The sequence below is a fragment of the Argopecten irradians genome, chromosome 1 (assembly GCF_041381155.1).
Source record: "Argopecten irradians isolate NY chromosome 1, Ai_NY, whole genome shotgun sequence".
NCBI lineage: Eukaryota > Metazoa > Mollusca > Bivalvia > Pectinida > Pectinidae > Argopecten > Argopecten irradians.
In genome coordinates this window covers 16,545,962-16,810,904 of record NC_091134.1, presented here as the reverse complement: position 1 = coordinate 16,810,904, position 264,943 = coordinate 16,545,962, and the positions used below count along the sequence as shown (strand labels likewise).

At 34.6% G+C, this 264,943-nt stretch overlaps 6 protein-coding genes and 2 long non-coding RNA genes across 9 annotated transcripts; 6 read left to right on the top strand and 2 right to left on the bottom strand.

Annotated features, from left to right (window-relative positions):
• The first annotated feature begins 72,399 nt into the window (after positions 1-72,399).
• On the top strand, positions 72,400-185,224 carry LOC138319110 (histone-lysine N-methyltransferase MECOM-like). Its single transcript, XM_069262043.1, has 7 exons — positions 72,400-72,727; positions 116,871-117,181; positions 162,138-162,272; positions 169,472-169,604; positions 177,700-177,850; positions 180,365-180,473; positions 180,698-185,224. The coding sequence occupies exons 1-7, from the start codon at positions 72,691-72,693 to the stop codon at positions 182,768-182,770; spliced, it is 2,949 nt and encodes a 982-aa protein (XP_069118144.1). The 5' UTR covers positions 72,400-72,690; the 3' UTR covers positions 182,771-185,224.
• Positions 112,726-117,574, bottom strand: LOC138319118 (uncharacterized). The gene is made up of 3 exons (XR_011207958.1): positions 117,349-117,574; positions 117,021-117,142; positions 112,726-113,541 (listed from the first exon to the last, which is right to left on the bottom strand). It is a non-coding gene; the product is annotated as an uncharacterized lncRNA (long non-coding RNA).
• A 28,679-nt stretch (positions 185,225-213,903) lies between the features above and the next one.
• On the top strand, positions 213,904-216,284 carry LOC138319098 (uncharacterized). Of its 2 annotated transcripts, XM_069262030.1 has the most exons (4): positions 213,904-214,062; positions 214,520-214,649; positions 215,096-215,952; positions 216,023-216,284. In XM_069262030.1, exons 2-3 carry the CDS (start codon positions 214,529-214,531, stop codon positions 215,926-215,928), a joined length of 954 nt encoding a protein of 317 aa, XP_069118131.1. In that variant the 5' UTR covers positions 213,904-214,062; positions 214,520-214,528; the 3' UTR covers positions 215,929-215,952; positions 216,023-216,284. The 2 variants fall into 2 exon arrangements, with proteins under 2 accessions (XP_069118131.1, XP_069118123.1); XM_069262022.1 differs by having other exon boundaries at positions 215,096-216,284.
• A 3,065-nt stretch (positions 216,285-219,349) lies between these two features.
• On the top strand, positions 219,350-222,322 carry LOC138319093 (uncharacterized). Its single transcript, XM_069262008.1, has 3 exons — positions 219,350-219,504; positions 220,954-221,083; positions 221,434-222,322. The coding sequence occupies exons 2-3, from the start codon at positions 220,963-220,965 to the stop codon at positions 222,264-222,266; spliced, it is 954 nt and encodes a 317-aa protein (XP_069118109.1). The 5' UTR covers positions 219,350-219,504; positions 220,954-220,962; the 3' UTR covers positions 222,267-222,322.
• Positions 222,323-222,471: 149 nt separating this feature from the next.
• On the top strand, positions 222,472-223,783 carry LOC138315277 (uncharacterized). The gene is made up of 2 exons (XM_069256206.1): positions 222,472-222,483; positions 222,811-223,783. The coding sequence occupies exons 1-2, from the start codon at positions 222,472-222,474 to the stop codon at positions 223,450-223,452; spliced, it is 654 nt and encodes a 217-aa protein (XP_069112307.1). The 3' UTR covers positions 223,453-223,783.
• A 14,141-nt stretch (positions 223,784-237,924) lies between these two features.
• Positions 237,925-240,020, top strand: LOC138309783 (uncharacterized). The gene is made up of 2 exons (XM_069250997.1): positions 237,925-238,127; positions 238,813-240,020. The coding sequence occupies exons 1-2, from the start codon at positions 238,073-238,075 to the stop codon at positions 239,523-239,525; spliced, it is 768 nt and encodes a 255-aa protein (XP_069107098.1). The 5' UTR covers positions 237,925-238,072; the 3' UTR covers positions 239,526-240,020.
• A 5,152-nt stretch (positions 240,021-245,172) lies between these two features.
• LOC138309772 (uncharacterized) lies at positions 245,173-246,688 on the top strand. Its single transcript, XM_069250986.1, has 2 exons — positions 245,173-245,378; positions 245,519-246,688. Exons 1-2 carry the CDS (start codon positions 245,324-245,326, stop codon positions 246,235-246,237), a joined length of 774 nt encoding a protein of 257 aa, XP_069107087.1. The 5' UTR covers positions 245,173-245,323; the 3' UTR covers positions 246,238-246,688.
• A 12,149-nt stretch (positions 246,689-258,837) lies between these two features.
• LOC138319086 (uncharacterized) lies at positions 258,838-260,736 on the bottom strand. Its single transcript, XR_011207951.1, has 2 exons — positions 260,076-260,736; positions 258,838-259,216 (listed from the first exon to the last, which is right to left on the bottom strand). It is a non-coding gene; the product is annotated as an uncharacterized lncRNA (long non-coding RNA).
• Between the last annotated feature and the right edge of the window lie 4,207 nt (positions 260,737-264,943).

Sequence of the window (264,943 nt, the reverse complement as noted above, 5' to 3'; positions counted from 1 at the left end):
GCCGAAGATTGACGGCCAAAATCTTTCACGAGGATTGATATATCCCTGTCCACTTCACAGACCCATGTTTGATTCTTTTTCTTCCATACTTAGTAGAAAAAATAATGAAATTCCACTTGGTTTCCAGCTTTTTCATCGCACCATGATCGCAGGAACGTCGTTTTGCGTCAAAATTGATGACGTCATATACAATGCTCGCCGCAGTTACGCCGCATGTATTGATGACGTCACGTTATTGTCTAGCGCGTGTGAACTGTCTTACGACCCCTGTGTAAGATAGAGATATATTTTCCCTAGCAACCACGGGATATCCCTGTGAAGTATGGAAGAATGTAGAAAGTATGATTACTACTTACAATAGTATTTATTGCTTTTACCAAAATCTATCATATAAATATGTACAGCAACCATCAAACCTGATTATAACACTGTATAACATGTTAAAATTTTCCCCACAGTTATGACTCATATAACTTTAAAGCAAGGGTAAATCGAACTTTACCTTTGAATATGAATTTGTATTTTCTGAATTTAAAGTTTCAATGGAAAGATCAGCTCGATATGAATTTGATCAGAGTGTTAAGCCAAAATGAGATATTTTCATGAAGACCAAGTTTCTTATGGTTGTCTTGCGGATAACCGTTTTGTTATAACTTGGTATTCTTTGGTATTGGCGACTAAGATGGAGTTTGATCAATTTATATCTTCACGTTGTTGTACAATTATTAATACCTTCAAAGACCGGAAATACTATGAGTAACGACATTTAACCAAACAGAATAAGCACCTCCCAAGACTGATTGGTGCTCCAGCATATCAAAATTCAGTCCTTCAATTAATTCCCAAAGAAAAATAATCCACGCAACATTTACTTGCAGTATTTCTGGAGTTTTGGTTCCATAAAGACAGCAGATATGAAAACGTGCTGCCATCCGTTAACGTCATGTGGACAACGTCAAGTAATGCCGTGTCAGATTGTGTACTTGAATGCAGCCAAGTGTCCGGGTGTCTATCGGTGGTGTACGGTAATATGACCTGTTACGGATTTTCAAACAGAATGCATTCAGCGATCCCGACAACCAGTCATGCCAACTTTATGTACTTTGAATCAAAAGGTAGATGGTTAAATCTTATAAAGCATGTATAGCTTACTCAATTATTCACGTGAATGAACCTGAGTTATTACGCCAAACAATGTAACATGGCGGAGAGCGAAGACGACTTGACGTTCATCATCTAACGGAGACATCATCAATTTTCATGCTAGATTCGTTGCATGAGGTTATTATACAAAGAAACGTGTAAATAATGACGGATATTTTAAAATTGGAAATTCTGTTTCCATGCATATTATTATAATAATAGCGAGTTCCTTTTGCTGATTCGCGCCAGTTGTGCCGTTTTTGATCCTAGTTGTACGCTACAAGAAACGAACCACTTGTACCAGTTCAATTCTACTTGCACAGCGCGTTCCATTACAGATGCACTGTATATACAACATAAAATGTTTGAATACGACTAACTTTAAAATCTACCATGAATACTGAATCTTTAAAATGTTGGCTTTCATATGACATTCGTATAAGACATTTTGATACATTTCACATGCATGAAAAAGAAGTTGAAATAATTATTTTATTATAAGATCAGGTGTATATGCCAACTATTTTAATATTCTAAAGTGAATAGTCGGACAAAGAGAACCAGTTTAAATTGGCCTTCTAAAAGTCCTTGCATATCAAAACGACGGCCCAGTTCTGCTTACCTTGTCCAGTTTTGACCATTGAAATAGCCATCCGGGAGGACACGTTAGGATTCATATGATATAAATTAACTTCGCATGCAGAGCGATTTTTACAGAAAATTTTATTTTTCTATTTCATAAGAAATTATAAGACATTATGCTGGCACATAATCAACAATTTTACCGATTTTAGCCTTCCTTTGCTGATTATTCACTTTAAACGTATCAACTTTAATTGTGAGATAATTCTTTCGTATAGAACATCTAACACAAACCAAACATTTTTTTATCCACAATAATATATACAGTGGGATTTGCCGCAAGCTTTCAACGTATATAAATCAATGTAACAACATGCATAATATACAATAGATAACCTTTTAATGTTTTAAAAGAAGAAAACTTGAATGGAGAGAGTATTGTACATAATCTGATCAAAATACTAAACAATGAAAAACTAGGAAATTATAGATTGGAATAATATTTACTAGTAGACATGATTATCTGATTATTTCAATCATCTTTTTATTAAAGGTCGTTATGGGAATCTAGCGGAAGCCAAACAAACAGCGCAACAATCCACGTTGATACTGCCATCGCATGGAACATTTACCTCTGACAAAGCAGTGGATGGTATACGGGACCCAAGACCATCCATTCTCTATGACTCATGCGCACTGATTGATCAAGGTGTTGCCACCTGGTGGCTGGTAAATCTGATGGAGGAATATACAGTCAGCAGTGTCGCCATCCTGGCGCGAAAAAGCCTTCGTAAGGGAATATTGTATATCTGTATTAAGATATTCTCTCATACCTAAACATGTCATACCGGCTGGTCTAAGGCAAAAACACTTGTGTCACCTGTCGTGGCTACCCATGCAATAAAGCCTCGTGACGTCACAACATTAACACAATTACTATTTTCCCAGTACAATTTTTATATAGAAGTGCTACCAGTCAACAAGAGGCATAGGTAAATTGGTAACAGAATATATAATAAGACTAATCAAAAGTTCTACACAATTTTGAACTCCTACAATGATGCTGACCGAAGACATATCTTATCAAAGTCAACTAGATATAATTTAAATCCAAGGACTCTTTTACCGCTATTTAATGCCGCGATTAACACTCATGTGGTTATGATTGTAAATAATTTCGCGACAATTAATTTTCACGATTTGTTATCGACTGCGAAAAAATCGAAATTTATTCGTACACGAAAATAAAAAGGATTACAGTATATAAGATATATGAAAGTTAACTGGAATGAATGGCGACATGGTTTGAATCGCAGAACAAACTCGGCAATCAAAGGTCGACGATAACCGTTTGGTCCATAGGTTCAACACACACGAAGCACATGCGAAACCAAATGATAATGACAATTATGTATAGAAAAGCAATTCTAGTTTAAATATATTCTTAAACTGAATTAATTAATATACGACCGTTAAGCAAGATGTTTTATTTCTATTTTCTAAGCATTATTTTGATGCATTTTTGGTTTATGAAGACATAATAACATTCCTTAAAGACGCAAAGCAACACTGTCTATGAAAACGAATGTCTGTTGGTTTTTTTATATATGACTTCATAAATTCAAAATATGTTGAGGACAATGCTTATGATTAAATTTGAATTGTGTTGGTATGGTATGGTACTAATTAGGCATTAATTTTCGTGAATTTACTTACATTCACAACAAAACAAATAGAGTTGTGGCGTATTTGTACTTCAGCTGTTAGATTCGTTTGGTCGATGACAGTGCCGCATTTCCTTTTGATCTTTCTCAGACGTGAACTATACATAATCATATACATAGATATGTCTATTAGTTATTGCAAGTACAATGTCTTCACATCCTTTAAATATAAATTTATTTAGTTAAGCGTTTGTAAAAAAATTAAACTATTGGTACGTTTTAATTTTCAGCTGACCAATCAGAGAGTCTTGTCATTGAGGTTGGGCTGCCGTACGTTTTCTGTGCCAGTGTTGGTGTGGGTGATGGTTGGATAAACAGCTTTAGAACCTTCACCTGTCCTGTCCCATTGTATGGCTCCATCGTAAAAATTACAAAAACTGTCGACCAACAATACATGTGCCTGTGTGAGGTGGAGGTCTATGGAATCTGAATCCTGTAGTGATACATTGTATACATTCTAGTAGTTAAACATTTTACATGGATTATTAAGAAGTCGTTTGCTTAATATAAAGGTGCAAACAAGTGATTTTTGCAGCTTGTAAATCAATTTAAAAAAAACTGGGTAAGTTAATAGACGCAATGATGAAATTCCAGCATTTGAACCGATTTAAAATAAAATTAATTAGGGCTGATTTTGGAAGAACTCAAAGCATCGATAAAAACACCGAATATCTGGTCAAAACACGCATTAACGTTTAGTACACAGAGTTGTAAGAAAACAACAGTTGGAAAAACTAATTGTATGTGGTTTTTTCTGTCGGTGTCGGTAAGTTACCTAAAACGTCTTGGATAATGATTGATATTTCATGTCTTGTGGGTGCTACCATAGATAATATCCGCATCATTGAAGAACGTTTTTAATGTTTTAAGCGATAACTTCTGTTGTTTTTAAACGGATGTTGGTGGTGTTGTCGGTTTGGCATGGAATGCTTCGGAAAAAGGCACAATCCCCATCTCATGCAATTTAGTTTGTTGTGTTGTTGGTTTTCCTTATATTCAGCACTGCAAATTTTCGTACAAACCATTGCTGTCGCTTATTAACCGACATGCGTTTTTTCCCTGGACCATTCGGTGTTTTGTTTTCTGTAATGGTATCAATATGATGTGATTACAGCAACAAGTAGCTATTATGTAGTATTAAATTAGTGTTTTGTTTACGAGGGAAATCATCTGAGGATTCATTTATGTCATGCTACCATTCATTGAATATTCTATTGAAACGTACACCAGATTAAATATATATCACTTTCATCAACAGCTGTTGTTTATCAGTACCTTAAAACATAGTTGTGATGCCATCTATTGTTGTTTCTGTAATTTAACTAACGGATTATCGGACCTTTATCTGTGACTGTCCAAAACGTTACCTTATACTGCCTTATATGTGACTCTAATATAAGACAGTCACTTATAAGACACTAAAAAGTAGCATATGGGAGAGTTACACAATACGGGTGAGTATATGTCTCCAGGCATAATCCCATAATTATGTTAACACACAACCTGCCGGAATATTCCATTATTTTAAAATCCAAATTAAGAAAAAATCCCACACAATGAATATGAAGAGAATTTAACCCTCTATTGATGCGGAATTAAACACACCCACAGAATTTCTGTATATATCATATATAGAGTTTTCCTCCTTATTATGAATTCACCATTTAACAATTATCTATAACATTAACTCCAATTTCCACATTCTGAAACCATGTTGTTTTTGTACACCACTTTTGATTTTAAATATCCAAATCATCTACACTGTAGTTTTACACTTATTTTGATATTGCTTCAACAATATTTCAGAAATTCATTTAAATCCCATTGGCTTGTTGAATGAAATTGCACATGATATAAATAAATCCAAAACTGTCCCAAGAGAGGTCGAAATTTCAAATCCCCTGAATTCAATGAAAGTTCTGGGGTCACCGACTGTTTTGAACTGGCCTGGAAATCTTTTATATGCGATCGCTTTAGCAAGACGCTTTCAAACAAACGCCTCAATTGGAAGTCTAGTTCCATATGTCACATCAGACATCGGAAAGAAATGTCCTTTTAGTAAAAGTCACCTTAATATATCGCTTAAATTGAGAAAATAATATCCCTCCATCACTGTCGGTGGACATGATGAAAATGAATTTACAGATAGTTGTCCAACCCAAAAGCATGCTTCATGCATTCCGTTCATGAATGCTATTCATCACATATAATACAGACAAAGGTAGTTCTATGTTGCAATTGTCTATATCGGATTTGTCATGGTTGAATGCACATTAGCTCATAGACAAAGGCAAAAAATTGTCTATATCGGATTTGTCATGGTTGAATGCACATTAGCTCATAGACAAAGGCAAAAAAACCTGGCTTATATTAGAAATAAAAGTGTACTTTTATTAACACAAAGACTTGCTATGTTCTAAGTTAGAGATAAGCCTCAAACTGTACAATATGTGGGATAGAGAACAGATCTCGGCTCTAACGGCCTCGATACAGTTCTCTATCCCACATATTGTACAGTTTGAGGCTTATCTCCATAACCTAAAATTACTGTTTTGCTAAGTTTCTTCATCTTAAGTGTAAGAAATATCTATACGTGGTAGCAAATTATATTTAATAGAACACGTTTGAAGACACAATCACACGTGCGTGAAGACACAATCACACGTGCGTGTTATACCTTGGTACAGGAGGCAGTAATCAGTGATCCGACATTACTTCGTACTTTCGTATTTATATTAATGGGTTTGAGTTTTATTAGTTTAACGTCCTATTAACAGAGCCAGTTCATGTAAAGACGTGCCACGTTTGTTGGTGTAGGAAAGCCGGAGTACCCGAAGAAAAACCACCGACAAGCGGTCAGTACCTGGCAACTGCCCCAAATGAGATTCGAACTCGCGACCCAGAGGTGGAGGGTAATATGTAATATGTCGAGATATCTTAACAACTCGGCCTCCGCGACTCCTTATTTATTTGAATGTCTAAGATGAAATTGGTAAGAATACCGTAAAATTCGCTAATACATTTTTAGTGAAAAATTAAAAAGTAAGTGTAAAATGAAAAAAAAAGATAAATATATTAAAATAGAAACAAAAATAAATTAATAAAGCAAAACAAATTCCTCTAATCGGCTTTTCGTTCTTTATTAATGTTTCGTTCTCTTTCGTTTGTCTCATTGCTAAAATGCACCAATTTTTCTATTATAAATCACTCGATTATCTGTTACATTTAACAACGTAATGCTGATTGTTTGGATAAATGAATTCAAAGAGAAAAAAAGGTATTTTGAACAAAAAGTTCTATCAGATATATCGTGCTTTTTGCCAACCATGAGCAGCCCAGACACATATACCTACTCACGTGTTAATTTATCATCTGGGTATGTCATCATACGAATTTCTTAAGATTTTTGAAAAAATCAAACCGTTTAATAAATTATGAGATTGGATACCACTTGGACAGAGAGTGAGCTGCTATCGATGAGACAGACAAATCCAGCGTATTTTAGAAACTTATTATTTTTGTATTAATTTTTTAATATATTTTGTTTGTTATTGAGCTAACTTTAATACAAAACTCATAAACCACTTTAAAGACACACTCTGACTTTTGTGTTAAATCTCAATTACAGAAAAATATATTCTAGTTATTCCTTTAATCTAAACTCGTGAAATTCCAAATTCCTTCAGAGACATTTTGTCTATAAAATTACTGCGGCGTTGTTTCAGCCAATCAGAGATAACTTTACAAACAGCTGCGCCATTTTGTACGTAAGGAGATGACAACATTAACTTTAAATCAAATGAAAATGATCATTACAAGCAGATTTAATTATTTACATTTTTCTTTTTAATTAATGTTAATCACGTCTTAACAGTCTCCTGTCGCTGTGTAGATGACATGGTATATTTTTTCAATATCGACGTAATTATGTATATTAGATATATCTTACACATCCGTCAGTACATGACCACGGAATTATGTAAGCCTTTGGGCAATTTGACGAGGCAGTTTTATATAAGGTTCATTTAGCGATGTTGTACAATGACTGTTTCGTCGATATAAATGGTCGAAATAACATAGAATCACCAACTTATACCATGTTTAACTTATTTTGGATACAGCACTGGTAATTAAACAAGTGATTTAGCGTACATAACCATCACAATAACACAGGATAAAAACGAGGATTAAAATCGCATTCAGAGTCAAAGATACGCCCTTAAATATGCGTCCAGTACCATTCCTGTTCATTTCATTTATCTTCAGTGTATACTAATGGAATTGCAAGGGTATGAACCTATATAGCTAGGTTTAAGTTCTATCTTTGTCTATTTGACAAGGTGATATCGTGCGGAGTCTTCCTCAGTGTGAATCTGATCAAGTTCGATAAGTAATTTATATGTGTCTGCTTGACTAGACCAGACAAAACACCTACATTAAAATGATAAACGTACTTTAAATTTTATACATTCGTAAATTGAGATTAAACAAATCATTGCTTCTTGCTAATCTAGAGACTTTCTTTTCATTGAAAACACAAAAATATGAGTATTTCCATTTGGACCTCTCCAATTTTACAAGTAACACCGAAAGAAATACTTGATTTCAGAATACACAGACAATCCAATGGCTAAGCGCTTTCTGATTTGTCAATAAATAATTCATATGATGACACTTTGAAAAATAATAAACCGATAATAATCGATTGTTATAACTGGCCATCCTCACTGGTCGTTCACTTTGTGAACTAAAGCTTTAGTAATGCTCAGCTCGGTAATATTATTACCTTAAAACGCTTTACCCAAACAAATGGAAGCGTCACGCTCTATACATTTAGGAACCTGAAATTAAGATCGATTATTTTTCGACTCGTTATGTCTTGTGTCTGAGCTATTCTAAATGTTGGAATCAATGCTTAGTTATGACACCTCTTTTGAAAATAAATAGAAAATCATCAATTAATAAAGTATGCTAAGGTGCACTGTGGCAGTACCAAGGCTAACGTCTTATAGGTAGGGAGATCTGACACGACCCTTATACAAACTCGATGACAGCTCGACTGCCATTGCGATCAAATTGGAAAGGTGATGTTTTTTGTGTGGCTTATCGTTTTACCATTTACTGCCTCAGGTAAGTCCAACTTACGGGATTGGTGAAAGTAAGTCATACAAGTTGAATGTTGTTTTCCTATCAAATATCCTTTTAGGGAAATTTCTATTTCTTAGGGCGAAATGAAGACAAGCATGTTCGTCACTTCCGGTTATATTTTGTATTTCTGCGGTAGTCATCTTGTCCACATTCATGGCTTTTAAGTGAAAACTGAAAATGCTTTTAAAACATTTTTTGAGAATGAAAATACACACACCTACATATACATACATACAAAGACTTCCATAAAACATTTCTTTTCAGAAACATTTTTTTAAAATCTGTTCTTGTCTTCAAAATGCACCGCTGACATAGCATACATAATACTCATCATTTGAACAATAATTGTGTTTAATCATGTATATAGGTTTAGTTAACACAAAAACAATATCAAATAATTTATTTTGCGTTTAATGCTTGCACACTCCGTACTTCATTCGATATAGGACATAGTGCCGCGGAATTTTTTCTAGATACAATTCATATTTTTTAACATTGTTATTTTGAAGTAACATTAGAAACTCAAACTTTTCAATGGTAGTAATGGTGTAAATAAAGTAACATTTGTAACTGAAGAAAAGATATATTCATCTGCTCGTGTTTTTGATAGAGAAAAATAGCATTTGTTAGCGGTGGAGCATCTTTAAAGTATATAAAATCCTTCAACTTAAAAAAAGTTATTTCATGGTCTTTTGTATTTTCATTTTGGTTTTGCAGAATTCCTGGAATTTTATTTCCATGGAGATAACAGATATGAAAACATGCTACCATCAGTTGATATCATGTGGACCAAATCCGGCATTGGCGTTTTAGAGTGTGTACAGGAATGCAGCCACGTGTCCGGGTGTCTATCGGTGGTGTACGGTAATATGACCTGTTACGGATTTTCAAACAGAATCCACTCGGGGGTCCCGACAACAAGTCACGCCATCTACAAGTACTTTGAATCAAAAGGTAGATGGTGCTAAACAATTTAGTGTTACCATTACTGACATCTAGCCCAAAATTATGCCTACTGATATGTTTTGCTTTCCTGATCGTTCCACCCTACATTCGCAACGTATGACTTCAACGTATTTCAGTCGATAACTGTTCAATTTTTGGTGCATGGCTTCTTTTTTTAAACTTTACTTCACAGGTCAAAAATAACCATACAGGGTTTTTAAATGCAATTTGATAACGATTAAGTTAAATGGGCGACATCATGGTCTCTATATCCCCCTTTGCGATATGTATCCTGGCTTGTTTAATTGTCATGATCCGTTTTTAAATCAAGATTATGACCTGTCTAGTCTTTGACTTTTAAGAGATTTTCTAATATTCCAAGCGTCATCATCTCCACACAAATGTAAATTTAATAATTCTATGACATCTCTCTTTGTTTTACCAAATCTTGATTGATGTTTATTTCTGATAACAGTATTTCTCTGGGTTTTCTTATCAATAACATCCGCTCTGAAGTCCACTCACACAGAGTTGTCAGCGATCATCAAAAGTGGGTCAAGTGTCAATGACTGAACGTGAAAAAATTGTATTTTTTGGGCTAGTTCGTCTACAAGCATTGTGTCTTAAGATACCATGCCCGTTTAACTATATTGATTTCGCTTTCAATCTGTTCATGTTTGACAAAAACGTATTAAAAATTACCAATGTGTTTTATTGATGTTTACACTGGTACATCAAACTGTTCTTTTGACATGGCAGTGTCAGAATTGTTTTGAACAAGTCTATTCACTTTCTTGAAGGTCTTAACGAATAATTGCAAACATGGCCCTACATACATCTTTTATATAATGAAATATTTTTCAAAATATGGATTGCTCAGTTTTTCAATCTTTCTCAGACGTTTCTAGTTGGAGGTAATATAAAGGTATTTATTATATATCAATATATATATCATAAATTTAGTTAAAGTACTATAATTAATAATATACTAGTAGATACCACCTCATCCTGAATTAGAACATTGTATTAATTGTATTTACTGGATGTCTTATAGATCTACGTTAACATTCAATGTATTCCTTGAATCAATTTTAACTTATGAATAAAATATTCTATGTTGAAGGTTACCATGGAAATGTTGCCGAGAAACGGATGGTATATCAGTCTTCAACTGTATCTATGCCGATGTATGGAACATACACAGCCGACAAAGCCGTAGATGGCGTGAGGGATCCAAGACCATTCATCCCTCACGACTCATGCGCACTTGTCGCTATAGGTGCCGCCATCTGGTGGCAGGTCTACATGGCCCAGCAGTACGTCATCACTGACGTAGCCATTTTGGCTCGAAATAGCAATCGTAAGTTAAGTTTGATTTTTAATGGCGAAATGTATGTTGTTTTGATCGTACTGTAAACCATCTTTTTTCGCTGTCACTTCGTGAATTTCGTTTCAACTCAACTCGGTGATTGACACTATTGTCATTATTGAATTGAAATTGCTTTCAACATAACATAGGAAGATATTGTAATGCATTATTAAATCACGCTGGAAAAGAATGTCCGTCCGTGTCTTGTCTATAACTTCATAAACCCAAAAGAAATCGAGAATAACGCCTTGCCATCCTATCCGAAAGTCTAGTTTGGTCAATGACTGTTCCGTAAAAACCTTCTTTTTGTATGACGTCATGATAATCGATATACAATATTCGTGACTATAAATAACACGCTAAACAAACTTCGTTTACAGTAAATTTTCCTACGTAATCACGTGATAAAAAAGTTTCAAATTTATGATCTCAAATAATACTAAATAGTATACCTCTAAATAAAATGGAAGTAAAAGTAAGTGCAGTAATAATTGAACAGTATTTCAAAAACAAATATCGTTCTGCCAATGACTTAATTTTCCATATACAACATCTCTTAATCTGATAAAAAGATTCATATAATGCAGTAAAACCTGCTATAGCGACCACCTCTATATACAGACCAAATGGTCAACATCATTTCACCTGTGTATAAAGACCATTTGGCTATAGAGACAATTTTTCTGTGTCCCTTGGATGGTCGTTGTTGACATATACTTCACTGTAGCATAAAATCATTATTATAACCTACCTAAATGAGTCCCTACAGGGAAAATAATTACTTTTGTGATGCATGTTCTTGTTAATTTATGAGAAATTGAAATATGACCGCATTGTCAAACTTATTTGCAGCGGAAGAATCGGAGAGTATCAACATAGACGTAGGATCACCTACGCCATTTGCTTTATGCGCCGCCACTGCTGTGGGTGATGGCTGGATAAACAGCTTCAGGACCTTCACCTGTGATGTTCCGTTGTATGGCAAAGTCGTCAGAATCACGAAAACTGATTTAACACATTATCTATGTCTTTGTGAAGTAGAAGTGTATGCAATGAATCTGAACTGAGTTCAACAGTTTTATACTGTAAAACAATGTGAAATCGCCTGCGATTTACTCAAGCAAATTTATTGGTCAAGGTAAATTAGAGAAAGTTTTTCTCGCATTGGTATCTATATCACTTATATTGGAAAGTACTTCAATTCATGTTTTTATACATGCGAAAGTTTATCTTCACAAACTCATTTTGAAAAAAAAAATTGCGAAATTAAGTGGTCACGAAAGTTGGTTTACAGAATAAAATGGAACTGAATGTAACATTTATTGATATACTATAAGACGTGGATTGTAATGAGCAAACTTTGGTGGCGCACCACTCAAGGAAGAATGACGAACTCTTTTAATGAAGGGAATCTGAAACGCTGCTTTGATTAGATTTTGAATGACGAATAAAACTACAAAGAAAAATTGAAACATCCCAATCTTGCTTTTGATGTCAGAAATGCATCTTACCGGTATTCGATCTTTTGATTGGCTGTTCCTCTGTTAGCTACACCGGTAATGTCAATCCAGTATTTCTATTGGCTTAAAGACCCACTACCTCTCCGACACGGCTTTTAATTTTTGAAATTGGAATATAAAACAAGATTGATTAATAATTCTGTAGAGCCGTAAAAGTTTTAAACTTACAGTTTAAACTGCACTTACTGTAGTATTATCGGTTAATGCCTTATTCCTGTAGTAAATTATATATGCTAAGTCCCACCTAGTAATGACATATTTATCGTTACTTAGGCCCAATCGTAATGTAGAATGTCATAAGTATTCTTTTTATTGGATAGACTATAGCGTTTAGGGACTTCCTGTAATGTCGGCTCAGAGAAATAAACAACGCTGACCAACTCCACAATCGTTCGTTTTTGTAATAAGAAACAAGACACTTACTTTCACCTTCTGCACAATTTGAATTAAAGTAAATGAAATCTTATAGTTCCCGCCGCCATACTAATTACCGCACGTTGGTTGATAATCATTTTGCTAGACGGCAAAACAGCGAAATGATCCTTCAATGTTAACATAGATTACGCATTACGTATTGTTTAGAAACTCTTAATTTTTGTTTCGGAAAAGTAGTGGGCCTTTAAACGTTATGCTTTATTTACAAATTGCTGAGTTATCGTCATAACAGGTATTAATATTAATTGTGACATCATGTGTTGGCGTAACGTCACACTTTTCAGAAAAAAAGACATTAATTTCACTGATAAAAAACGACATCACATACTTTACGGAAAGGGTAACTTTGAAGTATGCAAAAGCAGAATATTGTGATCTCATTATATATCAAATGTGAAACCGTTTTGGCTGAAACAAAGTCATCATGGGTCTAAGAAAATAAATTCATTCAAGAAATATATTTTACAAAAATATGGTTTGTGCTTTAATGGGGACACAGTGGCAGAATGGTTACGATGCCCTGAGACATTACCACAAACCCTCCAACCTAGGTCGTGAGTTCGAATCCCATGCCAGGTACTAACCACTGATCGGTGTTTTTTCTCCGGGTACTTAGACTGTTAATATGACGTTAAACTAATAAGCCCAACCCCTAAAGTGGTTAGAATAATTATAATGATATTTCCATTCCATGGATTTCAAAAATTATAATAAACACTCATCACAAGCTGTTTGCACACCGTGACGTTAGCGATATATTTCAATAAGTTACTTCAAAATGTTACTGAAAAGTAAATAGAGTGTTAAATCTGGAAATTGGTATATTGTTGTAAATATGTTGTAACTATACAAATTGATAAAGACTAAGGGGAAGTTTTGTGGTCGATATTAAGATCACCGAGTAAGATTGTTTTAGTTATTTTTGCGATCAAAGGTATATTGTTTATTGCGCCACCATGTAAGTCGTCAATCGAAACATGACGTTTATTGTACCTAATAGAGAAGTTATACACTAACCAATAAACCTGTCATTTGAATTGACTTTTCTCATGAGTCTGCTTACAGATTTATCCTTTGTCATTCTATATTTATCATGAATTACAAAAACAATATAATGTCGGTATACATTACTTAAGCATCCATTTTTAAACAAATATTGATCCTAAAAGACAAGGTGTTCAGACAGGCAGCAAGATCGGAGTCTCGCAGAAATACAGACCTGGTTCAACAGTCATTGAACACTGTCGCGGATAGATGGAAAGTGCAATTCAATTTCTTTGGAGTTTTCTCTATCTGCAGTTTTCAAGCGCACGTAAGTAGGACTTATTTCAATTAAATAATTGTACCATTCCATGTCATCCAAAATATATTGACCTAGATCAAAGGAATGTAGCCAGTGGGTTATTTTTCTTAAGTATTAGTTTTCTTATTATAATTAAGACCTGTTCTTTTGAATAAAAAAGTCTTCCGTTAGATATTATTATAATGCTGTACTGATTAATTGGTGTCATAGATTCGATATGAAGCATTTTCTACACTATTATAACTTATAATATAGTTATAGGATTATTTATATAATTATCAAAATAAGTCCATTTATTTACCAACTTGATTAATATGCAGGATATATGTACATATCCAATGCATCTAATCATTAGAATTTTTTGTAGAATTTCTGGAGTTATATTTCCATAAAGATAGCAGATATGAAAACGTTCTCCCATCAGTACAAACCATGTGGACACATCTTGGCTATAGCGTGTCCGAATGTGTACAGGAGTGTGGTTACATGCCGGGGTGTTTATCAGTGGTGTACGGTAATATGACGTGTTATGGATATGACAATAGGATGCACGCAGCAGTACCGACTACCAGCCAGGCCAACTTCGTCTACTTTGAATCAAAGGGTAGGTAACATATATGACAGAGAAGATTTTTGGTTTTTGGTAGTATGAGCTGTTCGTTTGTCAATATAATTACATCTTGTTAAGTTTTTCCCTAAGGATATAATGTTATATGTATATTAAATGTATCTTAGAGGTAAGCAAATTTCCTATCTGAAACTTTTCCTCGGATATATTTTTTGGAAATGTTTTCTTATTTGTAAGTCTGTACTCATGTTGTAAGTATTGTCAATATCTATTTGACAAAATACAAATGTATGCATTTTTACTAGATTTTTTTTAGAATATGAACGCCAAATAAATACAAACCTTTTTAGTTTAATTGTAAATCTGGTTGTTTTCTTTTTGAAGAAACAATTAAACGTTATAGGCTTATTGTATGTATCATTAATACTGTTTTTAACAACAAAATCCAATATTGTTCATTTTTGCCAGATTTGATATCAAATGTTCTGCTATGAAGCATTTCCATGCATTTTGGTTATCAATAATATTCAAAAGCACTTAAAGATTAAGGAGTACATATGGTTAATATTTTCCCCATATTTTTTACTTATTTTTATTTGACGGAGAAATATTAAAAATAACATGCACTCAAAGTACACTGAAATGTAAAAAAGCAGAATGTAGTGTAAATCCGATTTAAATATTTATCGTTTTTACCAAAATTTATCATTGATATAAATATGTTTAGCAGAAATCAACAACGTACTTTGATGTGAAAGAAATCTTACAAATATATTATTTCTTAAATTAACTACATTAAAATATCGGCAAATGATATAACTCTCAGAGTTAACCAAATTGATATCTCTGATATACAAATTCAACTAACAAACATCTCTACGTGTCATGGATATTCTTCAAAGTAATCTGTGGCAATTTAGTGAATGAATATACCACTGCATTTTATTTGCATACCCCCAATCGATACATATTACGAATGTATCAATTTGATTTCCATTAAAGTAACTTCCGCGGTGAATTCAGGCATTCCACCATTCGCGAAACAAATTTCACACCTGATGTCTTTTGATCGATTTTTTAAGTGCTTCAGTCTCCATTTCTATTTCTAATTACAAAATTAATCTTTATAAAGAGCCTTGTAAAAGAAACTATCGCTTGTATCTCCTAAAACACAATATTGATCCACCTCAGTTGATTTATCGTTAGATGTATATTGATCAACGATAAATATCGACCGAAGATGTTGTACTGATTTTTTATAGTAGTACAAAAATACTCCTAAGAAAAAAAAAAGCATAAACTAGGTTTATCAGTTCAATCGACTTTGACAATAATATGTATTAAAATTTCAGTTATAACCTTAAAACAATGCTGACCTGTTTTTAGATTATCACTACAATTGTACCTGTACTTATCATTAAAAGGGAAATGCCTCCTCTGCATCTAATAAATATTAATACTTTTTATATATGTTCCTATATGATATTCTATGTTGAAGGTTACCATGGAAATGTGGCCAAACACTACCAAATTGTAAATCAGGTGTCAACTGTATCTATGCCGATGTATGGCACATACACAGCCGACAAAGCCGTAGATGGTGTGAGGGATCCAAGACCATTCATCCCTCACGACTCATGCGCACTTGTAGATATTGGTATCGCCATCTGGTGGCAGGTCATGTTGTTGCAGTATTATACCATCACTGACGTAGCCATTTTGGCTCGGAGTAACAATAGTTAGTAATGCTTTATTTTTATTTTTGTTTTATTTTCAAATCAGCAGAATTTGGGTGCCTTAATCATAAAATGTAAGGGAATATTATTTGAGATTTCTTAATCATTCGTTTTACGAAATAGATGATTAATTTGTAAGAGTTATATTTACATATGCCCCTATAAAGTTAATGCAGGATCGGCTACTATTAGTTCACACCTCGGTAACATTTTGCGAATTGTGTTAATCTAATAAACTTTAATTACTTTGTTTACATTTTACCTTTTCACAGACAACAGATTTGATTTTAATTCATAATCAACTAAAAGACTTAGGTCTTATATTGTTTTCAAGACTAATCCTTAGGCGGCACAGACAATATCATGCTCGCCAATGCTCAGTTCTACTGTAGGAAATGTAAACAAAGTTGTCTCGTGACTAGTTGTCGGATTTCAAAATAAAAAAAGAGTTGTTATAAGATCCAATTAAATATGCCTTTGACATCAAAACAGAACATGTTTTCAAACATTGTAACGGTAATAAAAATCAAATGAATCGCTGGTCGGGGCTACACCCGGGGGGCTTTCCTCAGCAATGTTCGGGGAATTCCATAGTTACATCAGAATGTGTGTAGGTACGGTCACTCCTCTCACCTAAATATACAGGACATCTTATTATCGAATAACAATTCTGGGAGTTTCTAAGCGAACAAGAGGTTAACAGATCATGTTCAGGTTTCCAGAAAAAAAACCCATTACAAGTATCCGAAACAGTATCATCAGCTTTGTCCTCCGTCTTTGCATTCAAAATAAGCCTCCACATACCATGCAAACACTTGTCTTTCATTCGTACAATAAAATAAACGTTAAGACTATGACGAATTTAGTCTACATCGTGTACGTAGACCGATACATACATGACAAATATTCAGCAGCTCAACAGTCATACCCAGTACCTCTCCTCTGATTAAAATCAAATATGGTGGTTCGCTCCACTTAAGATTGCATCACTACTCTGACAACGATACATACCGGTAGTCGTTCCTCAGTTGTTAGAGTTTATTGTCAGTTATTTCATCTCGTTTTCGAAATAGACATTATTGGTTATGATCAAATTGATTGTTTTTAAATAATTGAAATGTGTCAAACAGCCGTGCAGTTTATACTACTAAAACATACTTATATGAGTCCTTCCTGCAACATCAGGAAAATATTATTCTCGTGATGTATATGCTTGTTAATTTATGAGAAATTGAACTGATTGCCACACTACCTTTCAGCGGAAGAATCGGAGAGCATTAACATAGCAGTAGGGCTACCTTCACCTCTGACTTTATGCGCCTCTACTGCTGTGGGTGATGGCTGGATCAACAGCTTCAGGACCTTCACCTGTGATGTTCCCTTGTATGGCGGCGTGGTCAGGATCACGAAAACTGATTTAACACATTATCTATGTCTTTGTGAAGTAGAAGTGTATGCACTGAATCTGAACTGAGTTCAACACTATTATATATACTTTATGTTCTTTCGTGTGCATTTTACTTGCTCAAGACATTTATATCTGTAAGACTTTTTTATGAGGTATTTCAATTTTTGTTTTAATATCCATGGAAATTTATCTCCGCAAAGTTGTTTTGAAAATCAATATGCGAAATGCAGTGAACAGAATGTACCTTTACTTGTATATTAAAAGACAAGAATTTTAATGCGAAAACTCTGACTGGTGGCGTACCGCTCAATGAAGAATGACGAACCCTTTTAATTGAATGGAATCTGAGACACTGTCTTGATTAGATTTTAAATGACAAATAAAACTGACAAGGAAAAAAAATGAAACAGCATAATCTTGTTTTTGATATCAGAAACGCATCTTACCGCTATCTCCATTTGACTGGTTTTCTTTGGCTGTTTGTTTTTTAGACATACCTGTTATGTCAATCCAGCATTCGAATTGGCTATAAAGGCCTACTACCTCTCCGAAATGGCTTTCATTTTTTAAATGGGAAGTAAGATAATATTAATAATTGTGTAAAGTTGCAAAAGTTATTAGCTTACCGTTTAAAGCGAACTTACCATCATCTTGTAAACAATTTAAATTAAAATAAATCAAATTGTAATTTTTATAACGCGGGTCCCGCTGTCGTCATTACCGCGCGTAAGTTGATTATCATTGCGCTAAACGACAAAACAGCGAAAGAAGTCAAAGATTACGCATGGAATTTTGTATAGGTTTGGTGCTGTAACCACATCTTTGGCCATCGTTTTATCGTTTTTTTATGTTATTTGTATTTTTAAGAAACTCCTAATTTTTGTTTCGGAAAAGTAGTGGGTCTTTAAACGTTATTCTTTATTGATGACATTACATATTGCTAAGTTATCTGGCCTAACTGGCATAGGTAGTGATTGTGAAATAATGTGTTTGCGTAACGTCACACTTTTCAGAGAAAACGATATGAAATAATGACATCACAATTGATACCTTACGGAAAGGGAGGTAGCTTTGTAATATGCAAAAGAAGAATATCATAACATCACAAATGTGAAACTGTTTTGGCCGAAATAATGTCATCATGGGTCTTAGAAAATAAATTCATTCAAGAAAGAGATTTTACAAAAATATATTAAGTGCTTTAACGGGTACACAGGGGCAGAATGATTACCACAAGCCCTCCACTACTGGGTCGCGAATTCGAATCCCATGTGGGGCAGTTGCTAGGAATGACCGTTGGCCGGTGTTTTTTTCTCTGGGTACTCCGACTGTTAATAGGACGTAAAACTAATAACACTCAAACCCTAAAGTGGTTTGAATAATAATAATTATTATATTTTCATTCAATGGATTTAAAAAATCAGAATAAACACTCATCACAAACGGTTTGTACACAGTGACGTTTGCGATATGCTTCAATAAGTTAATTCAAAGTGTTCTTGGAAGGTAAATTGAGTGTTCATGTGGAAATTGATGTATTGTTGTAGATATGTTCTAATAATACAGATTGATAAAGACTGTGGGGAGGCTTTGTGGTCGATATTAAGATCTCTTCTTAAGCTATTTTAGGTACTTTCGCGATACAAAGTCTATTATTGTTTATTGCGTCATGTCAAGTCGTGAATAGGAACTTGACATGTATTGTACCTTATAAATAGATACGAAATTATGCATTAATAAATAAACCTGTCTTCTAAATTGACCTTTCTCGCGAGCTTGTTTAAAGATTTGTCCTTGGTCATACTATATTTATCATGAATAAAGTTACCAATAGAATGTCGGTATACATTTTGCAAGCCTCTCTTTCATCTAACCTGTAATCCTAAAAGACAAGATGTTCAGGCAGGCAGCAAGGTCAAAATCTTTCAGAAATATAGATTGAGTACGACAGTCGCAGAACACTGGCGTGGCTAGATGGAGAGTGAAATTAAATTTCTATGGATTTTTCTCAATTTGCAATTCTCAAGCTCACATAAGTAGGACTTATGTCAAGTAAATAATTTTGATATTCCATGCCATCTTAAACATATTCATCATAATCAAGGGAACAGAATCAGTGGTTTTTTTTTTTTTTTTTTTTTTTTGCTTTTTATGTTTAAATGGTCGCAATAATTAAGAACAGTTCTTATTTTTGTGATAACTTATCGACCTTTAGATTAAAAATGTCTTCTGATCGATATAATTAGAAATCTATATTGATTTATTGGCGTTATAGTCAGTTTTGATGTGAGACATTTTCAACATGAATACCATAATTATCCAGAAATACAAGTTTCTTACTTTGCAAAATTATGTAATACATAAGACATATATATGCAATACATCTAATCATTAGAATTTTTTTGTAGAATTTCTGGAGTTGTATTTCCATAAAGATAGCAGATATGAAAACGTTCTCCCATCTGTACAAACCATATGCACACATGTCGGCTATAGTGTGTCCGAATGTGTACAGGAGTTAGTTTTTTACTCTGTCTCAGGACAAAGCTGTGATCAATTCAACAAAATATTAGATATCATAGAACCTTACACTTTGTCAGTACAATGTTGATATTTTCACTCACTTAATGACCAATCGGCATGCAGCATTGACAGTGAAAATATCATTACGTCATTAGTTTGTGCATAAAAAATAGTTTTTTGAAGAAATATGACGTTATACTAACAAAAATACGGCGTAATAATCGTAAGAGCAAATAACTCTGTACAATACAATGGTGGAATAACCTTTAGTGAAACTAGTAGTCATGGTCTTCTGTAAATCGAAGCGAAAAACAATGTATATAGAATATTTAATACATCAAGAAACAAGGAATATCCTCTATATTTTTAAAACTTAGTTGGAACTTTAAAACAAGTTTCTTCTATTTTCAGATTATTTCTTTACTTACTACCTGTACCTTTAAATGAGAGAGATATCCATTCCTCTAAATATAAAAAAAATATCTTTACATTATTTTATATAAGATATTCTTTGTTGGAGGTTACCATGGGAATGTTGCCGAGAACCATCAGGTGGTAAATCAGGCTTCATCTGTATATATACCGATGTATGGAACATACACAGCCGACAAAGCCGTAGATGGTGTGAGGGATCCAAGACCATTCATCCCTCACGACTCATGCGCACTTGTTGGTATAGCTTCCGCCATCTGGTGGCAGGTCCTCTTGCTCCAAGAATACACCATCACTGACGTAGCCATTCTGGCTCAAAGTAGTTGCGAAATGAATGTCGTTTTGATTGTACTATAAAACTTTTTTTTTCGTTGTTACTTTATTACATGATTTCTGTTTCAAATTAGTTATTTATCTTTTGCAGATAAAATTATTGAATTGAAATTGTTTTCGATGTAACATAGGAAGATATCAGAAAGCATTAAAAAACAAAAGGACATTCTTCATAGACGCTGAAAAAGAATGCCTGTCCGTTTTTGGTCTATAACTTCATAAACCCAACAGATATTTAAGATAATGATTATAATTTTTAATAATTCAGTGCGGTACTAATTTGGCATTTATTTTCATGTTTTATCTTATACTTATTTTTACAATAAAATAAATTCAGTTGTGACACATTTAAATCATCTTATCCAATAGTTAAGTTTGGCCTATGATTGTGCCGCGAAAACGTTCTTCGTATATGACGTTATAATAGTCGATGTGTAATTCTCTTAGGCTAAGAAAAAATAACTTCAAACATCTAACCGATTAAAGTGAATGAATCAAAATATATTCGCAGATATATATTTGCGACATTGATTCGCACACAAAGAACGTTACTTTACAGTATATTTTCATATGCAATCACGTATGTGAAAAAAAAATCCTTGAAATTATGATAAAAATGATAATCAGTGGTATTCCTCTGAGTAAAGTGATAGATATAATGTAGTGAAACCTGCTTTAACGACCTCTGTATACAGACCTTTTGCTTGATACGATTACGCTCTTGGATCCCAAATTGTCAATATCAACACCATTCGTCCTGTGTATAAAGACTTAATTATGAAGATTATTTTTCTTCGTTCTCTTTTTGGTGGTCGTTTATAAACAAAGGACCTGTTAGAGCTGCTATCATTGACTACAACGAACCAATTTAACAAAACCCAGGTGTCTTTGGTAGTACTATGACAGAAAACCTGTAAGATACCTTTAAAGATAAAAAAAGAAGTCCCAGTGGCTTGTGCTAGGGGTGATTTAATGTTGCTCTCCCCAGGTTAACACCAGGGTTCCCTTTTTGGTCCATTACTATGTCAAATGTTCAATTTCTTTTAAAATGATAACATATTCTCAAAATTTTTGCAAATTTTGATTAAACACGAGTAGCTTAAAATTTTAAATACTAAGTAAATGAGTCACGAGACCACAAAATGGTCAAATGGAGGCCTATTTTGAGCAATATCAATTTTCTACCGAAATGGTATACTAACTTCCGGTTCTTGTACACCAAAAGTATTTAGTAATTATTTGGACCATGATGTCAACAGAAGATTATGGTGACAAATTGATAAAAATATTATTGTTATACAAAATTTGTATTTATATACCATTTATATACATGTTGTACAATCTGTTATTCTGAAATAAATATTTTCCTATTAAAAAAAAAAAAAGATGATGGAGATTGAATAAATATCGGAAACCGGTAAAGTTGTCATATGATCAAACTGTTGGGAGGTCTATTTTTATAAAAAAAAACAACAAAAAAACAAGCAAATAGCAAAACTTACAACGTTGTTTGCAATGCACATATGTATAATTAATTAGAAAAAAATAATAAGATTTATTTCTAAACCTGTTCATGATTAGATCAGTGAAATTTCATGTAAAGTTCAGTGAAATAGCAGAGTTCGGGTGGCTCAATTATAAAATGTAAGAGAATACTATGGGATATTTTTGACTTTTTAGAATTTGTATTCCATTTGCTTCCCCACTTCCGGTTATTGTACACCTACATTATTTCGTATTTGCGAAATACGCAATATATTGTATAAGTGTCCGCAGTGAAACTTTCGGAAATATCGGATTCCTGAAAGTTTACCATTTCAAGGCTAAATCTTAAGTATTTGGTCAGTTTCTACAAATTATCAATACCGTATATAACGCTATGTTGCTCTCTAAATAATACACAAAAACATAATATTCAACTCGGTAATGCTTACAGCCTTTTGTTATTCATGTGTCAATCAATTTAGGAATCTTGAAGTTTATGGGAAATAATGTTATACAATGATATCACTAAATATAAGTCAACAAATGTGGCCATTTGTTTGTTTTAATACTCTGTATTTTTTTTAATTTCAGCTACACATATTCGGTCAAAATTTGAAGAAATGTATACTTTTGAAAGTTTGTTATCGTTTTGCGAAATTGAAGGTTACTTTGATTAAAGGTTTGGGCCAAAAAGAGCGGTGTACAACATGGGATGGCAACATTAAATCATCCATAGCACAGGCCCCTGGGGCCTTTTTGGATTTTTTGGGTCGTACAGGTTTTTTATCATAGTACTACAAAGGCACCAGGGTTTTGTTGATTTTGATCGCGCGCAAAATTCAATAGTTGTATTTATTATTAAAACATACTTATGTGAGTCTCTACCACCAGGAAAAAATATTTCTCTCGTGATGTTTATGCTTGTTAATTTATGAGAAATTGAACAGATTGCCACACTACTTTTCAGCGGAAGAATCGGAGAGCATCAAAATAGAAGTAGCGCTACCTTCGCCATTTGCTTTGTGCGCCGCGACTGCTGTCGGTGATGGCTGGATAAACAGTTTCAGGACCTTCACCTGTGGTGTGCCATTGAAAGGCCAAGCCGTCAGAATCACGAAAACTGATTTAACACATTATCTGTGTCTTTGTGAAGTAGAAGTGTATGCACTGAATCTGAACTAAGTTCAACACTTCTATATTGTAAACTAATGTTCTTTCGCGTTCGATTCACTTTCGCGAATGATTGATTTCCTTGCAATGATATCTATATGACGTATTTTGAAAGGTATTTCAATTTTTGTTTTAATATCCATGAACATTTATATCAGCGAACTTGTTTTGAATAGAAACTTGCGAAATTAAGTGGCCTCTAAAGCAGTTGGTTTACAGTATAAAATGAAAGTAAAAGAATCTTTACTGTTACATTATAGAACATGGCTTTTATTTAGCAAACTTTGGTTGCGTACCGCTTATTAAGGAAAAATGACGAACCCTTGTTAATGAAGAGAATCTGAAGCACTGTTTTGATTAGATTTTAAATGACAAATAAAACTGAAAGGAAATATGAAACATATCTTAAAGGGACAATTCGGTCTAAGAGAACATTAAAATTTGTACAAATATCGGAAAAACCCCTGTTCTAATGGAAATTAGATCAGTCGGTTTTACTGTGATATGCCAGAAAAAGCTCATGGTGGTGAAATGTTCAAAACTCGCTCGCTATCCGCCAAGTACACATTGTGGTCGAACATCTTGTAATGCCGAAACCCTTCCCTTTGCTCGTAGAGTAATGCAACTTTTGTCTAGAACTGCTTCGCTACAGTATGTGTTTACCTTATTAGGTGAATTATTTTGCCTCAAATCATTCATCACCTCCTTAGTGGTATGTAGTTCATTTGTTTACGTTCGTGATTTGGCCAGTATGAGTAAAGCGTACATATTGTACCTGTTAGTATTGATCAACGATTTGTAATTACAACGGTATTTAAAGAATTAACCGATGAATTGTCTCTTTAATTTTATTTTAGGTTTGAAAACGCACTTTACCGTTATTCGATTTTTGTTTGGATATTTTTCTGTTATACCTACCTGTTATGTTAATCCATTTACTTTAAACGTGATTGTACAGAGTTATCTGTCCTTATAAGAGATACTTACAATAAGCGGTATGTGTATATGCATACGCAACGGATATGTATTGGAAGAATAGCGACTATTATTCTTAAAATATTTCATATTTTCTATTTTCGGGCTTTCATTAATGAATTTAAAATAGACAAATACTACCATAATTTAATGATACAACTCGAATACTCTTTAGTAAGTCTTTACTCTTTATCATTATCTCTGAGAGGCTACCCGCTCAACCGAAAACGCATGATCATTGCTTGGCTGTCGTGTATTCTAATATTGTACCTGTGTCACAGTGTGAACTGTGTGATACTTGAACATTTACAATTGCCACTGTTTCGGTATCGTTAATCTAGTACGATCGGAGACATGCAATAAAAACAAGTTTAAATAAAATATGTGTTATTGCTATTTGACCTGAATTAATTCACTTAAATATAGGAACAACTTTTGTGTTGTCATAGAGAAAAGCGGCGGGATTAACCTGTCCGTCAATGGCTTTTTCTGAATGGCAGTACATGGATAAACATGACGGAGAATTATAGCACACAGTAAATGATTGTATCTGTTGTTCTGGTTGATTTTATTATTCAAACAAAATATTGTGAATATAAGGATTATGGCCTAGCTTATTTTGATAAGTTTATGAGATGATAAACCTAATGGAGCAGTCAGTAAATTGTACGTAAACGCTTCGCATTTACTGATAAAGACAGTGGAGAAGTTTCGTGGTCGATATTAAGATCTCACAGTAAGATATTTTATTTTCTTTCGCGATTTAAGTTCTATTGTGTATTGCGTCATGATCAAATGTCGTCAATCCTTTGTAACTTAATTTACCAAGATATACCAAGAGAAGTCAAAATTTTCTTGTATTAAACTTTTTTTCTCATAAAAATTATTGGAAAGAGGAGTTCATACCATGAAAAAAAATGAAAGAAAAAACATATGTCCGTGTGCTCGTTTTTGAGCTACTGTCGCTCAAAGATACCTAGTTGACAAAATATTGGATTTTATGGGAATTTTGCCGTTTTGACCATATGCACAAGATTTTAAAGCTATAATTTCCTAATGAGGTGATTGATATGTATTTATGTTTGTAGAATTTATTATCCAGTAGTCTTCTTTTAAAATATACCAGTTTTGATCAAAAAGACTAATATTTTTTTCTCATAATAACAACATATGCTACCCCTACCCCTTAATTTTGAACTACAAAATGCACCACTTTCAGCCATTTTTGCCAAATCTAACCCTTTATAGAAAAAGTTCTGGTATTAAACTTTTGTTAATATTTTGCATATCAATAGGGAAAGGGTTGTTCTTTCAGAATCAGGCAGAAAAATGGGGGGTCCGTGTGGCTTACTTTTTTGCCCCACTTGAATATTTGTTATTTTTCAGTATTTTAGAGTAAAAAATAAAAGTGCTCAAATTACCATTAAATGTAAAAATAAAGTAAAAAAGTGAATCATTTCATACATTAATGCTCAATATTTTAATTATCACGAACCAAGTAAAGATTTACAGCAAAAAATTAGCTCGATACAGCTAAAAATGCTGGTGCAGTGATGATTTAAGTAAAAACAATTTCAGTAAAAAATGGTAAAACTTTGGCTCTACTCAAAGCGAAAAAAAGACACAATTTCAAAATGGCCGCCAAATGGGCCATTTCTTAAAATCCCCGTATAAAAAAATCTGCTGAAGTTAGAAATGTAATTTTTTGACAAAATTTGAAACCGGCAACTTGCTACAGGTATTGATAAATTGTGTTTGAAAATCTCATAACTTCTTTGATCTTTGTCGAAACGAGACTTCAACGGGACTGAAACCTCAGAAGAATACAATCCTTTGTAACTTAACCGTAATTTTACCAAGATATATACATAAAATTAAACATTGATCAATAAAGGTGCCATCTGAATTAACTTTTCTCACGAGTCTTCTGATGACCAATGTGTCCTTGGTCATACTATATTGATCACGAATTACATATTCAATATAATGTCTTTATACGTCAGTTAAGTCTCTCTTTTTAACCAAACATTGATTCTATAAATAACCCTAAAAGGTAAGCAGTTTAGGTAGCAAGGTCAGAGTCTCTTAGACATTTAGACCGGGTACGACACTCTCAGGACACTGTCGCGGCTATATGGAGAGGCTTTCAAATGGAAATTGGAGTTAAATTTCTGTGGAGTGTTTTCTATTTACAATTCACAAGCTCACGTAAGTAAGACGTATGTAAAGTAACTAGGGTTTTTTTAATCATCAGGATCAGTACCTGTTACAAACCAAAGTATTGATATTTTGAATAAAAAATATTAAAAAAAAATCGTCTGATAGACTATTGCGTTTTTTAAATAGTGTTTCAGTGCATGACATTTTTGTATGCTAATACCACAATTATCCAGAAGTTTATTATTTTGCAAAATTACCTAATATACAGGATATACAGGATATATATGCAATTCATCAAATTATTAGAAGTTACATTTTTTTTTTTTGTAGAATTTCTGGAGTTATATTTCCATAAAGATAGCAGATATGAAAACGTTCTCCCATCAGTACAAACCATGTGGACACATCTTGGCTATAGCGTGTCCGAATGTGTACAGGAGTGTGGTCACATACCGGGGTGTTTATCAGTGGTGTACGGTAATATGACGTGTTATGGATATGACAATAGGATGCACGCAGCAGTACCGACTACCAGCCAGGCCAACTTCGTCTACTTTGAATCAAAGGGTAGGTTACATGAGAAAAGTAATAACTTGTTTTTCACTATTAGAAAATAGTTTTGGATTTTGGTATATGTAGTATGAGCTGATCGTTTGTATACAAAATTGCATTTTATGTTAAGTATTGCCCTAAGGATATAATGGTATATGTATATAAAACATATCTGAGAGGTCAAGAATTTCCCTAAATGAAACATATCCTCCCATGTAGTTTTTTTTTAATCTTCACTAATTTATGAGACTATCCTTTTGTTGTAAATATTATCAAGTCAATACCTACTTGAAAAAAAAACACAAATGTATATATATGCACGACAGATGAAACCAAACCTATGAAGTTTAATTGTAGAAGTGAAAAATAGGCAGTTTTCTTTTAAAAGAAGTAATTAAACGTTTTAGGCTTATTCTACGTATCAATTATTTTCTTAGATTTCTTACTTTATAATATCGGCAAATCATGTAAAATCTCATAGTTTACCACATTGATAATTTTGATATACGATCTTTACTAAAAAAAGAATATCTGAACGTGTAATGAATATTCTTCAAAGATAATCAGTGGCAATTTTACGAATGAATATACCACTGTGCATTTTAATTTTATTTGATATTTGCATATATAAGAACTAATGAAAGTTAATAGCCCCAATTGATAGAAACACTTGACGATATAGGGATTACGATACATTACCAACATATCAATTTGGTTTCTATCAAAGTAACTTCTGCTGTGAATTCACGCACAATGCCGTCATATCATTAGCCAAAAAAATTTCACAGCTGATGTCTTGTCTTCAGATCGGTTACTACAGTGCTTCGGTCTCAGCTTCTATTTCATCCTGAATTACAAAATGAATCTTTTGAAATCATGAGCCTTGTAAAAGAAACTATCGCCTTTATCCCCTAAAACACAACATTGATCAATCTTAATTGATTTATCGTTAGATGTATATTAATCAACGTATAACATCGACCGAAGATGTTGTACTGATTTTTTATACTCGTACAAGAATGCTTCTCTGTAAAAGGTTCTGGTCTACAGCATGAACACATATGATTAATTAGATGATTAATCAGAACTTTGACAATTGAATATGTTTTGACCTTTCAGTTGTAACCTTGACACTAGGATGGTCTATTTTTGGATTATTACTTACCACCTGTTCTTATCGTTAAGAGGGAAATCCATTCATCATAAAAATTCATTTTTCTTGTAACAGTGGCTGCTTTACACAAACCATGGATTACTTGCAGAAAAAAAGTTTTGCTATCCTCGTATAAATATTGATATTTATCAGGAATCAAAATTTATTTTTGAAAAGTTCACATATATGTTTTTTTGAAACAGCAATTTTTATATTAGGCGGATGGTATATCTCTCTATATTTAAGAAAGAAAGTACATGTATTCGTGGTTCTTTAGTTATAATAATTATAATGTTGAAGAAGTAAATCTATCCTTACCCTTAAAATGCATTGACAATCCGTCTATCATAAGAGAGTTTCATACAAGTTGGGAAACCTCAAAATCTCATTGTGCATAAACGTTACATGAAACCTACCTTTAAATTTAACTCTGTGACAAACCAGTAGTGCTCACGTGTTCTAGTTGGTCCGATATACTGAGGTTTTATGTTCATAATCATGTGTTTTGTGATAATTGTTAACTACTGATGGATAAGTACGAGCGTGTGTTGGGGAGGGGGGAGGGGGGAGGGGGGTTGTCACCCTAATTATAAGGGTGACATTGTAATATCATCGCTAAATACACTAGTTCAGATATGATATCAAGCCTTTTACTGTTTTTCTGAGTTTGCATTTTCATCTTACAAATCTTTTTTGACGTTGAAGTTTTATGTAGACTTTCATGACATTTATCTACAACGAAACATGAATGCTCATTCTTCCAGAGACCCTGGTACTCATCTTCTTACTCTCTAACACTTCGTTATCAGGATTTTCACTTGTATGGTTTAATATATTTTATATTCAGAATATACTTTAGCCTAATCATGTCGATATCAATTGTTATTATCTATTTACAATTTACATTTTCAAGGTTACTATGGTAATATAGCAGAGCACAAGCCATCATCCCAAAGTGCGATATTTTCAATGCCGTCGAATGGTACATACTCGGCCGCTAAAGCCGTGGATGGCGTGCGGGATCCCAGACCATTCCTTCCTTATGACTCGTGCGCACTGCTTGAAAAGGGTGGCGCCCCCTGGTGGTCAGTGTACTTTATGTACATCTATACCATACAGAGTGTTGCTGTCCTTGCACGAACTGATCATCGTAAGTTAATGCCTACTATTTTTCATAAGTACAATTTTTTTTTTTTTTTTTTTTTTTTTGTCAAAGAGGAAATAATTTATAAAAAAAACACGTTTAAATTGTATCTTCATTGATTGGAATTTTCTAACGTGAAAAAAAAAAAAAAGCGCATATGTAATTAAATTATTATATAGTTGGTTGATTGGTTTGACTTAACGTCATATTAAGAGCTAAAATGGCATGAAATGTGATATGTGTGTGTGTAAATGTCTATATGTCTTAGGAGGCTATGTTCGTGTGGGGACTCCTTGTGATAGAGGAACTCTTGTCTTTTTATAGTGCTATCTCACTGAAGCATGTCGTCAAAGACAACGAAAAACACACTCCAACGTTTACATTATACTAGAAAGGACGAATCAGTCGTCCCACTCCTTAATGCTGAACGCTTATCACGAGCAGAATCTACCACTTTTATAAACAATGGTGTGTCACGGGAACCAAAGCCTACATCACAGGGGCGAGCGCTCAACTTCAAGTCAAACGAAAGAAGGGAGGCGGTAGAGAACCAATTCGCAAAATTTTGAAGCCGCTATTTTTTTAAAACAACGAATTAATATATTGATATATTACCTTTATAGACACCCGCACAAAAAACCCAGTACAGTGGTCAAATATCCAGCGATACATTTTAATGTGGGCGTTGAAAATCTTGTCAACTATCGCGTCGATTGCAAATGCAATACGGTTTGCAACGATACTGGCAGCTCTGTGTTAAACCTATGCCGAACAAGCCTTCTCAACCCGAGGTTAGTCAAGAGATATTTTAATGTCGGTAGGAAACGTTTTCAAAGTACGCCCCAGGAAACTTGGATGGAAATTGGCTTTTCGAGGTATTCGCTAACGATGACAACAAAGTAACTGGCACTATTTCAATATTGTCGCATCTTGAATTACATCTCGACCATTTACAATACTTTAATCACTACTTATTTATGATATATTTTTCGTGATCACAATACTAAATTCGCGGAAAAAAGAATCTTGAAAAAACCACTTATAAACGTTACATTTAAACATACTTCATTTTATCAAATAGAGAATATTAATTATAAGTATTATTAAGTTACAAACTTTTGTGAGAATCCGATTTTCAGCGGATTTATCACAAAAATCTTATAAGAAATTAATAACATTATTAAGTTACAATTTGATTTTCAGCGGAGCAATCGGAGAACATCATCGTAGAAGTAGGTTTACCTTCGCCATTTACTTTATGTGGAAGCGCTGGTGCCGGGGAAGGATGGGCCAACAGTTTCAAGACGTTCACTTGTGCTGTTCCACTGGCTGGCTTCGTCGTAAGGATCACTAAAACAGATAGCACAGAATACATGTGCCTCTGTGAGGTCGAAGTGTATGGAATCTTAAATTAAAAAAAGCATAATATACAAAATTTAAACTTGCTGTTGTTATACATATGTATATGCCATAATGTTCATACATAGTCTGATAGATGAAGATATGAAGGTAAAAAAAAGATAGTTTTCAGGAGCGCCTGGTCCTGGTATTTTTTTACGTTTCTGGAGGTCTTTATCCCTTAAATGTATCAAAACCAACCCTGATTTATATGCATATTACTATCACCTTGAGCGACAAACACAGAAAGGACTATTGAATATTATTACAAGAGGAGGAATATTTCACAACATATAATTTGTCTTTGAAAATGGTTCAAGAAATAAATTTATATCGTTAAATTCCTTAAAATCTTCAACAACAAAAAATCTTAAAATCTAGTGTTACATGAACTTTTAAATCCGATGAAACGACTGACCTAAAACAAGTGAAATATTCACCCTTTGAATTGTAACATTATCTTTTGTTTACTATTTTACACTAAACGACAATAGGCCGACAATAAAGTTTTCATTCCGTCATGTTTACCGACTTGTTTTGTCATAAGATGGATAAACGTAGGTCCTGACATGGCTGATTTCCCATGATATTAGAAAATATAGCGCTATCTTAGTGAACCATAGCTGCAATATTGTAGCTCAAAAGACTTCAAGACAGAAAATGGTGTCGTCTTTAGAGCTATAATTGGTGCCTATTACTGCTAATGGAGCAAAGTAATGATCATGCAAACCATTATTTAAACGTTTGCATGCATTTTATCGTACTTGTTTTATATAGCTTACCTACTAGGCCATAAAAATGAACCATATAAAATATCAAATTCTCAGCGAGACATTTTTTTTTACATACACACATATGAAGGCGTTTCTGAAGAGAATTTATACAGCAAGTCTACAATGTACGAATTTGACGTTTTGTGAGCGGTATGGTAGATATTAAGAATGGTACTTATGTTTGTTTTCGACAAAAATAATATATGAATGCTTGTATACGCACAAAATAATTGGAAACCATAGAAAATTGTGCCCGAGTGATTTTCGGAGGCGCTGCTCCACTAGGACACATAGGGACCAATTCGTACCCGGCCGAAAGGTATAGTAGGCCGGGTACGTATATTCGTTTTAAGTGAACCATACCATACCACCAAAGAAATATTGTATTAAAACAGCAAGTTATTGAAGATGCTCATTAGGAAATGGAGAGCCTTCATCGCATACGCACGAAAGTTCAACTATGAAAAAGAAAACAAATGAAAGTGATCTTAGAGTCCGGACAAATTATTCCCAACTTTATTTGTTTACGCTATGCACAATAAAATGTTAGTATTAATTAAAGTTGTAATGGATTTCCTTGTCTGATACCAACTCTACGCCTAAAGAAAAATGTGAAATATTGATGCCATATAGTTTACATTAAAATATGACTTGCTTTTTTGATACCAAATGTGTAATACTTGCATATATGTTGTAAACAAAATGAGATGTATACTCTTAATTTGATAAACAAAATAAATTTCCCCCATTTTTTTTTCTACAAAGACAGTCAATTTCATCAAAATCACAGCTTAAATTATGTTCCTTTATTAAATTTGTGATATAAATATTCTTTTTTAATTAGCTTAAATACGGCAGTTTAAAAACCGACAATGAAACTACTTTTTAGCACAACAAACATGTTTTATAATACCTTAAAAAAAACTCCATTAACAATATTTTAATGATATCACAACAAATATGGCAATTCTGTTGTAGTGGAAAATGAAATCGGAACATTTTATAATTAATACAAAAAACACATCATTTTCATCATTTAAATCAGCGGTTGAATTTTAGAAGTTGACAATAATGGGATGCATGAAAACAAAATTTTAAGGGATAGAAATAAATTGCTGACAAAAGAGGAATTGCTTAAACAGAAATTGAAAATGTAAAGAACAATTCCTAATTTTGTTCAGGTTATGAGAAGGTAGTGATAAAAAGTCCAGATTAATCATTAGATAAGTGTTCAATTATCATTTCCTCGTCCTAACTTATAAATTCAAATCCTTTTCAAGATGTTCTATTTGAAATGGATTGCAAAGATACGCCGTGAGACATGTACAGTCAACCAAGGACGTATATGAATCCTTGAGTCAACGTAGTTTAATTTGAAATCGACAAAAGCACGGGATTAACTGGGAGTTGCCTCCCTTCTTCCGTAACCAGACAAAGACTGACTGGTTGTAGAGGCCATCCTCGGTATGTTACGATTTCACCATATATTATTTTTCGAGATCGGCTCATTTATTTCATAAACACCTTTTTCACCAACCTCAATTTATACTCATGAACAAAATCGGGAACGTGTGATGGCCCGGCATAAAAATGTTAACATCCGTAACATGTGAAACAATAAGAAACCATTTCAAAATCAGAATTTGCAAGTATGAAAGTATAAACTTTTGTCAAAGTATCGATTATGAATCAGGGATGTACGTATCTGTTATTGTTTTTATCAGTCGCCATACTGTGGTTGTACCTTTGAGGACCCGGATGTAAACTTTCTGTGACGTCACGCCATCTTTTCTGAAATCTCCTATATCCACCCTTGGACTATGGCATAGCAACTCTGAACGATCTGTTCGCTTGTACGTGTAAAGAATAATGATACACTCTCTGGCTTTGAAGTTAGGCGTCACTTTCAGGAATTCTCAAAAGAAACATCTCTATTCTAATTTATTTTCTCCTGTACTATCTTTAGGTTTACTTTAACACAGTCGAGGGGTGGATATGACGGCAGTGATAGTGAACCCTGGAATATCGAGGATGAACAGGAAGATCATCAAAATCAGTCGTCTATACATATATCACACATATAACGACCCGGTAGCCTTGTTAGGTCGTTAGACCACATCTTATCGTCTAAATACAGTGCAGACCGGTAAATCTGCGCACATAAGACTTTCGTTGCTGTTTCTGTCAATTTATTTTCGCGCAAATATAATGAAATGCACATCGATAGAGAGGCTGAATTTTTATCTTTTGAAACAACAGAAAAGAAATGAAATATCTATCAAAATATTGGAGTTACACGGCGTAAAATGTGGCTACCCCCACGTATCTGCGGTTGTTGACATGTCCGGTAACAAGTCTGCGCACGTGTAGAATATAGTAAGAAGGCCAATACATGTTAGATTGGTTTATCGGTGTCGGATGCTGATTTCAAAGTATTTTTTTAATATAATTATAATAATTGTTGAACTAGGGATGAAAATCAAATATCTGTAGTGTAACAACACATTTCAGGATTTGATCTAACTGATTATAACAATAAAGCATTTCAATACGAACTTAAAAAGTCTTTGATGAATTTATGACAATGTTTTGCCGTGATACGAAGTTTACTGAACGTCTGTTTTTTTCTTGACAGCAGGAAATGACGTCGTTTACACATGCGCAGACTTACCGGACGCGCAGAATTACCCGTGTATTGATACACCGAAAATATTATCGAAATGTATATCTATGTTCCTTTCAGATTCGCCAAAGAAATGAGCAAGCAAAATGATTTTTCTAAACACACTAGACGCATATGTGCGTATGGTACACGAATTTTAGGTGCTGATCAGTAATTGAAAGTACGATTGAACCCGATATTTACAAGCACAACATAAAGATTCAGAAAGCCGTGGTTTTATCATGTGCATATGTTTTAGAAGTGAATCGAGGAGAATGAATTAAAGAAATTATCAAATTGTGAAAATATGATTAGATGGATGATTTTAGTATCGAATTCGCATGTTCCATGACCTACAATTCACCAGATTGAAAAAAAATAAATTTACAAACGTTTCCATCCCCGTTTTATTGAGGACATAAATACGCTACAAACAAACGTATCGTTGACAGAGATCGTTTACCGCCATTACATCTCAGCTATCTCTCTTCGAAAACGCTATTTGAGAGAATTTCATAGCCCGTTAAATCGCTAATCTGATATCCAGATATCTTATTCGAATAGTAACCCTGATCGGAGTCGTGCGTTAAGTTACAAATTACCCATAAACCATCAGTTAACACACTTAATCTGTAGCGGCAAGATGGCGTCCACTTCCGGTTTATTGTCTTCATCACGCTGAATAAAGCTGCAGTCTTCTGCAGACGACAATGGTTCTTCCGGTGGATCTATGCTGATGAAATGGATAAGAAAACAATTACAGAAATTCGCCTGTTTGTGGGCTTGGGGTTTGAACAGAGAAAAATCAGCTGAAAAACGGCTGCGGAAGTTGTTGTCGAAATGCGTCTGTCATTGTCAACAAAGGACGTTTTAAAATATGAAAGAGTCAAATAATTATTCTAAAAAATGTCTTTTCTGTTAATTTGCGCGGCAAGATTATATACGAGTCTTGTTAAATAGGAAACACCTAGTAATTTTGCTGAATGTTTCGTATATTATCTATTTTTTCATCAAATGCTATTGTCTTATTTAGTGAATACTAATTGTATTGAGAAAAAGTCAGTAACTTAATATTATTGATTTACATTACAATAACTTAGTCAATCCTGATTGAATATATCTAAATGAAAATAATGCATCCGTATTCTTGATTTCGTGATGGGACATTGATATACATGATTAAAATCATATTAATTTTATAAACAGGTATAAGATGGTCTTCAAAGTCACATTTGGTTATACAGATTGTAGGAATATGACTTTAAGGACATATATTTTCAAGTTTATTCGGTCTTCACAGAAAACATTTTCATATATACTTCATTTACATTTATACATGTACAATTGTACAGTAAGCACAGTCTTAGCGAACTAATTAGAAAAAAATATGTCTTGGGGCCCCAAATGTAAATTCTAAAACAAATTGACATTTGTAGAAAGACTAAATGGCTATAGACTCATTTTCTTTGTCCATTTGGTGGTCTTTATAGACAGGTTAAATTGTGTCGGATTGTGTTGAGCAGCCATACGAAGTGGCCTACATGTATATTAACCGCCATGCATGCAGATTAGATCACAAAATAGAATGCAGAAGAGGTGACAGGAGAAAAGAAGAAAGTTACTTTAAAATAGGCACAAATTCTTTTAAAGATGTATTCCTCAATTATCATTTATTCAAACATTTTTTTTTTCATTTTCAATGTTTTTTCCCAAACATAAATGTACGGCTTCACTAAAAATAAATTAGAATTAACTACGATGTACAAGATTTAATGGATTTATGTTAATGATTAAATAAAGAGAATCCATGGGTACCATGGAATGCTGTATCACTTAAGTAGTTGTCGATCAATTAATTTGATTTTTGATAGATTTTATATTTTCATAAGCAGAAACACAGTGACAGACATTCTTACATGCAAACTTTTCTTTATACATATCTGAAGATAAGTTGATAAAGCACCTTTTAATTATCTCCTTGACTTTTGTTTGGTACAAGGTGATACGCTTACTGAAGCTTTCTAATGGTCAGTCTGACCCTTTAGAGGTCACCCCTGATGACCAATGAGATATTTCATCCACGGCTAGAACTGACCCAAAGTGACCCATAGCTAAAGAAAACACTCTAACACCATGCTTCTTAACTGACCATGTCCATTCCTGTCCGGCCATGCCAATTACAGATTCTATTGTCAAACAAATATTCCCATCATTTTTGTAGAAATAACGACAAAATGATGACCACTACAGACGTGTGAGGAACACTGACCGCGATGACCACTCGAAAAGATAACATGGCATGTGAAAATACCGTGGTCAAGCAATGCCTAGTTGATGTATTTTTCGGATCACTGACAAAAAACGGATCTATTACAATGGTCCGCGATGACAGGTCTATGATCAGATGTCTTTTGTACAATGGACAGTTTTGTTTGACCACCGGTCAGCCTGCAGTTGTAACAAAAGAAATGTGCATTGGTCATCTACGAATGGGATTGGCCGGAGATGACCGGAAATGCATCTGGAAATTAACTGAAGTATTCATTTCGACCAACAGTCGTCAGGAGATATATGACACTTTGATGGGGAAGCGCGGTGCTACTAAATGCTACCAAACACGTTTGTAAAGTTAAAAAAATGGATTTTAGCATCATTCTAATATGTACATTTAAAGAACAGATTAAATATATTATTTGTGTTATAGATATAGCAAAATCAGGGTGTACTCAAAATAAACCGCGAAGCCATAGTCGACGACATCAGTTTTGACTCTGTTAATATGTAAACTTTACCTATTTTACATCGATTGCGAAACAAGTTATACAACTAATACAAATTACTTTCAATGGTCCGTATGAAAGCGTGCAAGGGGTCCTAGAGTAAGTAGAGTGGGAGAAAACCGGAGTGACCGGAGAAAACCCAAGTGATCGAGCAGGTGACCCCAGACATTTTCACGTCCGTGTCGGGGATCGAACCGCGGCCGGCTAGGTGGAAGGCTAGTGGCTTAACCACTACACCACCCGATCATCCTCTTGACGCTGTTCGATGATGACATAAATGTTTAAGCCAATGAAAATGCTCATACACACAGCACTGATTTATAGAGTTTTCGGCCATTTTGAAAGCAAGATGTGTTTGTCGATGTATTTGAGGGTATACTAACTATACTCATGCTAAAGGCATATCTTTTCATGGTTTCTTTGGTTTACCAAATCATAAACATTTTGGAAAGCCGAAGAGGGGTACCCCACATTGACAAAATTAGTGCATGTCTACAAGCGTGATGTTTGTCTCATCTCACTGGGACATGATAACGAAATAGCGAAAGCACGAAGATGAAGGAACCATTAAAACCTCCTCCATCGCGATTGTCTAAAGCTGGTGTCAGGGTCAGAGGAAACTCGTAGTATCTAAGACTGGTGTCAGGGTCAGAGGAAACACGGATTGTCTAAAGCTGGTGTCAGGGCCAGAAGAAACCTGGAGTGTCCAAGACCGGGTGGTGTCGAAGCCACGACGAAAAGCTCGTGTCAGTGTCCATGGTAACCCGATTTCCAAGGACCAGAAGCCAGAAAACTCTGTTTGTTCTAAAGATTGTCAGGACCAGAGGAAACTCTGTTTGTCTAAAGGTGGTGTCAGGACCATAGGAAACCGGATTATCTAAGGGTGGTATCAGGGTCATATGAAACTTGGAGTGTCTAAGGGTGGTATCAGGGTCATATGAAACTCGGAGTGTCAAAGGCCGGTGGCGAGGCCAGAGGAAACCTGGGTCAATGCACTCAGACAGACCTTCAGTAAGCTAGCAAACTCTCCAGTGGGTATAGCCACTTCCTTGTTTACACAGTAACAAAGCTATAATTTACCATATGACATCATCAAATGTCCACTTTCGGACATTAGATGATGTTTGTAAATACCATAAATAATGAACGATAATGAATATTCTCCTTGATTAGGACAGCAAAAGTGCAGTTATGCATGAGTGATCACCGAGTTATGCGTCTGTGGTAGCATTAACAATTACCGGTCGAACTTCCGGTAAAGGTGTTTGTGGGACTGCTGAGCGGGAAAGACCGGAAGATGACGAGTGGCAAAGACACAGAGAGAAAGAACGTTTCTTACATGTGATAGATATAGTGATGGGTTTATGTGGTATGTCTTTGTATCTTCTTAAGTGCTTGTAAACAACTCTCTTAGCGTACAGATCTGGACTGTCATATATACATGTATAATTAGCTGTGGTTTAAGGCAACCGTGAGAAACGGCATAGTCATTGTAAACCTATGTATCAATATGATAAATATCGAGATCAGAGGGAAACTGCAAAAACAAAATCTTCATTATTTTCAGAGGAGTGTTTACTATCACTGTCGTTATATGTACCACTGGAATATGTCACTGCAAAACTGAACGTTCCGTGTCCGACAACAGATGAGACAGATAGTTAAGTCATTTGATGTACATAAAAAGAATCGAATAACGGTTCAATAAAATTAACTGTTGTTTTGAAGTTTGTCGTCACTGTCCCTGGTAGGTCATTTTTATTCCGCCCGATCTTTCTGCAGTTTTACTATGACATATAGTCCAGGGGTAGATATAAGCTATTAACAACGGTAATAGTAACCCCGGGAGTATCGAGGAGCTAACAGGACGGACTACATATCAGTTTAATGGGTAACGACATCCTCATGCCGTCTTCATTTCAAGCATTGGCATTTTGGCATTTTGTACCGAACCTTAAATCAGTTTTTGAAATATTTAGATCTTATTTGATGAAAAATAAATGTACGGACACTCTAAAGATGAGACATTTCCGCCAATAAATTGTGTCATTTTTCCTGAGTAAACCGAGTTTTGTTGGTTACATACAAATGTGTGGCGGTGGTATCAGAAGTGAAGTGAAAAAGTGAATAAGATGGAAAATATTTCTCAAGATATGAAAGGAAAACATTGAATTTGATCATTGTGTAGATCAGAACATAATGTTTGTCATGATATACAACTACATTGTTTGTTTGTTTGTTTGTTTGATTAATTAACGTCCTATTAACAGCCAGGGTCATGCAAGGACGGCCTCCCATGTATGCTGTGTGTTGCGTGTATGTTGTGCGAGGTGAGTGTTTTGGGAGACTGCGGTATATTCATGTTGTGTCTTCTTGTATAGTGGATATACAATTACATTGTTTGTCGCATAACTGAACGTTTCAGCGATAAAAAAATGATATACATACTTTCCATGGTGTATTCCAAAAAACCTGTCATGGCTTTGCTAGGCCGTCAACAAGCAATCAAAACATCTACTTTGAAGCTAAAATTCGGAGTTCGTATCAAATAAGATTAAACACTTTAAAGTCAATAAGATTTTGAAGAAAAGTTCAAGAATTAATAATTGTTGGCTTTGTGCATAGGAGTTTAGACAGTGTTTTTGTGATAAATGTTTAACGATTTAGATTCTTATTTGGAAAGCCTGATATTGCCTTGAATTAATAAAGAATCCTAGAATGACATTGCCGAAGCTCCTTAATGTGAATGTCGTTGGTCCTTTTACTTGTGTTTTTTAGCAAAATGACGTAAACCATAAAACTGATATGAAATTCAAGTGAAGATGAAGATAAGAGAATTAATAAAACAAAAAAATGACGCAGTATATAGTCCTCCTTCAAACAACAGCACCTCCTCAGTACATATAATACCTATTTTACTCGAGCGTGCCCAGAAACGATCACGTGGCGGCGCGTAGAACTCTTCAATTCAATTCTTGATTTTGATAAGATGTCGATCATGGTAACACACCACAATCAAACAGCAGTAACTGCTGAAATGACGCAAGACACCAGACTTATTTCCCTTCTTCAAATAATCATCAAAACATCATAAGTCAATAAGCGACACAAATATACTTAACATATTTTTTTTCATTTTCCAGGTTATGTGAATATAAGTATTTAACATTACGTTTCAGTAAAACAACATTGTTATCCGTGTTAGAACATTCATAAACGGTATTATGCCAAAAATAAATTAATTACACATAGACCTTCGGAACATATTCACATAGAAATGAAAACACCGAATAGAATTGGACAGCTAAGATAAAAGATAAATCAATGTGTATAAACAAATTAATTGTTTAATAAAAGAAAATTTAATTAACGTAATTTCTGTACATGTCATGTATATCGTAAAAAGATAGCACAAGGCATTAATAAGAACACTGACTCAACAGTTTTAAGCGCAATTTATCTAATCCGTATCCGCTAATTAAGCTATCATTTGAACAATTGGAATCCATTTAATGTTTAAATAAACGATGTGCACTATGTTCTTTTATTTTTTATAGGACATTAAGCTCACACAGGTATTTAAATCCTTTAAAAGCGATGTCATTCTCAAGCTTGTGCATGTTATTTTCGATTTTAAGCTCGTGCATCCGTCCGCTTGGTGCATGTCACGTGATACCTCTCCTGTCCCACTTTGATTGGTTAAGAGATTGCCCTTTGTATATCCGCCATTATTTATGATGGTTACACCGAGAAATGACAATAGAATTAGAAATAAAAACTCTTAATTGGCGATGAAGAAACAGGGCACGGTCGCTTCCCGCCAGATCCGCAGTCCGATAAATTTTGACTTCCGACATGTCTCTAATATATGGGATTGTTCAACGGCCATCTCCTGTAGGAAAACTAAACTCCATGGATCTGGATGGTACTCCAGTGTCTCAAATTGGAGGAAATGAGGAATTCCAGTCACCCTGATATAGTTCCATTTCCGGTTTAGGTCGGTCGGTTTCCATGCCAACTGGTCATTGAATTGTTCTTCCGATCCATACTATCTGATCCTACCAGTTCTTATCTAAACACGAGGACATAATGACTGTCCCGCAGAAACTCGTGCAATCACGTGATCATTTTATCACATCAAATGACCGGTAATTCCAACCATTTTCTCTCTTTCTTTTTTTTCCTTTTTGTTTCGGTGTCTGTGAATGTTTAACCAAACAGAAATAAAGATACTTCTGAAAGATATTTATTGATCACTATCGATCTGGGGCTTACAAAATCACATAATTATCATTATCAATTAGCATTTCTTTTTTAATCTGCCTACCTAAACCAAAACGGTTTTTTATTTTAAAAATGTAAATATAACATGAGTTTGGTGGGTTCATAGAATCTCAAAGGTGATAAGGATACTGGCGATGACTGCAATTACCATCCCTCTCTGTAGAATTTTTAAAAATATATATGTTAGATCTGATAACACTTGCCGTCATGCAATGCATGTTGTTTATATACATTTACAAAGGGACTTCCATTTGTTTGATGTTGTACAGATTTCATCACAGGTTACCGATATAGAATTCCCAACGGTATATAATCATTATTCATTAATTTTTCATTTTTGTTTGTTAGAGAAATGAAATTGACCTTTTGCATTTTAATAAACCCTTATGAGTACCAATTCTATATTCGATAATATAGAAATTAGTGAGGTTGACGTTACTTATAATTAAAAATAATAAAGACTGATGTCACAACTTTGAGTATTTAAACAATGATATACCTCAAACGAGTAAAAACATCAAATACGTGTGCACAAATATCTAAATATTCTGTACTATGGACTCTGGCATTCGATACGATTATCTGGTATGCCATCATAAATAATTTAATCTGGATCAGATTCGATCGAAATCAGTCACATCATGTTTAAAGCTTGGAGGTTAGAACTGTAACGACATTAGGATATTCGGAAATTTTCTTCGTAGTTGTGTTATTTCAGAAAGTTTCGTTTAAGAGCGTGAAAAACACAACCAAATGAAGCTGGTCTGTATTTATTAGAGATCTGAAGTTAAACAGATGCTTCCAAACTGGACGGAATATCGTTGCTGGTTACTATTTGTAAATATCAAGAGAGAATATATAATTTGACAACGTTATATAAAGAAATATAATTATCGACAAAAGTGCTTTGCTTACTTGATGTCTATATAAAAGATCATCGAAGCATGTCATATCATGGGTGTTACAGCAGTTTTAATACGTAAAAAGTTCATCGCTTAAATTTGTTTGGCGTAAAGTTCAAGATAAAATAAGATAAAATTATTTTAGAGAGATTTAAAAACAATAATTGATATAGTGGCTTGTCCATCGAAAATATTCTTTTTGTGAAGAATAAAAATGTATGAATTTTAGGGTTATATATGTTGCGCTTCAGGATTTTCTTGAATTGTTTTTATTATTTATTTTTTCATAGCTCATCAGAAAAGAGATAAAAACAAGGAGACGAAGGCAACAATGATAATAGTGATGATATAGAAGAGGAAAAAACAAGCAGAACACAGTAAAACGGTAAATTCGAAATGAAAAATACAAAAGGATTGTTTGATGAATAAAGACAATTAATGGTCAAATGTGGAAATTTATTTTCGGTAGAAAGGTATGTTGTGTTCTAGCGACCCATTCGATGTAATATGAATGTAATGTACAGGAAAGCATGTAAATATTAGGCTATTTAAGTTAGATAAAAAAAACCCACACAAACTCAAATAACACAACTCAAAACACTCTCACGTGGCAAAAAATGATCAAATGACGTCAATATTGCAATCGATAATAGTCGCGTGGCCCGACAATCGTTTACCTGATGAAGTGACAACCCTGTACATAAAACCACTGTAATTGTACCTGGTTATGTATTGTCTTTGTAGAGATAGCTGGATATTAGCCTGATAGTACACTTCTATGGCGATCTGTAAGTCATTTTGTGGCTATGAACGACAATTGGACATTCTCTTCATCAGATAAGGAATTGATTTATTAGGAAACCACAACGCGTAAAATATCTTCATAATTTCGAATTGTCATGTGCGCGCGCTCGTCCGACATAGACGGGAAGGCATCCTTATTTAGTAACCGCGGCTGGCATTGTCTCCGCAATTTAAATGATATTTATTACAGCAACTAGCATGTAGATAATTTGTGTGAAGTTATACTGCACACACACGTATTTATAATAGAACTGATAATTCTCTTGTTCGACTTGTTCATATCCTTATTGAGGCTGAACGAACAAGAAACGTTTGAAACCTGATGCACATCAAACGGGTCCCTGACAATCAACGTGTATTTTCACAGCTTCCGCTGTAGATTAAAACAATTGTGTTTACAAAGAATGTTCTCATGGCGTTGGTATCGGTAAAATAATTAAGAAAGACAAAAGACAGCACTTCCCAAGAAATTTGATATACGGCCCGTGTTCAGATGAAAATTACGGAACAATCATGCATGAAAACCTAAAATTATACCATACAAAATATTAGACCATTCTAAATAACGGATTCATTTAACTTCCGGTGTGTTGTAAATTACGGAATTTTCAAACTTCCTGTTTGCTGAAGTTCTATTCTTTACTAAAACATAATAATAAATTTCCAATTTTCTATCTTCGTTTCGGACAATTGTTCCAAATGAAATGTAGAAATTTGCAAGCTTTATCTTAATAAGCCTATATATTTCTATAGCGTAAAATCGTCCATTTGGCGCGTAATGGCAAAAGACAATTGTACAGAACAAAACACTTACGTTTTACTGCAAACAAAAGCAATGTTCACTCCAGGATGTTTTCTGGAAACATTCGCACGTCATCCGTATTGTTGAGTAAGATTTTACCGACAGTACGGATATAATCAGCATATTATTCCAAACAAATGTCGGTTGGGAACCAGCAAATGAAATTTAGTTGCTTCCGAATTCAAATTTTTCTATTACAATGTACAATGACAAAATTCATCACTCTGACTATTTTCGAGAACTGCTTCCAGTTTCCAAAAGAGGCAACAGTTGAACTTTTGTCGCCTGTTTCACGACCATCAATTTATCCAAAATTAAAATCTAAAAACGGTACGAGCTTTGACATTTGGTTTTATAGTATGGCTGAAAATGTAACATAATTTCATAGCCACCTAATATACCATTATAAATAATTCTAATGAATTTAGAAGCATGCATCATACGGGTATAGCATACCTGGACCTTTAGGTTTGTGGTCGAAGTGTCCCAAAAGCAGAGGGATACCAGGAAAGGTTAATCCCTGGTATTTTTTTTTTACTTCGTTTCAACTAGTCCTTTTCTAGATATGCTTTGTCCTTATGCATTGTGGTTGCATATGCATTGTGGTTGCAAGTGGTATTGAGACAAAGGCAATGGCCTCTACATAAAAAATTGTATTCAGTATGCTAAATAGTCACTCTGTATATTTCTTTATCTGGTCAGAATTTTTTAATTACTTACTGAAGAAGATGTGTTCTCCTGATTTCCAGAATATTCAAAGTGTTTTTTGAGAAACCAAGTTTTTGTAGACAAGGGGTAACCTTTATAATATCATTTCCCCAAGAGGGAATCACGAATGATATACCCGCTAGTATTTCCAACAAATTGCAACGGGGAAAAACATCTATTGGTTTTTATTATTGTTTTTTCAACAGAAGCTAGACAACTGATTATTTGTGTTGAAATTAATTTTACAAAACACCATCACAATGTTAAATGTGAAAATAACTTTAACATAAAATAGTATGTCTAACTTGATAAAATCATGGTTGTAAGTTAAATAATTACTACTTCACTACTTTTCTTGATACCATCTATAATAATTGTATGAATGCAATGATTCTTTTCATCAGAGACATTTTGTTTTCTAAATATTTTTATTTTTCGTTATATGTAACATGTTTCACACACTTAGACACGAGACGAGCGAGATTTCGCAGTCATCTTAACAAACCTAAGACCGATTCTCATAACCAATACTACGCAATATGATAACTATTTCATTAATAATACGCAATATGATAACTTTTTCAGATTTCCTTCGTAGATGTTCTTTCTGAGCATAGATTGAATGGTTAATTTCAAATGTGCATCAGAACAAGAAAAGCGCATATTTTAGAATGAGTCAAAATCCATCAAACTAACAAGAAACATGTCCATATGTTTGTTTGCTTACACTGGGTACCCAGTAGCATCTCAAACCCATGTTTACTGATCCTCACAGAGTGGGAATCAGCAAAACAAAGGAATGACGAAAAACAATAAAATTTAATTCTAGGTACCATCTGTAATTCCCAATTACATTGTCATCATTATCAATATTATGATCCGTTGTGTTTACACAGGCCAAAGGCTGTATCATTTAGGGCTGGTGTGATGTGAGAATAAATAAACGGTTGTCTCTATATGGGGTCAATAACAGTATCCGATAAGTACTCTTCGACATCTACGACAGGAAATGTATGGGTGCAATAGGTGATGATATTTCCGATGATTTCCTGTTGTCAGTATAATATGGACAGGTGACACGCCGTCATTTGCAGTATGATTCATTGAGGTAGCACTATAAATAAAATGATTATATATTTTCAAATTTCAAAGTCAGCAAAATAAACACCAAACATGTACCACGCATTCAAGGGATGCCTGTCATAAGTGGCCTTAAATAATTAAAGGGCCACTACCTTTCCGAAAAGACATTTTTATTTTAAATCGGAATGTAAAACGAGGTTGATAATTTCGTAGACTTGCAAAAGTTTTTAGCTTAACTTTAATACTACACGTATCATTACCTTCTGAAAATTGATTTTAATGCATTAAATGTTTTCATAACGCGGGTCATCTTATCTTTCCCACCCTCGTCCTTGCTAAATACCCCGCGTTAATTCACTATCACTTCGCTAGACGGCAAAACAGCGAAATGAATCTTCACTGTAAATATAGATTACGCAGAAAATATGCTATTTGTTAGGTATTGTAACCTCAACTTAGGTCATCGATAAACATTTTCTTATATTATATCATTGCTATTAAGAAAGTTTTTTTTTCTGTACATTTTCGTATGATATCATTGTTTTTGTTTGTTTCTGTTTCGAAAAAGTAGTGAGCCTTTAAGGCAAATAATAGGTGGAATTTATTCAACTACATGTAATACAAATCTGATAAAAGATAACACTTAGAGCAAATATGATATAAACAGCAACACTGCAGTATCGTCATTGATGAAAAATATGCAGAAAGGGAAATAAAGAGAGGTTGGTTTGACGATAGAAACGAAGATTCAAAAGAGCTTTCTTTCTTGTCTTCAAAAACATTAGTTATCTGAAGGTCAACGACGCTGTAAACTAAAAAGATAAACTCTGAATTATTTAAACCGATGTCATCATCACTTGTAAATATCACATGTTGATTCGGCAAGGCTTCATAGTTGAAATAACTTGTGTCTGATCCCTTTGTACCCATTTTAGACAATAAAACATGCTTAAAGTCAAGTCAAAATCATAAACACATATGAATATCATGGTGCAAATGAAACAAAGGTTTATAAAATTAAATTATAAAGCTTAACTTTGGGAATTATTTTAATATTTTAGAGACTGATGGCGAGTCCAGCAACCTATTTTGAAACACGTTTGCACCCGATGTGATGGAAAAGATATGCTTTATGGTGTAAACCACAAAGAGAAGTCTTAGATACGCAAAAGTATATACTGTATATATAAATCTAATTCCCCCCAACCTGTTTTGTAACTTGCAAATGGCAGACAGTAATTTGTTTTGTATTTCCAGCCATATGGTAGATTCACAAAGCAAGTTAAATTGCCACTGTCTATTGCATATGTCAATATGTTAGAGTATAGATGGGGGTCCGAATTGATGATTCTTTCCAATACATTAAAACATTGGGCCGGAAAAATAAATAATTCAATATCCCGAATCATGACGTCAATGGATCGGATTTGTGACGCGATTGTAGTAAATCTTTAATTAATTTCATTGAAAAAAAAATCTATTTCATGATTATAAATCCATTAATCGTTAATTTCTCCTGATAGAAACACCTAAACAGTGGAACCTTGAGCAAAACTTGTTTTGCCATATCTTTTAAAGATTAAAACAGAAATAAATCCATTTCATGATTACAAATCAATTTCCTATGAAACAAACACCTAGGCGGAGGATCCTTGAGCAATTTGTTTTGGCTTGTTTTCTTTTGCTTTATTCTTGCCATGTGTCCTGATAATCAAGACATGAATTAAAGTATTACACCTGGGTGCAAAGGTATTCTTCTGAAATGCATCTGTCACTCAACTCACATCCGGATACATTCTAGATAAACATGTACGGTATGAACCGGACATGATGTCTTATTGCAGTTGACAACAAAATAACACGTATGATTACCCAAAGGTTACTGAAAAAAAAGATATAAATATGTATTCACCAGATCTTATATTGTCAATGCCACTTGTTCGTGAAATGCATTTCATCTTTCATATATCTAATTACTGATAATATTAAGTGTGGTTTAATAAAGTAATATAATTGCTGCCGATTTCTCATTCTTGGTAATTGGTAATTGGCATGTCTGATTTCTAATGTACTTAAAAAGCCACCAAAGAAGTCTTTTTGTTTGTATCTGTCTAAACGTCATTAGAATGGGGGGAAAGTCAGATAAAAAAGTTGATAGGCTCCACATTCTTGCACCTGCCTATCGGGCCCACAGCCTTGAGCAGGCTTATTAGAGTACCAGATAGGTAGCTGGTCCTTTAACGGCGATACCACTCGTCTCTTTCTACTTTTATTAAGATGTCACTTTTCGGATGGGATCATCTAAACAGATATATACCTGAGTGATTGTTGTGGGCTGACTACCGATTAAACTGCTAAGTTTGGGGCAGTTCCGTCCCTCGTAAATCAAAGTGTCGTCCGCATTTCCTATGATTGGGCCATTATCACAAGCGATAATCACAAATAGCTAAGATAGCCTTTATTATAACGAGTCGTTCGTGTATGGAGGCATAGCAGTTTGTAAAACCACATCGGTGTCAACTGTCCTGATAAAGGCTCGATAATGTCTACAGCGAAATTAAAACCTACTCACTGAAAACTAATTCTAAAAAAGAAATTGACAATAGTTCACACATACATCTGGATGTGCCATCACAGTCATCTAAGTACAGGTCATAAATATCATAGTCGAGAAATTCTCGTCCCGTGCGAGAATCTCATGGATGCACGCGCGTATTAATATTACTTACGGATCCCCGAAAAACTTGTACCGCATATTTTAGATTTTTCAGTACAATTAGCAAGATGTCATGTTCAGGTCAATTAGGCGAAAAATTGATTAAGCATGTGATTGACAGTTCCACAGAAAAATTCAACGCCGGTTTGGTTTCTCTCTTATATATTTGGTCTTGGTCAGTAACACGCTTAATTAAAACAGGAACTGAAATAATGAAAAATACAAATCAATCATGGTCTTTGTGACTCTTGACCCTGCATCGATACTTCAACATTTCGTCACAATTTTTTAACATAATACATAGAATTTTCTTCGTTTGATGTCAATATTTTACGTACATTGCTTAAATGTTTAGAGTTTGTTGTCTTTTTTATTATTCGTCGCCTCATTTGGCGGACACATTCAATTCAACTTATTAATCGCAAGTGACAAAATCACTGATATAATTTTGTACTAGTCGATGATTAAAAGACATATCAAGAAAATTAATTGCCAAAACAAAAATAATATTAATTCCGACTACAGCGTCCTTGAAACATCCCTCAAACTAGATAATTTATTGAATTTCAAATAAGAAAATTAATTGCCGAAAAAGTAATTTATGAATATAATTTTAATTACAGCATCCTTGAAATATCCCTCAAACTAGATAATTTATCGAATTTTAGATTAGAACTAATTGCTACTTTCAATCATCACAATTTATTGATAATGTGGTAGTTATATCAATATTCTGTGCCCTTAGATAATGAATACGAATTCTGTGTTGAACCACAGGCTATAAAGATAGCTGGAATTCCTTTTACCTACTGTCAGACAGGGGTTTCAATGAGCCTCCCAGTGAAACTGACACATGTAAATTTGGACAGATTACACCAAAACGCCTTGTCAGAATTTGTTAACGGGACAAAGGCAAGTGATTTACGTATATCGGCGTTCAATGGGAATTAAAAAGCATACCTAATATAATCTTATACTGATCTTAGATACTTATCGATAACAGGGTGAGAACTGTCAAAGAGTTAGCTCCCTTGCGACTGAAAAAAATAGGATAATTTTACCTAATGTACAGGTAAAACGTATTTTATAAATAATGGTACTAGTCTACGTTATGTTATAATTGCTATAGGAAACGAAAGAAACAGGACAGATAACAAAAAAGTAACAAAAACTTCAGCATCAAAAATATTAGAAGTAACAAATAGAATCTTCAACTTCGAAATGAAAAGTAAATGTCAGTACAAAATGCCAATGTTGTTTCACTGCATACGAATAAAGAATAAACAAAACATTTTAATGTAATATTGCAGCGAATGCTTAATTGGGATCAAGCATTTTTACTATTTTTTAATCTTATAAAAAATGTTGTTTTTTTTCTATTTCTATTGCATAACGAAATGTTTTATTCAGCGTGAATTTTATTAGGACATATGTAAATATTAGACTTACATAGTCATTGATTAAAACATACAATGTATCACAATACCTTTGATTTATGGACTAAACAACTCTGCTGGTTATCGAAGCTGACCGTACCTAAACGATATAAGCAGTTAGAAGTGAACAAGGTGAATACACTGACACTGAAAATTCCTCAGCATTTTGAACAAGGTGAATACACTGACACTGAAAATTCCTCAGCATTTTCAGCAATTTTCATAATTTTAAGCATGGGACATTTTCAAGAATTTAAAGTACAAGAAAATACAGAATTATTTTCATTGACGACTATATTAAATAAATAAGATAATTTAAAACTGGTTGGTGCAAAATTTATGTCTCGAATATAGTTCATGATATCCAAACAATATCATGTATAAAAAATACAAGACATCTTTGTCATTGAACACTAAAAGGGTTTTTGATGCTTTTTTGTTTAATAATTGACAATATGTTGTCTGGCAAACCCAACAATTTTGTCTTTTCGCTGGCTTACTCCTACTTCCAGTAGGGTGTAATTACATTTCAACAAGGGTGTATACTTTCTAACCTCGGGTGACGGTATGTAACGGTTTAGAACGGGTAGCTTGCTGGAATGCAAAGATTAAAGTTTAATGTGCAAGCCGACTTTAAACTATTTAGTTACAACTCTATGGTTGCACTAGAAGATTATAAGCTAGCCCTTTCCCCGACTAACAACTCAATCAAGAAGTTATAAATTGACTTAATGGGCGAGTTTTATAGCCCTCTCCATAGTACAGCGTTTTTAGGAGGACACAGGATGCATTCATCCTCTTAAATGTTTATATCTTGTCTCATGCAACCAACCCATCTCGAAAACATTTCAGACAAAACATCTTTAGAAATATATATCTTCCCCTCTCATTTAACTACAAAAAATGACTTCATTGTAACGTTCTGAGGGGACACAGTGCATGCAGAATGTCATTGTGCTGTGTTTGTAAAATTAAGTTGGAGATATATAGTTTTCAAATTTTCTTAATGCGTTAGATTAAATAACAATTCATTGACGTAGGGAAATTTATTTCAATTATTTTGATATCTACGCCAGACTGAATCACAAAATAAGATAAAATAATCATGAACATTATCGAATTGTTTGGTAATTCTTAGTCGTCGATAGTCTGAAATAATTAATTTCTTATCTCAACCTTGTATGCTAATATAAATACCATTTAATATTGTTGATATATATCTTAAATGTGTATTTATATATTTTAATGTTATAATTGAATGTAAAATGTCTTTTATTTGAATGATAATAGATGATATAAATCAATATCGGTTAATGTTTATGCTGTAAAAAATTACCTTACTAAACAATTCTTTCGATATTTCTAAATTCACAAATGGAAAATAATCAAGTTATATAGGAAGTGGTTCGCAGCTACCTATATTTAGTTACAATAGTGAACTCCAATAATTTTCAAATTGAGAATTGTTTTCAATATATTTTTTCTTTACTATGGAATGTTAAAAGCCGATGAACTTGGTGAAAGTTTCGAAAAAAAATTGGAGGTACAATGAATATCTATGTTTATACCATTTTTAATTCTAGAGATATAACAAATCTAGCGTTGTCTTTAAATATAATTAATGTTTGATACTGATTTATCTACTTTCTACTTTTCTTTATCCGAGTGTGAATGATATCTTATAATGCAACGGTAGTAATAAAACAATAAAAGTGTGACTGAATAATTAAGGAAAACATCGGCATGAAGCACATAAAAGTATTAACAAGAAAACGATATCGTATCATCAGTTGACACAAACATAATGGAAGTTTTTTTATATAAAGAAACAAAAAGCTGATATTACATATGATGTATCCGTTCAAATAATAATAACATCAACTTTTAAATAAAATAATAAAAATCCTATAAATGACAAAGGAAAAATTAAAATGAAGTTTAATTATCAAATATTTATAAGAGAGCACTGAGATTCAGGAACAATAAATTAATATTTATAACCCTATTACACTTGGTACTAGGTTTTTACTATAGCGTGATACCATATATTTTATAGTTTTCGCGAGTATTTCTTCGATTTCGAGTTAGACAAGTATTTTTTTTATTTTGGCGTATTAAAATTTCGTGCTCAGCTATAACATTTAAAATTTACCAATTACTTGATATTTCGCGGACCCTATCGATACCTAGCGAAAATCGTGTAAATATCATATCCGCAAAATTAGCAGCTGCGCAGTATAACATATATCCTATTGAAATCTCAAACCACTTTAAATTCTTGCTGAAAATTAGTGACTGAATCAGGTAATTAATTAAAAACAGGAATTTCAATAATTTGAGTAAGCGACAGTCGCTATTTTAATTTTCATTTCGAATGCATATACACCTGGCAATGATGTACTTAATACAATAGCATTATAAAGTTATGGATTTTATTGACATTTTCATTCAACGACTTTCAAATATTGGTATAACTTCTTTCATACAATACAATGGTATCATATTATACATAATGTGTATAAAACCATTGGTTATTGTAACTTTTGTCTCAAATTAACCGTGACAAGTGAAAAAAATAAACAAAACAAAACTGTTTTTATTTGTTTTTAGTTTTTTAAACTAAATAATCTAATATAAATGATACAATTGATACAGTTTCAAATGATTTGATATCTATATAATTAAATATCTGACGACATATCAGATAAAATCTAATGTAAATCCTGCTTCGCCCATAAACATCTGGAAGAGAACAAAAAATGAAAAGAAAGTCATATGAGGGAATCATATTTCTTCAGTTGAAATTAACAGTACATGTAAAAAACTTTTAATGAGGAAGCAGGAAGGCCATATAATAAAAAAATGCAGTGAAAATTTACATCAAACATTATTTGTATTTAATATTTCATTATCATAAGTAGTTTCTCTTTAACCACAATGTGATGTAATAATCGGGTATCTGTTCTTTCTACCTGCACAGGTGCGTCATATGACGTAACGTTATATAAGTATATATCATAAAAGTAAGGTATTAGTCATAATAAACGGTGTGTCCATTTCAAACCTGACATCATAATATTGGTTTCTTATCAATGAAGGAAAGATATATGATTTATGGGTGTTTCTGAAAGGGTGCTCAACAACATTAAGTATATCTATTAAACAATTATAATAAATTATCAATAAATTTAAAAAGTCCACATCTTTAGAAGTTTTCGAGTGATATGCATAATTGTGATTTATTAATGATTTTATAAATACATTCTTATATAATTTCTAATTAAAAGCAAAGTTTATGATCGGTAAGCTAACTATACAAGTTTGCTATAGCGTTAACTCACGCCCCATTCATTTATATCTATATAAGTAAAATTACTCCATATAGTATATCATAGCTTATAGGGAACACATTATAGCCATTCGAGTGTAATCCCTCGTGTTTCAGATTAAACTTGTCTCTGATTGATAAGTGTATTAAAATCCAATATCCAAAATCGACATGGATTTTATTTACAAGTACCTTATTGTCATTCGAACGTCAGCTTTTACTAGTTGTGTATTTCATAGAAGTATTAAATGACCATTGAAAACAATGGCCTCCTTGTTCAGTGGTCACGATATAAGTTAAGCCTATGTCTGTTTTGCAAATGACCACTTAACTGGTCAGCTTACCGATCAAAAACTTACATGATTTGATTTATGATAGATCTTGTAATAATACTGAAAAGAAAATAGAAAAAAATAATTAATAATGTTGTTATTTTAATATATACGTCATAACAAGCAAGGATTTTGAATATGTCATTGTTCTAATAATTTGGAAAATGTGTGGCTCATTTATAGTCGTAAAGCAAACAATATGATAAATATAATTCCCTGTTTTCGACCAACAAGTGTGAACATACGTATATGATGAATGGAGGAAACAGAAATTTATTTCGATGTTTAAAAATATCATACAATATTTCCTAAAACGAATATTATGTTATCAATAGGAAATGGAATGTATAACACACAATATTGACATTTCCTTGTTATGTTTCAATGAAAAACAATCAATCAATAATTAAATATATTTGTATTTCCAATCCTGACTACCTGAACTTTTGAAGAAAGGTGTACCTGAGCATCTAACTAACTAGTAAACAAAATTTTCATTCATTCGTGATATGATGTGGTATCATCGTTCCGATTTCTGAATCGATATCATTCTTTATGCAATGAAATGTAACCACTAATACATGCAATAACAAATAGTTAAAAATGTTTTAAAAGAACATGTTTATGTTATTTGCTCATCTGTACTATATATTTATCAATCAACTTTGTATATTCATATTTTAGAAGCAAAGAGGTGTATGAGAATGACTACAATAATGATATCATCATTCAAATCTTATTCTAACACACCTCATACTTGACAATCAAGCAACATTTAAAATGACTTTTCTCACAAATACAGATTACAACATAATCTACATACTACGTATTATATTATATAGTTTCACACTAATCGTTTTAATCAAACTAAAGATATGTCATGTCATTTGACATATAGTGAAAGGAATTCAGCGTCTGTTCAAACTTGTTTTTAACCTATTAAATGACCCTATTGTGGAAATCGATGACCGGTTTCGTTTCTTATGTGATTTGCATCTATCGATCACAAAACTGCATCTATCGGTGAAAATGTCTCCGGTCAGGTGAGAATGATATCTAACAATAGCGGGATAAGGTAACCCGGTACACAGGTAAGATAATCATAGACATACAACAATAGGCGACTCATACGTACCTGTCATTGTTTATCAGCATAGCTACCTTGATTACACCCGACAATAACAACAAAGATGCATTAATCCGATTGGATGATTACCATACGAAGTACAACTATGTTATTTAAGAAAGGAAACAAAATTAAGTTTTCGATTCTCTGTAATTATTATTGAAGTCAATTTGCGTCAAGTGCATTTTATAACTGAATAATATCACATGAATACCTGAATAGGTTCCTCTTTACATGTCTATACTGATTTCGCGTTACATGGACAACCAATTACGTACCACACTGTCTGTTAACTGACATTTTCGTTCACGTACACCATAATCCATTATGTCAAATCCTCGCAAAAGGAGCATTAATTTTCCAACAAGTTACGTTGACAAAAGTAATCTGAATTTACAGATAAAATTAAATACTCGGGCTTAGGATGTAACAGAAAACGCTATCTGTTTACATGGCATTTAATGGGAAAGTACAGGGCACATTTATAATGAAGTGCATAAATACAAAGTTAATGTTTTGGGTTCAAAGATGTACTAGGAACAAACATACTTTAAATGTGTCTTTTGAATTTTTAATGATCGATTACTATCTTAATCATTTAGATTGGACCATGATCTTGACGAGGAATAACATCCAATCAATCGAATGATATTTGATGAAACTGATGTATACTAAATAGATTAAGGATTAAGGAAATATAGGCAATCCACATGCACTAGTTAGTATTATCCTTTTAGTTGCCTACGATTTTTAAAGTATTGGACATCTGGTATGACAAAAGAGTAAATAAATACACGTCAATTATGTAAGTTAATCTCCCATTTTTAATGTGAATGACATATTACTTATCATTTGTATTATTATTATGCTTAAGCCAAATAGAATTGGTTTGATATTGATATATGGTATAAGAAACAATGCACATGAAGATGGGTTTGTTAATGCTACATATGAGATATTTTCATAATGTCAAAGTTCAACTTTTGGATTGTATCTTAAACGTCCAATATCAACATGACAAAATGTATTCATATATATCAGAAAAAGTGTTTGTGAGCTACCACAATTGTGATGGAATTTTAGAAAAAAAATAATATTAATGGATAAAATTTAACTTGGTAACTCGTCAAACGATTATCTAAAATAATTATTGAATCGATTGCAAAACAAATTCAAAATGTATATCACATGAAGAATAACTTTCGTTGAAGATATTACTAGACATGCAAAGGTGTTAAAGTGAGAGGAAACCGTACTTCTTGGAGAAAAATCAACGTGATTAGACATCTGACCTTTTGCCATCCGTACCAGAAATCAAATGAGTGAGTGAAAGGCGAATTGCCTACACGGTCACGTCTCTCTATGTATGGGTATAGCGGATGAACGAACTGACTAGAGCGATTCTGTCTAAAACTACATTGACCATTACCAAATACAGACTAAACCGCCCAAATCAGTCTGAACCTGTCTCTAAAAACAGGAAGCGAGCCCAGGTGATCATTGAATTGATTTAAAATCAATCAGTAACGATCGATAAAGAGATCAGAGGAGGTGATCGCTTACCTAGCTATGTCAACAACACTGACAGTAGTGCCGGTGCCAAGTCCAATAATTAATCTTCAGGCTACCTTAAAAACTTTAAATAAACTTATCATTCGGCATTATCTACAGGAAAACAGTTTCTATAGAAAGTGAAATTCAATGGATCTGTCATTGCCGATGTTTTCTATGGAGACATTCCGGGACAATGATCTACGGTCTAAATTCTAATATGGGAACGTTCCTCCGTAGGAATTCTTTTTTACATTTTCTTTTACTGTTTTTTTCTTTTGTTATTTTTGTGATCTGGAATAGCAATATCTTCAATGTTGTGTTCTAATTTGAAAAACAATTCACCATCCATTCTTTATTTTATTTTAGATACATTCTTTTGAAGCATTTTTCATCTTGTTCATCGCTTGATTATTAATTTTTGCGTCATTTTCTTTTTCGTTATCTTTTCATTATTATCATCTACTAAAAACATATTTTTGAGCAATTGTATCATGTGCTGATAACATGATTCACCATCACCTAGATTTTTATTGCAATTGTCGAAGAAGAAAGTTTAAGTTACTTCCTACTTGATCAATTTGGACTTTAATTTTTACGGCGACTTATTTTTGCATTTCCACGCCACACGACTTTCTCATTAATCCTTCATTTCGCTAAAAATGGTGTTTTCGTGGCGATAGATTTTCGCGAAATACACGTATTTCAATCGCGCGCGAGAATTAACTGGTCAACATAAAATGATAAATGATCTGTTTTTGCACTACTAGGCCACCGTAGTATTGAGCGGAGCCGGAGAAAACGATCCGTGTATGAAGAGGGTCCCAACTTGGCAGTGGTAATATCAACAATAGACAAGAGTATTCACTCCACTGCTCCGTGTGAAAATGACCACTGTCCACTGGTCAAACACTGACCACTTTTGTCCTCCTCTAAAGATACACAAACAAATTCTTATCGACAAAAGAATAAAATCGTTTTCCCGTGAATTGAAGGGCTTTGTAGACTCCTCCGAGCCGGCCAATTACAACGATCTTGTGTCAATATTAAATATGTTAGTTCAGATGTGTGTTTAGTTTCTCAACAGAAAAACAATATAATTAAATTCTTATTTCTGTGTAATGATAAAGTAACGAAAAATTATTTGCTTTTCTGTTTATTCAATACTCAAAGAAGAATACCGCCTTTTGCTAATAAGCATAACAAGATGATACCTGTTTTCGTAACAATGTATCTCCGAAACAACGGATAAACTTTTAACCATTTGTTGCATATTTTCACTTTTTCAACGTAACGAATTACTTCTTTAATTAATTATTTAATATATTTTGAAATTATAATGTGATAAATGGATTAATTGATCATTGATTGTTTTTTGTTTGAGTTAAGAAGTAAGTGCAATATTTTATTCATAAATTCATACTTTGGACAAAATAAATCCAGCACAAATTTTATACCAATAAATAAAAAGGAGACTTTAGTATATATTCAATAATACATTTGTATTCCTGACCTTGCAGTTTATTTCTGTTTTTAATTTTTAAACTTATTTATTGAGTTTTTAAATAGCTTGTATTCCTGATTTTATTGGGTTTTATTCCGAAAAGGTATGGACTATGCTTAGGTATTCATCAATATTTATTTTGCTTTGCTAGATTACATTGAATACATTTTTAAACTTTTCAATAAACCCTGTCAAATTAGACGAAATTGCATAATTAAAACAAAACAAAAAACAAAACCAAAAAAACTCTCCATTGAATCACTTTCATATCTCTCCATACATTTGATTTGTACAATAGGAGCGTGCACACTTTTTCCAACTTCTATATGGAGCCCTCTCCATACACTTAGAATTAAACAAGATGTAAATGTTTGGATCACCTTTGCTTTTAAATCTTACATCTTTAGCCATTCTATCCATGGAAATGAGGTAAACAGTAGAAAAGGAAAACCAAATATGTTTGGTATAAACAATTTAGATTTTTATTATTTGTTTATAGGAGATTCATAATTACTTTGCAAGTGTCCCTTCATTCCATTTTTGTTTTGATGATAACAGTGCAGTTTTACTTTTTATTATTATATTTTATCAGTATCGTCCACATTAGACGCTACATATGGATGTGTGCAAAGAAGATTTGTGAAGCACTGAAACCAACGCCAACACACACTGTCAGGACCTCACGAGGAAAAAACGACAGAAAATGTATGGTTACATGGTTAGTGATTACAAGTATCTATTTCATCTTCATCATTGTCATTTTGTTGACTATAAAAACAAGCGGGATCTTGCATTAAATCTTCTTTAGGCCGCTCTGAAAAAGCCAGTTGTCCAATTCACATATATTACTGGACAGTGACACGCGCTAGTAATGTAACATTTGGCCATCTTGACCGATTCTCGCGACAATCAGCCACCATCACATGCGAAGTGTCTGTCAGCGTTCTCGCTGGGACTTGTTTCTGTCCGATAAACACTATCTATCGTCATTTACCAATCCGCTGGAATCGTATCATGGCGTATGATTAAAATGCATGAAACAAATGAGTTCTGGATAGCGGAGGAAGATAAGAGAGAAGGGTCGGTCTGCATAGGGTAGTCTTATCATCAGCGACCATCAACCCACGTGGAACTTTGTCAAGTCCTTTGCCAAGCGACTCCTATCAGACGTTGCATGGGAGGAACAAAATTAGTCCGTTACATGGACAGTCATGTCTGACCTAAGCGGCCCTGTCACTTTCCCATGTCCGTCTAATCAGAACCTTACCATAGCGGACTATTTCAACCAATGTCTGGTTTTGATAATTTCTTATCGAGTGTATTTAGAAAGGGTTGGGATAGGCGGGAGGCTCTTGCGTCTGCCTACCTCTAGGGGACGTTATCGGGGGCTTTATTTTAGGGATACGACAAATGCGATATCGTCTGCCCCAGTGTCTTTGTCAAAGTGACATGAATAATCATGAGGTGTCGACCGGCTGGTATTTGTCTTTCGGTCCGAGTGGAAATATTTCAATTTGATTGAAAAATCAGACAAATGAAAGATAGCGAATAAAATAACTTGCATAAAAATTAGGGAAACATTTCGCTGATGTTCGTGGTTTAGCAGATATGGATTACGGGCAGACAGAATCACGTTGTCAAACAGTTTGTGCTTGTCCTTGACCTTGCAAATTGGAAGCAAGTATACGCCGTCTTCTTGTTTATTGTATAAATCATACAAATACCTTATTTATGCATTGAAAAGTCAAACGTGGTTGACATGAAGTCATGGATACATGGTACAACTTAGAGTTAAATAAATGTTTGAGTTAGAGTACCTGAATATGTGGCAAAATATTTTGTAAGAAAAATCAAGTATAATGCATTTCGAATCACACATTCTTCCACTCTTCCTAACGTCTATTCAATTAATCAGTTAATGCGATATGAAAGAGCAACAGGCATCTTATGCTGCTTACTTTCATTGATGTTGAAAACTAATAAAATAATAAAAACCCAGAAGATAGAATTAATAAAAATCCAGAAGATAGAATGCTTACTTATTTTATTTTACGAAATTTTTGTTTAGCAATATGTATAATATAGAAATAATGTTATGCGAGAAGAAATATATGAAAATGTGTTGATGTATCGCAAATGTATTCAAGTAATTGGCAATATCCTGAATTAATTAACAATATCCGTTGTTGAGCTACCACGCCTCATCGTACAATAAGATTGATAAAAATAGGTAAATATTTGTCAGCTCTCGTGACTATTTCCTATTGTTGCCATTGAGGCCACATCGATGTTTGTTTACAGAAACCTATCTTTGAAAAGCTTTGCTACAATATTTTTTGTGCTTGTTTGATAATATTGGGAATTGAAAACACAAAGGGCGGGAATCTCACAGCATGAAAATTGTATCCGTGGCAGTAGTGGGCTGGGAGTTAGTTTAAAGAGACAGAAGAAGTTATAACGGAAGATAATACTGCCAACTCGAATAACAAACACCAATTCAAACGTCAAAAATTCAAAAGGATCGTTAAATAATTTCATTTACAAACAAAAGTATGTGTCTCTTATCAAACGCTGCTTCCTAATGTAAGAAATGTAGACCCCGGAAACGCTAGAGCGCGTCATGGCGCGTGTTAGAAGTTGGCATAGCAGGGTATTTATTGATAAACAGGTCCTTCATAAAAGGAACACAAAGGTATTAATTTATCAATAGGAACTGTCATTGATTCTATCCTAAACATATTGAATTCAATAAAAAGGAGTAGCTCGATGTCACGAGAGGTCATTGGGATAGATAGTTTTGAATGGTTGGGTGTCGTCTGCCCATGTCGGACGCCATCGGTTTAAGCGGGACTGCAGTACGCCGGACCGTGCCTCTTATCATGATCAATGGAGCACATTGAGGACGGAAAATTAGAAAAATAAAAACAAGGGGATATGAATACCTGTCATGATGAAGGAGTTTAACGGAAATCGAAAAAAGACTATAAAAAAGATGTGCCTTCCCTTTTGTAGATGTGATCTCTCGTCGTTTTAAGCACGTGTCAAAATAATGGTCGATCGATGACAGACAGGACTGTCTGCTGTTAAAAGCATTAACAATAAACGTTTATTGAAATTTGTTCTATCTGTTTTAAGCTTTTTCAAGTTTGATTTTGATAAATATATTATGTAGTTTTGAAATATTTTGCACGCTTGTATATTTGATGATGACAACACTGTCTTGGTAATATTGTGATTTCTTTGAGGATTTCTCCACATTCAGGTTTTGTTTCTCTTTTAACTTCTAAACACGAAATATACATCGTCTACAATGTAACTTCCATTAATATACTTGGAGTTGAACATGCTTTGATATTTGCGATAAACAACTTATAAAATCAAATTGGCACAAATCTTTATGTGTTACAATATGAATGAGGTCAAAACTAAGAACATTTTGAACATTATGAATATCTAAAACTTTTTAACCATGTTTCAAATTTAATGATATTGATTTCTCCCTGAATTTGTTCCGTAAAAAGCACTGCATTTTGCTGCATGCTGAAGAATTTTATTGTTTTATAAGACGCAACCGAACAACAACAAGTTACAGGAACAAGATTCGCCTCTTGATCCAGTAATTTTAGTCGGGTAACTAATGGTGTCGACGAACAGGTAAAAGGTCAAAAGACACATTTAAATTACTCTTCAAAGCTTTTTATTTATCAAATCTTCTTATTTCTATTGATAAACAATGGAAGGTTTATGCATTTGATGTGTATGAAGAACACTAAATCTTACATATATGTATATCGTGTTTGATAAATTGCCTTTGAATGATGACACAATTTGCATACATCATCAGAAAAAGGAAATGGCGAGACAAGCATTTATGATTATATGACGTTAATTCGATTCTTCAAAGTGTCAATGAGGTTCTAAGTTTTAAAACCTAATTTACAGAAGGCTTGTTTTCATGAAGATATTTAAGAAATCGTGTTTTACTTGTTATATGAGAAAGAAAATGTTCACGTGTGAACAAACATTCAAGACATATAATAAAAGTAAACAATAATTAATATCAAGGTCACAAAAGGCTTTCCCACAAAATCTAGTCTTCATTGTAAGACCGTCACAGCTATGCAGGATTTGCCTCGCTAACATTTTAATGTTAAGTGTCATACGGACGTCTGTGTGTGCTAATTTAAATACATGTTTAATTAAACATGCAGAGAATTTCACAGGTTTCACCAAATGATGAATGGATATTCTATATGGTTACATTAACATGTGTTTTGTGCATTTCATGATAGCATTCTTTTATATGTACTAAACTTATAAGTCCTGCTTCTTATAAACATTTATAAATTGTTGTTTTTAATAAAAAAACAAATCAAAGAGCTGAGTAAAGATATTATTTTATTTACATCTCTTTATATTTGGATCATTAAAAAGATACGAAACTAAACTGTATTTATCATGCTGGTGATTTAGTCCGTAAGATTAGTCACGGAGGCCAAAGCCTAAGTAGCTAAAAAGACAAAAATAGCAAATTCTCAGGCGCGTGTGATTTTCATTAATTTCTAACGTAATAGCAATTAAAACATAATTTGTCGAATATTTTTTTTCGTAAGATGTCTAACAGCATTTTGTTGTTTTAAAGATAAAAACGTAAGACTCATAAAGTAGTTGATTTCTTTTTGAACTATTTGTGAGCTCGGGCTAATGTTAGGTCTTTTGGAGATGTCTTTTGATCGAGGTGGGGTGCCGAGACATAAACGGGTGAAGGCGTGGGCGCATTACGCGAAAATGTCTGGTGACAAAGTATGACGGAATCACTATCTGCCTGTAGAGTCAGTGAATTGTATCTCATTGAAGTCAGCCAACAGAAAGTATCGGACAATAATGAGAGAATAAGAACAACTCATTAAGTCTTTCCTTAATAAACATTACAGAAACTATTTTTCTTGTAAACATTACAGAAACTATTTTTCTTGTCCGCAATAGTTCAATTCTGCACCCAGTTCAGTTCATTATATTTATGTTTAGATTATCTCCCTATGAGAATATTCATTGATTTTTTAACACAGTTACTGCGACCTGCTACCATTCGCTGGTGGATTTATTTTTATACAGGTAGCCAAAGACACCTTCTAGGAATCGTCAGTGGTACTTTGGACCAAAACAGCTGTGTGACCATCCACCATTCGCCATGCTGGTGTTACAAGGAAATACTCATACAGCTCTTTTATTAGCTATTTTGTCATCATTTGTGATGTTTAGGATATAAACAACAGTAGTCACCTCCTTGGACTTGTCAATGTTATTGGGTCCATGGCAGGACAGGTTCAACCTTTGGAGACTTGTGATGCTCCATTAAGCGGTTTGTTCTTTTTAAATGAGTCAGTGGTGCTCGTGACATCATATAGATCTACAGTTGTTTCCCCTTCCTACGCTTGGCCAGTTATAATACAGACACGGAATATAGGTTTTCACTCTCTAATCTCGTCAACGATGTTGGAAACTTCAAAAGAAACCTCAACACAAGATTCATCCACCAAAGTGTCGACAATGACAATTTTATTGAACTTTTCTCTTAAACAACAATAAGTTGTTCAGACACTATAAATTGATATTCAAAAGAATATATTTTTTTAATTACATGTATATGATATTAAATGCACTGTGTTGTCTGGGAGAGAACCTGTATAGGCCTAGTCTGTTGTTTGATCCTTTTTTATATTTTTGATGAAAAAAGAGTTGTTGAAATTGTTCAAAGCTGTTTTGATATTTTTTACCTTGTGTAACTCATACAGTTTCTGTTCTTGAGACTTGTCAGCTATTTTAATAATATCACACAGCTTTCTCATTCTTCAAGGACTCGTCACTTTTGGGTTTCGAAGCAGTGTGGGATCCGTCGCTGACGCTTAAGACACCATATGGTACACGATGGTCCATCGAGGTTTTGTGAACACTGTTTGTGACATTGACTAGATACTTCGATCTTCTATAGCTCATCTGTGATGCAATGGATAACACACATAAGTGTTGTCCTTCCTAAACATGTCAGGTATTTTAGGGGCATCATGAAGCGGTTTCCATCCAATTCTTGGACTCGTTCAGTACTTTGGACACCGTGTGCCTGATGTACCCCTAAAACAGTGATGATATAGACATAATAAAATCCTATTGTCGGTCTTCAATGGACTCTTCACTGATGCGTGTTCTAAAGAGAGAAGATCAGCAACTCAATACAAATCTTAAAACGAACTTATTAAAATAACAAAAATATTATGTTGGATGAAAGGAAAGAGTAAATAACAAGTGTTTTGATAAAGACACATTATTTTATATAATAATAATCCTCATATTTCATTGTTATTTCATTAATTGATAAAGAGTCGTTTGTTGTCGTTTTTTGTTGTTGTTTTGTAGACTAGTAAAAACCTGTATCGATATGTCAACAAATTGCCAAGTCAGACTGCACTCATTAACCTTCACGTGAAAATATTCCTTCAAGCGGAAGTGGTTTCCGACAAGAGCAGATCATTCTAAAGTTACATCCTCCTTTCTGTCGAGTTCTCCGGGAGGTCGTGATCGAATGCACTCCGCTCATTACTGTCAGAGGTTGGGGTCTACTTAGGGAAAGAAATTTATTTGCATGTTTAATTCAATTTGATTTTTATTTTTGTGGAAACTAATTGTTCCGATTACACATGCGTCCATTTCATTTGATTTTTCGTAACTATATGCTTTCACCGTAAAACTCGTTTTTTTGGTTAAAGTAAGAAACATTTTTATGAAATAACGAGATATCCTTACGATATATGATGCATTTGTGGAAAATTAAGTGTTCTTTTGAATGGAAATGTTGAAATCGTCAGCCATAATGAAGTTATTTTAATATAAAAAACGGGGCATGGAAACAATTGATTTTTTTAAAACCAAACTTTACTGTCATCTCAGAAAATACAAATACCTTTTATTCCGCACAATTCGTGGAAAATTGAGTGGAATGTTATACTTAATAGTAAAAGATAAATATAGTTGGACAAAAAAAGAAAGATAAAAGAGGAAGAAGAATTACCCTTTTGGGCCTCTGACTGCTGATGCGGTATGCTGAGCAATACTATTGTAAGTGTTTTTCATGTTTATGACAACTTTTATTTATAATACCCGGCATTTAAAATTTTGTGAATAGTACCAAATGGAATGGAAATGAAATTCCTGACGATATGACCTGCCTATCATGCATGTAGGCAAAAGAAAGACCTTTATTGTCTATATTCAATGGTAGGAGTTCTCTTTTCTCGTGTTTTGTCATCGACGGTAATTGATACACCAGATACGGACGCATTAGTTTAATTGATACATGATCAATTTAATGACTGGCCAGAAAACAATGCATGCCATGTATATTTCTCTTCGGGTAGTACCATCTCGGCTTAGAAATCATAGCTTCCCTCATGCAAAACGATGAAAGAATACGTTATGTCGAACATGACATTTCACGTGCCCTAATCTCCGTCTCACACGAAATGGATTAAGAAATTGACATCTTGAATGATTATGGACCAACCGCACGATATGAAATATATCCCGTTATAATCCACTCGTGCCAGGCACAAATAAACGATAGCTTTTAGACAAAGATAGTAGGTAAAAATGAGAAACTCTCTTTTGTGATGGTGTCGTATTAAAATCGTTTTACCTCGATCGCTTTTGTTACGAACAGACATCCCTCTTTTAAGGGTGTAACAAGCGAACCGTTTAAGCTAATAGATTATCATGAAGAGGGCGTTTGTATCTTTTCTTTACAAATGAAGCGGCTCAAATGTTAGGGAAGTGAAAAAATACTGAAAGATTCTTTGTAATCACTTGTATTGAAAGCGAAAATCTCGTTAAAATATACATTCATCACAGAAAACATGTATTTTCTTATCTCATAACGTCTCAAAGTTAAATGTTTTATACAGGTGTCTGGGGAAAGTCAGTATTTAATGCATTTTATAGAAACTGGATTATTAAAGTAGATCGGAGAACAATCGTATTGATATGGACAAACAGTTGTGTCTGTCAGCCACAGACTTAATACAGATCTAACATCCGAAAGAAAAGAATACACTTAAAGGTCACAAGAAAAATAATAAATTTAAGTTCACAAAAGATTGACTGTGTCTTACTCTATTGAATCTGTTTAGAAATGTGAACCATATCACTATACAAATGAACAATCATTTTTTAACATTGTTTTCTGTTTCGTTTAGCATTACGTAATTGAGATTAGTAACATCATCTCTTTCAATTTCTGCAACAAAAACAGCATGAAAGAAACAATAACTTTCGAAACATTTCTTTCTAATGCAATATTTTTGAGGAAATAGAACTATGGCATTTATATGTACACTAAAACAGCTTAATTGTATATCTGAGCACTTAAAAGGTAAGATGTCTGATAAATATATATCTTTTTGTTAAAGTTATAACAAGCCCTTCGGGCGCGGAGATCAAAATAATTAAGTGTCTGCATTCTTCGCTATTAAAATTTGCACATTCTGATCAAAAGTCAACGGCAGCAGAATGACCTTTGTATTACTGCATAGATATATACAATTTTGTTTTGGCATGATATAAATATCATCGAAGGTCAAGGCCACCAGTTCAAACGTCAAGGACAAGCAGGTTTGGTTAGAATTGGTCTAAAGGTCACTGTCATTAGTGTTCAGCATTCAAGAGATAAAAGAAAAGAAACATGTTTTGCTGTTTTGCTCTTTTGGAGTTCAATAGTCTCCTATCTTTCAGATGATAGGTATACGACTGCCTTTATTAGAGGTCTGCATTTGGAAATGGTATCCATGACGATATGATTAACATCTTCCGATAACTTGTCACATGTTTTATCCAAAACTTGAAAATTTTATAATTATTACAAAATTTCAAATAATCGTTGCTTTATATTTTTTCTATTCGATGTGTATTTTTGTTTCCGATTGCAACGAAAAACGTCTAACCATAACTGCACAATAACGTGATTTATAAGTGAAACAACGACTTGGAAAGTAACAAGTTTGACGGGATTCTAAGGAAACGGATGTATCTAATCTAGCCATAAAGTACAACAAAACGAGTATCACCATGAAGGTTTCGAAAATAAACCCACATTTGGATTTTTTTTTTCAATTTGAAAAAAAAAATGTGGCTAGAAGGCGTGTCGGGTAGCATCCAGTGTTTGATGATATAAGTACATGGACAGTTTCATGGTCGTCCGAAGGTCAAATAACCATTGGAACAGTCCGTGAAGATAATACTTCAAATGACCGGATCGCCTCATTGTGCACGTTCTCCTTTAAATATATCCCGACACAAGGGACCATATTGACTTATGAATGCTACTTGTTAAATTCAAATATTGAATCAGGCACCTCTGTTTACAAGTATCCCTCTAAAGACGCACTTTCTCAAACTGGTCACTTTTGAAATTTCGGACATTTGATGTTCTTTTCAAGAAGCATACAAATATATTCGATCGTAATGGTAAACTAACATATGGTCCTTCTATACAAACTGATTAGATATACAAATATCGGGAATCCTTAACGCTGAGGCTCTGGACACTGGTCAGTATACAACACAGTTCTGGTCAGTGGTTCTCGGCCAATGTAACAACGTGAATGTATAGTAGCTGGTGGCTCGCTATGCAATATTATTGAAGTCGTTATCAATTAATGTGAAGAAACAATGATAATGAAATTTTCTTTATTGTGGGAATTGTTAATTGGAAATGTTTGAAATACAAAATAAAAATCCTATTTGAGAAAGTTAACATACATTACGATAGGCCTGCATGCCTAGGGGTGCAGGGGGCGATAGCCCCCTGCTCAGGGTCCAGGGGCGAAGCCCCGGTAGGGGGTAGGGGCGAAGCCCCCCAGAAGCTGACGGGAGATTGTTACAATGTAGTAACTATTATACCTCTATGGAAACTTTTAACGTACAGTGTATATACAAATGGTTAAATGGAGGTAACGATATTTAGGTGATAACCATGCAAAACTATACACAAAATTAGAACAGTGGTGATTTTTATATACAGATAATCGTACTATTCTAGACTCCCCTGACAAGCGCTCGAACAAAAAACACGGATTTTGGCTGTAAAAATTAAAATAGTAAGCAATGGGAGAATTTTGTGTTATTTTAACTGATGACAAACTTATGGCGAATATTTTAAACAAACTTAAAATTAAGTTTACGTGTTGGTTTGTTTACGAAGACCACTGTCAAAATGGCGTAAATTGCGTAAGAAGGGACCAGTCCTCAACCACCGCAATAAAAAATTAAACACTGTATTTATGACAAGTTTTCTACTTATTCTGTTCTATTTGTAACAAATGATTAACAATCTGTTCATAATCGACAAAAACAAAAGTCAACTATTTCGTGAGTCGAAGTGAACCAAAATTGAAAAATTCACTTTTTCGTTACTAAGGCCAAGATCATGTTGCAATTGCTATTTTAGATGTTTTGCTATCATTTTAATATCATTATATGTTTTTAGAATATTTCTAACTTTTCATGCAATGTTGTTTATTTTGGTAATCGTAAGTGTTTCCAGATTCAAAATCCACATTTTCTTGAGGGATTTTGGTGAAGAAGTCTAATGATTCAAACGTAATCAAATTTAACAACTTGGTAACCGGAAATATATAGACTATTCTAATAAATTTCCAGAATGACCAATCTTCAAGTCTTTCAAATGTGCATAAAGTTATGTTAGGCATACAGTCGGACATATCATATGTATTTAAACGTAATTTTTATTCTGCAGCGTTATGTGTATTCAAATGTTGTGTTTTTTCTGACTGTACAAAAATGTAAGTCAGATTATTTTTTTGCATGCTCAAGCATGCAAGCATGCACGGGCGCTACGCCACTGTATTTGTTAAAGTAACATTACGGAACACTAAATGCCTTTTGCCGAAATGTGTGTGGTTCCTTACCCGTGTTGTTTTCCTGTTGAATCTTTATCGTTAACATGGAGACTAGAAACACATAGGTCTGAGCTAATGTGGTCGTCATATTCAGAATAAGTCAATCAATGCCTGAAATGCAATTTGCAAATCCTTCACAAGCAATCCAAAGTCTCCTAATACATTTACACATTTTACATTTTTCAACCACTAATTCCATTTTGCATAGCAACAAGATATAGCTAATTAAGCCCAATATTAATATCTTTTTGATATATTATAAAACTAAAATTTACCAGATACGTAACTGTTTATCCAAAATTATCCAACTTCGAGCAACAAACAACACATGTTCTTGCCTCAATGTAAAAATGTAAAATATACTTAAACTTAACGTCAAAGAAAATGCCTCGATTGAATTATTTCTAAACTTACAAAAAAACACCATCGAAATGTTAATCTGGATATCACAGTTTGAAAAGAAAATTTTCTGTACATGAGGATAGCTTCATGACAACGACAACGGACCAATTATTACAACGTCTATTTCTAAACTTAATTTTGTGTATTGATGATGAGGGGATGAAACAAAGATAGAGAATGATCATATTCTAAAACGTTGGCACACACTCGGGTTTTCTGATTCAGAACAAGTTATATAAGTTGCAAACAAACTATTTTGAGTGTAGACAAATATTCTCTAGTAGTTTAGACTTTACAACACGCCCAAAGCCAAACAGTTTGGTACCTAAATCCGAATCATACTAAAATATGTCTTTTAGTGTACTGTATAATTATTTTCTAATGTGGGTATTGTGCAAGGATCATGCCTTTACCCCCTTCCTTCTTCCGTGCAAATTCCCTTTACCAGACCTCTTTGTATGGAGATGCCCGGTGTCATGAATATACTTTGAAGTATACCTAAGTTAATGAGGAAGGGTTTTTTAACTTTGATAATACGGGGTTCCGTTATTAATAAGTTATTTATAAAAAAAATAGGTTCACGGCCATTGTTGGAAGTGTCATATTATGTTTATTGTGTCAATGAATTGTTTGGACTACAAGGTTCAGAAGCTGGGACTGATATATCTATTTGTAGTTGTGTATTTGTCACGCGAGTATCCGTTAACCCCTTTTCGCCTAATTAAAAATACGAAAGCATTAAAACAAACAGATGTCACAAATTTCCGTAATTGAAGGGCGAGAAGTAGCTATAGAGGTCACACTCCTATAGGTGTCGTATTTACCCCTAGTGACAGACCCCACCCCTCTAGCTCCCCATCAACCATCCTTATAATATAACTAAACGTTTGATATTTATATGTGAAAGGAGAGCGAACTCATTACAATTTATCCATGGTCCGTCCAAACATCTTGTCGGGCCTTCCTTCCTGTCCTAACTATAATACAAATACGATCAAATTTGTCAGTATCGAGTGACCACTAAAGGAATGGTGTTTGTTTTCGAACGATATTGACCGAGACGATGGCTTCAAACGTACCGACATATCTACCCTGTGAACTGCTGACGTCCAGGCAAGGTGTGAAAATAGTCCTTTGGAAATAATTGACCAATATCGACTCTTCATTGATAGCGGTACATTGAGCGTGGGTGATGTCCAGTTTGGAAAAATAAAGGTCCATCAATATTCTTATTTTGGCCATTACGATACATGCAGATGTTTCTATTTCGGGTTCCTGAGAATCAAAGGTTTTCAAACTGGGGGAAGAAAATCAAGTGCTTTTTATGTGTTGGCTAATCAAGGTTGATTGCCGTTTTTTTTTATTCAACATTTACGGTCTCTAAGGTACGACCTCTCCTATATAAGATGCATGCATGTTGAGTGTGGTAAGTGTGCGTGTTTTGGTGAAGGCTGCATGTTATGGTTGCGTCTCTTTGTCATAGTCTGTTTTGGTGAAGGCTGCAGCATCTTAAGGTTGTGTCTCCTTGTGATAGTGTGTTTTGGTTAGGCTGCAGTATGTTAAGGTTGTGTCTCCTTGTGATAGTGTGTTTTAGGGAGGCTGCAGTATGATATGGTTGTGTCTCCTTGTGATAGTGTGTTTTGGGGAGGCTGCAGTATGATATGGTTGTGTCTCTTTGTCATAGTGTGTTTTGGTGAAGGCTGCAGCATCTTAAGGTTGTGTCTCCTTGTGATAGTAAAACTTTTTTTCCAATTTACAGTGCTATCCTACCAAAACCTACAGATAAAGACGCCAAACAGCACACCCCACTCGGTCACATTACACTGACAAATGGCAAACTTATCAAACTCAGAAGGTCCATCAATACTCTAAATTTGGTTGCTTTAGGTCCAAGGTATACACATGTCCGTTCTGTTAATGTTGACAATTTGCTTGCAGGAAAATAATGTCTAATTTCCATTCGCTGGCACCGTTTTTTAACAGCGTCATTCATAAGTCTCTACAATAAAGCTACATTTGATAAAAAGATCAACTTCGTGCGTTATCCTATGAACTAGTTTACATTTGTATTTTCGTCTTGACTTAATTGTGCATTTTCATGTCTTACGACTTTTTCAGAGCAGTTAAATCTGTGCTCTAATGTCAAATGTTCTTATGTACGTCGAGATTGAATTTCTAGACGAATTTTCGTAAATTCGTATTGCTTGCAAAACCGCGAAAGTTAAACGAACGCAATAGATAGTAAATTTACAGTAAGATTTTGTAATGCGATTCTGCATGAAATCATTTATACAGAATTCACCTTCCTGAAGGCGACTAAGCATTTTTTTTAAATAAGACCACTTGACTGGTTATTGATAAGATGGTAAATAATTAAATACGACGCCAAATGCTCGAAATATTGAGATAATCAGCACTGTGATATAGATACCATTCTTCAGCAGTACTGCAATCCGTGTTTATGCTATAACTACAGTTTCATTGGCTTTGAGTCGACGACTTTACTCCGGAAACTCTGACTTTAAAGCTATACGGGGCGCACCAAAGTTCTTGCTGAGCAACAAGTTATCAAAAACGAAGCTCTGCGAATTATTTAAACATTAAAAGACTCTTTTCTGTTTTTGATTTATTTATCGTTTGTTTTCTTGCTGTCTTTGTTTTACTTTCGTATTAATCTTTCCTTATGTGATATTTGTGTTAATTGATTAGCAATTAACGGCGCATGTAATTGATCTCCCATTACAAAGTATATCTAGAGTATGTACATGTTTAATTTTAATGTATTAAAACCTCGGTATTATTACACACTTTATCTATATAATACTCTTACAATGTACAGTCGATAAACAATAAGTATTACATACGTACGTATTGTGACTAAGTTTTTAAGGTGTGCAGTGGGCAAACCGATATCACAAAGAAAGTCTTTGAGATGATTTAGCTATAAACGCAGAGCCGTGTATGATACACCCAAAGATATGAAAACAAGGACTGTTAAATAAATCTACCCAAGCATTCAACTAACGTGTCATACTGAAAAACGCTAATCCTTTGAATCTCATTCGACTAATTCAAAGATTATCTGCCGCATAATTCGAGAGTATCTTTGGCCGTACCGCCATATGTCCAAGTTAACGGTACACCTATATTTAATTCGATCTAATAGGTTTGGATGATACACACGAAAAGTGAAAGCTCTTAATAAGTAACAGATTAGAACTACGCATGCGTGTAGGTAAAAGAAGACTAAACCATCTGACAGTTCGTTGACGGGGTGTCTAAATTTTGATGCATTTTCGAAGAAACTGAAAATATTTCATCAGGATGAGGTCCAAATCCATAGCCAGAAAATTGCCCCACGGTAAGTCTATTGCTTTTTACCTGGGCGGTCAGTTCGTTATTTTGTTTACATCAGTTTTAAAGTACCTGAATGTACATGTGTGTATTTGTCAAACGGCTTATTTTGATTCGCCCATTCCTCGTTACCGTAAACTATTTCATACAATACATTTTATATTTCATACCTCTCATTGTTTGGTAGTGGCGGTAATTAACAGACATGTGTATAAATTTTGCAATGCTATTTACAACACATGACGAAATATATGGTTCTTGACAGCGTTTGACAGTTGATAGAATTGATGAAGTTGGCGCGCTGTTGGTTTTATTTAACACACGTTGTTCCCAGCTTGCATGTTTCCAGATAAGATTCAGGTTAAATTTTATCTTTTTATATAACAGAGACCAAACCTTATGTTTGACGACTTTTCACGAACACAACAGCAGGATTTAGACAACATGAGTAATCTATGTTTAAAAGTTGAAGTAAATTGAAAAGTAGACAAGGATGTCCCTTCCCATATAAACAGATAACATTGATGATTCTAATTACATCTTATACAAATTTAAGAGAAACTTGCTATTGAAGTGTTCAAAAATGGTGATTAACTAATTATTAACTTTCAATACATATTAATGAAAGAACTAGACAGGTAATTTTTGTAAATATTTTGTAATACATACAATACATACAGTTTATTCCAGAAATTATATTGAGTGAACAACCATCCAACTTTTTATACACTAATGTAGATAAAATGTGTTGTTCTTTATAGACAGGTGTCCTTTATATATAGATGTTGATTATGTATAGAACTTTACTGATTGCAAATATTGAGTTGTCCTGATAGCATGTACTAAGTTGTTCTTTATAGACAGGTGTCCTTTATATATAGATGTTGATTATGTATAGAACTTTACTGATTGCAAATACTGAGTTGTCCTTTATAGACAGGTGTCCTTTATATATAGAGGTTAATTAAATATAAAACTTTACTGACTGGATGTACTGAGTTGTCCTTTATAGACAGGTGTCTTTAATAAAGAGGTTTATTAAATATAAAACTTTACTGATTGCATGTACTAAGTTGTTCTTTATAGACAGGTGTCCTTTATATATAGAGGTGCATTAAATATAAAACTTTACAGATTGGATGTACTGAGTTGTCCTTTATAGACAGGTGTCTTTATAAAAGAGGTTTATTAAATATAAAACTTTACAGATTGGATGTACTGAGTTGTCCTTTATAGACAGGTGTCTTTAAATATAGAGGTGCATTAAATATAAAACTTTACAGATTGGATGTACTGAGTTGTCCTTTATAGACAGGTGTCTTTAAAAAGAGGTTTATTATATATAAAATTTTACTGATTGGATGTACTGAGTTGTCCTTTATAGACAGATGCCCTTTATAAAGAGTTTAATTTAATATATAAGAATCTACTGAGTGGATAAACTGAGTTGTTTTTTATAGACAGGTGTCTTTGACAGACAGATGTCCTTTATAAAGAGGTTTATCATATATAAAACTTAACTGAGTGGATGTACTGAGTTGTCCTTTATAGACAGGTGCTCTTTCTGTAGAGGTTCATTATACAAATCTTTACTGCGTGGATTTAATCTTGAGTATAAAGTGGATTTTCTTGACTTGATGTATTGTTGTGATAGTTCTGTTCTATATAGACAGGTTGAATATATATGTAAATTATTAAGTTAATTTTTATGAGTTGTAAGGACATCTCATTAAAATTAACTTACCAGGTAATTAACAAGTTTGTCTTTTACAGACATATATATATATATACATCAAAAATGCATTAAATTTTACTAATTGGATTAAATATGTGTCTTTAAATGTTTGTGTCTAGTAAGACATAGTACAATCTTACTGAAGTGTACAGCAGATGGGAATATTGTAGGGCAAGCTGTGCTGTATATCTCAGCAAAGGGAGATAACCCACAAGGTCTAACACCAAGGTCAAATGTAAGTCAGTGTCATTATAAAATAAAGTTAAACAACTTAAAATAAAAGAAATTAAAGGACGAATGAAAAGATACAAAGTTTAGTTACCACATACAATCATGCAACTGAGCAAGGGCAACATGTCCTTGTTTACATGTTACTATGGTGATATCGGAGTCCAGTCAGAGACAGCGATGTTTTCATTATTAGTCGTGACAATTAATTTTCATATTGCATGTTCCATGTCACATTTCCCAAGAAAGATAAAGGTATGATTTACGCGATATTTTGCAGGTGAGTGAACATCTTAGTCATATGACTTATTAACTGTACATAGACCCTTGCCACTTAGGCTCTAGCTGTAGACACTGGATACATATTGATGAAATCAGAGATTTTTCTGGATCAAGGACCTCATTGATGTTTATGTTTTCTAGGCCTGTATGGGTGTTGGTTGACGGAGATTCCTATCGTAGGTAGATGTAATATAGATATCAAATTCACAGGTGAAAACACCTTATCCCAATCAACAGTATAGGTAGATTAATTATCACGTGATGACTAAATTTACTGAGTACAAAACACTACTTATTATGCTGTACTTACAAATGAGACTTTCTCTATCTCTATCTTTTTATTTCCCTATTTTCTTCTATTTTTTTATGATTTTTAATAATTTCATTGTTTATCTTCACTTTTATTCATCCTTTTCTCCCATCTTTCTATCTTACATCCTTAAGTCTTCATTCTTCTTAACTCCTCTTTGTTTTAAGTAGTACATGTTTTAATTGTATTTCCTTCTTTTTTTCATCCTGAATGTTTTCATCCTTTGGTTGATTTCCACTTTCAGTCTTTGAACTGTCTTTCATACATTCATTTATCAACCTTGTTCTATTTTTCTTTGTAATGTTCTTTTTCAGGAAGTGGTTTTTTTTTATTTAAAGCTTTCATTCTCTCATTTTTATCTCAAAATTTGATTTTTACTATATTTTGTCACCTTTTCTCCTTTTTAAAAAAATTATAATTGTTTATTCTTTTTGTCCTTTTGTCTTTGTGATTTTTTTAATAGTTTTTATCTTCTTTTTTATCCTTTCTTTATGTCTTTTTTTCTTTGGCTATTCTCTTAATTCCATTGTGTCATATTTCTCCATGAAGTTGTATCATCTTTCCACTACGTACTCTGCTTCATTATTCTACATGTAATGATAAATTCTTCTCTGTCCATTCCTTCTATCCTTGCTTTGTTCAATGTCATCTTCTTTCTTTCTTCATTGTTATTCTTCTCCCCTTTCCTATATGACACTACATTATGCCTATGAAGTTCTGTGACATATTCCTTTGTTTTAGGGCCTACGTTTTTAGTGGGAGGTGACATATGAGATATATATAGGAAACAGGAAAAGTGAATTGGTGTTGGGGGTCAACTTGATTGTAATGTTGAGTGGACACCAGTCTTAATTACATTCATCTGAGTGACATGTTTTAGCTAGGACAGAAGACATTCTAATGTTACAGTGCTGAGGAGGAACACCTCTTCCAGGATGTTCCTACTCTGACACCAGCTTTTACTAGCTGTAATTTACACCCCTGGGAAAGTAGTCAATGATTGTAGATATTTGTCAGTGCACTGTGACCAGTAATCATATACATTGTGTTATTAGGTGCATCTAGCTAGGTTTCCTCTTATTTGTCAAGTTTTAAGTAATTAATTTTACCTACCCTTTTCTCTATGTTTCAAAAAAGCAATCTGTATGAATTACAAAAATACAAAAAATATTTAAAAGTAAATTTCAGTTTTGATTAATTTTTTTATCCAATGGTTATAGACTCAATGATTGACCCAAATTTGACTCAAAAATTGACCAAGTGAATGACCAATGATTAACCTAAAATTGCTCAAGATTTGACTTTATAATGGACTCAATGATTGAGCTAAAATTGACTCAAGCTTTGATCTTATTATGTACTCAATAATTGAGCTAAAATTGACTCAAGCTTTGACCTAGTGATGTACTCAATGTTTGAGCTAAAATTGACTCAAGCTTTGACCTTATGATGGACTCAATGATTGAGCTAAAATTGACTCAAACTTTGACCTAGTGATGAACTCAAAATATTATACTCAATAATAACCAATGTTTCAAATATGAATGCTTGATTCAGTGTTTCATTAAATGGTTGACACAGTGTTTAAGTCAGTGGTTGATAGAGTAAATAAATCAATGGTTGACTCAAAGTTTGAAGCAATTTTTAATTCAGAGTTTGGCTCAATATTTTTTACTTTGTGTTGAATCAATGCTCAACTCATTTAATATTTTGTTAAATCATTAACTCAGTGCTTGATTTAATGTTTGCCTTTTAATAATTAGTGTTCTATAAAGCTCAATATCTCCAGAGATAAGTGAGCCTGTTTGGACCAAGTAATTGACTCAATATTTCACCCATTAATGAACTCAATGGATGGCTAATTGTTTGACTTAATGAATGACCAAACGGGTGATGTGATCATTGGTCCATAGATTAACCAAATAATTTACTCAATGTTTGACTCAGTGAGTACGTAGATATACCTGTTATAGGAATTAGCTCAAATTGTCATAAGATTCTGATATCTCAGCTTCACAGTACACTATATCAATAATATTGAGCAATGCTGAATGAACCAATACTACAGTAACTCTTAGTGTTACTTAGTTTGGTCTGAAAGCTTCAACATCCTTTTTATAAAACCAAGGTCATTTTCAGAAGCCAGGTTATGGTGGAGGAAAGCTGGAGTACCCAGAGAAAAAACATCAACCTGCAGTGAGTCCCTGGCATCTGCCGCACATGGGATTCAAACATAATTCCTGGCCTAAAGGTGGATGGCTTGTGTATAAAATGGTGGGACATCTGAACCACTCCGGCACTTCTTAATGTTAAATTCAATTTTAATTAAATTAAAATGAATGTTGCATTGGTATGCTGAAATATAAGGAAGATAAAGATCATAATAAAATATTAAATTTGATAAATAATTATTAAAGGATTTAATTTGTATTAGTCAAGATTTGCCTTTGAGATTTTATTTTTTTTACTTAATATCGTTATATTTAATTAGAGTTATCAATACATTAGATACAGCAGTAGATTCAACGCAGGTCTAAGGAAGGTAAGATTTTTAAAGTGATTAATTCGGGATAGATCTTCCATGCTAATTCTTCACTAAGGGGATTATGGGATATCTAATACATCTTTCAGTGAGTAAAGAGGGTGTTTTAAAAATACACCTATTTTGGTGTTCTTTGTAAGGTCGCTCTTTGCTGGGTCATATTCAGAGTCAAGAAGACCAAGATTGGGTTGAACACTGAACAGGATTAGGATAAATAGCTGACAATTAGCGATAGTAAATTATCTTAGATTTATCAACGGCATCCAAGAGGATTACTTACCGATCTGTAATTGTTTACTTGGAAAAGGATGAAGGTACTTGAGAATAGATAAATTTTGGATACCATGTTTTTCATTGTATTGTATTGTATTGACAAAGTTGTGAAGAAAGAAATATGTATTGTAAATTGTGGTAGGTTTTATGATTGGCACTTTGTACAAAGAAATGGGATTATTTGAACAATAAATGGACACATGATTATCTTTTTGATGTACTTAAACATAATATTGAACAGAGATTGAATAGATTATAATATATATGATAATATGATATCAATAACTGGAGACCGTTCCCACAGATAGTTGTATGCCCCTAAAATCTCCCTAAAGTAGCCCTTAACTGTATCCTTAAGCTCCTTATAAGCTCATTATAAGCCCCTTAATTAAACTCCCAGCTCCCTGGGATTCCTTGAAATATTTGTAGGTATTAAAGATGGTTATCAATTCTAGGTAAAATTCCCCTGCACTTTCTAATAAATCAGTAAACTATGTTGAAAATGTCATAAAATAAAAGGCTATAATTTAGACATTTGAACTTCACTATGCTAATTTAAAGAACATTCTGGTGAAATTGTTAACAAAATTTTCATAATTATTAGCAACAATTGAATTTAAAAATCAATTTCATCACTTGTTTATCGGCAATGGTTTATTTTTTTTGTCTTATATATACCATTTCAAGGAGCAAAATATTCATGATTCAAAATTTTAATTTTTCATTTCAAGTGAGGTTTTTATTTGAAGTTTAAGCTGCAGAATTTTTTGATATACATGTACAAGTCAAGTTTGTAATTTGAGGTGTAAAGTTTAAATTTACCAGAAGATAGCATCAGGAATGTTGTATTTGTAGAAGTACTCAAGAGACAATTACAACACAAAGGAATTATAATTCATATTCCGTCTTCGATCAATAGTCTATGTTCCATCCTTAGCTTTTTGTTGACAGACAGAAAACATTTTATCTGGTCAAGTCTGTCCCTTTGTCCTGGTCAATTGTCCGGAGATTAGGATAGATTACCTTCGTGAAGATCTTCACCTGGTCATCTCAACTGGACACTAATGTCCAGCCTTTTATCTGACCATTAGTCACAAACCAATATTGTTAAACTGTATTGTGTCATCCTTAGGGTGTCCGACTTCTTCTGTAGGGGATATAATGGCCGGATTATTTCGGACATTACCTTGACCATTTCTTCTGTTTGGAGAAGGAATGACATACGGACAGCGCCCATAGATACTGGACAATTGAATAGCGGATTGCCAATTACCAAAATACTATCTCAAGTTGCTTATTTATTTAGCCTAAGTCAATAGTATCTTACAGTTTGTTTTGGTATATACTGAAAACTCCCATTATGATGGTGTCACCCACATTGGAGTAGAACTTAAAACATGGATCAATAAAACCAGAGATTGTTTTTTCTGCTGAAAACACTAAGTCTTATGGTGAGAAGTGCAAATTTTTCTTTAACAGATAATGTGAAATGTGTATAGGCAAGACATTCACTGTTCTGTTGCGTCCAATTGCAATGTATGAAATGTCCATCCTCTCACGTTCCACGTCACATTTCAGCCTACTGTTCCATCCCGCAATTCATCCTAATAAAAAAAATCCTTTTGTTTTGAAAGCAATAATTAAATAAAAAAATTTCAACTAAGTTTAGAAAATACTCTCATTGAAGAAATTCACTGATGTTGAAATTTAAAATTTTCAATACAGTCAAACCTGTCTATAAAGACCAACCAAGGAACTAGGGGAAAGTGGTCGGTCTTTATATATAGGTCAATTTGTGTTATGAATAACCATTTGGGACCATAAAAAGTCCATTGTCTACATTATCAAGTGGTCTTTATACAGAGGTGGCTGCTATAGACAGGTTTCAATGTAATTTATGTTATGCATGCATGGACCAGTAAAACTACAAAACCTGTGAATTTATAATTCTTATTACCTGGTAATATATTCAACAAAATTCACATCTCATCTGTAATTTAAAAAAAGAGATACCGGTATTTGCATTTGTGAAAATATCATTTAAGTAATTGGCTATTATATTTGAACTTCAAATTAAAAATTTAAGACTAGACAAAGTTATTTGGTGTAAGTTTCCATTTTCTGATTTGGTAATATTTCTAAAAAAAACCCTGACTAAGGATTAAGGTGCCTAACTACCTATAGAGGTGAGATTGTACCCTATCCTCACCTCCCCTCATCCTAAAACATCCAAATCGATTATATAGTGCAGATTCTTAACATTTCTTTTCTGTGAATTTATGTGTTGCACTAAAATGATCTGATAGTGAATGCATCAGTTGTTTATATATCACTGTGTTGTCTCTACAATGAAGAGAAGGGCCCCCTGTCTCTCTGGGACCCCTATTAGCCCCGTCCCCTTCGACTGTCTCTCTCCGGGGACCCCTATTAGCCCCTTCCCCTTGACTGTCCCCGTTTTAATATGAGTCACGGATACCAGACATAGGTGTGGTTTCAGGTGAGCTGAAAGATTGGTACAAAATGGAGACAACCTTGTCTGTACTTATCACAAAAAAAATCAAAATGTCACTGTAAAATGAAAAAAGGCAGACAAAATGAAGTGTAGTAGATGTAATCAAGTATTGATGAGTTAATGTTCTGTTGGCATTTATAGTCTGAATAGTTGTAGTTCCTGGAGGTAAAACCAGAGACCAACTATATAGCTAAAGTACAGTGCAGTGTAAGGACTTGAATTTGGTTTAAGGCTTTTACAAAATAGTTCTCTGTCAGATTGTCTAAGATTGGTGTACATGTCGGAGGAAACTGGGGTTAGCCCCACACATGTCAAAGTCAGGACCAGTATTATTTAGGATGGATACAGTTAGGAATGGGAGTGGGGGAGGAGAGAGAGGAGAGGGGGGGGGGAGAAGGCAGTGATTATAATGAGGTTATTAACAACTTACCTTTCAATTGGTGTGAAATTCTATCTACGTTGTAATAAAGTACATCCAAAATTTCAAAAATGTTTAAAATCCATTTAAATGACACATCATCCGGTTCTGAAGGACAAATTCAATGTTAAACCATTCTAAACACTAGTGACATAAGCATTATCATAAAAACCAGACACTCTAGCTGGTTACAGACAAGGTATGAATGTGTAAAGTTAATGCGAGGTTAATGTAGAGACTTATCAACCTGTGTCAGCTGTAGCTGGTGGCTACCTTAACTCACAATATTTAAGGATAAGAAGGAGAGGGGATATTTAGTATGGGTGATGATATTGGGAGTTCAAATTAGAAGGTCTGGTGGTTGGTTTACTTCAAAAGTGATATCATTCGATATGACTTAATATTGATGCACTTTTGGTTAATAAGAGCAAATTAATTAAACAGTGAAATAAGATGTCAAAAAAAGCCATGATATGCTGCATTTTAAAAAAAACACAACAAAAAAAGTTTATAAGAGATGTTTCCCAACATTTAATCTACTTCAATTCATCAATAAATGTGATTTATTGCCCAAAATATCTGCCCCTCCCTCCTCCATCCAGAAAGAAAATGCATATATATGTATAAATTGTATTCGGTAGTCTTGGCCTAGTATCCTATTGTTCAGCCAGTAATTGAGGATATATATCCTTAAGCTCTGTCAAACCTTGAAGCTGTGTCTCATATCTCCTGAATTAACACATTTATTGTTTTATAACCTCACTTCATGCCCTTGACCCCTGACCTTTGTTTATGAAGCTATATTGTGTTGTTGTTAGATATATTACCAGCTCCTTTTATCACACAGTAGTCAAACAGGAAGACATACTCCATGTTACTTGTCCTCTCCAGATCCGAATTGTCGCTCAAAAATGAAACTGACATCAATGACTAGATCCGGGTGAGCTGTCAACTCTGGCAATGTTCTAGTGACGAGGTCAGATGAAAAGGGGGGATAACTCTAAACTAACAATGTGTGTTCCTCCAGATAACGGTGACATAACAGGTTATCATCCGTATGTGGTTTTAGTTTGTGGTGTGAAGAATAAGTTAGTCTGTCGTAGTCGTCGACAGGATATGGCCGAAGTATTGTGGTTAGTGAGGTATTGTTGTAGTTTAAGGATGTTTAGGCAAGAAATGCGTGAATAATCCTCATATATATAATGTACATTGGTGTCAACATTAAGATGTTACGTAGGCATATGATGTAAGCTTCATGCAAATACGTATTTCACGGTTCATTTTCTTACGTCATGACAATAAATTTTTTCTGAAATTATCTTAAATGTATTGTATACTTCATAAACAAAATGATGCATTCAATGTTTTGCTTAATTTAACAACTTAATATGATATTGACACATACATTTATACAAACAGCCCTAAAATTGTTATCTGTCTACAAGTCCTAAGATTGTTATCTGTCTACAAGTCCTAAGATTGCTATCTGTCTACAAGTCCTAAGATTGTTATCTGTCTACAAGTCCTAAGATTGTTATCTGTATACAAGTCCTAAGATTGTTACCTGTCTACAAGTCCTAAGATTGTTATCTGTCTACAAGTCCTAAGATTGTTATCTGTCTACAAGTCCTAAGATTGTTATCTGTCTACAAGTCCTAAGATTGTTACCTGTCTACAAGTCCTAAGATTGTTACCTGTCTACAAGTCCTAAGATTGTTACCTGTCTACAAGTCCTAAGATTGTTACCTGTCTACAAGTCCTAAGATTGTTATCTGTCTACAAGTCCTAAGATTGTTACCTGTCTACAAGTCCTAAGATTGTTATCTGTCTACAAGTCCTAAGATTGTTATCTGTCTACAAGTCCTAAGATTGTTACCTGTCTACAAGTCCTAAGATTGTTATCTGTCTACAAGTCCTAAGATTGTTATCTGTATACAAGTCCTAAGATTGTTATCTGTATACAAGTCCTAAGATTGTTACCTGTATACAAGTCATCCTAAGATTGTTATCTGTCTACAAGTCCTAAGATTGTTACCTGTCTACAAGTCCTAAGATTGTTATCTGTCTACAAGTCCTAAGATTGTTATCTGTCTACAAGTCCTAAGATTGTTATCTGTCTACAAGTCCTAAGATTGTTTTTGTGAATGTCATAAGACAAGTACCTGTTTAAAATCCTATGGTTGTCTATGGTCTTTTTAAGATTAGGATGTATCTCTGTTAGCTTGATTATGATTATGAAGTTTGTTATTTTTTATGATTTTCCCACAATATGTTAATGTTAGAATGTGTTACATGTTAAATCCTTGTGTCACACCTGCTTGAACATAAGAACTAATTATTTTTGATATAAAACAATTAAGATGCATTTTTATGAATTACTTACCATATAATACAATTAATTGCTAAAAGGTTTTTTAGCGCTAACTTACAAAATTGTAATGTGTTAATATTTGTCATTTTTCGAATATCAAATATCAAAGACTTGTAATTAATTACAAAATTAAAGCCATGCTATAAATGCACAGAGAAGCATTTAAAATTATTTTATGATCGAGTCGTTTGTCATGTTATGTCTTAACTTCGCTGCAGTACCGATGTGCAGATGTGGAAAGGGACGGATAGAAAAAAATCTGATTCCATTCTGATCCAAATCTGACAACCCATTTGATAAAGACACATGTTACCCAAACAGTGTGGTGCAGCGATGGCTATGTTTGGACAAATGGTATCTCTTACGCCAAATGATATTTTATCTGTTTTGTCGTAAACAAGACATTAAAAATCTTGACTTTCCCCTCATGTCGCTGCAGAAAGAAGGCACAACGACTGTGGGAAAATCTTACGTTTCAGCGGGACAGAGATTCAGAAAATATGTTATTAATTTTTTGCGGTTTTTTACGTAGTTTCCTATTACGGCCTTATTACCACTCCATCTTGTGGACAGATAAAGCAGTGTTAATAGTGTACCATCTTCTGTAGGCAATACTGGGTCACTTTTATCTTACATGATTAACTCCCTTTACTGAAATTAATTTTGAACCATCAAATTTTACTAACTGTGTTACCTCTGTGTATCCTGTAATCTACCTTACTTCCCCCATTTTTCATTGCTTCACTGCTCTCAATCCTCCCTCCCTTCCCCAGTCTTGGCCCTTTCATAGTCGCCAAAAACCCACCCTCAGTCATTCCTTCCTCACTCTATCAATCCTCCTCTACATGTTTCTGTCTAGACCCTTGTGTCAAGTATCCCTTTACCCTTTCCCTCTCCATGCCACTCTCCATCCTCCTTTTCATTTAATCAATCTCCCTTCCCAGTACCCCTCCTACGTCTGCCATTACCCCTCTCAATATACTCAATCTCCTCTGTCCCTAACTTCTGTGCTCCTCCCCTAGTCTCTGCCCCTTTTGTCTATGTAGCTCTCCTCTAGTGTCCCTAGCATGTTCTCTCCTATTTCCCCTGCCCCCATTCTCTGTGCCCCTCCCATATCCTTCTCTGCCCCTATTGTCTATGTGGCTGTCCCCTAGTGTCCCTAGCATGTTCTCTCCTATATCGCCTGCCCCCATCCTCTGTGCCCCTCCAATATCCTTCTCTGCCCCTATTGTCTATGTGGCTGTCCCCTAGTGTCCCTAGCATGTTCTCTCCTATATCGCCTGCCCCCATCCTCTGTGCCCCTCCAATATCCTTCTCTGCCCCTATTGTCTATGTGGCTGTCCCCTAGTGTCCCTAGCATGTTCTCTCCTATATCGCCTGCCCCCATCCTCTGTGCCCCTCCTATATCCTTCTCTGCCCCTATTGTCTATGTGGCTGTCCCCTAGTGTCCCTAGCATGTTCTCTCCTATATCGCCTGCCCCCATCCTCTGTGCCCCTCCTATATCCTTCTCTGCCCCTATTGTCTATGTGGCTCTCCCCTAGTGTCCCTAGCATGTTCTCTCCTATATCCCCTGCCCCATCGTCTGTGCCCCTCCCCTAGTCTTCTCTGCCCCTATTGTCTATGCCCTGTTGTATCTAGCATGTTCTCTCCTATATCCCCTGCTTCCATCCTCTGTCTAGTCTGCTTGTCCCTCCACCATAGTACCTCTGCCTCAGACACCCTTGCCCCTAATGTCTGTGCCTCTTCACCTAATTTCTCTGTCTGACCCAATCCTCTGTGCCCTCCTGTAGTCTCCCTATCTGTCCCACCTTGATCTTTGTACCCCTCCCCTAGTCTCCCTAGCCACCCCACCCCTCGCCTCTGTAAAACCCTCCACTAGTCTCCCTATCTGCCCCACCCTTCACCTTTGTATCCCTCCCCTAGTTTCCCAGCTGCCCTACCCCTCACCTTTCGCTCGTCTTCCTAGCTGCCCCACCCCTCACCTCTGTGCCCCCCACGACTCCAAAGCACCCTCCAGTCCGTCTCTCCTGCCCCTTCCTCTAGTCTCCCTAGCTGCCCCACCCCTCACCTCTGTGCCCCTCCCCTAGTCTCCTAGCTGCCCCACCCACATGTAAGTACCCCCTCCCCCTATCCCACCTGCCCGCTGCCCTGTAGGATGGCAGTACATATGAAAACTCTATATAAACAAGTGATAAAGGCAAGCCAGTGTCTGTACTATTAGGAGGAGGGACATCTTTTCCTAATTAACACTCCCTGCTACACGACAGTGAGCAGGGCTGTTCCCACGCCCCCAACCTCTCCCCCTCCCCACCATGTTCAACATCTGTGAAACTGACAGACAGTGACTGCAACCCTGGGAGAGATATGGAATCTCCAACTAAATGGCTTTAGTCTTGTTTTTTATCCCCCTTATTACGTCTTCTGGTGACATCATCAACATAACAAACATAAGAAAACCGTTAAATAGAGCGAGGGGGAAGATACTGATAAAGAATATCACAGGTTCTGTGGCTTAGTAGACAAGGGACCTGTCACAGCTGGTTAAGATACACTGGTTTTATATCAAAATGAAGCTTTCTGTTGTGTCCTTGGAAAAATTATCATCCTGCAAAAAAATGAAGGATTTGTCAGTCGGAACAATGGCAAACACTGTGCAGAAAGTCAAATGTTAAAAGCAGGAACAAATTCATCAGATTAGCTTTATCATCTTCAGATTAGTGATGTTTTCTAATTAGTTTGGAAAGTGTTGTGTATTTCACATCACATTTGTATGCACCCCTCCCCCATGAAATAGTTAAGGGGTCATGAAGGGGGTGGGGGTGAGGAGCATTTCCCATCCTCTTCTGTCCTGATTTTAGGAAGGTGGGACAGGGATTTCTTGTGATTGTTAAAATTGACTTAAGTTTTTTATACATTGATACATGGTTTCAAAACACTAAAAGTACCAAAAAAAAACCAATAGTTTAGGTGATCAATGCTAGTAGTACATTTAAACCTGTCAATAAAGATCCCCAAAGGGGGCAAGGGAAAGTGGTCTCTATAGCCAGGTGGTCCTTATACACAGGTCAAATTATATTGCCATAGAAAAGTAGTCTCAATCAGCAGGTGGTCTTTATACAGAGGTGGTCGCTAAGGCAGTTTTCACTGTATTTCCTTAAAGTGTATATGAAAGGTACAAACTAGGTGTCAAGTAAATATCTTTTAAAGGTTATAGAATTTCGAGTGGTGACCAGGTCTGGTCAGTTGAATGTCCAGCTTTAAAACTCTGGCCAGTTGTCAAGTTACAAACACAGGAGATAATCCATATCTAATAGAGTAATCGACTATCTTTGTGGCCGGGAGATTAGACGGGATTATCCTGCTGATATGATAAAAACTATTAGGCCTTGATATAGGGGATTAACATTATTGGAGCTATATATATGACAGTTGGTAACTTGGCTTAAGAAGACAAAACTATGCAGGGGGTGAATAAGTGTATAAAGATACTTATTAACCTTTAAATTTAGTATCGACCAGTTATGTCATATTGATATTTATCGTGTGATGTCATAATGGAGAAATACTAAAGATGATTTATTGTTCAATTTTGTGTCAATACTTGTAATATTGCATCACATAAGTTGTTTCTTATAAGAAACATTTCTCACCATTAAATGAGAGGGAATTATCATACTGCTATCCTTGTCCGTCGCATCCTGTCTTGTCCCCTCTTGTCCAATTATCATGTCTCTTAAATCTATCTTGTAGCTTTTACGATAAGAAGGTGAAAGTTTGTCTTAGACATTTCTACTATCGGTTTTGTTTTGTACATTTTTGTCAAATACTGGTAATTATCAATTCAATGAGAATAATAACCTCAAAAAAATATTTTTTTTAATAAAGTGGCTTAACCGAAAAACAGTATTGTTAAATTATATGTTGTTCTCTATTAAATTGTCTGCTTTAAAAACATTTTAGAACCTCGGAAAAAATACAGGTTCAGCAGCCTTAATCATGCATCATTAGCAATGAAAAGCTAATTAATACCTCTAATTGACATGTGCCTCAACAGAATTTTTTTTAATTGACATTCAAATTAAGATACATGATTAGCACAATTAGAAAACAAATAGGCTAAAAGATAAATGATAAAAACTGATCAAATGATTGATTTTAAGTTTCCCTCCATGTATATATATATAATTATGTGTATCTAAGGTAATGTGTATTATGTTTAATTTTGTGTATTGTATGATGGTGGGTGATTTCTTCAGAATTAGGCGATTATCCTTTCAAATGTCTTCATTGATAGTACACATAATAATGGGATTTAGAGATTATAAGATAAGCAGATTCAAGCTATTATAATCCTAATAGATAATTCAATGACTTGTTAAACCCCCACAGAGAAAATGGAATAAGCTCTTCTTGCTTTATGGAAGAGTTTATTATTTAATCATAGGGAATCCAGGTTAGTGATGATTAGTTTTATTACTGACCTTCATTAAAGTACATTGTACTATAAAATGAAAATTCAAAGTCACAGATTTTTGACAACTCAGCTAAATGTTGTCTTCTTTAAATTTTAAATGTTTTTAAAGCTTGTTTAATACCCTGCATACTTTAAATTTATAGACAGTCCAGAATGTGGAACATAAATTTAAATAGTTAGTATTCTATGTATAAAAAAGGCTGCATTTTAAATATTTATAGTTTATCATTATCTTTTCTTTTAATGTCTTTCTAATTAATGCATACACATTTTTACAGATGCATGTTCAGTTCACTCGATCCTTCCAGAATTATATAATTAAAAAATATAGAACTAATATTAAATGGCAAATGAATAAAATTAATATGTTATTAATTCGGCATTAAACATTGTCCTTAAATATTAATTAAAATCTTTATTGATGTAATTATATTGATAATTAAATTATTGCAAGTGGGATTATGATTATAGGAACAACATGTCTATTGAAGCTCCGCCTCTCTAAGCCATCCATGGAAATCTATTGTAAATTCATTCATTGGCTCCCTGCAATAGACACTGCAATAAAAAGATGCGCCCATTAGCAATGTGACTGGATGCTCTCTGAAATAGACATCCCACCTCCTTTCCAGTGAGGGAGGAAATTGATCTGAAATTGATCTCCTCTGGTAGCACTGACTGACAGCCAATGTAGCATCCCCCTGGTCTGTTTCACACTTGATGAGCTGAGGAGACATCACTGCACAATATTCAAGCTTACACAAATATATTTCAAACTATTAAAAATAGAAAAAGATATATAATATTGTTTAATTTAACATCTTTTTTTCTAATTTATATATTTGCTCAAATAATGTACTGTTTTTTTGTTATAAAGATGAATATGAACATGTTTATTTGATTTGAATATATTTGTTTCAAATATTAAGCAAAGCTGACAGTGCTTATTATGTAAATTCCCAGAGTGATAACAGATAGTGATAGCTATAATCTATTACAATGGCTCACAACTAGTGTCATCCTGTTGTCTGTTTGTTCCTGTTTGAATACAAGAGTTCAAACATAATTATTTCCCCTTGTATATTTAATTTATTACACACATAATAAAAAGCAAACAGTTAGCCCTGCTAGCTCAGAGGGTTGTAGAAGGAAGTACATGTAGCATTATGTGAGTTCAGATTTCTAAACCATGTTTTAGTTGAAGTGTCATATTAATTGCTTATTTTCTTGCCAGTAAATAATCCTAACAACTTAATTAAATCAATACAATGACAAGTTAATTATACAATGAAACAAAGAGGTAAAAAAAGGGAAAATACAGACAGTAAAACCTGCTATATTGATCACCTCTGTATAACAACCACCTGCTTAATAAGACCAGTTTCAACACGTGATTACCTGTATAAAAAGATCATGTAGCCTGTAGAGACCAAATTTTTTCTTTATCCTTTAATTGAGACAAGTTTGACTATAGATCATTATATAGATGGGTAATTTACAATAATGTGATGTCAGCTGGAAGAATTTGTGGGACTGCAGCTGATTAAATGTCGGACTAAGTCAGGTAATGTTGTAGTTGTAGGCTACAGAGTTGTCTGCCCTTGCAGATAGACGTTCATTATAGTATTGCATTGCTTCTGAGCTTATAACCTTGTATTTTTCCAGAAAGAACAATTCAGTTTTCTCACACATATTAATTTCATAACACTTATGTACTTCTTTAAAATCTATTGTCTGGCCTAAGGTATTTGGGTCAAGGGATACTCGGAATCTGAACAAAGAATTAAGGGTGTACTTGCACAAAAATATTAAAGTGATGCTCTTATATATAGGCAGGACATTTGATAAATCCTAAAGATACAAAAGCTGTCGGAGAATTTACGAGACACACTAGAGTAGATTTTATGGGTTTTTGAAATCTGATAAATTGTATTTACAAAACTATTACATATTTAAATAGGACGTAAAATAGAATTTAAACATTTTTTTTAAAGTCAATGTTATTTAGTATAAAATAGATCAAAAATGCTGATAAGCATTTGAGTTATGGAAAAAGACTGTCATAATAATAAGTGTTGATTAAAAGGTGATCCTCGCAGTCAACAGGTGCATCATAGGTGTAAATTTGTTGTCAGATAAGATAATAATTTTGTCACATAACAGTGATTTTAATTCAGATTCCCCAGTGTCATTTGGTAAAACTCACTCAAAAAGTAAGAGATTAATTTATATTTTAGACGTATTTAGGCAATGATATTTATTTTTAGACAAACCTGATATGGTATGCGGATTTAAAGTGCATAGTATCATTAAGTGTCGCAGTTCACTGCACTTCGGCATGCTGGATGTAAGAACAAGCTAGGATCTATAGACTATGAACATTTTCACATTGTAATTTGATTTAAACAAGACTTTATAGTCATTGAAATGAAAAACAATGATCAATTTCAAAAAATTTGATCTACTTTGAAAGAAATTTCAAAAAATGAAATGAATTTCAAATGCATCATGTATCATTTTTTAAAGATGAAGACAAATTTCATATTTTGCATTTGAAAGTGAAACAATCACAAAAATAAAATGCTTGATTTGAAAGAAAATGCAAGTAATTTGGAAAAAAATGTATGTAATTTGGAAGAAAATGTTTATTCATTCTTGTCTCCATTTTGTGAATTATTGAAGAAAAAAACACATGAAAAAAAGATAAATAAATTCTGAATATTTCAACCTGGATCCTTGAACTCTCCAAAAGTTCAAGAAAAATGTTTATTGCTTACTATTTGTCATGTTATCATTTCAAAGAGCTCAAAGGAACTGGAATTTGGACAGCGATTTCTTGACGAAGTAGATAAAAGAATTCATGTTTAAGTAGAGATAAGGCCGCTTCCCATTATATATACCATGACTTATGTATATTACAACTTGTTTATTTTCCTGAGGACTCTGATACATGTCTGAGATGGTGGTTGTCTGAAATTTCATCTGTTTTAGTTGTAATTCTGCTGGAATGTTAGGATGGGGCCCATAGCTGTATAATCTTTAACAGCTGCCGAAGCATTTTAATTCTTACCGAAATTGTGAGAACAGACAAAATACGTTTTCTCATCTGTCCGCGGAAGCCTGTGAAAATATCCTTCTGTGTGTTTATGACGATAAAAAATGGATGAATTGCTCAGTGATACATTTGTGTCGCATTGCTTTTATCAGTGATGTAATTAGAAAAAGTGGATTCTGACCGAGAATGGTGGACAGGGGGTTGTCTGCTCCTCAAGTATACGCACATTTCACACTACTGGGTACCGAGGGTGCTGTCTCCATTACACCAGATAGGGCGCAGTTATAGAGATAAAGAGGCGATAGATTCTTATGAAATAAAAAATTTGAATTTAACATGTGGTGATGGTTTTTTGATGAAGGAGAAATAAAGAGTGAAAGAGTGAAAATTATGAGAGCTTATTTAGCACAGCGTTCATGATTCGTTCATGATTCGCTGTAAAAGTTTTGGCCAATGACAGCTTTTTCCACCAAGTTTAACCATACACGACAGCCAAGTGGTTAAGGTGTCCCAACATATTATCAATAGCCCTGTCTACCTTTACTGTACATGCAGACATATAGCCACCGATTTTTGTGTGTCAAAATTTTCGTGCTTTAAACTCAAATCAAAGAAATTAAATTTGAGCTGTTTTTCATTTTTGCAATCTGGCTTTAAGCTTATTTTTGTGCTCATAGTAATGTCCTGTGAAATCACAAAATATCCCAACAAAAAATAACTAGTACACTGTATACAATACATACATAAATTATGAATTCAAAAACCCACATATGGCAGTTATCCATTTCTACCTGCTGGTCTATGGTTTTGTTCTGGGTAATCTAGCTTCCTAAAAACACTTACAACTCGGTTAAGTACAAACAAGGGATAAAAAGTATGTTGTTGCAGGTGCCATAGTAGTTTTAGGCAAAGCTTTAGAAAAAATTATATTGCATGAATATTTCTAAAGTAGTTTTGGGCTAATAATGAGTCCATTTATATTACCAAACAAAAGTATTTCCAATTTTGGTTAATCTAAAAAAAAATTGTTAAACTACTGATTTTCTTCCAAAATTAAAGATGCTCCACCCCCGACAAATGGTATTTTTCTCTATCAAAAACAGGAGAAGACCATTTAGTATTTTTCTTCAGTTACAAAAGTTACTTACTTTACACCATTACCAACATTGAAAAGTTTGAGCTTTTAATTTTACTTCAAGTTAAAAATATGAAAAATAATTAATTGCATCCGGAAAAAATTCCGTTGCACTATATCCTATATGGAATGAAGTACTGATTGCGCATGCACCAACGGCAAAACAAATTATTTTATATTATTTTTTGTGTTAATTAAACATATATATACACGATAATACACCAATTATTGTTCAAATACCAAATGAATATCATTTATGCTCTGTTGGCGGTGGAGCATCCTATAGCTGAAAAGGCACCTTTTGAATAAAACTGTTTAATGAATTAGTACATTTACTAAAAAAAGGTAATCTTTATATAGTCATGGCTCCCTTCCCATCCCATTACAACCTCACAATACTTGTATGTTCCCTATGTCTGGTGACCCTACCTCCCCCCTCCCTACCCCCACCACCTTACAATGTTGCCAATGTTTGGTGACCATACCTCCATCTTTCCTACACTGATTCCATGAGATGGTATGTGGTGACCCAATCTCCCCCTCCCTACCCCCACCACCTCACAATGTTCCCTATATCTGATGCCTTAATATAGTATGTGATGACCCTACCTCCCCCCTCCCTACCCCCACCACCTCACAAGTTCTTTATATCTAAACTGATGCCATGAGATGGTATGTGAAATTTAACACTGATAAAGCCTTTGATATCATTCTCTGTTCCACTTGACCCTAATTAATTCTTAATTGACCCTGACACTAAAGTAATGAACTCTACAGATTGAGATTATATTACAATGCAGTCAGCCTGTGGTTTCCATAGAGGTGGAGGAGGGTTTAGAACATCTCCTTAAATTGTTTTTTCAATCTTGCATGAACTCATGTCTTTCTCAAATGACATTGAAAAAAATAAAACTGAAAGATTTGGTCAATGTAAGCAAGTTTTGTTACATATAGATGGTCTTGACATATTTTATATTACACAGGTGGCCTTTATAGACAGATTTTGCTGTAGTCATGTGATGTTTAAAGACAGGTTTTATTATAGACAGATGACCTTATAGACAAGTTTTTTTATATGCAGGTGACCTTTGTAGTCAGGTTCTGTTTATGTTATAGACAGGTTTTGCTGTTGCCATGTTGCCACTACATGGTGGTCGTTTTAGAAAGGTGTCTGCTATATACAGGGGATTTTTAAGAACCAGCGCGAGGTAGATTTGCCAGAAAATGGCTGCAAGAGTGTAATTCTTTGATGAATCGGCAAAGGTATAGAAGACGTTTAAACAAATCACTTCTGGTCTTTGATGAACTCAGTTTTTGTCTGAAAGATTAAATCTAAGCGTGCCATGGCGGCCATATTGGATCTGGATTGTATAAAATGGACATCTGCCACAAAGAATAAAGTAGGCAGGGAGGGTCAGTTTGAATAAATAGATAAAAAAGGAGTCTATCTCTCTTGACATAAACACAACAATGGTAGCTAGGATTGTGATTTATATCTAGAGAGTCTCTTCAAAAGGAGATAGCAGGAAAGTCAATTTAAAGACTAGGAAACATCTGTAAAATGATTATAAATCTTGTTACTGTTAAAACAGGAAATCTCAATATGAAGAGCTGGTTTAACTCAGATAAAATGAATCATTTTCAAGTGAATTATGTCATAAACTATGTCTGTAATGTTGCTACAGATATATTTTCAATGAAACAAGGTAATTTCAATGAATTAGAGTGTCGGCCATTTTGCTGGTTGCCATGACGCAGTGTCATCCATCACGCATCATGTCTGCTTTTCCATTAGTGTCAAAGATGGGAAGGACAGTTTATAAATAGAGATAAAAATCCTGCTAATCCCACCAGATATAAAGATGGCTCAGTGTCTTGATATTAATGTCTACCAAGTATGTACATTTATATTGATGATATTTAACCCTGGAGATTTCACAAGTATCTAAACACAAAAATGTCTTCCCTTCCATTACAATACCCTCCAAAGTCTGCTTGTATCTCTAAATGACTAGCCTTTTATTTTCTTGTCATGATTCTCAACAAGATACAGAATACCATCAGATAGTGGATTGGAATTTAATTTGTGTGTAAGAGACATCAATTTTCTGCCGATTGTAAAGGGTTTCTTAACAATTGACATTTTCGTGTGGTGATGTGTGGGGCTTCGGTTTGACTGTGGTCCAGAAATGGCCGTGATATATTAGTGATTTGTAACTTTAAGCTATCTCCCCTTTAGGTTTGCGTTTGGCAAGACTTACAGACGATAGATAACATGTCTTTATCTCACAAATGCATTGCTAGTTAATCGCTGTGTTTCATTTATCCTTTTTTTTGCAAACCAAATGTTTTTATAATTTACAATGTAATCTCTGCTTGTTTATTTTTCTGTGCTGTAACTTCTGTGGTTTTATTTCAGTTGTATCATTGTAAATGGACAAAAGATTTCAACAAGTCTAATCAATTTTTTATTTCGCAATATATTTCCTGCGATGTAGATTTCTTTATCCTATGATTGCATAATTGAATACCAACTGATAATTCTTTTAAAATATTGAACTGAAATCATCAATGTTATCATTTCTTTTATTCAAACTGAATTCTAACAAGTTCAAGGAAACAAAGCATTAGAAACACTTTTGAAACATGAACATAATCTCCAGCAGCGTCATCTGAATTATTTCATTGGGAGTGCTCAGAGAATTGTGATAATAAGTCTACATGCCTATATATGTCTTGTATGACATTTGTGTCTTTAAATAAACCCATAGGTGAAAGCTTTAAGTCCATGTCTGGTAATAAGTCCATGTCTGGTAATAATCCTATGGTAATAAGCCATGTCTGGTAATAAGCCCATAGTAATAAGTCAGGTGTGGAGTAAGCCCATGATAATAAGCCCATGTCTGGTGATTAGCCCAATTTTAAGACTGGTAATAAGCCTGTCTGGTAAAAAGCCATATCTGGTAATAAGTCTGTCTGGTAATAAGCCATGATGTCTGGTAATAAGCATATTTGGTAATAAGCCCATAGTAATAAGTCAGGTGTGGTGTAAGCCAATGATAATAAGCCCAGGTCTTTTGATTAGCCCAAGATTGGTAATAAGCCTGTCTGGTAAAAAGCTATGTCTGGTAATAAGCCTGTCTGGTAATAAGCCCATAGCAATAAGTCAGGTCTGCTACTAAGCACTTGCCTTATAATAAGCCCATGTCAGGTAATAAGCCCATTTGTGATAAAATGGTTAACAGTTGTGAGATTCAAGAGTTGTAACATTGGTTCCCCCTCCCTCTCCCCTCCTCTTCTCGTCTCCCTCCTTTTCCTTTTCCCAAAAAGAGAAAATTAGGGGAAATAAAAAAAGAAATATTTGCCTATTGTTGAACATGGAAAACACTGAGTTAATTGTGGAATTTTCTTTGTTTCCTAGATACATTTTACTGTACTTTCACTTCCTGAGGAATAAATATATGGTAGGCTTATATTCCTTGTTGTCTTAGGTTTCTTTCCTTTTATTTGTTACCAGATAACCTTAGCAATGTAAAACAGACAAGGAGCTAAATCTATCAGATTATAAAGAGAATAATTTATCTTTTTTTTGTTTAATTTGTCAATCAGTATGTGTTCTTATCATTTATAGGATTCAAAATTAAACTTAAAAACAGGAAGGTCGATTGTCATAAACTGTATCTATTTGTTTTCTGTGTGACAAAGGACATGTTTGAATTTTTTTTTATTTTTTCAAATTGAAAGAAAATTTGAAAATGAATTTCCCTACTTATTTAAATCGCAAGAGTCATCTAACGGAAGCATTTGAAAGCTGTTAAATCCTTATATGGATAAATTTGATTTCTTTTTCCTTAAAATGTTATCTTTTGTGACACTTGGCGTGCATGCATTTTGATGGTCTTAATTCAGTGATAGGGCTATACCCTGTGTTAGATACCGACCGGAGATAGAGGAAGGCGAAAGTATGATTATAAGGTAGCATTGTTTACGACACTGTGGGAAAATCACACTTAGATAAAAACAACAATAGAAAATTGTGCTTTATTTAGTCCAATGATAACATTGATTTCGTTTAAATCTAAATCTAGTCAGGCCTCGTGATTCAAATGTGGCAGATTAAAAAACATTGGCTTTCACTTTTCTATTCAGGTGGACATTGTCTATGAAACTAGGCATGGAAGACATTTCACGGCTAATTTGCTTTTGTCAAATACTGCTAATCGACCAAATCTTAATATAGGGTGGACAAGTCTGATATCATGAAGTTTGGGAGATTGAGATTATAGGAAGGGATTCGTATATTTAGGGAGAGGAGAGGGTGGGGAGTGTGGGAGGATGGGGAGGGGAGAGGGTGGAGTATGTGGGTCGGGGTTTCAATAGATATCATGAATTGAGAGTCATGAGTTTCTATTGTTTTTTTTTCTATTAGGATTTTCTGCAATATTTTTATGGAAAAAAATGAGAAATTAAGAAATTAAATATTTTTATGTCCTATACATATAGTCAAACCTCGATTACATAATTAAAATTTTCCTTTCAATAGTTCAAATTTATGCAGATTTCAGCATATGGATAATTCCAAAACTGGATAGAAAACTGAGAAGAAAATTGACTTAAGGTGAAAATTAATCGGTAAATGTAATTAATTGAGAACTTTAATAAGGAAAGAGAGCCATTATGAAGCCTGGACTCAGTAAGTCTGTGGTCTAATGGCATTTCACTGATTTTCAACAGCGCTAAAGAGATATTGTGGTTATAGTAAAGCTTAGGTGGACTAGTACAGTAGTTGCAATGAGTAGTAATACTGGTTGAAATGTTATCTTAAAGCTAATCCTGGCACACGAGTACTTGTGCCCCCTTATTGTCCTCAGACCTTGGGGACAAGATGAAAGCATGGCGACAGTAGCGAGTTTAACTGTTAGAAATCTGTATCTTATCTCTTTATTTGGTTGCCTTAATCCTGTGGCAGATTACAAATCACGATATCTGTCCTGATGAAAAAGGATCAGTATCTGTCAAAGTAAACATCATTTTGTGTACAAACATGGTGGTTATCCTTCCAAGATTGCAACGCAATTCTTCGGCAAACATTTGCAGAGAATCACACCAAACTATAACAATTACAAGAGCCGATGAATTTGTGAAGAGTAAAGGCGAGTAATCTTCAACATCACTGCAAAAGATGATCAAATATCTGGATGTTTAATCTTCAACAAATAATAAGCAGAACTCTAATAAGGAGCTATCTTATGCAAACTTTGAATGTTGAATTCCTTCCTTTTATTATTTTCGAGAGGACTGGTCACGATCTTGTTACACCAATATCGGAATAATAAGAATTGAAGAAAGAAAATTCCAAAACCATGTAACTATATCTTTGAAAGTTTTTCTTTTGAATGAATAGAATTTCGTGTAGCATCTTGACTCTCTGTTTAATCTCAAACCAATATTGTAACAAGTGAATTTGTATAATGTAATCTTCTTACAGTACATGCAGACAAAGATAGAATAGAGAAATCATGTAAGGATTCATTCAGAAGACGGTATCTTCACAAACGTGTCGCAATTAATCTCGGTTAGACATTGGTTGGAGAGTATCAACACATTTTGTTTGGAGAGTAGAGATAGAGTTATCTTGTACAAACTTTCTACAGTGAATGTGTAAGAAAGTCTGTAAGAATCTTCACTACGAAGCTAACCCAGCAACACAGAATCACAGGTAAATTAGGACACTTATCAAGTTGTCTATTTTTTACCTATCAAAGCAGTTATCTCCCCTTCTTTGACGGTTAATTCCTGCGGATGAATGTGTAGAAATTTGTGATAGACTCCTCTATGATAGTTGCTATCACCTCTTCCCAGCAACCTTGATTTACAGGTGTGACAGAACTTAACTGTTGTCTATTTTACCTATCATGCTCGTTATCTCACCTGAGTGTAGAAAGGTATAGGGTTCTGTCGGTAAGACCACTCCAAATCTCCATACTGGCATTTTCCCGATAATGATACATTGAGACATCCTATCATTCATTGCCTAGCAGTGTGTCGATTTATCATCCATTTCATTCAGTGTAAAACTGACTTTTCTGTCGTCTTGTTGGACCTTTAGTCTAAAATTTGTCACAATGACACTTAAGGATATCGTTTAAAGACAACATTGGTTTAAGATAGGCGACTCTCGAGAGTTTACATATTTACATACCGTCAAATCGTTTTACTGCAATTAGAGGATTGTAAGTCAGTTTATCTATTTCATGTTTTTTTTTCAGTCTGTATCGATCAGTTTTGCAGGTTGAAATTTTATTTGTGATTTAAATTGTAGAAGAAATTATGATGTATTTATAATACATACCCATACAATCAAATATGCCTATAAAGGACACCAAAGGGACCTAGCAAAAATTTCCTCTATAGACAGGTGTACTTTATACAGAGGTCTAGATCTATTACCGATATATGATAAATTCCATCAAATTGGTAGAATAGTTTGTCCTTAATAGACAGGTGGACTTTATGAACAGGTGTCTTTAATAGATTGGCATGACTTTCATACTTGGGTGTTCTTTATAGCATGTTTGAATCATATATTACTTTTTTTTTAATTTTAAAGATTGAGCAAAATATTTTAAAACAGATAATGTACCTGGACTGAAATCTGACATGAAATTTCTTAATGTTAAATATTAATAAGTATCTGTTGATTGGAATGACAATTTAAAGATTCTGAGTTAAAAGATCAGCAAAGATTGGACCCTGACATTTGTTCTTTGACATACAAGTGTTAATGGATTTACACAGGTAAATATAGATAATCATTTGGAGTTTCTAATAAAAAAAAATACAACATCTGCCTATCCTAAATCAATTCCTTATTTAAGCATTGATTTTTGATAGTCATACTGAGAATGGAATGAGATTTATCGTTCTAATTCATTTCATTACCTCCTATCATATGAAATTGATTTATAAAAGATATGAGAGGGAGAGAGTGAAATATATTAAAGTTTTGCTCCAAATATTGACAAACATCTTTATTTATTTATCTTGAGCGTACTGCTTCAGGCGATACTTTCTCTCCATCTAAAGTGGTTTTTATTAAGATATCTTTTTCACCCCTAATTACGCTGAAGAAGTTAATATTGGCCCTGTCCATGTATTTAAATTCACATGTTTGTGCCTCAATGATGAAAAATGGATTTAACCATCAAAGAGCATCACTGACATTGATCTGTGTCACCAGTCTCCATCTTTAAAACTCTTTAAACTGTTTTCTGTCCATTAAGCAGATAGGAATGGGATCCACGGCTTGCTGACAAATTGGCTGATCATTAAGTAGTTAAAAAGCTTTTAGGGGCTCGGAGATCATTCAATGATGGTTGAATCTTGAAGCTTTACCTGTTCGCATCATACATGAAGGAGTTGAAAGGTGGCGGAGCTCTTTTGATTAGGGAGGTAGACATTTTAAACATCTATGATTAAAGATTCATTGGTCAAAGTTCAAACAATGCTACATAAACTTAAGCTATGAAAGTTCATGGGATTCCCTAAAATGGAAAAGTCTCCCACCAATCTGAGCTCAATTTTAGAAAGTTTTATTTTTCTGCCTGATCAATAAAAAAACAAAGGTATTTAGTTAAGGTCAAGGGTTATTGAGTTTAAGGTACAAAAGTAAATCCTGCTTCACCACATGATGTCTTGATTCCATGTTAATTGGTTGTAATGATTGAAATCTGTCTTTGATTTCCATCGAATACTGTTTTAGTCATGTAATACAAGTATTCCGAGAGTTTACCTGCTATCTCCTTTGATGCCATAACAAACAAAGTTAAAGGCGGGGTATGCTGATATCAGCTTGTCTGTCTGTCTGTCCAGTAGAGATTTAAAGATGTTCCACCGCCAACAGAGCCTAAACGATACTGATCATTTTAACAACAATTGGTGTTTAATCATGTGAATATATGTCTAATTAACACAAAAAATGATATGAAATAATTTATTTTGCTTTTGTTGAATGAGCAATCAATACTTCATTCCCCAAAGGACATAGTGCTACTGAATTTTTCCGTGATGCAATTTAGTATTTTTGATATTTTTGTCTCTTTTGTAAAATTGGAAGCTCACATTTTTCAATGGTGGAAATGGTGTAAAGTAAGTAACTTTTGCAACTGAAAAAAATACTAACTCTGCCCCTGATTTTGATATTGAAAAAATGCCATTTGTCAGCGGTTGAGCATCTTAAGGTCAAAGGAATGTTCTACTTGAGTTACAACCTATATTTTAAATTACAATTTGTTAACATATTTGACCAAACCAAAAGCCTTATAATTTTGGTTTGATGTACTTCAAATTTCTAGGGTTGATTGAATCTGATATGAAGTTCTAGAAATGGTTGGGTGCTTCAATGCTTACTTTGGCTAAGTGTTTTATTCTGTTTGGTTGAATACTTTGAAGTCTGCTTCAATGATCCAGATTTGGTTGAGTGATTCAACGATCCAGATTCGGTTGAGTGATTCAATACTCCAGATTTGGTTAGGGCTTCAATTCTTAATGTTTGTTAGGTGCTTCAATGCTCCAGATTTTGTTATGTACTAAATGCTCATAATTAAGTTGGGTACTTCAAAGCTGAAAATTTGGCTGGGTGCTTCAAAGCTCAAGGTTTAATTGAGTATTACAAAGCTCAAGGTTTGCTGGGTACTTCAATGCTCAAGGTTTGATTGAGTATTTCAAAGTTCAAGGTTTGATGGAGTACTTCAAAGCTCAAGGTTTGATTGAGTATTTCAAACCTCAAGGTTTTATGGGTGCTTCAAAGCTCAAGGTTTGATTGAGTATTACAAAGCTCAAGGTTTACTGGGTATTTCAAAGCTCAAGGTTTGGTTGAGTATTTCAAAGCTCAAGGTTTGCTGGGTACTTCAAAGCTCAAGGTTTGATTGAGTATTACAAAGTTCAAGGTTTGCTGGGTACTTCAAAGCTCAAGGTTTGATTGAGTATTTCAAAGCTCAAGGTTTTATGGGTGCTCCAATGCTCCAGATTGGGTTGGGTATTTCAAAGCTCAAGGTTTGATTGGGTACTTCAAAGCTCAAGGTTTGATTGAGTATTACAAAACTCAAGGTTTGCTGGGTACTTCAATGCTCAAGGTTTGATTGAGTATTTCAAAGTTCAAGGTTTGATGGAGTATTTCAAAGCTCAAGGTTTGATTGAGTATTTCAAACCTCAAGGTTTTATCGGTGCTCCAATGCTCCAGATTGGGTTGGGTACTTCAAAGCTCAAGTTTACAGGTACTTCAAAGCTCAAGGTTTGATTGAGTATTACAAAACTCAGGTTTGTGGTACTTCAAAGCTCAAGGTTTGATTGAGTATTACAAAACTCAAGGTTTGCTGGGTACTTCACAGCTCAAGGTTTTATGGGTGCTCCTATGCTCCAGATTGGGTTGGGTATTTTAAAGCTCAAGGTTTACTGGGTACTTCAAATCTAAGGTTTGATTGAGTATTACAAAGTTCAAGGTTTGCTGGGTATTTCAAAGCTCAAGGTTTGTTTGAGTATTTCAAAGCTCAAGGTTTTATCGGTGCTCCAATGCTCCAGATTGGTTTGGGTATTTTAATTAAGGCTCAATGTTTGGTTAGGTATTTCAACACCATGATGCTTTAAACTTCAAGGTTTAGCTGAAAGAAATTCAGATCTACTGAATGATATTGTTTTAAAGTTCTTAACTTTGGTTTGCTTCAAACCTCCTAGTCTTGATTATTATTTCATTAGAATTTTCTTTAGAGATAATACTGTCTCTTTTTTGACAGTTTGACAGGTTTTGTAGAATTAAATTGATGTATTGGATAATGATTACATTATTGAAAAATTAAAGCAATCTAAATTGGCATAAGGGGAGACAATTGATAAAAAAAATCCAAATTTGAGACAACGTGCTGGTACGATAAATTCACAATGATTTCTATAATTAGAGTTATCCCATCATTTTTTCTTTTGTTACAATTGTTTGGAACTTAAAAATCACAAATTGGTGGAATTTACCTTCATAAATCGTAATTTGGTGTAATCTGTTGTTAGTTTAAAGGTCAAGAGGTCATACGTAACATTAATTACCTGTATAATACCTGAAGATTGTATTAAAGAACCTGAATGTAAGTTACGATCTCATAAGTGTCATCCCTCACCGGTACCTGGAGGTCAACTCACGCGACCCCGAACTTCACCCACGAAAATTTTCTGGATCTATTACTCATACATTGACAGGAAGACAAAAGCAGTGCTTTTAAAGGGTTAGTTCGACAGGGTGTCAGAGTAAACAAAATCAACACAAATAAAACGTTGAAAATGTCAACAATTATGACCTCCTGTCCCGAGCTCATCTCTCGGCCAATGTCTTTGTATATATAGCTTGGTAGATCACTGGTGATAATAGGGTAATTTAGCTGTCAAAAGTAACATTCTGTATTCTTAAATTTAAGGCCTTGTCAGTTTATTCTGAACGAAAATATCATCGAAAATACAAACCACTATGAGTTGAGAGCAATTTTTCTAAATATTTCTTTCATTTTGTTTAAAATTTTGAAAAATTGAATCATTAATATTTTTAAAATGTTTGCCATGAAAGTGTATAATCCGGTGAAGTATGTAACAAATTTTTCAGACATGAAGTTCAAAACAATGTTTTGAATCGACAACATTTCATTCAGTTGTACATATAGTTAACTTGATGAAATACTTGAAAGATATAAATGTGAAAATGTCATGACTACCGACAAAAATGAGTAACACTGATGCCTGGTCATCGCTAATTATCTTATCTCTGAAACGCGAACAATAGGAGTCGAAACCGACAACAACAGGTGACGGGATCTTCCGGACTTCCGTTCCCGCTTAACGAAAAATAACATAAGGTATACACAATAGCGGTCATTCTGGTCACGCAATCTTCGGTATCAAATTACAGACACACGTCCCACCAAAAAAACGGAAATTTATTATTTTCCCCCCTAAAATTCTGCCACACATATAGTTATTGGACATTTTCATGTCAAAGTAGTGTTAAAGTTTTCACCTGTCGATCCATTCATCACAATTTGCGTTGACATTTTGTCTTGAGAACAAGCAAAGGTTCAATGTTGTCTTTATGAAGCTTTTAACAAAATCAATTTAACGAAAGTATGATGAATCCTTATCGACAAGTCATCGTTGTCATTCATCACGGAAAAAATTTTGAAATATTTCAAAATACCTCTACTTTACTGGAAATTTAAATTGATTGCTGTGACGTCTTCAAACAATAATTACAAAAATTGCTTCACATCATTTTACAAAATTACAAAGTTTTTCAGAAATTTCCCAATGGAAGTTCCTTTTGTATTATTTCAATACTAAATGTACTTTATATAGAGGTAACAGATAAATAAAATAAAGGTTTAATAATATTAAAAAAAATTATTATATCATCTAAAATTCATTCATGAATGTAGTTACTTATCTTCCTTTTTCATAGAAGATCTAATAGGTGAAATTTCAATTTTGAAAAAAAATGGAAACATTTATTGTCACAGCTATTTAAGATATGCTTTAAACAGCAAATGTACTTGAAGATTGACTCATTATCAGTTTTTGTTGCCATGCATGTTGACGATATCTATATAGTTAACATCAACAAGATATATAGGAATGTCAATTTTTCAAACAAAATTGCAAAGAATATTTCTTTTGAAATTTTTCAAAAATGACGCATACAGATGTATCTATTATATATCATTATAACTTCATCATATTTCTAATGAAATCATCAGCAGAAATTGCTGGGCTGGAAAAATGATGTTTGTAAGCAGCTGTAGTTTAGCTGGACATTTTGGTTCAGCACACCTGTCCAAGTGGTGTTTTACCTGACATATATTTCGTTAAGTGTACCTCAGGTAAACACTGAGACCGAATGATGCTCTCCCTTCGGCTATCACCTGGCTTTCACCGGGTATCATTGAGATATCAAACATCGTAAAAATCGTTCCTTGTCATTTAAGCGTAACTAATAACGCACATGGTAAAATAAGTGATGATGAATCGGACATTATATCTTAAAAATTTAATATTTTATACAAAATACTTCACAGATGTCTCATGATGAGCCACTGCAGAGGATATTCACAAAAGAAAAAAAACTCCACTGAGAGTTTGAATGAAGGAGAAGATGTATATCAGAATGCCTTAAGTATCACTGAACTACTGATATAGTATTCAATAGTATTCAAAACTTTTTCAAACTTTTTTGAATATTATGAGTATTCAAGACTTACATAAAAGGTAATATATTGGAAGTTTTGTAAGGACCAAAATACTTAAATAATTACAGAATAAGTGTATTGGACCTTCAATTAGTTTATTTTACTAAAAATATTATATTAAATCAAAAAGATTTAACTTAGGTCTTTAATTAGTATGCCCAATCTTTAGTTTAATGAGTTATTTCCCCTTTATGGAACTCTCTTTGCTAAACTGAGCAGACAAAGTGAAAGTAAATTCACGAAATATAAGAATTGCCAATAAAAGTTTTTAAGTAAATTGATTATTGTCTTCTGTCAGTGTAAGAAGTTTAATTTGTCTACCAAGACGTTATTGAGGTGTTTCTGAGATAACTGCATGCTGTTTGCTGTTTTTGGCGGCATGCTTCAATGAGATCGGACAGCAGTATCACTATCACAAAGAGACACAACACAAACATACTGCAGCCTCCCCAAAACACACTATCACAAGGAGACAAAACCCTAACACAAACATACTGCAGCCTCCCCAAAACACACTATTACAAGGAGACAAAACCCTAACACAAACATACTGCAGCCTCCCCAAAACACACTATCACAAGGAGACAAAACCCTAACACAAACATACTGTAGCCTCCCAAATCACACTATAACAAGGAGACACAACCCAAACATGTTGCAGCTTCCCAAACACACATTCACCATATCCAACATATCATGGAGACGTGGTCAGCCAAATAGTTAAGATGTCACAACATATTACATGTATCTCAAACCCTCCACCTCTGAGTCACAAGTTCAAACCCTCTGTGAGGCAGTTGCCAGATTGGTTGGTGGTTTTCCTCCAGGTATTCCAGCTTTTCCTCCACCATTTAAACCTGGCACATCCTTAAATGACACTGGCTATTACAATAGATGTTAAACTAATTAGACAAAATTACCACATCACAAGCAAGCGAGGCTGTCCTTAAATGAAGTTGATAGGAGCCAAACCTTCTAACACCAATCAGACCATTGTCTTTAATTCAGAATATCTTAAGTCTGTTACACCAGTATCCCATGCAGTGGTCCAGTGTGATCGATGACAAGTAAATCTTAAATGATAATTGGGATTCTACCCCCATTACAGAAATTATTTCTACATTTTCAATTTTTTGTGAGTTTAATATAGATTTAATACTTCGGCCGTGAGTCACCTAAAATGACGAGCAGTTTTGACAACACCATTAAATGATGCGTGGAGGATGGGAAAGCGGAACATTTTAGTCAACAATGGTAGATCATGTCTAGATATGAAAATTGGACATTAGGAAAAAATGTACCTCTACTTCTTTACAATACAATAACTTGTTAAGTCCATGAGTTGCCCATAAAGATTTGATTTATTACCGACTGAGCCTCATATCTTTGTGTACATCTTGTGACAACAGCAGGCTTTTGTACTTTTGCAAAATACAAACATATGAATATTTAAACATCTTTTTCTGCAGATTTCAATAAAATCTTGCATTATTGAAGAAATTGATATGTACAAAATGATCAATTCGTTTCATTGAGATTATCAGTTGTTGATTATAATTGAATAGTTCCTTGAAAATTAAATATATTGTAAATGATAAGGTTATATTCAGGCTATACTTTTCTTCATAACTTGTTAAAATATGATGATCAATTAATTGGCAGCACAATAAAATTAAATACTTTTCACATTGCTTGAAACTCTTTATTTTAATCAGATAGCATAGCTGCATGTTTAGATATAAATATCATGCTTAAATTCAGGATCCGAGATTTAACAGCTGTTTGAATATCTCAGACTTTAGTGGCAGAGTGGTTAAGGTGTTTAACATAGCTGTTTTAAACTCCTAAACTGCGGTACGGGTATTATATTATAGCCATAGTTACAAGAAAACCTTAAAAAAATTTTTTTTTGAGAAATTATAAATAATGTACCTGTGGAGAAAAAAAGAGAAAAAGAAGAAATTTGACATCTCACAAAAGGTGAAAGACAAGATCTTTTTACTATAACAAGGGAATTCCATTTCAAGCTGAAAGCTCTAGTCTGTTGTCAGAGTGATAAAACCATAGCTGTATACATTTCAATCCTAAAGAAGGACGAATTGGTCTGAGTGATAGTAGCCATTGTCCAGTCCTTGACCATCAGGTGGCTATTAGTGGTCTTTGTCACTTCTAAGTGGGTCTATTTACTTTCGCTGCCACCCGATGTTTCAATATTTGGTTTGTTTTCTCCCGAGGTAGGAAGTGTTGTTAAACGTCTCGATTATCTCACCTGGAGAGCGGACAGGTAACACCTCTTTCTTACCTGTATGACAATACCAGGCTGATAATGACGGTACTCATCCTATCTTTAAATACTCTACACCATTACTCACCTGTCGACGAGGTTTTTACCTGTATTGGAGTATTCAGCTTTTGACAGCGTACTGTTTGCTTGTTTTTATTTCCGATTAAACACACTTAGATCATAACATCTGGTCAAGCATAAAGCTTCGCTGACCATATAATGGTCAAAGCTGACCCATCCACATTGGTATTGTTGTCTTATAGCTCCTTCTAAATAAATAATGTATACCAAAGTGGGATATATGGGCTATATTTGACAGAATTCAGTCCGAAGAAAATCTAGTAAGGACTTGATTAATCTTGTCCAAGTTCTTCTTCGATGATGCATGAATTCATTGAACCAATTCCATTTTGCATTTATGAGCTATATGAATTCCAACTAGAAAAATAAGATAATGAAGTTTTTATTTTATGTTATATTTAATTTACATGTATAAAGAATTAAGTATGAAGAAAAATTGTAAAAAAAAAAAAAAAAATGAAGCACCTGTTCTCCCTAATCACCAATTAATTGCTAATGAGTTGATATGAATAATTAGAAATAAAAACTTTAGGAATGGAAGTAATATATGAATCAATTAAAATTAAGTTTTGATAAGAGAAATGAACAGAAAAATAAAAGAAAGAAAGACAGGTAAAGAAAGGAGCAGGAAAAAGAAGAAATCTTTGAGCTATTTTAACGAAGCATTATGGTACTGTATGACCTTAAAGAACGGCTCTAGCAAGACAACAAAACCAGGTGTCCTTATATTATACTATATATCCCACCTGTACAATATTTACATGCTTATCATATTGTTATTTGATAAAATTTCACATCATCATATTTTCCATTTGAATATGTTTCCATTTCTTCTGGTTGACTTCTCACCTAGCCTGCTGACCTAATACCTTGGGAAAAATCTTCTAAAACGTTTTCAGGGACCTAAAGTAACATTGGAATACTCAACAACAGTATGTTTGTATGGCTCATGTTACAAGACTGGGACATACAACACGGTCTTCATACACAGAGCAACTATTCTTATCTGTTCACATGTGGGGTGGGGCATTCAAAATATGATATTAATAACAGCCATATTTAAATTTGTATCACTCTCCGTTTTTGTCGAATTTGATCCATTGGATCTTTCGATACTGTTGCATGTTATCAATTAAGGTTTGTATTTGGAGTATATTACACTGTGTGTATTATTCAGCATATTCCCTAATAAGCACATATTGTATTTTACTATAAGGTCCACAGCAGTATCGCATTTACTCATTCACACACTCAAGACAAACGCAACAAAGACCTCAACAAGTCCGAGTGTTACAAATGCATGGAAGATGCATTGTGCATTCACACACCTGTTTCAAACATTCACCTGACCTCAAGGTATACTGCAGATACAAGGGTCGTCAGTTTCAGTTTCAATTTTTACCTGTAATCTGTGCTATAAATGATACAAATGGTTACAGGTACATGTAGGAATGAGTCACAGGTCAAAGGGGTACAGGTAAAGAATACAAATCTAAGGTTTTCCCTTTAAAGGACTCTTAAGCACTCTGTAACATTGCAATTGAATTCTTTCATGATAATGCAATTTTGATACATCTTTCCTTTTTAAAGAAAACATGTACTGTTTTCATCTTTGTGGGATCCGTATCTCATTTAATGACTCTAGATAAATATCAACATTATCCTGAAAAGATATGAAATTTTATTTTTATGAAAAATATGGGTGATTCTCAAACAGATGTAATTCAATAATGAAAAGGATATAGTATTGATTGACTTAAAATAAGATTTTAACAAAAGGGTTTCTCACCCTTGTGATTCAGTTGTTAAGAGGGTATCATTTGCGCATTTGAAAAATAATTTTGACATTGAGAGTTTCTTTATTTGAGAACTTTGATCTATAACAAAATAAAACTAAATTGACAACACAAACTGTTAGGACAGTTGAACTTAAGTGCAGGCTTTAATTTTTCATCAGGTGTGAAATCTCTTGTCCTTTTCATCTTGATGGTATTTAAATTTTATGTGAATTTTCATTCCTAATTGACTAAATAGATATGATAAATGAAAGTTTGGTGTTTCAATTGCATGCTCTTTGATAGGGAAGGATTGAAAGAAACTAAAAAAAATTGTGTTCAATTATATTAAATTGTTTGATAGCTTAATATTTTAAAATATGTATATACCATGTACATGTATACATAGATTGTAAAAGGGTTAATATTAGCTAAAGTATTAATCATGCCAATTTATTTATTTATTTTTTCAATTCTTTATCATAAGAGTTTAAAAGCATTTTTTTGATATTTTTGTTTATAATGTCTTAATTAGAGGCTTATTTAAAAAATGTGTAATCAATTAAAGTTAATTATGAATATTTCATGATAATTATGAATGTTTACCTAAATTTAAAATTTGATTTTACATTTATGCGTCCAAGACTTCAAATTTCATTGGGGATGTTGAGTTCTGACTGTATTGTGCATTTTAAGAAACCATTATTAGGAAATTTTATGAAAAAGCTTTCTTACATAGGTAAACTAGGTATTCAATAAAATATATGAGAGTACAAATGTACTTTGAAAGCTTCATATTTAAAATAAAAACATATCTAAATGTGCAATTTTTTTTATTTGTTGAGATATTTTATTTTAATGAGTTTATGGCATATGTCATTGTGAATTATGTTGCAAAATTTCACTTAAATTCTGGGTATGAGAACAAAATACCAAACAACCAGAAAGCTGCATTATGCAAACAACGGTATTTAATTGTTAATGAAATTCAAATCTTAATTGTAAAAAAAAATGTCCCCTTTTTGTGGCAAGATGTTACTAGTTTGTGGTTTATGGCATATGATGCCGTTTCTTTTTATTCTTTATAAATTTTGACACAAATGTTATTCTAATATCAAAGATTTATTGTTTTTGATGTTATCATTGACAACTATATTATATGGAAAACGTAAGATGAAACACTATAAAGCGATATCTGGATTTTAGCATAATGTATTCTGAAACAAAAACAAAATTTTCTGACCTATTTCTGCTCAAGATCATTCTTTTATTTCAAATAAAGTTGTAAAACTTGATTCAAAGAATAATTTTAATACAAAGATTTACAGTTTTTGATATTATCTATGACAATGCTGTTCTTACAATTGACAAACAAAACATTTAAGTTGAAACAGACGATGTTTTATAATGATTCTGTTATAATATTTCAAAAAAAGATACCCTACAAATTTTCCTGAGGTCCATAATAATAATAATTTTTTTGAACATATATATTTCAAAATTTCAATTGTTTGTAAATTTTGTGCTTTCATAATATTCTAAAGATCAAAAACTGACACAAAGCGCTAGGCATTTTAATGCCTTGTATGCTTCTAATAAAAAGATGGAAATTTATTGTACGTCTGCTCGGCTGACACAAGAGTATTGTGACAATATGAGATGGAAGCACACCTGCTTATAGCTCTTTTAACCTTTTCAAAATTTGCAAAAATGTAGTTTTAAATGGATTTGTGCATCATTATGATGCCATGTGCTCGAGGTTTCATCCTTTCCATATATTACATTTGTGCGTGGACCCTGAATTTTGCCATAAGATTTATTGGTGCTTGCTTGCAGTGATTGTTGGCAAGGAATAATAGATAATGTATTCGACACAGATATCTACGAGGGTTTTCTCATTGTGTTGCGTCAGCGCATTCAACAGATGGATTGTTGATTACCGTTTGATGGACGAAACATCAGACTAAGCGTGTGTCGTCCATTGTCCGTCGATATCACAATAGCTATGTTAGATAGAATATTACTGACTCGTCGGATATTCTTGATGCTAATGAGAATCCTAATTCAAGACTGATAGTTTCTCCAAGCCTCCGTAAGAATCGGATGACTGTGTGATATATTGCGAATCTTTTGCCGGTAACATTGACACGGAACCTGTGGGAGGGGCTCTATTTTAGAATGCAGATTGACGCACATCTCTCACTATATAGACACCACAAGTGTCATCGATCGATGAGTCGATCGATGAGAGAAACCAAGCTGATGTTGCGATTAAGATACTTTAAGTAGTATTGATCTTCCATCCTCGGTCAGAAATCATCAGGGGCTGTTACTCTCAAATGCAATATTTCCATGCTATTTTACACGCGCACCAGCTCTAATAAAATCGTAACAATCGTACAATGACAGAAAACGATAATTTGATGAGTGTTACACAGCACATCTGTGCTCAAATGCTGTCATATAAACCGTTTTTTTCCTTCCTCACAAAGATTTTACGGTATTCAAGCTATCTTATTAGGGGGACTAGGAGAAACTGATGGTACAGCGATTATTTATTGTGTTCGGAGATCGTGAGCAGATGTTGCGGTGTCTGTTATAATCCTACGATATGTAATACTTGAGATAAATTGATTTAGAAAGAAATGTCAATAAAATTTTGTATTACTTTTTATTAATGGCCATTTTCACATTAGGGGTATTTTCATAGCTACCTTTCACACACTTGAATGAAATCAACAAAAGAAACGTTTTAATGTGTCATTGAGAATTTCATATTGTATATCACATGTATTGTTATATTTAAAGTAAATATTGTGTACTTGTACTTGGGAAGTTCAAAAATTATTTAAGAGAAATTCAATCTTGTATATTCACTGCATATAATGGCTTTGAGAATTGACAATTTCTTCCCCGTAAAAGTTTAAAACCTTGTCTATATAGTTTGCCCACCTTCAACTTCAAATCTTATTTCTGAACAAAAAAAGTACGCAAATTACGTAAGTTTTGATGGTAATAAACAAAATATGATGATAAGCATTTGAAAATAGATTGGAAAAGCTACAGATGTAGAATTTATGATAAAAGTCGAAAGCGTATTATGTCATTTATTTATGAAAAACTTCAAATATTCATACAAGAATAGCTCTTATTATCATTATCATTTTTTTTTGTATATCGGGAACAAACTTATCATAATATCAATTTATTTCCTTGTTAGCAGAGAAAAAAAAATGTGTAGGACTTTCTCGAAAGTCCATGTACTTTTAAATTTTCATTCATGAAATTTTTGTTAAAAATTAGGTAATAAGTGTGATGTTTATAAATAACAAACCACATAACAGATTAAACAATCTTATATGTAGCTCAAAAAGCTGAATGAAAAGCCACAAGAAATACAGAGGGCGTATTGATGACTACAGTGAATAATGCTAAGGTTCTGTGATCGGTTGAACGGGTGAAATGAAATTTAAAAGTCATTGTGGTTTTTGGGCTTTTACAGAGTTTTACGATAGAAAGGGCTGGATTACGATTTGATTGACACTGCTTTGGGGTCATTTTGGCTCGATGGCCGATCGTATTTCACTGATACTGAATGTTGGTACTTCTGGTATACTGTTGTTTTTGTTTGTTTGTTTGTTTTCGGCTGTTCTATTCTCTTCCGTGTCACACCCTTCATTGAGAATAAATGACAAATTAGAAAATGTTGATTTTTTCTTTCAAAGAAATGATGATTCATTTTACGTAAAAGTTCATGTAGCCTCTTGCATTCATCTCTGATTCCGTGAAATCAATTTGCATATTTACTTATAAAAAATTTGATATACAAGGTATCATTATATATATCAAATATTTTTCTGCTACTAATAGTTACAGTTTTCTGTCTATTATGACTTATATTGCAATATGATTGTTGTTTTAAATTTAAACTTAAGTTTTAAGTTTCTTAATACATGAGAGCTAGATGTCACCTGTTCATATTTGATTCTTTAAGAATTAACAGAAGACTCACAACAGGTTTCAGCACAGTGCGAAGTAAGGCAGGTACCTCAAAGTTATCTTGTCTGCTACGCGTATTCCTTACCATAAGTAGTTTGTGTTACTGAAAACAGGCTGGTCTGTACTGTGTTAGTTGTAGACTTTTACAAAATCTTTTAGAAGTCATACAACAGACTTGAAATTTAAAACTTTTTAATGAAAAATTCTTATAAGTTTCCAAGCAAAGGCATTATAAAGTCATCATACAGTGCTCAATTGCAATTGACAATATTATAAGAGAAAAAAAGAAATATAATGAAAGGAACTAAATTATAATTGTAAAAAGAATATTACATAAAAAATGGAAGAAATGTAGCATAATCTAATCAAACAGCCTTCTAACAAAAATTTCATCAGGGAAAATATGTTGTGTATTTCTTACATGAACCAATTAATGGTTCTCATACGATTGAAATGTCACACCAGGAATACCTTTACTAACATCATTAACTGTTCTTATTATCACTTTGAACTCTGTTGAATGAGAAATAACGTTTTGGAGGAGAAAGGCATCCTCTCTAATAAAGCTATAATGATGAGTTGCTATAGTGGGAGGGGCCTTACTCGGTGACCCCCGAATATGACTGTGACAATTCTCGTCAAGTCACAACCACTCGTGTTTGTTATTGAAGAAATAAAGATGAATCGCAAACCAATTTAAATGGATAATTAGGAAAATGTTATCATTCAGGTGCTTCATAACCTTCGTTGGATTGCGAGAAAAAAAAAACGAAATAGAGGACACCAAAGTTTCATTAGAGCATTGTTGAAGGTAGATTGAGTTTTCTTTTCATTACATAAGGGTGGTATGAAGAATCTCCTCAAACGTTTGATCTCGTAGGTATGAAGGATGAGTCATTAAATTGTCTGATATGCAGGTATGTTGGATGTCAAAATAAGTGACCAGTTTAATCTGTCCTTCACACGATTTGATTTTAAGGGAGATTTTTTTTATGTAGTAGTCCCATTTTTTATTGTTGACATTTTGTGCTGTGTTCAAGGCCCAGTGTTCAAAGAATCGGGAGCTTTCAACTGAAAATAAAGAGACACAATTCCTCAGATCTTCATCATTAAATATCTATATCAGATAGGAGTGTTTGAATATTTGTTCAAATTTTTATCAAAAACTTTTCTTTTCTTTTTTTTTGTAATTTGGTGCAAAATCATACATTGTGAGGATACTCAAATTAAATTACCTTGGAAATTTCAATATTTTTTTTCCTTTTAATGATATTACAAAAAAATAAAAATAATAATTTCAGAAATATCCTGCTGTACCAGTTGCACCATATTGTTGTATTGTTACACAGATGAAATCAACGGAATCGAGAGGGCTCATTGATGTGTCAAACTCAAACGACATCTCTACTCGGTATCTTAAACATCCCAGCCACTTAACAAATAGATTCCTGTTCGTGGATGTGTGTCTTGTTTGGGTTTTCTACCTTTTATTCACATGAACGAACGTACCATATTATCTTTACTCTCCCTACAAATTGATATCGTTAAGATAAATTAAACTTTACGCCCCAACGATTCGGTCTCTTCACTTGACCAAGAATGATGATATTCTTCCCGGATTTTCTATCGAGGGGCAGTCGGAAAACGCCTGTGACAATCTCTTTGGATGACACACATTCTGAAGATTTCGAATCGATAGTGACTTTCCTAAATTAATTCTATATCTGTCTGTGGAGTCAACCCAGTGAAATTCTTCGTCTGTTCATTCGTATTAGTTCTCAACATATTGAGTGACATCCGATCAATTTCTGTAATTACTTTTGTTGTACGATAGCATTCCTTCCATTTATTAATTATTTTTTTCCCAAAAAGGTTAGATATAGCAGTAACTACATTTAAAATGTCACATGTATTTATTTAAGTAGACTATCCCAATGTTGCAGCATTTGTAGTTTTATTTTCTCCATTTAAAATTTGTGAGCCTTCAGTTATAAACGAACATAGCAAAAACAAAAATCAGAAAAAATGAACACCAGAACAGAATGGAGGAATTGCGTTATTAAGACACAGATTAAGTGCATGTTCATATTGTTTTTAATATTCAATCAATTCAGATAGTTTTTGAAGGGGATTTACAGGGTGTTTATAATAGCAGGATAGTACTGCTATCATTTCCTCAACTTGCCTGGGATTAAAAAACGCGAAAAAATGGTTATTAGTTTACTGATTTTCATTTAATCAAGGTATAAAATTGATAAAAGATAAGCTTTATGGATGTTCCACTGACCTGCATAAACCTTTACATAGCTCTAAGCTGTCCCATTCTTTAATGGTAGGAAATTAAACATATTGCCTTGTTTAACTTATTGATGGCTTCAAGTACCATATCATCGAAATTGGTCCAATCTATTCATTAATAGAACAAAATCCTCAAATAAAAATATTTACAAAAGCTTTTTCAATAATGAACCGATCATGAGAGGAAGCCATTTTGTTATTTTCTGACTACGTGTGACAGTTTTTGCATCACGATGGATATCCGATGTATAGTTAATCCTTCCGACGTCCCTAGCTAGTGATACTTCTCCCATCATCCTTTGTTCCTACTGGATCGTAGGGTTCGGTATTCAATAAATTCTCTTATCATCAAATTATTAGTATTATAGGGAACGTCAGAGCCAGCGTAAATTGGCTGGTAATCGGGCATTAATTTTATTGATTTAGTCGGAAAATTACAGCTAAAACGATTCTGTTCAACACCAAACAAATGAAAATTGAATAAAAAATTTTGTTTGCATAGTAATTATTCCATATTAAATGAAAAGCCTTATCCTGCTAAATGGAATAAGAGCAATGCGTTACAAACATGTCGCTTGGTCACACGACAGTCGGCCATATTAAATAGAACTCCTGCACACCTCAGTACTGATACAATTCATGGAATTGAATCGTCATTCGATAGTCTGCAGCGACAGGATATCCAATTCTTTGATCCCATCATTTCTGTCAGGTAAAAACACATTTAGGAACTTAATAGGAAGATATCAACATCCCTCGGCTGGAGATTGTGGTGCTGTCACGCCTGAACGGACACTATAAATTATATCAAAACCCTGCACATGATTTACTCATCATCCTTTCACAGATCTCCCTAGTTCAATTGTTAAACTGTCATGTCTGTTGAAATTAACGCAATTATTAGTTTTAATTAGGAACGAACATTATGGCTTGGGAAGGTAGGAGATTTGTAAAGAAAAAAAGATTAGCATTGTCATAAATGAAAAAAAGTATTAGATTAGCATTAGTTGTCATAAATTGATGACCTAGGCCATAGATAGGTCTCAGCTTTGTCAGCTTTATAATCCAATAATCTGATCTTCTTTAATTTAAAGTTCAATCAGTCAATTGAAAAAATAAAAATAAATTCATAATATCCTTATTGATTTCTTAGAAATGTTACATGTACATCTATATTGAGTTATATTTTTTATCTAAATCGGCATTATAGAACAATAAAATTCGATCATCCAATATTGCTGTAGTGCTGAATACATAATAGAAAAAAAATCTTGTTAAGTATGTAATTAAAATGTTTGTGTGTTCTGCAGTGACACAAAAATTGGTTGGTAAAAAGCACAAATTTAGAATTAGGAGGAGTGGATATTGAATGAATTTACAGTAAAACCTCCCTAAGAGACCACCTCTGTATAAAGACCACCTGCTTGATAAGACCACTTTTCTAGGAATTCAACAATTCAACCTGTGTATAAAGACCACCTGGCTATAAAGTCCATATTTCCCCTGTCTGTCAGGGGGGGTCTTTATAGACAGGTTTGACTGTATTTATTCACTTCAGTGATCTGAAACTATGCAATGAAAACAAGTTTGTTTCAAGGAATTTTGATGGCTGTTTTCATTTAAGATTTTTGATAGCTTTACCATGATAATGTTGTCTCATTATTGAAGGCTGTGATGGCCAACTATAGTGTTTGCTAAGGTGGTTTACTACAGGTGTTCCAGCATTCTTTCACTAGACCTCACCAACTCTGGCTTGGGAGTTTGAAACCTACTTGGGATAGTGAAAGAGTCTCTGACTGTAGTTTGATGGTTTTCATCTATGGTATAGACACTAACAAATATATACTGTTATCAGAGCGTAAATATCCAAGAGAAAACTGTCTAAGAAAAATTTTAAGAGATTTGTGCTAAGAATGAATGGAAGAAGTACATAGACTGACTGTAAAATAGTGTCTGTGTAGTGTTTACTAGTTTCATTGCAGTCTCATAGACACTGACAAATGTATAGTGTTGTCAGCCCGAATTGTCCAAGAGAAAGTTGTCTAAGACAAAAAGAATATTTTTTTCCAATTTTTTATAAATGTTATATTTTTTCTCCACAGATGCAGGTAATTGTAACGAGACCTTTGAACCTTTGGAAAATAATACAAGAACCAACAATGACTCTGAGGAACCCCTCAACTATTCGCCCACCAACCAGCTCATCATCAACGAACAAGCAGACGACACTGACCATCCCCCTGTCTACATACCAGACGACATCCCTATACCAAAACAGTTCGAACTCAAGGAATCAAAGAACTTTCAAGGTCTTGGGGTTTGGGCCAAGGTGGATATTCCTGCAGGACAGAAGTTTGGACCCTTCACAGGAATTCTGAAAAATGAAATCGAAAATACGTCATGCGCTTGGGAGGTAAGTAAATCTTTCTTAATCTCTTTGAAAAGTTAATTTAATTGAGATTGCAGTGGAATTGGACTGGGTTGATCATCACCATGTAACTCAGCCAGTAGGCTGCATTCAACGACATAGTGTTCAAAGGTCCTGGGTTCAAGCCCAATCTGGCAGCTACATTTTCTTACCTCCTGTTACAAAGTGTTTCATCACTTTTCAAGGCTGTGCCATCATTTGACATTTCCTCCTCGATCAAAAGCCCAGGATTTCTCTTTTGGCAAGATTATTTGCCCTATAGTTGCTGAAAGCCTGGATGCTATTGACGATCTGTGAGTATGAGGTAGCCACCAGCTACCACAATCATAAGGAGATCCAACCTCCCCGCCCCTACATGGCTCAATTCAGGTGGGAGAAACTCACTTTAACTTTATAGAGTAAATCAACTTAACAAAATGTTTCATTTCTCTTTTTTGATTCAGGATATAGTTCGGCCATGACCATGAATTAAATGGTCATGTATATATGTGATAATCATCTCAGCCGTATAAGTATTCTACATGTGCCCTTCATCTGCCATCCCTTCCTTTTATTCTAAATCCTTAAGACAATTTCCTTGACCATAAATTACTCTTCTTAGCATTTAAACAACATGTAGATTTCTGATGTATTCTAGAACTGATTTAAAACACTTCTAAATGTAAATTTTTGTACAGTTTTGGACCATTAATGAGTGGTATTGTCCGGTTTGGGTTTTAATATATTAATATTTATATAAAACTTCTGTTGATATGCAGTTTCGCTGTTACATGCATATAAACATCGACCAATCATGTCCTTATACTGACTGTACAGGAAGTTCTATTGACCAAGGATTTAGTATCTTTAAAAGTTTTAGGACTGAATAATGTTAAATAACAGGATAGAACATGAAATAAATTTAATTCTTTTTATGTAATGTTTATTTGTTGAGTTTATGACCAGTCAGGAGCATCATGCCATAGCTGTAGTAGCTTTGTAGCTACTTAATTAGACAATGCACATTATATCAAGACCACGCATTCAGGTTGATAAAATCACAGCAGCACAGACCTGCCCATTGCTCTTCTGACCAAATAACACAACCAACTAGAGGTCCTTTCTGGACAGTCTCTGAGTTAATGCAAACTTTGAAGAACTGTCTCCAACAAATCAATTAACGTATGTTGTGCTTTATCATGTCAAACATTTTAAATTTTTGATACGACATCATTCTACTTAAGGTCAAAATTTGAAGAAACAAACTCACTGTACCTTTCGAACTTCTGAAAGGGCTTGTATACTATAATCTGTAACCACATAAAATTTAGATAATGGGTGTTAGGGGTAGCGTGACAGGGCGTGTGTGAATCCTATCTCCTCAATAGTACCACATGTCATTTAAAACGTGCGTGCCTCCATTGTTTTTGTCGTGTGGTGAATCGCATGTCTGTTTTCTCCGTAACAAGGATGATCGTGGTCCGGATGCGCTGCGGTGAAATCGTACCTCCATTAAACAGGATGGGTTTGTTTTTGCGATGAGGATCGCAGACTTTATAACAGATACCCTGTTAAATCATCACAATTGTTTTATTGTGTGATAACTTTCTTATCACTTAGATGAATCTCAGACAGGTATCCCATTCTCACCTGTCCAGGTATGTGTTACTTATCTGTCTACCTAGGGGGCTTGGACTGATAAACGAGGATGGCTTGAAACTGCAGGTACATGCATGTTTATCCTTTTTATGATAAAAAATGACTTAAGAACGAACACAATAGGCCGTTACATATCCAGGACAATAAAAGCGTTGTCTTATTTCAAATAATATTATAGAGCAATGGTAAATTACAACGAGGAAACATTACAAAGACAGGATGGTCCTGTTGGGTACAATAGACAGTGGGTTCGGAGAACAGTAATTCATTGCTATTCATTTTAAATGTTGTGGAAAATGTAAAAATAAATAAAAAATGAACTTGTTAATCGCATTTACATAGTGTTATTGTAATCTTATACAAAATAGGAAAAATTAGGATATATTCTATCAAATAAGACAAGATTATGAACAGATCGAATTAGAATTCAAGAGATCTTGTTGTATTTTGTCTATATTTATTGGTATTGTTTAAAATTTCCAATATTATCACAATGTATTAATCAAATTAATTAAAAAATCAGATTAAGTGTGATTTATATGTCCAAACAAAAAGACAAAGAATTATGAAATTCATTTCAAATAATCAGGAAGTTTTATTTGTATAAAAAAAATAAACATATAAATCTTCACTGCTGGAGATACGTGATTTATCAAAGTCTAACAATTGATTTCTGAACTCTTTTTTTTCTCCTTGTCACTAAGAAAATCGACAGTTTTCACTTCCTGTATGATGTTCTGATGGTTAAACCCCCATAAACCTCGTAACCACTTTTCCATCGTGTAGTTAAATCTCTATTCAAACGGTTCCTGTGTGCCATTTAAGTCACCCACAAACTTTAAAATCTCTGTACTAGTAACAATTTTATTAGCGTATTGTTGTGTAAAATTAATTCACCCACAAAAACCTTCCTTTTCTTCTCCTTCCGAAAATTAAGACATACCAATTATTATCGTGTCATGACGCTATTCCAACTGAAATGACATTCATAGGGGGTATGAATGCCATTTTTATAGACACCCCAAATTTTGAATGAGACACCCTTATAAGATATTTACTGTTTTTTTCTTTCCCACAACTTCAATATATTATGTCAACGAACAGCAGAGAGGTCATTCGGTGCGAAGGGATCGTGCTTGAATAGCATTCTTTGATCATCTGTAGTTTCGCGGTGATGAGCACATAAATTACAGGTAAACTATTTTAATTCTGGTCTATGTTTATCGTGGGCAGGCCTTCGTAGCAAGCCTGTTACTAATTTTGTATATAACGCACTCCGCGAGGACAAACTGAGGTTTTGTTTTGACTCGTCTAATGTTTATATACAAATCGTGGCACAATCAACGATGACTCAAGTAATGAGTTTTCTGTTGTTGTTTGACATGGGAACAAATCTCCTACTATTACTAGTAGGGTAGGGCGTAAGGTAAAATTACAGCGTCTGTTTGTCCAGGTACAATGTGGATATCTATCGGGTACAAACTGGTATACATTTGTACCGTTGTTTTTGGGCACTTAAGGGATGGAGGGAAAGGAAAGGTTGTTTGTTGAAATGCAAGGGTTAAGTAAAGTAAGGAGGGGGTCTAGTTAAAAAGGAACATGAGGGGGAGAAGTGAAGATGCAAGGCCAGCTTGGGTGGGGACAAGGAGAGGGCTTGATGACATTAAGAGGGGAAAAAGAGAAAGATTTGACAGAATGCTTGGATTGGGGGCAGGAAGTTTGGTTGACACTAAAATATGAAAAAAACAGAAGGATTGAACGAAGACTAGGGGCAGGGGCCAGCAGGGGCTTGGGCAACAGGAGCACAGATGGGGTTTGGTTGATACTACAGGGCAGGAAACCAAAAGGGGTTTGGTTGGTCATAAAACTTTTATCTCCATGGGGAATTATAAGGAGGGGATTCATTATAGGGTTGGTAAAATAAATTAAAATTGCTTAAGGTATTAACATATACATGGCTGTGACACTGATATAGTATTTGGTAGCAAAGTTTTAAGTATGATGCAGTAATAAAATAGAATACAGGGCAAAGAGTTAGGATTGGGGGTTCTATGATGAGAAGTGGTAAGGATTGGGGGTTCTCTGAGGAGAAGGGGTTAGGATTGGGGGTTCTCTGAGGAGAAGGGGTTAGGATTGGGAGTTCTCTGAGGAGAAGGGGTTAGGATTGGGGGTTCTCTGAGGAGAAGGGGTTAGGATTGGGAGTTCTCTGAGGAGAAGGGGTTAGGATTGGGGGTTCTCTGAGGAGAAGGGGTTAGGATTGGGGGTTCTCTGGGGAGAAGGGGTTAGGATTGGGAGTTCTCTGAGGAGAAGGGGTTGGGATTGGGGGTTCTCTGAGGAGAAGGGGTTAGGATTGGGGGTTCTCTGAGAAGGGGTTAGGATTGGGGTTCTCTGAGGAGAAGGGGTTAGGATTGGGGGTTCTCTGAGGAGAAGGGGTTAGGATTGGGAGTTCTCTGAGGAGAAGGGGTTAGGATTGGGAGTTCTCTGAGGAGAAGGGGTTAGGATTGGGGGTTCTCTGAGGAGAAGGGGTTAGGATTGGGGGTTCTCTGAGGAGAAGGGGTTAGGATTGGGGGCTCTCTGAGGAGAAGGGGTTAGGATTGGGAGTTCTCTGAGGAGAAGGGATTAGGATTGGGGGTTCTCTGAGGAGAAGGGGTTAGGATTGGGGTTCTCTGAGGAGAAGGGGTTAGGATTGGGGGTTCTCTGAGGAGAAGGGGTTAGGATTGGGGGTTATCTGAGGGAAGGGGTTAGGATTGGGGATTCTCTGAGGAGAAAGGGTTAGGAGGAGGGGTTCTCTGAGGAGAAAGGGTTGGGATTGGGGGTTCTCTGAGGAGAAGCAGTTAGGATTGGGGGTTCTCTGAGGAGAAGGGGTTGGGATTGGGAGTTCTCTGAGGAGAAGGGGTTAGGATTGGGGGTTCTCTGAGGGGAAGGGGTTAGGATTGGGGGTTCTCTGAGGAGAAGGGGTTAGGTTTGGGTGTTCTCTGAGGAGAAGGGTTAGGATTTGGGGTTCTCTGAGGAGAAGGGGTTAGGATTGGGGGTTCTCTGAGGAGAAGGGGTTAGGATTGGGGGTTCTCTGAGGGGAAGGGGTTAGGATTGGGGGTTCTCTGAGGAGAAGGGGTTAGGTTTGGGGAGTTCTCTGAGAAGGGGTTAGGATTGGGGATTCTCTCAAGGAGAAGGGGTTAGGATTTGGGGTTCTCTGAGGAGAAGCAGTTAGGATTGGGGGATCTCTGAGGAGAAGGGGTTGGGATTGGGAGTTCTCTGAGGAGAAGGGGTTAGGATTAGGGGTTCTCTGAGGAGAAGGGGTTAGGATTAGGGTTCTCTGAGAAGGGGTTAGGATTGGGGATTCTCCAAGGAGAAGGGGTTAGGATTGGGAGTTTTGGAGGAGAAGGGGTTAGGATTGGGGGTTCTCTGAGGAGAAGGGGTTAGTATTGGGAGTTCTCTGAGGAGAAAGGTTTAGGATTGGGGGTTCTCTGAGGAGAAGGGGTTAGGATTGGGGTTCTCTGAGGAGAAGGGGTTAGGATTTGGGGTTACGGTTCATCAGAAAATGAAACCAAGGTAAACTGTAGGGCATTTGTATTTAGGGTTATTTATCAATCAGATGGATAGCTGAAGGGTGAGCTAGCTATTCAAATAATTTATGGGAGTTTGAGTTCTAATTTCTGAGATGTTACAATACATACTCTTTTTGTACGTCATGTATAACTAACAGTAGAGGTTGATGAGTCACTTTATAACATTTTAAATTAACCTTATAGCGGTCCAGCCTATCTAAATACTGCCTTTCACAGTCAAATAGTTTTGTTATTTTCCCCTTAAACAGACATTATAAAGCAGTTTTTACTCACTGTGAAAACCTCCAATTGATGTATGTATCAGTAGGAAGAATATTTACGATACTGTTTACTCACAAATTCCAGAGTGAGCCTCGATTTATATGTGGTAGGGTTGTGGTCACGCACTGCTGAGCAGTGAGGTGGCATCGTGGCTTTGATCTCTGTGTTTACCCCTAGACAAACATACTTGGCCGATTAAACTCAATGTGTACATAAGTAACTGATAGATACTAATCATCCCATATTACTGCGGGTAATTGATCGTAACTGTCAACCCGCTTTACTTACGATTTATCTATATTTTAAGTACATGTGGATATATGACTATAAAACCGGTGTATGTTTTGATTGATTATGTAACTGAATACGTTAGTTCCTCTAGTAGTTAAAATGAATTATCAAAGATGCTCTGGAGAGGGCTTATCCATAAGTTGAAAGAACTTGTGTCCAATCCTTTTTGTCAAATACCAAAAAAGGCAAATAAAATATGTTTAAATCAAAGATGCTCCACCGCTGACAAATGATCATTTTTCTCTATCAGAAACAGGAGTAGATTAATTAGAATATTTCTTTAGTTACAAAAGAAACATTCAGACTTTAATGGGATTTTAATTTACTGTGAGAAACGGTTCTGAAAAAAAGAAAAAATGCAATAATTACTAATTAATAATAGATAAATTACTAAATAATTAATAGATTTGTTCAATAAAATGTTAGTATTTAATGATGATATGTATAAAAGTGTGATATTAAAAGCGTTGATAAATATTGTTGCAAATTGAAATAGAAACGGAAAAAAATTTATTTTCTATTGAATGATTTATTATTAAATACTGAGAGATTTTTCCGTTCCTGTAATTCTATGATATTCCTGCTTTCAATCCAAATAGTTGTAGCTGAAATTTTATCATAAAGAACGTAAATATTTATTTTTTTGGGGTGTTGATGTTAGCCAACTGTTGAAAAGATCACTCTGAATCTAGCAGCTGGAATACATAACACAAGTTTTACTCTCAAATAATTTATCATTTACAAATTTTATCAAAAAGTTTAAAGGGTTATCTTCATTTTTTTTTAACTTTGAAAAATGAAAATATTATTATTATTTCACATGTAAATTTATTGTAAACTAAACTGTATATACACAAGACCCTCCTCAGAGAGTTTATGAGGAAATTGTTGAAAAGCTGACACTCATCAATTAGCTAATGTTAAATAAAGATATGAAAAAAATGGAATAAATAATAATACATAAATAAATAATAGATAAATATAAATAAATAAAAAGTAAAACTATAACAAAATATCATTGTAATCATAAATAAAAGGTCAGGGGTCACCTGCCCGATCATGTGGGTTTTCTACGGGCACTCCGGTTTCCTCCCACACTAAGACCCCTTGCGCGCTTACATCCATGCCATCGAGAGTGATTTACATAAGTTGTATAACTTGTTTCTCAATCGATGTAAAATAAATAAAGTTTATATCTTTATATTTTATACATATGTACTTGTAGGCAGAAATACTTGATATTATGACTATTGTTTATTAAAAGGAATTATCATTAGATAACCACAATTAATTACCAAAGTTTAATTACTGGATTAATTATTAAAATATTGATGTGTTACTAACAGTATATCTGGTGTAGTATTATGTATACCATAGAACAAAGTAAGGTGATTATTTGACAAAGTTGAAGGTCAAAGGGTCATTCAATAGGTAAAAGGCTTATTTTTGTTTTACGTCTTATGAACAAATAAGGTGATTTGAAAATGTGTCAAATTATAAAGAGAAAAACCAGAGTACCTGAAAAAAAATCATCGACTTACACAATGTAATGGTCAGTATTTTACAACTACCCCAAGTGGATATTGAAGTACTGACTTACATGTGTATGGCTAGACTTACCACCATACCCTGTAGTCCAGTACTAGATTATCTCCCCCTAGTTGGAAACTTTAAAGAATCAGATATGTCATTGAATGAGACAAAAATCATTAAGTCACATTTCAGTGATGTTTTTGTTATTCTAGAGACTGGCGGTCATGCAGTGTATAGCGGAGGCCACTGGACACCTTGAGCACTTGACCACTTGGTTACTGTGACCCCTACCTCAATTAGATAAAAAATCTTTTTTTTTCCCTAAATGTTGTGTATGTATGGTATATCTCCATGCACCAGTTGATGCGGTAGGTAATTTTCCCAGGGTGATGGGTCCTACCTCTTCTAGAAACTGACATTAGGGGATGATGATGGTGGTGGAAGCTGACAAGGGGATGATGATGGTGGTGGCTTCTGCTAATAGTTTGTCAGCACAGTCAAACTGTCCCTTATCTGTGTACAGTGCGAGGAGAACTACCCAAACAGTTACAGGCCTGTATACCACTTCTGTCTCACAGATATCAAATTCTCATTCCAAATGAAAGACGAACAAATTTGAAGAAGACCCCAGATTTCCAATGAAAGGCCTCTTTGGTGAATGTTTTTTATTTTTATGTCCATTTTAATTAGGATCCGTTATAGAAATCATTAAATACAATGTGCAAGATGTATCGCTGCACAGGAGGCAGAGTCTGTGTTATAACCAATTTATGCAATGAAGAGATGTCTTGTTTTTTATCTAGGCTATTTAGCAACATGCAGGGAGAGAAAACATTATGTAGCAGTAAAAAGATAATTCTGGGACATCTGCCTTTTCATTCCATTTTAATTATTAAAGTTTTATCTATATTGAAAAGGTTAGGAGTACAAATTTTAGTGTTGCCCTTGTTCATCCTGTGCCATTCTTTTGTGTCTCTTCCTGTCTCACATTCCAAATCCTTTTGTGTTCTGTTTAATTTTAATGGTTTTTTACGATGATGTAACTCTAAAAAGGTAATATATGTGCTCAGTATAAGCCACCAGCTACTACAAGAAAAACAGCTTCCATATACCATATACTATAGAGAACCTTTAAAGATGCTCCACCGCCGACAGAGCATAAATGATATTCATCATTTGAACAATAATTGGTGTTTAATCGTGTATATAATAGTCTAATTAACACGAAAAATAATATAAAATAATTTATTTTGCCTTTGGTGCATGGGCAATCAGTACTTCATTCTATATAGAATATAGTACCACATAATTTTTTCAGGATGCAATTAATTGTTGTTTTGTATTTTTAACTTGAAATAAAATTAGCAGCTCAAACTTTTCAGTTGTGGTAATGGTGTAAAGTAAGTAACTTTTGTAACTGAAGAAAAATACTAAATCGTCTGCTCCTGTTTTTGATAGTGAAAAAATACCATTTATCAGCGGTGTAGCATCTTTAATTTACCTCCTCTGGGTGGGAGATATTTACTGTGTTTGGTTTTGGTTTTGTTAGTTTATCATCCTATTAACTGCCAGGGTTATTTAAGGATGTGCCAAGTCTTGTCGATTGAGGAAATTTAAGCCAGAGTACCCAGAGAAAACTACCGATCAGCCGTCAGTAGCTGACATAGGATTTGAACTTGTGATTCAGAGGTGAATAGAGGGCTATTGGTAATATGTCTGGACATCTCAACCACTCGGCCACTGTGTACAGTAGTATATATTGCAACCCATATCTCGGGACATCTTAATCTCTCGGCCACCATGTACAGTAATAATATAGTCTTTCGTATGTTGGGACATCTTAACCACTTGGCCACCACCGTGTACAGAAGTATATATCGCCTCCCATATGTCAGGACATCTTAACCACTTGGTCACCATGTACAGAAGTATATATCGCCTCCCATATGTCAGGACATCTTAACCACTTGGTCACCATGTACAGAAGTATATATCGCCTCCCATATGTCGGGACATCTTAACCACTCGGCCACTGTGTACAGTAGTATATATCACCTCCCGTTATGTAGGCGACCTGTATACTGTAATGACACTAGTTTGCACGGCCCGGTAGTTGTCACAGCACGAGATTAGTACTATCTTCCTGTCCAGTGCCAGGAGAATGCTGGGAAAATCTTTGTGCGTCAGATAAGAAATTGCGATTTATGACATAATCTTCTCTATCTAATGTTTTGCAGGAATATGATCACAATTTTTTTCCCATTTCATTATCGAACTAGAGCACTTCATCAGTGGCAGGCTACTTAAAGCCCTCCCCTTGTATATGGCTAAGAGCCCTTGTGATGTGCTCCTACATCGCTGCTCCATGTGTTCTGTCACGAATCGGCTACTAACTTTCTGTAAATGTTTTTGAATCATTAGTCCTGCCTCTAAACTCGAGTACCCTCTCCTACTTGTGGTATGATCATGTTTTTTACTTCACATGACAGTAGTAACGTAGATTGTCTTTAGATAGCTGCTATCCCAGACTTCTCTTTTAACCTACATAATATACACAGTCCTTTTTTCAGTTTTATTAGCAATCATGGTCATTTAAGTATGTGTCAGAGTTTTTTTTCTTTTCGATGGAGCAAAGCCAGAGTACCCAGTTAAAAACACTGACCTACAATAAGTGTCTGGCACAGGCAACTCGGCTGCAAATGAATTTTGATAATTTTTCATCATCAAAATTTTGGTACACTTTAACCACTGTGACACCAGTAAACTTATCTACAGGTTATTGATTAATGTATAATAAACACAAGTATTTCACACCTGCAGAACATACATTATATCCTTATTGTTTTACACTAATAAAACACCTTTGACAAAAGGTTTGAAGTTGCAGGCAGAATTAACTGGACAGAAAAGAATATATAACCGGCTAGATAAGGGATAAGTCTTTAATTTGTCCAAATGTAAATGAAAATCTGGAATAGCCAGACTTCCAAAGACTAGGTTTCTTTCTGAGATATAGGGACTCTTTAATCTTTGTGCTTTCAGTTGCTAGACAGAACATTGAAAGTCTCATGGTCTCAAACCTTGGGCCCCCAAAATTTGGAGTCATTTTACCAAGATGTGGAACAAGATTCTTTGACCTCCAAAATCTAGACAGTGAATAACCTACATATGAATTTAGACCATAAACCTTTCATCTTACAATCAAGGCAAATTATCGATAGAACCCCCTCTGTTACCAAGACGTGGACTCAAATGTTGGGCCTCTAAACTCCAGAAGGACCCTTTTTGGACCTTATCAACCAAGACAGAGCCTCTCATACCAAAACAAGGATTCCAAACCTTCGACCTCAAAATCAAGACAAAGTCTTTTTACCAAATCTTGAACTCAAACTTTGATCTCAAGAAAAAAAACTTTTTTGGCAAGACTTGGACTCAAACCTTGGACCTCAAATTAAAGACAGAGCCTATTTCATACCAAGACATTGGTATTGAGCCTCCAAAATATGAAAGCTTTTCTCTCCTAAACATTTGGCTGGAACCTTTGGCTTCTCAAGCCTCGTGTACCAAGACAGAGACACTAATTAGTAATTAAGGCTTGGAATCAGACATTTGGCCTCCAAAACTAGACATGAAGTCACTTCCATCAAGACTTTGACCAAAAGTTCTTCCAACATTAGACATATGTAGTTACTCTAATCCAGCTCATCCTTGTAGTCCCACTTGTCTATGCCCTGCCTGAGTAGGCCTACTTTGCCCCTGTCTCTCCAGCTTTACACTTGTCTACACATGTTAGATAATTAAGTGTCACACAGATTGCATCATTCAAACCCTCATAGATAGATTACAAAATCAAGTAAATTAAGATGGGTGTTGTTTTCAGAGCCTGCTAATCAGAGTGAAAGCGATGATGAGGATTTTGTTTCCTATAGAACCCATCCAGGAAGTGATAAGTCCAAATTAACCCAGCTGGTTGTCCCCAAGTCTGTGCCAGCCTTACAAAGGACCAATCACTGCTCTTATCACTCAGGCCCACAGAAAGATAATTGGCCCCTAATGGGTTCAAATTGATGTTCCCTAAATATCTGTAACATATGTGATCGCGATAGAGCTTAATCATCTCAACACTAAACTGTCAACTCACTCTGGTCTACCAATACTTCATTTAGATTGGCCAAGTTTTAAATCAGGGTTATATAACTTGTAAATACAGAAAACATGTAGGTACAGAAAACCTGAGAATACAAAAAACATGTAAATACAGACAACCTGTAAATACAACAACCTGTAAATAGTGAAAACATGTAAAAATTAAGTGAAAACCTGTGAAAAGAAAAACCTGTCAATAGTGAAAACCTGTCAATAGTGAAAACCTGTTAATAGTGAAAACCTGTCAATAAAGAATACACATGTACACTGAAAACCTGCATATACAGAACTCCTACCCACACAAAACCCTTGTGCATACAGAAAACAGAAAAAAAGGAAAAAAGAGAAACATAAGTTAGAATTGTATTTGAATATTAATATTCTACCATCAGAAATGCATGATTTGATAAAATAAAATAAATTTCATAAAAAATGAAACTCTTACTGCGGTGATTCATATTTCTGGTAGTTACATATTATATATATATATATATATATGCATATAATTTTGGAAGCTCCAATATTATTTTTATTTGTGTTTGGTAATTAATATCACAGACATCAGAAAATGAAAATGTGTGTCAATAGGTTAGACGTGAAATTAATACCCCACAATTAATGACTTGCTATGAAGTTAATACATTGAATTAAGGACATGCAGGCAAATGAGGTCACCTGACCTGAACAGACTTTAGCCATAGAAGGCCAATTATTTTTGACACTTTCATCAATGATAATTTTTATTTACGACCACACTCTCCATATTGTTATTGACTATGTAAACTACATTTGAGAGAATACATGCATACATAGGGATATCAACTTCATACTTTATACAATAATGTATAAGATAAAACATATCCTATCAAAATCATCAAACATTTTTGCTATTTCATAACAGTATATTAATACTGTACATGAAAAATAAACAATTATAATTACTTCAGAGTAACTTAGTCAGCTTTCATTGAAATCATGATTGGGATGAGCTTTTTAAAGAATAATGAAATAATGTAACTTTTTAAATTAAAAAATTGATGGCAAGTTGTCTGTATGCTTGAATATCTGGTTTTGTGTAAAAAAATTTAAATTCTGTATGTAAATTTTGGTTTTCATTCAGTGAATATTTATCCTTCAAATAGAAAAATCTTTTTTTTTCTATTTTCTATTGTCATTTTGCACAGGAAAATAAAATCAACATATAACCATACCATAGACATTAAACATACAAAAATCTATAATGCATATAAAATGTTTAAGCCATATATAAGCTGTCAGAATAAACATTTGCATCTGCTGCGGAAGAATACCGAAATTTTATGCCCAGAGTTATGCCGATGACCATAATGGTTGATTATAATAATTGAGGACCATATTAATTTTACCAACATTGTACAGTCGGGCAGTGACAATAAATACGGGGAAAGTACCGGGGATCGATGATATAAATCTGTATCTCTTCCTGGATACGATATTCTCCGCGCCATGTCAGATTACGAGTGGACAAGATCAGTAAACACGCAGCATCTGTTACCAGTCATTATTGGATCGTAACGTCCCGTTTAGGGATGAACGCCAAAGTCTCGGTCCTCATTGGTCGACGCCGTAAGTCGGTGCTCAATCTTATCTATGCGTCTCGACGTACAAAGAAATATTTGTCAGTTTTTTCCAACAATTTTTTTTTTTTCTTTAGAATTTGATAAAATTTTCAAATTATATTGCCGGCATATTTATTTTAATGAAGTCTACTTTTAGCATACATGCTTTTTTAATGTGTTTTTAACACTCATTAAGAACACATTTTTGAGATAGAAATTGGAGAAATTAATATCCTTATGCAATAAAGACAAAATAAATTTAGGACATTAATCTAAATTCCTCTGAGATTAATGCAAAAAAAAAAAAAAAAAAAAAAAAACACCCATGCTAATGTATTGACAATATTTAAGATTTTCCATTTGAAAAAGAATTCTCTGTTTAAATGTTATATATGATTAGTGTGTAGCGGTAATGTACGTAGTAATGTATTGTAAGGACTTCCTGGATTTTATAAAGAGATCAGGTATGCTAACGAGACTTGTCCAGGTGAGATGTTACCTGTAGTGGGACAGGTGAGATATCACCCGGGTATCTGATGTTTAATGATACACAGATTGGCCGTATGTTGACAAAGTCATCTAATTCTGACAGATAACATGTTATCCCCACGGACAAGCTGTTGGGGAAATTGTTCCATCTTCATGGCATCCCTATAGGAGTCGCTTTCATCACTTTTTGTTTCCAAATTATTCATTTCTCTGCTATTATGAGTTCCTCGGATACAAAACATTAGTTTGTGCAGCTAAATTCAAGTCCCGCCCTCGCTTTCCCATCTCTGTTCCATGGCCACAAATATCTGCCATCGATATCCTTTCCATCTCTGAACTACTACAACCTCTATCAAGGGATGATACAGGGCAATACCTGAGTTACACACTCTCCATCTTTTAATACTGTGTTCTATGACAATTAATCCCCTCCCCTCAGCTTAGAATTAAAAATTTAAAAATGTTCAGAGGATGCTTATAACTAGACACCATCTTATTTTCTTAATTTTAAAAATGTAGAGGGACGTATTTCTAAATGTTAATACAAAACACAAGAATGAAGAAAAAGGTATTATCCTGATTTTTTTCCCTTATATGGGGTCATCAAGTAAAACTGAATGTTTAAAATGCCCTACATGCAAGAAAACTTTAATCCATACATTAGTCTGAGGGAATTCTGTTAGATCTGTTGACATCTGAATCAGATTCATGGACAAACTGCAGACAAACTTTTCACCTTTTAATTTGATTGTCATTTACTTTTAAAAAGTGTAGTTCCCCAAAGTTCTATCTATATTGACTTTGTTTTTCATATAGTGTGTCTTACTTCCTTTTAAACTATATAAGTATATAACTATTGTCTGTCTCCTTAAGAGGCTTGAAGCCAAATGAAACACAGTGATATTCCTACACCAGTTAAAACGCTGATTGGATCCGGATCTATGACATGATGAAGACCTAAACAGTTTTAGTTTATCAATATCAATTACAGAAATCAAATCTGAATTGTCTGACAGAAATTGGCAGCCAAAAAAGTTATCAATTGTTCAGTTAGCTGGAAATTGGACATCCTGTCAAAGGTTAGATAAAAGCTAGGGTATTGTAAATGTCTCCAAATATTTGTCGGTGGAAATTCAGAAAATATTTAGAAAAAAATTTGAATACTTAAAGTTTTTCATTAGGAATGTTATTAATTAGTCTTTGTATTAAGTCAATGATCGTGTATTGTTCTTTTTTGATGCAAATATTTGGTGATTTTATGATTAATTTTTATTTTAGACCATCAAACGTCATGCACATTTCCCGTACCTCTTCTCAGACTTTCCTTATGTCTATGGCAAAACACTTGAAAAGCTTCATGGTCAATCTTTCTCTGTAAAACAATCTGAATAGAGATAAAAACATCAATGTACAAGTGTGATGTCAATAAGTTTATTTGTCGTATTTATTGTCCGTGTCCTGTGAGGTTTTCATGCCCGATTTTAAATTGTCTTTTACTTATCTGCTTTCAATCATAGTTGCTGTCAATTTCTTCTAATTTTGTTTTCTCACAAATATCTGTTTACTAATTATGATGTCTTTTACTTTCCAAGATTTTAATCTCACTAAACCTGAAGAGAACTATGAGCATTTTAATTTTTCTTAAATAAAATTATTTGAAAAATTTAAAGTTATTTTCCACTAATAAACAAATTTATATGGTTGATCTATTTTAATTTGTGTTTTGAAAGATTTTATGAGTACACAGAGAAGCCTGTGTCTCATACCCATTAGATATATGGTAGGGTCGATAGATCAATTGGAATATCTAATGCTTATAATTGAGTGTCTGAGTTTAAAGCCATGTCACGATAAGGGAAATCCTTCTAACTGTGTTATAGACAACATGATGTGGGAAAACTTGGAATCCTGGCTGCTGATGTGAACCATAAGATTTGATACACATTAGCACCCTATGTGGAAACAAACGCAATTCCTCCAACATCACACCTAAATAAACACCTTTGTCATCCAGGTTAATTAAAAGTTTGCCAGGGATTGATGCCGCTAATGTCTCATTCAGAGAGATGCTTTGATCCAAAGCTTGGTTTATATCTTAGATGGGTCCTGAGAGACGTGCAACCCTGGGACGGATCGTGTTGGCTATTGTCTGCGCTACGTGATCTCCTATTCTACATTATTGAAGAATTACAGAGATTGTGAGGAATCATAATGAAATAATTTCCTTATTATCAAACAATGCTCTACCTGTCTTGGCGAGTGACAGCGGGAAACTGAATAAAATCACTAGTGAAGCGTCTCAGCCCAAGTTATGTAAGGGTAAAATCACAAAAATCTACTTCAATTTCTTTCAGCTTTCTTCGTTAATAATGCCATCAATTACAATATTGATAGAGTGGTGTCGGTTAATTGAGTTTTGCATTATGGAGTTATATCCCCAAGCTACACGGTTTTATGGTACGGATAATTAGGATTATACAATGATACATCAAATAACGAGGAGATAGGATTATTTCACATGCTTTTCTCGCAGATGTACTTTGGAATTGACACCGTAGGTAATTATAACTGTAATCATTAACACAGTAATGGCTCAGAATAAGAATTAAGAGTGTATAATCATTTAATTCAAATGGAGGATTACAGGGCTTTTTATTCATACAAATTTTATATTGCTATTATCTTCATAGCCAATATTAATTAAACAAGCACTGTTGCACTTATATATAAAATACTTTACACAATCTTTTATGGATAAGATGAATCAGTAGATGACTTAAATTCATTAAGTAAAAACATGATGTTAAGGTTTCAGATGGCTGTTCTATTTTTATATATACTGTATTCGACCCAGTAAGCACCCAATCCTTATAAGCACCTCTCCCCATTTTTAAGGCTTCAATTTCGCTTACTTTGAATCAATTTCAAAATGAAAATATTAAAACTGTGTTGGTTTTCTTACTGATATCTTTTGCAAATTTAAATATGGCTTACTTTGAAAAACAGTTTTCTGTAAGGCTTGTCCAAAAGTGTGCTGGGTGTTCATTGGTAGGAATATGTTACCATTAGTAATTAGATGGTACAGTATTGGTTTTTTTGTTGGTTTTGGACAAGTTTCTTTGGGTCATGAATCCCTCAACAGTTTTATTCTTTTTACCTGAGGGACATTGGACTATAACTTTGGTATCTACTTCTGAGACTGAAATACATAAGATATATAGAAATGATGTCTAAAGGTCTTGGAGCTCAGCAAAGCCAAACAAAAAGGTGGTCTCTTAGGAGCTGTAAAGAATTAGATAGAATTGAGCGTTATCGCTTTGTTCAAGCTTTTTGATGACACTGATCCTGATGTTAGTTGTCCTGTGATGGCGATGTGCTTTGTCAGACTGTAGCGTCACCAAATGGCTTTCTCGGTATCATTAATTTGGTTTTACGCACATGATCACATTTCAATAGATGACAAAGGACAAGACAAATCTTTCGCTCTCCGAGCACTATCTATCATTGGGACCGTTCAAATTCAATTCCACTGTGGTCAGAGAGTGGAAGAATTTGAATGAAATTTACAAAAAAGTCCAACGCATCTTCCGGAGTCCGATAGTCTGGTTTTAGGAAAGATCGGGATGGCTTTTGATGCGAAATGTAGGATAAATTACTACAAATTGGTATAATCACTTGGGTCAAAGGAGGTTGCATCTATTTCATGACCATCAGTTATTTTTGATAGTTTTTCAGGTTTTATGTTCTTATAATCTCCCCTGTGTGGATTTTGATAATTTATTACCGTTCATAACCGATGTGAAATGTCGACACGAGGGTTAATATGCTTTGATACAAACATAATAGGACAAACCGTGAGTGTGGATAAAGATTCACAGAATTACATGGTCCTGAGAATTGTTCTCATGCTGAAGGCGTTCACTTGATTTTCAGATAACTGAAAAAAAAGGAAGAAAAATTTAATGTTTTGTACCTGCAATCACATGTAATAAATCAGTCAATTTTTTATCATTATAATTGTCATTTCTCTTAATCGTAGTTAGCTATCATGTGTCGTAGTTTAGAAAGTTTCTGTTTAAAGATAGACCTTTTTAGTTTCAAACCTTAACTGAACTTTTAAAAGTAAATGAAAACAAAACCATGTATTGACTTAAGCACATAATTATGGTTTTAATTAATTTAAATCATATTCTGTCCAACTAAAATTTTTATGGTGGCAATAACCTGTTCACATTCCCGAGTTACAAAATATAGGTTACACAACAGTAATCATGTTGTCAAATAATAGATTTCTCTCATTTTTCTGGGTGGCAAACAATTTTATTTACCATTTTACATTCTAGAGTTCCAAAATATAGGTTATACACAACAGTAATTATCATCAATGAAAAATTATCTGACCATCCTTTCTTGGGTGTCATGAAAACAATGTTATTTACCATTTTACATTCAAGAGTTCCCAAAAATATATATAAAATTGGTTACACAACAGTAAATATCTTTAATTTTGTAATTAAATGTTCTCTATAACTATCATTTTCTTAGTGGCATACAACTTTTATTTACACCTACAAGAATGTCAAAATATAGGTTACACAACAGGAAATATTTTTAATTGTCAATTAAATTTTCTCTGACTATCATTTTCTTGGTGACAAACAACTTTTTTTTCCTTTTTATACCAAGAATTCCAAAATAATTAACAGTTACTCAACACTAATTAATGTCAAGTTTTCTATCTTGTTTTCTGGGCAACAAACCTTATTTACCATTTTACATTCAAGAGTTCCAAATATAGGTTACACTGTAGTACTTATCTGTGATTGTCAATTAAATTCTCTCTGTCTATCTTTTTCTTGGTGGCAAACAAGTTTTCGGTTATTTTCCATTTTACAAGATTTTCAAAACATAGGTTACACAACAGTAAATATCCTCCAAGTCAATAAAATGTTCTCTGACTACTGGTATAATTTTATTGGTAGCAAAAAACTTTATTTATCTTTTTACATTCAAGATCTCCTGGATGGCCAATGTAAGCTAGGTTACACAACAGAAATTCTTGTCAATTGAAAATTTTCTCTTTTGGTTTTGTGGTGGCAAACAACTTGATTAAATTACCTGCATTCAGGCTATAATGTTCTTGTTGACAAACAACTTTTCACTCTACATAGTACTCATCAACGTAACAGACTGACTGATATTACTTGTAAAAATCATCAGAACATATCTTTGTTTAGTTTAATGAGTTCAGAATTAGGAAAGTCTGTACCAGCGAGATCCTGTAATTGTGGTAAGTAGTTCTTTACATACAATTAATGACCTCTTAAGTCTTTGTGATATACTCTAGGTTGATAACACTTAACCAACACCTTCCACCAGTGCTATGAGAACACTTGATATTAATCATATGTAATATCATATATAGCTTGGAGGGTGGTGATTTGATACTGGGTTTTCACTGTCTTATCGTTGTAACACTACAGTAGTCTTGTAATAAAGCGAATGAAGGGAACTGACCATATATTTTAACGAAAAGCACATGGTACTTTATACTTATACCTTTAGCGCTGCAAGAACTTTGTGTCTATCTGTGGTTACAATAATATACACATTTATCATATGATACAATTTTGATTCAAAATAAGATTTGATGTCTTTGATCACATTTTTTAAAAAGAAATTAATCAGGAATTTTCTGCAGAAAACTACAAGATATTAAAGGTTTTTTTCTTCTAAATTTAAGTTTAGAATTTAATTGGAACAGTGTATATGTTCCCAAAAAGCCACCTATAAAACATGTAGTGACAAAATCATAAAATTAATAGATTGTATGCGCCATTGTTTCAAGGGGAAAAAAAGAAAGAAAAATCCTTACTGACCTTGACCTTGTTAGTCTAAGATCTCCTCGACATGTTCTCATATGAAAGGTCAGATATACACCACTTAAAAGGTCAAAGCTGAGGACAATTATTTCCACTCCAACGTTTTGATATGAGATAGATTGGTTATAGTATATCACATAGGTGTTGATTAATAAGCGAATTACTAGATACTCGCGTAACCTGATTTTATAGAAAAAAAAAATTCTCATTTTTTTTTTTGGTCATAGGAAGCAGAAGCTGTATCTGAAATAACCTGAGAAATGCTAAGTCCCTTCTACTTCTAGAATATGGAGTAATTATCCCAATGTGAATATGATTCAACGAGAGTGTGTGAAATAATTGCGTGAAAGATTAAGGTTACTCCTATTGTCTTCAAATTCAAAGTAGAGTTTGTATCTCCATACATAAAAGAGTTCCAAGTGTTTAAGATGGGTGTGCATCTTTTCTTTTCCTGTCATAGAGACCTTTGTTAAATGAGTTCCACTTGTCTTGTGGATTGAGGGAGTTTCGTTAAGATTAGCTGCTTGATGGCCGTTTGTTAAAAGGTCGCACATCCGCTATTGCATGTCCGAGTGTTCTGTAAAGCTTTTAAAATAACAGGCAAATTTCTTGTGGAAAATGAATATCATGAAAATTTTGGATTAATGTTGTCTTCATCAAGCTAACAACCTCTGGATACATATATTTATGGATTTCAAAGTCACATTTAAATCAATCAACAAATATTTTAGCAGGTAAGTATATTGCATCAAATCTAATCATTTTATACATATGTAACAGGAGAGGAGAAAATGTAGCGGCCACACTTGGATTGGAACCCGGGACCCTCCGAACACTCGCTGAATCGACCCAGTCCATTCCCGCTACACTCTCCCCACATTTCTCAAAGTCTTCACCCTCGAAGACATACAAGACCTTTCCAAACACCACCACTGTGGGTTATTTTAGTTGGACACCAATTCTATAACAGAAGAGGAGAAAATGCAGCGGCCAAACAGAGATTCGCACCCGGGACCTCAGAACACTAGCCGAGTGCTCTACTGACTAAGCTGCATGTTTCTGATCACTGATGAACGACCTAGTCCAATTCCGCTACACATATTTGCATTTCTATACCTGATTCAGGTGTTATTTTTTAGTTATGCACATATACCAATAATCTAAAGATTTGGGGTTAAGGGTTAATGTATTGTTATTAATTATTGTATTCTAAGAAAGAAAAGTACTTTAACATACAATTAAATATTTTGGCTGAAAGGTTATGTACTGTTTGTTCTAAAGATAGAATCATTTGTGGTTTGTACATAAGAGGATATTAGGGAGGACATGTACAAAGTCTTGACAGACAGAAATCAGATCGAGACCGAGATACACATCACCTCGATTTTTGTCACTGCATTATGGTTTCCGTATAATCTGCGTGACATAAATCGGGGACTGTATAATTCTGTGGCATTGTATTCGGAAGTGACAGTTCATGTGTAGATTCCTATGCAGGTCCACTGAGCGCAGTATTTTGACAGTTGGTTGTGCGATAAGATTTGTCTTTACAATATGGGTGTTGTTTTTTGTGGTAATATGTTGACTTACCTATCAGATACCTATCAGAGGCCAACATTGGGTGGGCCGACAACTTTATCAACTGTCATCACATGACTTCATTGCACAAACGACAACAACCAGGCCTTTTTTTTTAATGAAATGACAAATGACAAATATAAAAAGCTGCACACTTTTGATAGAGGTTCCTGAGAGGATCAAAACATATGAAATTTTGATTCAGTGAGGACAAAAAGTTACCCCGAAAAAGGTGTTATAGATTTTATATAAAAAAGATTTCAAAATTATTTGAATGATAATTTTGACAGTGAAAATGTCCAAATTTTGTCATTTCATTTTTTTTATTGTTGCCTTATGGTGCCCCTGAAGGAAATGATTGACAGGAGTTAATAGATTGGATATCTTTGTCTACATCATTTGAAATGAAAGATCGATTCTGTAATTCTTTTAAAGCTGATTGATGACAAATTTTCTGAAATTAGTTAAAAGACAAGACATATTGTACGTTAATACAATAGCTATTGAAATAAACAAAGATTGAATTTCTATTGTGTACTTTACCTAAGGATGATACGTGTCGTAAATAAAGTTTACAATAGATAGGTGACTGTCGCCTATCAAAAACCAATGTCTCTATATCTGTTCCGTTGTTTTGTATCGTCACATATCATGCACTGCCAGATTTTAATTGTAGATATTGAAAAAAAAAATTAATAAATAAATAAACCACAAACACTTTCCAGAAGTAAAACTACAACTCAACTTAAACAAATCTTTTAAATTCCAAATAAAAAAGGCATAGATTTTTTTTATATTTTTTGTCAAACTAACCAGGCTTTTTGCGGAGGTTTGAATTTCATATAACATTGTGAGAAGATGCGCTCCCGAGACATAATGTCCTGGTAGAGGCTGTGACACCTATTATATACCCTAGCTATCATACCTGTACGGTCTGTTCTCTCGTCAACTGTCATATTATCACAGGTATGCAGGCTCGTGTCACCTATAGATGAGAGTTTTCGGACACCCGCGCTGATGATCGGTATCTGCAGTACAATAGCTGTATTCCTAAAGATTTATCCAATGAATCCTTTTTTTATATTTCATAACGAACGTGTGAATTGTTATATATGGCGGAAATAATTGGTTTTCAATTAAGTACAAGATGACTCCATAATTAAATGATTTAAATTGTAGATAATAAAGAGTTCAAACAATGAGGACAAAAAAAAAACCATACCTGGTAATACAAACTGTTATTTAATAGAACCTTAGATTATCTCTTTTTTATAAAAATACAATTGTTCAGGTAAATTAAAGTGAAATACTTGAATAGTAAAAAATGAAAGGAATATAGATAGGAAAATAGATGTTTTAAGCTTGGTCCATGCAGCTGAAGGAAGGGTCTAAGCTAGTAGCCAGTCTGATCATGGCAGTTTGGTTCAATTCAATTCTTTTATTACCTTTCGGCTCATCGGTTTGGTCAGCATTTGTATTGTAGTTTGAGTTGATCATCTCCTATTTAAATTTGTGACCCACTTTAAAGACATTATTATTTGCTGTACTGGTATATACTATTAATTTTTTTATCTGATCATGCATTTTTCCGCTTCTACTACATTTGGTACCAGCGACCTAAACCTGTTTCAAGCATTAGGAGTACAGCAGGAGGAGGTTACCCTAACCAGGGTTGTGGTTTGAATCTTCAGGCCAAGAACTATATAGGAGAGGGAAGGTGTCACTGTTCTGGAACAATTGCTGGTGGCCTGTGGTAGCTCAATTGGTAGAGTTTCCTGGACTAGTGTTTGGAGGGTCCTGGTTCGAACCCTGGTCTTGCCATGTATTTTTCTGCTTCTACTATAACTATAAATATCCGTGGTTGGTAGCAGTTGATATAAAATCGACAATAAAGGGATAATTTGGTTCATGACTCTTAAGTACCTGTCACAGCTGGCAGAGAATCTACATTAACTCGTTGACAATGATATCAAAATCTCTAAGGAGATTAAGGGATGACTTTTCTTTCTTGTCCTATCATATATTCCGATCATTGTGTCGAACCTCGCCTGTGATCCCGGTTACCTGTACCGAGATATTGACAGCCGTTATGTTTAATATCATAAACATGTGTGCATCTCCGTAAGCTTGCATGTATATCAGCTCTTTGGAGTGCTTTCAGTATAATACTTCAACTTTTAAGATTTGGTGAATATATTATATTTCATAATGACTAGTATGACAATCATAAATTTACATCTTATACATATTTATATGCTTAAGCTTATTACATTTCACAGACATCTAATCAAAGTGAAGGAAAAAAAAAGTTGTTTTATGTCTATATCAGATGGTTCGAGAAAAAAACTACTTTATTATCATTAAAATTTTTATTGTTGTGAGGGATCAGATTACTGTAAGGGTATTCAGCATATAAAAAAGATAAATAAAAAATTCTAAAATTTGGGAAATCCTTTTATTTCTGTTCGTAAGGATTCTACATTTCGAAGTATTTTACATGTGATTGTTAAATAATTTTTTAAGTAATTAATTGTCATGATTTTCAGAAACAAAAGCAGTTGTAGTGAAGAAAAAAAAGAATACATTTTTCGGTGTAAAGATAAAAAATTATGTAAAAGGAGTGTATACACAAACATGTTTTACAGTCAGTGGATGCGGAGGTTGAACTGGTACAAACTATATGCCCAACATGTGCTAGCTATATAGCCATTGAACTTCTGCTTTGACGTCATTTTTGTTTGTGTCTCCAGCAATTCATATTTCCCATATTATGGTAATTGAGTGTATATAACGCAATACAAACACTTGAAACCGATTTAATTTCTCTTGCTATTCTCCTTTAGTTGATTTTTGCAGATGTGACCCACATCCCCCCCCCCCTCCCCTACCCCTCTCCCTCAGTGGGATGTGTCACTGCCAATAAGAATCACAAAACCCTGGGCATCTGTTAATATAGATGGGCTGCTTACTTTGAAAAACATGTCCTTCAGTCCTTCCTGATTTCTTATCACATCCAATCAAAAACAGGCTGACCTTTAGGAGAGAAGACCTTCAGGGAGGGGGCTCCAACAGACATGGGGAGTTGTCAGAAGCTCTGTACCTCTTCAAGGCATCTTTGGGAAAAGTTATGAAAATATGTTAATGCTACCCCTATAAACAGGAGGCCAATGACGTTTTTCTGTTGGGGCTCCCTAGGGAAACTGAGATTAAAATTCTGGTATCATTATCTTTGGAATCTTATATAAAATATCTGTATTGAAAAAGAAGTAAAGGGAGTCAACCATTTCTGACATTCCAGTGAACAAACTGATATTTTGGAAAATTTACAACAATTTGTAGCTTATTTCAATAGATTTTGCGATTTGTACTTTTATGAAATACTTCAAATTGTTCGTAAATTTTAAAATGCATGCCTGTGGAAAGGTTACGAGTCTTAGAAACATTATAATTTAATGGCATATTATCAGTGAAATAAATTGTTCAGCATATCACCACATTATGAAGCAAGATTTCACAAAATTGATTTTTTTAAAAATTATTTATTTACATTTACGTATTCAAAACAAGTACTAAAAATCTAGCTTATCGACTGACTACCCTACATTTCCAGAGCATGTTATCTCCCACTAGATTGATAACATGTAGACAAGATATTGCATCAGAAGTCATGATTATTAAATTTCATTTAATTAATAATTTCAAATAAGAAGTGTCAGGTTATTGGATAAAAGTAAACATTTTCTCCAAAAAGTTCCAACAGGTCTCCAATAAAATAGTATTGTTTTAAAAATAATTTAAGGTGATTATAGTAATTTGGTTAATGCTAAAAGTTAATCAACTAAATTAAGAAAAAAAAAAAGATGAACAATAAAAAGATAAGCGAAAGCTGATAACCCTGCCGAATGCCCCAGCTTAAAGCCACCAAGACAGTTGATAATATGTAGGGAAGTGAAATGGTTCTAACTTCTGAAAGATGAGCCAATTTCGCAAATGAATTTCACATTTTTTGTGAATGAGATCCCTTCCACTTGAGGCGGGGGACCCCCAACTGTGCCAGAATGTCGCAACGACTGTGGGAAAATCGCGCAGATAGGATGAAGCTGTGAGACATGTCACATGATCTGTCTGCAGCGGTACTGATCTCATCTCAACCACCCCTCAGCCACCGAACCCACATTCTGCTTGTCTTCAAAGCCCCAAATGTTCATCATTAGTTTTCGCGGCTTTTTTCTGTCGACTGTCAGATAGTATTTGTGTTGTTGTCCCACAGGTTTAGCGCCTTTTTTTCTTACAAACACATGTTTTCTTGTGGTTCGTACCAGAGCAGGTTTGAAACCATGGTTAGCTTTTCCAGCAAAGATTAAAAGCTATTAAAAATATTTATTGTTAAGCGTTTTTAAGCCAATAAAAATTTTCGCAAAATTTTGAAATGAAAAACGAAACTGATTATAATGTTTAGATAAACGAAGTTACTTAAAATTTGATATTATGTTTTTATTTTTTTCAATAACCTGACAAATCGGGAAAAACTGGACTCCTGGGAAAGCACTGCTAATCTCTATCAGTTGTATATGCTTCTGTTTATGATGGTTTTCAGAAAGTGAAATATTTTCTTACAGATATTATCCACAGATTTAGAAAAACAGATTGTTTTGAATAGTCAAGAACATCATAGAAATATTATGAATCCAATTTTAGTGGATAATTATCATTTCTTACAGATATTATCTAAAAAATTAGTTAATTTTGATAGACATAATAGTGACTGTTTATAGAGAATATGTTTTATCTGTTTGAATATTGCCTGATGTAAGGAGTATCTTAAAACACATAAAATATTTACTTTTAGATAAGATAGAAGAATAAACAGAAAGGCGACTTAATAAATTAGCCTTGACAAGAAAAAAATAAGAAAAATGCTGAAGATTTTTATCACTGAAATTGGAGACTTATGGCTGCATTGACATTTTTTCAGTACATGTACATTATATAATATTTTTCTAATTTTTATAGGATTTTAATTTTTTAAATTTTTTTAATGATATTATTTTTCAATTAAAACTAAAAACTTTGTGATAACTTTTAATTCTTGCTCTGACTATTGGTAACATATTTGCACCTTTTAACGCATGTTTGGAAGTTTATTTGAAAACTCAATTAATGTTAGTAAATTATTTGTGATTGGATATTGTCATTTAAATCATCTTAAAATTTAATATATAATTACTACGGGGGGTGGAGGCGCAACGTCCTGGGTTATGGAAAATGTAGAAATTCTTGATGGAACCGGTCGTGGATTCAAAAGAATACAGAGGCCTCACTTGCAATCCAGGTAAATATATAAAAGAGCGAGTCCAACACGTAGTTCCTTCCAGTAAGCTGATTTTTTAATCAGATAGTTGTTGACATGTTTCGACTCTGTGTCATCGAGTTGTCTTCAGAACGATTATAATTGTTTATCTAAATGTTTTGTATCATTTAATCATTTGAAATTTTTTTTCAAATTTGAAAAAATAAAATGAAAGAAATGATTTCAAATTAAGTTAAAGATGATATAGTTCAGCTGGTTGTACAGACATGATAATTGAATTCCATTGTGGTTAGAGTGGTTGAGGTTGAAATGTGGTTGATGAGGGGCTATCTTAGATAAGGCGAGATAGCACTGAGTCAAGATTTTGATTGGTTCTTAATTGGTGAATAGCACCTCCTAGTGTTATCAAGTTCTTAACAGAATAGCACCTTCACAGATTGATAAGAGTTAATTGACTTGATTTTTTCCATGCATTTTATCTACTCATGAATGTTCCAAAATGTCTATATGTATATCAAATTGCATAAATACCAATTTTGTTAAAGGATGTTTCCAAATTAAATTATCTGCAATCCTTTTGTAGTGAAATGTAAATGAATTAAGATAATATTGATTTATCTTAAATGAAGAGACGTGGGGAAATTTCTTAATCATGTACAAAATAAATTATCAAAAAAAAAATTCTCACAGTATGGGTCTGAAACTTCTTATGTGTCATCAGTAAGGTTTTGGTAATATTCTCTAGTCAACATTCTGATTGTGGGAACGTATCAAAAATCTCTACGAAATTAATAAAACTATAATTTAATTTGACCTCTAGAAACGTTACATCATTACTGCTTGTTGACAGGGACATTTTATACAATGAGGACAGCGGATGATTCACGGAATTTAATTACACCCAGACACACATCAAACAAGATGTTTAAAGAACTTTAAATTCTCAAAAAAACATGAAAGTCTCGGGGGTCGATAAATAAACTCCCTATACCATCATCATAATGTTACCGCGTCACTTTCTCAGGAAAGATGTAGAAAAATTGGAGACCATGGGAAGATATCTTCACTTAATGTAAAAGTTATTACATATTCACCGAAAAAATCGTTCGGTGTGATAACGTCGTCGACAATCCCCGTTATACCACTTGTTGTTAATCATCTGCAGACCAACCTTATTACGGCAGCAAAATAACTCGTACAGTTTCAGGGCCTTTAGCACTAGCAGACGGTTTAGATTCCAGGGGCTAAGAAAATATTACCAATTTATCTCAAATTAAGAGAAGAGTTTTTCCTTGAGAACTTTTCGTATTAATTCTAATAAAATGCTGAAAAAATTCAAACTCAGTGAAATCTTATATTTTGATCTATGTAAGATAATGCATTTTATTTTTTGCACCTTTTCATTTATTACTGTACAAAATTTTGAAAATTCTTAAAAAATTCTCAAATTTAATCTGCATGCAGGATTAAACTTTTTGTTGAATTGTTTGAGTTTTTTCAAAGAAAGTATTTTCTTTCACATTTATAAAGTGGGAAAAGTAAAAGTTAGTTCATCTTGCTTTAATTTACAAAATTTTTTCTTCAGAAATTTTGTTCTAAAATATGACTTTGTAATTGCATTTTCTGTATCTCATGCTTTTTTAGATATAAGATTATTATTGGATGAAATAGATTCACTTTGAATGAACAAATACCCAAACAGATATCCATTTTTGCTTCCTTATAATAACTGATTTCCTGGCATAATGATATCATGTGATATTCTAGTGTCCAAATATTTATTTTCAAACCTGAAATGAAAATATTGAGTGGTTTGTTTAATTCCTGACAGGTGGCACCTCTTGTGAACCCTGACAATGTAACATTACGTGACATTATGTGACCCAATAAAGCCCATCAAAGTGCCTGTATGTCTATAGATTGACCAATTAAACCAACACAGGACCACCACAGAAACCAGAGTACCCAATTAATTATCACTAATTATTTGCTCATTGATGGCAAATTAGGCATCCCTGATAAGGGGCTAGTGATAGCCTGAGCACAAGTCTCCAGTCCATTGGTTTAGATAAGACTTAGGCCACACAAATCCCCAGGGTACTGATGCTGGAGATAATCCTTAGCTGTATACCACAGTATACACTTATCATATCAAACACACCATTATCTTAACATCTTATGTATCTAAGTAGCATAGATATGTGGTTGAGAAGAACTTAATTCATAATGGAAATCAAGAAATTTGAATTTGATCCAATTCATAAGTGATTTATTTTGTGTCATTGAATGAGGCATTTAAGAAATGCTTTCTTGTCCATTGCTGTTTTCTGCTTTATCCAGGAGATCTCCTTAACTCTTCTCACCAGTAAAGATTGGGGAAAGGGTGGGGGGAGGGCATTATAATAGTAAACCCATGTTATATTTATGGCTTCTGGGAATCTTTGAAAATTGCATCCTTTGCATTTGCTGAATAAATATTTTTTAAGAATTTAATGAGAAGAGAAATATTTCTTTTATCTAAAATGTAATGCAACCCTTATTTGGATTTATTTCATAACATTTCTTTCTATGACATAATAAAGAACAATCTGTTTTGTCGTCCAAAATTTAAATATCTAAGAGATCTTTTTTTTTTCCAAAATAATTTTTCATTTATTTTCTCTTTTTTTTTCACTTTTTATAACCTGAAAACCACTTTTTCATGAACAGATCTGTCCTGACAGTTTTGATAGATCTAATCTACCGGTATATTCTTATCTGTCCCTGCTTCACTCTGTCCTTCCTTTGATTTATGACCTAATTTCACAAGTTCACTCGTTTGTGACGTAATTTCTCTTGTTGTATGATAATAATATACATCTTTGATTGGCCACATTTGCATGCTACACAAATATGACCTTTACTGCTTCTGAATACACCAATTATGAATCATGAAAATTAACATAAAACCATTGTTTTCTATGTATATGAATCAGAACCCTATTAATCATATTAATGTTCACCATCCATTCATAGTTTCTTTCTACTTTTATCCCTAGAAAAAATATATCACATCAATGAAAAACGAAAATTTAAAATGACATTTATTAATATTCTATATTAAAAATTGTGCAAACTTAATTATATTACTCCTTCAATGTGTTAATTGTAACTTTCATTTCCAATTCTTTTCTTTTGAAATTGCAAATACATGTACATTAATGTATATGAAAGTTTCATGCTGTATCTTTGGTCATTATTTTGTTTTATTTTTTAAAATTTTTGTTACCAGCCACAGTGGTTTAATTAAGGAAATGCTAGGCTAGGAGATGTGCAGGAAAATAAGAGTTTCCAAAGAAAAAGCATTGACCTATTGTTAGTACTTATAGTGGCAAACATTAATGCCTCATGTTTCACTTTGGTTTAATTTTCCATTTCGTAACCAAAGACAAAGAGGATAGTGGTTACCCTAGGTATATGTTGAGATACCCTAACCACTTAGCCACTATGGCCCCTAAATGTACAAAAACAAAAGTTCAGAAAAATAGAATAAAAAATGTGAAAGTGTTGTCAAGTGCAACATCATTAGATGATGTCAGTCTTTTATAAATGACATTTTATTTACCAACTGGAGGATGTAAATATATAAATATTCTGTTGATGTTGTTGTTTTCTATTATTTTTAGACAAAAAATAAACAACAACCTTGTGTTTTACTAAGGAAATAGGAAGGGATTAATCCTAGATGTATGTGAAACTATTTTCTCATTCAGAATATGAATCAACCTGTCAGTTACTACTCCCCCATTCATACTTGTACTTTTGTTATCAATGATCGTATCTTAATGTGTCTCATTTGTTTTAGCAGTTGACAAGTTTTAACGGGAATATTTCCCACCGAGTAACCAATACACCCACAACAATATTTAATTGTTCTCTCCGGTCCGATATAAGTTCATCGCGTACAGTCGCAGTCCACCACAGGCAGGGTGATACACTATTGTTTTCATATAATTGAATACCGATTGGATCGTCACTCTCCGCAAGGATGAGGTACTGAAGCATGCGATGGTGTGAGAGTCGAAGTAAAGGTGTAAAAGTTGAATATCATGCCGAGTAAAAAATTCAGCCTGAATCATCACAAAGGTAATTCGGACTCCTTCCATGTCATCCATTCGAAGTTATGAGCGCGAGTCATGCGGAGCAGGCTTTCAATGGATAGCCACTGATAGCGATAAGATCTCGATTTAGCGGAATTTGTTCAATGTATGACCCATAGGGGGCACTGCATATAGAGTGTTTAGGTACATGTTCATCGCTAATGAGGTTGCAATTTCAAAAAGTGTATTTATGTACTTCAACAAAGGAGCAAAAATGAGAAAAGATTGAGATCATCCGTGTTATTTATTAGCTGCATTTACAAATATTTTTATTTACCTACATAAAAATTTGTGTGAGGTCTATAAATTTGTTCTGTTACTTATTAACATGTTGTCTTCTTTTTTTATTAACAATTATAAGTTATTAACTTTGATAAGCATTTACAAGAAAACAAAAATTCCACATTTTTCATTGTTAAAAAAATAAGCATTATTATTTTTTAAATATTTTCAAAAAAATTGCAAAATACAATTGAAGAAACACCTTTTCATACATTTCAGTTATTAGGGTAAATTTCAAGATTGAAATTGATTAATTGATCAAAACTGACAGTAATAGTAAATATTTCATGTATCTATTTGAACCATAAACATTTAGTTCAAACTTTTTTCTCATGTGCATTCCATTGTTTATACTTGTAAATATATATACTTAAAAAAGAAAATAAGAAGTAATTAAGAAAAAAATATTTTATTTTGCAGTAAAAACTGTTCTTTAAAATAATTTGTTGATAATGAAATTAAATTATTTTTAATAAATTTTTTATTGCTTTATTTTATAAATATTTCCATTTTTTAACAATAAACCCATGTATTGTACAATTTACAGAAAAGAAAATGTTATCAAACTATTTTTTGTCCATTATTCAAATACACTGTGACAGCCAATGAACTTAAAAAATTTAATGGAATTTTTAAATCTTAATGGAGATTTTAACAAAGGCTGCATGATGATGATGAATGGACCATTTAAGTACGAGAAAAAGTATTTAAAATACATAAAAGACTTTATGTTAACCAACTCAGATACATCTTGATATAAAAACAGATGTTAAGATATCAACATCATTTAAAAGTACCGCCATTTTATGAAGATGTGATTTTTCGAGTACACCGGTTCATTGAATAGCCATTAGAATATTTTAAACTTTCAATAAAATTGTTCCTGCAAATGGACAGCTTACAATGAGTACAATGTTATGAGCAAGAGGAATGACCAAAATAAAGGATAATGTTCATTTCTGACAGTAAGGGGGTGTTTTTCCGCGTCTTTTCTTCGTGGTTAATTGTGTGACACTTGAGTAAACACACAAACAAAGCTATGCTCTATCGATCCTTGCATGATTAGTAGAAAACATAAGTCGAATCATGAACACCTATTTCATGCTTATAAGAATATACGTAGGCCTCCATGTAAAATTCCTATACGAAAATGACAGGCAAATATCGTCACATCATGCCAAAACAAAACAAAGCTCTTCCGTGAGTGTATCTATATCGCCTCCGCAAGCCATGCCCTTATATGGGGGCCTGCACAAAGGGTCACCATGAGGTGTTGTTGGGGGTCTTCCGTTGCCTTTATCTATTTCCGAGTTCATTCAGGTACAGTATATTGTTGTAGTATTTAAAGTTTGGTTTTCCAAACTGATGAGTTTTATCACTCATTCATTTGAAGATAATTAAAAGTTGTGGGATGAGCATGAGCTGGTATGGACAACTCTGCCATATGTTGTGGTTTCACTTCCGGAAATTTAAATATAGCTACTGAACCAATTTTCATTCAGAAGTGTTATATATATAAATATTATGAAGGTTCCATGAAAAAATTTTAAAGCGTTGATCCTCCTCCCAAAAGAAAAAAATAAACCAAGTCAGGAAAAAAAAAGAAAGCTAGTTTCTTTATATGGAGAAATTTTATTGGAAATTACTGTTATATGATTGATTATTGTAAAATTTTCATCAATTGAAAAAACACTATCTTTAATTCTTCATAGCCTAATTTGTCATCGAGGTCTGTCTTTGATTAGCTATCTGAAATAAATCATAATCATCATAGCTAATTTAATAATTAAGATTATCTGAATAGAATATATTGGGGTTGTTACAAGTGGCTCAGTGGTTAATGTGTTGCTAACGATCTTTCAGAAGCCCACAACCAGTAAACTCACATGAGACAGCTTTTCTCCAGGTGCTCCATTGAAAACTGACATAACTTAAATGTCATTGATTATAATATAAACATAGAATATACAGCATGACATGGGATGATACAGCAATACTTATTAACACACAAGATTTTAACAGCATCAAAATGTATTCATGGTCACATAATGACTCAAAATCGACCAATGAACTCCCTTTAATATTTGACCACTGTCTCTGTAGTTCTAATGATTTTCACCAACATCCTAAATTACAATTAAATACGTTTTAATTTCTATTCAATTTGAAAAAAACAAAATTCTCATCTGTAGATAATTAATAATAAGATTTTGACAGTAACGAGATTATCTGTTGAACTGTCTAGTCTTTCTCGTTTCAAAGCAATAAAGGTTTGGCCGTTAGAGGTTGGTTAATGGTAACCTGAGTGTCTGAGATAGTGTTAATGTGAGCGAGTGTCTTTATTGTGGCGAACATTACGCCCAGGTATGGTGTTCCCCTAATTGCCCCGAGTCAGCAGGTGCAAATATTTCTGTAACGATTGTTGCAATTGAAATGATTTCATTTGTAATGTAAAGACTTGTATAAGATATCTGTGTCTGCTTAAAATATGACAAACTATTACTGTAAACAATTCCTGAACAATTTTCTAAATGTTAGTTATTATTAAATCAATATTTTCTGCAATTGTTGTAGTATTTGATTTTTTATATTATTCTTTGAGAAGTTTGAACCTTCCACGAGCATCTTGTACATCCCTGAAATTTCACAATGAACTGTTCTAGCCTTTGAATTAGAATACTTCAAATGTATCTTTGAGGGTGTTTTGAATACCATTTTTTCTTTTACCTCTGAATCTTCCTGTTCATTTATTATGTAACAGTTGCTGGATTTCAAATGGTTTTTTTTCTTAATAAAACTTTATTTCATTCTTGCTTTCTACATTCACATGATCTTCTTTCTTACTTTTCTACCTTTTTCAATCAAGTGTATCTTCTTTATCATTAAATTTTACTTGAATGAAACATTAAATGACCCTGGCTGTTAACAGGACGTTAAACTGTTAAAACCAAATCAAATGAAGCATTATGCTGTAGAGTAACAATAACTAACATTTCAGGGGAGAGAATCAACAATTTTATCTAAATCACTGTAATAATAACGAAATTTTTTTATTATCTTTTACAAATTTAATTGAAAAATAGAAACCAAACAAACTGTCAGGAATGTTTAGAATGAAGCCCCGTCTAAAAACGACATGAGTTGAAGCACTCTTAACCATTCATAGTCTTGAGTGATAGACATTATTGAGGAATAGAAACGCATGTACAAAATAAAAATACAACCCGCTGGCATTCAATGGGCCATGAATGGGTGTCACAGCATTCGTGTAAATACACCTTTCTTTGGCTGTCTGAAGAGCGATTGAGGAGGGGGATGAACTGTCTTCAAGAGCCATCTTTCCTGTCACAATACGAAGGCTGTTTTACAAACAAATAAAGAATACCTACCATTGGTGGGATATTATCTAGCCAAATAGATTTAGCGAAGGGTCGCTCGCCCCATTGTTATCCGACCAGGTGTAATTTTATTAGATATGTAATTACACCTCGAGACCTATAACGATAGAATTGTCATCACCACTAGAAATAAGAGGGGGCGGGGCGTTTACTAGATAGAGGCGAGTGCAGGCCAGTGCAATGTCATGAGATTTTGTCTCCTAATTTATCTGCATGCCTAATGTTACATTGTCTATTGACATTGTACCGTATTTCCCCCAGTAAACACTTGTAGTGGAATTGTACTGGTTTGATCATCAATGACTTGAAGCTCAGCGATAGCTCCTTAGTGGACCGAACTGGACCAATCATCAGTGACCAGGTACAAGTGGTTAAGTGCATCTGGCAAGTCTTCGCAGGTCATGGGTTCAAGCTGTGTTCTGGCAGCTACATTTTCTTCTTTCTTGTTGCATAAATAGTGTTGGGGATGCAGCAGTTGCATTTTTCTTTGACTTTAAGGAAGGTGCTTTGATGTCACTTGGAGGAGCTTGGAGAAAGAAAGTGACAAAAATTGGTAGCGCTATTATGTTCAGAGGTGTGAGGTTCGAACCCTAGTCTGGTCACTACATTTTCTCCACTTCTGCTAAAAATGGAAATTGTCTTTTTAACTTGCTTATTTGGTCAAAATCGGTATTTATACCTCAAGACACGTAGAATGGTAATCTTATTCTTTCAATAAATTTCAATTACCGTTATAGCGTATCTTGATGTGAAGATATTAAAATACTGTTATTGCCATTGAAGACCTTTAAATTACTATGGTGTCTATTTAAATATTAAATCAAGAAGTAGTCATTGTGTTTTTATCTTTATTATTTACATTTCTTTACACAGTGTTCATCATTCAATCCTGTATTAAAAAGTATTCATGTACATTTGTTAGAAATCTGTTTCTTTTTGTCTTCTTATGAAAAAAGGACTAATCTTCCCTTCCCATAAAATCTTTATTATTTTCAAAATTGAAATAATTTTAATTACGAACGCTTTATTTGGAAAGAAGGAGGAGTCGCTTCTTTCAAGATATTTTCATTTAATTGATGTTTGGTTTTGACTCGGTGCCAGGAGATATTAACGGTACAAGTTATTTATTTTCATCTCTGAGAAATTGTCCGAGATTTCCATAACCTGGTGCTGTACATATTTACCTCTGATGTCTAAAGTACAATAGGGTTTTCTTAATAATTTAGCACATTTTCAACCTTTCCGATTAATCAAAATGACTTGTGCCAAATCAGGTCAACCATTTTAAAAAGTATATTATATATAAAAAAAATGTTTTGTTGGAATGAGAAAATATTCTAAACAGATTAACCATTAAATCATGTAATATTTTATGAAAGGAACAATGTAGTTGCTGGTGGCTACCATGCTGTGCTAAAAATTTATTGTAATGTCCCAGCACAAGCCGCAGAATTTTTTTTGTAGTGCTTTTTCATCATAAAAAAAAAAACGCTGTAGAGTTTAGAGTTGTGGGATACATAAATTCCTATCGGGAGTTCAATGACACCATTAGCCTATAGGACATTTATCATATTTTCATCTAGGTGTTCACACATGATTCGTAGGCTTGGACATTTCACTTGATATTATTCTTAAGAATGCCGCTAAGACAATCTGATGTCATGTTCAGGGAACTTGTGCTAGTCATATATACACAAGACATTTATGCGGAGTCAGAATGTAAGAGTTTGATGTTAGGGTTGGAGGAAACTCCAGCCATTGTCCTTCCAACTGAGCTACACTGCTGACCCCTTTTTAAGTTTTTAAACAAGATAAAAAGTTTGAAGAGTATTTGTATAGTGTCATCCAGGCCCTGGAGATTTTAAGGACAGACGCGAGGGTTGAATCCCTTTATGACTCATGAAGAAGATGTCCTGTCCTAAAGTACAATTAAATAATGGTGGCATTTTGATATCCCAAGTTTTAGTGTTCATTCGTGTTTTCAAGAGCATCTTGACTCTTAAGTTTAGATCCCTTCAAGCATTCCACTATGATCTTATCTGGTCAGCGGTCATTATGGGTCTCTGTCCATTCTATAGTTTCGGTCAAGCTCATCTTCTCAGTGGTTAAGAGTTTCGGTCAAGCTCATCTTCTCTGTGTTGAAGCATGTTTGAAGATCGTTGACCATCAGGTTCCATTCTTCATGGACAATACTGTGGACAGAGCATGTCATTTTAATGATGACCAATATGGCCGTTATTTGTCTTCGACATTTAAAACCAATGGTCAACTAGAACCATGGAAATTTATGAGAGAAGTGATTTATGAGAAATTTTCTCTCTCTCTCTCTCTCTCTCTCTCTCTCTCTCTCCCCCTCTCTCTCTCTCTGTTTTTTTTTTTTATCTTTTTTCAATTTCACTAAAATATCTTTCTTTTTCAAAAGTCGGACTTTTTCGTTATTGATTTTTTTATTACATGTACAATATGCACATGCATTATCATATTTTCACCTTAAATCTGAAAGTTTTGGTTAAATATTTTTTCTGTCATTGTGATTTTTTTTGTCTTTGATTCAAATTTTTTTTTTTTTTTTTTTAGTTATTTCATCTTCTGATAAATATAGCTGATATAGCTCTGTAATGTCATGGAATAATTGTCACCAATTAATTGCACTGTCATATCCTCTTTGTGACCTAATTGACATTCTAAATATGAATGACTCAACACCAGTTTTCGTAACCATGGTGATTAAGTCATAAAAAACACTCTCATTTCGATTTTATAGGTCATATCAACATTTTTGTGGTATTTATCGTTGAATTTATATTTTTAGAGATTTAATAATATAATTCTGGTTTGAGAGTGAAGATTTCCAAACATCCATGAAAAGTATAATTATCTTTCGTATATGCATAATGATAACAATAAATTATTATAATGAATTACTAATAGAGAAAATTTTTATATATTTTGAAATTAATTTTTTTTAATTTGATTTTATACTCAATAACGATGAGAGATGATTAATCGGTCATTTTATATAGATGTGTCACACAACCTGTACAAAACAGTAAGACACATAGATTTTTGTTGAAAGGTAATTTGTTTAGCTTGTTTTGATATCAATTTCATTGAACATTCCAATCGTGATAACTAATATCGTTAATAATTGTGAAGAGCTTCTAATATATCCGCAATCACAACAGCAAAGGCCGCTAAGACCGTATCATGACTGGACAGGACTAAGCCTCTGGACAATGGTCAAAGAGGGGAACTCTAAACGTGAGACAAACACTGAAGGAATATTTTTTGATGAGCAATGTCAGGTTTATGTCCGGCTATTGTTCATTGAATAGCACAGGTATTGTTCCTAAAATGATCAGTATTGTCCAGTCTGTGGTCAACCTTGTGATTGACCATGTTCCTACTTGACATAGAAGACCCCGACTGAGTTCCGTGGACAGTAGTCGTTCACAGTCCAGCTAAGGTGAGGCTATGGTCATTTGGTCATTACAATAGAATGTTTTTAATACCTGTTTGTCCTTTCTCAGGCCGGTGGTCAAATCTCTGACAGTTGAATAAATACATGACATGTTATTAAGCCAAAATATCAACATTATGAAATTGACGCTACTCTTCAAAAATCTGTTTCTTTAAATGTATTGGATGACATTGCTCTTCAAAAATCTGTTTCAATTAAGGCAATTGACATGATTCAAACTGAAAAATCAACATTTGCAAAACAAACCATCTGTTGAAAATCCCTTCGAGTTGCAGGGGACTTAATTCTGATAATTGGGTCGATTTGATATGTATATATGTTAAAAGGTTACATGAAAATGTTGATTTCGCGACTTTGTTCTCTCCTCTGAAAGAGATTCGTACCGAACTGACTCATCTTCAAATGTTGAGTTTAATCAGCTGTACGTACAACAAAGATGTTCAAATCGACGGACATATTGTGTTTAATGGAATGTCAAATATTTGGAGTTTTATGTGAAAGTAAGTGAAAATGACAACTCTTAGCCATCTAAGTGATCAAAGGACTTTGCAGGGATAACGAAATTTATAACTGGAACAGAAATCAATGCTTTACGACCCTACCTGGCCTGTGAGCGATTTTAACGACAGCGTAAATGTATGATGGGCTTATCAACCCGTGATATCTCAATCGAGGGAAAAAATATATAAAACGTTCTTCATCACTTTCGGACAATTGCGGAAAGAGTTCACTTTGTGGCTAGACATATTCAGAAATGCATGAAACAAAACAAATACCGAGATGAGAAATTCCAAGATTTTTTGCTAGAGGTATTAAAACAAATAAATATCTGTCACCCGCTCTACCGTCATATACCTGTATATATTAGATACATTAATGTCTCATGCAGTTTTGAGGTTTATTCTCGATATCTTGTGACATAGTTTTATGCCAACTTGTTAAAAATATCTGGGGCATATAATACAATGGACACAAAATCTCTGGTCAGGTTGTCCTGTCATACCGTATAGCCATGCAATGGTCACCCTACAAAATCTCTGGTCAGGTTGTCCTGTCATTCCGTATAGCCATGCAATGGTCACCCTACAAAATCTCTGGTCAGGTTGTCCTGTCATACCGTATAGCCATGCAATGGTCACCCTACAAAATCTCTGGTCAGGTTGTCCTGTCATACCGTATAGCCATGCAATGGTCACCCTACAAAATCTCTGGTCAGAGTGTCCTGTCATACCGTATATCCATGCAATGGTCACCCTACAAAATCTCTGGTCAGGTTGTCCTGTCATACTGTATAGCCATGCAATGGTCACCCTACAAAATCACTGGTCAGGTTGTCCTGTCATACCGTATAGCCATGCAATGGTCACCCTACAAAATCTCTGGTCAGGTTGTCCTGTCGTACTGTATAGCCATGCAATGGTCACCCTACAAAATCTCTGGTCAGGTTGTCCTGTCATACCGTATAGCCATGCAATGGTCACCCTACAAAATCTCTGGTCAGGTTGTCCTGTCATTCCGTATAGCGATGCAATGGTCACCCTACAAAATCTCTGGTCAGGTTGTCCTGTCATACCGTATAGCCATGCAATGGTCACCCTACAAAATCTCTGGTCAGGTTGTCCTGTCATACCGTATAGCCATGCAATGGTCACCCTACAAAATCTCTGGTCAGGTTGTCCTGTCATTCCGTATAGCCATGCAATGGTCACCCTACAAAATCTCTGGTCAGGTTGTCCTGTCATACCGTTTATCCATGCAATGGTCACCCTACAAAATCTCTGGTCAGGTTGTCCTGTCATTCTGTATAGCGATGCAATGGTCACCCTACAAAATCTCTGGTCAGGGTGTCCTGTCATTCCATATAGCGATGCAATGGTCACCCTACAAAATCTCTGGTCAGGTTGTCCTGTCATTCCGTATAGCCATGCAATGGTCACCCTACAAAATCTCTGGTCAGGTTGTCCTGTCATTCCGTATAGCGATGCAATGGTCACCCTACAAAATCTCTGGTCAGGTTGTCCTGTCATACCGTATAGCCATGCAATGGTCACCCTACAAAATCTCTGGTCAGGTTGTCCTGTCATTCCGTATAGCCATGCAATGGTCACCCTACAAAATCTCTGGTCAGGTTGTCCTGTCATACCGTATAGCCATGCAATGGTCACCCTACAAAATCTCTGGTCAGGTTGTCCTGTCATTCCGTATAGCCATGCAATGGTCACCCTACAAAATCTCTGGTCAGGTTGTCCTGACATACTGTATAGCCATGCAATGGTCACCCTACAAAATCTCTGGTCAGGTTGTCCTGTCATTCCGTATAGCCATGCAATGGTCACCCTACAAAATCTCTGGTCAGGTTGTCCTGTCATACCCTATAGCGATGCAATGGTCACCCTACAAAATCTCTGGTCAGGTTGTCCTGTCATACCGTATAGCCATGCAATGGTCACCCTACAAAATCTCTGGTCAGGTTGTCCTGTCATACCGTATAGCCATGCAATGGTCACCCTACAAAATCTCTGGTCAGGTTGTCCTGTCATACCGTATAGCCATGCAATGGTCACCCTACAAAATCTCTGGTCAGGTTGTCCTGTCATACCGTATAGCCATGCAATGGTCACCCTACAAAATCTCTGGTCAGGTTGTCCTGTCATACCCTATAGCCATGCAATGGTCACCCTACAAAATCTCTGGTCAGGTTGTCCTGTCATTCCGTATAGCCATGCAATGGTCACCCTACAAAATCTCTGGTCAGGTTGTCCTGTCATTCCGTATAGCGATGCAATGGTCACCCTACAAAATCTGTGGTCAGGTTGTCCTGTCATTCCGTATAGCGATGCAATGGTCACCCTACAAAATCTCTGGTCAGGTTGTCCTGTCATTCCGTATTAGCGATGCAATGGTCACCCTACAAAATCTCTGGTCAGGTTGTCCTGTCATTCCGTATAGCGATGCAATGGTCACCCTACAAAATCTGTGGTCAGGTTGTCCTGTCATTCCGTATAGCCATGCAATGGTCACCCTACAAAATCTCTGTTCAGGTTGTCCTGTCATACCGTATAGCGATGCAATGGTCACCCTACAAAATCTGTGGTCAGGTTGTCCTGTCATTCCGTATAGCGATGCAATGGTCACCCTACAAAATCTCTGGTCAGGTTGTCCTGTCATTCCGTATAGCCATGCAATGGTCACCCTACAAAATCTCTGTTCAGGTTGTCCTGTCATACCGTATAGCGATGCAATGGTCACCCTACAAAATCTCTGGTCAGGTTGTCCTGTCATTCCGTATAGCGATGCAATGGTCACCCTACAAAATCTGTGGTCAGGTTGTCCTGTCATTCCGTATAGCGATGCAATGGTCACCCTACAAAATCTGTGGTCAGGTTGTCCTGTCATTCCGTATAGCGATGCAATGGTCACCCTACAAAATCTGTGGTCAGGTTGTCCTGTCATTCCGTATAGCCATGCAATGGTCACCCTACAAAATCTCGGGTCAGGTTGTCCTGTCATACCGTATAGCCATGCAATGGTCACCCTACAAAATCTCTGGTCAGGTTGTCCTGTCATTCCGTATAGCGATGCAATGGTCACCCTACAAAATCTGTGGTCAGGTTGTCCTGTCATTCCGTATAGCCATGCAATGGTCACCTTACAAAATCTCTGGTCAGGTTGTCCTGTCATACCGTTTATCCATGCATTTGCCTGGTTAGACTGGTTTCTGTGCCTAAAGAAGCTGTTTCCTTTTTTCATCACAATTTGTTCCATAAATCAGAATTCTATTTATTATATATATATATAATGTAACACCATATATGTTAATATGATCTAATTAATAGTCATGAATGGCCAGTCCTGTTCTTAATCTTTCTACCTGGTCGTGATTTCTTGATGTATGAACCTTCAAAAAACCTTCAAACTCCTACAGACATATATATGGTAAGCATTCGGTTTATTGTTACAATGTCAAGGTCACTCCACATTATTACTACAAGGTCAAGGTCATTTTACATTATTGTTACAATGTCAAGGTCACTTAACATCATTACTACAAGGTCAAGGTCATTTCATATCATTGTTATAAGGTCAAGGTCACTTCACATTATTGTTACAATGTCAAGGTCACTTCATATTATTACTAAAATATCAAGGTCATGTCACATTATTGTTACAATGTCATGGTCATTTCACATTATTGTTACAAGGTCAAGGTCACTTCAAATTATTATAATAAGTTCAAGGTTGCTTAGCATTATTGTAAGTAAAGTTCAATTCATGCTAATTATGCTTTATGGTCAAGGCTACTTCACTAAATTGATGCAAACATAGTGTAAACACAAACATACTTTTCACTGTTACAATACCTGTAGGTAAATATTAATTACCATTTCCGATAAAAGGTCAAGGTCACAATAAAAGACATTATTTTGAGTACCAAGGCTATATTAACCTATATTCAGCATTATTGATTTAAGTTCAATTAATATATGCGCCATATTGATAAGGTCAAGTTGTATTTAAGGTCAGATATTTTTTTCCGACTAGAAAATGTGAAAAATAGAATTAATAATATACTTGGAATCATATAAACGTGAGATATGTACGAATCTCCTGAGCGACCTCTCTGCGATATTTATCTACACATAAATCACACGCTTTATCTGCTGCCGGTGTTTGTATTTGATGAAGCCTTAAATACTGCTTTGTTTGTCATGAATCGGAGAGATTGGGTCAAAAATAATAAGTAATTAATATCACTGATCACAGCTGGGGGACATATGTCTACCGATGATGTCACAGGCTGTTCACCAGTAATGTCCTCGCTGATTGGCCGATTATCGTAATGACACACAATAAAAAAGAAGATGGTATTTGGTTCGAGTCTGTATATGTTAATGAGAATTAGTCGTCTCTGATTAAGGTCAGTCATAAGGGAAACTGGTCATTAAAATTCCTATACATGAGACATTCGTCTGACCAGTCTCATAATGTAGGAATCGTCAACATCATGTACTGCCAATGTTTACAAAGACTTTGCTTACGGGTGTACAGACTAGTTTCATTCTAAAAAAAGAAAATTTAAGAAAGAGACATTACAAATTAAAATTAATTTTCAACCCCCATCAACATTTAATGCCTGGATTTGATGGCTTTAAATGATATTTAGGTTTAACTGCATTTTGAGATTCAATATTTTACTGCCTCCAACTTGAAAATTTGGGGGTGGGGTGGGGGGCGGGGGGGGGGAGGGGGTACAGATAAAGTCATACCCATGGCCATCTTGTTTAAATATCTAATTGTTATATGGAAGCAGTACATTTATATCTTACAACATTTCTAGTTTGAATTAAGAAAGACAGTACTTGTTGTAGTAATGTATATGTACGTTAATGTGGATTGGGTGACGTTTCTGTTGCATAGCTGTTGCAGCCAACAATGTTCACTGCAGCCTATATGCAATTTTTCCCCCAAAAAACTTATATCAATTAAATAATTGCTGCATCTATGTTCATAACAGTATATAAAATTAATAGCAATTACGTGGACTTCCTGTGGTAATTACGGAATTAATTATGCAAATGAGATAAACACCAATTAAGTGTTCCCATCCAAAAACTGCATTTATTGATTAATATTCCAAACAAGCGATGATTCATCTAGTTTTATACTTATATACATATACTAGATGAGCCATTGTAATTAATGAATATTTTTTTCAGGTAAATACTAATTTATCATGCCCCCACATAGAAAATAGAAAGGAGGGGAAGGGGCGGGGGGTGGGGGGTTGGGTTTACCCATGTGTGTCCCATATGTCCCTATATATGATACACAAATATTTCTAGTTGTCGTTGGTCCACTCACAGCTGAGAAATGTGAAACATCTGTGGATGGGACAAATAAGTAATCATTTAATTAAACATAATGGATAAAATAAAAGCCTTTTAATGATGATAGTCCATTGTCTGGGATGAGTACAATATCAATTAATAATTTTATCCCAGTGGTTAAACTGAACTCTAGAAATTGAGTGAATAAAATGTCATGCCTATCTGAAGACACGTCGGATATTAACATTATAATTAATCAAAACCTCGACATGTGCTAAAAAAATATTGTACCAAATTAGTTGTTTTAATAATATTTTGTTAAATGTCTTATTGATTATATATAATAAACAAAACGTTCATTAATTACACAACATGTTTGAAATTTTATCAAGACTTACAGCCGGAGAACATTCCAGCATAGCTTTGTTAAGACACACATTGCCCAAATTCTATCATCCTTTTAGAAGTACAATATTATCTGACATACGACTTGTACAGGACATTGGATGTATGTTTCAATGATTTCTAAATCAGATCACACAATTGTCACTAAACTTAAAAATCGGATAGAAACCACTTGTCGATATTATGATTTCTAAGATCATGGCAGGTGAATCCCATTTCAGAGTACGGTTCATCGCACAGGGCATATATAATTGTTTGACAGGTATCTTAAACTGAAAAGAAAATAAGCTTAAAAACAGCTGTCAGTTCTCGCGGGTGAAGAATAAACGATGAAAAAAAGACTCGAAAGAAAATCACCCCGCAACTTCTAGTTAAAAGCACAGCTCTTAATTCTCACAATCAATAACATGCAGTCGGTTGACTCGATATCAGATCATTGTAGAGATAGTCGGCACTTCTGCAGTTGTAGAGCCCCTTTGATTGGAGGATCTTTTCGGTGATCGGTTTTAAACGATGCCAGGTATCTATAACAATTGTTGCGTTTTCGGATAATGATGCTAGGTAGGCGTGGTATCTTCGGCAGGAGAAAGTGGGCTATTGTTTGGCGCTATTACGGCAGCCGTTCTCTCTCAATTGTACAGCGAGTGATGTTGGGGCGTTAATAGCAAGAGTGATATTGTTTATGTTGTCTATTTCGCTTGTTTAAAAACAGATGGGACCCCTCTTCATGTCATTGTAAAGCGGAAATCTTTCAGATAATTTATAAAAGAAAATTGGTAACTTTTTACATCTGTGTTTACAATTAAACTGTTTGCAAGTTTAGCTGTGTTATGAATCTAGAATTTAAATATTTAACAAATTTGTATATTTCTGTTTAAATTAAATATCTGATTTCAGATTGTGTAGATATAAAAAGTACATTAAACATTTTTTAATCTGTATATACATGCTATAATCAGAGTTTGAATTGACAGTGAAGTTGGGATTTTTCAGACTGCATGTCTTCAATTCAGAATGCAGACATTTGAAAATGATGATTTTGATCCCATAGTTATACAATTTGTTTTACTGTAATCTTAAATTCTAGAAAGCTTACGGAAGATTTTTGCTTTCAGATTGTGGATGAGGAACACAATGTGAAGGGATGGATTGACGCTAGCGAACCCGGAGCGGGTAATTGGATGAAGTATATTCGGAGTACGGAGGATCACGAATCTCGAAACTTGATGGCGATACAAATTGATAAGCAGGTAATTAGTTAAAGCTTTGGTCGGGAAAACTTATAAAAGTTATATTTTCAATTACATTGAAATAATTAAAACTTTAAATTTGATTGACAATGATTTTATTTTTCTCTGAAAAGCATGACACTATATGTTGCTAACATTACCATCAGGGCAGATAACTCAGTAATATGCAAACACAGTAGAACTGTGTTAAATATGCATGGTATTATATCATTTTTAAGAGGCACATAATTATATATATATAATATAAAAGACAAACAACAGCAAATTAGATTTCAAAGCTAGTTTTATTTCTAAAATTGCCAGGAATTTATTTTATGATGTTAAATCGGCCAGACAAGAAAGAAAATAAGCAGAATTTCCTTCAGACAAAACATGTCTAAGTGGCAACTTGAGAGCATCCAAGATGACATTTTCAAGACAAAAACTGAAGCGTGTGAAAATCTTCCCAAAAGACATAGAACTCGAGTAAGCAACAGGCCCTCCTGTTGCAATCATAAAAATGAAATAGACATCTGGAATAAATTACTTCACAGAAATTTGGGGATGCTGGAAAAATGTCATCTTTCTCTTCATGGGGCAAATTTGAAACATGACAACAGCAAGGTCTCAGTGACCGGACTAGGGCTGGGAGAGGATATTGGTCGGAAATATCTCCCAAACGCTCCGAACAGTTAGCTTAATGCTCAAAATTATAAAAACGGAAATTAACTTTACAAAACCTGAATTGGTAATGCAAGCAACATCATTCATTATAAGCAATTTTTTTTTAAAGAATAATTTTATAATTAGAGATTTAAATGATGAATATTATAAAAATTATGTGAATTTTTTCATTAGCAAGAAAACTTTTTAAGCTTGTCAGCAGTATTTGTGTGTTTAGTGAAGCGAGATCCTTATCAAGGCTTCCGAAATCTAGAACTGAGGAGATGATTATTTAAAAGGAAGTTTCAGCATTTCTGAGTTGGATCCACTTGAGAAAGGACAGCTTTATAAGACTTCAATGTTTTTTTGTGTTTTTCAGAAATTTATATTTTCCTTCTCAATCTGTGTGTTAAGTGTCCTACATATGGTATAGACTTTCAGAGGTGTTACGCACTACGCATTTCGACATTTATTCCAGCCTTATTCACATTACGTGATGTAACTTGTATCTGTAACACTGAAAAGCTCTAGAAAATACAACTTAGTTGATGGGTTTTAAGATGTTCTTGAGAACACTATATGTGTTGAAAGTGAAATCTACTTCGCTGCCTTTAGTTTCTTTGTAATTGTTTTGTTGACTATTGTTCTCCTAAATAATAAATTTACCATATTTCAGTATGTTTGGAGTGCGCCACTCTACGACTATTCTTAAATCGTTAAAATCGATTACTGTGTCTTTAACATGTCTAATTTATATTTTTTATGAGGGGTCATTTTAAAGTAATCTATGAGCTTTAAGAAAACTATGCAATATTGTATCCAAATTGTCTTTAACTCCTAGATTTAGATATTATATGTGGCCCATCTTTTTATCTTTTTGGTACCTGATACATTTTTTACTAATATAACAATTATTCAATGTTGAAAATAGGCTGTGGAAAACTGATACCAAGTTGACATAAGGAATCTATGAAATGGCGGACATATTTATGTTCCCTTCGCCAAATAAACTAACCCCCGCCCCCAAGAAAAAGTGCAGCATATTACCCATGTTTGTCATTTCACATTGCATCTTCTCATGTACAGTCGTATCCCCGGTGTCGTCCTGTCTGATCCCATTTACATAGTGAAAGCATTTCTAGCTTTCATTCAATTAAATGTATTTATAGATCATTACAAACTTGAAATAAAAAATAATGTTGACATGTAATTAAATTATCTCACTAATGAGAAGGTAGATACAAGTTTATAAGGCAGAAGTATTAATCAATCAGAGAGTACTAACTCTTCAGGAATGCTTGGTTCTATCCTATCATAGTCTTTGTGTAATTTAAAAAAAAAAAAAAATCAGTATTAGTCTTTCGGATTATGTGTTCAGTAATGTATTTTCAGTCATAAATCCTACAATATATTAGCTTTGGGGATCTGTTATCAGGTCTTATTCAATTTATCTTACAACAAACAAATCTTAGATCAAATTAAAGCTAAGATTCTACTGCATAAAAAGTCATATTGCATCTGTCTTTAAACCCAGAAACTTGATTAAATATTGATAATGTTTAGATCACTTATGCCAAATATTTATACAAAAACCAATTAATGATTTGATCATAACGATGTTCGTCTTTCATCTCGGACGTGGACAGTTAGTGTTGTCCTATCAATAAAGTCCATACACTTGGATTGGAGTATTTGCTGGTATTTCGGTACTCCTCGGGTCCTTTCATGTCCGACAATGGCACTCCGATTTAACCTTTATAGATGAGAACGGTTAATTGAAGAGGCGAGTACAGATGGCTCTCTTTGCTTTGTTTTATTGGAAGTGGTCATCACCCAGGGAATCAAAGCTCGGCACACTCGTCCGCACACGTGCAGAACGGTCCCACTGAAGTGTCCTCAAATATTATCCCCCGAAGAGATAAAGAGACAGATTGTCATGTCTGGAATCTGGGGATGGATTAGGTTAAGGATTAAGTCTGATACTCACAAATTTAAGGCTTTTGTCTTAAGATGTCAGATCAATGATTGGACAGTTGATTTATTTTAAAAATGGTGGTGAAAATGTGTTGTCTTGGGTTAACCTGCAGACATGACTGTTTATCTTGAAAATGAAAATGCGTCAGACTTGTAATATGCATGCAGTGAGTCTTAAATTTTGTATATAGATGTGTCTATTTAATGTGTCCATTAAAGACAGGTGTGTTCATTGTAGACAGGTGGTCTCCCTATACAGGTGTGTCCATTATAGAAAGGTGGTCTCCCTACACAGGTGTGTCCATTATAGACAGGTAGTCTCCCTATACAGGTGTGTCCATTATTGATAGGTGGTCCCCTACACAGGTGTGTCCATTATTGACAGGTGGTCTCCCTATACAGGTGTGTCCATTATAGACAGGTGGTCTCCCTAGACAGGTGTGTCCATTATAGACAGGTGGTCTCCCTATACAGGTGTGTCCATTATAGACAGGTGGTCTCCCTACACAGGTGTGTCCATTATAGACAGGTGGTCTCCCTATACAGGTGTGTCCATTATAGACAGGTGATATCCCTATACAGGTGTGTCCATTATAGACAGGTGGTCTCCCTACACAGGTGTGTCCATTATAGACAGGTGGTCTCCCTACACAGGTGTGTCCATTATAGACAGGTGGTCACCTTATGCAGTTGTGTCTATTATAGACATGTGGTCTCCCTATACAGGTGTGTCCATTATAGACAGTTGGTCGCCATTTACAGGTGTGTCCCTTAAAGACAGGTAGTCTCCCTATACAGCTGTGTTAATTATAGACAGGTGTGTCCATTATAGACAGGTGTCCCTCTATACAGGTTGTCCATATAGACAGGTGGTCTCCCTTTACAGATGTGTCATAGACAGGTGCCCTAAGTCCATTATAGACAGGTGGTCTCCTAACAGTGTGTCCATTAAAGACAGGTGGTCTCCCTATCAGGTGTGTCCATTATAGACAGGTGGTCTCCCTATACAGGTGTGTCCATTATAGACAGGTGGTCTCCCTATACAGGTGTGTCCATTATAGACAGGTGGTCTCCCTAACAGGTGTGTCCATTATAGACAGGTGGTCTCCCTATACAGGTGTGTCCATAAGACAGGTTCCCTATAGGTCAGAAGGTGTCTCCTACTATACAGGTGGTCTCCTGTGTCCATTGTAGACAGGTGGTCTCCCTATACAGGTGTGTCCATTATAGACAGGTGGTCTCCCTATACAGGTGTGTCCATTATAGACAGGTGGTCTCCCTATACAGGTGTGTCCATTATAGACAGGTGGTCTCCCTACACAGGTGTGTCCATTATAGACAGGTGGTCTCCCTATACAGGTGTAATTATAGACAGGTGTGTCCATTATAGACAGGTGGTCCCTCTATACAGGTGTGTCCATTATAGACAGGTGGTCTCCCTACACAGATGTGCCCATTATAGACAGGTGGTCTCCCTATACAGGTGTCCCATTATAGACAGGTGGTCCTAACAGGTGTTCCATTATAGACAGGTGGTCTCCCTATACAGGTGTGTCCATTATAGACAGGTGGTCTCCCTACACAGGTGTCTCCATTATAGACAGGTGGTCTCCCTATACAGGTGTGTCCATTATAGACAGGTGGTCTCCCTATACAGGTGTGCCCATTATAGACAGGTGGTCTCCCTACACAGGTGTGCCCATTATAGACAGGTGGTCTCCCTACACAGGTGTGTCCATTATAGACAGGTGCCCCTATACATGTGTATGCCATAATTATATATAAAGAGATGTTTGCATTATAAAAAAAGATGTTCATTTTAGTTTCAACATGATATATTGGGCAACAAATCATTGTATTTTATAATTATTGTAAGACATTGTGAATTATTTTCACATACAGTATAGTTCCAAAAACATAAAGGATTATGTTGAGAGATATAGGTGTCAAAAACTGTATTAAAGTTCACCTCTAATTGATACTTTCTCTGTCATAAGTTGTTTATTGTCAACATAATTAAGTTATAAAAGTAAACAAGATTTCATTGACTGGTATTAAAAGGAAAACATTATTAGTTCTGGTTGATATGATTATTGAACAGAGATTGGCATGCCAAGCTAGACTGACAGGATAGTTTTTAACAGTGAGACAGGGGGCCTGGTGTTCTTAGTGTTAGGGTGTTGATGAACAGGGGCTGTTGATCAGCTGATTAAGGTTCAGGGGTCAGATGTCAGGCCCTGGATAGGGATCTGACCCATGACCTTAATCACCAAGTGGGTGGAGAACAAAAAGGGGTCCATGACATGACATAATCATGCATTGTTTCCCTGCAATGGAAATTTAACCAGTGTTGAAATTGACATGTTCCTGAAATCTACACTTGTCACACTAGGCTAACACATGATGAATACATTTCCCTCCAAATTACAACTCTGATTTCAGTTTAAAGATATGATAATGAATTTAATATAAATTTTAAAAGTTGATGAATTCAATATCACTATGATTTTTTTTTTCCGATTCAATATTGAATACCTTTTAAATCTATTTATCTTATCAGGTTTGCATCAAGTGATAATTACTGCAAAATTGATTTTAAAAATTGCATTTGAAATTGAAAAATTCAAATATTAAAAGTTAAACTATTTTTACATGCATATTCCTGCTATCTGTCCTTAATTCACTCTAGTGTTGTGTATGAATTGTGCAAATTAAGCAGTTAATGACTGTTTTCCTGATGAAATGCATAAGAAATTAATACACAAATTATCATAAATCTCCTTACAACTGTAATTAATGTTTATCAAACACTTTTGTCCTACATGCATGGTTGAGATTTTTTTCATAAAGTAATTAAATATAAATAATCAGAAAAGCATCACACTGCATCAGAAGAGTTTAACCCTTTTAAAATGATTTTATAATTCATATTTTATTATGTGTGTGTAATTTTTTTAAATCATATTTGAATTTAGAACTGCATCTTTAGCCCTTGCCTATTTATTCATAAAGTGAAAATGTACTGATACTTAGCAAAATAAACAAAAACAAGGAGAAATTTATAACTTGTTTTTATTATTGTTCTCAGGGTAGAATTTAACTTTTGTATTATTTCATTCTTTGTAATTTGAAATCATTTCATTCAAAGAAATTTGCATTGCTTAATATTTTGTTTGTCAGAGAATTATTCTATCACTTAGTAACCCTTTACAAAGAATACTAACTAAATCTTCTTATCATATCTTCTGTAAGAAATCTTCTTATAACCACTGCTTAGAAAAGATAATACAATTTGTTAATCAGGAAATGTTTACGATGTTATGGGTTAAACCTTAGAGTAAAGCTGACATATTTTCTGACTAATACAGTATCATCATCTCACAAAATCTCACAAAATGAACAAAGCAAAATCTTCTTTAAAACTTATCAATACGAAGTGTTTTTAAAATCAGTACCAACCAGGAAAAAGCACATTCTCAAGTTGTACATCCCCATTAAAATTGTCAATATCAGATTTCCAAACAATCTGTCACAAAAATGACACAATTAAAAATTTCATAATTGCTCTTCTTCAGAACAGTGTCACATGAAAAAATAATGACAGTATATAAAATTTTGGATTAATATTGATATTATGCAATTGTAATATCAGAATAACTGGGAAATTGACACAAATAACACATCTATACATTGGAGAATTCAACAATATGGTGTGTGAGTTAAAATCAATGTCAACCACATTTTACAGAATTATCTATTTCTGTGATTTTAAAATCAGTGTCATCTCCCATACGTGTTTTTTGTGGAGATTAACTGAAACTGACATCTCAAGGAAGTGATATTCAGATTGTCAAGCTTGGGTATTCACCTTAACTTCTCGTGAAAACAGACAGAATATTGATTTGTAACAGAAAGTGGATTATTAGGAGGAACTGTTAGATACTATTCGTATGACACCGGTATGTGGTGATTAGGAGAAAACAAGTACAATTAGATGTCTAATTTCTACATGTCATAGGTAGTCTTAAAAATAAACAAACAGACGAAACACTGGTGTAATACCCTATTGTAAACACTGAAAAAGTCAGTAGCCTACTACAAACAAATCAACAGTATTTCTTTGTGTCGGTGACATTCTGTAGTGAAAGCGACATGGATTACTGTTACATTACTGGAGTAGGCGGGGCTTAAGCAAGTGGTTCGGGTAGGTGACTACTGATTGGCTTGGGTTATCAATAGAGAGGCGTGGCCTAAATGTCAGAGCGTGGGTGATTGACAAGTCAGCTAGAAAAGGAAAATAGATCATAAGTAAGTGAAACTAGCGAAGATCCTCATTGATTGGCGAGTTTTACTTGGGCAGGCATTTTCAGTTGATAACTATCTTAGCGTTTTTAAAACCATGTTCATTATTCTTGGATGAACAATTAAACGAGACGACTTTTGAGGTGTAATCTTTCGCGTGGAACTGACTGACAGTTAGCAGAAGGACTATATACTAGCAGACGACAGTGACTTTGATACACACAGTCAGGAGTTACAGCTGAAAGGAATGATTATCTAAAAGTACTCCATTTTAACCACAGGTGTTTTACCGGACAGTGCGAAGTATTAACGCAGCCGAGGAAATGTTACTTTACACAAATGACAGTCTCTACCCAGAGAAGGACATCGAACATCATACGACTTTGGCATCTTTCCATGCCAAATTGGATCAAGGTAAGAACTTATTTCTTATATTTAATAGTTAATAATTTTATTTAAATTTTATAACCTCAATAATTTCAATTGCTACTTTTATTAGCTTCCTTTAAATATTTTTACGAAATTATACAATCTTTGGTAGTTGATTTGGAAATTAATTTTGGTAAGAAATTTTGCTAATTAGATTTAAGATATTTTGTTTTAAAATCTTATATATGTTTGTAGAATAAGCTACATTTGTATTTATCTTCTTAAGTTTCACAAATATCATGTTTAAAGTGCATGATATCAACTTATACGAATTGTGAACACATACTCATTTAATTAAAGTATTTGATAAAACTGAAAGTAGACAGTTATTTAAAAGTTCACTTAAAAATAACCCAATCATACATCTTTTGAGGGTTGGAGGGAGAGGAAATGGAGTAGGAAAGACATAACTCTAATGAAAATGAAAGTAAATAATTATATAAGTCTGTTTGAGATTGTCTATATTCAAGGTTAATAGATCTACCAAAGATGTACATTACATTAAAATTCTTATCTATTCAATGTTGTGTTGGGGATGCTGATCGAGAGAGAAAAAAAAAACAATATTTTATTTGTTCTCCATGTGTGCAAGCTATTTTATTTGTTCTCCATGTGTGCAAGCTAAAGGCTCATTAGAATTTTTTTATTGTTGTGTCATATATGTGTGGGTTGGTAAAAAGACGCTGTATCATATCTGTGCTTTAAAGAATGTGACAATTCAACCTCTGAATAGAAGACAAGACCTTACATTTTTTTCTGTTATAGATAAGATTTTCAATTTAAATATTATCATCAGCAATAAGAAAGTCATTTCTGCATGAAATGATTGCAGCCAAATCTTTTCCCCGAAAATACTCTGTAAGAATGACAAAATTATTCAATCAGTTTTTAGAGTTTGACCAACTGAATGAAGCCTGATTGAAACTTAACTTTTCTGCTATTTGCTGTAAATGACAAAACGTTTAATTAAGGCACAGAGCAAAAGTTCTATTCTAATCAATATATCAGTTAAAGTTTGTCCATTCTAATTAATGCAGACCACCAATTAAAAGATAAATTGTTAAAAAATTCTACACTGATAATTAGTGAGGTATTGAACAGAAAGGTTAAAATTTTGACAGATTGTTCATATCTGTTCTGTCACAAACAAACAATGACAGGTGATTAATGAAGAACAGTTTGATCTACAGGTAAATCTACAGGTATCTGTCATTAAGACCACACTTGTTGATAAACAACCCACTGTTAGGAGGATCTTAACAATGTATCATACTATAATGTTAATTAGATATGCATTAGGTTAATTCGTTAAGTAATGTCTTGTTAATTAACTAATTAAAAACATCCAGGATATTTTCTGTGCAGAACAGTACCCTTCTACATTGTACAAAATGTGTAGTTATAATTAGTATAGCCACTAAATATTATACAATGTGTTACAATAAATAGACAATGTTGTACATTGTTTGATATCAGAGTAATAAACATTGTTATACAATGTTGTAGTAAGATGTTCATGAATTAAATTTTGGATACAAAATGTTACTGCTTCTTAATGGATTAAAATTATGCACTAAAAGTTTTGGATTAAGAAGTTTGACATTACTAATAAAGACTATTTAAAACTTCCCTATTAGTATTGCAAAGAGCCCCAAAACCATGAATTCTGATAAACTGATTCCAAGTGGGTTTTTTAACTTCCATATTATCTTGGATGTACATATTTAAGAAGCAGCATATAGACTAAATAAGTATTAAGACTAAGCTTCTATTTGAAGACTTTTTTTTGTTGGAGATTTGAAAATTAATTCACCAGTTTTAGAATTGAATTTATTTTCTGAATTTGACTTGTAGTTCAAGTAATTGGTAGATTATTGTACACATGCCAAAAATGATAAGGATATAGATATTCAAAGTAATTTATTTTTTTAGCAAAATTCTATGAATCTGTAATATAAATGCCATTTTCGATGACATGATTATAATTAATTAGGAGTCCTAATTAGGGTTTAGTATTATGAGGTTGGATCATGTCATCGACTTGCCTGATGAAGATTGGCTCTGGCTGTAAAAATGTTTGTTGGTGTGATTTATGATAGTTAAGAGATGGAACGGGTTTACTCTGTGTCAAAATATCGCAACCTTCCACCAGTGGACAGTTAAAATTCCTCATTTGTTTTCGCAAATTGTTTAAAGTCTTTAAAAATTTTGACAAGTGATGTCAACTGCCGTGAATAAAAACGTGGGGTCTTATGACCTTATCTTCGTATGTCAAATCGTGTGACGGATGATTGCAAAAAGTCACGCTATTCTTCCTACACACAAGTTTCTGGTTAAGCTTACAATCGGGTACAATACAAACGTTCGAGTTCACCTGAAGGTACCCGGCTAACCTCATAGTGACTGAGTCAAAATAGGACAAGATAGTGTGAAGTGGGCCTCTTCCATAATATAGCTGTACTCGCTCACCTGCGGAAATAGAGGGTGGAGGCACAACTTGACGAAAAGATATAAAAGAGAATCGAGGATAATCGCTGATAGTTCGCTAATGACTTTCGATCAAATACAATCTGGTCTTCGCTGTTGAATTTACCTGTGGGATTCTGAGCAAATCTTAGCGGGATTTGTTGTCATGAATGTATTAAAGAATACAATGCATTAGTTTCCTTTTGATAAACATTTCATGTTAACCAACAGTCCCATTCCGCTCCTAAACAAATATCAAAATACAAATGTCGGAGCAATAATGTTGGAGCAATAAAATTGATTTTAATTGTTAAAGTGTAATTGGATTTCAATTCAATTAAAGACTTTTTCAATTCATACCAAGGTAAAGATTAATTTTTTTATTGATCGATACAAAATAACACTATTGTTGAATTTAAGTGCTGGACAAATAGATAAAATCATTTCTTTTGACTTATGAATTATTTTGATTTAATTTGTATCAACGTGAAATGAAGGCAAAAAAAATTTATATTAAAAGAAATACTATATAATTTGTTTTTCCTGGCCACATGTAATAGTGTAAAAGTTCGGTTGAATTTATTTCTGAAATCTTTTTATTTGACTGTGACTCCAAAAAAAGGGACTAGTTCAAATTCAAGAAATGTAAACGGTCTAAATAATATCAATTACCACAATGAAATTAATTTGAGCAATGCATTTTCTCTTTTTAGAATTAGAGTAAAATATCTTATTAAATTAGACATTTTCAAACTAATACTGATATTAGATGATATGTATTTTTCTAATTTAATAAATCATGAAATATGTTGATATTTTGTATTGGTCAGTTTTGATTGACCTTTGGTCAGCTTGGCCAAAGAACTAAATAGGGTGGCAGCTGCAGCCTGAAATGCAGTGTCATATCTCTGTCAACTATTTCCCTGCAAAAAGACTTCTGCAAAGAATACATTCTAAGCTATCATTAATTTTGTATGCAGACAACTGACCACTAGTGGACATTGCTGGACAATGGGACTCAGAACTGGACCTAAAATCTTAACTGAACAAAAGCTACATTTCAGTAAATTTATGAATTATTATAATATGAAATGTCGGTTAAAGAACTGGCAGCTTCCTTCCTTTGATTGCTTGTGAGCTGGACAATAGCTTTTAAAAAAATCTGTTTGAGGTAGTGGTCAGTGGCTAAAGTTTCTAATCTTGACCTGGCGAAAGACGTATCTTAGGGTCATGGGAAGGGTCGGTTTATGTCAGTCTTCAGGAACTGGACACTTGGCATTGTAGTGGTCAGTGAGTGACCAGCGTCCTTTGTTGGATGCATTATAATTAAATAGGATATGACCAACAACCAACCTCTTTACTAGTATAGGTCTTCCTTTTTTCATGTGAAATATTTCATTTGAATTTTTAATGTGTATAATCAATTGATGTGACCATGGGAATAGCTTGACCACGGATGACACTGAAGTGACCACAACTGACCGGTCATCTCTTGTCATGGAAGTGACCATCATGCAGAAAACAACATATAAAGGAGCAGATTAAAAAAAAAAAGAATGATAAAAATGATTCGGAACCACCTGCTTTTGAACAAAGGCTGACGATAGCCTTTGTAAAGGTGCTTCTTTAAAAATAATTCTCACATCTGCACCCAAATTCTTAGATGGATTTTAAAAATATTTCAAAAAATAAAAATAAAAGGATTTTATTAAAAATGTTTTTTCCAATTTTTATTGATTGAAAAGAAATTAATTTCTTAGAAAAGATTTTCTTTAATTTTGATAAAAACAATTTAATGCATTTTATGAAAATTGCAAAGTATGTTTTCTATGAAAGGACTTAATTTTCAAAAAGAACATGACGTTTCTCCACTGTGTAGAAGTAGGTTTATATATGTAATTAATGCTGGATTATAATTGCTTCTGAGAAAACAGGTTGTAGATTTATCCTAATCGGACTAAAACAGTAGCCGGATCACTTTGACACACACTTTATTACTTGTAGGCAAACAATTAATCATTAGCCCCTAAACTTATCTCCGCTTTAACATCCGGAAAACTGCAGAAGAGCGGACTTTTGACTGTGTTCCTCCTTGACCGAGCTCATTGTCGCAGTAACACAGTGTCATCTTATGAATTCTAATTATTTGAAAGTTTAAGTGGTGACCTATCAGGATGTCTGTGTTATCTGTCGCATCATTGTAGGGAGCACTTAAGGTGGCTCGCACCACTCCACAACCAGTCCGCAGTTATCCCAGGACACTGACTTAGGTGGCTTGCACCACTCCGCAGTTATCCCAAGATACTTACTTAGGTGGCTTGCACCACTCCGCAGTTATCCCAAGATACTTACTTAAGGTGGCTCGCACCACTCCGCAGTTATCCCAAGATACTTACTTAAGGTGGCTCGCACCACTCCGCAGTTATCCCAAGATACTTACTTAAGGTGGCTTGCACCACTCCGCAGTTATCCCAAGATACTTACTTAAGGTGGCTCGCACCACTCTGCAATTAATGATACCATATACCAATCTTAAGTGGAACTTTGATTTCCTACCTAGGACATTGAATACTGAAATTGGCTTGCATCACGAGTAACCAAATATTATCCTAATATATGTCCAGCAGCATATGAACAAGAATTGCCATTTTACAGAGCATGTAACTGAAGTCTAATGCTGATGATAGGTGGTTCTTTTTTTTTAATAAATGATCTAGATGTAGATATGCATGTACTTCAAAACATATTGTGACAAGACTCCTAATGAGGCAGCTCAGCTTCAGCAACTCTTTGACAACACTTGATGACATTTACACCAGGACAGGAATAGATGATTGGTGTTTAATTGGTGGGATGGGCCCTTAATATGGCTCCTTCTTATCAGTACTTGATGGCCAGTCTCTCATTAAATCGGGGCACTTGTCTCACCAAACAGCTCAACTTCCCAATAAACAACATTATTGATCTTAATGAATAACAGATAGGGTCATAATGTAGCTTTGACACTCTTGATACTCTGTCAACACCCCATCTCCTAAGTACTGCTCAGAAAGTGGTCCTACCAGGCTGACAGAAGTTACTGCCCCTGTCACTCGGGATAATTAGGGCGTACTAGCTATGTATCATAAATAGCAGGAGGTTGTCACAGTGAGGAGGGGAGACCTGTACTGAATGGCAAGCTAGTGAAATGTGGATAAATCTTAAATAAATAAAAGACATTTAATATAAAGTCTAGCTTTAAAAATCTAGTAAAAGATATGTAATGTCGATTGAAAAATAAATAAATAAATAAAAAAAAGAAATCTTCAAAAGTTCTTTCAATTTAAGAACATTGTATTATGTTTTTCACTATTTATACAGATTTTCATAAAATAAATAAATTAATAAGTATATTAATTGAATAGATATATATTTCAATCATTTCATTTTGCTACTTTTGTATATTACTTCATTTTATCTTTTTTTAATTCACTTAATTTTAATTTTCTATTTGATTTGATGATACTGTAATAAAGAGTGAACTGTTTACATTGTGTGCTTGTGGGCTGTAAATTCACATCAATCTCCTTGTAATAAGATCCTAACAATGTCTCATTTTAATATTTCTACCCATTATTGGTAAAGCCAACAGGCAATGATTTCACCTAAAAACTCGTTTCTGTGGCATTTAGTGGACAATTATATCAGCCTTTTGAGTGGTTCGACACATCTTCAATTCAATATGTCAGAGCTATTGTATGATTTTTAAATTTACACAACCGATGACTGATATCAAGATGTTTGAGAAAATTGTTTGTCATACTAGGGGCACACTCCCAGCTTAATGGAGAACTCGGGCAGTATCGCAGCCCTCTCGTATATTCTAATAAAATCCTTAACGGTCTGTCGACGCACAAATAAGTCGTGTGCCATACCTGGTTTTTACTATTGTTAATTTTTTCGCTAGTCCACACTCTTCGCAGCAGATGCCTGCCATCTTGTCTTTTGTGATCTCCACAGACAAAAGAGTTCGGAGATGAGGACCTGTGAAAACCAAACTCTACAGGCAGAATTGTTGCCCAATACATATAAGGTCGTCATGACACCTGCTTGAACCGAAAACCGTTAGACTAACATTTTCTGTGTCCCAATCATTTATGTTTGCATCGTCTATTCATGAAATTTAAGTTCATCTGCTTTAGCTTTCTCTATCAAAACTCTTATCTCTGTGAAATCATGAAGATGACTTGTGCAGACAATGGTTAAATGTAATCTGTTCTACTAGTGGCTTTTGTCATTCATCTGACTGTGAACGCCAACAAAGTCTACTCCACCCTTTAACTTGGGCAGCTGCAGGCTGTAATTGAAAGATGACGTCAATTATATTGCATCTAAAATTCTTATTATAAATCCCTGTATCTCATCTTCTCAATAACCTGTATGATAAGTTTATTAATAAAGTTGTGCACTTGATTTTAAATTCATAATTTATTTCAAATGTAATGTTTTTTTGGGTTTTTTTTCAATCTTTTAATTTAGATGTGATAGGTTTTGTATGAATATTTGATTTCTTTAAAATTTTTATTATCTTCAGAAAAGTATAAATATTCTTTATTAAAAGAAAATATAATTATCCAAACAGTTTTCAATAAAACAAAATAATTTCTTAGATAATTAGTTTATACAAGAAATTAACTAATTAAGAATTTCAATTAAATGAGATTGAAGTTGTTTATGAAGTTCAGTTTCAATGTTCAACCACAAAGGATAAATCCCATTTTAAACAAGCCAAAGAGTTTGGAGATGTCTTGAATACACCATAAACAAAAATCTCGTAAATTTCCCTTTTTTTATTTGGATGACAAAGCTGTATATATACTGACCGTGTACTTCAGATATCAGGTCTTCAGGGAGAGTGATATTAAAAAGTGCAATAGTATGCTGTGAAGTTTGCTGTTGAAAAGATATATGGTTTTACAACTATACCAAGTATCACCACATGTCTATCCAGGAAGAACATCAGGTTGTAAAATAGTCATCTTTGTTGACTTAGATTTAAAATTTGTCTCAAGAAGAAGTTGAAAGGATGGTTTTATTGTGTGCCATCCGGATTTTGTCCTATCTTTATGGCTTATCCAGACTTGACTGGCCAACTGCTCCAGTAGGAAAACTGACACGATCACAGGGGCAATTTTCACCTGAGCGGCCCACAACAACTTCTTAACCACTTAAGCCGAAGTTTTACAGATAATAGCTAAAATGGACATGAGACAAAGTGTGTTTAGATCTCTTTGGAAGTTTAGGAGAATGTTTTACTCACAGTATCGGAGCTTAGAATTGGGGGTTTATTGAAATATAATGATACCCTTAGGTGTAGTTATAGCTGATAGATTACTGTTAATTAGGGCAATTATCACGAGGCAGCGGCCATCTTTATCTCGTACCAATGGATCTGATTTTTATTAGACAATTTATCTCATGTATGGAAACGACTAGATCTTCATGTTCACAGGTGAATTAAGATACGTGTATTCTACAAACATATTACTTTGTTCAAACTATTATTACTAAAATGAGTTTTTACTTCGTTTTATATGTTTCATACATTAATTTTTTGTGATTTTGTATTTTTCAGATCTCGGTTACAAATGCTCCGAGTGTAATGAAGTTTTCAGCAGCGCTGTGAATCTGAAACGTCACCAAATGATGGCCTGCACTAAACAAGCCCAACAAATTCAGGACAACAATTCGGACCTCTACAGTCGATCGGACGAAGACAGCACAAGGTAATTACAAAAATATTTACTTAAACCAGAAAAATATTTCAAAATATTAGCAAAACTTTACATTGCTACATTTTTAAATATGCATAAAAAGATTTTATCAAATTTTTCATTATAACCTTATACCTGAATAAAGGCCAGGTAAAAAAGTTTGTTATATCTAAAGGTAAATAAAACTGCATTTGTATTCCTAAAACATTACATCATAGAAACAGTGGAGGACTCTTATTTTCAAGCTTCAAGTAGCTCTTCAGCTGAGAATATGGTGCAAATCTATTTGACTTGTATGCAGTGGCTTTTAGGAATCCCAAAGTTTAAATATAACTTTATCTCGGACAAAGTGCATGTGTATATCCTCCACTTTTTTCACCTTGAATATAGTGTACATGTTAAAACCAAGGAAGCTTGGCGTTTGTAACATAAAAGTATTTTTTATATCTATTGCAAATATTCTTATAGTACGCTGTAGAAATTTGATGTAAAATTTATCAGATTCCAAGTAATAAAGATCATTCTAAAATATCATCTAATCCGTTATGCAAATACGGAAAATTCAACTTTGTTTGATTTGGTTTAGGTATAACAGGACATATCTGTCTTATGTAAAGTGGTTTTTGTTTCTAATAGTATTCACTAAAATCCTTTGAAACAAACGCTATAATTCGTGATGCACTTGTTGATGTCCAAAATCAATATTATAAAATTCATTTCGAGTATCAGGCACCTGCATATCGACATAAATCAGGAATCATTCGTGTCATCTTGATCAGATAAAAGCTTGGGATTTAAATCAATTTTCGATAATGTCATTCGGTGTATAATGATTATGTAGAGATTTTTTTCTGTCGGGCGTTGGTTATATTTCGTCATAAAAAACAAGTATCAAACGAAAAAAATTGCCTTTATTTCTGATAAGATTGCAGGAGATTAATTTATGATCATCTTTTTTTTTTCGCTAATCATGGTCTTCATGATGTTTGTATTCAATAGAAAGTCCTTAATTTTTTTTATTGACTTACTATCTTCTGTGATAAAAACTTATAAATATTTATATTCCGGTGTTAAATTTTCCTGGTATCATCTTAAAACTGACTAAAATTTAAGGTATTTTAATTATAATCTAATGTTAATGTAGCTTAGGTTATGATGACTTTTAAGTTTAAAGTAAACAGGATGTGCTATAATTTGATGATAAAGATCTAGATAATATGATATCTAGATCCCTGGTTATCAGAATAAATTAGCATTATCATTCACTTCAATTATTCCATTAAAACATTTTTAGTATAAAAGCAGTATATTGAGAACATAGCAGTATATTGAGAACATCAATTAAGGGACAAAACATGTTCAAATTTCAATAGAAAAAAAAATACATATTTATGTAAAATAAAATGTAATAATCATTTTTTCCATCAGAACTTCAAGTTAACTTTCATCAGGTGTTAATTGATTTTGATTACCAGTACTGTAAATTGCAGTTATAAGGACAGATTAAATAAATTGATCTCTTCAATTGAAAAAAAAAAAAAAAAAAAAATGAATATCATGGATCTGATGTAAAAATGACTAAAATCTTAATTATAGAAATCAAAATAGATGACATCTAAAATCATTTAAATTAAAATTGTTTGGATGGAATTTTGATGACATTTTGTGTCGGATAAAACATTTCAACTATTTAAACATAATTAAAAGTATGCAGGAAAATAAAAGTGAGGGGAAGAGAAAGAAATTAACTACTTGTGATATAGAGTTTCTCTGTGATAACAGTCTTTGTACTGTTACCCAATTTGTAATAGTTATACGTTTAAAAGACAAAACTGTTAAAGTAGTATCATGTTTAAAATTAGTTGTGTCAGTGCGATAAAATGAATGGGTTAAGATTGCAAGCTATTTCCTGGTTCAGCGATACCTAATTAAAGATGTCTTGTACAAAATAATGATAAAATTCTTTGTAAGGTTAGAACCTGGCCTCGGGTGACCCTGTCTCTGGTGAAAAGGATACACCCAATGTATAGATATATCCGGGGAAAACATTGTGATCATACAGTGCATTGTTTGAGTCGCATGTCCATGTGTAATCTGTGTAGTTTGATTTCCACTTTCTGACGTTACAATAAAGTGATGGTACGTTGTGTACTTGTCTGTGACATAACCAAATGGTTCTAATTTCTTTATATGTTTTGTGTCATACGGTTTATGGGATGGACATCAGATAAATTTACCACATTTAGAAATGTCAGAAATTTTAAATTTAAAATTATATTTGAAAATTTTGGTGATTGACTTGTTCCATATAAATAATTTTCTAATGTCCCTACATTAAATAGGGTTGGAGGGGAGAGGGAATTTTAAGTGTTGTCCATGTCCATCCTGTTTTGTCCATTTTGATATGTCAGAGCTTGAACATTTAAATGATGACTACAGATATTTAGTCTTTTATCTATTTTCATTGTCTTTAAATTTTTTATTATTGGTATGGTTTTAATGTTCTCTTCTTTTTGTGTTTTGCAGTCTTCATGACGGAGATGACCATATGGAGCATGACTCGATGGAAGGAGAGTTCAAATGTGAAGAATGCCCCAGAAGCTTTCAGTGGAGATCCAACCTTATTCGCCATCAGGTTGGTAATTTTTCATATCAGTAAACTATTTGATAATGTTTGAAAATAAAAGATATAGAAATGGTCACCATATAACTCCAATTATAGACTTGTTATTTAGAAAATTATATGATTAATAAATATAAATTGTGTGCTGGAGTTATCATTTAACCTTGTAATATATAAGTTATTTTGTTTTTTTCTCTCTGCAATTATTATATTCTTTCTCATTTGATATTTTTCAGATATCCCACGATTCTGGAAAACGCTACAACTGCGAAAACTGTGATAAAATTTTCACAGACCCAAGCAACCTTCAGCGCCATATACGGGCCCAGCATGTGGGAGCACGTTGTCATGCTTGCACAGAATGTGGGAAAACATTTGCCACCTCCAGCGGTTTAAAACAACACCAACATATCCACAGCAGTGTGAAGCCATTTCAGTGTGAAGTTTGTCTGAAGGCCTACACCCAGTTCTCCAACCTCTGTCGCCACAAGAGGATGCATGCCGATTGCCGCCAGCAGATCAAATGTAAAGACTGTGGACAGGCTTTCTCTACAGTGACCTCGCTTAGTAAACACAAGCGATTCTGTGAGGGAGCTCTCCGAAACGGCATGCACATGCCCTTCTCTGCTGAAAAGATCTCACCGATGAGTTTGCACAACGCCGGTAATCCTGCCAGTACATTGAACCCAGCTTTGTTAATGGGCATGTACAGGCCTCCGTATCCATTCTACCCTCCTCTAGGAGCTTCCTACCCGGTGTTTCCTGGATCTCATTTGCCGTTCGGCTCGCTCAACAATGGCCCAATGTCTCCATCGAACCCATCCAATCTAGGACATGCCACAAGTCCAGAAGGAAAAGCTTTCATCCCAAGAGTTTCACCAAGACCCATATCTGCTGAGCCAGAGATGGTCAAAGAAGAACGCTTCCGAAAAAATTCTGTTGGATCAGAACCAAGTGATTCCCCTTTGAGCTCATCTAGTGAGCATGATGGTAGCTCAGCCTCTGATGCAGAGAGCGAAAGCAGTGTACGGCGCCATCAGAAACCAATGATGGAATCTCCAAGACCAGTTGCTTTTCTCCCAGCTAAATTTCAACCAGAATCTGTCGCCCAAGGGTCGCCACGGTCACCAGCAACCAGGAGCCCAGTTGTTGAGAAGACGGCTGAGGAACAGGACACACCTTTTGATTTGTCAAAGTCCAGCAGATCGGCAATGTCTTCCCCAGACCTGCCTGTTCAGTTGAAGGAGAAATCACCTGAGACACATGGGGAGCAGCCTCTCGACCTAACTCAGAAGGTTCCAAAGGAAGTAAGCCCTATTGACACAAGGAAAACCCACATTTTTGGAGAAATGAAGGCTGCTGTAACAACGCCAGAGTCTTCAAAACTTCACTATGCTTATCCACAGTTTACCAACCAGCTTCTTTATGAGCAGACACTGCGAATGGACAAAGAAAAACTGAGCCAGTGTCTACAAGAAAATGTTAGGTACATGCCTTATGCACGATTTCCTATTACAAGTTCACCTTTCATAAACTCGCCCATCAGCCCTTATGGGATGAAGTCAGAAAACATGGACAAGACCATGTCTCCAATTTTAAAAATGGACAAGTTTCCAGAGCAATTCTCATATCCTGCCAACAAACTTAAAGAGCGTTACTCCTGCAAATTCTGCGGAAAAGTTTTCCCAAGGTCGGCCAATTTGACTCGCCATCTGAGAACACACACTGGTGAACAGCCATACAAATGTAAATACTGCGAACGCTCCTTCAGCATCTCATCCAATCTTCAGCGACATGTTAGAAACATTCACAACAAAGAAAAGCCATTCAAATGTCCGCTGTGTGACCGATGCTTTGGTCAGCAGACCAACCTCGACCGCCATTTAAAGAAACATGAATCTGAAGGCCCTAACGTTATTGATTCACCAATCAATGAACCCGATCTGGATGAAAAGGATGAATCCTACTTCTCCGAGATCCGTAATTTCATCGGAAAGGCCACAGATTCCGGACTCTCCCACGGAATTCTCAATGGTGATATGAAGCAGCATCCACTGCTGGATCACCAAATGGATCGTACCGACAAAATGGACATGGCCGAGGACGATTCCGACTTGGACGAAGAGCTGGAAGATAATGACGAGCCCCAAATGAAGAAAATCTGTCTCAACCAACAAGTAGTATCAAATAATAATGACGAAGGGAAGACAACTCCAGTTCATAACGGTTTCTACAACAACGTTGTAGTGCCAGAACGAGAACTTGTGCATCGTTCACCAACGCCCACCCAACTAGCTTGTTCATCATGAGAGAAAAAAAATTAATGAACATTGTAAAAAAAAACATTTTTCATCTATTTATGAACCAGACAAGTCTAGCATGTTACAACATGCAAATCTGCATTTATAAATAAATCTTATTTATTTTTGAAGCTGGCAGTTAAAAAGCATTTGCACTAGTCATTACAACTGTTTTTTTGAGATTTTCAATAACATTTACCCAGTTCTTTGCATTCTGATGTTTTTCAAAGTTGTATAATTGGATAAAAAATACTTGACAATTCCAAAGCAGAATAAGGTTTTTAAGAATATTTTTGTTTAGATTTACAATGTTTTGAAACCATGGACCAACAATGAAATGCTTCATTCCATTCAAATATATTTTGTAATGTTTCTGATTTTGAAATCTGTTATTGTTATAATTGTCTTTAAGACATTTTGATCATTCAAATCTTTGTTTGAACAATATTCAATTACATTCCTGTATTTTGTTAAAATTGAACTGAATTTGATTTTTTTAACTTTGTGGTTAAGATATGAAAGGTATCTGTTATTGTTTTCAAACATCAATTCCATTCCTGGATATTGTAAACCTGTTGGTAAAAATATACCTTAAATAAAAATGATTTGTTAAGATTTTTCAAAGTGAATATGTTGGAGTAAACTTTACATTAGGTTTACCTCCCTTTTTGTTACTCTCTAGAGTTCCATTCTACCTGTAAAAGTCCAGAAGATGCATATTTAAAAATAACCCAACAACAATAAGATTTGATATCTGTTTTCGATAACTTTTATTGTATCAGATATGATATGGACACTACAGGTAAAAATGCTAAACTCTCATCTGTTTTGTTGTGCATTCAAGGTTTAGAATTGATGCAACCAAATTAAGATATACATGTATGTTTGTAAATATTTTCTATAAGCTGCCATACTTCCCGGAACAGCTGTGATTTATAAGTTTCCTGCCATGTGTACAAATTATGTTAATTTATATGTATATAATTGAACTTGTTGCTTTTTTGTCCTATGAAATGAGGGACCAACCAATTTGAAATATGTATAGAATTTGACATGTGTATATAACCACTATTTCACGATGATTTTGGTGTACTCACATGCTGTAGTGTATACAGCTGGCTTCGTTTGCTCCACAGATTCTAAATCTATTATGTAATCTGGGAGAATTTTATTTTGAACTAAGAATTCCTTATGGTCCCACTTATTGAAGGAAACTTTAAAAAGTTCATCATATTTTGATTTTTTTTTTCCTTTTGAGTTGAGGGAATTGTTATCAAGTGCTGTTGTCATGAATTTATACATAGATTTTATTATATTTTAAATTTGCTATGGTGCTTTATTTCTGAAACAATTTGTGCGTGTCTAATTCTGGCTTGCTCGTGAATACGTAATATTTATCAAATTTAGAAATTACTTCAACTTATTGATTCCAAGATTTCAAAGATAATATTCCATATTATAACAATTTAATTCATGCAGAATATTGAGAAAATGATAATGGAGTGTTTATGGATTTCTTTTTTAATACATCGCCTCTGCTTTTTGTATTTGAATCTCATTTTTAACTTTAGGATTTCGCTTCATGATAAAAATATATATATATACACACACAAAAGAAAACTTTCTACAAAAGAAGATAAAGAGATAATACTCATGACTTTGATTTGTATATGCTAGCCTGCTCCAGTGACAAACATTTGAAGAATGTGCTTGCATGAATGACCACAGATTCTGGTATTAATGTTGAATCTGTCTTTATAGGGCATTTTTATAGCCTATTGGAAACTGTCTTGAAAAAAAAACCACCCGTTTAAAGCTTTAACGGAATCCAGATCTACTTTACAAATTTTGTAATGATTTTTACAATTATTGTTATTGAAAATTTTTGCCAAGCTAAATTGAAATCCAGTTCTGTTGTTTGTTTTTTTTATTTATTTCATCCATTTGGAAATAATACATCTATAATCCAAATTTTAAGTAAGTCTATGAATATGTCATTTTGCACATGTTATTTAACTAAATTCAGTCTTTACCAATCACTGCCTATTATTGCCGTCGTACAATCATATGATTTTTTTGTAAGTATGTGTTTATGATATTTATTTTTTATTATTTTTGTCTCCTTGTTAATCAATCCATGAATCTGTCACAATGGCTTTGTCCTCTAAATTAGAATATCTAAATTACTAGTTTCTGAGTGGTCTGTGGTTGTCATGGCAACAACCAATGGTGTGGCTAGAATACGTTTAATGCACGACTGTACCTTTGCACGTGTGTAGTGTCTGAACACTTAGAATTCCAGAGTACAATAGACCTACAGAGGTTCTGTTTTACATAGTATGGATGTTTTGTTTGTGTGTGCCTATAGAGATGTATTATTATAAATTGTAAAAATGGAAGAAGAGTCTGTCTCAAAAAGTTGTACACCTAAATTTTGCAAAAAATAAATTAAAAAAAAAAATTGCTTGTTGAATTATCTCTTGTGTTTTGCTACCAGTTTGTTATGGCGTATCATGGTGTTATGTTGTCGTTTATCATTTTCTGAATCAAGATGTTTTTGATTATGATCTACAGAAAAGAAACTTCATAAACAATGCTTAATAGTAGTGGCATTAGTGGTACAGGTGTGTACAAACAGATTACCAAAGATGACCTTTCAGAAGTTCTTCATCTGTAAAAGAGTTATGTACAATGAAAAGATCACTACACTGACCTCTGACCCTATAAAGATGAGTACATGGAACTCTGACCCTTTAAAATGACTATACTGACCTCTGACCCTATACATGGAGTACAATAATAGCTCTTATGATAAAGAATATCAACGTTGACATTTCTGGTGTGTTGATAAAGTCAGATTATTCTGTAGATTCATACAAGTTACCTGGCATCATTATATACAGATCAAGGACTTTAATTTGAGTCAGGAACATGAAATATAACTAGGACCAGGATACTAAGGTTATAGTCACCTGGATATAAAGGTTACAGAAACCGGAATACCAATGACACAGAGACAAGGATACAAAAGAACACACAACTAGGATACATCTGTCACTTAGACCAAGATTGAAAGGCCATAGATACCAGGATACAAAGGTCATAGAGACAAGGATGTCAAGGTCATATATAACCAGGTACCAAGGTCGCATGTAACCAGGATATCAAGGTCTCATATAACCAGGATAACAAGGTCACATAATAAGATATCAAGGTCACAGATACAATTATACCAAGGTCACATATTTCTAGGATACCAAGGTCAGAAGGAGTAGGATATCAAGATCACAGATACAAGGATACCAAAGTCACATATAACCAGGATATCAAGGTCACATATAGCCAGAATACTAAGGTCACACATACCAGGAAGCCAAGGTCACTTATGACCAAGAAATCAATTCCCATATAACCAGGATACCAAGGTCACATATACCGGGATACCAAGGTCACAGATACTTGGATGCCAAGGTCTCATACAACCAGGATGTCTATGTCACATATGACCTTGACTAAAAGTCACATATAACTAAGCTATCAATGTTACAAATAACCAGGATAGCAAGGTCGCGTAAAACCAGAATACCAAGGTCATGTCACACATATATCCAGGATACCAAGGTCACAGTGAGAAGGATATCAAAGTCAAGGATACCAGAATATCAAGGTCACATATAACCAGGATATCAAGGTCACATATAACCAGGATATCAAGGTCACATATAACCAGGATATCAAAGCCACATATAACCAGGATATCAAGGTCACATATAACTAGGATATCAAGGCCACATATAACTAGGATATCAAGGCCACATATAACCAGGATATCAAAACCACATTAACTAGGATATTAAGGCCACATAACCAGGATATCAAGGTCACACATAACCAGGATATCAAGGCCACATATAACTAGGATATCAAGGTCACATATAACCAGGATATCAAGGCCACATATAACCAGGATATCAAGGCCACATATAACTAGGATATCAAGGTCACATATAACCAGGATATCAAAGTCACATATAACCAGGATATCAAGGCCACATATAACTAGGATATCAAGGCCACATATAACTAGGATATCAAGGTCACATATAACCAGGATATCAGGGCCACATATAAACAGGATATCAAGGCCACATATAACCAGGATATCAAGGTCACATATAACCAGGATATCAAAGCCACATATAACCAGGATATCAAGGTCACATATAACCAGGATATCAAAGCCACATATAACAAGGATATCAAGGCACAATATAACAGGATATCAAGGCCACATATAACAGGATATCAAGGTCACATATAACCAGGATATCAAGGCCACATATAACCAGGATATCAAGGCCACATATAACCAGGATATCAAGGTCACATATAACCAGGATATCAAAGCCACATATAACCAGGATATCAAGGTCACATATAACCAGGATATCAAAGCCACATATAACCAGGATATCAAAGCCACATATAACCAGGATATCAAGTCAATAACAGGATATCAAATATAACCAGGATATCAAGGTCACATATAACCAGGATATCAAAGCCACATATAACCAGGATATCAAGGTCACATATAACCAGGATATCAAAGCCACATATAACCAGGATATCAAGGTCACATATAACCAGGATATCAAGGCACATATAACCAGGATATCAAAGCCACATATAACCAGGATATCAAGGTCACATATAACCAGGATATCAAGGTCACATATAACCAGGATATCAAAGCCACATATAACCAGGATATCAAGGTCACATATAACCAGGATATCAAAGCCACATATAACCAGGATATATCAAGGTCACATATAACCAGGATATCAAGGTCACATATAACACAGATATCAGGTATCAAGCACATATAACCAGGATATCAAGGCCACATATAACCAGGATATCAAGGCCACATATAACCAGGATATCAAATCACATATAACCAGGATATCAAGGCCACATATAACCAGGATATCAAGGCCACATATAACCAGGATATCAAGGTCACATATAACCAGGATATCAAGGCCACATATAACCAGGATATCAAGGCCACATATAACCAGGATATCAAGGCCACATATAACGGATATCAAGTCACATATAACCAGGATATCAAGGCCACATATAACCAGGATATCAAGGCCACATATAACCAGGATATCAAGGCCACATATAACCAGGATATCAAGCCACATATAACACCAGGATATCAAGGTCACATATAACCAGGATATCAAAAGTCACATATAACCAGGATATCAAGGTCACATATAACCAGGATATCAAGGCCACATATAACCAGGATATCAAGTCACATATAACCAGGATATAAACAGGATATCAAGTACACATATAACCAGGATATCAAGGTCACATATAACCAGGATATCAAGGTCACATATAACCAGGATATCAAAGCCACATATAACCAGGATATAGTCAAAGCCACATATATAACCAGGATATCAAGGCCACATATAACCAGGATATCAAAGCCACATATAACCAGGATATCAAAGCACATATAACCAGGATATCAAGGTCACATATAACCAGGATATCAAAGCCACATATAACCAGGATATCAAGGTCACATATAACCAGGATATCAAAGCCACATATAACCAGGATATCAAGGTCACATATAACCAGGATATCAAAGCCACATATAACCAGGATATCAAGGTCACATATAACCAGGATATCAAGGCCACATATAACCGGGATATCAAAGCCACATATAACCAGGATATCAAGGTCACATATAACCAGGATATCAAAGCCACATATAACCAGGATATCAAGTCACATATAACCAGGATATCAAGGCCACATATAACCAGGATATCAAGGTCACATATAACCAGGATATCAAGGTCACATATAACCAGGATATCAAGGCCACATATAACCAGGATATCAAGGTCACATATAACCAGGATATCAAAGCCACATATAACCAGGATATCAAGGTCACATATAACCAGGATATCAAGGTCACATATAACCAGGATATCAAGGCCACATATAACCAGGATATCAAGGCCACATATAACCAGGATATCAAAGCCACATATAACCAGGATATCAAGGTCACATATAACCAGGATATCAAGGCCACATATAACCAGGATATCAAGCCACATATAACCAGATATCAAAGCACATATAACCAGGATATCAAAGCCACATATAACCAGGATATCAAAGCCACATATAACCAGGATATCAAAGCCACATATAACCAGGATATCAAGGCCACATATAACCAGGATATCAAGGCCACATATAACCAGGATATCAAAGCCACATATAACCAGGATATCAAGGCCACATATAACCAGGATATCAAGGCCACATATAACCAGGATATCAAAGCCACATATAACCAGGATATCAAGGTCACATATAACCAGGATATCAAAGCAACATATAACCAGGATATCAAGGTCACATATAACCAGGATATCAAGGTCACATATAACCAGGATATCAAGGCCACATATAACCAGGATATCAAGGTCACATATAACCAGGATATCAAGGTCACATATAACCAGGATATCAAAGCCACATATAACCAGGATATCAAGGTCACATATAACCAGGATATCAAGGCCACATATAACCAGGATATCAAAGCCACATATAACCAGGATATCAAGGTCACATATAACCAGGATATCAAGGCCACATATAACCAGGATATCAAAGCCACATATAACCAGGATATCAAGGTCACATATAACCAGGATATCAAGGCCACATATAACCAGGATATCAAGGCCACATATAACCAGGATATCAAGGTCACATATAACCAGGATATCAAGGCCACATATAACCAGGATATCAAAGCCACATATAACCAGGATATCAAGGTCACATATAACAAAGCAGGATATCAGGCCACATATAACCAGGATATCAAAGTCCAACCAGGATTATAACCACATATAACCCGGATATCAAAGTCACATATACCAGGATATCAAGGTCCACATATAACCAGGATATCAAGGCCACATATAACCAGGATATCAAGGCCACATATAACCAGGATATCAAAGTCACATATAACCAGGATATCAAGTCACATATACCAGGATATCACATATAACCAGGATATCAAGGCCACATATAACCAGGATATCAAAGTTACATATAACCAGGATATCAAAGCCAAATATAACAGGATATCAAGGTCACATATAACCAGGATATCAAGGCCACATATAACAAGGATATCAAGGTAACATATACAGGATATCAAAGCCACATATAACCAGGATATCAAGGTCACATATAACCAGTTGATATCAAGGCCACATATAACCAGGATATCAAAGTCCACATATAACCAGGATATCAAGGTCACATATAACCAGGATATCAAAGCACATATAACCAGGATATCAAGGTCCACATATAATCATATAACCAGTCACATATCAAGGCCACATCCATATTAACCAGGATATCAAGGCCACATATGACCAGGATATCAAAGCCACATATAACCAGGATATCAAGGTCACATATAACCAGGATATCAAGGCCACATATAACCGGGATATCAAAGCCACATATAACCAGGATATCAAGGTCACATATAACCAGAATATCAAGGCCACATATAATCAGGATATCAACGTCACATATAGCCAGAATATCAAGGTCACATATACCAGGATACCAAGATCACACAAACCAAGATACCAAGGTTACAGAGATTAGGATGCCAAGGACACATGCAACCAGGATATTAAGGTCACATATAACCAGGATACCAAGGTCACAGACACCAAAATGCTAATTTCACATAAACAAGGATACAATGGTAATAGATACCAAGTTACCAAGGTCATAGTTACCAAGATACCAAGGTCACAGAGACCAGGATAGCAAGGTCACATATACCAGTACATCAAGGTCACATATACTAGGATAACAAGGTAACATATAACATGGATACTAAGGTCACAAGACCAGGATTCCAAGGTCACCGAGACGTCCAGATCACAGAGATTACAATATAACAAGGTTACAGAGGACAGAGTAACAAGATCTCATAAACCAGGATACCGAAGTCAGAAGCCATGATGATAATAGTCTCAGAGACTTTTGTATGTTGGTTGATTAGATTGCTGCAATATCAACAATCACTGTCATATGAGGATTATCTCCTATGTGTACAATGTGATTTAGTGTGTGAATGTCTGTATGCTCATATAATAGGTGGTAATGTGCCGGGACATCGAGTAGTTAAGGTGTCCCCACATATTACCAAAAAACCTTCCGCCTCTGGGACGTGAGATCGAATCCAATGTGGGGCATTTGCCAGGTACTGACATCTGGGCGGTGGTTTATCTCCGGCTACTCCAGCTTTCCTCCACTATCAAACTTGGTACGTCATTGAATGAACCTGGCTGTTGATGGGACGTTAAACTACAACAAATAAACAAACAGAAGCAGCGACTACCAATTGGAATTTAGAGAATATGGCGTGTTTCGGTCATTGGACAGAACGCGTTCAAGTCATGGCTAAAGGTGAGACGGTGTCGAGTGAGACGTTAGGAAGAAGAAAGTCAGTTAGTGGGAATAGGAAAGATAACATCCCAAATCAATTGCCGTTTATGATCATTATATTGGAGTCGCAGGTAAAAATATTTCACCTTACATTCTAAGTATCCAGAATACAAAAATTACATTTAAAAACTGTGATACTAGACGCAACTTAAAATGAAGGTACAAAGATTAAAGTTAGAAACCAGGTTATCAATGTCAGAATAAGAAACAAGCATTTTATGAACAATGGTGATAGTGAAAATAGATTATGTAAGAAACTAGATTATTAAGGTCACAATGAGAAATATGGATACCAATATCACATTAAGAAACGTTTTGAGATTTTCAAGCGCTTCGGTTTGCATAGTTTTAGGCTTGATGGCATTTGCATATACATTGGTCTCCAAAGTGAAAAGGAAGATTTATTTGTCACTTCAGATGATGGGTGAACCCGTAGCAATGTTCCCGTCTACTATGACCCGTAAACCAGAAGTTTTATTTGTAATACTTGGATCCAATGTGCCCGAACGGAATACTAGTACATGCACCTTTGATGACTTTGAGAAACCATCTGGACCGACTTTCTCCAGGTTTTCTGAATGTCAATCTTTTTGTCTGATGATGTCAATTTTACATGACGTGGCTTTGTAATATTTTTTTATTTATTGCTGATTTTGTTTGGATTCTATGTTGTGTCAATGATGCAGAGACGCCACTGACTTTTTCAAAGCGAACTTGCACTTCTTCCTAAGATTAACCCTTTAGATAGCACCTCTGATAGTTTATCATTAGAAACTTTGGTTTGCTTTCATTTCAGTTTGCACATTTTCCCACAAAATTACAAAAAGTCTTTGTTTTAGATGTTGCAATGGCCAATGTAACATCTATGTAATGTCGTAACCTTGGTGCTCTAGCATCTATGTCATACATCCAAGAGCCTTTTGCTCTTGTTTTTTCCTTGGTAGTTTTCTTCAAATGTTTGTCTTAAGAAAATACCCTTGTTGTACTTCAGTCTCTTATTCTACATCATCGCTCAAGCTGGATCCACCGATTGCTTTGGTCCGTTGCCTGCTTTGTTGGGCTCATATTGCAGCTGAATATTTTACTGATTATTGATAATTTCTTCAGTTACAGTACATAAATTCTCAGTTGATGAAACTCCAAATGTTTTCTTTTCTATGGGTAATTTACTATTAGTCCATTCTTCCACTGTGACGGTATTGTCGAACGATAGCTAGACTATATAATTTTGTGCTGCTTAGATTTTGCCACTCAATGTGATTATATCACTTGCTTTCACTTAATTCCTCTTGGTTTATTGTTGATGTCCAATACACTCTCACCTGATGTGGTACTGTAGCTCATCATTGTCAAAAATTCCTTAAAACTGATCAAAATGTTATTTTTATCAATCAATCTTCAATTCTGAAAGTGTTTATGACTGGCTGGCACTTAGTTTTCTTTCGTGCGACATTGTCAGAAGGTAGAGAGAGGCATATTAATAATTACATTATGCTATGAAGCTGTATTTGTGTTTTCTGCTTCCTGCACCAGTCTTTCTATGTCAGCTTTCCTGTCTGTTTGTCCTTGCACTCTTCTACACTCCTTATGGCACACCATTATATAATTAGAGTATGACAAGGTAACGATAGAAAATGACCCGGTGACAATACCAGCATGATTTCGCAATCTAATACCTCTGTAGTAGAAGCAAAAGAACGGATACCATAACATCAATAATATCCAAATACAATCACTATACATGTTCTATCTTCGCTAACCATGAGGGTATCCATGGCCAGTACGACACTCTCTTGGTCCAGGGAGAGTATCGTACTGAATACCCTTGGCTAGCGAAGTTGAGCGTTCTCAGATTCCGTTGATAAGATATTGCCCTGATCATGCTCTTCTTATATACGACTCGTGGGTTCAATTGAAGTGTAATTGTTTTCCTAAAACTTCATTGGAGTTCTGCAATGACATTAAACATATAAGTGAGTTCTGTTTAGATACCCCACCCGCACTTCATCTCAGGTAAAACAAATGTTACCCAAATCCGTTTCAGATTATGTTATGAAATATATAAATGACTGTACATACAATTAAACGAGACAATGTATGTATAATTCAAACGTTAATCTTTAGCCAAAGATATCGAATTAAAACGTATAATATTTTTATTAGTCTCAGTGATTATGCTTCATACCATTAACGATTTCTGATACATCCTATGTAAAGTATTTTGGTGAAACACATTTTATCGCACTATTATATATTAGAAACATTTAAGATGCTTTGGAAATGCAATAAGCGTGAATACATTTATAATTCGTGACACTAAAATCGTGACAATATGGCTAACGCTAAAACAGGAACATGTATGTTTACTCACTAGCATTGAAGGATCCTGAAATACGTGATAGAATACAAGGTCTATTTTCTATAAATTTACCAGAACTATGAAGAGATATATCTTGTTATCTATATTGTATTTTCTGTGCGTCACTCTATCGGAAGTGTCAGACCAGCTGTCTATATACCCTTTATGTGTATATGTTATTTAAACTCTAATTCTGATAGCCGTATTTCATGTGGCCTTGTCATTTCAAAACCTTTATATTGTTTTCGAAAATTATTGGGTCGACATTTGAACAATACTATTTTAAAAACGGAAAAGAAAAAAAATCAGAGAAGGGACCGAGAAGAATTTGTGTTTGTGTACTGAACTGACACACATGTCAGATACTGATAAATCAATACATTGATCAATCATGATGATTACAGATCGATAATTAATAGAAGATAATTAGATGATTCACGAAGTTTAATGTTATTTTCCTCTCTCCGTATGTTCGTCCTACGAGCCACACTAATTAGCCTGTCAACTGTCGGTTTGCCATCAGACACAATCTAAAGCCTACATACCTTAAACTTTGACACGAAGATACCTCCAATTTGCTCTTTGTTTATTTATAAAAGTGTTTTGAATGTGTGTATAAATGGTTATTTAAAAAGCCACCCTGTTAGATATGTGTTAAAAAATAGAGGTCAATTTTAAGGCGACATGAAGGCTGTTTCTGAGACATAGAGTATATCAAGACTTTTATTATACGTGCAGTTGAGATGACACCTCAACAGTTGTCTATCTGATAGACATTGCGTATTACGTGTCTTAAAAATAAAATCTGTACATTATGGATGACATCCTTAATTTCATCCTTGATACACACTGTGTATTTTTACGAATTTATAATCCATGGATGTGTATATTTTGTAATATATACATGTTACTATATATAGAAATAGGGGGGGGGGGGAGGGGGAGATATGGAAAGACTGGTACTTTATTGTGAAATGACAACAACTCGTCATCAAAAGGAGACTATGATAACCAGAGCCAACGCCACAGAATTCATTATCAGTTTTTAGTGTATATATTATACATACAGTGGCAAGGAAGCATAACGTGGCAGATGTTTTCGCGCGCAAACATTCACAATATTGAATACAATTATCATGTCTCTTGATTTATTGGACACGAAAGTACAACTGGTCTATGATTTCATTATTAGAAATAAGATATCAATTTAGTCCGTCTTTTTCATCAGGAACCAGTCATCTCTCGTCTTCGATGCATTGCAATCGGATCCCCTCGGAGAAATTTCGGTATAAATCGGAAATTGTCGCGATTGCGATGCATTGTTGAGGGTTATCTCCCTTGACATCACATCTCCGTCAAAGTTTTTGCGAAAGCGGCCTCATAATAAATTATTGGACTTTATATCTACCAATGAAGAAAAACAAGGTTTCAAGAAATTCACGAAATATGTTTAAATTTAAATCCAACGAAAGAATACTTCCGGTCGTATAATTCATGCCGTTCCATTTTTATACACAAATTTATTTATTATGTACAATTTGAAATATGATTTGAAATATGTTTTTTGCAAGACTGCAAGTATTCTTGAATACAGAAGATTTTTCGTCCATTTGACACAACAGGTGATTTTAAAAAATGCAATAATTGCCAACACTATATTTCTATATTGTATTATGTTTTTACAGAGCGTGACCCTTTAAAATTGAAAGTGACACCTCATTGGTATTGACGCGCGCGAACTGTCATTCACGCGGGAATAGGTTTTTTACCAGTCAATATTTTATTTGTTTAAATCTGCCATATTCTGTCGTTCTTAGTTTATTTAGATAGATATATTGAAGATATAAATAATAAATGGCATCATAGGATAAAAATAGAAGATAATGTACAATCTGACCACACAGAAATACATTATGTTTGTCCCATGGAATCGACAACAGCATTCGTTTAAGCGAGATGCAATTCATTTTAAGGTTACCGAAAGACAACAACAACAACAATAAATAGATACATATATGTTAAGAAAAAATTGTAAAATTAAAAAAATGATATGATGATCAATCTAAGGTTATAACTATTTACAGAGTTGTATCAAAGAAAATTATATATACATGTAAAACATCGCCATTCGTTGTGTTAAATAATGTTTTCCCTCACTTTACTGTTATTTAACTACTGTCAGGAATATGATTTTTTTCTTTTGAAAATCTATTTGAAATTAACAATCAATTTATATTTACTTCCAATAACATTGATGATTTGGTAAAAAATGAATGCAGAATGACATTTTGGATTTCTATCATCTGATTAGGCAAATAAAATCATTCCTGTTTGAAATTATTTTTTTCTCCAAAACAATAAAATTTTACCAATGTCATATTACTCGTTAATCTAGATCACTATAATACTTGGATCAAAAACTTGGAATTAGAAAAAATATGGGTTAAATTTTCCCGATTGAAGATTTTGTAACATTTTATACAAAATAAAACGTAATGCAATTAAATTAATTTCAACAGTCATTGTTAGCGTAGAGTTTTTTTCTTCGTAGAAACTTTGGTTGGTTTTGCTACTGTGAGAAAAATCCGACACATTTAAAATTACAAATCAATGCGATGAATTTGATTGTCTTTCTTATCATCCTCGGATAATGAGTCAAATATTTGTCTAAAAAGATAATTTTGATTAAATGATTAGTAGATATCTACATTAATATATAAATAGCATAACGCTATAAAGTGCTCACAAATATTTTCCCATAAATATCATATTTACATTACTGACAGTGGATGACATATTGGAACTATCAGTGTATCTCTAAACAATTAATTATAATTCGTCACTAATATCATTATCGTCTATGTATATATGTAGAGGTGTGTGGGACTTAGTGATCAGCCAGATTAAACAGACACAGGATGACCAAACATTCCTCTATAACATAATAAAGACACACAAGACAACAAATTTTTTTTGAAAATATTTGAAGCGTAATGTGTCAAAAGACACTTATCTCCCCTCCTCAAGGATGCGCCTTCAGATGTCACTCAATGTCTGCATGAGAGGCACACGAAAGGAGTTTGATGGAGTTCCCGCATTTACATATAAATTGCAAATAATTATATCTGAATATAGCGAATATTTATTTCACCATTTTGTACACTATTTTCCCGAAGAATTGTTATTTATCACACAAATAAATAAAGTTGTATGATTCCCCAAGATTATATTGATTTTAATAAGATATTCAATTTATGTATTCCCCTCTGGTTCCCCAATCAATTTGCTTATCGGTAGAATCGTACCGCGTGCCCCGTTAAAGATGTGTAAATGACACACGGCGGTACTATATGGGTGGCCCACCCTGCCTAAACAGCCCTAATGATCCTTGAATAAGTATAGATAAGTATGTATATCAATATACCAAAACGTTTGAGGCTTTAAACCTTTTAATAACAATGATTAATAAACAATGACGTTCAAAAATTGAAAAATACACTAATTATGATGTCATTTCGGTAAAAAGTAAACAAAAACCGGATTCCGTACCGGATATATTGAACGGAATGTATTTCAATAAGGGAAGTGAGAGTGGCGATTCCTGTCATGCTAATGTGACCCCATGTGACCTCTGTGACAGTTCCTGACAGTTGTATTGTTAGACTGACAGTTAGCCGGGTACTGCGTTAACATGCTATCATAGATATGTGTCACTGACGCTCAATACACCCACAAATATCATTAAAATACAATGTAGATTCTCCTTCAAGCGCAAATTTAAAATTCTCAGGCCTGTCATTCATAAAATAAATAACACGAAACATCCTACATTTGTATGTGTGGTGTATGTTTCGGTGTTTATTCAATAAAAACAATTAGGGAAGATAAGTTAAACAGCCTATTTGTGACAAAAAGATAAATGATAAATACGAAATGACGTCATTTGAACAATGATTTGGCAAAAAAAAAAAAAAAATAAAAAAAAGATTGTCTCCTAGCCTCTTCATATTGGCTAGAAAACTGATTCCCGTACATTAGCACCCAATTTTCGTTCATTGCAAACATTTCTCATTCTTTCGTTTTTTGTGGTATTTTACACGGGTTGTATATGAGTATTGAATAGATAGCTTTTTAACTTTTTAAACGATATTCATCTGTTTGTATCCCTTTCAAATTCACAAAAGACACATACAGATATTTAGATGGTGTAATGGCACTATCTAAAGTAGTGATTTATGAAAACCAATGCATTGACACAGCAGTCGCAACTTATACCACCAGGTAATATAACCTCGAGATTCCAATTTCTTTCGTCATTCTGCCATGCACGTACGGCTTCAGCAACACAGCGACAAATATACATCATCTAGGAGCTCGTTGTATGCTAGAAGAAAGAAAAGTAAGGACAAGAAGAAAACAAAAGAAGCAAACAAAATAAGAGACCAGGAAGGAGCAATATCAGTACACGTGAGTTAAACTTCTCGACAAACAAGGATATTCTCATATTTCGCCATACAATATATCTTTCGGATTCATGATTTTTTTCGCTGGGTGCAATTTTGTTATACTGCTAATTAAGATGCTGTTGCGATTGATGGAGTTTTCAAGAAAACTAGTAGAGTGACACCTGGAGGAGCGTCACGGATGAAATGAAAGGGCAGTGCAATTTCACCAGATTTCAGTCAAGAATAAATATTTGTAAACACCAAGTAACTACAGATATACATAAATATTATGAAAGTTGTATTTCTAATAACTTTGCTGAATTCCAAAAACGTCAATGAAAAAAATACCAGGTGTTGTAAATGGACAAGGGACCACGGACAAACAAGAGGCCAATGGGCCTTTACAGTCATCCGACTATTGGTCCAATACAATGCATTATTTAAGCATTGATGTAACTATTTTTTAACTTCATAGAGGTATGAAATAAATTTTCTTTGCAAACTGTGTGAATCCGCGTAGCGGATTCCCACAAAAGTTTTCAAACAATTTTTTTAATAATTTGGTTATTTTACGCAGCAAAAATGTTTCCAAACATCAAAAAATCCAATGTTAACATCGTATAAGTTCCGGTTATGACGTCATCAAAATGGCCGCCATCTCGAATTTCACTGAAAATTGAAAAATAGTCATAACATTGCCAGTTTTCAACCGAAATAGACAAATAAAGTATCAAAATGACCACGATATGACAACAAATATAGATCAGAACCCAATTATCCAATATATGTAGTGACGTGTACGCAGAAAATGAAAAAATAAGATTTTAAGCTAAAAAATGTTAATTTCTGAGCAAGTATTTCATATTTGGCTCGATGAAGTGAAATGTTTCCTAACAACACACTATTATTCGTAATCAGTTTTTGACGTTTTATCAATCAGTAAAAACAACAACAAAAAATGTATAAAAATGCAAAAGAGAATTATAGTTATTCCATCATTTGGTTTACACACATCACCGGGTGCGAATACAGGGCATATGAATGCTATGTTTTCAAAAACCGCTGACACTACAGTTTCCTTGTATATGAGGATTTCTTGAATAAAACTGACTATTAAACGATTTATAAGTAGAAAACATGAGTTTAAACTTGACAGAATATCTAGATGAGACAAGTCATAGTTTCATTACTTCAATATTCAGATGGTTATTATACACAATGTCACATATTTCTTTCACTGGTTCTCAATAATGACCATTGTCATTGTGCGTGCTTTCTCGCTTCACTGTTCTATCCACTGAAGTTACTCGGTATGTCTGGTAGCTGGTACATGCTGTCTAAATCAGAATTATTGAGATATCAGTATTCAATTCATTACCAGTGCTGTTCTAGCCTGTCATCTTTCATGACCCATCCATGGCCATTTCAGGAACAACATGTTCAGGGATGTGGGATTTCCTTCAGATTCTAAGATATCGAATATGCTGTTTCAGACTTCTCCGTCATAATGCAAATAACACCAGATCCACAGTCTTCTAATGGTGGAATTGGTTCTCCTTTGCATATACAATGTAGATCCATAATTTGTATGAAGCACCGTTCATCAACCTTGTGGACCCTTGTGCGGCCATAGATGACACAGGTGATATACTCGAGGTCACTAATGAGGTCATAAATGTTAAATGTTTTTCATTGGTCTGACTTTTCCCACTCCCTTGAAGGTGCTGGTTGTGTCACAGCTGGTGTATGCGTGGAGACACCATTGAAGACTCTGCAGTAAAAAATCTCTATAGTGTTTTCCAGACTTGGCAAAGATTGGAACTTCACTGCATACCTCACATATGACCCCAAAGAATTCACTTGTGCCATCTATGGTCACTGAGGGTTTACAAGAATGAGAAATTGTGTTTCATACGAATTAAGGAGAACCAACGCAACCCTTCGCAGAAAATTGATCTGGTGGCTTTCCCATCATGCCGGGGAAGTCTGGAACATTATATACGACATGGGAATCACTAGGTAGGAAACATGAAGAGCTCCCACATCCCTGAACCCGATGTTCCTGATGTTAATACTGGCCATGGACGGTTGTCAAGTAAGAACCACGATGATAAACCGGTAATATAATGTCACATCAGCTCATCAGGTCATCGACATCGAAGACGACACTCTGGCGAGAAAGCACGCATAATGAAAATGATTATCATTAAGAACTAGTGAAAGAAATATGTGACACTGTAGTAACCATATGACATTTCCTTACGTTATTAACAAGGAAAAACAATGGATATGTTCATTTTAAAAGACACAAAACGTGTCATGATATTAATGGAAACACAGGCTTACCTCAGTTTTAATTTCATGCCCTATTTGTTGACGTTGTGCTGGAATAATTCATTTTGAGACGCCATGGAAATGGGTTATGTTAGGAAATTTTTAAGTCTCACTTAGATATTAAGCCAACTTTGAATCAAAAATCGTTAAGATATAAAGCGTCATTAGCCAAAGTTATAACCAGGAAATATTCTAAGACACCAGGAAACTGTAGTGTCAGCGGTTTTGAAAACATCATCTCTGTATACGCACCCGGTGATGTTTGTTAATCAAATGATGGCATAACAATAATTCTCTTTTCCATTTCTATATACTTTTTGTGTTGTTGTTGCTTTTAATGATTGTTAAGAGGTCAAAAACTGATTTCGAATTATAGTATTTTGATGTTAGGAAACATTTCTGCTTCATCGAGCCAAATATGAAATATTTGGCTCAAAAATTACCATTTTTTAGCTTAAAATCTTATTTTTTTTCATTTTCTGCGTACACATCACTACATATATTGGATAATTGGGTTCTGATATGTATTTGTTGTCATATTGTGGTCATTTTGATACTTTATTTGTCTATTTCGGTTGAAAAATGTCAATGTTATGACTATTTTTTAATTTCCAGTGAAATTCGAGATGGCGGCAATTTCGATGACGTCATAGCCGGAACTTATACAATGTTAAAATTGGTTTTTTAGTTGTTGTTGTTTTTACTGATTAATAAGAGGTCAATTAACTGATTAGAAATATTGGTTTGATGTTAGGAAACATTTTGCTGTGTACCTTAAAACCAAAAAAGAAAAAATTGCTAAAAAGTCACTATTTTTGAGCTTAAAATCCGTTTTTTTTCATTTTCTGCGTTCAAATCACTATTTATATTGAATTATTGGGTTCTGATATGTATTTTTTGTCATATTGTGGTCATTTTGATATTTTATTTGTCTATTTCGGTTGAAAAATTGTCAATGTTATGACTATTTTTTCAATTTTTACTGAAATTCGAGATGGCGGCCATCTTGATGACGTAATAACCGGAAGTTCAATCCAACTTGCAATTTTGTGATCAGTGGGTCATAAGGGTTCTGAAAAATATTGGTTCGGAGGTTTGGTGGGGGTGGGGGGGGGTGCATGTGGGACCCTCCTAGCCCATGGCCTTAGGGTATTAATTTGTATTGTTTACGAAAATCCTGCCATTGTCGTTGTTTCCATAATACTTTTATTTGATGGCTATATTGATGCCCGAGACGAGTTGCGACAGCCCGAGACAAGATAGAATTTAATCCAAATACAAAAACAACGGGGAACTACTCAAGCTTAAATGTATTGATGGATACTATGGCATGTTTCTACATTGTGCTTGTATTGCTCCGCCGATATAATCTTCTTGGAGGATCTTAGTTTATTTTCCGGATTTATAAAGACATCAACGTTAATATATCTGTGAGCCGATTCCTTACTAAAGCGATCAGAGCGAGATATATTAATTTATATTTAGGAAACTTTAATCCTTTTATTTCCGTCAAGTCAATTAAAAACATCTTAGGACGAAGTATCTAAATTGACACCATATTACGCATCAAATCTTAGAAATCGACACTCGTATGTCACTCGAAGCTCCGTCCGACTATACTTCCTTAAAATGGATTCAGTCTGTCAAACTAATCACGGAGTCAGAGAACAGGATAGTGATATCAAGCTAGGGCCTAGAGACGGAAATTGAAACGGGGATATTATAATGACAGTTTGACGGGTTCTTGTGTCAATTTCTCTTGTCAATTTCGCTTCGTTATTTCTAGGAATTTTGAGAGAATTACAACTTGTGGTAGCCCGATGCTAGAAAGCTGATGACAGAATCAAGATAATGATCGGCAGGATTTCTTTAGATTTAATATGCCACCAGAATAAAGCTAACCCGTTTATTTCCAGATTGCATCAATTCTAATTGTCTCGCTATCCATCAGAGGTCGCGGCTTTGTCACAGGTTAAATAAGACTGCATTTCTCGGGATTTCAATCCCTTCTCCGAAATCATCGGTCTTAAAATTTGCAAGCAAAGACACATAACCTTTGCTCAATGGAATCTACTGCTAAAGAAATTCACTGAACATCAGCATAATACATTTTGTGATGCAACTAATTACAATTGTATAATTAATTGCAAACTATTAGAGACAAAATTAAATAAGAATTAACTACACTTGTTTAATCAAGAAAACAACAAAACTTGAATCCGACATGCGAACCTGTTTCTTCACTTAAATAAAATATCTGCCTATTGATTCTTTTTTCCCACGCATAAACTTTCTGGTATTTCAAAAAATCAATTATAACAGAATTTGCCCAGAAAATTGCAACATCCTATTTTCTAGTTGTAGGCTAAGTAACTTTAAAAGAGTAGTGATTGGTTAATTGGAAAAGGACCGTTGTCTTTTTTTCAATAAAAAAAATACATTTGTCTTTACCATACATGATTCTAAACAAAATTGATTACTTTTTCAAAAAAATAAAACATAGTCCTTGAATTCTTTCCTCTTGTCTTTCTTTGATTTTTCTATCTTGAAATTCGTCCACATGACATCAGTCATTGTCCGTTGGCGTCTCCTTGACAACCATGTTTCTGTGACCCTGTCTGTTGGCGTCTCCTTGACAACCATGTTTCTGTGACCCTGCCTGTTGGCGTCTCCTTGACAACCATGTTTCTGTGACCCTGTCTGTTGTCTCCTTGACAACATGTTTCTGTGACCCTGCCTGTTGGCGTCTCCTTGACAACCATGTTTCTGTGACCCTGCCTGTTGGCGTCTCCTTGACAACCATGTTTCTGTGACCCTGTCTGTTGGTATCTCCTTGACAACTATGTTTCTGTGACCCTGCCTGTTGGCGTCTCCTTGACAACCATGTTTCCTTAACACTGCGTGTTGGCGTCTCCTTGACAACCATGTTTCTGTGACCCTGTCTGTTGGTATCTCCTTGACAACCATGTTTCTGTGACCCTGCCTGTTGGCGTCTCTTTGACAACCATGTTTCCTTGACACTGCGTGTTGGCATCTCCTTGACAACCATGTTTCTGTGGCCCTGTCTGTTGGGGTCTCCTTGGCAACCATGCTCCTTGGTATGTCATTGACAACCGTCATCATGCTTAGTTTTGTGTCTCTTTCACTTTCATCCGGATTTAACCCAGCCTGTTGGTGTCTCACTCACACTTATCCCCGTCTGACCATGTCCATGATTTCTCTCCCGTCCTCACATGACCCTGAATGTTGCAATGACGTTTTACCTCTATAAAACAAAAAACACTGCACAAACAACGATTCACTCAATAACCATAGCAACAAGGGTTCCAACATTCTGATGCTTCAGCACACGCTCACGATACTGAATGAACTACTGAAGTATTAAATTGAAAAAAAGAAATTCTGAGGACAGATTCTTTACAAACCAAATTGACACCATTTGAATTGCTCGAGTGCAAAATCAGCTTTTTGATGCCAATACACTATAGAGAAACACCAGTGATCCGCACAAGTGTCGGGATTCATGTATACATTTAATTCTGGTTCGTTGTCGGGGGCCCCTAGAACCATCCCTCACAAACACGAAGATCATTTTAAGAGCATGGTGTCTTCTATTTTTCAAAACTGACAACCGCGAAGTGTGAACCAAAGAAAATCTCTTTTAAAGCGACTCATCGGTATCTAATCATGTTGAAATCTGTGAACACGTTGAATCAGCTTCATTAAAAGGACATAGCTAATCCATCAGTGCTTCGCCGACAACAAAAATATTGCTTGTCAGCCGCTGGATCCGAGGACATGACAGCTGGGATCAATGGCTCCACTTGATATTGGATATAATGAACAGGAAAGACAAGCCATTTCACAAAGTGTTGGAATTCCGGACGCTACATCGCTCCTTGTCAGGTCTCAGCCTTGCTTTCCGATATTGTCACCATCTCACTTAACATACACAAAATTGTATCTAATCTTGCTCGCTAAATCCTTCCTAATGGCCGTTAATTAATCGGTTTTTTTATCATGCTTATATTGTCCACGATCAATAAAACGCGGCGTACAGCAATACATGACTTTAGCTGGGATGGGGCGGTAATGGGTCGTGTGATGTCTATAACATCTGAATTCTCATTAATTGTATTTGTAAATAACGAATTATAGTTCCAGTGCGTCTTCATTTGCAGAAAAAATGATGAAATAAAAAAAAATACAATTTCATCTTAATGATTCCGTTTTGAAAAATATTCTAAATAAAAGGGTCAAGAATTGAAAATGAGTACGTATACTCTGAATTTTTTTTTCCAGTTATTTCATTTTTTACTTTAGACAAAATTAGGGAATAGTAAAATTTTACTAAAAAAAAGAAATGAACCAAAGTGGATTAACAATGTATCAATAAAGATATCAAATGACTTCTCCATAAATATGAGGTTCCTTATCAGTGATTTTGTAGTTTTTATAGTTTCCAAATTCATGTCTTCAGGGTCTTTAATGAGATTAAGACTTTTGGTATCCCAGCATCATGGCAATTTTTTTTGCGATTAATATTTTACAATACGACCAGGCGCGGCCTGTTAGAAGCCTAACGATAAGATTCAATAAAATAACGATATCAACAGCAGAATGACATCAAAATATTACAGGTTCTCAAAATATTCATCAATTACGAATTTTTGTAGCGGTCAATGTAGTACACCAGCCTGATTGGTTATATAACACCATATTAACCGAATAAAAGTTCTTAATTTTTATATTGAATGAATTTTTATTTGATTATTATTCGACGTTGGTTTCGAAAAAAAATATATCAGTAGCTTTATTTGAAATGCATGCTCATTAAAAGAGTGATAGCCATAGGACACCACCCTGTGGATTTACCGTTTGGGCAATGTGACATCACAATAAAGTAATATCGACCCTGTGCTAATGATGCCCCAACGCCGACAGAGCATAAAGACTAATTATCATTTGAACAATAATTGGTATTTAATCATGTATATATATATATCTAATTAACTCAAATAATAAATTTTATAAACACTTCATTTTGCTTTGGGTGCATTTCATTTCACATAGGACATAGTGACACGGACGAAATTAATTATTTTCAATGATTTTGTCTTGAAGTTAAATTATAAGCTTAAACTTTTCAATGGTGGTAATGATGAAAAGTTATTAACTTTTGTAACTGAAGAAAAATATGAATTCGTATGCTACTGTTTTTCTATCGAGAAAAGTGCCATTCGTCAGCGGTGGAGCATCTTAAATAAAAAATGGAAATAATTTTGTAAAAATTAATATAAATTCTCTATCTATATGTGATTTGCCTTACGCTCACCTTAAAATAACGACCACTTTTACTCAGACCTCTGGGTGGTCTTCAGTAGGATTGTTTTACTCTATGTATTCTATTTATCGATTTCTGTCTGTCTTTTCTGCTTTAAATGTACGCATATCATTATTGCGCTTGCGATGATATCTACGATTGTACTATTCAAGGGAAATCAAAGGGAATTAAAGGATCTTTAAGTTGTAGAACGTGATCAAAGTATGTAATTTCGATGTCCACTTATACGATATACAGCCGGAAATTTTGTATTAATCTCACACCATTAAAAGCATATGTTCTAGGATAGAAAAATCGATCGTATTTCCTATTTTGTTTTGCAGACAGGATCTTCATCATGTTTACTATTACTCGTTATCATTTTTGGTTTTAGACCTTTCATAACGTTTTTCACTTGACTCGTGAAGAAAAAAATGTTCTACACGGACTGTGCAATGGGAGGTAACTCCTATAATTTTTGTGATACAGGCGGATCACCTTTACCAATACCTGTATTTTATCATACATATACGTGTAATACTGGCTGGTCTGGGGCAATACACTCATGTCTCCTGAGGCTGTATTTCATGTCTATTCATGCAATTAAAGCCTCGTGACGTCACGGCGTCAACGAACTTTCTATTTTCCTCGGTAAAATTTTTAACATTTTTTTTTCTCTCACAAATTTGACTGGTTTCACTATAAAAGATGCAAACAATGTAATTTGTGTTGAAATATATCACGTACTTTTTCATTTATGGAAAATTGACTTTCAGTCGTGGATTTCTTCGAATTTATTTCAAAATGGCGGGATATTATAGCTGTAAAATTGCAAATAGAACGTCCAGGTATGAAAGAAAAATAAGTGGATATGAAGGATAGGGATATTCTACCCTAAGGATCACAAATGTTGCAAAACCCTCGACAAGCCTCGGGTTGTACTACATTTTGTGAGCCTCGGGCAGAATATCCCTATCCTTCATATCCACATTTGAAAGAGTCTTATAATACAATAACCTGTAGGCCTATTATGTAATACCGCAGAAACAGAAAATTTATGTTTCTGGTGTCAAGGAGAACACAAATACCGAATTCATATTTCACTACTTGCCGCTTAAATTTTGCAGGACCTATGGCAAAAGATAAACAAATTTCTTATGTTTTTCTTCAGTCTTTTGAAGTTACGCCCTGCCATACTGTACGAAGAGAGGTAACTCGTATCTATTTATCGATAATCGCCAGACTGTAGAGTTACCTTTCATCATTTAGGTGGTGAAATACCACAAAAATCAGTACACAGAAAAAATCACCGTCACTACGACCAACAACTGTTTAACAACAGCCCTCTTGAACCCGAAAAAAGTCTTGAAGGTAAGCTCACCCACTCTATTCCTGATTCTCTTTGACTTACTACTCATTCTATTCCTGTTTCTCTCTGACCCCACTCACTCTATTCCTGTTTCTCCTCTCACTCGTACTCTCTGACACTCACTCACTCTATTCCCTGTTTCTCTCTGACCCACTCACCTCTATTCCTGTTTCACTCTGACTCCACTCACTCTATTCCTGTTTCTCTCGTGACTCCACTCACTCTGTATCCTGTTTCTCTCTCTCTCACTCACTCCTATTCCTGTTTCTCTCTGACTACCACTCACTCTATTCCTGTTTCTCTCTGTCACTCACTCACTCTATTCCTGTTTTCTCTCATGACCCAACTCACTCTATTCGTGTTTTCTCTCTGACCCCGACTCACTCTATTTCCTGTTTCTCTCTCTGACCTTACATCTTACTCTATTCCTGTTTCTCCTGACCCCACTCACTCTATTCCTGTTTCTCTCTCTATCTCACTCTATTCCTGTTTCTCTCTCTCACCCTCACTCTATTCCCTGTTTCTCTCTCACCCCACTCACTCTATTCCTGTCTTCTTTCTCTTGACCTTACTCACTCTATTCCTGTTTCTCGTCTGACATCCCACTCACTCTATTCCTGTTTCTCTCTCACCCAATCACTCTATTCCTGTTTTCTCTCTGACCTTACCCACTCTATTCCTGTTTCTCTCTGACCCCACTCACTCTATTCCAGTTTTTTCTCTCTGACCCTACTCACTCTATTCCTGTTTCTCTCTGACCCCACTCACTCTATTCCTGTTCTCTCTGACCCCATTCACTCTATTCCTGTTTTCTCTTCCTGACCCCACAACTCTATTCCCTGTTTCTCTCTCCCACTCACTCTATTCCTGTTTTCTCTCTGACCCTACTCACTCTATTCCTGTTTCTCTCTCTCACTCACTCTCTATTTCTGTTTCTCTCTCTGACCCCATTCACTCTATTCCTGTTTCTCTCTGACCCCACTTTCTCTATTCCTGTTTCTCTCTCACTCACTCAATTCCTGTTTCTCTCTGACCCCACTCACTCTATTCCTGTTTCTCTCTGACTCCACTCACTCTATTCCTGTTTCTCTCTGACTCCACTCACTCTATTCCTGTTTCTCTCTGACTCCACTCACTCTATTCCTGTTTCTCTCTGACCCCACTCACTCTATTCCTGTTTCTCTCTGACTCCACTCACTCTATTCCTGTTTCTCTCTAACTCCACTCATTATGTTCCTGTTTCTCTCTCACTCACTTCTATTCCTGTTTCTCTCTCTGACTCCACTCACTCAATTTCCTGTTTCTCTCTCACTCACTCACTCTATTCCTGTTTCTCTCTGACCCCCACTCACTCTGTATTCCTGTTTCTCTCTGACCCCACTCACTCTATTCCTGTTTCTCTCTGACCTTACTCACTCTATTTCCTGTTTCTCTGACCCTACTCACTCTATTCCTGTTTCTCTCTGACCCTACTCACTCGTATTCCTGTTTCTCTCTCACCCACAACTCTATTTTCCTGTTTCTCTCTGACCCCACCTCACACTATTCCCTGGTTTCTCTCTGACCCTACTCACTCTTATTCCTGTTTTTCTCTCTTACACCCATTCCTGATTTCTCTATTCCTGTTTTCTCTCTGACCCCAACTCTGTCTCTATTCCTTTTCTCTGTTACTCTCTTTCCTGTTTTCTCACTGACCCACACACTCTATTTTCCTGTTTCTCTCTGACACCTACTCACTCTATTCCTGTTTCTCATGACCTCCACTCACTCTATTCCTGTTTCTCTCTGGACCCCAACTCAACTCTATTCCTGTTTCTCTCTGACCTCTACTCACTACTCTATTCCTGTTTCTCTCTGACCCCACTCACTCTATTTCTGTTTCTTCTCTCTGACCGCCACTCACTCTATTCCTGTTTCTCTCTCTGACCCCACTCACTCTATTCCTGTTTCTCTCTGACCCACTCACTCTATTCCTGTTTCTCTCTGTACCCCCACCCGTCACTCTGATTTCCTGTTTCTTTCTCTTTGACCCTACTCACTCTATTCCTGTTTTCTCTCTGACCCCCACTCACTCTATTCCTGTTTCTCTCTCCCCACTCTCTCTACTCACTCTTTTCTTGTTTCTCTTTGACCCCACTCACTCTATTCCCCCGTTTTCTCTCTGACCCTACTCCACTCTATTAATTGTGTTTTTTCTCTCTGACCCCACTCACTCTATTCCTGTTTCTCTCTGACCCAATTCACTCTATTCCTGTTTTCTCTCTCTCACCCCATTCACTCTATTCCTGTTTCACTCTCTCCCTCACTCTACTCCTATTTCCTGTTGTCTCTCTTACCTCCACTCACTCTATTCCTGTTTTTCTCTGACCCCATCTCACTCTATTCCTGTTTCTCTCTCTGACCCCACTCACTCTATTCCGTTTTCTCTCTGACCCCACTCACTCTATTCCTGTTTCTCTCTGACCCTACCAGCTCACTCTATTGCCTGTTTCTCTCTCCCCTCACACTCTATTCCCTTTCCTCTCCTCTCACCCACTTCCACTCTTATTCCTGTTTCTCACTCTGACCCTACTCACTCTATTTCCTGTTTTTCTCTCTCTGACCCGACTCACCTCCCCTATTCTCACTGTTTTCACTCTCTCTGACCCTACTCACCCTACTCACTGTTTCTTTCTCCGATCCCCCCACTCTATTCCCGTTTCTCAACGGCCACTTCCTCACTCTATTCACTCTCTGACCCCACTCCACTCCCGTTCACGTTTCTCTTTTACCCCACTCCACTCTACCTCTGTTTTTCCTCTCACTCCACTCTATTTCTGTTTCTCTCTCACTTACTCACTCTCTACATTTCTGGTTCTCTCTGACCCTACTCACTCTATTCCTCATTCTCTCTGACCCACTACTCACCTCCACTTCCTGTTTCTTCTCACGACCCTCACTCACTCTATTTCCTGGTTTCAAACTCGTGACTTCACTCACTCTATTCCTGTTTCTCACATCTCGTTCACCTCACTCACTCTATTCCTGTCACCCACTCACTCAGTCTCGACCACTGACACCCACCCCACCCACCCACTCTATTCCTGTTTTCTCTCTGACCCTTACTCACTCTGTTCCTGTGTTTCTCTCTGACCCACTCACTCTTTTCCAGGTTCTCTTTGACCCTTACCCACTCTATTCACTGTGTCTCGTTCACATCACTCACATCACTCACCTACACTCACCACTCACTCAGAACACTCACTTCACTCACTCACCACTCACTCACTTTATCACTCACTTCCAAATCATTATAAATACCAAAAAACTTAGGATCACTCACTTATCACTCAATACTCACTCACTCACAATCACTCACTCAATCACTCTACTCTCGTTAGTTTTTTCTCTCATCAGTCCGTCACGTCTACTCACTCACTTCACTCACTCACATACACTCGACTACACCACGTCACTCACTCCCACCCTCACTCACGGTCAAATCACTCACTCACATCAATCGACCCATTAACATCCTACTCCTGTCACTCTCTTTTCACTCACTCACTCACTTCACTCACTGCACACACTCACACTCACTCACCACTCACCACATCACTCACTCACACCTCACGTCAGCCTCTCTGACCCAACTCACCTACTTTCACTAGCACTCACTCACTCACACACTATCACTGTTTCTCTCACTCACTCACTCACTCTATTCCTGTTTCTCTCTCACCCCACCCACTGTCTAGATCCTCTCCAAACCCACCCACTCTATGCCTGTTTCTCCTCCCACCTCCACTTCACTCTAATTCCTGTTTTCTTCTACTGACACTTCCTTTCTCTTTCCTGTTTCTCTTTTTCATTCACCTCAGCCCCACTCACTCTATTCCTGTTTCTTCTCTGACCCCACTCACTCTATTCCTGTTTTTCTCTCTGGACCCCACTTACTCTATTCCTGTTTCTCTCTGCACCTCACTCACTCTATTCCTGTTTCTCCTCTGACCCCACTCACTCTATTCCTGTTTCTCTCTGACCCCACTCTCTCTATTTCCTGTTTCTCTCTCACCTCACTTCTATTCCTGTTTCTCTTTGACCTTACTCACTCTCTATTCCTGTTTCTCTCTGACCCTACTCACTCTATTCCTGTTTCTCTCTCACTTCCTGTTTCTATTCTCTCTCACTCACTCACCCACCACCCACCCACTCTCACTAATTTTTTCATCTTCACTCACTCCTGTTTCACTCATCATCACTACTTCACTCTTTTCTCACTCACTCACTCTTTCACTGTTTCTCTCTCATCACTTCACTACTTTTGACTCATCACTCACTTTTTCTCACTCACTCACTTCCTTTTTCACTCACCCACTCACTCAACGTCACTTTTTTTTCACTCAAAACTCAATTCACTCAATATCACTCACTCACTCTGTACTGTATAGACTACTCACCACTCACTCACTCTATTCCTGTTTACTATCTCACTTCGTTCACTCACTTTTTCACTTCTCACTCCACACTCACTCAATTAAAATTCAATTTTCTTCCTCACTCACTGACCTTAAAGTCACTCAATGTTATCACTCCTATTCACTTTGTCGCCTTTTCAGTTCATTTTTGTTGTTTCTATCAATAACTCTGATTTGTCATTTTGTTTAACAATACGGTTCATTTGTTTTTTCTGTTTCGCTTTAGACATTATGTATGTTTCATTCTATTTCAACATCACAATTGTCGCCATGACGAAGCATTGCAGTGTTAGGACCCCCTTCAGTGTGGATATTCAAGTTACACGAAATTCTATTGTTTCCGTCGAGTTAGTATAATTTATAAATGAAACAACAATTGTACTTATCACAACGGGTATCCTGATGAAAATCACTTTATATCATCATCATGGATATGTAACAAAAACTTATTTTAACGGTCACCTGCCTATAGGCGGTCATTGGGCACCTAAGGCAGGTGAACGTTAAAATAAGGTTCAATTAATTAATCTGTAATATTTTTATTCTGTAGTAAAAAAAATCCATAATATAATGTGTGGTAATGGTTGTCGTAAAGTAATATATAAGTAACTTTCGTGACTGACGAAAATACTTCTTCGTCTGACTCCTTTTTTAATAGAGAAAATATTTAAACCACGGATTTGAATTTGCTGTATTTATGAATAGTCCCATTCGCCTGCTAATAGCCAGAGACACAAATTGAACTGCTCGATACTCCAGGGGTTACTATCACTGACGTAATATCCACCCCTGGACTAGCTCAAGATAAAACTCTGATACCCTCCCCCCCCACATTTAAAAATCAAACAAACAAACTATTAAACAATACACCACAGTCACTTAAATGAGTAATAAAAGACGCGTTCAAACAGGGGAAAGTAATTTCTACCATCTTCTGTAAAATATATAATTAAAAACAAAACCACTCTCTGTATCTGATAACTTATATCACTTATCATTTTGGAGAAAATGTACATAACATGTACCAAATTGAACTAGTGATGTATAATCGGTTGAAAACTGTAATCGATCATCGGTTGAAATCGGTTTGTGCCTCCGATGCGACTTTTCCGACTATAATCGGTTCTGAACTATTTCTTTTTTGTGCATACTTTTTTACTGGAAATTACTAATTATGCTGGTGAACTTGGTGTTGCACATGTATATATACATAGATGTCTAATAAACTGATATATCAATATTGCACATGTAGTTATTTACTGCTTTCTATTACCCATTGGTTCTTAATTATGTATAGTCACCCTCTGGCTTTTGTAACATAACATGAAAGCATGGTGAGTGTTGTGATGCATGTTCATTTACCAGGTACTTTTAGCATTAAATAACCTTGGGGTTCCAACTAGTGTAGAGAGTTGTCACAAATCCTCAAGTAAGTGAAGTAACACAAATACAATCAGTTGTAAAGTTCAATTTAATTTATTAACAATCTAATAGCAATAGGCATCACTTGCCATCAAAATAAACTTGGTGAAAACAACAAATAACAGAAACAAACAAACTTAACAAAAGAAAAAAAGAAAAAATAAGGAAAAATGCCAGACTTAGAACTTTATCCGATTAATCGGTTACGGGAAACCAGAACCGATCATCGACATCGGAAGGCTCTAACAAGTCATCAATCGATTATATCCGACGATCGACCCACCACTAAATTGAACACATCAAAATCTTAAGTTCTTTAGAAGAAACAGTAAAAATTCAAAACCCACACAATTATGGTTTAATTATCGCTTTTTTCATTAAAGGTAATTATTTGTGTATAAAATAATTAGATATACAATATCCTCACCAATAAACTATAACGTTGGGTATTCTTTTGTTACAGCGAACTTTATTTCCTGTATGGTATTGTGAAACAGTAGGCCTGTATGGTATTGTGAAACAGTAGGCCTATAAGTTGACGCACCCTCGATAATCCAGGGGCTATCTACCCGAAGACTATGTGTGGGACAATAGTCGTATGACATTTAGTCTAGGGATTGATTAAACGGCAGTGATGGTAAACATTGGAACATCGAGGGTGATCGAAGCTTACATAATCCAGGGACACGTGTACTGAAACGATTTTGAACATCTTCTTAGTTTGACCTCTTTAAAGGACACAGGGATATTTCACAAGAAACCTATAACAAAGAATACTCTGGTATCATGCTTATACAAGTTTTACGGAACGTTCATTTAAAAATCACTTTTTTACGGTTCAGTGGTTCAGCCGACATGTCACGTTGGGAGGAACGTGTTTGCGAGTGGGGTATATATAGTTAGGGAAGATACATTCATGTTTATATTTACGTGAAGGACTTACAGGATACATGTATATAAAACTGTAGCGTCTATAAAGGTAAGAGGGGACAAAATATAGTATACAGTATAAGAGCTAAAAACAGCTTGTTTGTCTCTACATTATTGGGTGAAACACGGCTAACAAACTGCTTATATAAATAAGTTCTGAACTATAATATTTGATTAAGAATGGTTTTATAAATATTAATCTATTTATCATAACTTTACTTATTGATTTTATTTATACATTATGGGAAGTGAAGAGTTTTACGTGGCGTCACGCTATATATATATATCGTTTCGGGGCACTCCAATATACATTATGTATATATATGTGACTATATAGTCTATAGCTAGCTAGCATAAGGTACGTGTACTAATCCTAAAGATGTAGCGTTCAAAGGGCAATATGGTTAGAAACCATTTTCAATAAATCCGCGTGTTTTCCACCTTTATGAGAATAACAACCGTACTTCAAAACTTAATGAATGCTAAAACGTCTTACACTTTTTCAGATAACCAAGATGGGCGCTAATCAAGGACACAGTGGTTTTCGCATCTTCGTAATCGTGTTAACATGTTTCCTTTTTGGCGCGACGATGTTCATCAACTACCTTGCAGCTGGTGACCTTGGTAAAGACCTAGGTAAGTTTGAAGTAACAACAACAACAACAACAACAACAACAACAACAACAAAAAAACAACAACAAAAAACAAACAAAGAAAAGTATGTAGACATGATTATACATCTAGCACCATAAAGATTCAAGAAACTATAAATGTACTATAATTTTGTTTGTGTGATGCAATTAACGTCCTATCAATAGCCAGAGTCATTTATGGACATCCCCTCATATCATACACCGGCGTGTTGCGTGTGTGAAGAGTGTTGTGCATTTTTTGGGAGACTGAGGAATATTAGTGTTATACATGTACAACATACGCACATCAATCCTGATCTAGTATTTTCGTCTCGAGCAATGTTTTTTTTTATATTAATATTGTTGTGTTAATATTGTACGAGTTGCATTTTCGTAGAGTGGGATCTAGCGATGTGACCCTAAGACATTGTTTATTATTGTTTATTACAGGTATCTATGAGAGCAATACTGGAGATATCTCTGATTATTTTTACCTGGAAATTACCCCTGCTAGCTGGACCTTCACGATATGGGCCTTCATTTACGTCTGGCAAATCGTCTGGCTGATATACGGACTTTCAACCATTTGCCGGAAGTCAGAGAGTGGTATTTACATCTATCAACTTCCGGTTATGCCACCCGCAATATATATCATTTTCATTCTCAACATTTGCACTAACATTGCCTGGATCATATTGTTTGACCGAAAGTTCATAAATATTTGTCTTGCTGTTATCATTCTAATGGCCTTGACCTTGTACATAATTATCGCCATTTCCTCTTGGAAGATCAGGAAATACCAAGACAGCATGAACAAAGATGGGGCCGGAAAGGAGGCGTGGTTCATCCGCTTTTTTCTTCAGAATGGCACAGCGTTTTATGCCACATGGGTGACGGTTGCTACCCATCTCAATGTTGCCATGATCATGCACTACACTGGGGGAGTAGCTAATGACATATCCTGTACTACAGCTCTTGGGATTCTCTTGTTTGTCACCATTTTGTGGTTCCTGACCGAGACCATTCTTCTAGACGCCTTTACTAGATACTTGTTTAGTCCATACATCGTCCTCATTGTTGCCATGTCAGGGTCGCTAGCAAAGAACTATGACCTTGAACTTCGTTACAGGAACTCCATTCTTTCGATTATCATCCTTGGGATGGCCGTTCTTTTCTTGTTGTTAAAAATCATCATTTTACTAGTTCGTCACTTTCGCGTTCCGTCACTCACTAAAACCTATTCTCCAACAACATCAGAAAAGTCACTCAAACTGGAGAGTTAGATGTCTTACTTTCTCCAAATTGAAGTTCTTTACGCCTTTGAACTGACTTACTCATCAGTTTAAGAAAATATTAATCTGCGTTTGAAGCGAAAAGGATTTTGGTGCCATGTTTCGAAATGACATTTTGATGATGAATGAATGTATACCCGAGTGTGCACAAAAAGGCATATGAAAATGTTCCACTTAAATGTTGTATTTTATTGTATGTAGACATGTTAGTATGTGTGTAAATAACATCACATCTAGGACAGTTCTGTATGATACCAGACATTGATGCAGGCATCGTTTGTGTGATATTATGGAGCTTGTTAAACAAAGTTGATTTTGATATTTGAATTAAAAATTTGTGTAAGTATTATGCATATTAGTTTTGTGTGTACGTTATTTGGTATAAAGTGGTAACAATAATATCATAATTACAAAAAATAAAACATGACAAAGTGGAAGTTCAGTAAGGAAAAGATAACAAAAATCCCAAATTTAGTCGCCTTTGATGATCATGCAATGAGGACATCGAGTATAATTAATATACTAAGTCTCTCTACCAACCTTCCATGTTGGCTATGTATTGCATGCGTGAATGCCTTATGTATTAGGAAGCTGTGACTTCGTGTTGTGTATCGTCCGGGGCACAGAACCCTCAGCCTTCCACAGGAAACATGAGGTCCTAAGTTGCCTTTTATGATCATGCAATGGGGCAGCAGGTACAATTCTAACGCCCTACTTGTAGAACAAACATACAGTGCAGGTATGTAGGCATTGCAAATGGGTAATATTAAGATGTACGAAGATTTCACCTCATTACCTTAAATTAAGGTCAATGGGTTCTTTGTACGAACATTGTAGTCTGTTATCGAAACATACTGTGAATCCAATTTTAGGACTCTATCAGCATATTTGACACCGTTATCCTTGATTGACGTTCAGAGTTGGTGAACCTACATTTTAGCAGGCTAAAGACCAAATAAAAACCTTTGTGCCTATTTGTAATTTTAAGCCATGCAAAGCATTAGTCCTCGATGGTATTAAACCATTGATATTAATAATAATTTTCATGAGATTGCTAAATTTCAAAATTATTTTCACCAATTGATATCAATATTTTCAAGAATGATAGGTTTACCAAATTTTGTCTCCAATACATACAAAGTGTAAAGTTCAATCCTGACAACCATAGACCATAATTGCTGTATGATTCTAGAGCATATTTACATACCCACCATCACGAACCATGCTGACATTCATAACATTTTGTATCTCGGTGTCATACCATCTTCATTGAATAGAATTCAATCTGTATTAAAATCAACGTACTAGGATCAAGTTCTCCAGTTAATTCTCGTATGGGAAGTTTGCATTAATAACATATGTCATAAGATTAATTCAACTGACATATTCTTTAGAGGAAACATTCAAAATAATAAATGATGCTGCACATCGTAAGACTGCAAATCTATATCTAGCCTTTTTACGCCTTTAGATATCATATGAAACATATGATGAGCATGAACAATGTACATGAAAATATCGTTAGCCTTAAAAAGGTGAAATTAAGTCACCGATAAAATACATTCTGTAAGTTGTTGTACAGTTTCGACCATATTGTGTCTATACACATCATATTTCACATATAGATATACCGATGTTGAAGATGATCAGGTCCTTGTAGTGGTTACTTTATCCTGATTCTAGACAATTTTCTTCTTCAAATGCTCAATAAACACCCGACATATACATGTTCTTGAGGAAAGAGTTTGCCATCAGTTTTAACAAAACAAAGGCTTTTATGATAATATCTATGAGTTTGCCTTTTGATCCTTTTCAGAAAGTGAAAATAATCCATTCAAATATTTGAGTCATGACTACATTTTCAAGCAAAGGCCAATCACTTGGGGAAAATATTTTCTATTTGCTACCGAAAAAAACCTTTTTAAACTGATTTAAAGAAAGGTGAAATAGAATTAAGTCAGATAATTAAGTGATACAGTTGACTGTGATTTTATCAGGCTTAGATATTTTTTAAATCTTTGATATCATTTTCAAAGTGTTAAGTATATATCTTGTCAGATAATTAAGTGTTCCAGCTGACTGATTTTATCAGGCTTAGATGTTTTAAATCTGTGATATAGTTTTGGGTTAACTTAACCAGATCCTAATGACATAATTTCGCGTTTCCTTCTCAACGACATTTTCACGGCGACACAATTTCGGGATAAAATGCTAAATCTGGTTGTATAATGCTAAATATGATATTATAATGATAAATCTGGTATTATAATGCTAAATATGGTATTATAATGCTAAATCGGTATTAAATGCTAAATCTGGTATTAAAATGCTAAATCTGGTGTTAAAATGCTAAATCTGGTTTATAATGCTAAATCTTTTCTTATATGAATTGCTAAATCTATCTTTTATAATGCTAAATCTGGTTTATAATGCTAAATCTGGTTTTAATGCTAAATCGTTTAAATGCTAAATGTTAAATGCTAAATTGGTATTATCATGCTAAATCTTTATAATGCTAAATCTGGTATTATAATGCTAAATCTGGTATTATAATGCTAAATCTGGTTGTATAATGCTAAATCTGATATTATAATGCTAAATAAGTATTATAATGCTAAATCAGGTATTATAATGCTAAATCTGGTTGTATAAATGCTAAATCTGATATTATAATGCTAAATATTTTCTTATAATGCTAAATCTGGTGTTATAATGCTAAATCTGGTGTTATAATGCTAAATCTTTTCTTATAATGCTAATCTTAAATCTATCTGGTGTTATAATGCTAAATTTGGTGTTATAATGCCAGATCTGATATTATAACAAAATGATCAAATAAATTCACATACTATTATGGACATAGTACGACCACTATCAATCTATAAATTTCCGTTTGATCCTAAAATACAACATTAATTACAACATTCTAATTTGGGTTTTCGGAAAGGTTATAGGTCTAAAAGGAATTTAAGGGTTTCTAAGTTGTAGAACTTGTGTATCGAGCAGAATCTTGATAAAAGGTATAAACTTTGATGTTATCTTATAGGATGTACAGCAGGACATTTTGTATTAATCTCACAACATATAATAGCATACTGAACTTTTCCCACTAGACCCTCGAAGATACAGGGAATGTATACAATGGAAGGTTTTCTATTTATCACCTATATAATACACGTGTATGTAGATAAACATGATATAAATGTAAATTATGTAACGATATAGACACACCCTTACAATAAACCATCTAAAATCGAATAATAAGGTCCTGATACAGTAAGGTGGTAGTCAACTATATTGGAATGTGCTTATATGTTAAAAACCCATTTTTCATTTGAAGTATAGATGTTGTCAGCTGTCAGGTGGATACTGGTCTTGGGTGTGTGTACGCTATGCGAAGAATACATATAAAAGGCACTATTTTACAGTTCAGTGGTTCAGCTAACAAGTCACGTTTGAAGAAACGTGCATGTAAACAAAGGGTTTAAGGACGAAGAAGACACTCCTTGTGTATCTGTTTTATAAGATTAGCGTACGTGGGAACCATCAGGTCCCGACTTACTTAAGGTAAGACTAATGGAATTTATATAAGAATCTTAACCCCATTTGTCTTTCTTTGATTTTGAATATTAGTGGTATTAGATGATATTAACATTACGAACACACCTTTATCCACACCACATACTACATGTACAATGTCTGGTATTTAATTCAATAATTGATAAAGTGTATAATGTCATTATATCCTGAAACACCAGGAACAATGCTTTGAATATAAACCGATTTGTAACTGATTTTAACTGATGTTTTTTCTCCTTCTCATGCTATTGATGACAGAAATAACTATACCTTTACATGACTGTGCATTCCTTTTGATTGTGAAGGAATTTCTCATTTTCCAAGCCCTAATGATAGAGATAAGTGTGAGTGTAAATCTTCCTTTCTCATGAATGATGACTAAATTCCCAAATTAGTCGCCTTCCTTAAGTCTTGTGGATAAAAAAAACCCATACTGCTTTGAAACTGCATCTCTGTATAATAATAATGAAGAACATGTATAACTTTGATAACCTTTTCAGAGTCGTTATTAATATAGATAATCTCTGATTTTATTTATCTTAATCCAGTTTTGTTTTGATATAATTAATTCGTGGTTTGGAACTATTTCTTTCTCAATATATTTGATATTTATTCCCAAATAACAAGGAACAGATACCACGGCTGTTAATTTACTACATGGTATATATGCTCGTTTTTATCGAAGAATATGTTATTCGACGCTAAATATTGCGGCACTTTTTGACGAAAATAAAACGTAATCTACAGTGTTTGTGCAGTGCTGCATCGTGTTTTTAACCTAATGTAATATATCACAAAAATGATAACTTAATGCTTCATCTAATTTTCGTTTACATGCCAGCAGTACATGCGTACTGAAATAGGCATTTAAAGCGTACCAGTTAAGCAGGTGGGAGAATCTCACCTACTGGAACACCTCCGAAATACAATGTATTAATATTCAGGTGATATACTGTAAATTCAAGCAAAATGTGTTTTGAAGGCAGGTTACCAAAATGATAAATTCGTGAATTCGTGATAATTTCTATAAATACAACGTGTATAATATATATGCACAAAATGACGATTCACGCAATTATATACAATATATATTATCTGTCGCTAAAATATAAACGTTTACATTGTATCAGTAATAATAATACAAACTTCTACTAATTACAAAAAATATACCTCATGCCTATTAACAATGAACATCGGAATATTTTTATCATATTTTGTAGATGCTTTCTTTGACGTTCTATCAATAATTTCTTTTACTGCAAAATAACCTATCAATGTGGCTTTACGCTTAGCTTCTGATGTAGAATATAGCGAGAATCAAAGTACAAATAAGTATAAAGGCTAACTGTATATATCTTTTGCCTATTCAGGAATATCAACCATATTTTCCAGCACGCAGAAATGGATTTTTTCACTTACTTATTTTTTCTTCTTCAGAAATCCAGTATGGGTGATAACCAAGGACACAATGGTTTTCGAATCTTCTTAATCGTGTTGACATGTTTCCTGTTCGCCGTGACCTTGACCCTCAACTACCTTGGGTCTGGTGACATTGGGAAAGACATAGGTAAGTTTAAACATACTCATTTACGTGTAAAGTCTAGGCATCTGACATATCGAATTACTAATTTTTTTTTTATCTAAACAAATTTTATTGCCAAACTAAAGGAGCAGTAGGATTGTGGACACAAGTTGTACAACTTTTATATTTCACTTACATAGGAGATGGTATTTTACTATTTAAATGGTATTTGTGAAATAAAGATAAAAGTTAATATTTTTCCACTGGGGAAATCAATTATCGATAATGATTATATTACATTTTATTTGTTTATAAGTAAAGTAAATGAATTAGGAAATGATCACTTTCTGTCCTGACATCATATAATGGGAATCTGTGTACATTATTTATTACAGGTATCTACGAGAGTACGACTGTTGAAATATCTGATTACTTTTATCTGGAAATCACCCCTGCTGGTTGGACCTTCACTATATGGGCCTTCATCTACGTCTGGCAAATCGTCTGGTTGATATACGGACTTTCAACGATATGCCGGAAGTCAGAGAGTGGTATCTATATCTATCAACTTCCGGTTATGCCACCTGTAATATATATCATTTACATTTTCAACCTTTGTTTCAACGTTGCCTGGATGGTATTATTTGACCGGAAGTACATCAATATTTCTCTGCCTGACGCATGTTTTATGGCCTTGACCTTGTATATAATTATCGGCATTTCGTCTTGGAGAGTAAGGAAACACCAAGACAACCTAATTAAAGATGGCGTCGGAAAGGAGGCATGGTTTATCCGCTTTTTTCTTCAGAACGGCATAGCGTTTTATGCCACGTGGGTGACCGTTGCTACCCATCTAAATGTTGCCATGGTGATGCACTACACTGGGGGAGTAGCCAATGACATATCCTGTACTACAGCTCTCGGGATTCTGCTATTTGTCACCATTTTGTGGTTCCTGACCGAGACCATTCTTCTAGACGCCTTTACTAGATACTTGTTTAGTCCATACATCGTCCTCATTGTTGCCCTGTCAGGGTCCCTGGCAAAGAACTATGACCTTGAACTTCGTTACAGGAACTCCATTCTTTCGATTATCATCCTTGGAATGGCTATTCTTTTCTTATTGTTAAAAGTTATTATCCTGCTTGTACGTCACTTCCGCGTTCCCTCATTCCCTAAAAGCTATTCTCCAACAACGTCAGAAAAGTCACTAAGGCTTGAATCCTAGATGTTTTCTTTGGAGACTGATGCTCTTGTCATGTATCTCAAAAGGTGTATTCGAAGCAAAAAACGAAAAAGTATCTATCCGGAAACCCTAGGGAAAACAAAATCATTTCATTAGTGTGCTTTTCACCGAAAAAAAACATCCCAGTGTATCAGGATGTCTTGTTTCCGAAAGGACATTCAATGGAGGACACACATGTGCAACGACAATGTGCATTTATGTAAATAACATACTTGTTTCTGTACGACAAGCAAGAGTTTACACGTGTTTGGTTGCCAAATATACTTCATCTTGTGCCATTTTAACAATATTACGAAAAATGATAATAAATGGATATTTTTTAAGATAGCTAAGTTTTATTTTGATTATGGGTTTATGAGACAATTGTTTACGTGAAGGAGATCGTGTTTAAAGAAAACGACATGCTTAACGCTGCGATCTAAATAAAGGTCAATGTCATTCATTTGCATTTTAAGCTCAAGCATGGCACAGATCAAAATGAGAAGACGAATTATTGGTGTTATATATTGGTAACCCTTCCTTCTAGAATTTGAAAAAAATTCCAATTTTCAACCTTTGTTTCAACGTTGCCTGGATGGTATTATTTGACCGGAAGTACATCAATATTTCTCTGCCTGACGCATGTTTTATGGCCTTGACCTTGTATATAATTATCGGCATTTCGTCTTGGAGAGTAAGGAAACACCAAGACAACCTAATTAAAGATGGCGTCGGAAAGGAGGCATGGTTTATCCGCTTTTTTCTTCAGAACGGCATAGCGTTTTATGCCACGTGGGTGACCGTTGCTACCCATCTAAATGTTGCCATGGTGATGCACTACACTGGGGGAGTAGCCAATGACATATCCTGTACTACAGCTCTCGGGATTCTGCTATTTGTCACCATTTTGTGGTTCCTGACCGAGACCATTCTTCTAGACGCCTTTACTAGATACTTGTTTAGTCCATACATCGTCCTCATTGTTGCCCTGTCAGGGTCCCTGGCAAAGAACTATGACCTTGAACTTCGTTACAGGAACTCCATTCTTTCGATTATCATCCTTGGAATGGCTATTCTTTTCTTATTGTTAAAAGTTATTATCCTGCTTGTACGTCACTTCCGCGTTCCCTCATTCCCTAAAAGCTATTCTCCAACAACGTCAGAAAAGTCACTAAGGCTTGAATCCTAGATGTTTTCTTTGGAGACTGATGCTCTTGTCATGTATCTCAAAAGGTGTATTCGAAGCAAAAACGAAAATATCTATCCGGAAACCCTAGGAAATCATTTCGTTAGTGCTTTTCACCGAAAAAAACATCCCAGTGTATCAGGATGACTTGTTTCGAAAGGACATTCAATGGAGGACACACATGTGCAACGACAATGTGCATTTATGTAAATAACATACTTGTTTCTGTACGACAAGCAAGAGTTTACACGTGTTTGGTTGCCAAATATACTTCATCTTGTGCCATTTTAACAATATTACGAAAAATGATAATAAATGGATATTTTTTAAGATAGCTAAGTTTTATTTTGATTATGGGTTTATGAGACAATTGTTTACGTGAAGGAGATCGTTTAAAGAAAACGACATGCTTAACGCTGCGATTCTAAATAAAGGTCAATGTCATTCATTTGATGAAACATTAAAGCTCAAGCATGGCACAGATCAAAATGAGAAGACGAATTATTGGTGTTATTATCTAACAAACTTGGTAACCCTTCCTTCTAGAATAATGAACAAAATCTTTTGACACAGACCCAATATTAATTTTTTTGGGCCGCGGTGACCGAGAGGTTAAGAAATCTAGACATATCACAAATCCTACATCTCTGGGTCACGAGTTCGAATCCCATGTAGGGCAGTTGCCAAGTAAATGTACTGACCGCTGGTCGATGGTTTTTCGCCGGGTACTCCGCTTTTTCTCCACAAATAAATCATTGAGATTAAGTCATATAAAGCATTTAACGATTTTACATTGGTGACCTTGAATGAAGGTCAATGATCTGAATTTATACTACAAATGTACTTTGGGTAGTAACATTCCGGAATACTGCACCCAATATATCGGATCCTAAGGATAGTGGTTAATTAAAAGATGTTGGTTGAGATTTAATAGTTTAGCCTGTTTGACCGCTTTGAATAAGGGTTAAACACCCTTCATTTAAACAGACATGGTAGCTACAGGCAAAGATTTGTTTTCTATGTGTCTTGGTGATTGAGTTGAGAACCAATTTTTCAAATAAGACCTTGAATCTCATCTTGGAAAAAAAAACCGTAATAACATCCAAAAACCCATCCTTGACCCTCCAACTGTTACTAATATTTTCGTTAAATCCACCATTGGAAAAAAACTGAAAGTATTTCAGGAGAACAAAACTGACCAATCACATGCCTGTAACGACTTTCTTTGAAGATTATAGAGACAGCGACGCCCAATTTTAAAGTCACATAGTCATCCACAGTGTACCGTTATACAATTCCTTTGGTGTACGTTAAAGGACCAAACTACTTTGTTCTATGTTTGCACACATTTAGGTTTTTTTGTTTGTTTGATTAGTTAACGTCCTATTAACAGCTATGGTCATGTAAGGACGGCCTGCCATGTATGCTGTGTGTTGCGTGTATGTTGTGCGAGGTGCGTGTTTTGGGAGACTGCGGATATTCATGTTGTGTCTTCTTGTATAGTGGAATACAGAGCTGCAGATTTGCTGTGAACTATATCAAGGGTGGATATGACGCAAGTGATAGCAACGCCTGGAATATTGAAGATGCCGATTAAAATTAACTCACCGAGTCTTTATAAAAAAACGTCAATTTTGTTGATCCATCTAATCTATAACATCTTTTTATGACCCCTCTTTGCTACCCTCTAATCGCTCCAATGAGCTATATTCTAACATTGTAATCCTTGGTAGGAAGATATTTTTCCTTCATGTTTTCAAATGCGCCATGAATCGAGAAATAGTAGATGTATGGACAGTCAATTTTGAATAGATGAAATAGATGCCTTTAACAATAGGATTAGCCATGAAATGTGCCTTACTTGCCTTACACCACTGGTTCATCAATATTCATGTACAATAATCTAGTTATTTATTGGTTAAATTCATGGTATATATAACTTTTGTTTTTATATAATTCCTCCCCTCCCCACAACTCTTGGTAGGGTTGATATGATTTAATCAGGGGCATTTTGTTGGGTAGTTTTTGTCATTAGATGTTGAAATGTGAATTTGAGATTGGCATGCAACCTTCGGGGGACTGCGGTGGCCGAGTGGTTAAGATGTCTCGACATATTACCACAAGCCCTCCACGTCTGAGTTGCGAGTTCGTATCCCATGTTGGGCAGTTACCAGGTGCTGACCGCTGGTCGGTGTTTTTCTCCGGATACTCAGACTTTCCTCCACCAATGAACCTGGCACGTCGTCCTTACATAAACCTGAGTGTTGATAGGACGTTAAATTAATAAAACCCAAACCCGCAACCTTCGGTAAGTTATAGGTACGTTTAAGTTATTACATTTGTATTAACATATTTGTTTCAGCTGAAATAAGGCATACTTTGATTAGGGCACCTAATGCAATGTGTCAGCGACATTTTTCATGTTGAAATTTGTGAAGATAATAGCATCAAATTCGATTTTACTAGTAAACACAAGTGACGATGATTTATACATGTAAAGAATATCAATACTACTTCGATTGCATACCATAAAATCAAAAATACTATTTGGTACCATCAATAAATTATCGAAATTCGAGTACAGAATGACGAAAGTCATTCTTCCATTCGTAGCGATCATCCATAATTCATTTGTAATGCTTTAGACTGGTGCCAATAGGTTTTATTGCTCATTTCACTGGCGATAACGCTCGAAGAGACACATATTCCGACATCAAAAGAAAACGGTACACCGACATCAACACAACGAAATTTAAGTACTATACTACATGCAATATTACATTTGAAAAGTTCGCCATTATCACAAAGAATATCTTTATACAACGTTTGTCATAAATCGGAAAATGTTGACTTGAATTGCTATTTTTCATACTCAAACCATCTATCTGATTTGCAGATTCATGTTCTTCATTACTCTCCGAAGAAAAAAATCCGAGAACGGCACGTAAATCCGACGTAATCATGACGTCACAATAGAGACATCGACGTTGCGTATTGAATTGAAAAAAACCCCATCTATTGGAAAATGAAATTGTACGTTTAAACGTATTTTATTTTATGAAGTAGTCTGAAAAAATATGCATTTTAACATTTAATGCCAAGTTACATCCAAATTGCCGTACTAGTTAGAAAACAATGTTACTGAAATGTACAATGAAATCAGGTGTTTTTTTTTCTATTTTACATCTAAATATCTGACGACATATACAAATTAACACACACTACGCAGAGAGGTTGTAATTAAAAAAATATATATATAAGTGAAAAGAAAGCTTCTTTGTTTCAATTTTGGTAACTCAATGGCGCGTGGTAATCGATAGGTATTACCATATGCACGTCGAGATTTAAACAAAGCTTCGCCCATGCAAACATCAAAATCGGACTGGTACCGTGAGAGAACCTGTTACAAAATGTACTATGTGAATGGTTTTATTGAATAAGTGATAACGAACCTATTATTGAATAAATTAAGTACCACGTTCAATATATGTCTTACAAAACACACCAGGCCTTCATAATTAGTAACTTTGATCAACAACAAAAATTTCCCCGCGATACATGTAAGTTATATTAACTACGTAGTGCATAGTACAAATCTTAACCAAGTGATTTCCATTAAGATCCATAATGTTATTAAAAAAAAAAGATGCAAAATCTTTTAGGCCAATTTCAGGTTATATAGAGAAAAGAAGTACAATAGGATGAAAAGAGTTAAAGCATCATTTATAGTTTTACATTCAAAATTGACATAAGAGCCTGTAAATAGACAAGAATGATTCTCCAAATTAAAATTTTTATGTAATACGTATTACCCGAGTCGCTGTAGCAGTAACCACTCATCATTGTTCATGAATAAAACCTCCATGTTGTGACATAAACCCGACATATTCCAATATCGATAATAATAATTTGATGAATTGTTGTTTATATAGTGACACTGTAGAGTGTGTTAATTTTGCGGGTAGTTTAAACTAATTATCGCTTTATTTGCGTTTTCACTGAATTCCGCGAATTCTTAAAGATGCTCCACCGCCGACAAATGGTATTTTTTCACTATCAAAAACAGGTGCAAGCGATTTAGTATTTTTCTTCAGTTACAAAAATTTATTACTTTACACCATTACCACCATTGAAAAGTTTGAGCTTCTAATTTTACGTCAAGTTAAAAATATAAAAAATAATTAATTGCATCCCGAAAAAATTCTGACGCACTATATCCTATATGGAATTAAGTACTGTTTGCGCATGCACCAAAGGCAAAATGAAAAAAAATATATATTATTTTTGTGTTAATTAGACCTACATAAACACGATTGAACACCAATTATTGTTCAAATAATGAATATCATTTATGCTCTGTCGGCGGTGGAGCATCTTTAACTAGAGCGAAATATTCAAAACATCATCGACATACAAAATGTACCTAAAACCAATAGTAAGAACAATAGTTCTTAGAATAACAGGAATAAGTTAATAAGAATAAGCGACCTTTAACCTCTGTAAAAAATTACGAAGATATTCCTAAACCTAAGCTCGTAAAGAATTTGAAAACAAATCTTATAAAATATATTCTGTGAGAAAGTGAACCTTTGTAGAAACCATGTACAACTTACATTGATATTTTATCATGCTGAGCCCATGCTTTCAGATTATCCAGTTTCTGCCGATCACAATTTGCTGCAAAAAGATAGGCAATAGATAAATAAAATAACAACATATTATGTATATGGAAATTATCAGCACAAGTTTCCCATCAAGAATGGGACATGTCAAATCTAGTTTAAAATTCATTGTCACGATCATATTGAATATTCTCAGACAGTTACATACCGTATTCACCCAATGGTAGAATTTATTGTAAACAATTTTTAATTCACGGCCATTAACTTAAAAAAACCAACATGACATACTTATAAGGGGATAAGTAAAAACAAAACTTTCAACATAACGAAAAACATCATTGTTATCAGTTGCAATTAGTTAATGGTGAAATCATAAAACTTTGAGGGACCACGGTGGCCGAGTGGTTAAAATATCCCGACATATCACCACAAGCCCTAAACCTTTGGGTCGCGACTTCGAATCCCATGTAGGGTAGTTGGTATTGGCCGCTAGTCGGTGGCTTATCTCCGAATTTCCTCTACCATCAAACCTGGCATATACTTACACGACACTCTCTGTTAATAAGAGAAGGTTTCATACAAGTTGAAAAATTTGTGCCCAATGCTATTGTGTATAAAATATATCAACGAAATGGATTTAAATCAAAATTAATAGAAACGTAAAACTAAACAAAACAAACCACATACAACAGTGAACTTTTTTGTATATAACTTGAGCAAATCACTTTCAGTGCCCTGCGCGCCAGAGGAATAAGAGTGGCAGGAAACCAGAGTGTCCAGAGAAAACTCACATGATCGGGCAGGCGATCAATGACATTTTTACGTCCGTGCCAGAGATCGAACCCCGGGTTATTTTCGAGTGGCTAGTTACAGACGACGATATGACCGCAACGCCACTTGTTCACTCTTATGGGCAAAACTGTATATGTATGACTACCTTTCTCATAGTAACATGCAAAGGTGACAGCAGCTAAAATGATGACAGTAAAGCGACGACTTCCTACTTCCATCTTCCCTAGAGTAGAACTGTTGAACTGTCTCTACTGCTACAGAATGGTATTGAAATTAAGCATGATGGTGTTATTTCATCGTGTTAATTATGCACTGTCTTCAATAATTGAAAAATAACTCACCCAAATGTAACAGTACATTCAAAGTCGTGATAACCTAGTCTATTGGGTATTGATATTACATAATGTAGGATTCCATTTGCTTATATGTCTTCTTTATAATTTAGTCATCGTACTAATGGAATACCTGGCGTCGCTCTTAGTAATACTAAAGGACTAATGCATGCATGCCAATGGAACTCTAAACCTAAAGTTTTATGATAATGCATCTGTAGCGGTGACTACATTAATGCTAAGTATAGAAGCTGAATACTGATAAATTTTCTATCTCTTGAGCTAGTCCATCTTTGCATATCACTCTTTTCGGACAAAACGATACCAGATGAAGTTGTTTCAGAACCCAACATAAACTGCTTTAAATATAGACTGGGTGATGATTAGAAAAATCAGGAAATGCTATTTAACTACATGTATAAGGCTACCATAACCAGAATATGTTTAAGTTTACCACTTAAACTATAAATTTATGAGTTCGGTGAAGCGAAATAAAGTAGTTCCTTACTGGAAAATTTCTATATTCTATTCTAAATTTCAGAGTTACCACTATTACAGGAAAGTATATATTTAGGCGTCATTAACTTGTAAGAGGAACTCGTTTGTCTAAGAAGAATAACGGTTAGCCCACAAACACATGGCGTTACAATCAATACCTACACGCAAGTTTTTCTTGCAATCGATACCGCTCAGCTGCTCAGAGCGGTTTTTATTGTTAGATTATGATATGCTTATTGTGTATGTTGAAGGTTTTTTTCTCCTTATCAATTTTTGATAATTGTTCTCTGTCCTATTATTCATACAATTTAATTCAATTCTTTTATTCCCTTAAGTTAACAACTTATTGGAATTGTACAAAATACACACACACACACACACACACACACACACACATATATATATATATATATAATCACACCGAAATTAGTACAATATCATAGATAATTTACAATTGTAATATACATTGAAATTATAAATTTGTATTATATAAAGGCTACATAACTTGCAGGTTAAATAATTATTGGAGACGGGATCGTATTTTCATGGCCTCAAATATAAATTTTGCTAACTTACGTAGATCACTTATATTTTTGCAACATAATAATTGTAATATATAACATAAATGGTTTAAGCCAATAAAAAGGTTTTACTTATTTTTATACATACACATTGATTTATGTGTCACATATATTTCTTTCTATATCCGAAAATATTTCCATTCTACTTTCAGTTTCCCGTTTAATCTATGTTAAACCAGATGGGCAATATCTGGCTATGAACTCCAATCTGTGTATCAAGTGTATGAATATCTAATGTTTCCGCCGCGTCACTGACAATGTATTCAATGTATACTTACGCCTATACATAACGATCAAATAATTTCAAAAGTGGTTTTAAAGTTGTGTAGTCTATGAAATCTAATTGTATTATCGCGTTGACAAAATCACTTGTATTAAAAAAAACGTCATCGCATAATTTTCATTTGTTCGCTTGTTTCAAACCGTTTTGTGTTGAACTATATTCAGAAGTTGATGATATTGCTGTTCCGTCTATTGAACTTGGTGACGTCAACACTAGCGCAAGCGTGTGTAGATTTGAATTTGATTGATCGTAATGGAAATATAAGTAATAAACTGTTACCAGATTGGACATACAGTTGATATGAAGCCCATCCGTCCGAAAGATAAATATTCATGGCGCCCTAACGGGCGCCATTCTATTTATCTTCCTTCCGGATGGGCTTCATATCAACTGTTTGTCCAATCTGGTAACAGTTTATTGCTTAAATGTTTGCTCGAAAGAAAAGAGAAGAAAGCCCTTTGCATCTTATACATGTCAACGTAAGAACTTTTTTTCTGATATTAAATAATTAAATCTGATATTAAAGATCTGCTAACAATTATCCAGAAATTAAGATTAACAAATAGATCTTTTCCCCATTCTATGACAAGAAGCAATATTAAAATACTTTCTTTTGCAATTAACAAATATCGAAAAATATATTTTAAACCCAACATTGTTTTTACGTATTACGTCACTTACACTAATAAAATGTGTAACTTAATAATATTTATATTTATAAATAGTATTTCGACATTTATATCACTTCTTGTAGATGCATCATTCTTTTCCTTTACGACACCAGTGACAATACAGCGTGGATACGTCGAACGCCACAACGATTCCAAAGTATCCGACCAAGAGGCAGATCCCCAATGAGTCCACAGATGGAGCGCTTGGCTGTTGTCAGGGTGCTGATGCTATTACATACGTAATTGTATAACTCCTTTGATACATTCATTTCAATTTTTTATTACTCAGAACCAGTTACCGTCTGATTCCCCAAATAAATATTCCATGGACATGTTATACCATATCCATTAACAAACGTAAAGCTGCCATGAAGCCGAAGAGTTATGTTCAGATCTTGTTTACAGAGAAAATATGAACTTTCACTTGTTGGAATTTCACAGCTGCGTAATGGTAGTTTTTCCTGATTCATCGATGACACCAACATCGATACTCCAACTGCAGGGGTTTAGAGATCGTAAGTAATCGGAACCCCTGGAGTATAGAGGATGGTGTCATTTAGCAGCAGAACAGAACAGGTAATTGTCCTTTGATGCACATCAAAAGAGCCGTATAATGGTACACTGGTTGTTGATTGTGTGGCTTTGAAGTTGGGCGTCGTTCTCTCTGTAGTCTTTAAAGGAGTTTATTGCTGGCCTGTGATTGGTTCAGTTTTTTCTTCTGAGCTGCCTTCAGTTTTACTATTAGATAGTCCAGGGGTGTAGAGATCGTAAGTGATCAGAACCCCTGGAGTATCAAGGATGCAATGATACAAGAGGCATTACTCATCCGCCTCGAAAGAAGACCTTCATATGTTTTATATTTTGTTTGAAAGCTATCTCTTTTGGTTAGCATTGCTCCAAGCAATTTAATGATGGTCCGATATATAATTAGTTTTTTGATAAATTGTTTTTCCGGCTTTGTTTCTTTTTGTATTAATTAATTTTCAATTAATCAAAACAAAGAAGAGTTAAATGCTTACAATAAAAAATGATAAAATCTGGCACAATGTAGTAAGAAAAAAGAAATTTTTAAAAATAACGAGTAATGAGAAAATGAAGAAGTTTAGGCTCTCGAAAGATAACATGAAGAAACCTATTCTGCAATAGAAAACCTTTTGCGTTTGCTGATCAACTGAGTTAGTTCGGAAAACTACCCCCCTCCATTTTTCTTCACAAAATGCAGTGACAAATTATCCTCCAATCTAGACCCGCCACCATCCCCACCCCTAAGAATGCTTCCAATTGTCAAACTCCTGCATCCGCCTATGTGTTGATTGTTCCCTTGCCGCCATTCACAATGAAAGTTTTTGTAATGCTATCAGCAGCATATCGTAATTTCATGTCATCAACAAGTCAAAGTTTAAGTGCACCACACTGATACATTGGATGTATACAAATATCCTTAGGAATTAACAGTGCATGAATGCTGCTATAATAGGAATACTCTTACAACCCTGATCTGTGAAATATTGACGCGTCCCTGGTGATAGATTTCACTTGATAATGATTAAAATAGATAAAGTTATGAATTACACATGTTATGTTGTCGACACATCTCCTGAACCTAAGGAAATGATAACAGATCCATTTGTTTGTCAACTTGACAACATGAAAGTTCATAATTATGTTTATTGAACATTTTGTATAGGTATAAATTATGAAAAAGATGCTGGATCCGAATCGATTCACTGATGTGCTGTGTTGTGTGCCCGTTCCTTCCTCCTAATAGTTATGAACATATCATCGTGATGTCATGATCTTCGAACCAAACAATTAAAGTAAAATATCAAAATTGGTTGGGCAAATCAATATATTTGATTATCGCAGCAATTGTTACTAATTTTTCGCTGTAAATACCAACCAGGAATTAAATGACATTTATCACTAATACTATGTTGTACCAGAAACATTTAGTAGAGATATTGGCATTTTTACTAGTCATATCAGATCATGATATGGTGTTTAAACTGTATATATTGAGCGCTGATGATAACAATAGCTAAATTTCGATGGTTACAAAATCTTTATAAACAACATGATTATTTCATCAGAAAGTTACACATTTCGACAGTCTTATCAACCAATAAGTCAGCAAAAGACCACACGTGGATGGGCACACGTTTCAACGTTATCCCCATAACTCATTTTTACACTTTCAGTATCTAATGTTACCACCATTTGCATCTACATAAGTTCGACGCCTTCGCGGCATAGATCGAACCAGACGCTGGATTCTGACTTGGTGAAAGTTTTTACACTCTTCTTGAAGGGCAATTCCAAGTTAGCGTCGAGACTGAAGCTTTGGTTGACGTCGTTTCAAATTTTGACCAAACTGGTCCCACAAGTGTTCAATCGGACTGAGGCCAGGAGAGAAGGCAGGCCAGGGCAGTGTTTGAATGTTTTGGTTATTGAGGAAATCTGTCGTCAACCTCGCTGAGTGTTCACGGGTATAATCTTGATGCACAAAATCGATTGATGGATGATTTCGAGTGAACGGTACGTCGGTAGTTTGTCGATATAAAGTCGCGCTTTCAGATTAGCATCCACGAACACCAGAGGCGTTCTGCGGTCGAATGAAATCCTTCCCCAAACCATCACGCTACCACCATCCCACCTGTCACATTCGTTGACGCACGAATCGAAGTAGTGTTCGCCTTGTCATCTCCAAACAAGAATTCTTCCGTCACTATTACGGAGATGAAAGCGAGTCTCGCCCGTAAATAGGACACGTCTCCATTGCCGAATGAGTAATCAACGATGACGCCTGGACCACGTCAGACAATGTTGACGTCGCCGTGGTGTCAGCATATTTCCACGGAAAGGTCTGCGCAAGTTTAAATCAGCACTATGCAAAAGTTGGCGGACGGACAGTAGAAACGGAAATACGTCTTCCATTGAAGCCAATCGTTGTTATGGCCGTTTGAGCAGCTGTTTGGAAGCGTCATGGAGATGGGTTACCAGTATATAGCGGTCTTGTCGAGCCGACGTCACTCGTTGCCTCTCAGAATGCTGTATATCGTTCAAGGAACCAGTTTGTTCGTAACGCTGTTGAAGTCTTACAACAGTGGACGCTGAACAGCCGATTCTCCGTGCAATTTCACTGCGTGAAAGTCCACCTGCCAGCATACCCCTAACTGTGTGACGCAGTAAGTCTTGGCATCGTTTTCCTACTAATCGGCGCTCAGTTTATTTCTACATAATATTATGTTTGAAACCACCACATAAATGAGGAGTAAGTGGATCGCAACGTTTGGCATTGCTTGTTAAAGAGAAGAAAGAAGGTTTTGTTGTCAATGAGATCTTGAAACGATGACTTTTATAAATCTACCACCCTACCTCTAGAACAAAAGAAAATATATTCTATATAGTTGCAATGCACAGAGATTGTCTGTTCAACAAGAAATTTGCTTGTTTTCCTGCCTTAAAACAGATGTCAAGGTGCAGATCGTTACGTTTTGTGTTACTGCCATGATGAGGTTGATTCATGATCAGCTACTGAGAACATGGAGCATGTAAAGCATAAACAGATATCGGTGCTAATAAAAGGGCACTGGATAACTATACCGGGAATATTTACAATTATCAAATGGTGACGATGGCCTCCCTTAGGCAAAAGTATCATAAATGTTGATAATCAATATATAAATCCTAACAATCCGTTATCGTCAATCATAGATCACATTTATTACTTAAAACCCGATTCTTTAATTAGTTTCAACATATAAACTTATATAAAAAATAACTGTAAATTAATAAATACTAATTATGAAATACAAAATGGGGCCAAACTGCTTCAATGATATGCTTGTGAATGTTATATCGTATTTTATGATGGGTATAATCGCAATGTCATAATACCATCTAATGAAACATGTGGATTTTCGTTACATCTTTAGAAAATAAAAGCGCTGTTGAAATTTATATCAAAATATTACCAAGCATTCACTTGCTCGCCACAGTCTAAAAAAACTCGTCAATAGAAAATATGATTTCAAAAGCGTCATTAAAAAAACGCAATATACTATATGTCAATATCGATTGGCTCATTCTTTTTGGCTAGGCCAATCGTTTTCTGAAAACAGATATTACTGTTACAGTACGTACAGATACAATGCAATAGGTTATTGGTCATTGTTTGCAATGAAAACGAGTCGGTTGTCCAATTACGGGAAACTTGTTCAATGCAACAAAAGGAGATCTCCAATTCATGTTCATTAAATCACATTAAATATAAATGAGTAGCCCTAACAAAATAGTTTGAACAATGTAACGTTTGTATGGTAATTGCATTGTTGGAATCATTCATCAATATAAATATATATATAAATTGGATCGATAAGTATTCATTGCAAATAATTATGTGAAAAATGATAAGGAGACACGTTGTTTACACAATAACAATTATCACCCGTAATACTCGATAATGCTTCATTAATAATGAGGTAGTCATATTTAGTTTACCAAGGATCAGACCGTATCTTTCTACCGGTATGGAGGGTGGACTCGATCGCTTTGAGATTCTTTTCCTGGCTTCTGTCATTTTCTGTCATGGTAAAGTATACATTTTATTATCTTAGATATAAATTTATTGTTTTCATATTATAGTTTTGTTTGAATACATAACACTGGATCTTTATTTTTACAGCATGCGTGTCTAAGGTTGCCTATGAAATTCCTAAATTTTTGCAGTAAGCTTTCTTATATCATAGACTCATTGAATATTGTATATTGATATCTGACAAAAGTCATTTTTGTGTTCACTCATAAGAAAAACCATACGCGAATCTATATCACAAGCATTTGTATGACTTAATAAGAATGACACATAGAGCCATCCGTTTCAATTGGTTTACATCACGTTACTAGAAAGCATTACATATCAACAATGGGATAAGAAATTATATATTCGTGTTGTTTACTGTGATCTAAATATACTAGTACACAAGCAATATGTTAGTAGCATAATTATGTAGCTAACATCACTAAGATCATGTATTCCAATTGTCCTATTAAAAGTGCCATTATATTTGGTACATCATTTATACTGTGATCATAAGCTAAAGTTCTTACTAGACTTATTTACCTTTATTTCACAGCTAATGGTATATACATCTTTCGTGAGCAGAACACGATTTGGCCAGTCGCTAAAAAAGACTGCGAAGATTCCGGCATGAAACTCGCAGTAATTAGTGATCAACAAAAACTGGAAGAGTTGCTGGCATGGGATAGCCAACACGGAGGCATAATGTAAGTTTTACAGCTTTGTAAAACGTCTATTTTTATTTTCATTTCTATATTTGGTAATTTAATAGGATTTTAAGAACCGGATAATCATATACCAAAAACGCCGTAAAAATATCCCCGTGGTTGCAAGACAATGTGATTAATTTAACTATTTTCAGGGTCATTCTCTGGTTTTTATGGGTGGGGCCTACTTAATGAAATTTGTAATTGTTTATTTGATGCTAGGGGTTTAGTTGGATGGAAGTTTTTGCTACATTTTACCACCTAACTAGCCTGGTGTGTTTGGACGGGAGATATAAGAGAATCATTGTTATAAACATACGAGATGTTCTTCTTTAAAGATGCTACACCGTACGAATCGTATTTTTATCTGGTACAAACAGAAGCAGACAAATTTGTATTTGTGTAAGTGTATTACACTATTACAATCATTGAAAGCTTTGAGCTTCGTATCTCACTTAAGAAAACAAATTTATACATTAATTAATTGTATCATGAAAAAATTCCACAGCACTATGTCCTATATGGAATGAGGCAACAAAAGTAAATAAAATTATCTTGTGTTTATGTTTGTGTTAATTAGGCATTTATATATAAGATTACACATAAATTATTGATCAAATGATAAATATAATTAAATCTCTGTCGGCAGTGGAACATATTTACTTTCCTGGACCATTTTGGTTCATAACACATGATAAACTTACAAAACTCCATGACACCATGACCTATATGGAATGAGGTACTGATTGCACAGACAATAAAAGTAAAACAATTGTTTTATATGTACTTGTATCTTAATTAGACATACACAAATAAACATAGATTATTGTCCAAATGACAATTCTTTAAATTCTGTCGTTCGTGTAGAATCTTTAATTCTTACTTAGCAATTAAAAATCTGCATATCATTTAACAGATGTTCTGGTTAATGTGTTTGAACAAATGATAAATTCACAAGGTAAGGTGACTGATCTTAAATGTCTGTTCTTGGCCGTAAACAAGACATAATTGTAAATGCAACGAACCTTCAGATTTGTAACCGTAATCCCTAACACTGCCGTCTTCCAGATCGCGTATTACGTTAGATCCCAGTTTGTGGATTTTAATTAACCGTCGTAGCTTCCATAAGACCTCCATATACGTTTACAGACGCCGTGGTATTCGTAAAACCATCAATAACCAAAGATGATTAGCTAATGTTTGAGTATTAAAAAAAGGAATAATCACTAATTACTAATTCCAAAGTCTACTGAAAAAATATTCTAGATGTTCCTAACATTTCGCCAAATGCCAGGTATCCAAAACGGAAACCAATGAAGACATCAAATTGAAGATCGAAACACCATGTAGTAATATGTGCAACGTAAAAGTTATTTTAAGGAATACTAATTCTATTTTCAGATTTCAAACCGATGTTTGGATTGGGTTTTACACAGAAAGTTCGAGTTGTACGGGCTACACTTGGGTTGATGGAACCTTGGTCAGCTGGGCCAACTGGGATTATGGAGAGCCAAATAATTGTCAAATAGAATTTTATGGCCGACTTTCTCGAGGAAAAATGAGGAATACGCCAAATTCACGGGAGCTTCAATATATCTGTGAATTTCAACAGGGTATATATATTCTCCTTTCTATAACAGGGTCTTTGAATGTAGACATAATAAAATGTGTTGTTTTCTTTTATCCAATAACTATGCATGTTTCATAATGGAAAAACCATGTGATAAATTCCATAGCAGTTGGTTATTACTTATAACACCTACGACGCCTCTGATTGGTCAATTTCAAGATCTTTTGATTCCGATTTGCTTTCAACTTCAGGCTACTTTCCATAGCACATTTTCTTTAAAATAACATTGTATTTACTGTATAATATGTAGATGCTTATTCAAAGTATTAAACAATAGAATATTGGTTCTCTATTAAGGCACTATTATAGTTTATGGCGGAAAGATATCATTACACATTGTTTGGTGGTAGGTTTCCCTGAATGAAGACGAGAAAATGGTCACCACGGTATAAATATATCTTAGAGTTAAAATTATGGGTTAAATAAGTTTCCCAACGCGTGACTGTTGTTTATCATGTTTATTAAACTCTCGTTTGTTAATTGTCAAATTTTCAAAAGACACTCGCTAAAGCTCGTGTCTTTTCAAAATTAGAAAATTGACTAACTCCAGTTTGATTGACATGATAAACAACAGTCACTTGTTGTGGAACCTCTATTTATCAAACATTCACCGCACTGCTACGCTGACAGTGATCAGCAATAATACATTATCTTGGTATTTGTTTCAGACGCGACCTCCATGGTGACAGAGGAAAATTCTAAATCTCCAATCGGATCAGCTGGTGGAACTACATACACAACTTCCGTTACAACAGGAACAACCGGACATACCACTGAATATACCCATGTTAATGATGATGGAACTGACGATACTACCACAGAGCTTGATCTCACAACTTTACCCACAACATCCGCTATGGCTGAAAAAGCTGAACTTACTACTTTCGGTCCGGACATTGCAACAGCAAACGCATCTTCAAATGTTATTAATGACAAAGAAAAGATGACCACTGCAAGCGTAAATGCTACTTTACTTCTAACCAATGATGATTCATCCTGTCTCTGTAGAATAGATCAGGACAGCACAGTCCCGCTTCAAGGCATTATTCCGAACTCTTCTGCTCACAGAAACATTATGTTAGCGGCGGGATACGTTCAAGCATGTCTAGGGAAAATCCAATGGGGAAACATGTCGTTTAGTCTCAAAGAAGACCAAAAACTGGCTTTGATCAATGCTTTAAAAAAAGAACTGACTGTTGCAAAGAAGTCTACAAGCTTGTACAGGCGAAAGCGGATCAGCGCCCAAGACACCAGGCCAAGCTCTGTATCAGTAGGCTCCTTAGGCATCTGCCTTTTTATCGGCTTCTTTGGAATTGTTGTGGCAATCGATGCATCAAGACTGTATTCTCATGTGGCACAGCGGAAAGGAAAACACCAATAAGCTCAAGTCTACACGATTACTTTTTTCTTTTCACCTTTGCAGAATTGATACAATATTTTAAAAAAGGAAAGTTTAAAACCTTTTTGTGGATATTAGCGAGAGTGTTTACTTTCTGCTAATTATACTAGGCTTGTGTCAGTCTCTCTGGTGATAGATGAGAGTTATATGTCATGTTACATCAGGTAACGACGTGAGGCGTACGTTGTTAATTAATTAATTAATTATTTTTAACATTTCTTTAAATGATATCTAGTAACCCTGACAAATTAGCTCTGTTATCGATATATTAATTTTGGTATGTGATAGAAGTCATCTAGTCCCGATATGAACATTTTTAGTCCTTTATTTGTGTTGTCCTAACAGATACACAAATTAAAGAATCATTTGATGTACTTAGATTCAATCAGACTATGTGCCGCCGCGTGCCATTATTGTACACACTTGATGATAACGTTGACTCTTTGAAACACAATAGGAATATTATCAACATCTATTCACAGCCAAACCTTTACTTCCTTCGGATACTCCAATTGATTTCATATTTGTCTTTACGGCGCTTATAAGACAAAGAGTTCTACGGAAATTACTAATATTGAACTTTTGGGATAAGCAAAACCAAATGGTATTGATATCTTTATTCAGTCAGTGAGAGTACATATGCAGAATTATTGACCCGATCTTTTATCCGACTGTTGATCTTGTTTAACCTATTTACCCTACCCTGACCGAGACTTATTTCAGATTCTTTGTATAGAACATAATTGTGTGCCTCAACATAGAAGTAAAATGAAATAAATTACATATAATTGTGACAATAACCATGGTGCACGACTGTATTCAGATGATTTCTAATGGCACGATATCGAATTCTGAGTTATCTGGTGTAAATCGAATAACAATATGCATAAATCATCCTTCAGTAATTTAAGCATGCGGCTAGTTCTTCTATTAGAGAACAACCAACTTAATATTTTTATATAGACCACAGTGTTAAGGTTTGTTAAAGTTTTATAATGTATTATTGAAACAAAGGAATATTAGTTAGCTATTATGTTCTATGATTAAAGTCTAGGTTCTCACATAACACTAGACAGAAAAAAAGGTTGTGGTCCTTCAGCTCAAACTCCAACCAGGGTAGCTATATTGAAATCAGGCGCATTTTGCACTAAAAAATCCTGAAATTCTAATGTTTTTACCTATTCATTATCAAAATTGATATTTTGAACCTGAATCATGATCTGAATTTCCAAATTCATATCATTGTTATCTAGGAGTAATTGCCTGTCAGAAAACATTTTTACTTTTGAAATTCATAATTAGCCAGCCAATCAGCGGTCAGGCTGAAACTCTATCCTTGGCTCAATTTTGTATATACAAGGGCCATTTCGAAGGACTTTTTTCATTTAGTTAGTTGTTCCCTATTAATGGTGTGTGTTCTCCTGAAAAAGGCGTGTTTGTCTCCGGAGGAGCTAAGTGTCGCGCAAAAATAAACCTTGTATTGTAAGATACTAACCAGGTTTTCTCTTTGTATTAGTCCATAAATTTTATTCGAATGGTCTTATGATAAATATTTGGTAATTAACTTGAATAGATTTTTATGTTATGAAGATATTTAATATACAAATTTGAGTTTACTCTAGATAAACCGCGAAGAGGTTTATGATAAGCGTACACAAAGGATTTTATGTGATATCTCCATAATATAAAAAAATCAAATTAATCCTTATAATTCAATTTAATTAAGATATGTTTCAAGCACAGGAGCAATGAAGTTACGCATAATTTTAATAGTTCAAATTGGTTACTAAAAGGAAAGACAGCACGCTATTATTTAAAAAAAATACAGCTCATCTTGAATCATGAAATTCATTTAAAGTGAAAGTTCATCAAATCATTTTACTTAAACAGGTTTCTGTTAATGTACATGTCTATCTCGGAGAAGAAGTTACAATTTCAAAGGTAAACACCTTAACTATGGGAACAGATCTTTCAAGTTTGTAGAATCTCAAATGTGGAATAGTCTGCCCAACGATCTTAGACTAGTTGATAACTACGGGTTGTCTGTCGACTGCTTCGCTCCTTTGATGGCCAGTTTGTTCGTGTACTATTTGTACTAACCCCGCAAATAGAGTTGCTACCTTTGACATATTTCCTTTAAGTCATAGTCATAATCCAGTGTAGATAGTCACATGGTTTCAACACAATATTTTATCAATTACCTTTAGTTTAATATGTTTACATCTTAATGAAATCATTGAAGAATTTTTGATTGAAGACAACTTTTAATTTACACTATGTAAGTGTTTACATGTATTCTGTCAATTTTTACTTTTTGTCATATTGGCATATAAGTAAGTTACACTTTTGCAGTGTATTGATACTGTTTTAGCAACACCATTGTGATACACTAGTGTTCAATATTAACTTACTGTTTTATTCCCTATAACTATGCTTTCAATATACCTCATAATGTTATAATAGTATTTCCTGTGTCATTGTAAAGTTTATCAGTTTATGTTTATAAGATATCTAATGTATAATTTACATATACAATGCACATTTATGCTTGTTACCTTGCAATGACGCGGTCCTCGTATAACGGAAAAGACTTGTTTTGTACCACAGATATGACTATGAAACGCTTACGTTCATCAAATATACATCCGTAACACTCGATGATAATACTACATAAATGATGAAGTAGTCCTGTAGCTACTTAGTTTACTTTTGCGTCATACAGTTCCAGAAGGATCAGACTGCATATTTTTACCGGTATGGAGGGAGGACTCGTTCGCTTTGGAGTTCTTTTCCTGACTTCTGTCTTTTTTTATCACGGTAAAGTATACATTTTATGATTTTAGATATACAGTTATCGCTTTCATGTTCTAATTTTCTATTTTTGTTTGAATATTCTACACTGTATGTTAATTGTTTTTATCATGCATGTCTAAGGTTGCATACAATTTGATTAAAATACATAATCTGTTAGCGTTCGTTTGATAAGAGGATCTGACAACATCCTATTATGTGTCACGTTCGGATGACCTTTTTGATATGGTCAATCGAATTGCGGCCTGCAAAATCTGGACGGGGAATTTCAGGGGACGAAATAATTTGGAAAAGATGTCAGAAGATGTTTTATGTACGTATTCATATAGCCCAAAGAGCACATCAAAGCTAAATTCATATGTATAATGGAACAAAATGACGTTTACAATTGATAAAGCAAGGTTTAGAACATGTTTTTTTATATGATGTTATCAAATGGTATAAAGCTCATTCGAACATGACCCCTAAGGAATGTGTCGAGCAATCTATTGAACGGAATGATTATAAGGATCTGTATTTTAAACAGATTGAGGATGTCAGTAGGGTTCCTAGAATCTTTACAGTAAACTTGCTTTAGAGCAAATGCGTATTCTGTATTGATATCTCACAAAGGGATACTATAAATTGATTATATTTTGTGACTGATTCATTGTCTTTTTCACTCACCGTACGCGAATCCATATACCTCCCAATAATTTGTATAAAATGACATAAAAACGATGACAGAGAGATCCAACACAGAGATCCATCCGTTTCAATTGGTTCACACCACGTTACTATACAGCATTACATTACAATAATGGGACAAGTAGTTACATATTCGTGCGGTTTACTGTGATATTAGTATACTGTAAACCAAATGTCTTTAGTGGCTTTCAAATTTCGCGATTTCCATAGGATTACGAATCGTGAATTAAAAACCTTTTCGGAAATTCATATTACAGTTTACAGTACACAAGCGATATTTTAGCATATCAGTAGCATAATTATATAGCTTATATGTTATCCATTGTTTATATTACATTCATTATATCGCTAAGATTAATAGAATCTTACATCGGTCTGTGAAGTGTACAGGGATATCTTAACCCGAGTGAAAGATTATCGCTGGACAACCCGTGGCTTCCGTGTTTGATTCTTTTTCTTCCATACGTAATAGAAAAAAATGATGAAATTCCAAATGTCTTACAGCTTTTCATCGTGCCATTATCGCAGGAACGTCGTTATGCGTCAAAATTGATGACGTCATCTACAATGCGCGCCGCAGTTACGCCGCATGTATTGATGACGTCATGTTACACCCCCTGTGTAAGATAGAGATATATTTTCCCTAGCAACCACGGGATATCCCTGTGAAGTATGGGAGAAAATTTATCCCACTTGTCCTTACGCTTTTACTATCAAAAGTACATGTACCTTTATATATCTATTTGATAAATATCAGTTATACTTTGATCAAACGTTAAAGTTCTTAATAGAATTGTTCTTGTTTACTTTATTTTACAGCAAATGGCATATACATCTTTCGCGAGAAGAACACAATTTGGTCAGACGCTAAAAAAGACTGCGAGGATTCCGGCATGACACTCGCAATAATTAGTGATCAACAAGAACTTCACGAACTGCAGGCTTGGGATAGCCAACACGGTGGCAAAATGTCAGTTTTACAGCTTCGTCCAAGTCTTTTTTTTCTATTTTAATTTCTATATTTGGTGATTCAATTGGATTTAAAAAGCGGGATAATCCTTTACCAAAAACGCTGTAAAATATTCCTGTGGTTGCATGACAATGTGCCTAATATAATTATTTTCATGGTCATTCCCAGTTTTTAATATAATCATAAGGTGGGGCCTACTTAGTGAAACGGTGTAATTGTTCCGTTGATGGTAACGGTTTTGTTGGAAGTTTATGTAACAATTTAAAAATACCTAATTATCCCAGTGTGCGTGTAGGGTTTTTCGGAGATAAGGAAATCAAGAAATTGAAATTGAAGACATTGTTGTATATGCAGCGAGACTTCAGTTGTGTAATCGTAATCATTGCAGTCTTCCAGATCGTTTATTGCGTTAGGCCACCAGCTGATTATCAACCAGTAGGCCAAAAACCGTCACCATTAACCTTTATAAGAAGAACAAGCAAAAACATGAACGACAAACTAATTTCAAAAGTAAAATTCTAAGTCGAAAACGTTATTTTATCTGATGGCATTAAAATTAGGATGGTGAACAAAGCTTACGTGATAAGTGTCGATATCACGCAAAATGCGAATATTTAATCGCCAAAACAGTCGACGTGGAAAAATCCGGAATTAGATTTTTTTTTTATTCATGTATCAAAATTGTTATATATTACTTCTAGGTCGATCTATCATTTGAAAATGTATGTATAAGACATACTAGGATAAAAAAATAGTCTAGCTGATATGCATCGAATTTTTATTAAACAAGGTTTGTGACCTGCTTGAACGTTGTAGGAAATGCGCCGAGCAGCGGTACATTTTCTTAAGTGATGTACGTAAAATGTGTAGGAGAACCTTTTCTTCCAAATGTGCATTTTTCGAACATTTAATTCGGCGAAAATTGGGTTAAGGGCAAAAAACCACTCCAGGAGGTTGGGGGTTGGGGGTAAATTGGCCCCTTGCATCCCCCCTTCCTACGCCTCTGCATAGCTTCCTTAAAGCTCCACATACTCTGCTATCAGACGCCAATTCCAATGTCTACTTGAAATAAATAACCTCTTCCTAACATCAAATGTCATTTAATAATATGTACAATGTAATAGTTTTAAATGGGAGTACTGAATCTAATTTCAGATTTCAAACCGACGTTTGGATTGGTTTTTATACAGAAAGTTCGAGTTGTACGGCCTACACTTGGGTTGATGGAACCTTGGTCAGCTGGACCAACTGGCTTTCTGGAGAACCAAATCGTTGCACAAAAGAACTTTGCGGCCGTCTTTCTGATGGCAGAATGAGGAATACGCCATGTTCAATGAAGTATCAATCCATCTGCGAATTTCAACAAGGTATATATCTCTTCTTTTCTAGGAACTAGGTATTTGAATGTAGAAGTGATACAATACGTTGTTTTTATTTATCAAACATTTACCGAGCTGCTTCGCTGACAGTGATCAGAAATAATACATTTTCTTGGTATTTGTTTCAGACACGACCTCCATGGTAACAGAGGAAAATTCTGAATCTCCAATCGGATCGGCTGGTGGAACTACATACACAACCTCTGTTACAACAGGAATAACCGGACATACCACTGAATATACCCATGACGTTAATGATGATAGAACTGACGATACTACCACAGAGCTTGATCTCACAACTTTACCCACAACTTCCGCTATGGCTGAACAAGCTGAATTTACTACTTTCGGTTTGGACATTGCAACAAAAAACATAATTTCAAATGTTATTAATGACACAGAAAAGATGACCACTGCAAGCGTAAATGCTACTTTACATCTAACCAATGACGATTCATCCTGTCTCTGTAGAATAGATCAGAACAGCACAGTCCCGCTTCAAGGCATTATTCCGAACTCTTCTGCTCACAGAAACATTATGTTAGCGGCGGGATACGTTCCAGCATGTCCAGGGAAAATCCAATGGGGAAACATGTCGCTTAGTCTCAAAGAAGACCAAAAACTGGCGGCTTTGATCAATGCTTTAAAAAAAGAACTGACTGTTGCAAAGATGTCTACAAGCTTGTACAGGCGAAAGCGGATCAGCGCCCAAGACACCAGGCCAAGCGCTGTATCAGTAGGCTCCTTAGGCATCTGCCTTTTTGTCGGCTTCTTTGGCATTGTTGTGGCGATCGATGCATCAACACTATATTCTCATGTGGTACAGCGGAAAGGAAAACACCAATAAGCTCCAGTCTATACGATAACTTTTTTACACCTTTGCAAAAAATGATTTAAAATTTTAACAAGGGAAAGTTTAAACTTTTTGTGGATATTAGCGAGAGTGTTTACGTTCTGCTGATTATACTAGGCTGGTCTCACTCTCTCTGGTGATAGCTGAGATGCGTATTTTTTTCAATTTATACAAATCATATTTTCTAACTTAGACAAAATACCCATGTTATCGATCTATCAATTCTAGTATGAGAAAACAGTCATCTAGTCCAATTATGAGCGTTTATAGTGTTTATTTGTGTCACCACGTCATAAGAGTATATGTATAAAGTTCACGTTGAGTTCTTTAAACGAATTATATGAATGTTATTTACAGTCAATGTGTAAAACAAAGTGAATGGACAATTTTACCTTTTTAAAAATGACAAGTCAGCATAATTTGACATCATCATGTAAAACCAAAATACAGGGGCGTAGGAAGCGGGAGCAGGGGGGGGGGCCGTTGGGGGGGTTGGATGGTGTTACGAAATATTTAGGACCTTTGACCCCCTCATTACGTTTCATCTTCCTACGCCCTGCAAATATCTTTCAGACGGATGTGCACGCTCTACTACAATGTAATTTTAGAAACTTTTCGTCAGACCAACAATAACTATTCACAGCCAATCTTTGGTTCATCCAGACGTTGAATTTGTCATAACGTCGCTGATAAGACAAGGAGTTCTATGGAAGTTACTAAACTTGAACTTTTGGAATAAGTTTTGTTATTGATTATATACAATGAGAAGTAGATATTTAAGATATGGCTACTTATGAAATTCATCTCAAAGTGATGTAATAATAAAGTTGTATGATCTACAACTTTTCCTCATTTTGTCATAAAAAATCTTTGAAAATGTTCTATATATTTTTCTACGCCTCTCATAGTTTATAAAATTCCCATATTTACCGAGTTTTGGTAAGTTCATATTCGTAAAAATATTATATGTAATTGAGTAAATTTAAAAATTGATTTTCCACGTGTACACATTTAAAATTACTTGGAAATCTCCGAACTGTCCCGATCTATTCCGATCGGTTTGCCGATGTTGGTTACGTGATACAACTCGGTCTTATCCGATATTATCCCAAAGTTTGAAACATGGACTGTGTCGTTTCTTTTAAAACGTGTGATATTTAATGCGACATTCACCACAATGGCAATAGTATATCGACATAAGCACCCATATTCACATATTGTATGTTTTTATGACAGTTTGTAATAGTGAAACTTTATATGAAATACAACTTAAATTAACATCCTTAATTAGAGTACATATTCAGAATTATTGACGAAATCTTTGATACGACTATTCATTTTGTTAAACCTATTTACCCTACATTGACGGTCGTATACCTATTTCAGTTTCTTTGTATAGAACCTATGTGCCTGCTCACCAGAAAAGTGGTACCGTGTTGCAATTATCAATAAAATTCAAATATAAGTTTAGAAATATTGTCCCTGAGAATAGAATGAAATAAAATCAATTACAGATAATTATGAAAATGGTAATGACATACGACAGTATTCGGGTGATTTTCAATGGCACAATATTAAATTCTGAGTTGACAGGTGTAAATCGAATAACTATATGAATAAATCATTATCGCGTATTATAAGCACGTTGCTGATGCTTCTATTATTGATATGTGTTCCCGTGAAAAAGATGTAGTTTATCAGTATAGTGCGTCGTTATCGTGAACTTGATTGTACAGTGTGTACCTATGATCTCGTCATATTGTAGCCTTCTAAAACCAAGTACACTGTACATGTACTAGAATTTCTAATAAAATGTTTGATTTACAAAACCAGTACACCTTTATAAAAGATATATGTTACCAAAGTGTTACATGATTAAAATACAATAATGTACAGGTCCATAAATTTTATATTTATTGTCCTTGTAAGTTATGAGAAATGGTTAATTGTTAAGGAGTCAACATTTTCTTGTATTAAACTTTTTTTCTCATATAGATTTTTAGAAATAGGAGTTCATAATACAATAAAAGAAAATGGAAGATAAAACATATGTCCGTGTGCTCATTTTTGAGCTATTGTCACTCAAAGATACCTAGTTGACAAAATATTGGATTTTATGGGAATTTTGCCGTTTTAACCATATACACGAGCGATTAAAGCCATAATATCCTATTGAGGTGTTTGATATATATGGATGTTTGTAGAATTTATTTTCCAGTAGTCTTCTTTAAAAATATACCAGTTATGATTAATGAGACTCATATTTCTTCTAAGAATAACAACATATGCAACCCCTACCCCTTAATTTTGAGCTTCAAAATGCACCATTTTCAGCCATTTTTGCCAAATTTAACCTTTTATAGAAAAAGTTCTGGTATTTAACTTTTGTCAATATTTTGCAAAGGATTGTTCTTTCTAACTCAGGCAGAAAAACTTACTTACTGCTTACTTTTTTGCCCCGTTTAAATATTTGTTATTTTTCAATATTTTAGAGTAAATATTAAAGAGCTCAAATTACCATTAAAAATAAAGTGACAAAAACGTATCATTTCACATATCAATGCTTAATATTTTAATAACCACGTAACCAGTAGAAATTAACAGCAAACTTTAGCTCGATAGAGCTAAAAATTCTGGCGCAGTGGTGATTTAAGTAAAAACAAATTAAGTAAAAAATGGTCAAACTGTGACTCTACTCAAAGCGAAAAAAGACACAATTTCAAAATGGCCGCAAAAATGGACATTTCTTAAAATCCATGTATAAAAAAATCTACCAAGAATAAAAATGTAATTTTTTGACAAAATTTGCTTCTGGCAACTTGCTACAGATATTGATAAATTTTATCAAAAATTTCAATAACTTTTTTGATCTATGTCGAAACGAGACTTCAACGGGACTGACATCTCAGAAGAATACATCCTTAACTTGAATAATTTATTTTTATTAATACGTGAACTGCTTTTTTTCCCTGTGAAATCATTTCACCGTTAAACTCAGTCAATCAGAAACAACGTTATAAAGTGTGACGCCATTTTTCCTTCAAGGGTTAATGAAGTATTTTTTAAGACAATGAAAGCACTCGTTACCAGCAAAATTTAATTATGTACATTGCAATTTTAGACTTTATTGGTAGGAATGTGCAATTGTGTTTATTGAGATAGTTGTACACAGTACAATGATAATGGACAACTCATGAAGCAATAATTTTTATTTAAACACGCGAGCAATAGATTTACGCCTTATTTCAATAGTTGTAATTAGTTACTGGGAGATAAGACCTGTCCAACGGCACACAATGGTTTTAAAACAAACTACCCTTATTTCAATAGTTGTAATTAGTTACTGGGAGATAAGACCTGTCCAACGGCACACAATGGTTTTAAAACAAACTACCCTTATTTCAATAGTTGTAATTAGTTACTGGAAGATAAGACCTGTCCAACGGCACACAATTGTAACAGGCGAGGTTTTCACCTGTCTAGATGTGAACAAATATAGTTACCCAGGTTCGGTATTCTGGGTTCCGTACCAGTTATGACATAAAACAAGAAGGCAAATAAACATTAACTAACATATATTTATTATACCCCGTGGATATTAGACAAGTAAATACAATATGAAAGGCTACAGAATATTCCCTATAACCTACATGTCAAGCTGCCCTCACAGTAGTTACTATATAACTTCACATACTGGGGACAGTGTGCGTGCGTAATAAGCCACCCCCGACCCGGTTCCACAGGACAATTTACTTAACCTATAATAATACCCCTACACGTGCGTATATACCTAAATCCTACATTAGAAAAGGAGAGAAAGTTAGAAAGGTGAGCTGACCTGCGACTCAACGCATCCGTCTGACTAACGATTTACACGTGCGCTCGCTATTTATACCCATAGTTAACAATACCCTGTGTCAACCAATGAACGATAAGGTTACATAATGCTTACGGAATTGATTCAAGAGCGGAAGTAGATAGACTTCCGGAATATTACTAACGACGCTAACTGCGAACACAAGGTGAAACATTTAAGTATATATAAATTATCCATTCCCGTTACACAATAGTTTTAAAACAAACTACAGCTCTTCTTAAATCTTAATTCAATTCAAGTGAAAGGTCATTACATCATTTCTGAAATATGTTGCGGTTGATTTTTATCCCATGAACGATACTATTACGATTCCAAAGGTGAACACATCAACTTATGGGAAAAGACCTTTGAAGTTTGTGACATTCCATGTGTGGAACAGTCATGATCAGTCTACCGAACGATCTGAGATGGCTAAATCTGTTCATGTACTAAAACTACCGGTTGAGTTGCCCCCTTTGACGCAATTCCATTAAGTCATTGTAATAATCAATTGTAGGCAGTCACGTTTCTACACATTATTGTATCCATTATCTTTAGTTTAATATTTTTACTTCTTTTTGGTTGAGGTCCATATTAATATGTCTATGTATATCTTGAAGTGTCTGTTACTCTACCAGCAACACCAGTGTGAAACACATGTGTTAAGTATCAACGTTTTATTCCCTATGACTATGCTTTCAGTATACATCAAAATGTATATTGAATATTTCTGTGTCATTGCAAAGTTTCATAGTGTACAATGATGTCTGTAATATTTTATAATGTATGTAATTTGTCGCACGAATTGCACTATAGTGCTTATTAATAACTTAATTGATATTGTACTTTATTCTGATATGCGACGTTTGGTAAACTTTCTTAAATCTTGAATGTTGAATCTTGACTTATTTACGTATGGTTTATATCTACTAAAAGCTAATTAATAACAGAATTCAGATAAATATATTTCATTATACACACTTTTTTATTTTAGCAGAAATACCTAATAAGTATAATTGTAATAGTTTTGTGACATTTTCTTAGTATCTCAACCGTTCTTTCACCTATGTTTCATTGTCTTTCTTTAACGTTAGTTTATGTGCTCGAGGATAAATAAAATATAAATAATATTTTATGCTTGAGACAGACTTCTATATCTCAAACATAAACCATTTAAAAGCATCATTCATTTAAATCCATTAGTTTCTCCTGAAGTTGATTACAAAATAGGTATTTTACCTATTCAATTCAAGTTTGTCCATGTATTGATCAATACACTAACAGCTTACAGCAAAAGGATGTATATACTTGATCAACATCTAGGTAAAATCAATTATCTAACAGAGTTGACTGCAAATGCAACTTCCGGTGTTATGCTGTGACGTCACAACTTATGCTTATTACCATTTATATAGGTTTGCTAAGTTTGTATTGTATAAAACGAAAGTAAATTTTTAAACAACTTTCCTAGTCGCTCAATGAAGATTTTTTTTTTCAACCGTTTGATTATCACAATCTAACGCCGGAAAGTTGCATATGTAGTGCTTAAAAAACGGTGTCCATTTGATATACTGTAAATCAATTTTCTTTCACATGCAATTTATTTTCGCAAGTAGATTTGCGAAAGATCCGTGAATTAACATCGTCGTGATTCGTATTGATAGAAAATTTCATTCATTATGTACTTTCAAGGGTATCGGTCACAACATTGCTGAAATGGCTTGTCGCTTAATATAAATTAAACTAAACTAGAGCAGTATTGCTTTCATTATCTAATTATTCATGTGTTGTTTATTGAACTTGTTGGATTCCCGAAACTTTTTATTTTTTATTTTTTTATTTTCTTTACTATCTATTTGGTAACAATTTGAACCATGGAGGAGGAAAGCCGACAGGCAAATCCTTCAAATCAGTTGTTGCATCCAGGTAAAAAAACGTAAAAAAATCGATTCAAGAACAAAACTATTTCTATCAAAAGTGTTAAGTTAATTTTGGTTTCGTTCTGTGGACTGATTTCCGAGAAGAACTTTATACATTTATTACCCTGGTGTGAGGGAGACATAAAGATTTATTTCCCCTTGATGTTTTATTATTCTGAGTCTAAAACTGTATGTATGTTTTAGTAACATGTACCAAAGAAAGCATAACACTGTACAGACTACTATACATGTGTTCTGTATTAGTGTATACGGGTGTCATGAGAGGGGAGATAACTCGTATGAGCATATAAAAAGTTTGTTATTACCTCCCTTTATGTGAACTCTCCAGAAGGAGATAGTTTTGTAATGGAATGAAAAAATAAATGTGACGCATAACAGATGGAGGAGTTTCTCGTCATTTTCCCGTCCGAATAAACCCTCACAGCAGCCAAGCGAGTCGCCGACATGGTGGAGAATCCTAATTCAGTGACTACAAGCAGCAGTATGTAACTTTTTGATTGCGTCACCCGTGTGGCCGGCGAGTCTCGGTACTCGTCGGGTCTAGACTGGTTCCCGCCTCAGTTACCTCCCTTGCGTACGCTTCACTGAGGACCGGTAGCGAGTAGCCATCTTGAGTGAGAATTCCAACTCCAGAGTAGTGCGCATCATTTCTGCGCATGATATGTCATCATGGAGACGGCTACTTCCGTTAAGAGAAAATAACGTCATTAACGTCGTTCCTATGAACACACTAAACTCTGTTTAGCACGAAATGATTTCAAGACTTAAGATCTTATTTAATTTTGTTTATATATCGTTCAAATAAATTATTTATTCTTTACGTTAAGACCCATCGCTTCGTGCGTAAAGGGGTTTCCCACGTCTAAAAAAAGTGATACCAGCGAACCGGATATGTAGATTGACCAATCAAAAAAATCATCATGGTTACCCGCTACCGGTCCCTAGTGAGCGGAGCGCAGCCTGGCGGAGAGTAGAGAACTAAGGGGAGGGAACCAGTCTATCGTCGGGTCTTGGCTTGCCGGCCAGACAGACATTGTTCCCGTACCATGTGCTTTTTGGCGGGAAACTGTATTGTATATTGTGGACTTCAGGTAACTTTTTAGGTCATCTGACCCAAAGGGTCAGGATGACCTATTGTCATCATGCACCGTCCGTCGTCGTGCGCCGTCCGCCGTCCGCCGTCCGCCGTCCGCCGTCCGCCGTCCGTAAACTTTTCATTCAAACGACTTCTTCTCAATAACCGGAAGGCCCAGGGTACTCATATTTGGCCTGTAGGTTGCTGGGATGAAGGGCTACCAAGTTTGTTCAAATGAATGACCTTGACCTTCATTCAAGGTCACAGGGGTCAAATAGGCTAAAATCTTTAAACGACTTCTTCTCAAAAACCAGAAGGCCCAGGGTACTGATATTCGGCCTGTAGGATGCTGGGATGAAGGGCTACCAAGTTTGTTCAAATAAATGACCTTGACCTTCATTTAAGGTCACAGGGTCAAATAGGCTAAAATCCTTTAAACAACTTCTTCTCAAGAACCAGAAGGCCCAGGGTACTGATATTCGGCCTGTAGGATGCTGGGATGAAGGGCTACCAAGTTTGTTCAAATAAATGACCTTGACCTTCATTCAAGGTCACAGGGGTCAAATAGGCTAAAATCCTTTAAACAACTTCTTGTGAATAACTAAGAGGCCTAGAGACCTGATATTAGGCCTGTGGCATGCTGGGATGAAGGGCTACCAAGTTTGTTCAAATGAATGACCTTGACCTTCATTCAAGGTCAAAGGGGTCAAATAGGCTAAAATCTTTAAACGACTTCTTCTCAAGAACCAGAAGGCCCAGGGTACTGATATTGGGCCTGTGACATGCTGGGATGAAGGGCTACCAAGTTTGTTCAAATGAATGACCTTGACCTTCATTCAAGGTCAAAGGGGTCAAATAGGCTAAAATCTTTAAACGACTTCTTCTCAAGAACCAGAAGGCCCAGGGTACTGATATTGGGCCTGTAGGATGCATGGATGAAGGGCTACCAAGTTTGTTCAAATAAATGACCTTGACCTTCATTCAGGGTCAAAGGGGTCAAAAAGGCTAAAATCTTTAAACGACTTCTTCTCAAGAACCAGAAGGCCCAGGGTACTGATATTGGGCCTGTGACATGCTGGGATGAAGGGCTACCAAGTTTGTTCAAATGAATGACCTTGACCTTCATTCAAGGTCAAAGGGGTCAAATAGGCTAAAATCCTTTAAACAACTTCTTGTGAATAACTAAGAGGCCTAGAGACCTGATATTAGGCCTGTAGAATGCTGGGATGAAGGGCTACCAAGTTTGTTCAAATAAATGACCTTGACCTTCTTTCAAGGTCATAGGGGTCAAATAGGCTAAAATCTTTAAACGATTTCTTCTCAAGAACCAGAAGGCCTTGGGTACTGATATTGGGCCTGTAGGATGCTGGGATGAAGGGCTACCAAGTTTGTTCAAATAAATGACCTTGACCTTCATTCAAGGTCACAGGGGTCAAATAGGCTAAAATCCTTTAAACAACTTCTTGTGAATAACTAAGAGGCCTAGAGACCTGATATTAGGCCTGTAGAATGCTGGGATGAAGGGCTACCAAGTTTGTTCAAATAAATGACCTTGACCTTCTTTCAAGGTCATAGGGGTCAAATAGGCTAAAATCTTTAAACGATTTCTTCTCAAGAACCAGAAGGCCTTGGGTACTGATATTGGGCCTGTAGGATGCTGGGATGAAGGGCTACCAAGTTTGTTCAAATAAATGACCTTGACCTTCATTCAAGGTCACAGGGGTCAAATAGGCTAAAATCCTTTAAACAACTTCTTGTGAATAACTAAGAGGCCTAGAGACCTGATATTAGGCCTGTGGCATGCTGGGATGAAGGGCTACCAAGTTTGTTCAAATGAATGACCTTGACCTTCATTCAAGGTCAAAGGGGTCAAATAGGCTAAAATCTTTAAACGAATTCTTCTCGAGAACCAGAAGGCCCAAGGTACTGATATTGGGCCTGTGACATGCTGGGATGAAGGGCTACCAAGTTTGTTCAAATGAATGACCTTGACCTTCATTCAAGGTCAAAGGGGTCAAAAAGGCTAAAATCTTTAAACGACTTCTTCTCAAGAACCAGAAGGCCCAGGGTACTGATATTGGGCCTGTAGGATGCATGGATGAAGGGCTACCAAGTTTGTTCAAATAAATGACCTTGACGTTCATTCAGGGTCAAAGGGGTCAAAAAGGCTAGAATCCTTTAAACAACTTCTTGTGAATAACTAAGAGGCCTAGAGACCTGATATTAGGCCTGTAGAATGCTGGGATGAAGGGCTACCAAGTTTGTTCAAATAAATGACCTTGACCTTCTTTCAAGGTCATAGGGGTCAAATAGGCTAAAATCTTTAAACGATTTCTTCTCAAGAACCAGAAGGCCTAGGGTACTGATATTGGGCCTGCAGGATGCGCATGGATGAAGGGCTACCAAGTCTGTTCAAATAAATGACTTATGACCTTCATTCAAGGTCACAGGGGTCAAATAGGCTAAAATCCTTTAAACAAGTTCTTGTGAATAACTAAGAGGCCTAGAGACCTGATATTAGGCCTGTCGCATGCTGGGATGAAGGGCTACCAATTTTGTTCAAATGAATGACCTTGATCTTCATTCAAGGTCATAGGGGTCAAATAGGCTAAGATCTTTAAACGACTATGTTGTATTGTACTATTAGTCAGATGACCGTTAAGGCCCATGGGCCTCTTGTATATCATTGGATTCTATATTCCTTGAATGATGATTACGTATTCGTGGTGACATTTATAATGCATGTCATTGCTGCATTTTTACCGTTATGCCTTTATTGACTTTGATTCTACTCTGATGTGTGGATTTTTCCTCGTCGATGACGTCACCGATGGTCAGCTTGTGATGATTTAGTTTTCCAAGGAAAGGAATTCCGTCTTCGTGTTTGATCATAAATCAGTTATTGTCCGATCTTTAAACTGTCCGTCCAGCGAGCCCGGCCCGTATACTATCAGCCCATCCCATGCAGGAATACTTGCTACTTTGTATCAACCCGGCCCAGATCGTACAGACAACGATGTCGTCGTCCGCTGTCTTATATATACCTGCTGAACTTTCCTGATGTTCAACGAGAACTTTACGGTTTTGTTAGTTGTATAATGTATTTTCTTGAAAAGATTGTTATTATGTTCACTGTTTGAAGTTAAAACATTTATTGTTTCAAGGTTTTGATAGATTTTTGCCAAAATTTGGTCACTTATCAAGGTTAGCAATTGTTCATAGAGTTGATCATGTAACATGTAATACAATATGTTTATGATACTCCATTGTATGAAGGTTATATATCTGTAATTTACATGTTCTGGATTATGAGATCTTGATTAATTAAGGTATTTCTTCCATTTGTTTAGAATTGTCAGACTTGTAACAGGACTTATATGCCAGATTTTATAGATGCTCACTCTATGACCCTGGTTTAGAAGGTGTTTCTTATGTGACATTTGTCAAGTTTATGGATACAGCGTTGTGACACATAATGTGTATATAAAATAGTACATTTTACTGATAAATGGTACCTGCTGCTTGTCCATTTACACAGAGTTAAAGAATTTCACCTCTTATATATGTTCACTCTGTGAAATACATGCTTCTCTCAGATTTAAGCATCTAGTTGAAATCACTTATATAATCCATTATTGAAATACCTATACTTTGAATTTTATTTCTAAATTTGTCATTCGAATGTAATTATGACAGGTCATTTATACTTTCACTTTAAAGCCGCATAATCCGTATCTTTCAGGGTCCGTAAATCAACAAAAGAAAATTAGGGTACATATATTATAAAAAGTTATCAACTTTCCCCTAATTACACACCCAAAAAGTCCCGAGTTCAAAAGAAATTGATGATTAAGAATTCGATATCGAGAGTGTTTGAATATGCATTTTCAATCGTAGACGATCACGTGACTTTCCAGACCAAACGAAATGGCGTGCCCAGTCAAAAGTGTGTCGTTCATGTTAGCAGGAACTTCTACGGAAGAACTTATTACTTTTCATGAACAAGTGAATGTTTTGTTATTTAATGAAGTTAAAGGGTCCCCCAGAACAATATATATACATTATCGTCGTGTGAACAATACTTACATTCGGTCATTTTGAGTGTTTACAATACGGCGATCGGTTGACTATGCTTTGCCTAATTTCCGGGGGCCATCGGAGGGATTTTTGTGGGAACGGTATTTAAACTTCGTATAAAATACGTGTTGCGATACCATACATCGTACTAGACAAGATAATAAATTGTACAAACATATACCAGATAAATAAATAATGGAATTGATAAATGATGAAATAGACAAGACACATCGTACTATATAGAGACGAAAATGGTTATCTACATGTAAATCTCTGGTGATATTTTCTAAAATAAATATCTCAGACGATATTTGACTTGCCTTGGATAACCATATAACTTGTTTTATAAAGGTCCAAATAAAATAAAATAATAAATCAAGTAAAATAAGCACGGAGAGCAAACTTGACATAATATGCATTTTTGTTCAATGTCATATGTGTATGTACATGTACATGTATACATACATATCTATTAGTTAAAAAATCACCATGTACCGCCAAACGAGTATAAAACCTAATACATGCATGTTATTGTATGTATATTTCGGATATTTATGTTGGAAAAGCTCCATGTTCGTTAAAAACATGATGATAAATTTCTGGTGAGACTATAAACAATTGGTTATATATATGATTTCAGGGATTACAGAAAATAAAAAAAAAATAAAAGAAAGAATGGGGTTGAGGTTGCAATAAGGCGGTTTAATGTGTGTTAAAAGTTCTGAATGTCTAACATGCAATTATGTACTGTATATATTTTCTGATAATGTAGATAATGAATACAGCTCCCTTGGTTAAATTTGTGATGTACATGTATATGATAGCTTGCCAATGAACCATATAGCTACCATATAATATGATGTCCAGCCGTGAATTTGCCTCTGAATCAAATGAATCAGAAACATGTATAATGAAAGACCTATGTGTTTCTTATACAATCATATTCATGCACAAATAGCACATTCTGAGATATACAATGTACATTGTATAGTGTACATGTACACATATTGTGCATTGAATTTTAAGTCAATAAAAAAATGACTGGAGTTCAAAATAGTATCCAGTAGTAAATAAGCTGACCATAGCGTGTGATTCTCATGTCATCAGAGTAATTGCAGTAAAATTCAATTTCAGTATGTAAATAGTCTAACCTGGTGGAAAATCTAACTTTATTAGTTGTATATTGTTAGTTTTTTCTTTATATATTCAAACAATACTGATTCCTTTAGTGTGATCTTGCTCCAAACACTAAGTGAAGTTGCTAAGAGCTTATACATGTAGACCTTGATTGACCTGGACTAATTAGAAGTTATTGTCAGTCTATTCCTTTCTAATTCAATCAAAACATTGCAACTTAAAATAGTCAATAATGAATAATGCAATTTAACAACATACATCACAGGCTATTGTCTCTACAGATATATGGATATTCTTATATATATGTGCAATCTGTGTATTACACAGCAACAAGATTTTTTTTATTACACATAGGGATATATGTATATCTATAGATCCAAAATCTTGAGATTTGACACTGACTTTTGACCCAAATAACCTTTGATCTAGCTCCAGTCTTGTTTGCTATTTATTTTCTGTATTTGAACATTTCTAAAATGAACACTACATAATTAAACAACTCAGACAAATGACATTTATTATTTTAATTGGTTTACTGTTCATAAATTGGAATTACATCCTTGTCCCATATAAATTATTCAAAAGTTATACATACTAGGTATGTAAACATGCAATAATCATTATTATTCCTTTTTTCATTTGTGTGAAGAAGAAATTAATTTGAAAATATCCTGGTGATAATAGTAAAGAACTATGCTAGGTTTGTTCTGTCCTTCCTTCTTGAAAATAATTTCTTTCTGGTTCATAATGGGTACATTACAAACAGACTTTATTTTTTACTGTCAGTTTTGATCTCAGAGATACATGTAGTTGTTTTTCCCTTTTATTTTTGGGCGAGCTGCCATCACATCTTGCACTTCTGTCATCCGGTTGAAGGTCCCATACATTCTATAAAGAAAACATGGAGTAAATGTCAGTTATGTACATAGATAAATACTGTATACATGCATGTACATAATCTTTCAGTGTAAGCCTACATGTAAAACAAACTAGTTCCAATTGTTTTCTGTCAAACACAAATTTATAACAATTACACATCTTTTGAACACGTTTATCAAAATCAAACCTCACTAGATACTAACAAGTTAGTCATTTCTTGAATTACAGGGGTCTAGGCATTTTCATGTGAAGAATAATGGTACTAATTGGTGCCAGAATTTATGAAGCCTAAATTTATTGGACATAATATATAATACATATATTAAAAGTCAATTACTATTCTTTACTTACACCACTTATGATGTATTGGTGTGAATTTTATATAATTTAGACCAGCAGATAGGATAACGACTACGTGACTAAGTGACTGTAAGTCTAAAAAATACATGTACAATCTTACACACGCGAGCACTGATGAAGTACATTTGTAAGTTTGAAAGTGGCTTCTTTAATTCAGTAATATCCATAGCATACATATAGTTAAAGGATATATATCACTGATATACATAAATACACAAATAGATATCGGAAAAGATATCACACTCCTGACGCTGTAAGCCTGTAACAGTAGCTACATGTATATCGTACATGTATAACACTGAAGAATGTGATCATCTTTTAAGGAAACGCGTATAATACGACTCTATTAATGCTTCTGTTGTAACCCAAGATTAAATCTGTAATATGTTCCCCAATTTATCAATACTTTTCCTGATTTCTAATCTTTATTTTACTATGGTACCAATTCCAAAAAGCGACCAAACACTTATAGAATATAAAACTGTTACCCCTTCGGGGCCCCACTCACCTTATAGAGACGAAGAGAAGTCAGTTAATGTGGTTTTGGTAGATCATTCATAAATCATAGTTGTTGTCATAGCTCGAATTCGTTTCCATATAATATTCTCAGCAATTCACAACATTTCTTAGTTTAAATAATTTCCTTATTCACTTCGAATCAGCAGTTGATTCTAAGCCGCCGAGCTTTCACTGCAAAGCTCGCTCCATTGCGGTAAACAACTTTTATTTCCGGACATGCGCAAAGTAGCATTTCTAAGCTTTGGGGGCGTTCACTTTTGACTTTCTGTCGGACCGCGCATAAGTCTAAAATAAAATTTTGTATATTTATATCTTTGGACCTCTTAACTTTCTAGACTTGTAATTTGGGGAAAGTTCATAACTTTTTAGGGATATTACACCATATCTTGTCACTGTTTGTTTTACGGACCCTGAAAGATACGGATCATGCGGCTTTAATATGTAACATCATGACACCTTGCACAATGTTGCTATAGGTAATGTTTTGCATAGGGCCATATACTGTACCTTACATTTTTTTTTTCACATTTGTAGTTAAGGTGGCTTATGATATAATTATCTCCATTGGATAGTGTAACCATTTCATTCTATTACTTGTTTTTCTTCACTATTGTTCGTTATGTTCATTGATCATATCTACTTTGTACATCTTGTAAGTCCTCATTTTGAGTTTTCCACTCTCATGAACCCGTGCTTAAAATTTTGATAAAAGTTTAATATTTTAGGGGGCGGATGTTCTGTATTAGTGTATACGGGTGTCATGAGAGGGGAGATAACTCGTATGAGCATATAAAAAAGTTTGTTATTACCTCCCTTTATGTGAACTCTCCAGAAGGAGATAGTTTTGTAATGGAATGAAAATAAATGTGACGCATAACAGATGGAGGAGTTTCTCGTCATTTTCCCGTCCGAATAAACCCTCACAGCAGCCAAGCGAGTCGCCGACACATGTACCGGTTTACAAATAGTAGATTTAATGGACAGTAGTGATATTTAAAGGCCCATAACCTTTCCGGAGCAAAATATAAAGGTTTCTTAAAAAACATTAATAACACCAGAAAATGCATACCGATGATCTAAAATAAGGTTACGACACCAAACATATGCAAGATTGCCTGCGTAATATATGAAAACAGTGGAGAGTCAATTCGCTGTTTTGACGTCTGGAGCAGTGATAGTCAACTACAGCGCGGTATTTAGGACGACGGCGGGAAACATAATACGACCCGCGTTATGAAAATAAACATATTATTTTGTTTTAAGGACACGTGACGCTAGCTGTTAGGCACTGTTATAACGGCGAGGAATAATAATATCAGTTGAATGACCATAGCGGTGCAACCACTCATACAGGAAGACGCGTTAATATTGGTATGAGTGGTTTAATTAAAGTTTTAAACATATGATGTTTCAATAAATGGACGGTACACATGGTAGCTGAATTACAAGTTTTAATCCACCTGATTTATACGGAATCGAATACACATCCATATACATGTACATGTGTAGACTATAAGTACTTTACATTAGAAACATATAAACATAGAGATTGGAAACTCCTCAAATTTTGCGATCGGCAGATGAACTTCTGTACATTTGTGTATGTGCTTAGGGGTTTAAGATAAACTCTTAAATAGTTGAATATAAAAGAATAACTTTGAAATGTTGTAAAAGTTCAGTAATTTCTAGACGGATTAAGTACGATTTTGGAATATCTTAACTTCTCTATTAACAAAACAAAACGCACTTCCGGTTTTGAATGCCTGATTTTCGAAATACCAGGTAAAATTGCTTATTTTCGTGCTTTCAAAAATCATATTAAATAACATCAATCGGGAAAACTGATCACATCAAACCATGATATAATGTTTAAACTTTGTGTTGATGCAAAAATATCATGTTTAAAAGAACACACTTAAAAGAAGTTAGCCAAGGCAAAATGCCTATAAACCGGAGGTCAACAAAGACGAAGAAGGAGTTTCCAATATCTATGTATATATGTTTCTGTTTACATATGATAATTGAATGTACCACCTAAAAGTATTGGCCGGCCACGTAATTTTGATTTCATCGCTCAAGGCTATTGATATGAGAATGATATGACATATAATGACGTATATACATTTATGGCATGTTAAGTATACCATACAGTTAGGACGCAGTTCAAACGCTTAGAATTAAGTTAACCTAGGAAGGAAAAATTCACACATTACCATTTTACAAAAAAAAACAATATTCTGGGAAGGGGATTGAGTACTTGTTGAGGTGCATCAACAACTTGCAAATGAAAAAGGTAAGTTTTTATTTTGAAAAAATATCATAACATAACATTCACAATTATAAGTCCTTATTGCAATCAACTTCCTAACCTGCACCTAATTTGTATTTCGTCCAATTGTATAAAAAATCTCTAAAATATAAATGCATTATTTAAACTTAAAAGGAAGGTTATCTTACATCCATTGAGAAACAATTAAGTTATACAATCTAAGCAAATCCCTTCTGATGTCGTCTAGAAAAAAGCCTATAGTTTGGGAGAAAATATGTAAAAGGAATAACATCACATTAATCGAACCCCAGTCCAGAGAACGTAGGCCTTGTAACTACCGATAGGTTGTTTAGTATAAATAATAGATATTAATAATTTTACGCAGACGTTCGTAATTGGTTTCAATGATAATGATAGTGTTTGATTCAATGTACCTTATTATTAAACGCTATGCATGACTTAAATGACTTTAAATCCGACTTAATTGTAGAAAGTGTATTAGCACGACAACATGGAGAGGGTTCGATAGAAAGGGTGAAAGAAATAAGAAGTGCATTTATACATGTACATCAATGTACTGATAAATATAAATAATAAATCTGGCCATTAATTATAAATCGTTGATAACAATGATAGTAATAATAATGTGTACAGAAGTTCATAATCTTAAAATACAAACGTTTTTATTACTTTTCATCCAAATATGTAGGTCTAGATGTAGTACCGATAAAGTTGTCCACTGGTTTGACTTAAAACTGTGTAAGATGTTTAAACTCAGAAGTTTGTCTTTTGTTTGTATTAGAAATTCGTTTGGTGGTAGGACTGAGTTTTGTATATGTTGGTAGAAATAGGAAAACCAGGCTGTAGAACTAAAAAAGGTTATTTAAAGATGCTCCACCGCCGACAAATAGTATTTTTTCAAAAACAGGAGCCGACGATTAAGTATTTTTCTTCAGTTACAAAAACTACTTACTTTACACCATAACCACCATTCGAAAGTTTGAGCTTCTAATTCTACGTCAAGTTAAATATATGAAAAATAATTAATTGCATCCCGAAAAAATTCCGACGCACTATTTCCTATATGGAATGAAGTACTGATTGCGCATGCACATAAGGCAAAATGAAAATATATATATTATTTTTTGTATTAATAAGACATACATACACACGATTGAACACCAAATATTGTTCAAATAATGAATATCATTTATGCTCTGTCGGCGGTGGAGCATCTTTAATAGAACTACAAAAATGTCGGGAGATAGTAGGACTGAGAAAGTACAATAGATATGACAAATTCAATTGAAAATACCACCATCCCCGCACACACAAGATATGCGCATGTTCATACTTTTATTCTACTTTCTCCTTTCTGCTATTTATATGCCACGTATATAGTGTATAACTGATATACATATTTAGCCCGAAGAGTAATTGTGTTTCATTATTATCTCTACGTGGATCTTAATAGCAGTCCGTTTATGTCGTCACCCGTGTTTTACGTAACGGTCAAGGTAAACACCTGTTGTAAAAGCACTTCAGAAATCTTAACGAATGCTTAACACTTTTCTTAAAAAGTTGTTCCTTTTTTCCCTTTAACTATAATGGCTCTAAAGAATTATATTTATTCGTTTAAATTGATGCATGCTGTGCGAGAGCCCTCCTGTGCGAGGACATTATTGTTCGGGGAGTTGACCTGGCAGCTCTCACCAAATTACCGATGTGTGAATACATTTGTTGCAATGCCTCAAATGTATATACACATCATACACAGCTGGGGGATAAAATATTTGTACTGTGAAAAAAAAATAAAAATACAGAACACTAATTATAAATATATAAAAAATAAAATTGAATTCCTCTTAAAAAAATAAAAAAAAATACTTAGCGCCTTGATGTACCAGTTGACAGCGTAGACTCGATCTGTTAAGCATATAATTTTTTCTGAATTTGTGGCTCTGTGCTTACCTTGTAAACCGCTTACCGCTGTCCCCCTTAGAGTTTCGCTAAAGTTATCCGATTTAAACAATACCAATACACCTTTTTTTCATAAAACATAATGTATATTGACAAAATGCACTATATCATTTTCAATATATGTGCTAATTCTGAAACGAATTGGTTACAGGTTTACAATCATTAACGTCCTATCAACAGCACCGTACACGGTCATATAAAATATTCGTTACAGACGATATCTAAATTAATGTGTAAACTAGTCAAAATCAAGCTGCCATGTAATTACAAACTCAATAGATCAATTGCTACGTAAATTTATTGCGGTGGGTTTTTCGTCCGGATATCCCCGGCTTTCCGTACCTCCAAATCCGAACATAAGGCTTTGAACAGAGAAGAAGATTGAATCCAACAGCCTTGTATTTGGTGGTCATGTTGAAAGCTACTATGGTGGTTTAAAGTACGGGCAGTTTTTTTATAAAACCCCTTTAATACATCATATAATGAAAAGGGAATGGTAAGATAAGTCTTTCATATGTAAGTATCAGTAATAAAAATTCAAAATGAAAAGGGAAGGTAAGAAAGTCTTTCAAAAGATTGGTTACCATAAATCAAAGTATCAGTTCTAA

What these genes read in the sequence shown, in the direction of transcription:
- LOC138319110 (XM_069262043.1), top strand. Translation starts at nt 72,691, where the DNA reads ATGAGGTCCAAATCCATAGCCAGAAAATTGCCCCACG. An exon ending in ATACGTCATGCGCTTGGGAG is followed by an intron (nt 117,182 to 162,137) that starts GTAAGTAAATCT and finishes TTTTGCTTTCAG; the next exon opens with ATTGTGGATGAGGAACACAA. An exon ending in CGATACAAATTGATAAGCAG is followed by an intron (nt 162,273 to 169,471) that starts GTAATTAGTTAA and finishes TTTTAACCACAG; the next exon opens with GTGTTTTACCGGACAGTGCG.
- LOC138319098 (XM_069262030.1), top strand. Translation starts at nt 214,529, where the DNA reads ATGGGCGCTAATCAAGGACACAGTGGTTTTCGCATCTTCGTAATCGTG. An exon ending in TGACCTTGGTAAAGACCTAG is followed by an intron (nt 214,650 to 215,095) that starts GTAAGTTTGAAG and finishes TGTTTATTACAG; the next exon opens with GTATCTATGAGAGCAATACT.
- LOC138319093 (XM_069262008.1), top strand. Translation starts at nt 220,963, where the DNA reads ATGGGTGATAACCAAGGACACAATGGTTTTCGAATCTTCTTAATCGTG. An exon ending in TGACATTGGGAAAGACATAG is followed by an intron (nt 221,084 to 221,433) that starts GTAAGTTTAAAC and finishes TATTTATTACAG; the next exon opens with GTATCTACGAGAGTACGACT.
- LOC138309783 (XM_069250997.1), top strand. Translation starts at nt 238,073, where the DNA reads ATGAGGAATACGCCAAATTCACGGGAGCTTCAATATATCTGTGAATTT. An exon ending in TATCTGTGAATTTCAACAGG is followed by an intron (nt 238,128 to 238,812) that starts GTATATATATTC and finishes TATTTGTTTCAG; the next exon opens with ACGCGACCTCCATGGTGACA.
- LOC138309772 (XM_069250986.1), top strand. Translation starts at nt 245,324, where the DNA reads ATGAGGAATACGCCATGTTCAATGAAGTATCAATCCATCTGCGAATTT. An exon ending in CATCTGCGAATTTCAACAAG is followed by an intron (nt 245,379 to 245,518) that starts GTATATATCTCT and finishes TATTTGTTTCAG; the next exon opens with ACACGACCTCCATGGTAACA.